The sequence below is a fragment of the Bos mutus genome, chromosome 9 (assembly GCF_027580195.1).
Source record: "Bos mutus isolate GX-2022 chromosome 9, NWIPB_WYAK_1.1, whole genome shotgun sequence".
NCBI classification, from domain to species: Eukaryota; Metazoa; Chordata; class Mammalia; order Artiodactyla; family Bovidae; genus Bos; species Bos mutus.
Genome location: NC_091625.1, coordinates 29394887 through 29683244, shown reverse-complemented (window position 1 = coordinate 29683244; position 288358 = coordinate 29394887). Strand labels below are relative to the sequence as shown.

At 38.5% G+C, this 288358-nt stretch overlaps 1 long non-coding RNA gene, 1 other non-coding gene and 2 pseudogenes across 4 annotated transcripts; 1 reads left to right on the top strand and 3 right to left on the bottom strand.

The window, feature by feature from the left end:
* The first annotated feature begins 46417 nt into the window (after positions 1-46417).
* Positions 46418-208254, top strand: LOC138989207 (uncharacterized). 3 transcript variants are annotated; one of them, XR_011465459.1, is made up of 4 exons: positions 46418-46640; positions 94027-94063; positions 203464-203527; positions 207984-208254. It is a non-coding gene; the product is annotated as an uncharacterized lncRNA (long non-coding RNA). The 3 variants fall into 3 exon arrangements; XR_011465461.1 differs by lacking the exon at positions 94027-94063; XR_011465460.1 differs by lacking the exon at positions 94027-94063 and having other exon boundaries at positions 203464-203637.
* Positions 86800-86871, bottom strand: TRNAR-CCG (transfer RNA arginine (anticodon CCG)). Its single transcript has one exon. It is a non-coding gene; the product is annotated as a tRNA-Arg (tRNA).
* A 41532-nt stretch (positions 208255-249786) lies between the features above and the next one.
* LOC138989142 (histone-lysine N-methyltransferase SETMAR-like) lies at positions 249787-266240 on the bottom strand (annotated as a pseudogene).
* Positions 266241-280137: 13897 nt separating this feature from the next.
* LOC138989206 (histone-lysine N-methyltransferase SETMAR-like) lies at positions 280138-281139 on the bottom strand (annotated as a pseudogene).
* Positions 281140-288358: the final 7219 nt, after the last annotated feature.

Below are 288358 nucleotides of genomic sequence, written 5' to 3'. Positions count from 1 at the left end.
AATATATAAAAGCTACCCGGTGTTTTGGTATACTTAGGTTGACTCATACATATTTTAACTAAAAAAGAGAAGAGTTTTCATTGTAGAACTCCAGAGTAGAGAAGACATTTGTTCGCTGCTCTTAGAGAACAAACACTAATCTTGTAGCTTGAGTTCTTGGTGTGGCGTGGGGAGGATAAAGGACAGAAGGACTAATGCTTTCTCAGGTAGGATGTTTTTGGTTGAAAGTATCTGGGTATCAATCTAATCTGACTAAATAAAGGATTATTTTGGCTCACCTAACTGTAAATCCAGAAGTAAAATTTAAGCACAATTTAATTAGGATTTTGGCAATATTTCTCTGCTTTCCTCTCAGCTTTGCATTGTCAACATCAGATTCGTCTGCAGGGTCTCATGCATGCCTCATGCTCTCAAGATGGCTGCCAATTGCCAGTGGAGCCACTTGCTTCAAATTCACATTCTGTGAGAGAAAGACAGAATAGTTTTCCATTACTGCCCTTGAGTAAAGAGGAATCTTTTCAAGAAAGGCCCATTAACCTCTTAATATCCAAATGGCTAGAATCAGGTCATTCTAAACCAGTTACCTGCAAGGAAAATGGGATTATCCTCAGCTAGAGCAGACCCATCTCTTGAATTAACAATTCCCCAGCTGAACAACTGCTACTCCGTGCAGTTGATTTGCAATGGATGTTAGGGAGTCAATCACAATACTTACTAAAAATGTGAATTACGTCATTGAAATCCAAAAGGACTAATTTTAACCAGGAGGAATCATTGGAAAAAACAACTTGTCCCCTATATCAGTGGAAAAGAAGAACTGGTTCAGAGTTAATTTACTCTGGTTTGTAATTTCGGTTTTCTAGTCTCCAAGGGAAATTGTATTCTGTATTAGACTATATCCATGATGCTGAACATTTTTTAAAACTTTTTATGTTATATTATAGTATAGCTTATTAACAATGTTGTGATCATTTCTGGTGCACAGCAAAGCAAGCGACTCAGTCATGCATACACACACATTCATTTCCCCCCAAACTCCCCTCCCATCCAGGCTGCCACATAAGCAGTGGCAGTGTTGAGCAGTGTTCCCTATGTTATGCAGTAGGTTCTCATTAGTTATCTATTTTATACTTAGTAGTGTATATATATCAGTCCTTTGATTTCTAAACCCAAAGTCTCTAAAAGCTTTGTCAACTGATTTAATTGAACATTCTAGTTATTAATGATGTATTTTCCCTTTTAAAAGTAATGAAAAGCATTCATAACTTTCAATCAGCATAAAAGAAATCATGCTTTCATAATAAATGATATGATTCTTGCCAAAAGGTACACTTTTATTTGCCTAAGCTACCTCATATCAAGAAATCTAGACAGTGTATTAAAAACCAGAGGTAGCTTAGGCAAACCTAGACACCATATAAAAAAACAGAGACATTACTTTGCCACCAAAAGTCCATATAGTCAAAGGTGTGGTTTTACCAGTAGTCATGTATGGATATGAGAGCTGGACCATAAAGAAGGCTGAGCACCGAAGAACTGATGCTTTCATACTGTGATGCTGGAGGACTCTTGAGAGGGCTCTTGTCCAAGGGACACCAAGGTGATCAATCCAGTCAATCCTAAAAGGAAATCACCGCTGAATATTCATTGGAAGGAATGATGCTGACGCTCCAGTATTTTGACCACCTGATGCTAAGAGCTGACTCTTTGGAAAAGACCCTGGGAAAGGTCTTTGGAAAAGATGCTGGGAAAAATTGACAAGAGGAGAAGAGGACGACAGAGGATGAGATAGTTGGATGGCATCACTGGCTCAGTGGACATGAGTTGGAACAAATTCGGGGAGATAGTGATGGACAGTGAAGCCTGGTGTGCTGCAGTCCATGGGGTTGCAAAGAGTTGGACATTGCTTAGCAAGTGAACAACAAGCTACCTCACTGCAAGTAGATATGCATTTTCTGAGTCTTAGTGCACAGAAAATAACTAAATCCCTCAGATGCCCTAATGAAGTCTAAAGATGTCTCTTTTCTGACACATCCTGTTTTGTATAATAGTTTCTTTTTCTTTTGCCTAATTTTAAGTACATGATCCAATAAACAGTTTAGTTTAAATGTATGGACAGTTAAATTGCTACAGTTCTAGGATTTATTTGAGTAGAGACTTTTCTAGCTTTATCCAACAAAATAAGAAGAGAATTGAATTCTTTTAGGAAAATAAGAAATAAACTTAACACATTTACAAGCTAATTATATCAGAACACACATACACACACATACACACCACTGCACATGCAAAATTGTGTTAGTGGGTTTTCCACTGACCTTGTTCTGTAATTATTTTTTGAGACTCTTTTATACAAAACATCGCTTTTTAAAATAACTTTAAAAAAAATAGTAAATGGGGAGAAACACCTGTGAACACTAATTCTAAATGAGACATGAACCAAGACTTGATTAGGGTTTGCTGGAAGCTGCCATACTTGTTAAACATCAGGCAATGGGAGAGCACCAAGGCCTCATAGCTGGGCTCTGGAGATTAAATGAATGACCACCAATAAATAAATGACTTATAATCTAAGCAAAATTTAAATATTTTCTTTCTATTGTTGAGACAATTATCAAAATAGATAATCTAAATGCCCTTTTATCGTAAGCAAAGTATATTTTACAGAAGGTTCCAACTCATTTTATTTATATATATTTAGACAGTGAAATATTTAAAATGCCATAGATGTTGATCAGATTTATTAATCTCATTCTGTTGTGCCCCAACTAGTCCAATACATAAAAATGTTGGTTCATCTTTGACCTACACATGGCAAGGTTGAGGGATGTGGAATGGTGGAGGAATAGCTATAGGGAATTAATTCTATTAAACTTTTCTTTAATGAACCTGGCAATATTTTTAAAAATCCTGCTAGAAAATACTACTATAAATTTATGTCTCTTTTTATTAGTGACATTTTAAGCACCTAATATCTGTATACAAAGTTTTATTACAAAGAGCAACATTTAGATAAATTAAACCTAACTTACATCAACATTTACACGACTATGTCCAGGCTTAAGAATAGCAAACAAATTGGAAGTACTAGTGAGATGGTATTCAAGAGCTTATTATGTCACTGTTCATACATGTGGACTCAGAGGAAGTGGCTGGGTCAGTTTGATGGTCAAATGTTAGATGTGTTTATACTCAGCCAGATAGTGATTTTCCAGTGGGATATGAATTATAAACAAATGGCATGTGATTATCTAAAGGGCTTCAGCATTTAGTAAAGGCAAGGAGAAGCTAGTCATGAATGAGAATGAAGAAAATATTTTTTGTTAGTAAAGTTATGTTAATTTTTAGTATAACTACAGGGGGGTTTCCCTGGTGGCTCAGGGGTAAAGAATCTTCCTGCAATGCAGGAGACACAGGAGATACAGATTCAATCCCTGGGTTGGGAAGATCCTCTGGAGGAAGAAATGGCAACCCACTCCAGTATTCTTGCCTGGGAAATCCAATGGACAGAGGAGCCTGGTGGGCTATAGTCCATGGAGTGGCGAAGAGTCAGACACGACTGAGTGATTTAGCACACATGCGTGCAGCAACTACAGATTAACCTCTTACCAAACAATCCTCCTGGACAAGCTGGGTGCCTGTGGTTCTGGACAGGGATAGGAATTTATACCTTTTTTTTTTTTTTTTTTTTTTTCTGAAAGTGGAGCTACCTTGGACCCTGAGACGCTGAAGATCTGATTAATATAGTATTTAGGAGGATATCTGGAGTTGAAAGTCAAGCAGTTTTTCTAGCCAAAGGATCAGTCTGGAGAAACTGGGAACAGAAAGAGAAATTGGACATGAGGCAAATGGAGTGACTCAAAAGCATGTAAACCAAACAAGGAGTTCCTGGCAATGTTCCATGAGACTTAAGTGCTTGGTGTTTTATAACCTGTGACTCCTCTACAGGTGATGAGGAAGCCAGTTGCTTAGGTGCTATGACGGCTCATTATCAACCAAAAGAGAGGTGCAAAATATCACATTTTTTTTGATCCATGTAATACTTACCCACAGAGCGACTTAAAAAAAAAATTGAATTAGTTGCTGGCATTTAACAGTAAAGACATTTCCTTCTCTATTTACGTCATTTCTGAAAGCACCAGAAGATGCATTATCATTGACCTTGCTGCTAAAAATAGCTTTAGCCTGAGTCACACTCAGGCCTCTTGCAATGGGCACTCATTCTCATGTCTGCCACAGTCTCCACCAGTCCCCACCATCCCTGACTCAGTGGATGGGAGACAGTTGTCTTTCACCATCATACTGATTTTTGTTGTTTTAGGATTGTGATAGGATTAAGGCAAAACTGACATATTTCTTAAATCCATTTGTAATTATTTTTTCAGTTTTAAGAGGCTTTTACTGTAAAACATTCCAAACATATAGAAAAGTAGATAGGTAGTTAAAGAATTCCCCATGACCCTATTTCATGGTTTAACTGTCATTACTCAGGTCTAATCTTGTTTCATCTTATACTCCCACCCACTTCCTTCCATTGTGTTATTTAAAAGAAAATTCCTGACATCCTATCATTTTATCTGTAAATATTTTAGCAGATAGCAATAGAAGACGAGGACCCTTTTATAAATCATATAGCTTTAATAACACAGTCATACCCAAGCACTAGCAATAAGTATTTAATATCATCAAACCCAAGTTTCCAGTTGTCTCACAAATACAGTTAAAATATGGATTAAAATATTAAATATGGATTAAAATAAAGTCTCCACAAGGAAATGGATTGATACATCATTTAAGTCTTGACCATTTGTGGCACATCTTAGTATCTGTGTCTCTCTCTCCCACTCCTTCTCCCTCTCTTTCCTGGTCTCCCTCCCCTCACTCTCCCACATCCTACTCACCTCTTTCTCCTGACTATTTATCTGTTGAAAAAAATCTGGTTGATTATTTTGTAGAATTTCTCACAGTGAAAATTTTCTGATTGCTTATTCAGGGTAAAATTTAGCCTGCTCCTCTATCATCTGCATTTCCTTTAAACTGGCATGAATATTTTGGAAATAGTACTTCATAGGTGGTGGTATGTTCTGTCTTTTAGGATGACAGCCTGATTGGCCAGAATCAGTCAAATACCTCCATCGCTGAAAACAAACTCTAAGCTGGAGATTTTTTTTTTTTTTTAAATATTGGAGTATAGCCAATTAACAATGTTGTGATAGTTTCAGGTGGACAGCAAAGGGACTAAGCCATTCATATATATGTGTCTGTTCTCCCCCAAATTCCCTTTCCATCTAGACTGCCACATAACACTGACTTCTCTGTGCTATTCAGTAGGTCCTTGTCGGTTATCCATTTTAAATACAGCACTGTGTACATGTCCATCCGAAACTCCCTAACTATCCCTCCCCATCCCCAATCCTTCCCACCTGGTAGCCATAAGTTCGTTTTCTAAGTCTGTGAGTCTGTTTCTGTTTTATAAATAAATTCGTTTGTGTTAATTGAAGTAGAGATTTTTATGCATGAAGTTTATCAGGAAGCACTCTTAGAAATGTCTGTAAGAGAGTGAAGGAAGTGAGTGTGGAAAGAAGAGTATGAACTCTGCTGAGCTGTAGCAGAAACCAGAGGTGATGCTTTAGGGAACTCTGGGAGATCGGAGAAGGCACTGACGACCCACTCCAGTACTCTTGCCTGGAAAATCCCATGGGCAGAGGAGCCTGGTAGGCTGCAGTCCATGGGGTCGATAAGAGTCGGACATGACTGAGCGACTTCACTTTCACTTTTCACTTTCATGCATTGGAGAAGGAAATGGCAACCCACTCCAGTGTTCTTGCCTGGAGAATCCCAGGGACGGGAACCTCGTGGACTGCCATCTTTGGGGTCGCATAGAGTCCGACACGACTGAAGCGACTTAGCAGCAGCAGGAGTAGAGATGGCCCTTCAGAGTTGTCTGAATTAAAACAAGGTGGTCAGGCCTTGGTACCCTAACATTCAGTCATTGGGTGCAGATGGTTTTTAGCTTCAAGTTTAATAGGGATGTATTTTGTTCCCTGATTGATTATTATCTCATTGAATAGGTTAAGTCATATTAACCTTAATATATCATACTAAACAACTCTATTTAAAGATTGGTATTGCTTTTCTCATTTAATGAGAAATTTGAGGATTCTAATTATATTTGCTTCAAGTCACTAAGGAAATACCAGATGAAAACTTTTCACTAAAATTTTACTGTTATGTATGTTGCAGAAGAGACTTTTTATTTCGTGATCATTAAGATTTAAGCTAACAATCTCATCCTGTAGGAAAAGATCAATGGTTTATGTATCTCTAATCCTAGAAATTACATCTATGCCAGGAACATGACTAGTCTCCAAGCAACAGAGAAATAGTTTCATCTACATGCAGTGACCTCCTTCTTGAGAAACCTATATGCAGGTCAGGAAGCAACAGTTAGAACTGGACATGAAACAACAGATTGGTTCCAAATAGGAAAAGGAGTACGTCAAGGCTGTACATTGTCACCCTGCTTATTTAACGTATATGCAGAGTACATCATGAGAAACACTGGGCTGGAGAAAGCAGAAGCTGGAATCAAGATTGCCGGGAGAAATATCAATAACCTCAGATATGCAGATGACACCACCCTTATGGCAGAAAGTGAAGAGGAACTAAAAAGCCTCTTGATGAAACTGAAAGAGGAAAGTGAAAAAGTTGGCTTAAAGCTCAACATTCAGAAAACGAAGATCATGCATCTGGTCCCATCACTTTATTGGAAATAGATGGGGAAACAGTGGAAACAGTGTCAGACTTTATTTTTCTGGGCTCCAAAATCACTGCAGATGGTGACTGCAGCCATGAAATTAAAAGACGCTTGCTCCTTGGAAGGAAAGTTATGACCAACCTAGATAGCATATTGAAAAGCAGAGACATTACTTTGCCAACAAAGGTCCATCTAGTCAAGGCTATGGTTTTTCCAGTGGTCATGTATGGATGTGAGAGTTGGACTGTGAAGAAAGCTGAGCACTGAGGAACTGATGCTTTTGAACTGTGGTGTTGGAGAAGACTCTTGAGAGTCCCTTAGACTGCAAGAGATCCAACCAGTTCATCCTAAAGGAGATCAGCCCTGGGTGTTCATTGGAAGGAATGATGCTAAAGCTGAAACTCCAGTACTTTGGCCACCTCATGGGAAGAGTTGACTCATTGGAAAAGACTCTGATCCTGGGAGGGATTGGGAGCAGGAGGAGAAGGGGACGACAGAGGATGAGATGGCTGGATGGCATCACCGGCTTGATGCACATGAGTTTGGGTGAACTCCAGGAATTGGTGACAGACAGGGAGGCCTGGCGTGCTGCAATTCATGGGGTTGCAAAGAGTTGGACACGACTGAGTGACTGAACGGAACTGAACTGAACATGCAGTGTCAGCATTTGTATTTCCACTTTTATTTATGAGGTGTGCCGTGATATTAGCAACCAGAAGTATATTATCAGAGATTTAAAAGAGAAAAATTATGAAAATGCTGAGGAAAATGCCACAACCTGATAAAATATTTCTTAAAATTTGGAAAACAGTTTTTTTCTTTATATGCTCTGTTTTGTGTGTATCTATGGAAAGGGGGTTACATGAGCTTCCCTGGTGGCTCAGACAGTTACAGAGTCTGCCTGCAATACAGGAGACCGGGGTTTGATCCCTGTGTCAAAAGATCCCCTGGAGAAGGAAATGGCAATCCACTCCAGTGTTCTTGCCTGGAGAATTCCATGGACAGAGAAGCCTGGAGGGCTACAATCTATGGGTCACAGAGTCAGAGACTACCAAGTGACTAACACACACATGGAAAGATAAGGAATAATAGGGAGAGGCAAGGGTTGTATTTTTTTAAAAGTGTGATTTATAGGTTTTTATTCTGTACTCATCTACCAATTGGATTATTCCCAAGAATAAGCAAATATATATTCAAAATTTATTTTGAAATATATACAACTTTTAAGTAAATTTTTTTTGGTCAAGACCTACTGTTAAGTGGTCATAATTTATTATGTTATAATTCTCCTATGAAATTATTTTTATCTCTATATTTGCTTTATGCAACTGCTTAAAATGAGTTTATGAACATGACAGAAGTGTATTTACTAGTAGTGCTAACAGATAGCCACATGTAGCTCTTTAGCACAGTAAAATGTTAATTTGAGTAGAGATGTGCTGCAAATGGAAAATACTCACTAGATTTTAAAGTTTTCTTATGAAAAAAATCTCATTAATATTTTTTTATTGATTACCTATTGAAAATAACAAATGAATGTATTGGGTTAGGGATTTCCCTGGTGGTCCAGTCTTTGACTCTTTGCGTTTCCACTGCAGGGAGCAGGGGTTCCATCTCTGATTCAGGAACTAAGATCCCACATGCCACCTGGGTACGGTCAAAAAAAAAAAAAAAAAAGAATGTATTGGGTTAAATAAAATATACTATTTTTTTTTCCTATCTCAGATTTATTTGTACAAATAGCACAGGAGGGCATCAACCTCATGCAGACAGCAGCCCAGGGCTCACATGATTCCTTCTGTTCTCACACTGGCAGATGAAGAAGGTCTCTACTCTGGAACCTTGGTGGGGGTCTGGGCGTCTTTAGCAGCCTAAGCTGGAGCCTCAGGTGCCTTAGCCTTGGTCTGAGCCTTGGCATGGGACTTTGGCCAGAAGAGTCCGAGACCCTTGGTGATGTGAGCACAAGCACGCTTCTTGAACTTGGGATGAGCCACACAGGCAAGTCAGCTGAGCTTGCAGCTGCCGCCTGTTGGGATCTTAGGCTTGACCTCTTTGAGCTTCACAAAAGCCTTGGCAGCCTCAGCACGTGCATTCATGGCCTTGGCATTGTTGGCCTGCATCTTCTTCAGGCTCTTCTTGTGCTTCTTGGCAAAGCACATGTTCCTCAGTAACTTGGGGTGCACCCCAAAATACACCATGGATATTAGCATTAATTCTGGTTGTTTCTTTTTCTCTTTTGTATGTGGCTACTAAAAAATTAAAATTGTATATAACTTTAAAGTCAAATTATATAGATTCAAAACTGTGGTACTCACATTTCTACCAAACAGTGTGATCTAGATGCTTTAGTTTTTTTTTTTTTTTTCCCTCTAATATTTTATTGTGGACAGTTTTCAAATAAATAGAGAGTTAAAAGAATTGTAACTGAACATCAATATCCTCTACCATCAACATTTTACTATACTTGTTTTGTCACGTTTTTAGCCATCTATCAATTTTTTCTATTCCTCCAGCCATCCATGTCACTTTTTGATGTATTTCAAAGTATGCTGTAGACATCACTACATGTTCCTCCAGATTCTTCAGCATGTAGAAGCTTTAGTTTGGAACTCTATTAAAAATTAATAATCCCTTGAGTCATCATTTTGCTTCTTTAGATTTGATTGTGTTAGTATTCAGAGGCATAAACAAACTAAATCTATCAAATTGGATGTAATAAATCTTCTGACTAAAAGGAACATTTAATCTCTGTTGACATTAAATTACAGATCTAGATTACTCAACAACTATTTTGAAACCTTATGACATTAAGTACTGGTTAAAAAAAAATTTCTACCTTTTTCTGAACAAGTGGCAAAAAGTCTAGTCTGTGTTCTATGCTCATTGTGCAACCACCATGGTCCTGTAAGTTCTTTGAGTCTCTATTCTAGTGCTTATCTCACAGGATTATAGAGATGAAAGGAAATAGTATGTGTAACTGATCTGCTGCAGATTTTGGCGTGTACCAGCTGTTAAAAGATAACTTAATGGAAATCAATGTAAAATATTAAGTATTTTGTCTGGCAGAGGGAATCAGGGATCTCTTGGCAGTTTAGAAAGTGTAGGAATATCTGAGGAAAAAGCTGAATGTTCTTATAGACTGTTCATCATTTATAAATATACTCAGAAAGGCACATGTTGTGTAAAGCTCTCCAAAGAAACGTGTATTAAATTATTCATTTAATTTAACTCATTTTATTCATGAATATCTTATAGAGATATCTAAGACCTCTGTCGACGTTTACCAGATTGAACTTCCTAAACAATTTGGACTTGTGCCTGTCCTGGGACTGGGGACTTGAAGAGGAAATGTGTTAACAAAATTGCTGGTAATTCAGTAACAGTTGATGTGCTGGTTAAAAGCCTAGCACAGTCAGAAAACTGGTAGAAAATAGAAGATTTAGCTATTCTGTTTTGCACTTTCTGTGTATACTATGTGGTCAAAGTACATTAAATATCCTTTAAAATTCTAATTCTATTGACTTTTTAAACTACCAAAGTAAAACATGCACATAATTTTAAAAAGACTTAACAAAGAAATAAAACCAGAGGCCCCTCTAATTCATAGTTTCCTTGGCTTTTACCACTCATTAAAGACACCTATTTTCAAGTTTTAAACTGTTTTGTGGTGTTTACTTACATATTCCTAAATACTGTCAATGTATTGGTAGTTCTTGGTTCACTCAGTTTAGATACTTCATATTTGCTTTCTCAAAATAGGTAGAGATTTTAGTTCTTTTACATTCTAGTTATAATTCCTGCATCTGATCAGTATATTTATAACTCAGTTTGTAAAATACATAGAATTATTGTTATGACTATGCAAATTTTTCATTGCTTCATTAAATGATACAAATAAGTTCTTTTCTTACACTTTAAAATTTTTCCTGGACTTAATCATTGCTTCATATTTTTTCATTTATTTGACTTCTTTGAATCAGGAGTTAAATTTTCTACCCCTTGCAATAGTTCTCCAAAATGTGTCTCAGTAGATTTTCTACAATTTAAACTTGTTAAATAATCTTTTGTTTACTTTTTTGAATGACGTTTCCCTTGAAACCATCCATCCATCTAGGCTTCTCTTTGACTTTGGAATTTCCTTTGTATATCTCTCATGTTTGACTTCAGTTTCTCAGGACTCATGTTTTCTTTTTTTTATTTAATCACACATTTTACAAGAGAATTTTCCTAATAGCTTCCTGAAAAAAAGAAAAAGAGTAATGCACTTTTTGAGTTTTTAATATTTGAAAAAGTATTTTTACCTTACATTTGGTTAATATTTTGGCTATCTATAGAATTTAGGATTAAAATTTATTTTTAAAGAATTCTGAATGCATAGCTTTGTGTTTTAGCATCTAGTGTTATAGCAGAGAAACCCATTCCCAGTACTTTCATGTAATTTTATTTTTTTAAAAAGTGGAAAAATTCTCCCTGCACATCTTTAATTTTATTGAGCATTCAGTTGGTCCTTCCTATACACAGATCATTTTACCACATTCTGGGAAATATTTCTCTCTTTTAATTTTTTTTTTTTTTTTTGAGGGAGGAAACAATTTTCTCTCCACTCTCTTCTTTATTAATTCTTTTGGTAATAGGTACTTATTGAATGTGGGGCATCTTGGATCAATATTCCAGTTTTATTCTTTTGATTTTCTGTTTACCATTATTTTTGTTTCATTTTTCTATTTTTTTCTAAGAGATTTCCTTGACTTTATGTTCTAACCCTTTCATTGGATATTTATTTGGGTATCATTTTTCATTTCCAGGACACTTTTTTGTTTCATATTATTTCTATTTTCATGGAATCCTAACCTTTCATAAAAGTAAATGCATCTCATCTTTTGAGAATATTTATAGAGTTTCTTCAAAATCTTCTTTTTTCCCCCATAAATTATTTTAGCTTTCTGTGAAGTAAACTTCCCAGTTAGTTTTGTTTATTGTCTCTCATGTTTCAGATTATCTTTTAACATTCTCTGATAATCAATATACATTCAAGAGTGAAGCACCAATAAAGGGCTTAGAAGCTCTTGTGTTGGGACAGATTCATCCTTTGGACTTATGGACCTATGGAATTTTTGTTGGATGGTTTAATTGCTTCCAGGAAAGAGTCTCTAGATTCCTGGTCTGAGGCTGTAAATTTGACAGCTGGCATTCGGGGGCTGGGTAGTCTAGGAGCTGTGTAGCTCACGATAGACTATGTAGATTTTCACTAAATCCTATCTTACCTTCCCCCATCACCACTCTGAAATTGTCTTCTGTCTTACTCCAGAATTGTCTTGGGTTTTGTTTTCCAACCTAGACACAAATCAGGTTCAGTTTCTCTTGTTTCTGCAATGTGCCTGAGGGGTAATTACCTAATTGCACTGAGAGGAGGCAGATGGAGTCCTATTGTACTTTTTTTTAAAGATTCATAGATATTCCTGTAGACTTCAAATCCCTGACATGCCTACCTTCTGAAATACCTGATATCTCCCATTACTGAGGCTTTGGGGGTATCTGGATGCAAACTGACTTATTTTGCATCAGGATTCTCTGTGTTAATCACTTGACTTTGAATGCTCTTCCCCTCTGCTAAAGCATATTCCATTTCTTTATATGCTTTCTAAGTTTATAATCTATTGTGGAAGGGGTTACAGATGTCTCCTGACTTCTAGTAATACTTACATGAAATAGGGAATTTGTGCTTCTGCTTCTTGTTCTTTTTGATATTTGGAGGGTATTTTAAAGACAAGATTTAGAGTTTTCTTTACTTAAGCATCTAATTTTAAATATTTCATTTCCTCTTCATTTTTGTTTTTAAATTTATTTGGCTGTGTTGGGTCTTAGTTCCCACATGCAAGCTCTTTGTTGCAACATTCAAATCTTTTATTGCGGCCCATGGACCCTCTAGTTATGGTTTATGGGTTTAGTAGCTCTGCAATGTGTGGGATCTTAGTTCCCCAACCAGGGATTGAAACAGCATTCCCCTTCATTGCAAGGAGATTCTTAATCACTGGACCATCAGGGGAAGTCTTTTCATCTTTGCTTTTTAATTCTCATTTTATATCATCTTTTTCTTAATTTTCCCTTTTTTCTTACTGTGAAAGTACTGCACTCAATATGCCAGCAAATTTGGAAAACTCAGCAGTTGCCACAGGACCAGAAAAGGCTAGTTTTCATTCCAATCCCAAAGAAAGACAATGCCAAAGAATGCTCAAACTACTGCACAATTGCACTCATCTCACACGCTAGTAAAGTAATGCTCAAAATTCTCCAAGCCAGGCTTCAGTAATACATGAACCGTAAACTTCCAGATGTTCAAGCAGGTTTTAGAAAAGGCAGAGGAACCAGAGACCAAATTGCCAACATCTGCTGGATCATCGAAAAAGCAAGAGAGTTCCAGAAAAACATCTATTTCTGCTTTATTGACTATGACTTTTGACTATTGACTGTGTGGCTCACAATAAACTGTGGAAAATTCTGAAAGAGATGGAAATACCAGACCACCTGACCTGCGTCTTGAGAAACCTATATGCAGGTCAGGAAGCAACAGTTAGAACTGGACATGGAACAACAGACTGGTTCCAAATAGGAAAAAGGAGTACGTCAAGGCTGTATATTGTCACTCTGCTTATTTAACTTATATGCAGAGTACATCATGAGAAACGCTGGACTGGAAGAAACACAAGTGGAATCAAGATTGCCAGGAGAGATATCAATAACCTCAGATATGCAGATGACACCACCCTTATGGCAGAAAGTGAAGAGGAACTAAAAAGCCTCTTGATGAAAGTGAAAGAGGAGAGTGAAAAAGTTGGCTTAAAACTCAACATTCAGAAAACGAAGATCATGGCATCTGGTCCCATCACCTGATGGGAAATAGATGGGGAAACAGTGGAAACAGTGTCAGACTTTATTTTTTTGGGCTCCAAAATCACTGCAGATGGTGACTGCAGCCATGAAATTAAAGGACGCTTGCTCCTTGGAAGGAAAGTTATGACCAACCTAGATGGCATATTGAAAAGCAGAGACATTACTTTGCCAACAAAGGTTCGTCTAGTCAAGGCTATGGTTTTTCCCGTGGTCATGTATGGATGTGAGAGTTGGACTGTGAAGAAGGCTGGGCGCCGAAGAATTGATGCTTTTGAACTGTGGTGTTGGAGAAGACTCTTGAGAGTCCCTTGGACAGCAAGGAGATCCAACCAGTCCATTCTGAAGGAGATCAGTCCTGGGATTTCTTTGGAAGGAATGATGCTAAAGCTGAAACTCCAGTACTTTGGCCACCTCATGGGAAGAGTTGACTCATTGGAAAAGACTCTGATTCTGGGAGGGATTGGGGGCGGGTGGAAAAGGGGACGACAGAGGATGAGATGGCTGGATGGCATCACTGACTCGATGGACGTGAGTTTGAGTGAACTCCGAGAGTTGGAGATGGACAGGGAGGGCTGGTGTGCTGCAATTCATGGGGTCGCAAAGAGTCGGACACAACTGAGTGACTGAACTGAACTGAACTGGGAGACCTTTGTTGAATTAATGAGTTGTTACATACATAGTTTTCATTAGTGTAAGACAGTGAAATATATTAGTTCATTAGACTTATTACTATTTAGATAGTTGTAGAAAATGTGAAAAATAAAAATTTTAAAGATCATCTGTCAGTACTAATAATCCTTTTATCTTTTTACTCTAGTGAAAATGAGACTTCTTAAGTGTTTTAAGGAATGCCTTTAAATAATTTCATTAATACTTTTTTTTTATAGTTTTCATTGCAGTTTTGTTAGCTCAACTTGTTTTCATCTTCTATAACTTTGCTTTTCAGCTCTTAATTCTAGTGTGTTCAGAATTTCAATGTATTGAATGCTTTTCTCGGCATTAAGAACTTTTTGAGAGAAAGCAGGCAGGCATTGTAGTATATACTCATGCTGGGATAAAATAAAACAAAAAACTGTGAGTGGTAATACTTACATGCATAAAATACTTATGTTAGAATGAAGAATCCTTCAGACTATCACATATAATCATGGTTATCTCTCCCAGATTAATTCTTGGCTTACAAAACAAAATACTTTCCCAGGCTAAACTTCAAAGCAGGTAGTGACTTCAAAGACATAGAAATTTAACACAGACCAAAAAAAAAAAAAAATTTTTTTAAAGAAAAAAAACAAAACAAAGCAAAACAAAGAGAAAGAGGGCTCAGAGGTAAGAGACATACTAAAATTGTGGTTATTCTAAAACTAGACTTTAGAAATTTTACTAAGAAAGACTTTGAAAGCTAATTAAAATAATATAACTTAATAATACATTGGAAAGGAGCATCAGATAATAATCACTCATATTATGTTAACACTTTGTGATTTTTCTCAAGCAACACAGCTAGTTTTATGTTCCTTTAACAGTATATAGAATTAAAAGCTTACTTGTATTTTTAAATTGAGATGAAAACACAAAACAGTGCCCCCCACTTAATATAAACAATTATGGAAATGACCCAGTTAAAGTAGTTTTGTACTGTCACTTATAGAAATACCTTTGAGATGTCCAAAGGGATTTTTAAATGCATTCATTTAAGTGACTGAAATATTCATTTTTGATGTTATCAGCACTGTGGGCAGGTTTTCTCTTGAACGTGCTTGACTAAAAAATGTTTTGGCATAACTCAGTGTTTTGTTCATCAGAGGACTAAATCATTACAGGAGAGTTTCATTAAAAAATCTTTTAAAATAATAAGAATATAGTTAGTCATGTCCCTAAAGTAATGTTTCCCAGTTCCCTTTTGTATTTATGTGCATATACAATTACTGTAAAATAAAAGGAAGCCTGGTATATATTTAGATATAGAATCTGATAAAAAGAAAGGGGACAGTATACGTTTCACAAAATTAACCCTTAAAGATTATCTTTATTTTTCATGAATACATGTTCATTGTGGAATTTTTATCAAAAATAAAAAAATAAAAGGGAATAAATGCTCAAGAGTTGCAATTTACAGCCACACAACTAGCTAACATTTTAGTAGATTTTCTTTAACCGTTATTTTGCATACATTTATTGTCGATGTTATTTATTTTAGACATCTGTTGTTGATTATAAATAATGGTCTTTTAACTACAATTAAAAAAAAAACAACAAGAGAAGAAAAATAGAGGAAGAGATCATGAAGAAATGGGTCAAGAAAGGGAAGAGAGACGGTTGGCACTCTCAGACACCTGGGTAACCGCAGTCCAAGTACACGAAGCAGAAAAAGACTCATACTGATTCAAGCACTTCCAGGGAACAACAAAAGGATTCTCCCTTCAATTTGATGAATGGCTCACAAGGATCTGCTTCAGCATGTGGGTCAACCCACACGGATTCACTTGCTGGGTTTAAACTGGGAATGAAACCTGTTTAAGCCATGTGCAGATACCGAGACAGCACAGGGAGCCGGAGGAATGCAGCTGAAGCCGGAGTGGCGAAGGTCATGGCCCAAGAAGCAGAAGCTAAGAGGGGGAAGGAGGGAGTCCCTGAGGGTTCCGGAGGCAGAGGGGCGCTGCTCTGACTCCTGGTCTCCAGGACTGAGAAAAAAAAAAAAAAAAAAAAAGAAAGGGAAGAGAAAAAATTTGCTTCGGGTTCTTTTCAAATACTGAACATTGTTTTTCTAATAACAATCTGAAAAATGTACAATGAATGCACAGACCCAGAAGCTGAGAAACTGCTCAATAATAAAGTCTGTAGAATTTAAATGCAGCACAGTGTTATATGGGCTTCTTTTCCATCAGAATAAAATAAAGCAAAAATAAAGGTGACGAAATAAAATGCACATTTGAAACATAATTGACTGAGTCCACTTTGTGTATAAAATGTCATACAGACTACATCATTTCAAAAATCTATAAATATTTATTAATCCACACAGCCTGACCCAAAGTAGACTCTAAAAAATAATTTTTGAGGAAATAAATAACATTTTTAATTGCAATAGACTATGAAAACAATATAATAGTTGATCTATATTTAAAAAGACCTTACAATATGGTGGAGAAGATAAGCCAACACATGAAAATATGAAAATGAGAATATAAAGTAACTCAGAGAAGGCAGTGACCAGCAGGGCATGGAGCTTTAAGAAACAATTCCTAGAGAAAGAAAGATTAAGAAGGACTTAATGCTAGGTAGTATTATATTTTTTAGCTTTGTGAGTTGAAGATGCAGATATATCAGAATGGGAACAATAGCAAAAGCAAAATTTGAAGAAGCGTATCAAATGTGACGTGTCTAGAAAATAGTATGAAATGAAAAATCTAACGTAAGAATGATGCACTGAATGAAGGCTTTAGGATTAAAGCTACAAGATAGCTCTCGTAGGATAGGTAGACATCAAATAAATTCTTATAACTGTGATGACATTCACAAAGCTGAGCTTGAGTGTCAGGTTTCTGAGAATGTAATCGGCACACTGAACACCCAGACAAATTCGTGTACAGACAGTACCTCTACGTTGTCTCCCATTACCCTTTAATGTGGTGGGAGTGGATCTCCTGTTGCTATGAAAACAGTGTTAGTGTCATTTTTCTCTTATGGTCACTTTAAATTGAAAGCACTTTCTAAATCAGAAATTAGAGTGCTTGTCCCTTATAATAATGTTTCCAAGTCCATCCAATGTAAAAGGTATTCCCTTTTGGGTTGAGAAGATCCCCTGGAGAAGGGAATGGCAACCCACTCCAGTATGCGTGCCTGGAGAATCCCACGGACAGAGAAGCCTGGTGGGCTACAGTCCATGGGGTCACACAGAGTCAGACACGATGGAGCAACTAACGCTTTTACTTTCCCCTAGTTAGGGTATCTGCAGGGAGGGCAGTGTCTTTGCTTTCTTTTCTCTTTGTTATTCGACTCCTTGCCCTTTTACTAGTTCTTTCTGACTCTTGGGAGGAAGGGAGGTGAAGGAGGGGGAACAGAAACATTCTTATTTGGGACTATCCTAACCTGATTGACTTCTTGGTTTCTGGGTCTGAAACTGCCCTGGTTGAGGATGCTTTTGTGTGGTCTTTGTAGGACCTCTCACTGGTACTTTCCTCGTGTGAGGTATGTTCTCCTCCTGCAGGTTGCATACACCTTCCTCATACCCTAAGTACATCAGGATTCCTTGAGCTTCTCCCCACTGAGGCCTTCTATCCCACCGCTGCCTCTGGATGACCTTGTGAGATAAGACCTACGACAACTCCACAACTGCTTTCTGTTGTGCATGTTTTACAGTTGGTCTTGAGGCTCTTAATACTTTAGGCTTTGCCCCTGTAGACTCCAGGAGGACAGACTGCCTCCAAATCAGCCTCTTCTTCTGCTTTTTTCTCAGCATATTGGCCATCTCCTAGTCTATTTTCTTTTTTTAAAGATTTATTTTTATTCATTTATTTATGACCGTGCTGGGTTTTCGTTGCTGCTCTAGCTTTCCTCTAGTTGCGGCAAGTGGGGGCTACTCTCTAGGTGAGGCACACGGGCCTCCCACTGCAGTGGCTTCTCTCGCCGCAGAGCGCAGGCTCTAGGTGTGCTGTGAGCAGCTGCGGCATGTGGGCTCAGTAGCTGAGACTCATGGGCTTTGTTGTCCTGGGGCATGTGGAGTGTTCCCAGATCTGGGGTTGAACCCATGTCCCCTGCATTGGCAGGCAGATTCTTTACCACCAGGGAAGCCCCCTTTCTGTTTTCTAGACAGCATGTAAGACATCAGTCTCCTATGCACCTGTAATTGTATGTGACCCATAGTGAATCATTTAAAAGTCTCCTTGAAGCCCCTCGCACTAGGTTTGAAATTGATAGAGAGACCTTCCCTATTGATGGACATTGGTCTCATGGCCCAGCTCTTACAAACATACATCCAACTTACGTTTAACAATGTGCTTGCGTGCTAAGTCGCTTTGGACATGTCCGGTTCTGTGTGATCCCATGGACTGTAGCCTGCCAGGCTCCTCTGTCCATGGGATTCTCCAGGCAAGAATACTGGAGTGGGCTGCCATACCCTCCTCCAGGGCATCTTCTCAACCCAGGGAGTGACCCATGTCTCTTACATCTCCTGCATTGGCAGGTAGGTTCTTTACCATCCGCCCCACCATTCTTATTTTCACATTTAGCAACATACATCCACTTTCCATCTCTATCTGGGACTACAGCTGACTTCGCATCTATTTTGCGCCTGTAAATTGTCTATACAAGAGCCAAGGTGGGTTTTTTTGCCCCACTTATGACCTATCACAGCTTCCACGTGCCTAAAGAGTCCTGCATACTCTGATCCTTCTCCACCTTCAACCTCACCTTTACATTTGTTTTCATGACATTGTTCTGAAATTATTGTCAATAGATCTATTTTCATTTCATTTAAGTTTTCTAGCAGGTTTTTACAGTAATATGAAAAAGTTATCGATTTCTATTTCAGAGTTTATAAGTAGAGTAATATTTCAAAATATCATTTAGATTAAATTATTTTGCAATATACATATAGAAGGGATGAACAAAAACAAATGAACTCTCCTCCAAACCTTGAATTCCTTTGTCATATAGCTTGCAATTTTATTTTGATTTCAATAAGGAAAACAAAGCTTTATAGAGTGCGATATTTTCACTGCTACACAGGAATAAAATCAGCGCATGGCAATGAGAAATATGGAGAAATGCCAACATCTAGCTTTCCATTTTCCTCTTCATTCAAAAACTCTCCGTATGGTTTTGTTTTGCTTTTACGCAGCTCTTAACCTGAGTGAATATATATTGGGCATAACATCAAGATAAAATTTTCTGTTATTTGTCTAGTGGTACTTTTTGTACCACTACATTTAGCCTTTTTCCATATTTAAATGAACCCATAAATTTGGGGTAGCTTTACTAAGCCATTAACATTTTCTGTGGGGATAAAGCATTGCTCATGAGGTTTTTGCATGGAAATTTTATTTCTTTTCTTTCTGTTTTTAAAAACTAAAAAGAATTTGTCTGGACGTCTTAAGTCTTAAGATTACCCAAAACAAATAAACAAAGAAGATAATAAAATAAAAACATTGCTTTGGTTTCAGTGTTTCTTTGTGTTCTAGCAATTCAAAACTAAATAAGTAAAACTGAAAATAATTCCTACTTAAGTGATTGGGAGAAGATTATTAGAAGATGTTTATTAATTCAATGTAATTTATATGAATGGCACCTTTGGCTGCTTTGAAAATTTTGTAACAGGTCAAAGATTTTCAACTGACATGTCTTAAAGGCAATGTTAGAAAATATAAGGATATTTCAGTAACAAAAGTATCTCAAATTAATCTGTTCGAGACACTCTCTATATATTTTTCTATGATTTATGAACTGCTGCTCATTTTATGAGTTTTAAAGGACTTTCTCTTACTAGCACTCCCTTAAAATATCCCAATAATTTGTATAACTTTTGCAGATAACACTTATGCAGCAATTGGCAAGAAAATAAACATCACTCACAAAAGCCAGAAAATAAATCTTAATTCAGCATAGTTAATAGCTTTCTTCTACTTTTAGTATACATAACAGAGATTGATTTGGGGCTTTGTTATGGGACATTTGCATCCAAGTATACAAATTATTGTAACCAATCATTTTCCTACTCTATCTCAATAGCTTTCACCACTTCTACTCACTCAATAGACTATAAGAGCAGATGCACTTGTCTTATTGATTTTATATTTACTTTAGAGGTAGCATCATCAGCAACTCAATGAACTTGAGCAAACTCCAGGAGCTAGTGAAGGACAGGGAAGCCTGGTGTGCTGCAGTCTAGGGGTCACAAAGAGTTGGACATGACTTAGTGACTGAACAACCCCAACAAAGGGGAGACATAAAGAGATAAGAAGAATCAGAAAAGATGGTTTAACCAAATGCTAACAGAGCAAATCTGATAGATGATGATCAGGTGGGGCTACTAATTTGGCGAATACTTTCATCTTCAACCAGCTACTTTATGATTTACGCAGAATGCCAGAGGAGACAGGCATCTTTACGCCCCTATCATGCCCTCTAGGTAAGATTCCATGGTTTAAAACAGTGGTCTTAAATGTAGATAGGGACCAGCAGGATCAACATCATCATCTGGGAACTTGTTAGAAATATAAATTTATGGGTGTCACCCCAGATTTGCTGATTCCAAGCCTCAGAGGGTGGATCCCAGTAACTTCTATTTTAACAGGGCCACCAGACACTTCTGAGGGCCAATGTCCAGTATGCAGCAAACAACTCTGGCACAGTTACTAGAGAAAGAATTGGAGGTCCATGCAGAAATATATGATGGATTTATTACACATGGATGCATTCTGCCTCTTTCTTAACGAGCCATGCCCTTCTTCTGGGTGGCATGACATGGAGAACATATGTATTATGCAGCCTTGGAAGGGTGACAAGAGAATAGCCCCCCTATCCTAAGTGAACTATGCAGTGTAGGACTTTTTATTACATAAAACAGAAATCCCAACACAAGCTAGCTCAAATGAAAGAGAATATGTATTCACTCAATCACTGACCATCTAAGAATTAATGATAGTAACAAGCAGCATTTATTGAACACGAAGTATGTGTCAGATCCTGGTCTAATCATTTTACAAGGATTAATTCATTAATACTCACTAAAACATGTTGAAGATTATAGTATATCTCCATTTTAGAAATGCAGAAACTGAAGCACAGTGAAGTTAAGTAGCAGGACTGAGTAGTTAGAGCTGGCTTGATCAGAGGTCAAGTCATGTCACTGGAAATCTTTCTGCTCCCAAAGTTGAGCAGAAGTCCTAAGTCTGACTCACATCAACTAAGAATCATAGGCTCCTGTCTGAGTCCAACCTGAACTCGGCCTATGACCAAGGGGATGAGATGTACTGATTAGCAAGGGACAATCGGGGGCCATCCCAAGAGCTGAGAGTGGAGTGAGGAAATCAACTCTCATCTCAGGTACTGTTTAAGAAAAGGGGGGATTGGGAAATGGGTACTACTAAGGAGCAGAGAAGATCAACAAAGGCACAGTTTTATTACTCAAGACCTCTTTGGTGTCTATAGGCAGATGAATGGATAAGAAAGCTGTGGTACACATACACTATGGAATATTACTCAGCTGTTGAAAAGAATACATTTGAGTCAGTTCTAACGAGGTGGATGAAACTGGAGCCTATCACACAGAGTGAAGTAAGCTGGAAAGACAAACACCAATACAGTATATTAACACATATGTATGGAATTTGCTGCTGCTGCTGCTGCTAAGTCGCTTCAGTCATGTCCGACTCTGTGCGACCCCATAGACGGCAGCCCAACGGGCTCCTCTGTCCCTGGCATTCTCCAGGCAAGAACACTGGAGTGGGTTGCCATCTCCTTCTCCAATGCATGAAAGTGAAGAGTGAAAGTGAAGTCGCTCAGTCGTGTCTGACTCTTAGGGACCCCATGGACTGCAGCCCACCAGGCTCCTCTGTCCATGGGATTTTCCAGGCAAGAATACTGGAGTGGGGTGCCATTGCCTTCTCCGATGTATGGAATTTAGGAAGACGTTAATGATGACCCTATATGTGAAATAGCAAAAGAGACACAGACTCATGTCTGTGTCCGAAAGAACAGACTTTTAGACTCTGTGGGAGAAGGCGAGGGTGGGATGATTTGAGAGAATAGCATTGAAACATGTATATTACTGTATGTGACATAGACCATCAGTCCAGGTTCGATGCATGAAATAAAGCACTCAAAGCCAATTAAATTTTTAGCCTCCAATTAAAAAAAAAGACCTCTTTGGGTCCAAGTGGCATTAGCATATATTGGATCATATTATTGAACCATAGGAAGGGGACAGTTTCATGAAGATTTGAGGGACAACCACCAAGGAGTTGTTGCCAAGACTTCCCCTGTTCACCTTTCCACTTGGATTTTTTTTAACGTGGGCGCTGACTTTCAGTTCAGTTCAGCTGCTCAGTCACGTCCTACTCTTCACAACCCCATGGACCACAGCACGCCAGGTCTCCCTGTCCATCACCAACTCCCAGAGTCTACTCAGGCTCATCGTCATGAGTCAGTGATGCCATTCAACCATCTCATCCTCTGTCGTCCCCTTCTCCTCCTGCCTACAATCTTTCCCAGCATCAGGGTCTTTTCAAATGAGTCAGCTCTTCACATCAGGTGGCCAATATATTGGAATTTCAGCTTCAACATCAGTCCTTCCAATGAACACCCAGGACTGATCTCCTTTAGGATGGACTGGTTGGATCTCCTTGCAGTCCAAGGGACTCTCAAGAATTTTCTACAGCACCACAGTTCAAAAGCATCAATTCTTCAGTGCTCAGCTTTCTGTATGGTCCAACTCTCACATCCACACATGACTATTGGAAAAACCATAGCCTTGATGAGATGGACCTTTCTTGGCAAAGTAATGCCTCTGCTTTTTAATATGCTGTCTAGGTTAGTCATAACTTTCCTTCCAAGGAGTAAGCGTCTTTTAATTTCATGGCTGCAATCACCATCTGCAGTGATTTTGGAGCCCCCCAAAATAAAGTCAGCCACTGTTTCCACTGTTTCCCCATCTATTTCCCATGAGGTGATGGGACCAGATGCCATGATCTTCGTTTTCTGAATGTTGAGTTTTAAGCAAACTTTTTCACTTTCCTCTTTCACTTTCAGCAAGAGGCTCTTTAGTTCTTCTTCACTTTCTGCCGTAAGGGTGGTGTCATCAGCATTTCTGAGGTTATTGATATTTCTCCTGGCAGTCTTGATTCCAGCTTGTGCTTCTTCAGCCCAGCATTTCTCATGATGTACTCTGTATAGAAGTTAAATGAGCAGGGTGACAATATACAGCCTGGATGTACTCCTTTTCCTATTTGGAACCAGTCTGTTGTTCCATGTCCAGTTCTAACTGTTGCTTCCTGACCTACATACAGATTTCTCAAGAGGCAGGTCAGATGGTCTGGTATTCCTATCTCTTTCAGAATTTTCCATAGTTTATTGTGAGCCACACAGTCAAAGGCTTTGGCATGGTCAATAAAGCAGAAATAGATGTTTTTCTGGAACTCTCTTGCTTTTTTGATGATCCAGCAGACATTGGCAATTTGATCTCTGGTTCCTCTGCCTTTTCTAAAACCAGCTTGCACATCTGGAAGTTCACAGTTCACGTATTGCTGAAGCCTGGCTTGGAGAATTTTGAGCATTACTTTACTAGCGTGTGAGATGAGTGCAATTGTGTGGTAGTTTGAGGTTTCCTTGACATTGCCTTTTTTTGGGATTGGAATGAAAACGGCCTTTTCTGGTCCTGTGGCCACTGCTGAGTTTTCCAGATTTGCTGACATATTGAGTGCAGCACTTTCACAGTATCATCTTTTAGGATTTGAAGTAGCTCAACTGAAATTCTATCACCTTCACTAGCATTATTCATAGTGATACTTCCTAAGACCCACTTGACTTCACTTTCCAGGGTGTCTGGCTCTACGTAGTTATCACACCATTGTGATTATCTGGGTCATGAAGATCTTTTTTGTACAGTTCTTCTGTGTATTCTTGCCACCTCTTCTTAATATCTTCTGCTTCTGTTAGGTCCATACCACTTCTGTCCTTTATTGAGCCCATCTTTTCATGAGATGTTCCCTTTAGTATAAGACAATTTCATTCTCTGATTCTGAGTTCAAAGATCCTAGAGATGAGCTCATATTATCTAAGTTGGGATGAAGGATCCAGCCCTGAGTGACTTAGCCATGGCCAGATAGCTGAAATAAAAAGAATAAGGGCTATCTTATGGTGATGTCATTGGATGTTTACTCAACAGCCTTTCTTTTTTCTGCTTTCAAATCAAACTCTAATTTGTTCAGATGTCTACTTCCCTTTGCATAGCTCTATCCTTGAGGACTGGTGATTCCAAGCTCCAGCTCCTGGTATTGAATCACAATTGACAGAAGAAAATCTATTGCAAACACTACTTTAGGAATGAACATATAATCCAGTTCTGGCCAAAGAGATGCAAGGGGACCCTGCTGAATGGTTTCTTAGATTGGTTTTCCTAACTGATAAAAACAGACTTATGGGGTCATAAAAACAAACAAAATATCTCTGCTGCTGCTGCTGCTAAGTCGCTTCAGTCATGTCCGACTCTGTGCGACCCCATAGATGGCAGCCCACCTGGCTCCCCTGTCCCTGGGATTCTCCAGGTAAGAACACAGGAGTGGGTTGCCATTTCCTTCTCCAATGCATGAAAGTGAAAAGTGAAAGTGAAGTCTCCCAGTCATGTCCGACTCTTTGCGACCCCATGGACTGCAGCCCACCAGGCTCCTCCGTCCATGGGATTTTCCAGGCAAGAGTACTGGAGTGGGGTGCCATTGCTTTCTCCACAAAATATCCCTAGTTAGTGCAAAAAACAATAGCTAAAAACAGAATAAAGTTATTTCTTGAAATGACCTTGTTCATATGAAAGTTGGCTTTTGCTTTTAATTTGATGACTATTTAAATAAATCGTTGATATCTCTTTTATAAATGATTAGTCATTTCTTTGTCTTTATCGTGAAGTGCCCACATATCACGTGTTTCATTTTAAATTTGCATAAGGAAAATGAAATGATGGCTCTGTATGATTGGCATTATTCATATCTCTGTGACCCCACCTTCAAAGTTTCTCTTAGAGTCTGGTACTGTTTTTGTGTTTTCCCATAGACAAATGCTGGGTAGTTTTATTTTTGGCTTTTATAGAACTTTATATCCCATGCATAACTTTCCTCCAAAAGTTTATAATTTGAACACTGATTCAAGTGATCATTATAACTGGACTATTTTATTTTTTTAATTTTTAAAATGTATTTATTGGCTGCACTGCACAGCATGTGGGATCTTAGTTCGCTGACCAGGGATTGAACCCATGCCCCCTGCATTGGAAGACAGAGTCTTAAACACTGGACCATCAAGGATGTCCATGGCTATAGTATTTTAATGTGTCTCTATTTTGTTTTTGTATATAATAGCTCCACTGTGTTTCTTTTTTCATAATTGATTTAAGGAAGCTAATTGAGAATGAACATGATAATATCAAAGAATAATTTTTCAAGAACATTAAAGAACATGGGTATTATACAAATAAAGAATAAATACATGTCGAAGATTTATTTATCTCATCAGTAAGGGAAGAAGGTTAGTAAACTGCTAACAAAGGGCATTTGCAGAACTGAGCATTGCTATGTATTGAATAAAAAATGTTGAATTTTTAGGTTAAATACAAACCTGGATACATCCTAAAGGACAATAAAACCCTATCTGTTGGTTATAATTTCAACCAGAGAGAAATTATTTGTATCTCTAGAAGACAAAATCCACAAAGTAAAATGTAACATTAGAGAGTTTGGACTCTGATTGGTATAAAAAGTATGTTAAAGAAAGTTCATTGCTCTAGAGATTTCAAGAATTGTTAAGTGAATCTGTTAAACAATGCTCCAGTGAGACACTAAAAGCACATGTTATCACCCCTCTATCTCATTTACAAGATTTTTATGTTGTTTCTTAACAGCAATGATGATACCATGTTGTTATGAAGATTAAATAATATACATGCAAGTGCTTTATCCCATAAAGTATTACAAAATGCAAAATGATATTTTTGTAAGTTATTACTATAATTGTGCAATATTCCAAAGGCAAGCTTGACATAAAAGAGTCAAGCAAGTTAGACTGTCAGCTTTCTCTTTTTCTAAGTTCCTAAAACAAAAACATTGGGGCATCCAATAGCGTGATGAAAATGACTCTCTGTCAGTTGGAATGTGATACGCAGACAAAGATGAGAGGGACTGCACATTTTTACTACTCCAGGGAGAAACATTGCAAAATAGTATTGTGTTCCTTTTCTTGCCCCAGCCTGGAGCTAATATTCAGAAAAACCTGTGAATGTCCTACTTTATTAATTCAACAAGTACTGTGCTGAGCACTAACAAGGTGTTACTGTGTGTCTCACTGTGAGGAGACCAAGGGGAATAAGATATTCTTTCTCTAAAAGAAGGCAGGTGTAGCAGCAGAAATTACATAAAAACAACCAGTTGGAACCAAGCGGGAGGGAGAATTATTTTGTTTTGAGTAATGAAAACATGAAGCTTTGGTTAATTTAACTAGTATTTATTTAATCACTTGTAAGTTGGAAGCAAGTTCTTGTCTGTTTTTAAAAAGATTTATTTATTTATTGGCTGTGGTGGGGAGGTCTTCATTGCTGCATGTGGGCTTTTTCTAGTTGCTGAGAGTGGGGGTCATTCTTCCTTGCAGTGCACGGGCTTCTTATTGAGGGGGCTTCTCTTGTGGCTTATCTTGTTGTGGAGCACAGCTAGGGCTCCTGGGCTTCAGTAGCTATGACCTGGGCTCTAGAGCACAGGCTCTGTAGTTGTGACGCATGGGCTTAGATGCTCCCTGGCATGTGGGATCTTCCCACACTGAAGGCGGATCTTAACCACTGGACCACCAGGGAAGCCTAGGATTTCTTGTCTTTTACTGGATACTATTCTCGCTGAAATGCACATGAAACTCCTTACTGCTCTGTCTTTATATTCTACATTTTGTTTCATCTTTTTTTTTTTCTCTTTGTTCTCATTTCTTCAAATATAAAGTAATTGAAAAAAATAGTAACTGAAAAAGATTCCTTGTAAAATTTTTGATTTTTTAAAATGTGTTTAAAGTCTAATAAAAATGTTAGCTTGTTTAATGCTCAATGTTAAAAAGAAAAATACAGACCTGTGTTTGAAGAACCAAATGGAAATAATTTTATATCTCTAGATTTTTCCAGTGATTCTATAAAATTTCATGAGTGTAATAGTATACATTCTGGAAAAATAGTATTTTTTTTAACAACCAACCAATAAGTTATTATTAATATAGTTAAACTAAACCAGAGACATAGCCCACAAGGGTTATTTCAATGAAAACAATAAGAAGAAAGGAAACGACTACTTCTGAATTGCAGTGATTACTAAAGTTTAAGTTATTCTAACTATCTGTTTCTTTTGTGTCTGTGAAAACCCCCTAAATATGCCTTTCCAAACTTTTGGTAGAAAATTATTTAGACTAATACTTACTTAATATTTCATCATAATTCATTCCAGTTTTTCAAGTACAGTTTTGGAAAGGCCAAGAGCTGTCTGGATGATGGAATGTATCTGTGATATTACTAAACTCCATAAGCTTTAATGAAAGAAAAACTCCAGTACTGCATATAGTTGCTACTGTTTGTTCTAGACAGATATTTCTATATTATCACTGTTTACACAGAAAAATCTTTATAGCAAACATGTGATTTTATCTTTAGAATTAGGTTCAATCTAATAGCATTCCAAATAGTTCTGATGAAAGACCTAGATGCTATCTGGGCTGGAATGGTAAAACCGAGAATTCCAATTCATCAATACGATAAGTGAGTTCCATATGCTAACCTGAGATGGTGCCAAGAAATATTATTAAGTGAAAAAATACACCATGGTGGTCATATATACAATCTGATTCCATTTATAGTCGAACCATGACAGAAGAGTTTACATGTATGTAGTGGTTTTGGAATGCAAACCAGGGTATTCATTTCTTGTTACCTGACTGAGTAGAAGCCTCTTTTTCTTTTTTCAGTGTTTGAATTCACAGCACTAGAAACAAACAAATTAATTAATTAATATATATAAACACACTGGGGAAGGAGTGTGTCAGGCCTGTGTATTGTCACTCTGCTTATTTAACTTCTATGCAGAGTACATCATGCAAAATGCCAGACTGGAAGAAGCACAAGTTAGAATCAAGATTGCTGGGAAAAATATCAATAACCTCAGATATGCAAATGACACCACCCTTGTGGCAGAAAGAGAATAAGAACTGAAGAACCTCTTGATGAAGGTGCAAGAGGAGAGTGAAAAAGCTGGCTTAAAACTCATTCAAAAAACTAAGATCATGGAATCTGGTCCCATCACTTCATGGCAAATTGATGAGGAAACAGTGACAGACTTTATTTTCTTGGGCTCCAAAATCACTGTGGACAGTAATTGTAGCTGTGAAATTTAAAACAACGTATTAAAAGACAGAGACGTTACTTTGCCAACAAATGTCCATGTAGTCAAAGCTGTGGTTTTTCCAGTAGTCATGTATGGATGTGAGAGCTGGACCATAAAGAAGGCTGAGTGCCAAAGAATCGATGCTTTCAAACTGTGGTGCTGGAGAAGACTCTTGAGAGTTCCTTGGACTGCAAGGAGATTAAATTACTCAATCATAAAGGAAATCAACCGTGAATGTTCATTGGAAGGACTGATGCTGAAGCTCCAATATTTTGGCCACCTTATGTGAAGAGCTGACTCATTGAAAAAGCCCTTGATGCTCGGAAAGGCAGGAGGAGAAGGTGATAACAGAGGATGAGATGCCTGGATGGCATCACAGACTCGATGACCATGGGTTTGAGCAAACTTTGGGTGACAGTGAAGGACAGGAAGGCCTGGGGTGTGCAGTGCATGGGGTCTCAAAGAGTCCTACACGACTGAGCAACTGACCAATAACAACGTAAATACATTTGTTTTCATGTGTGTATGTATTCAATAAATGGATTAAAGGATAAAGGGTTGATAGATGAAAGAGGATTTTGACTTTGTTTTGTATATATTGGTGTTATTTAATTTTTTATGGTGAATACATACAATCACTTTTAAAATAGAGTAGAAAATCAAGACAAATAATTTAAAAAAGAAGAGATGAGTTATAAGTACTGACATAGAAATATATATTTTATATGAAAAACAAGTTACAGAATAACATGGTACTATCTTGTTTATATTAGAAAAGGAAAGCAAACTGTGCTGAGAGTGATTTTGAAGCCAGACTTTCACTTTTTCCTCTACATACTTCTGTGTTCCGTTTATTCAGTAAGTATATACTTGTATATTATTTGTGTCATTTATGAAAGAACAATTTTTTTTTTCCAAGAATTATCTGTTTTCTTTCTTCCAAAGGATGAGTTTTCAAGGAAGGTTTGAGGACCTTTTTAATATATATTCAATGATTAGATAGAAATAATGTTTCATTTTGCATGAGAATATCAATATTAATCAGATGACTCCCTTGTGAACTTTTCTGAAATAATTTTTGATACTTTTTCTTAATCTCCATAAGAAATTAAGTCCTTTTTCTCAATATTATATTTTTCCTCCTTAATAGCTCTTGAGTTCTTTTAAACTGTTTGATATCTAAAGTATTCTCTCCTTATTTTGATAGGGATATTTTGTGTAATTCACCCTGCCTAGTCCATTAATTTTGCTTTCTTATGGATAGGTCGACTCTTTCATAGAGCTTGCACTTGCATTCCTCATGTGTCTGTTTAGTTTTTGTTTTATGTTCATGTTTGTGGAACTGTCATCTTTCCTGCTGGTTATATTTACCTGAAAGGAGAGATGGCACCCCAGATCCTAGCAGATCCTCCTCTTAGTAAAGATGATGTGTGTTGGAAGGTGACCACAAAAGAAGAAGAGCCTCTAGTATTGCATTTTGTAACCTGCCCTCCCCACTCCCAAACTGCACCAAGCACTGATGTTTTCCCGGGACCGCCTCTCCTTGCAGTTACCTAGTAGGGGCATGGTGATGGGAAACTACCGAGTCCCTCTGCACTAGGCAGCTACTCAATTCTTCCTCTCTAACCTGGGGCCAGTGGGGTTCAGATGGACTGCATGTGTTGTGGGCACTCACCTAGAACTATTTTCTGTCCACTCGATGTATGGCAGAGGAGGCACAGAGCTGGCCAGTAAAATGTGAAGAGAGGAAAGTATAGAACTAGAAAGCTTTCTTCTAGATACTATGTGGTTTGACCTACTCTTCTGGTTCTCCAAGGGCTTTCATAGTCTTTGATGTAGTTTGTTTTTTTAACTTTGTGGCATCTCCAGGTTTGAATTTAGGGGAAGAAGCAATCATACTTGTTCACGATCTGATCCTGACCACTATACCAAACTCCAGCTTGGAATGTACCTGCCCCACCCCTCGTCCAATCACCTCCCTTACATCTAGCTTAATGCTTCTTATACTTTAGTTTCTTTCCTCAAGGAAGCCTGACTCACAGATTAACATATATATTTCCTTATACTTGTCTATATAATGTTGACAATGTTGACAATCTAGGGAAAGGACCAGATGTTAAGGTCCATGAAAGCAAGGAATATGTCTTTTTTTTTATCCATGACATCGATCACAGTTCTGGTACAATTGCTGAGATGCCATGAATAATCTTCAAAGGAAAAGTAAAGGGGAGAAAGAACAAAGATCCATTTTCATTGAAGTGGAACATAATGCATATCTATTCGAGAACAATCTACTTCTGAATTAGTCACATATGTAATATATAAAAAGTATAAAACCACTCCAGTATTCTTTCTTGCCTGGGAAATCCCATGGACAGAGGAGCCCTGGTGGGCTATAGTACATGGGGTCACAAAAGAGTTGGACACACAATAAAAATGAAACCACAGACTGCCTTTATCCTGAATGCTAAATAACACTCAGCCTTCTCATTTTATTAATATCTTGTTATAGACCAAAAGTAGATGAGTTTTCTGGAAAAGAAACAAAATATATTACAACAGAAAATAAAATGAACTCTAAATTATACATTGAGAATAACTGGTAAAGTGTTAACTACATATAAAACTATTCTGAGTAGGAGTCTGTTCAATTCCCAGGATATAAAGAATTCTTCACTTAAAAGCCTGAAAAACTAGGTGAAATTTTAATAAAAAAATTAAACTTTACTGAAGAAATAACCATAGTAAACCAGTGAAAATTAAATAGTAGAACAATAAAGGGGGAAAAAAGGAAACGTTAGGCCTACTTTCAAGGCCCTCCTTTTAAAAACTTTGACAATTAAATAAGTTGTCCTCCTTGTCTGTTCTAGCATACAAATGAATTTCTCAGACTCTCGTCTACACGTTTCCTAGACCAAATAGTTCAGTGCTAGGTACGTCTGTCAGGTTCTTGGATGCTAATAGCTCACAAAGCTTTTTAAATAACAATGTCAAGATATAAAATGGTGTTACAACCTCAGGCTGTTTTCCTTCTGGTGGACCAGACTATCGTAGAAGCATGTGGTGCTTGCCTACTACTCTCTTTAATCCAGTTCTCCCTTTCTAGTACAATAAGTTCACCTTGGATACATGAATGATGAAGACATCTGCTTCCCATCTCTCCCTGCCACATCTATCACGTTCTCCAGGGTTGTCATCTTCATTTGTGATCCACCATTAGAAGGTGAAACCAATTGGCTTACAGTGAAGCAAACAAGAAACGTTATCTACAAAATCTCTGCTCTCTCAATGTTAAGTACTTTCACAGTACAGTTTCCATTCAGTGCCAACTTTCTTTATTCTTTTTGTCTGTCATTGAGCCAACTTTTTACTCCTTCGTGTAAAATGCACACTTATGGAAGTTATCAACTACCAATTAATGGAGTTCCAAGTTCTAGGAAGGAAAATGAAAACAAAGCTCTTGGGGAGGCAAGGCTTTTACTCATAACTAGAAATTAAGGGTAATTCACATAACTGGACAGAGTATGACTCAGAAAGCTCAGCACATGACTCATGGGCTTTCACTGAGATAAGGCCAGCAAAATGCATAGAAGAGTTCAGCGTATGCAAAAGCAGGCTGAAAAACCTATCAGTCCATTATGAGGAGACCAGCATGTTGCAAAGATATATAGTAACAGTAGGACTGACATATCAAGAAAGGTCCATAGCACCTGTGAAGGAATCAGTGTCTCCAGTGACCCAAAAGGAACAGAGCACATTCTAAAATAGAGGCTCTGTTTGTATTGAGCTTGTCACTATGGCTGTGAATATTTCTGGTATGAGGAGGAGTTTGGGGAATACTTAATAGAACAAATAAGGCACTGGAAGATCATGAGAAGTATTAAAAGCAAGTGCTTCACAGACCAGTCATCTGTGCTTGTCAGCTCATTCTCACTCCCTTCCCTGCCAGCTGACTGGCCCAAGTCTTATCATTTTCATACTCCCTCCCTCCCCTACTTTGCATGTTCCGACAGCTTTGTGACATAAAAGTCTATTTTCCTTCCACCCTCTCTCTTTGTCATGCTATGGACCATATTGCTTTTTTCCCACCCTTGGATTCATTTTCTACCAACACTGCTAGGGATGTTACTAAAAATCTGATTTACTCTGGAGTTTTATCTCCAGCTTGGTTTGTTGCTTGTCTGCAACTTCCTCCACCCCAACCATATATAGGCACACAAAAATTCTTCTATTTTCTGACTATATGAGGCATGTTAACCTCTCAGCCAGAATCACTAGTGGATTTATTATAGATCTTACAGATAGGATCTGAACTGGGAGAGGAAATGAACTGACGGACATCGATCCTAGGTAAATGGGAGATAGCATGTGGATTCAGAGATCTGAAAACTGTTGAATGCGATCATTGGACATAGAAGTAAACAAGAGAAGTGGTTTTTTTTTCTCTTTTTTTAAACAGAAGTGTGTTAAATGAGTGAGGTAATAACAAGGCCACACAGAGGATGGCACTAGAAAGTGAGAGGGGAATTACTACTGTAGAAGATTATAAGATCACTGGTCTGAATTCTTGGTATAATCAAAAAACAGAAGACAAGAGATAAATGGTCATTTTTAGTTCATGCTTCTTCCTCCAATTAATTTTATTATATTTGTGAATATGGCAGATCATATAATATATATCCATATACTTGTTTCATAAATACATTTCATATTTATACCTCGAACATTTTGAAAAAGACATACACAGAACTGGGAGCCCTAGGGTCATCAGAGTGGTGAATGGACTGTTGAGGGTCAAGATGGGGTGAGACTTTTTACCCCATCTATATGTTATTTCCCATTTACCTACGTAGTAAAAAGAATTCTACTACCAACTGCTTATAAACTACTCATTCGAATTTAGCTCCTTTATTTTAAAGAAGAAGAAAACAAGACCCAGAACAATGGTGAAAGGAGGTTGCTCAGTATTCTGCAGACACACCCAGAGTTAGAGCCTAGAATTTTTTGCTCAGCAGTTCAGGGCAAAGTCTGTAATAGCAGAAAGAAGCAAACTTAAGTAACTGAATATTATGAAGATATCATTTATGGAAACAAAACCAAAATTGATAGTATGTTTTAATTTCATGCTATCCTTCATGGTCTGAGGCAAAATATTCTGAAAATGTTGCCATCTCTCATTTTTGAAGATGATAGTTATTTCTTCATTGTGTTGCATGGTCTTGAGTAGCTTTCTTCAACAGTGGTGACAGAAGTTTTTCTCTCACAAGTTTTCCTTTGATCTTTTTTATTTATTAAAGAGTTGGGGGAAAAAAAAAAACACCCTACCCATTGGAGCAGATGTGTTTAGGTAAGAGGAAGAAGGGAGATACTAGAGGCAGGGAGACCAGGTAGGCTACCCTCATAATTTAAATGAAAGTTGGTGAAATCTGCCATAGGTCCCTGGAACTTGCCATAGAGGGATATTTGGAGGGAGACTAGATAGAGCTTAGTCCTGTGATATGAGTGAGAAGGACTCCAGATTTCCTGGTTTTGTGAGCCACTGACAGACTTGCCTGGAGAATCCCAGGGACAGTGGAGCCTGATGGGCTGCCGTCTATGGGGTCGCACACAGTCGGACACGACTGAAGTGACTTAGCAGCAGCAGACAGACTTAGAATGAGTAGAAGAAACAGGTTGGTGTGGTTAGAGAGGATGCATCAACTTGCAGCTTTTCAAGAGCCCAAGGGACACAAACATGGATTTATCCAGAAGACAAAGGAAAACACAACCTTGAAGGCTTAAGCAAAGTTTGGGGACAAGAAAAATAAAGATTTTGAACCCATTACCTTATGAGTGGTATTTTTGAGCCCTGGGTCTTAGACTTGCTGGGAAAAGGTACTGATATCCATGGAAGATGCTGAGTGAAAGAGAAGAAAATAAGAGCTGCATTTAAGAAATGGTCAGAGGGGGAAGAGGTAATGAAAATCACTCGTTCTTTTATGCCAAGGTGTTTAGAAATTCTTCCAAGATAGAGCAGTGTCTTTTGCTTCCTTTGTACCTAATTTCCAAGGCATTAGTACAGAACATACAGCAGGTATTTAATACTTGTTTTCTGTGTTGATGACCCTCTGACATGTGTAAGAATCAATCTTTTGCCTATTAGCAATATTTCTGAAGTCTAAATGAAGGACTTAGAGCCTACTATAAAATACCAATGTTATTATTGATGAATCAAAAAAGAAGTATATCAAAACTGATCTTCTTGAGTAGTTTATTTTTCAGTGTTATAGCTCAACCTAAAATCTAGTTAATTGAAAAAAAAAAAAAAAAAAAAAACTTTAGGCATAAACTACTCACATGAATTTTCCAAGTGGTTTAAGAATCATATGTTGACAAAACTAACACAGCATTGTATTAGTGAATCAACTCTACTTCAATAAAAAATAGATGAAAAATTATACATTAACATTTCTATAGATATTTTACTCTTTTTTGCTAAATTTTGGGATTGTTTTTCTCACAATAAAACATTAGTCCTAACCATTTTAAACATTTAAAAATGTATACAATACCATTTACATGGTTCTTGACAAGTATTAATGATATTTCAAAAGTCAAACCATCAACTATTTAATATCTTTCTAAGAAAATGATAGTATTTTGGCTAAGTGATTCTTACAGCCACATGTAGCTTATTTTTAACAGTTAGGCTAATTGAATGAAAGGCAACACTCAAAAATTGTAAGCTGTATGATCATTGTCTCATTATATCATCCAGTAAACCAGAATAAACCAAAAATCTGCACAGATTATTAAGTGAAAGGAGGAAAACTAAAATCAATTATAGGAAGGATTAACAATGCTGACTCATATGGCAGCTGGATGACCTTCAAACCAAGAAGACACGCAGATGTGTTGAAAGAGACAAAGAAGAAAAGCACAGTATTTATTGCATATGGTGGCATCTTGCAGGATTCAGGCTCATAATTTCCTAAATGACTCAGTGGCATTGCACAACCGATGCTTTGTAAAAACCAGTTACTTAAGACAACTCCAAAATTACTAAATGTTGTTTTACTGGCCTCTGTGATTAAAATCCTTCTCCACTTTACCCAAACACACACCAGAATGGTGTGTTTACCTGCTAGATCAACTAATCTCTATTTCATTAAAAATATTCTAAGAGCCTTTACCACACACATTGGTCATTTTAATTTTCTTCAAAGGTCTAAATAATTGTAGAAGTCAGAGTCATTAACCCTTCAGTATTTCCTTTGTTATTTTGAGGTTCTTCAAGAGATGTTTTAGGCAAGTGTTGAAAATAAATTTCAGCCAAATAGTTTTTATTTGGGTAGAGCAAAAGGTATGGGGGCCTTAAAAAAAAAAAAAATAGAGCAAAACTGTTGTAATCTCCAAAGGCAAAAACTTCAGTTTGGAAAAGTGGATTCTTTTTCAATTTATAGCATAAAAACAATCTTGAAAAAATATATACTGTGGCTTACACAAGTTTCCACCTCTATAAGTTGTTCTTCACTAGAAAACCAAGCCACAATATATGTAAGAATTGATAGGGGACAGGATTCTGATAGTTATTTGTTTGATCAATTCATTCAGTCTTGTTCACAACTATATAAATAATTTTATCAGGAACTAGAATAAAAGATGGTTAAGGGCTTCCCTTGTGGCTCAGCTGGTAAAGAATCCACCTGCAATGTGGGAGACCTGGGTTCGATCCCTGGGTTGGGAAGATCCCCTGGAGAAGGGAAAGGCTACCCACTCCAGTATTCTGGCTTGGAGAATTCCTTGGACTGTATAGTCCCTGGGGTCACAAAGAGTCGGACACAACTGAGTGACTTTCACTTCACTAATGACTTTACATGCACAAATGGAAGGTTGCTTTTCACTTCCAAGAATTTAGTATTAGGTCAGTCTTTATTGTAGTGGATAATTAACAATATACAGTAAAAAGCATAAATTATTTTCTGGCATGGGTTTTGCGTTCCTGGGAAAGATGCATACTGACTAGCATCACATCTGTTTACTCACTTATCTTAGCTATGTTAATAAAATTTAGGATGTTGTAACTAGAAGCAAGTGTTTAGTTTGCTAACATGCCTTTAGGAAATATACTATGTTTAGACAGACTTTTTAAAACAATCAGCTTCCGGACCAAACATCTGATAAACTGTAAAGCAAGAATAGGTCCTTTAATTTTAGATGGAGTAATGGTGACTTATTTCCTGTCATTGCAGGTCGGTGGCTTCTTTTATCTATGACCAATGTTGAGCGGGAAGGCACTACAACCTGGCTTTGTTTGAGCTAGGGAATGATGTTCAGAGCACTTCTAATGAGAATTGGCATCACAGCCTTACTTATTTATGAAGCCCACACTCTTTTCTAATTAGTTTGTATATTACTGAAGGAGATAATTGTCTTTTATTGTATGCCAAAAGCATGATTTGGAAATAACCAATCCTAACATTTAAGTCAGTGTTGGAAGTCTGAGTCTACGCCTCTAAGTAAGCATTTGGAGATAGTTCTAAAATTTGTATTAGAAAAACATTTTCAAAGAGATATTCATCTCCTTTTCTCTTGTTCTCCCCCTAAATGAACAGAGGGATTTCTAAAATTTGGCTTGGGAAAAATGAAGGACAATAACGTTAGATCATTGCCCCCAGTTTTGTTTTTGTTTTTTTTTCATTTTCTTCAAATCTCCACCAAAGACTCTTAAATGACATAAACGTTAATTTATGACAACACAGCTATTGTGTTTGGTCACTTCTAACAGCCAAATGATTGTGTGAAAATTCTAGCCTCTATTGTTCCTTTATTGGGAAAGTCTTTGAAAACCAAAATGATTTCTGTGAACTTCAAAAAGGTGTGATAGCCAATTGTTTGAACGCCTGTGAGAGAATTCTCCCACTTATTCACAGAACACAGTGTTGTCATGTTGGAAACTCAAATCCACACAGGATGTTAGTGCCTGCACACGTGCCTGCCGCTGTGATGTGAGCAGCACAATGCCTCCAGGTTTATAAGGAGATCTGCTGTAAACAGGATGCTTGTCACAGCCACGGACACAGTGCCTCTCTTGTTAGAGACAAAGGTTTGAAGGTCTTAGGCTACATTCTACTGGAGTAAATATGAAAAACATGTTCAAATCCTTTTTCCAAAGATCTTTTTATATTTTCTACATATATATCCCAAACACAAAATCCTATTTTTAAGTCATAGACATTAATAAAATTATAGAATATTCCTCAAATATTTCAAGCAAAGCACACATAGAAGTTCCTTTTTCCTTTTAAGGGAAGCACTTCATTTTATGATAAATAAAAAATAAAGCACAAAGAGAGATTTGATTTGGATTATTCCTGAATTCTCTTCAGATCAAAGATAATGAGTTTATTCTTCCGTGAAGTATACAGAAATGCCTTTTTGATTGATGTAAATGTAAAGTTTTTCTGTATATTAATTTTTCAGGAGTTAAGCTCTATCATTATGTCAAGGTATAAACCCTATTTAGTAGGATTTATATTGTTGTGAATATAGAGCTTATAACTGTTGGCCCTTCTATAACTTTTGGAAAGATGCAAGCTAAGCAACATATTAATAATTTTCTTTGGTTGGGGATAGCTGCTCGGGAAAGCCAGTGGGAGACCTTTTAGACAGTACACTTATTCCCTACGAGTTGTCTCTACGATACCCCTTTGCTGTGTGTGCTCAGTCAATATCCTTCCTAATAATCAGTAATCAACTACATCTCAGTTTCAGTTCTTATAAAGGACAGAATCAGCGTGATGAATCAAAAGAAGATAGAAAAGAATCCAACCTTCCGGAGAAGTGCTTTGTCATATCCAGTTCCCCAAATTATTATTACTTTTCTTAGGCTTTCTCTTTCCCTCTTGGCATTTTACCATAGCAAAGTTGCTTCAGCCTTGCCACCTCACACACACACACCTCTCCCTGCCTCCTTGCAGTGAACCTGAAATCAGAAAAAAACCCACGCTTCACCCACGCCCATTCTTACCTGTTTTGTTCCTGTTTTGTTTGCTTATCCCACCTTTCCTCTTGACCCATCTTTCTGCTTTCAGTTCTTGCTTCATGCATTAGCTGCTCATTCAGATGCTTCTCATTTGAGAAGACACTGAGGTATGGGTTTGTTTTTTCTTCAGCTTTATTGAAGTATAATTGACAAAATTGCATATATTTAAGGTGCACAAGATGACTTGATATACATGTACATTGTAAAATGATTACTATAATCAAGTTAATGAATACATCCATTATCTTACAGTTATCTCTTTTTGTCTGTGTATGTGGTAAGAACACTTAAGAGCTATTCTCTTAGCAGCTTTCAGGTACACAGTATAACATTATTATTATTTTTAAAAATATGTATTTATTTATTTGGCTCTACCAAGTCTTAGTTGCGGCACACAGTATCTTTAGTTGCAGCTTGTCAGATCTAGTTCCAGGACCAAGAATTGAACTTGGGCCCCCTGCCTTGGGAGCCTCACGTCTTAGCTACTGGATCACCAGTTAAGTCCCATACGCAGCATTATTAATTATAGTTACCATGCTGTACATTAGATCTTCAGAACATAGTCCTCTTATAATTGTAAGTTTGTACTTTATTTACTGAAGTAGAGTTAGGTATATGGCAAAGTGATTTCAGTTTATATATATATATAATCTGAATACATATTCTTTCTCAGATTCTTTTCCCTTTTAAGTTGTTACAAAACATTGAGTAGAGTTCCCTGTGCTACCCAGTAGGCCCTTGTTGATTACCTGTTTTATATGAAATTATATGCTCTTTGATCAACATCTCCACATTTCTCCCATCCCCCAGCAACCGCCATTCTACACTCTGGTTCTATGAGTTTGATTGTTTAGATTTCACATATAAATGAGATCTTACAGTATTTATCTTTCTCTGTCTGGCATATTTCACTTAACCCAATAGGTTTCTTGGGTAGACAGTCAGCTGCTTCTCTTGGCCTATGCAGGCGTGATTGGAGATGAGCAGAATCTGGCTCATAACCTAAGTATCCTACATGGAACATCATGCTGTATATGTGGAAGTATTTTAAAGTCAATTATAAATGTCATAGCAACTCCATAGCAAATCTAATCTCAGGTATTTGTCTTTATCTCAGAACTTTTACCCCAATTCCAGGCTCATAAGCAAATGATTACAACAAAAACTGAACTTGCCCAAACTGAACTCACATTTATTCCTTCCCCAATCCCCAGACGTTCCTTCTTCATGTTTCCCACTCCTTTGTAGTAGTGCATGATCAGTCACCCCCTTATTCAGACTCTTACACACATGTAATCACTCAACAAATACTGTCAGCATTGAAGCCAAATTCTTTAAATCCCAACTCTATCATTTACTAGCTATGTGACCCTGTGGAAATTTCTTAACCTCTCTGAACCTCAATTCCCTCATCTTTAAAACAAGAATAATAACATCTGCTCCACAGGTTTAATGTAAGGTTAAAATGACATAAAGTAAGTAAAATATATAACATAAGGCTTGGAACACAATAAAGACTCAAGAAACATTAGTTTTCTTCCTTAACTCTTTCTCTCACACCATTGCCATCCTTCAGTGATTGAGTCTGTGCCTTTAAAGTAATTAATAATTAATTAATTCAATAAATATTCATTTATTCTCTCATAGCTTCCCTGGTGGCTCAGATGGTAAAGACTCTGCCTGCAATGCAGGAGACCTGGGTTCAATCCCTGGGTTGGGAAGATCCCCTGGAAAAGGAAATGGTAACCCAACTCCAGTATTCTTGCCTGGAGAATCCCACGGACAGAGGAGCCTGGTGGGCTACAGTCCACCGGATCGATGGCAAAGAGTCAGACACGACTGAGCAACTAACACAACACAAACTATTCTCTCATATTTTTAAAAGGTACTCAAAGTGCTGGGAACACAGCTGAGACAGAGAGAGACAGAGAGAGAATACAGGTATTAGGTTACATCTTATACTCTATATCCAACAGGTATAGAATACTGCCTTGCACGTACGAGGTGCTTAATAATTGTTGTTGACGGCAGTGCTGTGATAAGCCTGATAATGCATTCTTCTTTCACTGATTCTTTCACACTGTTGCACTCTTTACACACAAAGTTAGTACAATTTTATTAAGGCTCATATTTTTGTTGGGGAAGAAGCTTTGGGAGCTTCAATTATTGACTCAGCAAACCACAGGATGTCTGTGCAAGAAGCAGACCACAGTGGTCTGGTGGCAGGCTTGCATGGACGTGTACACCCTGGGACCCTCCAGAGCTTCCAGTTACCCCGTGTGACCTTTCACCACCTCAGCAGTAACACAGAATCTATGCTTTCACTGATTTTTGAGCCCTTAAAATCCCTCTCAAATCCCTCCTATTTAACAATTATAGTTTCATAAAGAGAAACCTTCAATTTAAAATGGAAATAATGAAAAAAGTGTGCAGTAAATGTTCATTGTGTGACTCTTGCCTCTGAACTCAAGACCAAGTGAACTTTCTGTTTTCCAAAATCAGAATTCACAGTTCTTATAGAAATGTAAAGAGAAGGCCATTTGAATGCACATATTCACTACCTTTTCTGGAACGTAGCAACAGTATTTTTTTTTTCTCTCTCTCCTGAAAATATCCTACACTTGAAAGAAAACTGTTGTTTGTTTTTAACAAAGTGAAATAACTACCCTCAAAGATAAAGGATCAGTGAAACTGAAAAGTGAAAGTGTTAGTTGCTCAGTCATGTTCGACTCCTTGTAACCCCTTGGACTGTAGCCTGCCAGGCTCCTCTGTCTGTGAAATTCTCCAGGCAAGAACACTGGAGTGGCTAGCCATTCCCTTCTACAGGGGATCTTCCCGACCCAGCTTTCAAACCCAGGTCTTCTGGATTGAGGAGGATGCTTTACCATCTGAGTCCCCCAGGAAGCCCAAGATAAAGGATCAAACAATTCATAAATCTAGAAATATTATTAGATTTAGGATTAAAGATCCAAACTTCAATGACATAGTGTTTAAAATGGCAATTTTAAAGAAATTTGGAAATAGTTTGATATTTCTTGGTGGTATGGGGTTCTCGGAGAAATTCAGGAGTTGTGCTTATTGATTTGCTTGGGGTTCATTAAATTTCAGGAAAAAACTTCTCCCAGGGTTGATTTTCAACATCTTGCACATTCTAGTGATCACTCTTGTATATGTTGAGTTCATGAGGTCAAAACATTTTGCAAGAAGAAAACATTCAGGTAGAGACATGGAAGATGGAGCTAGGCATTGAGTTGCAAAAACTTTTCAATCAAACCCAAACCAGGTTCCTTAATTTTTCAAACCTGTGCATTTTAAGAAAATGTAATCCATATGTGTTTTATTCACTTACAATGAAATCATGGAATCGTTAAAAACAGCTGTTTAATGTCAAAAAAAAAAAAAAAAACCTCATTTCGATGTTTTAGCTTCCTCCAGTCAAAACCAGAGCTGCGTTTCTCCATCAGAAATTGATTTGAGGATCAAAGGCTGAGATTCAGTTCAAAACTCTAAACCTCTTCTTCTGAGGTGAATGTTTAAAATCCATCAAAAGAGCTGTCCCTCTCAGAGAACTCAAACTGGGGAGAGATTTTTCTCTTTTAAGTCTGTTTGACCATAGGATTGGGGGCAATTTTTATTTGGGGACATTTGAAATGTCAAAAGTCTTTTGTTTTTCACAAAGCAATAAGGCAAAGGCAAAACCAGTGTGGTGGTGTGCTTTTCCATTCTGCGAGATCAGATCAGTGCACCAAATATCAGTTAAGCAGTTTAGTGTTGCTTTAGTCAGGGTTTTCCAGAGATACAGAACCAATAGGATACATGTGTTTATATATAAAGAGATTTATGGTAAGAAACTGGCTCTCATGACTATGGAGGCTGAGAAGTTGCAAGATGGGCAGTCTGCAAGATGGAGACCGTGTTTGTAATTCCCCAATGAGTTCAACAGCCTGAGAACCACGTGAGCTGATGGTGTAAGGTCCAGGCTGAAAGCCTGCAGGCTCAGGTTCCAAGAAGGGCTGATGTTTCAGTCCATGTCCGAAGGCTGAGAAAGACTAATTTCCCAGCTCAAACAGTCAGGCGGGATGACTTTCCTTTTATTCAGGCTTTTTCTTCTTGTCAGCTCTTCAGCTGATGAGGTGAGGTCTAACTACATGACAGAGGGCAATCTACTTTACTCAGTCAATGGTTTCAGATATTAAGGTCCTCCAGAAATCCTGTCATAGACACATACAGAACAATGTTTGGCAAAATGTCTCGGCACCCTGTGGCCCAGTCAAGACATAAATTTGACCACCATAAGTAAGTTCTAGAACAGCTTTAATCACTGAAAATGCCATGCTAATGATGTGCGCTCTTTTCTTGAAAAACTAATAGTCTAAAAAAGGCAGTCAAGCACGTAAATATGAAATTTCAGTGCAAGGTGATAAATCTAGTAATACACGGGCAAGAGTGAGAATGATTAACTCCGTTGAGGTCCAATAAGAAGCGTTAGGAACCTGGTGGGAAAATGTTGAAACAAAAATTTGTGGTTTTTTTCACTTTACATGACTTCTATGTGGTTCAAATAACTTAATAATACTAGTTTGTATTTATTAAGCTGCCACTCTGTGCTTGGTAGAGTGGCTAGGCACTTCTTGAATCCTCACAACCTGGTAAGGGCGGTGTTGTGATATCATTGTATTATTGAACAAAATGAGATCAGGAAAGTTAAACAGCTTTTCCTAGTTTTCCTAGTGGGATTCAAATCCAGGGTCACTTGGTTGATTCCAAACTTAATGCCCTTTTCATTATTCCACACAGTTTTTCCCTTAAGAATGTTTACCATAAGATTCGTCAGTTTACTTTTTGAATAAAAAGCGTTCTGAACTCTGAAAATAGAAGGGACAATCGGATCGAGTATCAGCTCTGTTGGGGAAGAAAGTGATTGCAGCCCTAATATTATCAGGGGAATCCTGGCAGATTTCTTTGTGATTAAATTAGAGGTAAAATAGATGGTAATACCAGACCACCTGACCTACCTCTTGAGAAACCTATATGCAGGTCAGGAAGCAACAGTTAGAACTGGACATGGAACAACGGACTGGTTCCAAATAGGCAAAGGAGTACGTCAAGGCTGTATATTGTCACCCTGCTTATTTAACTTACATGCAGAGTACATCATGAGAAACGCTGGGCTGGAAGAAGCACAAGCTGGAATCAAGATTCCCAGGAGAAATATCAATAACCTCACATATGCAGATGACACCACCCTTATGGCAGAAAGTGAAGAGGAACTAAAAAGCCTCTTGATGAAAGTGAAAGAAGAGAGTGAAAAAGTTGGCTTAAAGCTCAACATTCAGAAAACTAAGATCATGGCATCTGGTCCCATCACTTCATGGCAAATAGATGGGGAAACAGTGTCAGACTTAATTTTTGGTCTCCAAAATCACTGCAGATGGTGATTGCAGCCATGAAATTAAAAGACGCTTATTCCTTGGAAGGAAAGTTATGACTAACCTAGACAAATGGCAACCCACTCCAGTGCTCTTGCCTGGAAAATCCCATGGCGGAGGAGCCTGGTAGGCTGCAGTCCATGGGGTCACTAGGAGTCGGACATGACTGAGCGACTTCACTTTCACTTTTCACTTTCATGCATTGGAGAAGGAAATGGCAACCCACTCCAGTATTCTTGCCTGGAGAATCCCAGGGACAGGGAAGCCTGGTGGGCAGCCTTCTATGGGGTCGCACAGAGTCGGACACTACTGAAGCGACTTAGCAGCAGCAGCAGCAGACAGCATATTACAAAGCAGAGACATTACTTTGTCAACAAAGGTCCATCTAGTCAAGGCTATGGTTTTTCCAATGGTCATGATGGATGTGAGAGTTGGACTATAAAGAAAGCTGAGTGCTGAAAAATTGGTGTTTTTGAACTGTGGTGTTGGAGAAGACTCTTGAGAGTCCCTTGGACTGCAAGGAGATCCAACCAGTCCATCCTAAAGAAGATCAGTCCTGGGTGTTCATTGGAAGGACTGATGGTGAAGCTGAAAGTCCAATACTTTGGCCACCTGATGTGAAGAGCTGACTCATTTGAAAAGACCCTGATGCTGGGAAAGATTGAAGGCAGGAGGAGAAGGGGATGACAGAAGATGAGATGGTTGGATGGCATAACCGACTCAATGGACATGAGTTTGGATAAACTCTGGAAGTTGGTGATGGACAGGGAGGCCTGGTGTGCTGCAGTTCATGGAGTCACAAAGAGTCAGACACAACTGAGTGACTAAACTGACCAGAGGGAGTAGCAATGGAGGCAGCAAGATTCTCCCCTAGAAAATGCATGTGTAAACATCAGCAGTTGGTTAGAAGACTGCTTCTTAAATAAAATACCAGCAGTAAGCACTGAAGGAAATGGCAACTTTCCTGGGCAGCCAGTCCCAGAGTAAAGAGCGGCCCGCCTGGGCAGGGTCCACTGGAGACTCTGGACTGTCGAGGTCACAGCCCTGGCCTGGCCATGCCTTGGCTGGCCAAGACCGTATTCTAGAAGTTTATTTTTGAAGACAAACAAAACAAATCAAAGCAAAAATAATTTTTGTCACGTCCTCTTGAATACAGTCTACACTCACATTCACTCATTTGTGAATATACGTGAATTAAAACAGGTGCATACCGAAGTCCATGTTTTGACAGGAAAAAATAAAGGTAAAGGCTAATTAACACTCAGAGGAAAATGAGGAGATGATACCTGAAAATGTAGACTACTGAGGGAATGAGGAATAGGATGAGAAAGTTCAATGGATAGGAAGGATGAATGCGTGAAATCTGGCTGGTGTCAGCCACACAATCTATAGCCAGTCACTGACTGCTTCAGGGAAGATTTTCAGGCGGATGGCTGTAACTTCCAACCCATCTACCCTTGCTATGACTTTCAAGAGTTTTTGTTGGGTTTTGTTGTTGTTTTAAATTCCCAGTATGTGAAGTAGTGACACTGAAATCTTCCATTCTGTCAGTTATTGGAGGCTGCGTGAGATGACTCATTGCAGATTGGAAATCACAACGTTTGAATCCTGGGCTCAAATCCTAGCTTTCTCCCCTGCTGCTAAGTCACTTCAGTTGTGTCCAACTCTGTGCGACCCCAGAGATGGCAGCCCACCAGGCTCTCTCATCCCTGGGATTCTCCAGGCAAGAACACTGGGGATGGGTTGCCATTTCCTTCGCCAATGCATGAACGTGAAAAGTGAAAGTGAAGTCGCTCAGTCGTGTCAGACTTCTAGCGACCCCATGGACTGCAGCCTACCAGGCTCCTCCGCCCATGGGATTTTCCAGGCAAGAGTACTAGAGTGGGGTGCCATTGCCTTCTCCGCTTTCTCCCCTACTGGATGGAAATCTCTCCACGTTATAGTTACCTTATTAGCTGTTCACCTCATGAGACTTGTATGGGGAGCAGAGCAGCTTAAAGCAAACAAAATCCTGGCTCACAGAATATACTCAGCTAAGGCTGCTTGGGAGTAATTATTAATTTCAAGATGGTCAATACCAAGATATGAGAGAACACCATGAAATGACTCAGCAGGCCTTGAATTTACTGTTTTACTTAGAAAAATAAATAAATAAAAGAGCACAGAAAGAACAGGAACAAGTGCTTTCTTGATAAGGTGGCCTCAAACACTATGCTCTGGTCTGTGAAGAATAATTTTTTTTTTCCTTTCCAAAGCGTCTCTTAAATACTTACAGTGCTCTTCTTTTCTTATGCACACATATCAATGGGAAATTCATACGTCGAAAAACAGGCTCCTTTGTGAGACCAAGAGTCAAACTTTTCACTCCAGTAAACGAGTGCTCAGAGGATGACCTTAAATTCACCACAGGCAGAGGAAGATAACTGAAAGCTGTAAGTATAGAAATAATCTATTTTTAGTTTCTACATGCCTTAGCATAATACACAACATGTTACTTTCTAGAATTTCTCATGCTAACAATACCACTTTTGCGGAATTGACTCCTATGTGATCTGTTGGCCCTGTTTGAATAGTATTGTGAAATACTGAATAATCACTTAATATCTCTAAGCACCAGTATGAACCTTGGGAATAATAATATCTATTTCACAGTGTTATTGTGGATATTAAATAAAATGATTGTCAAAATATTAAGCATATTGTTTGAAATGTAGTAGGCAGTGTTCATAGCGTTAGAAAACGAGACTTAGAAACCTAATGTCCTGTTGGCTTGTGGTTAGTTTCTCAGTCATATCTGACTCTTTGTGACCCTATGGACTGTAGCCCACCAGGCTCCTCTGTTCATGGGACTTCCCAGACAAGAGTAGTGGAGTGGTTTGTCATTTCTTCTCCAGGGGATCTTCCAGACAAGGGGTGGAACGCGCATCTCCTATATTGGCAGGTGGATTCTTTATCACTGCTGACTTGTCTTGCTTCTAATTTCTTCTAATTCAGTAGAGAGTCAAAAATATAATTTAATATTTTATCTCCATGAGAGTAAAGTCAAATAATCAAATGTCTCTGATAGCTTTCCATAAACTGTCTTCCTTACTTTTTGGGAAATTACCTAGATCAAGTCATTGATGTAGGAGTCCTTAGAGTCCAAAATAGTGAGATAATTTTGCAGGGAAGTCATTTTTAAAGAGAAATCAACATGAAAAAGAAAATAAATAAAATATATCTTAATTATAAAGCAAGCAGGAATAAATATAGATCATTTTAGACCCTGATTTGTAGACATATGATGAGTGTTTGTAGGTGAGAAGTACATCAAAAGTATATAAAGGACAGAGTTTCTTTTCCATCACATAAGAAATATCAAGGCTGTTCCAACAGTCTTCTCATGACTAGAATCATAGTACAAAGCCAAACCAAAGAATATTCTACTCTAGGAATTATGCTTTATTTTCATCTCTCCTTTCCCTGAACTGTTACAATGAGGTGATGAGTTTCAGCTTGCCATGTGAAGGAGGTTGGGAGATGAGAGAAAGGAGAAAAAATTTATTTAAAAAGATGAGCTATTTGCAACAACATGAATAGACCCTGAGGGCATTATGCTAAATGAAATAATTCAGACAGAGAAAGACAAGTGGGCTATGATCTCACAAGAGGAATCTTGAAAAACAAAACAAAACCAAAACCAAACTTGTAGATACAGAGAGCAGACTGGTGGTTTCAGAGGGAGGTGGGAAAAATGGGGAGGGGGTCAAAGTTACAAACTTCCAGTTATAAAATAAATAAGCCTTGGGGATGTAATGTGCAGCATGGTGACTGTAGTTAATAATACAGTATTGCATGTTTGAAAGTTGCTGAGAGAGTAGATCTCTTTAAAAATATTTATTTGTTTTTGACTGTGCTGGCTCCTCATTGCCGTGCGGGCTTTCTCTAGTTGCGGTGAGCAGCGGTTACTCTCCAGTTGCAGTACGTGGGCTTCTCATTGCAGTGACTTCTCTTGCTGGGGAACACAGGCTCTAGGGCATGCGGGCTTCAGTCGTTGTGGCTCATGGGCTCAGCAGTGGCAGTTGCCAGGCTTTAGGGCACAGGCTCAGTAGTTATGGTGTACTGGACGACTGGACGTAGTTGCTGCAAGGCATGTGAGGTCTTCCTGGAGCAGGGATCAAATCTGCATTGGCAGGCAGATTTTTAACCACTGAACCACCAGGAAATTCCGAATAGACTTTTTTTTTTTAAACAATATTTAACAGTTTCTTGAGTCCTGGAGAATAACTGGATAGTTAATTCCACACATTTTTGGTGAAGTCTTAAAGGATGAATGCATACGTGCTCATTCACTCAGCCATGTCTGATTCTTTATGACCATATGGACCATAGCCCACCAGGCTCTTCATGCCATGGTATTCTCCAGGCAAGAATACTGGAGTGGGTTGCCATGCCCTCCCCCAAGGTGTCTTCCTGACCCAGGAATCCAACCATGCCAAGAGTGGATCTTCAATGTTCTCATCATAAGGAAAAAAAGTGTTTGCAGCTTGTAAGGTGACAGGTGTTAACTAGACTTTGTGGTGATCATTTCACAATGTTTACATATTTCTAATCATTATGTTGTGTTCCTGAAACAATATAATGTTAGATGTCAGTTATATCCCAATTGAAAAAACAAAAACAAATCATTTCCTGATCAGCTATCTGATCACACCTTCAGCAGCTCAGCCCACTTCCCTATACTCACTTCTTTCTAGCTTTGTTGATTCTTCTCTGTGAAACACCATTTTCTGTGTGACCTTTGAGATGCTTATAGATGTCATGCGTGGAGCCTTCCTCCCTTGCAAATAGTCTCCCTTCCCCACTTATATTCATTGCCCACCACTGCAATAATCTTTTCAAATAGTCTCTCTCACACACACAAGAAAAAGTCCTGTTGGAAATCCTGGGTCAGTATCTGAATAAGGTAAAAAAGCATTAAAACTGTCCATGATGGCATTGATAACATTTGAAAAGATGCAAATCACCAGGTTGGTTCTGATCACTAGAAAACATCGGGCGCACTTCTGTGTGTGGCACTATACAGGGAACACTAAACAGAGATATCTAGCTACACGTGTACAATTCTAGGCTATTTTTGATGACAGCACTGTTAAGTCCAGGAAGCCAGAGTTCTGCTTGTTCAGGTGTGCCTGGTGTAGGAGGGGACTCAGGGAGTAAGTGACACCACCCTGTAAAGTTAGAAGCATGTCCAGGCATCCAGAAAGACTACCAGTTAGAGACTCGGATACTGATCAAAAGAAATCCGGAAGAAACAACTGCTGAGAAAGAGGCTGCTGAGGCTCTTTTCTAATCCATGTTTCAGAGGGCAGGTGACAAGTACCTCCTGCTCCTCTATGGGAAAGCAGAGTCTAGGATGTGTAACGTTCCTTAGGCACTGAACAGACAGTTTAAGAGATGCATATTTATCCATGCAAACAAACAAGGTAACCTCTTAAAAGATGCTATATAATTTGAAACATGTTGAAGACAGTTTTTGAAAGAATGTTTGATTTGATAAATTCTAACAAAAAAGGAGCACCTTTAAGTAGGGGAGAGGTAGAACAATGTTTTTTTTCTTTGTGTTCCCATGTTTCTCCAGGGTCACAGAAAAGTTGTCTTTTAAAGGAATACATCATAGCTTTTTCTATGACTTCTTACACTAAGATGGTACAATTACTTCTGAGGAGTCTCATAATAGAGACTCAAATACTAAGATAAAAATGAGTTTTTATTGCTACTTGTACCGAACTATGTAATGACAGTTACAACCCTAGTAAAGACAGCACGACAGAAGAGGCCCTTGTTAAAACATAGATAAAATGCCTGACTGTTCTTGAATACATGTATTCCATGATAGAAAAAGAAAATCGTGAATCGTTTTCTTATACAGGCATACTTTTTAACATTTAGAAAGGTCTGCTTTTTCTTTGTAAAATGTCAGTTTTTTAAATAATTGTAAAGCTGCTTTTTCATTGCTGGCACTCAATAATTTGCAGAGTCAAATAATTACCCAGTTTGATACTGCTTCTAGATCTAGGAAACAAAAGTTGCAAGTCATTCGTGTTCTAAGATGTTACAACTCTAAGAGCCTTGATAATTTTTTCCTAAAATTGAAACTGGTTAAAAAGTTTAGGAATAAGTTGGAAATTTGTAGATCAAATGACTAAAACAATTTAGGTGACCAGTGACTTTAGGTGCAGATGAAATGCAGGGTAGACCACCAGTACTCTGGGGCCAGTGTGCTAGGCAGGCGGTGCGCCTGCCAGTTCGAGAACCCCTTCTGAGAAAAGTGCCAAATACAGAATGAATCTTATGCCCATACGGCTATTTGGTAATGTGATTACCCACCACCTTGGTAGGTACTTTATCCAAGCTGGAGGTGACCCAGAAGTTGAGCTGGTTCAGTAAATGTGGGGTTATATCTTGGCCAGTGACTGTCTGACCCGGTCAACCCTTCAGCCTGCACTCCCGACTTGCTGAATCAGACACTGAATCAGCAATCTGTCTTAACAAGCACTCTAGGTGATTCTGACGCATGCTAAATTTGAGAACCACTGCTCTGGACTCTGAAGCACAGAGCAGGGGTATTTAATTCATTGTGGGTAGTCAGGAATGGCTTCTGGAGTGGACAGTCATTAATTGGGACAGAAATACAGCAGAGGGAGAAACTTGGAAAGAGTGTTCTTAAAAATGCAAGCAATTTAAGAAAAAGTATGATGGGAATTGTTCCATAAAAGATGTTCTGAAAATCGCATATAAAGCACAGACATGGAGGGAAAGACAGAAAGTTGTAGGTCAACTTGCTGTGAGCCTTGTGTACCTAATACAAACTCTTTGGCATCTTTGATGAGCCACTTAAATATGGAGTCGATATTTTATAAAGAGGCCAGAGAAAACACTGCTATAAAAAGTAAGACATGGTAGAGTTATACAAGAGACAATAGACTCAATAGCACCTTAAGAGGTATAATTACCAGGGTTTGGCACTTGCTTGAAAGAAGCAGGCAGAGAATAATAGGATGACTACCAGCTTTCTAGAATGGGCGAGGAGAGGGCGGCACTGTTACCAAATGAGTTATGATCCGTAGGAGGACAGCGTGTACGTGTGTTCAGGCAGGTCGAGTTTGAGTTGCTACAGGACCACCAAGAGGACGTTGCTGTTCATTTCTAGATTGAATATTCACATTTAAGTCCTAAAGAAAAGCCAGGCTTAAGGTCGAGTAGTACATATGGTTATTAAAACCAGAAGAATGGATAAACTTCCTCCAGGGTACAATGTGAAACTGTAGATGTTTTGTTTTCCTTAACTATTAATTCTAACCTCTTCATAATCTATACAAACAAGTGATCCTTTTTTCAGAGAAATGCATTCACAGGTTAAAACTTTGCATACAATGCCTGGATCAAGGGCTTCTGAAAGCTCCTCCTGCCATGTCCAGGGATCCAAGTGGACGCTTGGATGTAAAATTTCATTTGCCTTAGCAATGGTGATTAAAATAGTACCAGCCCATAGTATATGTTGTGCTTAGTGGGCTTCCCTGATGGCTCAGCAGGTACAGAATCTGCCTGCAAGGCAGGAGACCTGGGTTCGATTGATATATTAGATAAGAGAATTAAGAAAATAAGTGCTTATTATTTCAGGTCTCCAACTGCTGCTGCTGCTAAGTCACTTCAGTCGTGTCCACCTCTGTGCGACCCCATAGACGGCAGCCCACCAGGCTCCCCGGTCCCTGGGATTCTCCAGGCAAGAACACTGGAGTGGGTTGCCATTTCCTTCTCCAATGCATGAAAGTGAAAAGTGAAAGTGAAGTCGCTCAGTCGTGTCCGACTCTTCGCAACCCCGTGGACTGCAGCCTACCAAGGCTCCCCCGTCCCTGGGATTTTCCAGGCAAGAGTACTGGAGTGGGGTGCCACTGCCTTCTCCAAAGGTCTCCAAAAACCAACGTAAATTCTCTCATTTTAATTTCTGTCTCTCATTTGCCTCTTTCTTTACTCTCTTCAGGAAACACATACTGTTCCCTTTAGGGAAGAACAAACAAAGTAAAGCAAAATAAGTCTTTCTGGCCTTGCAATCTATACCCCTTTGACCTGCATGCTGCCACTGGCTTTGTTTCTTACGTATCAAAATCCACTACAGAATCACCCACAGAATACTGGGGAAAAGCCATGGTCAAGTCATACTTTTTGAAGTCATAGTTTTGAAATATATGGCCTCAGCTTTTGTATCTTAACTTCCAGAGTCCAGTTTTCTCAGCTATAAGGGTTAATTATTTCTATTTTACAGAATAGCATCAAGATTAAATAATGTAGATTTTGCAGAGATATTAATCAGAGTGCTCTGGACACAGCAGATCTTCCCCTAGATCCTGATCAATGCGAGAGTCTGAGGGACATGTCTGTAAGGAATGACTAAGTATTATTAGGCTGCTAAACCATCCCAGGACTTTTAACTAGATGAAGGAAAAAAAAAAAAATTACCAGCTCTCTTCTCAGAGAACATGCTTGCCTGTGGTTGGAAGAAAATACTTTGATAAGCTGCAGTGGAGTGTGAGGTGAGATGCCTCCTACCCTCAAGGAGTATTTTGAATAAAAACAGATGGTCGTTAAACTGAGTCCCTGGGAGGGTGGGTTCAATTTAAAAGGGAGCTTTACTTTGTTCTGTAGGTTATGCAGAACTTGAGCCATCTCCCATCCCTGCCTGACTCTAACCTTCCCCATCCTGCCCCATGTAGCTCAGAGCCTCTTCTCTAAATAAAATTTAAATGTTTTTAAAATAGTCAATTAATATTCTGCAAATTTGATGACTACCTGCATCCCTGAATATTTGTTCCCGTATCTTAGTGTGGCTAAGATGGGGGTTAGTTGTGAGGGTACCATTAGGGTGTGTCACGCTTCTCAGAAGTCTTACTACATTTCAGAGCTAGGGTTTGCTCTAATTTTGTTTTGAATCTCAGCAGAATGGACACCATGTTCCTAGAAAATTACAAGTCTGAGGAAGCCTGTGGGGGCTGACACAAGACAGGGGCATGATATGGGTGTGCTAAGGTAGTCTTATTTGTGAGTGGTTCAATTTTTTTTTTCTGAGTATTATTTTTCCCTGAGAAAAAAGTTTCATAGTTTAAATTGTTTGAAAACTCACTAGAAAAATTTATGAAGTTTATTGCAGAAGAGATAAAACCGTGTTTCTCAATGTGTCTCCATGATTTCACACATCTATATTTCAGTTTTAGAATATTATTGACAGTTTTTCCCCTCCAGGGAAATTCAGCTCCTTTCTCCCCACTCCCCATTCCCATGTCTCATTTATTCTAGTTTCCTCTTCAATAAATAAATAATAAAATTCCACCTCTACTTTGAGATTATGTGGCAAATGGATGAAACTGCAAAGTGAAATGCCATGGTTTGCATTTTTGAAACTATGTTCTGATTTTTCATTAGCTTGTTTCTGTAGTTTATGGTTCCCTTTAAAGTAAGAGTGCTGACATTTTACCAGTTACGTTCATGTTCAACCTGTCCTCCCACTCGAGATCTAACCCCAGATTATGTCTGACCAACCCATTTGGCTGTGATGGAGGGACAGGTAGGGCATTTTACTCCCCATGTGGAAGTCCAGGCCCCCAGTGATATGCACAAGTGATATACAGAAACTTACATTTTGAGGATGACCAACAGATGTTAAAAAACAAGATATTTCTTGATTACTCTTTTTTAAAGTAAAGGTGAATATGTTTCGTCTTGGGAAAGGAGCATCGATAGGTTTCAAAACAGATTTACTACACTTATTACAGATTCACTACAAAAGATGACAGATCACTTAGTATAAAACGGAGCTTAAATCTTTGGTGATCAGAACATCATATCAGGGGAAATCTGTCCTGAAATGTGTACTATTAAGCTCTCTCACAAATCACTGTGAAGATGAGAGCTTCAAGGAAGATAAGACAAATTGTAAGAGATTGCCTATAAATTTACTACACTCTTACCCTTCAAAGTACCTTGAATTAACTTTAGAACTTTTTTGGATCAGTGCCTATGAAAATAGGTACCGTGGGCCAATATGCTCTCCTTTTAATGATGGAAGGCATATAATTTAGGGAAATAAAGGTGAATTCTAGAAGCTCTGTTTATTGGTTATTGGTCACAAACTTCCTATTTTATTAAAATTTGCTTGTAAGAAAAAGAGAAGCCACTCCAAAGGACAGATTTATTGCCCTAATGGAACCTCCTTTTATTTATTTATTTTTTATCCAAGTTAAATACTTTCTTGAATTTCCAAGGGTAAATGAATTTGGAGGTCTTGGTAAAAGGGGTCATGGTGAACAGTGATGGTCCATAGTGGTGAGGAAGGATGGGAAAAATAAAGGACAGAGAGCAAAATAAAAAAGTACTGTTGTTTTTAGCCAATTTATAAGAATTGGTGAAATTTTCTCTCAAGTACCATACATACACACAAATGCACTGCTCAACCAAGCAATCCAGTGGTTTCCATTAAAACTGGAAGTTAGAACCGTAGCTAATTGGCTATGTAAGCACATGAAATCAGAAAGGTTAATGGATTCCATAGTCATCAACCACTCTCCTGCTTTGGATCCCAGACCAGGGGGGCATGGTTTAAACATGTGAAATAAATACAGAGATTACATAATGCAGCTTTAAATTGTAGTCATTTTAAACAGACCACTGTTATTAAGTAAAATCCTGTGTGTGTGTATGAGTGTGTCTAAGGAGCATGTGGTTTGAGGAAGTATGATTTATGTGATCTGGGAAAATCCTTACATATGAATTCCGTCCCTCTTTATCAAGGAAATATCCTGATTGTGGCAGCTACCTGCTTAAGCTTTATTCTATTACTAGTCTCTGATCCGTATCTCTGTGCTGCTTGTCTGACATCCTAGCGTAGTAAATAATAACAGGAAACCATTAAAATAAGTGTTTATAGTTAAATCTTTGTTGGTCACCCAAGAGAGGTTTTGGTTGCTGTGTGGAAATAATTGTTTCTGTGGTACACTTTGAATATGACCAGAGCCTTTGTGAGACCTGCTGTACTGAATGTAGCCTTTTGTTCTAGGAGGAAAAGTCTCAGCTCACAGAACAGCCTGGATTGTCAAGAAAAGTTAGTAAAAGAACCTAGTTCTTCATTTCTCATTTCTCTGAACTGTCTCTTACAAAACTTATCAGTGCTATACATATTCAGGGAAATGTCTTAGTGAAAAAGAGTAGATATAAAGCTCCCCCAAAAGATCAGTGGTTATTAACAAAAGCATGGGTCAAATAAAATGGAATGACACTGAGGTACAAGTATCAGAAAATAGCAAGCTTCAGACTGTTGAAAGTTTCTTTTTGTCTTTTTAAAGTTACTATATATACAAAATAAAACTAAATTAGTCCTCTGTTCCTTGGTTTCAATAACAATAAAACAAAAGGGCATATTCTGGATTTGCCTTGGTTGCTATATTGTTTTTCAAGACTGAGAGTCTTCTAAAATGCAGTATTCCTAATTTTTCCAGAGGTTTGGACACTATATATTGGTTTCCAGAAATTTTATTATACTGTCAGTTCCATAAAATGCATGTCTTTTTTGAGATGACTTGTTTACTACAACTTCAGGAATGCACATATTCCTGAAGTTGTAGTATGTACATATGTACATTGCTGTTTAGTTGCTAAGTCCCATCTTACTCTTTTGCAACCCCATGGACTGCAGTCTGTCAGGCTCCTCTGTCCATGTGATTTCCCAGGCAAGAATACTGGAGTAGGTTGCCATTTCCTTCTCCCTATATTTCTTTAACAAATGCTAATTTCAATACTTTATAATAAAGATACAAATATGCTAGTTTTTAACATTATAAAAATGATCAATTTTACATATATTCCTATGTGTATACCTATATATGTCTACAAATGTTCAATTTATAGTTTATGAATGACCATACTGTATTTTAGAATTTTCCTTGAAGTTTTATAATTTTGAATTTTGGATGTATTTTTTCATAGACAAAATTTTAGTGCTGTTTAACTCTTGAAAATCAGAACATCAAATCCTATTTAATCCAAAGTGCCCATGAAAAGGAGTATTAATAATGTCCTCTGACCTACAGGTGCTTTATCAAAAATGCATTTCTAGTTACAACTTAAGATTCAGGAACATGTTTTTGTGTATTCTCTTACTCCTGATGGTATCAACAGTTCAAAAGTTTGGGTGGGGTGGAAGGGGGCAAACACTGAAGCTGAATAATTTCCTATGTGTCTGTCTGCCATATTTCCAGACAAGTTCCTCCTTAATTTTCTATATTGGAATGGACTGGCATTTGGAAGCAAATTGAACCACAATATAGGAAATTTTAAGTTGATCTGTTCCAAGCTCTTGCTATCCATCCACCATTTATCCATATAATTAATGCCTTTTTTGAACTTTATGTTGTTTGTGCTTAGATTGTGAATCTTTCAAAAAATGCCCGTTGTTCAGTATATGAAAGAATTTCATCTCTCAAAGTGATTTCAACTTTCTTCTAGCCCTTACAGTTTTGGTTGCAGGAAGGTCTAAAATGAATTTGCCAACCTCTTGCATTTTGAAAGTTTAGAATGGGGGAAATGGATAGAAAGCTACCAAACAAAGAAGCATTCTGAAGTTGAAGTAAGTTCTAATGCAAAAATTATTCTTTCCAGCCCCCAGGATGAGGACAAATTGTAGTTAGACATTGCAGTGGAATAATTGCAAACATATTTCCTCTAAAACCGTTAAGTGGCTAAGATGGTTTTCCAACTAAATATTTAGTCATAAGCACAAGCTTTCAAATTCATGTGAGACCTCTGTGTCTTTATCTAATTACTGCTTAATAAAACTTACAGATTTGCTAAAAGTCTTTAAATGAATTTATTTTTTGATTTTTAAAGATGATTTTTTTCTGAAATTTTTGCTTGAGAATTGCTTAAAAGAACCAGTATTCCATGAAGCATAGTAGAATAAAATGAATTGATATTTTAAATAAAGAAACTTGCTTTTATATTCATGAAGCTACTTATACTATGGATTATTTTCACTTGCTTGAAATTCTGGCTTCCTTGATTTTCCCAGTGCAATACAATACAACCTTTCCTCGGTTCTCCTGCTACCTCTCTAGACTTCACTTTTGTTTGTTTTTGTTTGGTCTCTTTTGTTCTCACTTCTTTTGTTCCCTCAGCCTTCCCTCTTCTCTGTTTTCAATCTCTCCTTTTTTACGCCAACAGTTCAATTACCTCTGCTGAGATGATTTTGGAGCTTATGCGTCTAGTCTTCTCTCTTCTACATTTCTTCCCGTCTGCTTAAACTCTTCACTTAACTCTTTCACAAGCACCATAAACCTAACATATTCAGTACAAACTCATATAATTTTCTTTAAAAGCAATCCAGACTTTTCCTCATAGTTTTGCCGTTTCTACTAATAATAATACCATTTCCTCAGTCATCCAGACTCCTCAAGCGTTTCAGATGTCTCTTATTTTTTTCTAGTTCCTAAATCAGTCACCCAATTGCCACATCCATTCTCTCGCTTCCATTTCTTCTGCCCTTCCCTTATTTCAGCAGTCATTATAAACTGGATATGTAACAAAATTTAATTGTTACATATTAAACAATTAAATGACTCTACTTCCTGTCTGTCCCCACTCTGAAATACATCCTGCACACTCACAAATAAATCTTTCTAAATTGTAGCTTTAATTCTGTTGATTCTTACCCCAGGTCCTTAAGAGCTTACCATTTTATGTTTATTAAGTGCAATGTTCTCTTCCGGCCACTCAAGTCTATCCAGAAGTGGTCCTGCCACTCGTGCTTCCTCTCACAGGCATCTACACCGCAGTTGTGGTTGGCATTCCCGGGACAACCTGGGACTTCCTCTGTTTGTGCCTTCATGAGCGCTCTTCCTTTCATGGAGAATATCCTACCCTGTCATCAGTCCCAACTTATTAACTTACCACCTAGACTTCAAATGCGAGTCACGCACCCTAACCAGGGGACATTCCTTCTGTTTCTTGTATCTTTTTGCCTCACATCACGCTGTATGTGTCTGCTCTCAGGGGGTCCTTTTTGTTGTTGTTCAGTTACCAGGTAGTGTCCGACTCTTTGTGACCCGTGGACTGCAGCATGCCCGGCCTCCCTGTCACCGTCTCCCAGAGTTTGCCCAAGTTCATGTCCATTGAGCCAGTGATGCCATCCAACCATCTCATTCTCAGTAGGTCCCGCCTTATTCCACTTTGTACTTCAGCTATTTGAAGATCTGTTTATTTGAGTTTAACACATTTTTGATTACTCACATGTGAAATACAATGAAACGTGCCCATTACAGGGGAAGGTCTCTGAAGAAAGGGACTGCCTTATTCATATTTGTCTTTTATGTAGCACATGGCAGGTGCCTAGGCAGTAGTAGATGTCTTAATTACCACTGGCTTTTCTGAGCTGTGAAAAGAAGACACCAATAACATTTAGTACATCCACATTTATACATATATTTGCTCAGCAGTTGAGATATTTTAGAAAATATTCCAAAATGTAAGTTCTTAGGAATATTGTCTTTCAGAATCTAGTAAGTTAAGATGGTTCATTTTCTTTCTTTTTTGTTCAGTAAAATGGAAATAAAACTGATCTTGCTATTTATATCCAGGAATAATTTATGCCTCTGTATGCAGAGACTTGTGAAAATACAAAAGAGATTATTATTATTATTATTATTTTGCTCTTTATATTTGTCTTAGATTAGATCAGTTCAGTTCAGTTCAGCTCAGTTGCTCAGTCGTGTCCGACTCTTTGTGACCCCATGAACTGCAGCACGCCAGGCCTCCCTGTCCATCACCAACTCCCGGAGTTCACTCAGACTCACGTCCATCGAGTCAGTGATGCCATCCAGCCATCTCATCCTCTGTCGTCCCCTTCTCCTCCTGCCCCCAATCCCTCCCAGCATCAGAGTCTTTTCCAATGAGTCAACTCTTCGCATGAGGTGGCCAAAGTACTGGACTTTCAGCTTTAGCATCAGTCCTTCCAAAGAAATCCTAGGGCTGATCTCCTTCAGAATGGACTGGTTGGATCTCCTTGCAGTCCAAGGGATTCCCAAGAGTCTTCTCCAACACCACAGTTCAAAAGCATCAATTCTTTGGCACTCAGCCTTCTTCACAGTCCAACTCTCACATCCATACATGACCACAGGAAAAACCATAGCCTTGACTAGATGGATCTTTGTTGGCAAAGTAATATCTCTGCTTTTGAATATGCTATCTAGGTTGGTCATAACTTTCCTTCCAAGGAGTAGGCATCTTTTAATTTCACTTGGCCTCATTTTCTTATTTACAAATTAGGGAATAATATCAACTTCAGGACTTCCCTGGTGGTTTAGCAGTAAAGAATCCGCCTGCAATGCAGGAGATGCAGGTTTGATCCCTAGGTCAGGAAGATCCCCTGGAGGAGGAAATGGCAACCCACTCCAGTATTCTTTCCTGGAGAATCCCATGGACAGAGGAGCCTGGCAGGCTACAGTCCCTAGGATCACAAAGGTTCAGACACGACTGAAGCGACTGAGCTCGCATGCACATTACCAGCTTCACATGGTAGTTGTGAGAATTACTTGAATTAATGCATGTAAAGCACTGAGAACAGTCTGGCATAGAGGAAACACCTGATAGCATTTAGCTCATATTATGATCAGTTACAAGCAAGGCTGCTGCTTTCACAGGAAGCATTCCCAGAGCAGCTGGAATGGATGCATCTGGAGCAGGTACAGACTTTCCCTGCACACGTATCTTTGTCTAACTCCCCCTTGGATGCTACATATCTGGGTAATTGGAACTAAAGTAAACTGTGCCTGTTTCCTCTCTTTCACCTAATATATCCATCACCACTCTGAGAAAACGTGACCATCTATGTCTAGATGGGGAAGTCTCATGCCTTTCTGTTTTATGTTGTAGTGAATCAGATTCTATATTGATTGCTTATTTAAGACTATAGTGTGTTAGTTTCATAAAATGTAAGCTTCATAAGAAGAAGGGACTGAGTCTGATTTATCACTGTACTTCAGCCATGACATGCTGCCTTGTGTATTGTAGGTAGGTGCTCAAATTCTTGAATGAATGTAGTTAAATGACTAAGATGATTTTTTTTCTGACCTTTAGAAGATATCCTATACATGAACTCCTTCTCTTGAGGGCAATTAAGCTACAGCTTTTATTACAAATATAAATTACCCCTTATTCTGTATTAATAGCTTCTTTGCAATGGCCTAGTGAAATATTTCTATTTATTTTTATGTGAACCCTCAGTATAAGAAATTGGGTGTAAAATCTTGTTAATATATAACAGTGTTAGAAACATTCCATGTCACCTACTTGAAAATCATCTAATAAGATTAAATAATATTTAGCAGGTGCTTACTATGTGCCAGACACTGTTCTAAATCTAAATGTTTTAAACAATAAAATATGCATTTTCCTATGTGTAACGTGATATCATGGATTGAATCTTGGAATGGAAAAAAGACATTAGTGGAAAAACTGGTGAAATATGAATAATGTCTGGAATTTGGTTAATTGCAACATACCAATGTTGGTTTCTCAGATTTTGACAAATATACCGTGGAATGTAAAAGGATAGTATTAGAGGAAACTGGATAAGGATTATACAGGAACTTTCTGTATACTCTTTGCAACTTTGCTTATATATCTAAAATTATTAAAAAATAAAAAGTTTATTAATATATGTATTCATTTGTTTAACCAAAGCAAGACTATGATACAAGTATCATTGTTAATCTGATTTTACAAGCAGAATCTTGAAATAATAGAAGCATCTCACTCTAGGTTGAATACTCTTAACCAGTACACATTCCTTTATCTCTCGATTCCAATGATCATGAAGTCAGGTAGTAGATGTAACCACAATTCAGTTGATAATTCTATCTTCCAAGGCTCTGGTGTACTGTGTGGGGGTGGGGGGTGGGGGACGTGTGTCTGCGTCTGTTTTGTGTTACAATGATACTCTTTAAGAAGCTTGGGCTGTGTACTGTTGATTTTCTGATTTCAAAATACTGTACCATCACTGATTATCCACTGCCGTGATTTACAAATTCCAAATCAGGTTCATTTTAATGGGTTCTCATGGTCGTGCCTGAAATTCACGTATCCCAGGCTGAGATGCTGAACTCTGTGGTCACTTGGGTTTGTGAGGAGTGCCACTATCATAGTTCCCTATACTGGAACATATTCCACCACCTTCCATGGAGGTCAAGTCTGTACAAGTGCTACATGTACAACTTCCATGGTTCTTCTGTCAAACTATTAATATAATACACAGAGCTGCTGCAAAGAACTGAAATAATATTCAGAGAAGGAAAACATACTAAAAAGCAAGAGCATTCCAGAAAAGGTAAAAAAAAAATCACTCAGAAACTATAACGTCTATGACCAGAAGTTTAAGCTTAAAGGTTGCTAACATGTTCCAAATAATCTTATTGTACACAGCAGTCAAAAACCTCTTTATTCTTTAATGGGTATTTCTAGCTGCTTTCTGACACCCTTGAAAACTTTATGTCTTGCCTGCACAGCTGCAAGTATGACCACAAGTATGACTTCTTTTTCTCATTGTATTGACTACCTATTTGTAGCAATATCCTTTATTGTTTCCTTAACCACAAACAGCACTGAGGGAGAAAGAAAGTCTTGGTTCTCTTATTTATTTCAGCATGGCAGATGAAAACATGTGGGGGAGGTGATCAAACAGGAAGGGAAGGCTTTTTTCCCTTCACTCTGATTCTACTTTTTCAAGGCACACTTTGCACTTTTTTTTTTTTTGTTTTGGTTTGTATTTTAATTCAGCCAATGAACATCCACATGATTTGCAATGTGTTGGAGAAAATGAAATTATTTATGTTTAAAAAAATCTGTGTGGGAGTTCAAAATTTCTCTAAGAAGAGAGCGTTATTTCTCCATTGATTCAGACTATTGATGAAAACATTTGACCCATTCCTACTGGACTTATTTTTCTTCTGGAAATGCTTCTTATTTTTACCTAGAAGATGTAAAAACAGGTACTTAAGTCCCATAACATTTCATTTGTTCCTAAAAAAGTATATTCTTGTTGTATCTTTAATTTATTCTCTTTTTGGGCAAATTGTTGAACAATTTCTGAACCTAGATATTGGGAGTTATGTTTTCCTTTTGGTTTAGTATCAGTATGGCTGAGAAACGTTTTTTTAAAAAAAAACAACTAAAATTATACAGAGATTCATTGGAAGTCAGTCACCATTGGGTATAATGTGCAAAGAAAACTCAAATAGTGGCAGATCTAATTTATCCCAAGCTTAGGGTGAGGTCTACTGCTTCTGTAACACCATGGCCACCAGGGGCCTTTCCTCTTGTTCTTTCCTCACCTCTCCTTCCTTTCCCTTCCCCACCTTCCTTCTTCCTTTTCTGCACACATGCTCAGAAGGCTGGCTGCAGTACAGAACAGAAAAGTGATTTTCCATTTACTTTTGCTCTCTATGTATTTTTTCTTCTCTGACAACGGAAGTACTAAAGATACCTCATATTATCCAATATAGTTTTGAATTTTTGTTTTCTGCAGGATAACATTATTGGTTCATTTGTTGTTCAGTCCCTCACTAGTTGTGTCTGACTCTTTTTGACCCCAGGAACTGCTGCGAGCCAGGCTTCCTGTCCTTTACTATTTCCCTGAATTTGCTCAAACTCATGTCCATAGAGTCAGTGATGCCATCCAGTCATCTCTCACCCTCTGTCATCCCCTTCTTCTCTTGCCCTCAATCTTTCCCAGTACCCGCCCCCCACCCTTTTTTTTGAACACTGATGGGCTGAAAGTTCACAGAAATGTAAGTATCTTGAATAAATACACTGTGTACTTTTTTCTCTTTCAGCACTTAGTACACTATTTTATTCACACTGTGCCCTTAGTATACCACTTAATTCACATGTACAGATGTGTATTGCCTATAGTTACCATCACAGTCCATACCAGCCTGAAAAATATACTGAAAATAGTCTACTTTTCCACAGGCCCAGTTAACTTACATTATTATATTGAAGGTGTGTGCTCCTGAGAGCTTATCTTTGACCTTACACTTCTAAGCCCAACCTGTTTTTCACAGCTATGCTTGAATCCCGTGAAATGTCACTGGCCCATCCCAGATTTTGTCTCCTTTCACTTTACTCCTTCCTTCTATTCTCTGAATCTTGGATGTACACTTTAATGCCAATCTTTTAGCATGTCACATTATTGTTAATATATTAGTATCCTATATAGTACAGACACAAAAATCCTTAGGTGCTTTTCATACCAAACTAGATCTTGAGTTTCCATGGTGACTTTATGTGTACCAGTGTTCTCTATTCTCTAATAGTGGAAAGTATCAATATAATGTGGTTGATAATTATAAGCCTTCTGTTGATAGGGGCAAATTAAGAAATTACATAATACTTGTTTTCCTGTAAGTTAACTTAGGATAGTTTAAATAACTCATACAACATTGACTTAAATTCAAAATTATTTTGTAAAGATTGATTGGAACCCTGAACAATGGATAGAAACTGGCTCTAGTGCCCCTAAGTAGTTGACTCTCAGGAAAACAGGAATCAGGAAGAATGAAGGGCTTTTCCATCAAGGGCTTTCAGAGGGGATCAATGGTTATCTGAGTAGGGTTATGATGCCAGAGTGGTGCAGTCTGAGGCTGATAAGAAACCTCTGCTTGGCAAATTAAAGTGAATCAGCCAAATGTTGGCATTATCTCTTGAAGGTGAAAAATACTCAGAGTCTCAGGGTCAAATTAAAGACGGAACTGTTTTTTCTTTTGTCATCCTTTTTTAAAAATTTATTTATTTTTAAATTGAAAGATAATTGCTTTACAGAATTTTGTTGTCTTCTGTCAAACATCAACATAATCAGCCATAGGTATACATTTGTCTCCTCCCTCTTGAACCTCCTGCCCATCCCCCTCCCAAGACTCAACTCTTGATAGATTAAGGTGAAGAAGTTTCAGATTTGAGTAGAACATGGTTTCACAACTCATATGCCATTCTCACTTAAGTGTGAATAGTTTGAGCAAAGGATTCTGGATATCTGAGTCGTGACCAGAAAGTAAAGAAAGAAAGGTATATACAGCTTCAGAAACATTATCACTGTCATAATAAACCACTGGACTTGATGTTTATGCTTTTCCAGACACTAAGAGCTGCATTAATATGGTCCAGGAAGGATGATCTCAAATTCAGATTAGAATACTCAAAGCAGTAAACAAGCAGATATTACATTCTGTAGCATAAAAGAGATATTTGCAATGTTGTTACTGAAGGTTAATAATTTGAGTGAGAATGACCCTGCACAAGAAAGTTAATATATTCTTCAAGGATTTTATTCTAAATTGTAGTTGTAGTCCTCTGAGAAGGCAAAGTAAAGTGTTTTGTTACTACACTTGCCTTCAAATATTGACAAATGTGACCTAGTATTATTCCTTATGCCAGATAAAGAAAGATCAAATTTTGGTTACGTATCTAGAGAACTTCAAAACTCACATGGATTGTACATCTTCAGAATTACTTTAGTATCTCATTGCCTATTAAAGGGAAAAAAAGACCAAATGCTGCTTCTCATACATTCATAACTGATAGCCATTATCAAAAAGGAAAGAGAAAGAAAACTGACTAAATCATACGTCTACATTCCATATCATTTACTCTGTTATCAAATTAGCTGAAATGAGATACCTGGCTAGTTCATGGACATTTCCTAGGCAACCATCATTCTTTATTTTAAATTGTACCAAGGTCTTTGAATTCTTAAGATACACTACAAAGAATCAAATGCAAGTCTAGGATAAAGAAAAAGAAAACAACTTTTGATGTTTTTACCCAAACTTGACATTGCATAATATTTTGAGGCAAAGAGGTACAAATAATCATTCCCCAAATAGATACGAGTATGTGTGTACGTGGAGGGACTTTGTGGATAAGAAAGAAAGGGTGGAGAGAGGAACAAACTGCTCGTTTTAGTTGCTTGTTTCCTCGTTTAAAAAGTAGTTCTTATGTTTTGTGTCCATAAACCTTTACTTTGGTTCTTCAAAATCACAAAGAGTCATGAAATCTATTCTTTCTAGTCTCATTTGACAAATATTTTCTATTGAACTCTTTGCCTTCATTGTAGGGGTCACTTAACTGAGATAGTCCCTTGGCAGGAAAAAAAAATATGAGGTGCATTTTATTTCCATACTTCTTGGCATCCTGCATCATCTTCTAACTGTTTCTTCAGAATTTTTTCTTCTTTAGTTTATATCCCTATATTCTATCACTGTATATGTACAAATTACTATAATACCTATTGTGCAAAAGAGATGGTTACACTTTTGTTTAGTAGGTCCACAAATTCTTCTCTTGGGAAGAATATTCCAAAACTCTCTCTCTCTATCTATATACACACACACATAATTTACATGAAAAGAACTTACATTATGTTACCTTGCAAGCTTATGATAACCAACATTTTAGTTCAAAATTGAGTTCCAGATACCTCAATTATTTCTTTTTTTCTAACTGTGGTTAGAAAACTTAACATGACATTTTTAAGTGTTTCATACATTGTTGTTAAGTATAGGTATGATATCATAGACTGCTGCTGCTGCTGCTGCTAAGTCGCTTCAGTTGTGTCCGACTCTGTGCGACCCCATAGACGGCAGCCCACCAGGCTCCCCCGTCCCTGGGATTCTCCAGGCAAGAACACTGGAGTGGTTGCCATTTCCTTCCCCAATGCATGAGAGTGAAAAGTGGGTTGCCATTTCCTTCTCCAGTGCATGAAAGTGAAAAGTGAAAGTGAAGTCACTCAGTCATGTCCGACTCTTAGCGACCCCATGGACTACAGCCTACCAGGGTCCTCCGTCCTCTTTCCAGGCAAGAGTACTGGAGTGGGGTGCCATTGCCTTCTCCTATATCATAGACTAGATCTCTGAAATTATTCATCTTGTAAGACTGAAACTTTATACCTGTTGAACAACGCTATATTTTCCTCTCTCCCTTGCCCCTGGCAATTACCATGCAACTCTGCTTATATTTGACTAGCTACTTCATATAAGTGGAATCATGCAGTATTTGTCCTTCTGTGACTGGCTTATTTAGCTTGACACAGTCTTTTCAAGGTTCATCCATGCTGTCATGTATGGAAGAATTCCCTTCTTCTTTTCAATCTGTATAATATCCCGTTGCATGTATATACCACATTTTCTTTATCCAATCATCTGTTAATGGACATTTGGGTTGTTTTCACCTCTTGGCTGTTGTGAATAGAGCTGCAGTGAACACAGGAGTACAAACATTTCTTTGGAAACCTGATTTCAATTCTTTTAGATAAATACCCGGAAGTGGGATTGCTGAATCATATAATAGTTTTAGTTTTAATTATATTAGGAAGCTCCTTACTGTTTTCCATAACAAATGTACTATTTTACATTCTCACCAAAAGTATACAGTGGTTCCAATTTCTTCACATCCTAGTCAACACTTGTTATGTAATTTTTAAAAAAATTTTATTATTATTATTATTTTTACTTTACAATATTGTATTGGTTTTGCCATACATCAACATGCATCCGCCACGGGTGTACACGTGTTCCCCATCCTGAAACCACACCCCCACCGCACCCCCTTCCCATACCATCCCTCTGGGTCATCCCAGTGCACCAGCCCCAAGCTTCCCGTATCCTGCATCGAACCTAGACTGGCGATTCGTTTCTTATATGATATTATACATGTTTTAATGCCATTCTCCCAAATCATTCCCCCCCCTCTCTCCCACAGAGTCCAAAAGACTGTTCTATACATCGGTGTCTTTTTAGCTGTCTCGCATACAGGGTTGTCGTTACCATCTTTCTAAATTCCATATATATGCATTAGTATACTGTATTGGTGTTTTTCTTTCTGGCTTACTTCACTCTGTGTAATAGGCTCCAGTTTCATCCACCTCATTAGAACTGATTCCCTAACAGTTGTGAGGCTATATCTCATTGTGGTTTTGACTGTACATTTCCTTAACAGTTATCGTCTTCCTTAACAATGAGAATCTTTTCACGTATCTGTTGGCTATTTGCACATTTTCTTTGGAGAAATATGTATTCAGATCCTTTGTTCATTTTTAAATTAGAGTCATTTGTTGTTGTTGGTGTTAGTGTGTACATTTTGGTTTTTGTTTTTTGCTATATGTGTTTTCCTTATATATTTTGAATATAATCCTCTGATCAGATATATGGTTTGAATATATATTCTCCCATTCCTTAGGTGGTCTCCTCACTCTACTGATTGTTCCCTTTGCTGTGTGGAAGGTTTTCGGCTTGAGGTAGCTCTACTTGTCTATTTTTGCTTTTGTTGTGTATGCTTTTGGTGTCATTGCCAAGAAAAATATCAAGATTTTACTCTTTGTTCTCTTCTAGGAGTTTTAGAGTTTCATGTTTAAGTCCTTAACTCATTTGGAGTTGATTTTTCTGTATGGTGTGAAATAAAGGTCCAATTTAATTCTTTTGCATATGAATTTCCAGTTTTCCCATTGTATATTCTTGGTAATCTAGTTAAAGACTAGTTTATTGTATATGGATGAGTTTATTTCTGGTCTCTCTATTCTGTTTAATTGGACTATATATCTGTCTTTATGCCCATACCACACTGTTTTAATTACTTCAGCTTTGGGAAGAGACAGAGTATACAGTACTGAGATGGAGATTAGGAATAAAGTCTAGGACTGATCAAACTCAGTCTTTCCATATGCCTGGTTTATCTTACTAAATTGTCAGTTTTATTTGAATAAAAGATCTAAACGGAGCTGCAGAGGAAGTAAAGACCCTCTTGCCTGCTTCCTTGGTGGGCATACATTTAATAAATGTACTCTAGGCAGCTAATATTTTAGTTATATGCACACTGCTTAGGGGAGGGTTGGGACCAAGGTATAACCTCTGTTATTATTCACAAATATTACAAGGATCTCAGCTTTTGTTCTCAGTTCAGTTCAGTCGCTCAGTCAAGTCCAACTCTTTGCGACCCCATGGACTGCAGCACACCAGGCTTTCCTGTCCATCATCAACTCCTGGAGCTTGCTCAAACTCATGTCCATTGAGTTGGTGATGCCATCCAACCATCTTATCCTCTGTCGTCCCCTTCGCCTCCTGCCTTCAATCTTTCCCAGCATCAGGGTCTTTTTCAGTGAGTCAGTTCTTTGCATCAGGTGGCCAAAGTGTTAGAGTTTCAGCTTCAGCATCAGTCCTTCCAATGAATATTCAGGACTGATTTCCTTTAGGATTACCTGGTTTGATCTCTTTGCAATCCAAGGAACTCTTAAGAGTCTTCTCTAACACCACAATTCAAAAGCATCAGTTCTTCAGCACTCAGCTTTCTTTATAGTCCAATTCTCACATCCATACATGACTACTGGAAAAACCATAGCTTTGGCCAGATGGACCTTTGTTGGCTTTTGTTCTATCAACATATAAATTAGTTCGTACTTGAGGTAAGATAATTTTATTTCATGAGAAGGGAGTCTTGGCTTCAAGTACATATAAATTTTATTGTTGTTTTTCTTGACTACAAAATCTTTGAACTTGTGCTTCCTAAAAGCACACTGGAAAACTGAAGACTCCAGAGAGAATTATTTTCTCTCTTCCATACTAGTCAATCCCATTTTACCAACCAGGGAAACTACAAGTTATCATGGTTCTGAAACTGGCAGACTGATGTTCCCTTGAATGCTTGACATTCCACATCAATAAGTAGAAAGGGGGATTGAAAGAAAAAAAAAAAGTCTTTTCTGCTGGGAGTATGATAGAAATGTTAGAATTCTTTCCAAAAGAAGAAATCCAAATCCACAACAGCACATTGTTTGCGTGTTTTTCTAAGCTGGATTTTCAGCCTTGAAGACTTTCACGCAGTGCCTCCTGCCAGAATATGACATACACCACTGGGACTGAAACTAGCACCTGTGAGAAGCAAACCATGACCATTAAAATATCCAGTCCCTGGGTGGGACCAAAAAAAAGAGAGAAAGCTGTTTCATTGAGATTGTGCCAGGAAAAGGCTACAGTTGAGCTGGCACTGCAGCCATGGCCAGAAAGCAGTTTGACAGGCACTTGGAATTCATAGCATTGCATTGACCCTTAAACACAGCTATGCTGAACTAGATCATATATATGGTTCCATTTGATTGGTGCGTCTTATGTACATGGCATTATGCTTACTTTGATTACTGCACATGTTGTCCTAATATTGCAAGCTCCCCTTGGCTTGTCTCTCTACCCTCTAGACCCATAATATAAGTGAATGAAGTGAGGTCAGGTTTAAGAAAAGTTAGTCAATATTGCTTGTCTCCACTTCTTGTAGAGGCATGATACATGATGCAATTAACACTTGGCCACACCTTGGCAATAGCAAGGACTGGAACAAAATGAAGAGAGCTTATCCCACCCAGGGGAGTGGCAGTCACTCAGCCCTACTTGAGTGTTGCCACACAGGATCTGGGTCCTGGTGATAACATATACTCTACATTCTCAAGAAAAGCTGAATGTGGAATCGCTTATATGTCAATGCAATCTGTATGCTCTTCAAAGGCAGAAACCATATGTTTTATCTTTCAGTTCCAAGTAGTGCCCTTACACAGTAGATCAATAGGTCTTCCCCTCTTTCATACTGTTTTACTAAATTAAAGTGAACTAGGGCCTGTGTATTTTATAGACATGCATGTGATACACACACACATATATATATATACGAGGTGGCCATATGGTAGTACTTTGCTCATATGTTCTATATGAATGAAAAAGACCTTTGTGTTAAATAGGATAAAATAGGTATTGCAAAGAGAAAACTGATGAGAAATTTATGGAAACATTTGATCCTACAGAGTTTTAAGCTTTTCTACCTGTATTCATCACATCTCAGAGTATGAAGAAAACATTTTAAAAAATTATTAAACTACTTAACAAATATTTTTAATGAATGAATGAAATAAATATATCTAGACTGCTGAATATATTTAGACACATTACAAAAGTGGTTACAAAATGATTCCAAGGACATGTGCCAGCTTGTAGATATTTTTACTGACCTGTGGATAAATGAAAAAATATAGACAATTATAGTATATGGAATTTATTTATTTATTTGTGTCTGGGTGTATATGCATGCACAAATTTCACCTTTTTTTTAAGGGACTAATTTTTTGAGATACTTGTTCTTTCTAGTTTTTGAATAATAAAATTAATACATTATGGTAATAGTATATATTAATGCTTGTCCGTTTTGTTGAATATCTCTTTTGTCAAAATAAAAGACCATTAACTCTGGTCATTCCCAAAAATTTTACTTAAAATTTTTCTTGATTTAAGAAACCCAGGGATTTCCCTTGTGGTCCAGTGATTAAGACTGCACTTCCAGTGTAGAGGGTGTGGGTTCTATCCCTGGTTGGGAAACTAAGATCCCACATGATGCACAGCCAAAAGATTAAAAAAAAATCCGAAACTATGGGAACCACTGTAACCACTGTATTAGGAGCTCTCTAGAGACCCTAATACTCATCTCTTTCTCATTCCACATGTTTATTTGTGATTGTGTTACAGTTAATATGACACCAGGTTGGTAAGTGGATAAAGGTTCAAATTATATGGAATGACAGAATGAGAATCTATAAAAGCCTTGGTAGTTTGGAAAGCGGACCACACTTTACAGGATGAATTTTTAACATGAACAAATGCTGCATTATGCATTGAAGAATTGAGGACCCCAAGCTGACTACATGGTTATGCAATGGGAGCCGAGCCAGCCCAGTGTTAGATCTAGGAACCATTAATACGACTATTCAAAAATTGTCCTGTTCAGCTCTGCCTTTGCCAGAAGATACCTGGATATTGCATATGAGTCTAGATGTCACTTTCAGGAAGGATGCTTTGAGCAAATTAATGCTCATTCTGTGAAACTGAAGGAAGCAAAGAATCTAATCCATACCAGATTAAGAATAAAATTTAGGATTTGTGGCTTGAAGAAACAGGTCGAGGAAGATTATTATCAACATCAAACACTTGCAGGTATATAGATTTTGTTCATGACAAGAAGAGTAGAATTAAGAACAATGGGCTATGCTATGGGAGACAAACTCTGGTTTGATGTAAGGAAGTGTTTTGCTAGAAAAGTAGTGGTAGAAAAAGGACAGCTTTGGCAGTGGACACCCCCACTAACACTGGACTATAATGAGGTCTTTGCTAGTCGTGGAACTAGATAATTTGACCCACAGTTTACCCTGGAAGCCATGTGTTAACATGCCCACTTATTTCATCTGTGCCACAGACGAACATGTGGGTTACTGTCTGAGTCATGTGGAGGATTGCAATTAGTTAACTTCATCTCTACTGCCTGTGGGATGTGTAGTTAGTCACCTCACATCTGGGAGCCTCAGCGTCTCATCTGTAAAATGAGAGTGTAGAGTTCAGCCACATTGCTTTTATTTTCTATTGCTGCTCTAATACATTATCATGAACTTAGGGGCTTAATATAACATAAATTTTGTATCTTACAGAAGTCTGAAATGAGCCTCAGTGGACTAAAATCAAGGTGTCAGCAGGGCTGGATTTCTTCTGGAGGCTCAGGGAAGAATCACTTTTAGCCTTTTCCAGCTTTTAGAGCTACCCACATTCCTTGACTCATGACTCCTTTCCATCTTCAAGGCCAGTAATGTTGAGTCAAATCTTTTTCATGTTGCATCACTCTGACACTCACTCTTCTGCTTCTTTTTCCCATTTAAGGACTATTATGATTACATTGGAAATACCTAGGTAATCTTTATATATAATTTTATTATTTTAAGGTCAAGTGATTATCACATTCATTCCACTTGCAATCTTCATTCCTCTTTGTCAGTACCATAACCTATTTATAAATTCTTAGGATTAGGACATGGATATCTTTGGTGGGGGGGGGGGCATTATTCTGTCTACCACATCCTTTAAAGTCATTTCAGTTTTACTATCCTACAAATTGAGGAGATAATGTCATCTTAAGCCTGACTTGTTACAAACAAATGAGGCAATTCCCAGGAATATAAGTGAGCCTGAAGCTTGTCAGTACTGATGGCATTCTCTTAGTGTCCCGCAGAAATTCCACCTTTCTTTGAACCATTAAATGTACATGATAACCATTGTTCTTTCCAACCAGTCCTCAGCCAAAGAGTATCACCTGAATAGTTTGATTTCTGATACCAGTGGTGAAGTGGTAAAGAATCTGCCTGCCAATGTAGGAGATGCAAGAGATGTGGGTGTAATCCCTGAGTCAAGAAGATCTGGAGGAGGGAATTGTAACCCATTCCAGTATTCTTGTCTGGAAAATCCCATGGACAGAGAAGCCTGGAGGCCAGGCTACAGTCCATGGGGTCACAAAGAGTCGGACATGACTGAGTGACTGAGCACACACATGTGCACCATTGAAAGAGCAGCCAGAGAGGGTAGGATAAATTGAGAAAGTAGCATTGACATATATACCCTATCATGTGTAAAACAGTTACCTAGCAGGGAGCTGCGGTATAACAGGGAGCCCAGCCTGGTGCTCTGTTGGCAACCTCGAGGGGTGAAATGTGGGGAGGAGGCTCTACAGGGAGGGGGTATATATATAATTATGGCTGAGCCACATTGCTGTATGGCAGAGACCACCACAACATGGTAAAGCAATGATCCTCCAATTAAAAATACAATAATGGTAAAAAGAAAGAGCAGTCAATTTTCTAGATGATTGGATGCCATTTGGGTACTGTTTTGGTAATGGAAGTGCACAGAATCTGGGCAGAGCTGCCTCAGGAGTGCCTGTTTGAGTGGTTTCCCATAGAGTAACCCCTGTTTTGTGACTGTCTATGTTTAGCCTTACCAAGCCTAGATGACACCCTTTCTGAGGGATGAAATGGAATCTATGATTGCTCCCTTGCCTCTAGCATCACTGTGCAAAACAGAGCAGTAATGTTGGGGAAGATAAAGTATACCCAACTCCCCTTCCCTCTGACTCTCAGTGACCAAAAGCACACTGTAGAACATTCCATATGCTGCTCAAAACAGGGTACCACTCTGCCTGAACAGCTAGAGAAAACCCTGGTTTACAACCTGTGATAAATCATTATTCCAAAAAAGCTCATCAATGTGTTCTTTTTAAACATTTTTACTAGAGTATTTATGATCTTGACTTTCAGAGTTCAAAAAGTGTTTTGTGAGCCCTGTTAAGAATAGAAGAGTAAGTAGCAAGGCAGACTCTCTTCCCAACAAGCAGCCATTTAAATGGAAAAAATTATTGAAACAATCATTTAAAGAATCTGGAAATTGTCCTAAGGGCATACAGAAAATGGAGAAACATTCATTCAAGAAAATCTACTAAATCTTTGTAAGAACAGCGAGAGTCTGTGGCATTTGAGTCACAGCCTACTTCCTTCCCCTCTGTCTCCCCACAGTCTCCTTCTCATGAAAACTATTCCAAGAGCTTTGACTCTGGTGAATGCCTTAAAGAAGTAGGGGTTCCCTCTTCCCCATGATTCTAGACTAGGGCTACATTTTCAACTTGTGAGGACCAGGTTGCCAGGTTTTCTCATCTCCCTGTGCTCGTGTTGTAGAAGCTTTATTCCAGGCAAGAAAGACCAGCTGAGAGGATCAAGTCTCTCCTGCTTCACAAGCCCCATTTATAAAACAGAAACTCCCCAGGTAGGGCAGACTGATCTAAAGGCAGTGACCCAATCGTTTCTGCCCAGCTTATTTATAGAGCAGAGATTTCACCCTGGGAAGGGCAAACCCAGGAGACTAATCACCACTGTTCCGTGGTCCCAGGCATCACCCGGGACTTACTTGTCAAGTAGAGCTGTCACTCTATGAGAAACAGGACACTGTCTCTGCCTCCAACTCCTTTGCAGTGTCACAGAGGTTTTGCCCTAGGGAGAGGCAGGCCTTAAAGACAAAGAGCTTTATAGTTCTCCCTGGGGAAACTGACTTTGTGTGCAACAGATTGTGAAGAATTCTATGCCTAAGGGCATTGTTGAAAAGAACAGAGATCTTGGTGAAAGTAATTAAAAGGACTCTCAAAAGTCCCTGATACAAGTGCATGTATGCATGCTCAGTGGCTAAGTCCTGACCAGCTCTTCGAACCCCATGGACTGTAGCCCACCAAGCTTCTCTGTCCATAGCATTTTCCAGGGAAGAATATTGCAGTGGGGTTGCTATTTCCTAGTCCAGGGGATCTTCTCGACCCAGGGATTGAACCTGCATGTCCTGCATCTCTTGCATTGGCAGGCAGATTCTTTACCACTGAGCCACCTGGGAAGCCCTTCATATAAGTAGAAATAAGTGATCAAAAGTTTAATACAGCCAAGAACAGAGACACCCAAGATCACAGTCAACCCTGCTAGTAACAAGTGCTATGTGCTAGCTCTGTGCATCACTCATTCAGGAGCAGTCAGAACACAGAGTGGGGCAAATTTGAAAATGTTACCCAAGCAGCATACATATCAACAAAGGATAGAAGTCTCACTGGTCCTTGGACCTTTCATACAACGTCTGACCAACCACTAATTGTGTATTAAGCTACTCTCACTGACTGACTAAGCTAGGCTTCCCTGATAGATTGGGTGGTAAAAAAAATCCGTTTGCAATGCAGGAGACCCCCATTTGATTCTTGGGTTGGGAAGATCCACTGGAGAAGGAATAGGCTACCCATACCAGTATTGTTGGGCTTCCTTGTGGCTCAGCTGGTAAAGAATCTGCCTGCAATGTGGGAGATCTGGGTTCGATCCCTGATTTGGGAAGATCCACTGGAGAAGGGAAAGGCTACCTACTCCAGTATTCTGGCCTAGATAATTTCATGGACTGTATAGTCCATGGGGTTGCAAAGAGTCGGACACAACTGAGCGACTTTCACTTTCACTAAGGCAACATCCTAGGATGCCAGTATTAAAAATAAAATCACAGACACCTTAGTAATGTGGAAGACTGTGCATTATTGAGACTGTCTTTTCAGAAGTTATCGGAGAGGCAAAATAGAAGTTACTAAATTCCAGTAGAGCATGGGGCAAAAAACATAAATTCCTTGAATTGTTATAACAGTCTCCAAGCCACATGTACGTGCAGGAGTGAAGTGCAATAATCTAACTGGCCAAAGACAGTTTAAGTACAACCTTTGAACAAAGAGAGGCTTATGTTATCCCTGAGGCAATCCCTAGGTGGACTGGCTCAGTTCAGATCAGTCCCTCAGTTGGGTCTGACTCTTTGTGATCTCATGGACTGCAGCACAGCAGGCTTCCCTGTTCATCACCAACTCCCCAAACTTCCTCAAACTCATGTCCATCGAGTCAGTGATGTCATCCAACCATCTCATCCTCTGTCAACCCCTTCTCCTCCCGCCTTCAATCGTTCCCAGCATCAGGGTCTTTTCAAATGAGTCAGCTCTTAGCATCAGGTGGCCAAAGTATTGGAGTTTCAGCTTCAGCATCAGTTCTTCCAATGAATATTCAGGACTGATTTCCTTTAGAATTGACTGGTTGGATCTCTTGCAGTTCAAAAGACTCTCACAAGTCTTCTCCAACACCACAGTTCAAAAGCATCAATTCTTCCTCACTCAGCTTTCTTTATATTCCAACTCTCACATCCATACATGACTACTGGAAAAACCGTAGCCTTGACTAAACAGACCTTTGTTGGCAAAGTAATGTCTCTGCTTTTTAATATGCTGTCTAGGTTGGCCATAGCTTTTCTTCCAAGGAGCAAGTGTCTTTTAATTTCATGGCTGCAGTCACCATCTGCAGTGATTTTGGAGCCCCCAAAAATAAAGTCTCTCACTATTTCTCCATCTATTTCCCATGAAATGATGGGACTGGATGCCGTGATCTTAGTTTTCTGAATGTTGAGTTTTAAGCCAACTTTTTCACTCTCCTCTTTCACTTTCATCAAGAGGCTCTTTAGTTCCTCTTCATTTTCTGCCATAAGGGTGGTGTCATCTGCATAACTGAGGTTATTGATATTTCTCCCAGTAATCTTGATTCCAGCTTGTGCGTCATCCAGCCTGGCATTTTGCATGATGTACTCTGCATATAAGTTAAATAAGCAGGGTGACAATATACAGCCTTGATGTACTCCTTTCTGGATTTGGAACCAGTCTCTTGTCCCATGTACAGTTCTAACTGTTGCTTCTTGACCTGTATACAGATTTCAGGGGCAGGTCAGGTGGTCTGGTATTCCCATCTCTTTAAGAATTTTCCATAGTTTGTTGTGATCCACACAGTCAAAGGCTTTGGCATAGTCAATAAAGCAGGAGTAGATGTGGACTGCCTACAAGATAAAAGTAAGAAAGAGAATCTGATAGGGACATCAGAGGCTGTGCATTGAGGGGAAGTAGACCTCAGAGAGTCAAATCAGTCAATTCACTAAACAAATAAATGGCTAAATAAACAAGTGGCAACATTAACCCGTGGGGGAGGGTATTAGTTTCCAGAACTCTGTGCTTTGCTTAGTCATTCAGTCGTGTCTGACTCTTTGTGACCCCATGAACATGTAGCCCCCAGGCTCCTCTGTCCATGGGGGTTCCCCAGGCAAGAATACTGGAGTAGGTTACCATGCCCTCCTCCAGGGCATCTTCCCAACCCAGCGATCAAACCCAGGTTTCCCATGTTGCAGGCAGATTCTTTACTGTCTAAGCCACCAGGGAAGCCCAAGAATACTGGGATGGGTAGCCTACCCCTTTTCCAGGAGATCTTCCTGACCCAGGAATCGAACCAGGATCTCCTGCACTTTGTAGGTGGATTCTTTACCAGATGAGCTACCAGGGAAGCCCCCAGAACCCTCTACAAGATATTTAAAGTTGCTAATTTCCAGCCAAAATTTATGAGACAGGCAAAGAAATAGGAAAAGGTGACCCATATTCTTTGGTTTTTCTGGTGGCTCAGTTGATAAGGAGTCTGCCTGCAATAAGGGAGACCCAGGTTCAATCCCTGGGTAGGGAAAATCCCCTGGAGAAGGAAATGGCAACCCACTCCAGTAATCTTGCCTGGAGAATTCCATGGACAGAGGAGCCTGGTGGAGTACACTCCATAGGATCACAAAGAGTCAGACACGACTGAGTGACTAGCACTTTCACTTCACTTTTATGCAATTCTAAGTGGTTTTGAAGGGATTCAGATGTGAAATTTAGCAGGCAAAGATTTCAAAGCAGACATTGTTAAGTGCATGCAAAGAACAGAAGGATACTATGTATAAAAAATTAAAGGAAGGTGTGAGGACCTTGCTTCATCAAATAGAAAATATGAATAAAGAGATATAAAGTATTTCTAAAAGACCAAATGGAAATTCTGTAATTAAAAAATTAAGTGACAAAAATAAAAATCCACAGGAGGAGCTCAACAATAGATTTGAACTGACATAAGAAAGAATTGGCACATTTGAAAATAAGTCAGTAGAGATTATGGAATATGAATGCAAAAAGAAAAAAATAATAAAGGAAAATGAACACATCCTTAGAAAAATGTTGACTACAATTAAGTGTACCAGCAAACACATAATGGGAGTATCAAAAAGAGGGAAAAAAGGACAGAAATAATAGATGAAATGATGAGATAAAGAAATAATGGCTGAGAAATTCTCTGATTTGATGGAAAATATTAGTCTACACATCTAAGAACTTCAAATAGAATTTTTTTCTCCTCCCTGATCCTCATCCAGCAATATTTAAAATTAAAATCAATATTTAAAGATTCATTTTTACTTCAGAATGGTGTTCCATTACTTATCTAATATCCTTTACTTCTCCTCATATGTGTGTGCTCAATCGGTAGTCGTGTCTGATTCTGGATTTTAGCCTGCCAGGCTCCTCTGTCCGTGGGATTCTCCAGGCAGGAATACTCGAGTGGGTTGCCATTTGCTGCTCCAGGGGATCTTCCCGACCCAGGGATGGAACCCATGTCCCTTGAGTCTCCTGTGTTGGCAGGTAGATTCTTTACCACTGAGCCACTTGGGAAGTCACTTCTTCTCATAAGTATTTGCTAAAGTCACAAGTGGATGAGGAACTTGGCTTAGAAATACAAGTTCTCCAGTTTCCTGAAATTCCTAGCATATTTTTGTCATAGAGGTGGAATAGTTCTTGCTGTAGTGCTGCATGCCAATGAAAAAGTCAGAAAATGTCTTATGTTTCATTTCCATCTGAGTCCCACAGATCTATACAGATCTCAAAATCTGATAGGCAACTTGCCATAGCAGGCATTCAGCGATACCTCTTGCTTTTTCTTTTTTATTGATTATCAAGGGTTGATAAGATCCTGTGAACACCCATGTCAGTCAGCCTTTCCAGAGACTGCCTTATTCTGGGGAATTAATTTAAGAACCTACACTGAAAAATGTAGTAACAGGGGAAAAATATAATAACCTACACTGAAAAATGGTGTGCTGCAGTCCATGGGGTCGTAAAGAGTCGGATATGAGCAGCTGAACTGACCTGAGCACTGAAAAGCAAATTTTCTTCTATTAGGGATATTTACCTCAGAAATGGAGATTTAGGGACTTTCTTGGGGTCCAGTGGTTGAGACTCTCCCCAAATTGGGAATTAAGATCCTCTGTTTTCCAAATTATCTCCTTTTCATCTGATCCAATATTTGTATTTGGTTGGTATATTAAGTGAGCCTGCTATTTGCTCTAATCTTTACTTTGCATTAATATGATGAATCTATTAATAGTCTCTGGTCAGGGATAATGTTTTATTTAGACTTTCCCTCAACTAATGAGTCCAGGAGAGATTGTAGTGAATACCTGGAGTTTTTGTCACAGCATTATTTCATGCCCTTTCTTTTATTTTTGTTTTTGTTTGAAGGAGAGATGAGTAAAACAACACTAAAATGTTCCTCTGGGAAGTCATTTTTTTCTAATTCTCTTGATAAGTGATGGTGGTGAGATTGGCTCCACTCTTCACTCCTTTTTATATGGAAATGACAACCCACATCAGTATTCTTGCCTGGGAAATCCATGGATAGAGTTGCCTGATGGGCTACAGTTCATGGGGTCACAAAAGAGTCAGAAAGGACTTAGAGACTAACACAACAACAAAGAACTTGGTTAAGCCACTGGTTTATCTCAACCTTCAGTCACAGTGATTGGACTATTATCCATCCAACAGTTTACGACATGCCAGAGAACATTTGCTGAGACTAGTGGGAAGAAAATGGCTTTTTCATCTCCCTGTAGATCATGGTATGAAGAGTTGAAGCCAAGACTTGCTGAAGCCATGCTCCCTACCCTAATGGGAGAAAGTAAAACCGCTAAAGGGACCAATTTTGAAGCCTTGAGATAATGTTATTGTAGAGTGCTGAACAGAGGTGGAGAAGAAAGGGGCTTTGGTCATACCATTTGAGTCATGGGACCGTATTTCATCTGAAATTAAATATATGGATATATATCTAGACTTTTAAATTGTTAATGAATGGATTTCATTCATATTTAAGTTAGTTTAATTTAGATTCTCTGTCATTTGTTGATGATACAGCTGAAGAAATGTTACTCAATGGATGAAGTGAAAGCTCATTCATCAACAACATTTTTTATTTATTAATACGCATAATGTATTTGACCATCAGGTAAACTTATCACGTATATAGTTGTGTGTGTGTTGTGTATGTGTGTTTGTTTTCAATCAGTGGTATGATTCTTGTGATTGTGAAGCCCAAACAGGTGAAGAGTCTCACTTGGGTGGGGTGTGACCCTTGTAACAAACAGATGCTTGGTTCCAATCTTTAAAGCATAGAGAAAATACCATTTTGGAATCCGGTGCTTTTTGATGCTGCGCTTAAGTGTTTTGCACTGTGAATTTCTTGGCTCCTATGCAAGTCTATTTTAGAGGCTCAAGTTATGGGGCTCACAAACTCCCTCAGTGTCCTTAAAAGGACAAGAAATATTCTCATCCTGCTTCTCTTTGTTCACATTGGGACCCTCCTGAGTAGAGGGTCAACAATGGCAGCTGCATACAATTTCTTCAAATTACTATGATTTCCTCTGGCTTTTGCACTTCAAATGAGCGAGGAGGAATTCTTTAATTTTTCTTTTTTTTAGATAAATGCTATACTTATGTTTCATAATAGACATTGAGTTATAATCTATCTTTTCACCAATAAATTTTACCATTACCTATGTTGGAATTCCTGTGACCAGGAATTACCAGGCAAGTTCCACCTTTATCTGCACTTTGGAAAACTGGCTCCTTGTTTTGTTCCTTCCCTGTGAGATACTATTAAAAAAAAAAAAAAAAAAAAAGTCAATTTTAGGAACTCTTTCAGCTAAGCATTTTTTTTGTTCCTATTTTTAAAGACCATGAGTTTGCCTCCAATTTTTCAAAGAATAAGCATTTTTATCATTTCAAATCTGATAGCCTGGACCTGAAGTCTTGGGCTGTACATAGACAGTTTAAAGGGAAAAAAGTCTTGGAAATCATTCATTTGATTTTATCAAAGTGAAAGTCTGGCCTAGAAGTTCAAGACTTCCAACTATGTATGATTAATGGGTGGAATTACCTGGATTGGCTCTCTCTTTATCAAGTTCCACTTTTCTTCTCTCTCCTCACTCATTAGTACCTAAATTATGGATTTGACTCTGATACTCCACTGTAGATGTTCCCTCAAATGTTCCCAATCTTAAACATGGAATCCAATCTCTAATCTTATTTTTCATGGCATCTCTATTGCACTTTACAATAACTATTGCCTTTTTCAGTAAGTTCTTTTGCATTAACCTCTAGACTGTAGAATCTTAGGATTTGCTTTTCCTTCTCACATCCTAAATGCAGGCATTTCAAACAGTTCCCTCTTTAATCTTTATCTCTCTGTTTCCTTTTCTTTTGTTCATCTACTTCCAAGACCTCAAAAGTCAACTCTGTGTGTAACTTCAAAAACCTGTGTTCATTGGATCAAATTACTGTGCAGAGTGCCTAAATTTCAAATGTTCGCTATCTGTTTAACATCTCCATTTGAGGCTTCTGCATGCTGATGCTCAGTCATGTCCGACTATTTGCAACCCCATGGACTGTAGCCCTTCAGGCTCTTCTGTCCATGGGGTTTTTCAGGCAAGAATACTGGAGAAGGTTGCCATTTCCTCCTCCAAGGGATCTTCCTGACCCAGAGACTGAACCTGCATCTCCTGTGTCTCCTGCATTGCAGGCAGATTCTTTATTGCTTAGCCATCAGGGAAACACCTGAAGCCTCTACATTATTTCAAATTCAACTGATTCCATTATATTTCCCCCTAAATAAGAACTTTCTCCTCAGACTGAACAACGAAGAGTTAGTGTTTACTTAGACTTCCCATTTTTCTTTTTTTGAAGTCAACATCTATTCAATCAGCAAATTCTCCATATTACATCTTCTGCCTTTTCTATTTCCCTCTTACAATTCTGGAACAGATCTTAATTACCTCTTGACTGATCCCTTGAAACAATTTGCTCCAAAGGCCCCTCATATCCAGTCTGTCTCTCTTTTTTTCGCGTACACCAACAAGTGAATCTCTTTAAAGTGTAGCTCCATTCTCTTTGGATCTTCTTTCAAACTCTATCATTGTAAATGAACATAATCACAATTTCCTAACAAGGCCTTTAACCACGTCTGCCATCTTTTCAGCTGTACTTCTTGCCGTTGCTCCACATCCAAGAGTAATGCTGCTTTACCACTCATGGCCTCTCCAGTCCCATGAAAATCTTTATACCTGAAATGATGTCCCTGTCTCTGTCTGTGAGAACTCAACTATAATGCTACGGAAGCATCCAAGCCTTCAGAGTCCCTTCTTTTTTTTTTTTTTTTTTAATTTAATTTAATTTTATTTTTTAACTTTACACTATTGTATTGGTTTTGCCATATATCAAAATGAATCCGCCACAGGTATACCTGTGTTCCCCATCCTGAACCCTCCTCCCTCCTCCCTCCCCATACCCTCCCTCTGGGTCGTCCCAGTGCAGCAGCCCCAAGCATCCAGTATCGTGCATCGAACCTGGACTGGTGACTCGTTTCATATATGATATTATACATGTTTCAATGCCATTCTCCCAAATCATCCCACCCTCTCCCTCTCCCAAGAGTCCAAAAGACTGATGTATAGAACAGAGTCCCTTCTTTCCCTTCTTGCCTCTTTTCTCTGACCTCTCACTGGTAGTGTCCTTTCTCTTTCGGACTCCTCTAAGTTACAAAGTTGTGTTATGTTTATTATTTTTAAGCCTATTACTTTTAATTTGGTGATTTTTAAAACGTATTATTTAAATTTTGGATCATATTACTTGTGGTGTCTTCTTGCCAAGAAAGCCAAAAGTTCCTCCAAGAAATGATAATTCACATTTTTCATTTTTTCTGTTCTCTATAGAGCCTAGTGAGGGAGTTAAATAAGTACTCAAGTAACATTTTGAATTTATTACCAATTCTGGGCAAACTTAATGAGGTTATGAAACAGCTCTCAACACTTTAAACTTTCAATATTTTTCACAAGCAATTAACTTCTTTAGGTGGGAGAAATAATTTTCTTCTTACTGAACTATATATAATAAAACTCTACATAAAATCAGACTGGACTAGTGAAAAAATTATAAGATGGCTCCAAGGAAACCACATGACTGAAACCTCGGATATTTACTTACTATCCTTTGCCCTTGTGTGATAGCTAGAGCTGAATTCAAGTCAGCCTGCTACTGAGCAGTTTGGGTGGCATTGAATGGCCAAATTACATCATCTTTTTAAACTTGTATTCTAGTTTGTAAAGGGCGACTAGTACTCTATACCGACATTGTTAAGCATAAACAGGACAGTACATGTAAAGAAGCAATACAGAGACCATGTTCAATACACAATAGCTACTACTGACATTATCATCCATAATGGACTGCTTTTCCTTAGCTAAGATTTACACACCCATCTATTAGGCAAGATCTCTGAAACATTAGATGGCTCCCTGGCCATGGTTGCTTTTCCCAGTTTTATCACTCATTGCATTTCCCACTTTTTTCCAAATTTCTGATATTCTACCTGGCTTAGAAGATCATATTTGCCATTATGTCTCCTTAGTAAATTGTTGCAAAAGCATAGAAAAGTTGGCAGTTATTTTTTACTTACTGTTTGCTTCAACTGTTCCGTTTGTGTAGCACAGTTCCACCCAGGTAGGAGTTTTATTTTTTATTAACTTCTCAGAACATAAAGTTTTGGCCTATTCCTCTATCTTATTACCATATAAATGATAGAACATGGTCTAAGTTAGAAACAAGTTGAGTGCACATTTTGAAGAGGGAATCTCCATGAACTTCCATATCCCATGGTCAGTGCAGCAGAGGTACCAACACACACGTCCCATTGCCATTATCAGGCATCCCTGATATCTATCTAGTATTGCACAGCTTACAAAACACCATCACAACATCAAACTTTGAACCTTGCAAAACACAGTTTAGGAAGGCAGTGCAGGTATTATCATTTCAATATCATAAATGGGAAAACTGAGGCTTGCAAAAATGAAGTCAGGTGGTTTATAATGGAGAACATCATTCAGAACAGTCTCTTGACTTTTCATCAAAGACATTTTCACCTAATCTCCCTAGTTTTTAATGTCCATGAACCTTATGGTAAAATTAATCATGTTTTCCAGATAGCAGAATTTTAAGACAAACTAGGTATCTATCCTTCCAAACATTTAGGAATCTTGTTCTTGCTAAAGGAATTCTTTCCATGTTATCATCCATATTTTATGGTTAAGTGTGAGTTCACTGCACTCCTATCTCAATATTAAACTCCTCTGACTTTCAGTAAGTTTGTGCCTTCTCTTTCCTTCTCTCACTTCTTTGGCATGTAAGCTAGTTACAACTAAGTGAATCAGGAAATGAGGGAATATATATATATATATATATATATATATATATATCATATATATTTTTATGTGTATGTACTTTTCACAAAGCAAATGAAAAAATCACATATATATTTTATGTGTATGTACTTTTCACAAAGCAAATGAAAAAATCACATATATATTTTATGTGTATGTACTTTTCACAAAGCAAATGAAAAACAGGTGCTGATGAAAGGACCATTGTTGACTCTAATTCAAAAAACACTAGTAATATTTATGGAATACAGCGAAGACATAGATAAGAATTTCTTATAATAATTACATAGGTAGGAAGACATTCAGAGAAGGCAATGGCACCCCACTCCAGTACTCTTGCCTGGAAAATCCCATGGAGGGAGGAGCCTGGAAGGCTGCGTTCCATGGGGTCGCTGAGAGTCAGACACGACTGAGCGACTCCGCTTTCACTTTTCACTTTCATGCATTGGAGAAGGAAATGGCAACCCACTCCAGTGTTCTTGCCTGGAGAATCCCAGGGACGGGGGAGCCTGGTGGGCTGCCGTCTATGGGGTCACACAGAGTCGGACACGACTGAAGCAACTTAGCAGCAGCAGCAGGAAGACATTTAAGTATGGCTATCACTGCTCAATATTATAAAAGTCCATTAAAGACAGAGTTATTTGTCCAGAAAGACAGCATTATCTAGTTAACAGAAATAGGTGATAGCATTTCTGTTTTAGATATCATGAAACAGAAACTGTTTATCACTCAGTCATGTGATAAACTCTTTGCAACCTCATGAACTGTAACCTGGCAGGCTCCTCTGTCCATGGAATTCTCCAGGTAAGAATACTGGAGTGGGTTGCCATTTCCTTCTCCAGGGGATCTTCACAACCCAGGGATTGAACTCGAGTCTCCTAAATTGTATGCAGATTCTTTACCTTCTGAGCCATACCCATTTGTAAAGATGATTCTGGTGTGGTTTTTTATTTTTTTTCTTCCTAACAACAGTTTTGTTTTGTTTTTTCTTGTAACTTTTTTTTAACAATTGATTTTTAGGGTTCAGAATAACATGTTATTTAATCTTGAGCATCAAAAATCCTTATCAATAGTTTCATTCTAACTCAACCATCATCTTGTATTGCTTCTGTTTTCTATTAGGAAAAATGGTAACAATAAAACCTTATACAATTTTTGTGAAGCATAGTCACATATACCTAGTACATGATAAATATTTCAATGCATGCTAGTAATATTAGGAATAGTATTTGCCCTCCTCCACTTCAATATTAAGCATGTAGTATATTTAATTACAAAAATGGCCATGATTCTCCAACTCTTCCTATGTTCATGCCCTTTGCAATGTGCCTTAATAGCCTCTCCTCAGCTGGCCTGTGACTTGCTTTTATAAATAGATTTCAGCAGAGATGTCACTTGCTTTACATAGTTTTACATAATCTCTTGGTACTTCTTCCTCCATCATAAAATCAAGCCCAGACTAAACTAATGAAGAATGTACAAAAAAAATTTTTAAATCATGTGACCTAATGATAACTGAGAGAACTTTCACTTGGTGTGCCCAAAGTGGCTTGCTGCTGCTGCTGCTAAATTGCTTCAGTCGTGTCCAACTCTGTGCGACCCCATGGACGGCACCCCACCAGGCTTCCCCATCCCTGGGATTCTCCAGGCAAGAACACTGCAGTGGGTTGCCATTTCCTTCTCCAATGCATGAAAGTGAAAAGTGAAAGTGAAGTCGCCCAGTCGTGTCCGACTCCCATTGACCCCATGGACTGCAGCCCACCAGGCTCCTCCGTCCATGGGATTTTCCAGGCAAGAGTACTGGAGTGGGGTGCCATTGCCTTCTCCGCAAAGTGGCTTAGGCAGCTGCTTTCCTGACATTCAATGATGTGACTATGTGAATGAGCCAAGCTGGCACGCTCTTATGTTGACTATACAGAGCATACCAATGTAAAGTGACTGATGTAAAGTTGATACGGTTTTATTCTTTTTTTTTTAAGAAATTGAGGCAACAAGCAATATAAACAATCAGATCAGATCAGATCAGACCAGTTGCTCAGTCGTGTCCAACTCTTTGCGACCCCATGAATCCCAGCTCACCAGGCCTCCCTGTCCATCACCAACTCTTGGAGTTCACTGAGACTCATGTCCATCGAGTCATAAAAAGCACTTAATATTGTTATCAATATAATAATTAATTGATATAATTCATTGCAACATATAAGTAAGTAATTTAAAATTAAGAAGCACTAAATACTTCCCAGGTGGTGCTAGTGGTAAAGGACCTGCCTGCCAGTGAAGGAGACATGAGAGATGGGGGTTCGATCCCCAGTCAGGAAGATTCCCTGGAAGAGGGCGTGGCAACCCACTCCAGTATTCTCGCCTGGAGAGTCCCATGGACAGAGGAGCCTGGTAGGCTACAGTCCATAGAGTCACAAAGAGTCAGACACAACTGAAGCAACTTAACATACACATGCACAAATACTCTTGGAAGCTAAATGTTGCCTTATTAAAGTTTTCCCTGTGTGAATAAATTCTGAACATATTTACATTAATTACCTTTTATATAGAAAAGTGAAAGTGAAGTCGCTCAGTCGTGTCTGACTCTTTGTGACCCCATGGACTGTAGCCTACCAGGCTTCTCCATCCATGGGATTCTCCAGGCAAGAATACTGGAGTGGGTTACCATTTCATTCTACAGGGGATCTTCCCAACCCAGGGATCGAACCTGGGTCTCCCACTTCGGAGGCAGACACTTTAACCTCTGAGCCACCAGGGAAGCCTTGATTTAGTCTGACAAGAAATTCCTTTTTTCTCAGATCTAAATGAGAATTTTAATTCACAGCATCATGTCAGCCAGGTATATCTGCTCAGTGCTCTTTCTGTAACAATGAATTTTTAAAAATAGATGCATTTACTGACTATGCCAAAGCCTTTGACTGTGTGGATCACAATAAACTGTGGAAAATTCTGAAAGAGACGGGAATACCAGACCACCTGACCTGCCACTTGAGAAACCTATATGCAGGTCAGGAAGCAACAGTTAGAACTGGACATGGAATGACAGACTGGTTCCAAATAGGAAAAGGAGTATGTCAAGGCTGTATATTGTCACCCTGCTTATTTAACTTATATGCAGAGTACATCATGAGAAGCACTGGGCTGGAAGAAGCACAAGCTGGAATCAAGATTGCTGGGAGAAATATCAATAACCTCAGATATGCAGATGACACCACCCTTATGGCAGAAAATGAAGACGAACTAAAGAGCCTCTTGATGCAAGTGAAAGAGGAGAGTGAAAAAATTGGCTTTAAGCTCAACATTCAGAAAACGAAGATCATGGCATCAGGTCCCATCACTTCATGGGAAATAGATGGGGAAACAGAGGAAACAGTGTCAGACTTTATTTTTGGGGCTCCAAAATCATGGCAGATGGTGATTGCAGCCATGAAATTAAAAGATGCTACTCCTTGGAAGGAAAGTTATCACCAACCTAGATAGCATATTAAAAAGCAGAGATATTGTTTTGCCAACAAAGGTCTGTTTAGTCAAGGCTATGGTTTTTCCAGTAGTCATGTATGGATGTGAGAGTTGGACTATGAAGAAAGCTGAGTGCCATAGAACTGATGCTTTTGGACTGTGGTGTTGGAGAAGACTCTTGAGAGTCCCTTGGATTGCAAGGATATCCAATCAGTCCATTCTAAAGGAGATCAGTCCTGGGTGTTCTTTGGAAGGACTGATGCTAAAGCTGAAACTGCAGTACTTTGGCCACCTCATATGAGGAGTTGACTCATTGGAAAAGACTGATGCTGGGAGGGATTGGGGGCAGGAGGAGAAGGGGACAACAGAGGATGAGATGGCTGGATGGCATCACTGATTTGATACACACGAGTTTGGGTGAACTCCAGGAGTTGGTGATGGACAGGGAGGCCTGGCGTGCTGCGATTCATGGGGTCTCAAAGAGTCGGACACGACTGAGCGACTGAACTGAGGACTAGAATAAAATTTATTTTGATGTTTCTTTAAAAAATATTCTGGAATAAAAATGCAAGTAAGTTAAAAAAAATACAAGTAAGTTTAACTAGCACCTCTTGTAACACAAAAAGCACCTGGACATTAAAAAAAAAAAAAATTATAGTCATTCCTTGTTGCTGCTGCTACTGCTAAGTCGCTTCAGTCATGTCTGACTCTGTGCGACCCCATAGACGGCAGCCCAGCAGGCTCCCTGTCCCTGGGATTCTCCAGGCAAGAACACTGGAGTGGGTTGCCATTTCCGTCTCCAATGCATGAAAGTGAAAAGCGAAAGTGCAGTCGTTCAGTCGCGTCCGACTCTTCACGACCCTGTGGATTGCAGCCTACCAGGCTCCTCCGTCCATGGGATTTTCTGCGTAAGAGTACTGGAGTGGGGTGCCATCGCCTCCTCCGATAGTCATCCCTTTAGGATAAGACAAAGTAAATGAACACTATTAGGATAGAAGGATGGAAGTTGAGTGGCAAACCAATTTAACTCTGATAAGCACCTGGAAAACCTAAGCATTTTGTTTATTAAACCTTCAGTCAGAAGAAATTATTTCTTTTCCTTTGCATGTTCAACATATATAGCATTTCCTATCCTAAACAAATACACTTCCTAATTTAGCATATATTTCCTCACACTAATTAAGTGGCTTTCAATATTATTCGTTTCTTATTCAATGACACAACATTATCTACCTTGTTTTCCCACAAGAAATGTATGTGCCACGTCCGGATGCTGTCAGGGAATACTTCTTAGCTGAGGTTCCCATGGCCTGCATCACCTATTGTTTGAAACACAATAAACTGGCAGGGAGTGAATCTATAATAAAACCAGGAACAGTTGCTTGGCACCTCAAAACACGTGATGTGATACAATTACCAAGTATTTTGTAGGGCAAACTGTCACTCTCATACAAACTTTATAACTGTTAGTGAGTAGCACATATATATTCTATTTTAAATTCAGCTTCTTTTAGTGATAAGAGTCAGACAGTTTACTTCTCACTGAGAACCAAACACTGTTCGGTTTAAGGATTAAGAAACCATCTTCTGCTCTTATATTCAACGAAAAAAATATGTTCAGATCCTAGTGACACCTCTTTTATGAATATGAGCAGATAGAATGAAGTTTCTTCAAAGGAGATCCATAGACAAGACCCAATTAAGCTTAGTAAGAAAACTATAGTATTACTATCAGACTCTAATATTGACTTATGGTAAAGAAAACATCTTTTAAAAATATTTTCAAGGTTTTTGTAACCAGGCTTTTCATCTTGATAATCACTGGCCAACTTAAAAAAAAAAAGCTGTTAGGATTAATAAATTATATTTGTAGTATTTGTGGACATGTACAATAATAGACTGAGTAAAATGGTTTCAATTTCTATTGCCCCCAAATGCTATTTTGTATATTACTTCTCTCTTTTAATTCTGAACAATCAAGTCTTAATTTTTCAATGAACCACCAAAGCATTTTCATAGTCAATTCTATTTCAGAATATAATTAGTTTGTAGTTTTATCCACCTAAACTGTTTACAAAGCTAACCAATTAGCAAAAGTATCCCAGATTATATTTAATTGTATTTAAACGGAGTTGAATTTAATATTCAGACAGCTAAGTGACCAAAATTACTTAAACAAAAACTGTACAAAGTAAATATGTACAATTAGAGGGAATGGGTCTCATTAAATTAAGAAGAAGTAACAGGAGCAACATAAACTCAATGATAAGAGCAGCATCACAATTGAATCAAAATAAGAAGGAGTAATGGAAACTATCCTTGAGGTTTTGAGTCTGCCATTATTTCCTTTTATTACTAAATAGTCAATGACTTTCATTTTCAAAGGACTGGCTTTAGTCCACAAAAATATTAAGTTTCAGTTTATAAATACAAGTACTTCATAGAAAACATGAGACTTAACTTGAGAAGACTTTGAGTACTCTTAAAGACTTATTTCAGAACTGTAGTTTGTCTCCTGGTCTATTTCCTATCCACATCATGGACATTATGAGTCATTATATCTCCAAACTATGTTCTTTACCCTCCAATGGATAAGCTTTCCAGCATAAATCTGATTGACCTTCTCACTTCATGCTTTTCTTCCTTCCCGCTTTTTTTCCTGACTTGAATTGCTTATTTAAGTTTGTGGGTCGTCCTGAATATGACTATAGACCATATGGGAAACAGTTTTCCCTTTTGTGTAACGCAGCTAGCAAATAGTCATCAGTTACTGGATAACACAATACATATATATCATAGTGCTTAATAATCAGAGACTTACAAATATTAAGTGGTGATTAGACAAATGGATTCTGGAATCAGAACACTTGGGTTCAAGTCTTACCTATAAAACTTACTAGTTGCGTGGTTTTAGGAAAGTTGAATGATTTTTCTGAGCTTTTATTTTCTTATCTGGAAAAAAGAAACAATACTAACATTTAGCCTAAAAGAAACAAAGTAGCAGAGAGAAAAGCTCAGACAGAAAAATATATTATTGTGATAGGGAGCTATTAATTACATTTGAAAACAAATTAGTATAGTTAATTACATTTAAAAAATGTATTAAGCTTATAATGTATGTGGATTACAAGTCTGGGAATGAAGAAAACTAATGCTTAATCCAAATATTTGTTATGTTTGTGAGCATGAGTATCTGTTTCCGTTTTCAAGAATATCTTTATAGCAAGAGATAAAAAAAAATTAAGATACAAATGTTTTGTATTAAAACTCAAGGACAATGCAAATATATAAATGAAATTTTACCAGTTTGTTTTCTGTATCCTTCTTATCTCTAGCATTCCTGAAATAAATTATCTCAGTCACATAAAAAATAGTGAATCTTTACTTTCCTAAGCAATTATTTTCCCTAAGAAAAATTACACAGGTAATTTTTCAGTTTATAAAATGAAAATAAAGATAAGTGAAACTGAGGAAATTACCACCAAAATTCCTAGCACCCTGAGATTATTACTCCTAACAATTAAGTACACCTACTTCCATTGTATATGAATACACATTTTATAAAAATGGGATCAAAATAGACATTTTGTAGTTTTTACTAGTAATCTCTTTGCTTAGCTTCATTCTTGGCATATGGTAGAGGCTTAATAAATATTTTGTGTGCTCAGTCATTCAGTTGTGACCCCATGGACTGTAGCCTGCCAGGCTCCACTGTCTATGGGAGTTTTCAGGCAAGATTACTGGAGTAAGTTGCCATTTCCTCCTCCAGGGGATCCTTCCAACCCAGGGCTGGGTCCATGTCTCCTGTATAGGGAAGTGGATTCTTTACTATGTGAGCCATCTGGGAAACCCAATAAATATTTTAGTTAATTAATAAGTGAATAAGTGAGTTCTAATAATGAGCAGAAGATTCTTTTAGAAATATTTGGTCAAATTTCTAAAAAAATATTAAAATTCCTACTGGAATTATTTAGTATATTTAGATCAATTTGTTGAAGAAGTACATATTAACTACATTAAATTTTGCATTCCAGGAACAAAACATACCTCTTTACTTAGATATATCTTTTATATTTTACAATGAAGTTTTCCGTTTTTTTTTTCAAATATATTTCAGGTATTTTTATATTTGATTTAATTTTTTTCTCAGTATAATTTTCTGGAAATTTATCCAGTTAACAATCCTAGTTCCTTTGCTTTCCAAATAAATTTTGGAATAATCTTGCCTATTCTAAACAGTATAGCTACAAAAATATCCTGCTGGGAATTTTATAAAAATTTTATTAAACTTAAATATCAATTTAAGAATAATTGGCATCTTTATTATGTTGAGTCTTCTAATCCAAGAACACAGTATCTTTCCCTATTTATTTAAAACTTCTTCCTTCTTAATCTTTGTGCCTTTTATTTCTTCTTTGTGCCCTGCACTGGCTACAGCTGTTAGTATCGTATGTTGATTCAGGGTGATGAGAACAGAAGCCTTGCTTTCCCGTCTTTGGGTGAAAGCATTCACTCTCTCACCATTAAGTATAATATTGGCTCTAGGTTTTTGTAGAAGACCTTTGTCAAGCTGAAGAAGTCCTCCTCTATTCCTATTTCTCTGTGAGTTTGCCATGAATGTGTGTTGAATTTTGTCAACAAAATTAGCAATCAGTGTTAGACTTACTCCAGACTAAATGCAACCTGAAAGGAAGAAAAAAAAAAACACTTTAAAATATTTGCTTTCAATTTAAAAAATACTCATTCATCCATTCATTTAATAAATAAGTACACACCAATCTGCTCAGTGTTGAATCAGTGGGGAACACAGAGGTTTATAGTAATCCTGGTTAATACAGAACTGTCTAGGCAGGCTTTGAAATGAGTTTCTTCTACCAAATGAAGAAATACAAACACCTCTGTGGAAAATCTGAGTCTTTTTTATTTGCAGATACTTTTTCTAGATAGTTTAGTAACATTAACATTATGTTTGTTCTAGGATAATTTAGTAAATTAAAGTAACATATCAAAAAGTTTTTCTTTAGGAAGCTTCAATATTCAGAAAAGTTGAAATAAATATACTTGTATCAGTTACTACTCTAGTATCAACCTATATTATGAACAAGGCTAATTTCTAACCCCTTTACTACCAGATTATGGTCTAGGTCAGGGATCAATGGTCATATAAAGGAAAGCAAATGTGGACATTTAGAATGCAAACCTTAGCTTTTCCCATTCTGGGAAGCTAAGTGTGTGACATGATCAGACTTGAGACAAAATGTGGTGACTTGCTTCCAAAGAGCTCAACCCAAAGTAAGGATAAAGAGGAGTTATTTTCTTTGGTTTTCTTTCACAAAAAACAATTGGGTTTTTTGCTTGGTTGGTTGAAAACCCTAAAGATCATTCCACCATTAAAACACATTTCTTGAAGAATCCTTTCCGTCTCTGGGTGCAAAAAACAGCTGTGCTTAAGTTAGTGCAATAAATCTAAGAAATAAGGGAACTATTGTCACCTCTTTGTCTGGCTGATAACAAAAGTCTGTGTGAAGCTCACATTCCTGAGGTGTAGTCATTCAGTTCTACAAAGTGAGTGCTTTTTACGAGCACCAGTTTCCTCTAAACCTCTTAAGGTTTCAACTAAATGAAGTTACTGTTGACTCATTGTAAGTAGTCAGAAATGTGGCTTTTTCCTATTCACTTCAAAAGGAGTAGTTTACATTTACACATGTCTTAAATTGCTTTTCCATCTAGTTCTTCTGATATTTATAGTAACCTTGTGAGATAGGTAAGGCAAGTGTTATCATTCTTACTTCATATATGAAAATATAAAATCTCAAAGAAATGATGTGATTTTGAATAGAACTGAGTCTTCTGGCTCTTTCACTATTGTTAGTTTATTGAATTCATTTACTTAAACACTTATTAGTCAACATACACTCATTGAGTGCCTACTTTGGCCAAATATTCAGCTCCCTTTCAAGCATATTACTATTTGTAAAATATTAGAAAGATTTCTAGTGATAAAAACTTTTGGTAATAATTGTGAAAGGAACATTCCTATTTTAAATCTTTAATTTTAAAAGCTGGTCTATATTATAATTACATCTTGCTCAGACATCAGCTTTGATTGTGTATCTACCCCATGTTCAGGAGAATATAAATAGCAATATTTCTGATATTGAAAATAATGAAGTCAATATTTGACAGCAAACATTTCAAACTCTCCCCCTAATATTTTCCCTTTATCTGTTGAGTTGATCATATTCTATTAATGTGGTGAATTTTTATATTGCTTGAATTTTAAATGTTAAACAAATTTTGTATTACTGGGAGCAATTCAACATGACCATGTGTAGTATCCTTTCTGTACAGTGCTAAATTCAGTGTGCTAACATTTTGTGTCATTTTTGTGACTATATTAATGACAGATATTGACACTTAATTTTCTTTGTTTTTGGCATAATATCTTTTTTAGGTTTAGTATCAAGGTTATGCTGGCATCATGAAACAAGGTAAAGAATAATGTTTCCTCCTCTAATTTTTGTAACAGTTTGTATATATCTTTTTCTTATTCTTTTACTCTCAATATGTTGCAGGAAGGGGGACCCCTTCCAGGGCCCGAAACTGGGCTCTTGTCTAACATTTGGAAATGAATTGTCCAAGGAGACACATGTACTGACAAAGCAAGAGATTTTATTGGGAAAGGGCACCCGGGTGGAGAGCAGTAGGGTAAGGGAACCCAGGAGAACTGCTCTGTCACATGGCCTGCAGTCTCGGGTTTTATGGTGATGGGATTAGTTTCCGGGTTGTCCTTAGCCAATCATTCTGACTCAGAGCCCTTCCTGGTGGTGCACAGCTTGTTCAACTAAGATGGATGCCAGCGAGAAGGATTCTGGGAGGTGGTGGGACAGATGGGTGTCTCCTTTTGACCTTTCCCAAACTCTTCTGGTTGGCGGAAGCTTATTAGTTCCCTGTTCCTTACTAGGACCTCCTATCCTAAAACAACTCATGCAAATAGTTACTATGGTGCCCGGCCAGGGTGGGCGGTTTCAATCAGTGTGCTTCCCCTAACAAATATGTCTGTGTTATGTTGAAATGGGTTTCTTGCTTATACCTTAGAGATGTGTTTTACTTTCTTATTCTGGTTGATAATCTTTAGTTAAATAGTTTATATCATTGATATTTAATGTTGTTATTGATTTGGTTGGATTAAGTCTACCATCTTGCTGTCTGTTTTCTAGTTGTCCCAAGTGTTTTTTTTGTTTGTTTTAAATTTATATTTCTCCTTTTCTGCCTTTTTGTTTTAGTTAATCACTTGTTATTATTTAGTAGTTGGTTTAGAAATTTTAGTATGCATACTTATTTGTCTTGTCTGATGAAAGTTCATTCTGTATGTATTCAAATAAAATTCCAATCATTAGCCTCTTCTTTTATTCTATTGTCAAATATTTTACATCCATATGTGTAACAAAATTCTATAATACAGTGCTATCTTTTCTTAAAACTACACGTTTATTTTTTAAAGGAACTATGAGAATACAAAATAAATGATAATCATTTATATGTACCTGACTATCTGATGTCCCTTTACTATGGAGAAATAAATTTAAATATTTTATCACCAGTCTTTACATTATATTAAGACTGATGGCAAAAAGATGTTTCCAAGTGTCTCCACCCATTAGTGGCTTTCGTGTAGTTTAAAAAAGATAAACAACAACAACCAAAAAAGACCAATATTTCAGGAAGGAAAAGGCAAAAAGTAAATCAGAGACAAAGGCTAAAACAACCTTTTAAGACTAAGAAAAAAAGATTACTTAAAATATATAGGAGCTTAAAGATTACTTAAACTATATTAAAGGAGCTCTAAGAAGACATGTTATAATCATGATGTAAAATCCATAGAACAATTTATTCTTAAAATAATTAACTCACATTATTGAGAAATAGTGGATTTTCACTTAGTATTTAAGTTAATTTTAAGGCCTGAGCATAATAAATTTTTCATTTACTAGTAAAGTTACAACTTTGTGAAGTGCAGCTTAGAATAAGTTGAGTCAGGAAGTCACATGTTGCCACCCATCCTGGATTGGGATGTGTCATAGATAATTTTGTAGTCTAAATTTAAGTCAAGTTTTACTTTAAGAGTATTTTTCAAAGACCAAAGACAATCTGAGAATTTTCAACATGATCATTTTTTAAACACTTTTTTCCTGCTAGAGTAATTCTACATTATTTATCTGCCAATTTTTCCATTCCTGATTTTTCTTCTTTCATGTGCTTTAAAAATGAATCAGATTGAAAATTTAATAATAGGATTATTAAGGATGGAATCACTCTATTTGATTCTAACTCTAGTTGGTTTTTCACAACAATCCTCTAAAATTCTACATACCTCCTCCACAGTACGCCACTATTCTGATCTTATAATCAATATTTAGTTGAGTTCAGTTGCTCAGTTGTGTCCGACTCTTTGCGACCCCATGAATCGCAGCACGCCAGGCCTCCCTGTCCATCACCAACTCCCGGAGTTCACTCAAACTCACATCCATCGAGTCAGTGATGCCATCCAGCCATCTCATCCTCTGTTGTCCCCTTTTCCTCCTGCCCCCAATCCCTCCCAGCATCAGAGTCTTTTCCAATGAGTCAACTCTTTGCATGAGGTGGCCAAAGTACTGGAGCTTCAGCTTTAGCATCATTCCCTCCAAAGAACACCCAGGACTGATCTCCTTTAGAATGGACTGGTTGGATCTCCTTGCAGTCCAAGGGGCTCTCAGGAGTCTTCTCCAACACCACAGTTCAAAAGTCATCAATTCTTCAGTGCTCAGCTTTCTTCACAGTCCAACTCTCACATCCATACATGACCACTGGAAAAACCATAGCCTTGACTAGACGGACCTTTGTTGGCAAAGTAATGTCTCTGCTTTTCAATATGCTATCTAGGTTGGTTCTACTCTAAAATATTTAATAATGTCAATCTCTTTATATAAATTCAAATTTATATAAAATCTGTTTATGTAAATCATTCCCTGAGAGCTAGTCTGATAATTCTTCAAAGTCTAAATCAGGACTGTTTTCCAAGAAACATTAGCAGCTCTTTCTAGCCCACAGAGGTCTTATCTTCCTCTCATCTCAGAGAATAATGTGTGTGTGTGTGTGTTGTGTTCCATGTCTTTGTGACCCCATAGACTGTAGCCTGTCAGGCTCCTCTGCCCATAGGACTTCCCAGGCAAGAATAGTCGAGTGGGTATTCATTCCTTCCTCCAGGGGATCGACTATGGGTCTCCTGCATTTCAGGTGAATTCTTTACCCTCTGAACCACCAGGCAATTGGCAAGTGCCTGTCATATATGTTAAGTGGGTGGGTAATAAATGTGTGTTGATGGATAAGCCACAATTCAATCTAACCTCATTCTATTATGAATTAGAGAAAAATCAGTAAAACAATTTTAAGTCAACCATTTCTACTTGTTCAATTTTTCTAGGTGGGTTTTGGGATTGAAGGTACATAAACACATCCTCATGGCATAGAAGATAGGCAACCTGAGGCTGAGAGCAAAGTTGTAAAGCCTCATCAGAGCATTCTTCACTGTAAGAGAAAAAGCAGTGGGTGGATGCATTTTTAAATTAATAGATTAGCTGTTTGCTGTTAGGTCATGAGAGTATCAACAGTTCAGGATAAGGAAGCATTCATGATAGCCTCAAAGACTCTGACTTGGATGGGGGTATTCTGAAAGAACAAAAGCCCTATTTTGTCATCTTAATAGCAGGTAAATTTATTATTTATCCATTCAACAAATACTTTTTGAGCTTATAACCATGTTCTAATTCTTTGTACTGAATTCTCCTAGTTTATCCCCTCTTACTCCCAGAGATATATTTTTGGCTAACACTATTTGAAATTTATTTTGTTAAAAAAAAAAATGAGGTTTTGTGGTCATTTATATTCTCTTGCTTTTTTAATAGATTCTCTTCCTCATAAACACTGATATCTTCAATGTTGAATTTCACATTCTAAGCATCACTCCATAATCATGCACCCCTATTATTTATTTTAGCTTGGTTCTTTTGGGAATTTTTTTAAACTCAAGTCTCTAAGGCTGCATCATTTTCTACTTCTTTATATGTGTGATTTCTTCAACTAATAGACAAGCTCAGTTAGTTAAAAAAAAAAAAAAAAAGCCAAACCCAAATAGTTGCTTTACTGATTTAGAAATTACTATAGCTAATTTAACCTCTTGTTTGGATGACTAAATTCACTTGATAGCCAAATCAACCATGCATATGTAAATCCTAGAAATTGGAAATGATCTAGACAGTGGCAACTTTCTAGTCAAAACACTAGTTGAGAAAGCGGAAAGCATAAAAGGTGAAATAACTCCTTCAAGGTCTTCTAATCTGGGTCTCTTTTCATAGGCCGACAATTGAAAGGTTAAACTAACAAGAATCATTTCTTTGATTCTCATTGAAATTACTTCTTTTACCTTTAATAAGCTTTCAAGAAAGGAATCTAAGAAAGGTCCAGATGAGAGAAATGATTAAATCCTTATAGGGTCTTTCTGCTTATTTATTTCTGGTTCTTTATTTCTTTGAAAGTCTAATCATGACATTTCCATTGCCTCTGACCCTTTCTTTTTTCTTGTAAATAATGATGATCCAAAATTACCTTCTGAACACCAAGTACCACTACCTTTCACTCACCCTCATCTAATTATTTATTTCTTTTCTTCTGTTTTCAAGTTAACAGTGTCTGTTGATATTTTTAGAAGACAAATCAGGTGTGAAGCAAGACAAATTTTAAAGTTTCTGGTACAGTAGATGATCAGTCCAAATATTTGTACAATGCATGCTGTGCTTCATGGATGGATGCTGATAATTATATCGAGGCCAATAAGCAAGGTTTTCCTCCAAGGCACAGATTGGGATTCAAAAATATTTGATAGAAACACAATCAAATTGGAAAGGATGATGGAATTTATTGCAATTAAGCTGAGCATAGTAGTTGAAACAAAATTCAGATAACACTGTTATTGTCCTTTACTATCTGTGAGGAAATTAGGATTTATTTTACACAAATAATTCAAATGCATTTTATTATGAAAAAAGAAACACCTTCCTACAGCCAATAAATTTAAGAAATTACAATCCTTTCTTCAGGTTTAAACACTGTAATGTTAAAGGTGATATATATGATTTATGGCTGGATGTGAAGGGAAAAAGGAGAATAGCCGCTAGCCAACATCTGCCTTCCACAGAGTTTTTTTTTCCCCTTTGCAAGTGTTTGAGAAAATGTTTGGCAGGGACTTTTTCCTGAATCACTATGATAAAAGCATTGCTGAGCAAATGTATTCCAAATGAATAACATTGGCTTGTTTGTGAGAAGCTTACCTATTTCTTTTTCCGTAATTCAATATTTTGCCTTCAGTAATAAATATGGCCTTATTTTGGGGGCACTATTTCATTCTTTCATTCTACGCTTCATGTAACCGTGTTCTGTCACCTTAGAGAGGCCATGAGTGCACAAAGGAAGCAGCTATTTAAAGGATTATGAATTTATCATCACAGGACTTGCATACTTTGTATGTCAGACAGATGCTACCTCTCATGATTAGAAACTGGGGTACTCTTTTAGTGAAAGAATCAAACTGGTAGGATTTGAATGGACTCTAAAGAAAATTTATTTCTAAAAGTTTCACAAATGAGACAGTAAGTTGTCAAAAGCCCTTGTTTTCCTAAAATTTCTACTGCTGGATTTTTTGAGGCTGCCTTGATTTCCATATTCTGAAGGGACTATATTATTTAAAATGCTTTTACTACCTTCCTAGTTAAATATGAGTAAATGGCATGTATTTTATATGTCAATTATGTACCAAACAGCATGACACACATTGTCTCTGTTACTATTCATTATAACCTCTGAACTATGTACTTTATTATCCTAATTTGGAGGACTTGAAAGTTAGGCTCGTATCAAATAACTTGGCCAAAATCACATAGCTGGTCAATCGTGGACTCAGAATTTGAACAATAGTTTGATTCCAGATGCTATGCTATATTTAAAGAGGGTCTATGTAGGTAGATATTAGATACATTAAATTGTAATACATGTGCATAATAAATATATATGTATATTTCTTTGAAATGATAGACCTCACAACTTATTAATAGTTAAGGGTTGGATACTACTGTAGATTTATAGCCATAAAATATAACCAGCAATGTTAAAAGGTGTTTGGAATATTGCTCCACATATCTGTTGAATGAATGAAAGAAATGCTAAGTAAGTAGTATAGATTAAAAACTGCTTTTCAAGTTTAGAGGAGGAAGAAAGTAAGGAAGGTTTTCCCTTAAAAATGAAGCTTCATTTAAAACATATCATAATGAGAAGAACATTAACATTGCTTAGTTTAATAAAATAACATGATAACTATATCATTGAAAGACTCACATCTATCTCAGTATATATTCTGACGGTGACAATAGTGTTTTAACAGCAAGTGTTACTGTTAACAGACAAGGTACTCAAACATTTTAGTTATCTTAAAAATTTTGTCATATGAAAGTAAAGTCCAGGTTTCATAAGATTGACTATCTATTAATAAAATATATCAAAATCTTTGGCACATAATTTGTGCATAACAACACCTCTGGATTTGAAATTAAATTATATATTTTTTATGTCTGAATTCACACAAGTTTCTGAGATTATTTTCAAAACTGTCTCTGAGGGATGAAAATTCCTTATGTTGACCATCTTCTGTTGAAACAGAGCTTTTTGTATTTCATAAAGTTCCATTCAACTGCAGCCTCATTCCATGCTTCCTTTCAAAATCTTACAGACTTCTCAGTCTTTACTTTTCATGTATTGCTTTTTGTTTCTTTTCTTTCACTGTTTTGAAGCATTTTTTTAAATTCCATACAATATTTAAGGAGATTTTGAACTGGAGTAATAGAAAACTATCTGTATTCTATTCTATTCAATACTATATCTTATTCATTTTGATATGTATACCATTTTAGATTATTAACAATTCTCAAAAAGTGTAGGTATGGAATTTTCTTATATAGATTTATCCCCACTCAAACGAACAAATCAGATTTTGCTGTGTTGATAATTTTTTAGACAATTGGCATACTGCTTGTTATCATGAAGCAGTAATTCACTAAGGACTTATATAACCTTACTGATTCCTTGAGTTTATCTAATGTCTAACAACATCTTTCCAAGGAGTGGTTTATGTACCGAGCAAATGTAATTCTTCTAAAAACATTTTAAAGACAGTTTGCCTCTTACTTGTGCACTTTTTGTTACTCCAGGAAATGCTAAACTTTCCTGTGTTATTGATACAATCATTTAATATAAATTCTTTCCCATCAAAAATTATTTTAAAACATTTATGTGTGTTAATTCTTGCATGTTTAATATCAAAATTTCTGCTCAAAGGAGCAAAACAAGCAATAATACCAGATGAGGGAAAAGAATGTGCCCCTTAAAAGGTCAAATAGATTTATGATTCATTCATACCATCATGAATGCATGCATTAGAGTTATATGAGATGACCTGTAAGAACCTCCATGAGGCTTAGTTGAGTGAGAAAAGTGCAGAAAAACATTGAAAGAGCAGAACTATAGGATGCACTCATTAGCAGCATTTCTTACCCACAACTGCTCTTACGAAACTGTTCATTATAGTGCTAGAATTTGTGCTTTTGGATAAAATCTAGGGCAAACTTGCAGTTTACTGCTGTTAGATAGTAAAACATCTTTCAACCATTTTGGCTTTAAAAAGACCCAGTTAAGTATTGAATACATCTAGTCAGTGTAATAATTAAAGATTTCAAAGTTAAAGCATCTCCTCTCTGTAGCTCAGGTTTGATGCTAAAAGGAAGGCTATTTGCCTGCCTGTGTTTCTATCCTTGCTCCCACAGTTGGTAAACCATGGCTTCTGACTCCTCCAGCATCAAAGGGGTGGTGGTAAAGGAAGAAAAAAAGAAACAAAAATTATATAAAGGATCAGGGAAGACTTTACGTGACTAAGTTCTCCTAGTTGGCACTCTCTGGGCTTGGCAAATGTTTAAAGCTGACTACTTCTAATGGAGAGTTTGTGGGTTCTTTGGAGAGGTTCCCATAGCTGGACCTGTCTTCCTGCAATTCACTTGGCTTAGCCTGATGCAGATCTTTGTCTGCTAGTTTCCAGCTTCTGCCTAGTTCCCTGGGCATCTGCTGGTGCACTTCAGTCTCCCTCTGTTGAAGTCTCTTCACCACCCCAGATAGTCCTTTTAAGCAGGATTTATAACAGCTCTTTACCAACTCTCTCTTGTGTGGCCCACATCTTGCTCACAGGAAAGACACACTTTTGGTTTTTTGTTGATTATTGTCATTGAGACATTAAGTCCAACTCTTCGTGACCCCATGGACCATAGCCCACTCCTCTGTCCATGGGATCTCTGAGGCAAGAATAGTGGAATGGGTTGCCATTTCCTCCTCCAGGGGATCTTCTCACACCAAGGACCAAATCTGTGTCTTCTGCACTGGCAGGTAGATTCTTTACCACTGAGCCACCCAGGAAGTGCTTTCTGATGATGGACCACAGCTAATTCCCAGTAATGGCTCTGCACACTTCACCCAGTTCCCTTCAACTCTCTCACCTGTTAGCTCTGTCAGCACTAGTATCAAGTTCTCCAAATGGTTTCTTTGCAGTTCCTGTCAGTAGGCTTGAGGTGAGGGTGAGCCCTGATGTCCAGTATTCCAGGGGAGCAGGAATTGTCACTCTGAGCAGGTTAATAGCTCTCTCAAGTGAATTCCTCTCTTCAGGCTCCAAGTCTTTCCTCCTCAACCACAATCTTTTATATTCTAAACAGACATTTGGGAAATGGTCTGAAATGTAGTTTTCAGTCCTTTACTTTGCACATCCTGCCTAGATTGTCAAGTAGTCAGACTGCAGGAAAAACTGAGATGGTTACTTTTTTGTTTTGTTTTGTTTTGTTTTTGCTGCACCAGATGGCATGCAAGATCTTAGTTCCCTGATCAGGGATTGAACCCATGTCCCCTGCAGTGGAAGCATGGAGTCCTAACCACTGGGCCACTGGAGAAGTCTCAGGAGATGGTTATGTTTGAATGTGCCTGCTATAATCCCATTTATATGTACATTAGTTACTTATTGCTGCATAACCATATTACCACAAATTTAGTTGCTTATAACATCATGGATTTATTATTTCATGGCTTCTGTGAGTCGGGAGTCTGTGAGTGGCTTAACTGAGTCTTCTCTTTAGGGTCTCATAAGGTTGCAGTCAAGGTATCTCTTGGAGTTGGGGTCTCATCTGAGGTTTAACTGGGAAAGGATCCACTATCAACCTCACATGGTTATTGGCAGCATTCAGTTCCTTATGGGTTGTTGAACGGAGGACCTATGTTTCTTATTGATTGTCCCCTGGGGGCTGCTCTCAATTTCTTGTCATGTGGACTTTTCCTAAATGGCCACTTGCTTCCTCAGAGTCAGCCAGGAAAAGTCATGGGAGAAGCCCATGTGCCATACCCCAAAGACCCAGCCCAGACTAAAAATGCCACAACCACCACCAAGAAGTCAGGTTTCTCTTAAAGATGCTCCCTTTTTATTGGATTTTGAAAGGCATTCAGTGATTTGCTCTTTCTCAGTAAAGTGGTCCTGGCATCTTAGAGAACCTGACTGTAAGCAAAATGAAGTTCATGTATGAATGGGACATCTATGTTCAGTTGTCATGTATTTCTCTCTCTCCTTCTCCTGTCTTTAATCCCTTTCCTCTGTTCTTTTTTTTTTTCTGCCCCTCCTTTCTGCCCCCCGTCTCCTTTTCTCTTCTCTCTGACACATATACACACAATTAAGAAGTGAAAGACACAAATTAATATCACTCAAATTGTGAACAAAACTCAGATGTGTTTCTAATTTAAGACCAAATTACAATTCCATTTTTAGTTTTTCCACACACAGCTGCATACCATGTTGTTCACAATTTGCTCTTTGCCAACGGTATAGTTAAACATTGATTTTGCTTAAAATCTGAAAACAATATACATTTTTCCTTGAATATTGCCTTCAAGATCACAAACAGTCCTTTACTTATTCTTCATAAGAATTCTAAAGTGTTCTCTCAAAGATGTTATTACTTATACGTATAAATAGATCTGTAAAACTGAAATACATTCTTCCCCATCCCTTAGAGGTACCACGAGTCTTCAGGCCCCTGTGGACTTGCCTTTTGGTACGCCTATGCTACTTTTATGCTGAACAGATTCACCCCGATGCTGACTGCTGCCCACCATTATGATCTAGCTGTTGATGGACCACATCAACATCTATAATTACTTAGAATTAGAAAACCTGAAGAAACTTTAAATCATATTCTCTAGTCAGTCACTTTCTCATATCGTTGAGACCCATGTGGGTTGAGGAACTTGCTTTTGTCTACAAAGGAAATCCCATAGAGAGAGGACCCTGGTGGGCTACAGTCCATGGGGTTGCAAAGAGTCATACATGACTTAGCGAATAAACAGCAAACATTATATACAAACTGGAGTACCTGCAACAACAATAATCTTTTTAAAAAACCTGTAGCTTAATTGGAGGCTGATATGCTGAAGTAACAGAGAAGGCAATGGCACCCGACTCCAGTACTCTGGCCTGGAGAATCCCATGGATGGAGGAGCCTGGTAGGCTGCAGTCCATGGGGTCGCTAAGAGTCAGACACAACTGAGCGACTTCATTTTCACTTTCACTTTTCACTTTCGTGCACTGGAGAAGGAAATGGCAACCCACTCCAGTGTTCTTGCCTGGAGAATCCCAGGGACGGGGGAGCCTGGTGGGCTGCCGTCTATGGGGTCGCACAGAGTCAGACATGACTGAAGCTACTTAGCAGCAGCAGCAGCAGGCTGAAGTAAATTTCTGTAAATCCATTGGAGAAAATTATTTCTTTTTATAGTTGCCTCTAGTCCTTTGTGTATCAGTTTTTATGTTCTTGTTTCCTGACTGACAAGAACAAGACTTTAAAATGTATGAGGTATTATTTTCTCCATCTTATGGGTAAGAAAAGTTTTAAGAATTTTCGAACTCTTTGTGAATATTTGTAAATTTGATGGAACATGTGAAAACAAACAAGTTACTAAACCTTCCTATAAGGTTTCTAAAACCTGTTCTGCTGCTCCTGCTGCTGCTAAGTCGCTTCAGTCATGTGCGACCCCATAGACTGCAGCCCACCAGGCTCCCCCGAAAACCTGTTCAGATAGGATCAATAACAGTCACCTTACAGAGTTATCAAATGTAACAATGTCCACGGCATTTCCATTGTAGTGCAAGGCCTCTGCAAGCACTCAGTATCAATCGTGATCATGAAAACAAAAATTACTGTCAATTCCTAAAGTTTTTAATTTCAAATATGACTGGGGAATGACGTTCTTCAGAAAATTTTTAGCATACTCTGATGACAATGTTCAGGTGTATAAGTGAGTTCCTGAAGACTTTACAAATAAACAAAGCCATCGGGTGGCCTTTATTCCAGGTCATTAGTCATCTTTTATGCAAAGTGCTTTCTCATAGACTTCCACCAGGCAAATTCTCTTGGACCAAGACTAAGGATTTCTGAGGTTTGATATGAAACAAAACATACCCTGTTGACAGTTTGGACTAGCTGGTATACTGGAGCCCACAGCTATGATCAGAACGTGTTTAGGAGCACAAATCACATAGTTCTACTTCAATATAGGTCAGGGAAAGCTATAGGAAGTGTTCTCTACACTTAAGAGCAATTTGCTGTTCTCTTAAGAGAAAGATGCTATAAACCAAATTAAACAAAAAATATGAAAGTGCTATCAGTCCTCTGAGGAGAAGAAATGATCTAAGTCCAAAGGAGGGTAATTTGGTCAGCAAGCTCAGCTACTGCATTCAGTCCATATAGAGTGATAGTGAAACGTGATTCCAACCACCAAGTATTTTTCGAATCATTTCTCAGGATGCTTCTAGTAGCTCCATCAATATACGCCTATGCTCATTACAATGGGATAAAATGGGTAGTGATGCAGGAAGCTTTTGAATGATTTTTACAGAAAGAACCATAACTTGATTCAAACAAAAGCAGAGCCACTTCAAATTTCCCATCCTTTTCCACACTCTTTACTGAAAAGAGAGATCAGAGACAGAAAGAAGTAAATGGGCTTTGAGGAGCAAAGTGAAGACAGAAAAACACTTTTATATAGAAATCAAATAGCACTAAAATTGCAAAATAATACCAGACTTGGCAAACTCTAAAACAAATGTGTTTTAAATTTGACCCTGGAAGATTTCTGTGGTATAATCCCCCAAAAAAGACTGAGTGAAGAGCCATCTCCATATAAATCCTTCTCAGTGGGAATTGTAGTTTATGCTTCCTTTATTTAGATCTAAGGGAAGAATTCAGCCCAATTGCCTTCAAAAGAGATTATTTAAGATAGAAGGCTAAGCAGGTGTACAAAGAATTTTGGATTAATAAAAATGTAATAATCTGTCTTTGAAGTCAGATAACAGACTCCATCTGGGATCCCTAATACTGCAAGTGTTTATCTTAAATATACAAATTAAGCAGTTTTTCTAGGGATGGAGTGAGCAAGAGTTAATGAGGGACAGCTCTGCCTGCCCTGGGCTAAGTTAAAATGGGTTTTGAGGAACACCAGAATGAGGGCCCAAGTGATCATTCTGAGTTGACTCTTGGCAGACCAGCAGTGCTATTTTTGAACGCATATTTACTATAGAATAGAATATGCACACAGTTAAGAGCTCATGAGGCCTGAAGGTTCATTACTATTAATAATTGGTGGTCTCCTGCAGCAATATATGAACCGTGAACTTCCAGATGTTCAAGCTGGTTTTAGAAAAGGCAGAGGAACCAGAGATCAAATTGCCAACATCTGCTGGATCATGGAAAAAGCAAGAGAGTTCCAGAAAAACATCTATTTCTGCTTTATTGACTATGCCAAAGCCTTTGACTGTGTGGATCACAATAAACTGTGGAAAATTCTGAAAGAGATGGGAATACCAGACCACCTGACCTACCTCTTGAGAAACCTATATGCAGGTCAGGAAGCAACAGTTAGAACTGGACATGACAACAGACTAGTTCCAAATAGGAAAAGGAGTATGTCAATGCTGTATACTGTCACCCTGCTTATTTAACTTATATACAGAGTATATCATGAGAAATGCTGGGCTGGATGAAGCACAAGCTGGAATCAAGATTGCTGGGAGAAATATCAATAACCTCAGATATGCAGATGACACCACCCTTATGGCAGAAAGTGAAGAGGAACTTAAAAGCCTCTTGATGAAAGTGAAAGTGGAGAGTGAAAAAGTTGGCTTAAAGCTCAACATTCAGAAAACGAAGATCATGGCATCTGATCCCATCACTTTATGGCAAATAGATGGGGAAACAGTGTCAGACTTTATTTTGGGGGGCTCTGAAATCACTGCAGATGGTGACTGCAGCCATGAAATTAAAAGATGCTTACTCCTTGGAAGGAAAGTTATGACCAACCTAGATAGCATATTCAAAAGCAGAGACATTACTTTGCCAACAAGGGTCCATCTAGTCAAGGCTATGGTTTTTCCAGTGGTCATGTATGGATGTGAGAGTTGGACTGTGAAGGCTGAGCACCAAAGAATTGATGCTTTTGAACTGTGGTGTTGGAGAAGACTCTTGAGAGTCCCTTGGACTGCAAGGAGATCCAACCAGTCCATTCTGAAGGAGATCAACCCTGGGATTTCTTTGGAAGGAATGATGCTAAAGCTGAAACTCCAGTACTTTGGCCACCTCATGCGAAGAGTTGACTCATTTTGGAAAAGACTCTGATGCTGGGAGGGATTGGGGGCGGGTGGAAAAGGGGACGACAGAGGATGAGATGTCTGGATGGCATCACCGACTCAATGGACGTGAGTTTGAGTGAACTCCGTGAGTTGGTGATGGACAGGGAGGCCTGGTGTGCTGCGATTCATGGGGTTGCAAAGAGTCTGACGCGACTGAGCAACTGAACTGAACTGAGATGATATAGGCAATTTGATTATTGATAAAAGCAAACAGCATTTTACTGAGTGGATTTATATAGGAACATTGAAGTGTCAAAGACTGATTCAGACAACTTCAGTACCTTATTGGATGCAAGCGGTTGAGCTAGTCTCACCTAATTATAGGTGATTGGCTTCCCCAGTGGCTCAGGTGGTAAAGGATCTGCCTGTAATGCAGGAGAGCCAGATTCAATCCCTGGGTAGGGAGGATCCTCTGAAGGAGGAAATGGCAGTCCACTCCATTCTTGCCTGGAGAATTCCATGGACAAAGGAGCTGGGTATGTATAGTGCATGGGATTGCAGAGTGGGACACAACTGAGTAATTAACTTTCACTTTCACTCTCTAAAGTGCAATTATTCTAAAGTAACCTTAAGTTCAAGGTCATGTTGGTTCTGAGAACAAAAATATGATATAGATGAAGCTAAACATCTTCATAGAGCTTATGCACAAATGAAATTCTGAGATAATATACACATGTTGGAAAGAATTTTCGTGCTACTTTCCCCCCCAAAATGTCTTGTCATCTCAGAAGTTGCATACATGTCCACAGTAGTGTCTACTTTAGAAATTGTTTCCTAATATGGTGTTTTCTTTTTAAGTAATGAATAAATTTCCATGTTGGTACAGACAGGGAAATTGGAAACAAATTCATTGAAGAGACATTGTGTCTTATTCATCTTCATGCACTTTAGGTTAGAGTGGGTAAAATGTCCAGGCAAGGCTACAGAATTTTTAAACAAGGGACTTAGCCCTTTTATTGGCCCTGTCTGAAAGTGACCTTATATTCATCTTACAAGCAATAACAAAGCACGTTTGTTTTAACTCTGGTGGTGTGCTGATTTGGAGTGAATCTGGCACATAGAGTTTAATGACAGCCCAAACCCACCATGCCTTCCCTTGGTGCCTCTAAAGCACATACAAAATTCAACTTAGCTATTTAATAAAACTGTGTTAATTGGAATTGACATAAAATACACTGTATATTTGATGTATTTATGTAAAATGTATGCATTATATTACTTATAGCCATCCCTAGGTGTCTGCAGAGGATTGGTTCCTGGACATACCCCAACACCCTGCTCATAGCAAAATCTATGGATGGATGTTCAAGTCCTTTACATAAAATGGAGCAGTATTTACATATGAACTATGCTCATTCTCCCATACACTTTAAATCATCTCTAAAAACTGACATTAATAATATGTAAATGATTTTCAGGTAGTTATAAATACCACATAGTTGTAAATGCTATGTAAATACTTGCTGGCACACAGCAAATTCAAGTTTTTCCTTCTGGAGCTTTCTGGAATTCTTTTTTAATGTTTTCTGTCAGCAGCTGGTTGAATACCTGGTTGTGTGCATGCAAAGGGCCAACTGTATGCACACACGTGCACACACACAGGTACATTAACATCCGTGTATATATTACAACCCAGCTGTTGCTGCTCACCTCAACCCTTGCATCACATGCTGCTAGCAGAGTCAGCATTTATCCTATGTCACTTTGTGTTACTTCTTTTCTTATGTTTATTTTCTCCCTTCCCAAGTATAGTAGCTTTGAAAATAATCTTACACACAAATATGAGATTTTAGGCATCATATGTTGTTATTGCTGTTGTTCAGTCAGTAAGCTGTGTCCAGCTCTTTGGAACCCGTGGACTGCAGCACACCAGGCTTCCTTGTCCTTCACTATCTCCTGGAGTTTGCTTAAATTCATATCCATATCTGTTGCTGCTCATCTCAACCATTGCATCACATACTGCTAGCTGAGTCAGCATTTATCCTACCTCACTTTGTGTTGCTATGTTGGGTCGGTGATGCCATCCAACCAGTTATCTATCTTCTACTGCCCCTTTCTCATTTTACCTTCAATCTTTCCCAGCATCAGGGACTTTTCCAGTGAGTCAGGTCTTTGCATCTGGTGGCCAAAGTGTATTTGTAGCCAAAAAATATGTATCAGTATGAATCAAAATAGATTAATTTTATTTCCTCTTTTGGCAATAGTGTGAAGGTATGGGATGGTGTCGTTTCATCTTTAAAAAGAAATAAGGATGTGTCATAAACATATCTCTCTTTTTTAAGGGATGATACACACTTTGAGCCACTAACTGTAATCACTATGCTGCATTACCCTGAGCTCTTAAAAAGGCTACAGCTTCAACCAGACTTCACTGGGGCTTCCCAGGTGATGCTAATGCTAAAGAACCCACCTGCCAGTACAGGAGACATAAGAGACATGGGTTCGATCCCTGGGTTGGGAAGATGACCTAGAAGAGGGCATGGCAACCCACTCCAGTATTCCTGCCTAGAGAATCCTATGGACAGAGGAGTCTGGCGGGCTCAGCCCATAGGATCCCAAACAGTCAGGCATGACTGAAGCAGCTTAGCACAGCAGACCACTGGATGCCTGCATGTGCTTGCGTGAGTAGTTTCTAATGACTGTGTGACCTGATTTTTCAATTAAGAAAAGAGTTGGTATTTACATTTAGAATTGGGAGGAGAGGAGAGAAAAGAGAGAAAGACAGTGTGATACAATTTCACTTCTCAGTGAAGTCAAACCCTCAACTCTACAACATATATTCGCAATATGTCTCTGATTATTGAATATTGATTACTGGCCGTGGCTTTACAATGACCAGAAAAGTTTTCAATCAGCATAACAACTATTAGAAATTCATATAATTTCTCAAAACAAAATCATTTTAAAGGTATAATTTAACATATTTTTTCTAAGACATAAGAAAGTAACTGGTGGAGACAGCAGAAAGCTTATCACATAATCAAATATCAAAAGGTGTTGCATTGCCAAAAATGTCTGGGAATCCCTTTGCTGGGCCATCCCATTTCTTTCTTTATTTATTTTGCTCTAGCCTGAAATGGTGCACAACATATTCCACTTCCTTTTTCTCTTAAAACCTGGTTATAGCTCTGTTTAGTTTGAGGTCAGTCTAACCATACCCCTCCTTAGTTAGAGGCTGTGTAACCTCAGTGTAGGCGGCTGAAATCATGCCCCTTCTGGTTGGCTGAAGGACATATTAATGAAAACAGATCATTTCGTAGTAGTCTGGTCTCAAAAAGGAAAAGCAAAGTGAATTTTATCAGTTTTCCAAACAACAGTTCTGTGAAAGAAGCACACCCATATAACTTATTGGTATTTATTCCATAAAGTCAAGCTAAAAATCTAAACTGGGAACATTTACTGTAAAGCATTCAATTATGTGAGTTTTGTTTATTTGATTTATAATGCAAAAAAACTTTTTTTTTAAAATTTCTCTTCCATAACAGCTACCAAATAAAAAAGAATATGGTTTTCTAATGACAAACCCTGAAGTACTGGTCTTTGCCAGGAGAATCTTGACAAGATTTTCTAAAACCACTTATAATCCTGATGGATTAGTGTGATCATTTTATTGCCATTTATCTTTTGATGTTAATTTCTTTTAACTTTCATAGGTTTATCTATTAACCTGTTCCCTGGGGACGAAGACAATGTTTGTGTCAAATCTTTAATTCCATTCAGTTCAGTTCAGTTACTCAGTCGTGTCCAACTCTTTGTGACCCCATGGACTGATTCCATTAACAAATGCTAACATTAAAAAACAAAACCAAAAAGCTGTTATTTCTTAGGAATGAGCATTCTCAAGGGAATAAATTTAATTTTAAGGAGTTTAATTTGAACTATGGCTACTGTGAATACATAATTGTGCCTTTTCAAAATTGTTGGCTGTAAAGTGATCAGGAGCTGGCTAATCTTTTATGTCTATTCTTTTACTATCAAGTACCATTCATGTAATAACACAAGTCCCCAGGCTTTGACTCAAAAATAAGAGCTTGAGATGCAAATCTATGTTATGAATGAAGGATTCTGTAGGTTTACGCATGATAGAGAACATTTATCTGTCCCCTGAACATGAACTCTGTCATCCCAATAAAAACACCAGGCAGTGGTTTCCCCTAGGCAGCTTTGTACGAGGTGTCATATTTATGTATAGAAATTGGAAGACGAGTTATAACTCACATTTACTGAGTTCTTTCCTGTGCCAGCCCCCGTTTGAAGAGCTTCACATAACTTCACTCAAGTAATCCACTTCACAGCCTATGAAGTACCTACTAATTATCCTCCCCTTATTAAATATGAGAGAGATATAAAAAAGATTTTAATCATATTGCCCAGGGTCGCAAAGCCAGTAAGTTGTAGAGCTAACATTTTGAACCTAGGGAGTTTGGTTCCCAAGCTTTTTATCTTGATCATGTGATACACATAAACCAAACAGAGATATTTTTACAAAATTTTAAGTCATGGATTCTAATATAAATATTTTAAATTTGATAATAAAAATGTGAAGAAAAAGTATGGGTTAGATATATACTGATCACTGGTACGAATATATAATTTTGCTAACTACTATAAATGATTCAACTATGCATAAAAAATTCCTCTAGGAAATTGCAATTTAGCAGCAGAGGAAAATATACAACCAATATAATGTAATATGTGATGGCACCATATGACTGTGTGAACACAATGTACTTATGAAGCTCAGAAAAGAGAGAGATGATATTACTTTTGTTCTAAGGTGGATAGCATCCAAACTAAATCTCAAGTGTCAGTTGGGGATTTATTTTAAAAAGTTTTGAATGTCATGTGAAATACTTTTAGGTTGCAGAGAACCTCTAAAGATTTTTGTGTTGGCAGATGAAATGTTCAAGAAAGTTAAATAATGCAATAAAAATCTCTTTGAAAATGGTAAAATTTAATTTGGATATAAAGACTATTATTTTATCATGTACAATAGACATCCCCATTATGGATTGCAGACTTGTCACGGTGAAGGAACTTGTGTAAGTCAATGAAGCTATCAGCCATGCTGTGCAGGGCCACCCAAGACAGACAGGTCATAATGAAGAGTTCTGACAAAACGTGGTCCATTGGAGGAGGGAATGAAAAATCACTCCAGTATTTTTGCTATGAGAACCCCATGAGCAGTATGAAAAGGCACAAAGATATGACACTGGAAGATGAGCCTCCCAGGTCAGAAGGTGTCCAATGCTCCTAAGGGAAGAGTGGAGGGCAATTACTAATAGCTCCAGAAAGAATGAACTGGCTGGGTGCAAGCAGAAACAATGCTCTTGTGGATGTGTCTGGTGGTGAAAGTAAAGTCTGATGCAGTAAAGAAAAATATTGCATAGGTACCTGGAATGTTAGGTCCATGAATCAAGGTAAACTAGATTGGTCAAACAGGAGATGGCAAGAATGAGCACTGACATTTTAACAATCAGTGCACTAAATGACAGGAATAGGAAAATTTAATTCAGATGACCATTATATCTACTACTGTGGGCAAGAATCCCTTAGAAGAAGTGGAGTAGCCCTCAAAGTCAACAAAAGAATCTGAAATGCAGTACTTGGGTGCAATCTCAAAAGCAACAGAATGATCTCTGTTCATTTCCAAGGCAAACCATTCGATGTCACAGTAATCCAAGTCTGTGCCCTAACTACTAATGCCAAAGAAGCTGAAGTTGACCAGTTCTATGAAGACCCACAAGACCTTCTAGAATTAACACCAAAAAAAGAGATGTTCTTTTCATCATAGGGGATTGGAATGCAAAAGTAGGAAGTCAAGAGATACCTGGAGTAACAGGCAAGTTTGGCCTTGGAGTACAAAATGAAGCAGGGCAAAGGCTAACAGAGTTTTCCAAGAGAACACACTGGTCACAGCAAACACCCTTTTCCAACAACTCAAGAAAAATTCTACACATGGACATCACCAGATGGCCAATACTGAAATCAGATTGATTATATTCTTTGAAGACAAAGATGGAGAAGCTCTACACAGTCAGCCAAACAAGACTGGGAGCTGACAATGGCTTGGATCATGAGATCCTTATTGCAAAATTCAGATTTAAATTGAAGTAGGGAAAACCACTAGGAAATTCAGAATGACCTAAATCAAATCCCTTATGATTATACAGTGGAGGTGACAAATACATTCAAGTGATTAGATCTGGTAGAAAGAGTGCCTGAAGAATGATGGTTCATAACACTGTGCAGGAGGCAGTGACCAAAACCATCCCAAAGAGAAAGAAGTGCAAGCAAAGTGGTTTCCTTAGGAGGCTTTATAAATAGCTAAGGTAAAAAAGAGAAGCAAAAGGCAAGGGAGAAAGCAAAAGGTATACCCAACTGAATGCAGAGTTCCAGAGAATACAAAGGAGGGATAAGAAGGCCTTCTTAAATGAATAATGCAAAAAGTAGAGGAAAACAACTAAATTGGAAAGAATAGAGATCTCTTCAAGAAAAATGGAAATATCAAGGGAACATTTCATGCAAGGATAGGCATGATAAAAGCCAGAAAAAGGTGAGGACTTAGCAGAAGCAAAAGTGGCAAAAATGCACAGAACTATTCACAAAAGGTCTTAATGATAACCACCATAGCATGGTCACTCACCTAGAGCTAGAAATCCTGGAGTGGGAAGTCAAGTGGACCTTAGGAAGCATTACTGCAAACAAAGCTAGTGGAGGTGGATTGAGCTATTTCCAATCCTAAAAGATGATGCTGTTATAGTGTTGCACTCAATATGCTAGCAAATATGGAAGACTTAGCAGTGGCCACAGAACTGGAAAAGGTCAGTTTTACTCCAATCTCAAAGAAGGGCAATGCTAAAGAATGTTCAAACTACCTTAAAATTGTGCTTATTTCACATGCTAGTAAGGTTATACTCAAAATCTTTCAAGCTAGGCTTCAGCAATATGTGAACAAAGAACTTCCAGATGTACAAGCTGAGTTTAGAAAAGGCAGAGGAACCAGAGATCAAATTACCAACATTGAATCATAGAGAAAGCAAGAGAATTTCAGAAGAACATCTACTTCTGCTTCCTTGACTGTGCTAAAGCCTTTGACTATGTAGATCACAACAAACTGTGGAAAATTCTTAAAGAAAGGGAATACCAGACCACCTTACCTGCCTCTTGAGAAACTTGTATGTGGGTCAAGAAGCAACAGTTAGAAATGGAACAACAGAATGGTTCCAAATTGGGAAAGGAGTGTGACAAAATTTATACTGTTACCTTGCTTATTTAACTTTCATGTAGAGTGTGTATGTGCGCTAGGTTGCTTCAGTCGTGTCTGACTCTTCTCGATCCCATGAACTGCAACCTACCAGGCTCCTCTGTCCAGGAGACTCCCTGGGCAGAATATTGGAGTGGTTGCCATGCCCTTGTCCAAGGAATATTCACAACTCAGGGAATAAATGTGTGGCTCTTGCATTGCAGGCTAATTCTTTACTGCTGAGCCACTGGGAAAGCCCTTTATGCAGGGTACATTATGTGAAATGGTGGGCTGTATGGAATTAAGATCGCCAGGAGAAATATCAATAACCTCAGATACACAAATGATACCACTCTAATGACAGACACTGAAGAGGAACTAAAGAGCTTCTGGATGAGGGTGAAAGATGAGAGAGAAAAAGCTGGCTTAAAACTCAATATTAAAAAATCTAAGATCCTGGTGTCTGGTCTCCTCACTTCATGGCAAATAGAAGGGGAAAAAGTGGAAGCAGTGACAAATTTTCTTTTCTTGGCCTCCAAAATCTATGCAGATGGTGACTGCAAACATGAAATTAAAAGATGTTTGTTCCTTGGAAGAAAAGCTATGACTAACCTAGATAACATATTAAAAAGTAGACATCATTTTGTTGACAAAGGTCCATATAGTCAAATTTATAGTTTTTCCAGTAGTCATATACAAATGTGAGAATTGGACAATAAGAAGGTTAAGTGCCAACATATTGATACCTTCTAATGGTGTTGCTGGAGAAGACTTTTGACACTGCCTTAAACATTAAGGAGATGAAGCCAGTCAATGCTTAAGGAAACCAACCCTGAATATTCACTGGAAGGACTGATGCTGAAGCTCCAATACTTTAGCCCTCTCATGCAAATAGCCGACTCATTGGAAAAGACCCTGATGCTGGGAATGATTGAAGGCCAAAAGAGAAGATGGCAGAGGATGAGATGGATAGATAGCATCACCAACTCAAAAGACATATGAATTTGAGCAAACTCCAGGAGATAGTGAAAGACAGGGGAACCTACAGCCTGGCATGCTGCAGTCTATGGGGTCACAAAGAGTCAGGCACGACTTTACAACTGAACAACAATGTTAGACATGATGTTACATGTCGTATTATATTTATATTGTATCAGGTATATAATGTAATGATTTCTACATCATAAAGTATAAGAATTCAATGATTTATGGGGAAAATTCAGGTGGAAAACTTTAGTAATAGATAACATTTATTGAATGCTTAGTATTATCTGCAATATCTTCTATGTTTCAAGTTAGATTTATTACCCTCAATGGCAATAGAGGAAAATACAGCTTAGGAAGGTTGAGAAATTGCCCCCGGTTGTCACAAGGCTTGTAGTAGAGGGCCAAATTTGAACCCAGATCTGTCTGATTACAGAGCATATGCTTCTTCCACTTCACTGTATTATCATTTGTACATTCAATCTATTTATGGAGAAGAAAAATATACAATATATTAGGAGCTGAACAAGGTGCTGAGCTAAAACACAAAAAGACAAAAATAATCCTGTTTTCATATGGCCTAAAAAGTCCATGTATTTTCATTGAATGCCTAAAATGTACATGGCATTATGAGAAATGAAAAATATACATGAAATCTCTGCCCTCCAGTTGCTCCATTTATAAGTATATATACAACTACATAGGATTCCCTGGTAGCTCAGCTGGTAAGGAATCCACCTGCAATGCAAAGGACCCCAGTTTGATTCCTGTGTTGGGAAGTTCCCCTGGAGAAGGGATAGGCTATCCACTCCAGTATTCTTGGGCTTCCTTGGTAGCTCAGACAGTAAAGAATATACCTACAATGTGGGAGACCTGGGTTTGATCCCTGGGTTGGGAAGATCCCTTGGAGGAGGGCATGGCAACCCACTCTAGTATTCTTGCCTGAAGAACCCCCATGGACAGAGGAGCCTGGCAGGTTACAGTTCATAGGGTCACAAAGATTTGAACACGACTGAGCAACTAAGCACACAGCACAGCACATACAACAATACATATAAAGTGTATACATGTAATAAGTCAAATTTCAGTGCTAAGTAGATATTTTAACCAATAGGCACAAAACAAAAGTGTATAGGGAAGAAATCACAGTGGAATGGAAAGGCTGAGAAGGCTTTACGGCAGGCGTAGAATGCTGCCAGACTGTGAAGGATGAAGAGGACCCAGAAGGATAGGAGTGAGGAAGGCATTTCAAGCAGAATTGAAAATAGGAAGCAATGGCAGAAGTGCTGTAAAGCTTACTCTTGTACAAAAGAATATTTAAAAAATGTCCTCAGCTCTACTCTGTTTCATTGTGGCCATGTGGGAGGTTTACATGGGAGAAAAACAGGGCACCGGACTAGAACAGTAAGGTGGGATCACAGTGCAAAGAGCCCTGAATGCTAGGATAGGAGTTAGATTTTTCAGGAGAACTTTGAAGGATAAGTTGAGGACTTGAAATCTACAATAAAAAATAGTCACTAAAGAACTTAGAATACATTTTCCATGATGAAAAGTGTATTGTATAAACCCTGGCTTTCCTTCACTACTTTGATTAAATGCTAATATTACCCAAGGATCTTCCAAATAAATCCTTGCCATACCTGTCTTCCAAGTCACATCTCACAATCTCTTCACTTTCAACAAGCTATTCACAACTTGCACATCTGGTCTAGTGGTACCTCTGGATGTGTTTTGTTAAGGTCCCCGCTCTGCCCGGAAGGCCCTCATTCCTCAGCTGCATGACCCTGGTTCTGCTTCCTCTGAGACCTTGCTAAAGGCTGCAGTTCTCCTAGGTGCCTTCCCAGACTAACTTCCTTCCTTTGAGATCCGCTCCCGGCTTTGTGTTCCTTGGCGGTGTATCTGTAGGTATGTTATTTTGGCTTTACTTACGGTGTCTACTTGTTGTCTGTGTATTATTTTTGTCTTCCTTGGGGGTCCATGAATTTGTCTTCACTTTTTTAGTATTCTTGAATGCAATTAGCATACTGCTTTGAAAAGAGGAGAATACAAACAAACACCCTTGAACTCTGTTTTGTTTCTGTGGACTAGGTTATCTTTGGTTTGAAGGTCACAGTAATAACTAACAATAGTGAATCAAATTGAATCATCATTTATAATATTTTGGATCTGATTATAAAATAAGATTTTTAAAAATTTCTACATCTAAAATTTCACTGTGGTTTGGCAAAATCTTTTTTTTTTTTTTTCGTTATGAACCCTATCTTAATTGGAAAATTTAATGGAAACTTCACTGAGTCTTATCTGGAGACATTTATAGCTTCTTATAATTTATTTTCTATCTTCCAGTTCAAGTCAAACAAAAAAGTACCTTTTGTTTTATATTTGTAGCCTCTTTGGAAAGAAGATGCTTGTCAATCATAGGTTTTAAGGATCACTTTCCAGGATAACTCCTTTAATTAAGGAAAGCATGCTGTAGAATGTAGAAGCCCACTGTCCCCAGACCTCCCCTTTCAAATGCAGCTTTCACCCTAATAAAACTCTAATCATCCTACAGATGAGTATTTAAAATAGCACATCTATTTGATCTCTGTGTTTTCAGTGTCTCTACTACCCCAAATACCCTCCATTTTCCTTCCTCATCTCTTTCCTTTTATCACATTTATTTAATAGGTTCATAGAAGGGTTTCAAATTTTTAAAAGTATAATGAAGAAATTTCCATTTAGTATTGGCCTCATTAGGTCATTATTGAAATATGTTAATATTGGCTTATTTATAAATGAATGCATAGGTACTTATTAACTTGATGGAGTATTTTTCTTCTTAGTATGCTTGCAATTATTTTCTATTTTGCTTTTATACATCATAAAATTTTAGAGTCAGAAAGGGCCTATTATGTACCTCATTTTAAAGAATTAAGAGAAACTAAGAGACTCATCTAAAAAGATGCAAACAGCTTCGGCATTGAAATTGGCCCTTTGTTTACTAAAACACGCAAAGACACACATACATTTACACACATGTTGGTTACATTTCTGCTATGTCTCAGGTCAGTATGGACTCAGGGCTCACAGGATGTCTATGACATGCCTGGTTCTTTGAATTTACATGGGTTAGGGAAGACAAATAGATGAAGCAATCAATTATAGTATACCTTATTAAATGAAATACAAATGCAAAGTGATATGGAAGTTCAGAAGAGATTTAGAGGAAGTGCTTAGAGAATCAGTTATTTACTGCTATACCTTTGGACTTTTTCTTTTATAATAAATTCCTTGTACTGTTCAAAAAAAAAAATAAAGTGAATTTTAAAGTTCACCCAACATTCTTACAAATTGAGTGTAAAAAAGCAAAAGCGTTGGAAGCAGAGCATACATGAGTAAAAAATATGAAGACATTAATACCTGTTCAAACAATGGTGACTGATTTCATCTAGTTACATGTTGATGCATGAAGGGGAGGAAAGTGACTTGAACTTTAGTGAGACATCAATAAATTTGATGTCATAGTCTCTTTATTTACATACATAATATATAGACACATATATATGAGCACACCATATATATATATATACACACACACACAACAAATTATTTGTTAATTATTAGTTTTGTGTAAGAGTTGTTCTAAATGACTTATAAATGTTGATATTCATTCTACATAATATTCTTATAAGGTAGATACTATTATTATTCCTAGTTTGTAACTATGGAATCTGAGGCCCAGACTGTTTAAGAAGCTTAACCAAAATCACAAAGCCAGTAAGTGGCATAGCCTGACTTTGTTCAATCTGACTATAGAGTCCTTGTTGCATTTTATTTGTTAAGAATGCAAGAAATAATCATTTGCCATTGTTCCCAATTTTCAAGTAAAACGCAATTTAGCCTTTAATACTTTAGTTGCTTGAAAACTCTGTGTGAAAGAAAAAATAATGTAATGGTTAGACAAAACTTTGAATAGGAATGTGTTGGGTGAATATTCAGTAAATAGGTAAAATGAGTGTGGGTTATTCACTGAATCTTTGACTCAATATTCATAGACTCAGACAAATGAATATTTATCTGTATGTATAATTTTTGTTTTCTTTGTATAAGAAAAATCAGAGCAGGCACAAAATGTAAAGGCATTATTTCAGTTCAGTTCAGTTGCTCAGTCCTGTATGACTCTTTGCAACCCCATGGACTGCAGCATGCCAGGCCTCCCTGTCCATCACCAATTCCTGGAGTTTACTTAGACTCATGTCCATTGAGTCAGTAATGCCATCCAAGGCATTATTTAGTGGCTGGAAATTTAAAGTTTACCATGTGCATAAACACATTATGCTATGCTATGCTATGCTAAGTCGCTTCAGTCATGTCCAACTCTGTGCGACCCCATAGATGGCAGCCGACCAGGCTTCCCCGTCCCTGGGATTCTCCAGGCAAGAACACTGGAGTGGGTTGCCATCTCCTTCTCCAATGCATGAAAGTGAAAAGTGAAAGTGAAGTCGCTCAGTTGTGTCCGACTCTAGCGACCCCATGGACTGCAGCCCACCAGGCCCCTCCGCCCATGGGATTCTCCAGGCAAAAGCACCAGAGTGGGGTTCCATTGCCTTCAGAAAGATATAAAATTAGTAACATTTTGATTTTAAAAAATAACCAATCTATAAATAATTATGCAATTAATTTTTCTTCCAGAAAGCAACCCACATAGACTTTGAGGAGTCAATAATAGGAGGAAAGTTAAAGGTGTGTAGCTTCAGTGAGTTGTACTAAGAAATGTTGTGTTAATCACTTAGTTGTGTCTGACTCTTTGTGACCCCGTGGACTGTAGCCTGCCAGACTCCTCTGTCCATGGGATTCTCCAGGCAAGAATACTGCAGTGAATTGCCATTTCCTTCTCCAGGGGATCTTCCTGACCCAGGGATTGAACCCAGGTCTCCTGCCTTGCAGGTAGATTCTTTACCATCTGAACTATAGGGAAGTCCTATATTAAGAAATGGAAGGAGCCATAATGATTACTATTCTCTTTCCCTTTAGCTACCATGGCCATTCTTGAGTTAACCATTTATTATTTAGAGTTCCTATCCAGCCTCATTTTATCCAGATTGCTTTATTTGACTGTTGTAAACAGTCTTCCTGGTCGAAAGCCTCCTTCTCATTAGACCCAAAAGGAGCATCCAAAGATGTACATGGAATCACACTAAAAGAGTATTGAACATATTAATAGCCCGGTGCCCATGACTCACAGTCATAAATGGTTCATGTTAAAGAGCAACCGGTATAAGCCCATGTTGGTTAGTTTTTATAAGTTTATCAGATAAAATGGCTCAAGGAGGATGAAAGTTCCAGGCAAGGATTTTAAGGGGAATATATTTTAGTGAGCATCGGGAAATGCTTAAATGTATTGCTATGTATTCTAGTGAAGGAGGACTATAAAACTACATCTGATCAGTTATTTCTATAAAATGTCACCTCCTCTACATCTGCATCTCCTCCCAAAATAATACACACATATCTTTTTACTATATTCTGTCCATTGCTTTGCAAAGGGCTGGGGCTGATAAATATAAATTCTTCTTGATTTATGTGGAAAAAGAGCTCTTTGTTTTCTCTTGATGTGGGATACAACTCTAGCCACCTGGCTTCTGGCCCTCCCTTCCACAGCAATAAGCTAGATGGTATATTGATGAACATTCCCACCTTCCCTGGTCTCATCTGCACAAAGGTATAAAACTGTATCTTCTTCCTAGGACTGTTGTAGTCATTAAATGACATAGCCAATGTATATGCTAGGAAAGTCTTGCTTTTTTCTGAGGTGCTGTTTTCTTGATTCTCCTAACTGATAAGGAGTACAGTGTAAGTGAGAAACAGCGGGGAAGATTAAAGTTGTGTGTATGTGTGCACCGGGTACTTGTTTTTCACATTTAAAAGATAATATATTAGTAAAGGCCTTAGCTTCACACACAGATTTTTTTCCCCCCTCTAGGGTCACAATGAATTGAGCCAGTTAATTCAAAATAGGAGAATTAAACATCTTTTATGGACTTGAGTTATCACTCATCGACTCTACAGGAAGCATTAAGACGTAGTTTCTAGTGGCATGAAACAAATGATAGATAACAATGACAAAAGCAACAAATATTAGCATAACACCATTTCCAAAAGAGCTTTCGCAGGCTTTACCTTGCTGAATCCTCATAACTATCCTGGGAAGTAGAGGTTATTATTATTTCCATTCCATAAACAGGGAAACGGGCCAAAAGAGATAAACTTCCTCAGAATCACACAGTGAGAAAGAGACAGCTGTTACTTTGACCTAGGTCATCTGAAATCAGATTCTGGTCTGTTCCCACTATACTGCATTTCATTCTCCCCAAAACAATTCTTTTAGGTTAAAAACAAATCATCTACTTTTTTTTTCTCCCTGATGATTCCCAGAGACAGTACTGAAGCTGTTAGGAATGAGACAAGCATCTCAGGGAGGACAAAAGCTGAAGATAATAGCACCATGGATAACATGACCAGAGTAGTTGCTTTATATCAGACATTGTTATAAGGACTTTGCAAGTATAAATTCTTTCAGTGGATACAATCTTGAGATACAGCATTCCTCTCCCTATCCAGATACACTGAGATTAAATAGTCTGTTTATGCTTGCACAGCGAATTAGCTGAACATCTGAATTCACACCTTAGAGGCCTGGCTTCAAGGCCCATTGCATAATATTTACATTATGACTCTCCTACCAGCCTGGGTCAGATACACCCAAGGGTATTCCCAGCATCACAGTATAGGGGAAAGGGCAGACAGACAGGCAGAGCAGTTGCCCTAAACTTTAGGATACTAAAGTAAAAGGAGAAAAGGTATACACTGATCAGTGTTGAAAGACAGGATTGCACAATGTTGAAAGACAAAAGGGGAAGTCTAGCAAGGAAGAATAGGTGGACCTGTCCATGATAGATGGTGAGCCTCAAACAGTGGGCCTAGTAGTGCAGCTACCACGTGGCAGGAGTCCGGTTCCTAAGGACTCTGGGCAGAACTCCGTAGCACTAGCTAGCATCTGAGAAAGAGGAATCAAAGGATGGGTCTCACCTGGCTAGATCGTGGAAGAGTAAACCAGGGACCTACGAAGGGATTCTTGCGAGGTTGTGTCTGATAATAAGAAAAACACAAAAGCAAACAAAACAGTATAGAGCCTCGGGCATGAAATTGGAACAGGAAGACTGTGTGGATTTATGTGTCAGAGCCCTTGGGTGGAGACCACTACAAGGCAAGGAGAATGGGCTCTAGACATGGGGTATTCTACCTCAGAAATGTAGATCCAGGGGCGAACCTAAGGGCAGCTAATCTTTGAACTCCTCAATCACTTTGGAATGAATAAGATGAAATATCTTCGGTATTACTGGGGAGAAAGGCTTCTTCACCTGTTAAGTTAAATTCAGATTCCAGGGCAAAGATGAGCCAACAGGTGATGAAGGAAAAGGCTATAGCTGCAAGGTTAGGTGTCTGAAGCTCAGCTTAGATGTCGTCTCCTTTCAAACATTTTCTTACATCTCCAAAGCTGATTTTTTTTTTAATTTTATTTTTAACTTTTACATAATTGTATTAGTTTTGCCAAATATCAAAATGAATCCATCACAGGTATACATGTGCTCCCCATCCTGAACCCTCCTCCCTCCTCCCTCCCCATACCATCCCTCTGGGTCGTCCCAGTGCACTAGCCCCAAGCATCCAGTATCGTGCATTGAACCTGGACTGGGAAGATTTGGGAGAATGGCATTGAAACATGTAAAATATCATGTATGAAACGAGATGCCAGTCCAGGTCCAAAGCTGATTTTATTAATTCTCTTTGTAATAACTTTGCAGTCCAGGCACTCTTACTGATTTGTACTGTGTAATTAGCTTTTTTCTTTTCGTCTCCATTTTAAAAGTGTGGTAGAGGATTGAGCTATTCACACCCCTCAATTTATTGTCACCAAACTACCACACAATTGCACTCATCTCACACACTAGTAAAGTAATGCTCAAAATTCTCCAAGCCAGGCTTCAGCAATACGTGAACCGTGAACTTCCAGATGTTCAAGCTGGTTTTAGAAAAGGCAGAAGAACTAGAGATCAAATTGCCAACATCTGCTGGATCATCGAAAAAGCAAGAGAGTTCCAGAAAAACATCTATTTCTGCTTTATTGACTATGCCAAAGCCTTTGACTCTATGGATCACAATAAACTGTGGAAAATTCTGAAAGAGATGGGAATACCAGACCACCTGACCTGCCACTTGAGAAACTTACATGCAGGTCAGGAAGCAACAGTTAGAACTGGACATGGAACAACAGATTGGTTCCAAATAGGAAAAGGAGTACGTCAAGTCTGTATATTGTCACCCTGCTTATTTAACTTCTATGCAGAGTACATCATGAGAAGCACTGGGCTGGAAGAAGCACAAGCTGGAATCAAGTTTGCCGGGAGAAAGATCAATCACCTCAGATATGCAGATGACACCACCCTTATGGCAGAAAGTGAAGAGGAACTCAAAAGCCTCTTGATGAAAGTGAAAGTGGAGAGTGAAAAAGTTGGCTTAAAGCTCAACATTCAGAAAACCAAGATCATCTGGTCCCAACACTTCATGGGAAATAGATGGGGAAACAGTGGAAATGCTGTCAGACTTTATTTTTTTGGGCTCCAAAATCACTGCAGATGGTGACTGAAGCCATGAAATCAAAAGACACTTACTCCTTGGAAGAAAACTTATGACCAACCTAGATAGCATATTCAAAAGCAGAGACTACTTTACCAGCAAAGGTCTGTCTAGTCAAGGCTATGGTTTTTCCAGTGGTCATGTATGGGTGTGAGAGTTGGACTGTGAAGAAAGCTGAGCGCCGTAGAATTGATGCTTTTGAACTGTGGTGTTGGAGAAGACTCTTGAGAGTCCCTTGGACTGCAAGAAGATCCACCCAGTCCATTCTGAAGGAGATCAGCCCTGGGATTTCTTTGGAAGGAATGATGCTAAAGCTGAAACTCCAATACTTTGGCCACCTCATGCAGAGTTGACTCATTAAAAAAGACTCTGATGCTGGGAGGGATTGGGGGCAGGAGGAGAAGGGGACGACAGAGGATGAGATGGCTGGATGGCATCACTGACTCGATGGACGTGAGTTTGAGTGAACTCCGGAAGTTGGTGATGGACAGGGAGGCCTGGCATGCTGCAATTCATGGTGTCACAAAGAGTCGGACGTGACTGAGGGACTGAACTAAACTGAATCATCAATAAACTACAGAAGCTGATCTTATCTTACTTATACACTTATCTAATTTCTTTTAACAGTCTCCAAACCCATGCCTTTCCCCACTAAAGGCGATCATTTATATGTGTTTCCATATACCCATTTCATTTGTATGGTAAATGGGCATTGTTGCTTTGTGTGTTTGTATCTTAATGTACATGTATGTTGTTGTTATGTATTTTTTAGTTTCTTCTTTTTAAATTACTCAGCACTGTGTGTTTTTAAGGTGCATTTGTGTTATTTTATTCAAACTAGTTCCTTGCTTCTAACTGTGGCAAAACATTCCATAGTACTTTCATGGAAGTTTCCATGGAACCTATATTGCCTCAATGTGCGTATGCTCAGTCACCATCAATCGTGTCTCTTTGCAACCCTATGGGCTGTAGCCCGCTAGCCTCCTCTGTCCAGAAGATTCTCAAGGCAAGAATGCGGGAGTGGGTTGCCATGCCCTCATCCAGGGGATCTTCCCTACCCAGAGATTGAACCTGCATCTCCTGCGTCTCCTGCATTGCAGGTGGATTATTTACCACTGAGCCAAGAGGGAAGCACATGTTGCCTCTAATTCATTGCTAAATTATTAAGAGGTTAGATAAACCTTTTTCTCTAGAAGAGGTAACAGGAGAAAAATTGCTCACTAGTGACAATTTGATTACAGATTACTTAACTGCTCTCCAGAATGGTATGCTTTTCAATTCACATGTCTGCCTAGATTATATATTTCTTGAGGGCACAGAGTGTCTTACTCACTTTTGTTTCCACACTGCCTAGCTCAGTGTAGAGGAAGTGATTACTGAATATTCACTGAGTACATGAGTGGGACTGTATAGGCCAGTCTGTTCATTCCCAAAGGCAAATAGCATGGCGGGCTATAAATGAGACCCATATATATCAATGTACCTAAATGGTGAGTCCTTTACCAGTTTACCAGGGAAGGGGAAAAAAATACTGTTTAAAGGCTGCCAGAACTTAGGGACTCTGTGTCCTGTCTTTGAACTGCTGTTTCCGCAGAGGAGTAGAAGTGCTTTCCATTATTTTGAGTAAAAAAAGGACATGCTCTGTGGGGCTTCCCATAATTGTTCCAAGAGCCAGCAAATGGGACTTCGAAAACCTCTTCTCCCAGAAATCAACATTGTTTCCTCTCTCACTCTACCTTCCGGTTTGAAAAAAAAAAGTTCCTGTTTGTGATGAACACAGGTCAGATTCTCCGTGGGAATATTCGTAAAGAATGAACATCCTTCTCCGAACAATGTCACAGTGTCATGTGGCACGTTTTACCTTCCACATAGGGTCCCTGTGTGGAATGTGTGCAGCCTGGGATAGTCATTAGGGGATGACAGACTTATGGCAACATCAGGGTCAATGCCAGACAAGTTGGAAGATGAACACTGGTGGCTGTTTAAAATAAAATGACATAGCTTCCTGGCATGAAATCAAAGCTACGGTGGTGAGCAGTGTTATTGCTCAAAGCAAACTCAAGTACTCCAAAGCTTTAGTATATCCCCTAAAACAATCCACTTCAAAGCATGTATGTATTTTCCAATTATTTATGCCTAGAAAAAAATTAGACAAAAGTCAATATAATAAAATCCATTATTTGTTGTAACGTCGAATTTTTAAATTTCTTACCATGCTCATATCTCTTATAACACTGTAAGTTTTTGCTTTATTTTAGTGTATACTATGTTATATATATATTTTTTCCTGAAGCAGAAAGAGAAAAATGTTTAATAATAAAATGATAATAGTCTGATAAGAGGATGGAGAAAACGTAGCATCTATAGTTGAACATTTTTGTTTGGTGCTGTGATCCTGAGACCACCTGGGAATCTGGGAACCTGTATTCTAGAAGTGGCATTGCTAAGTGATGGGTGGTCTTAGACTTTGTGTCTCTGCACAGGGCTTCTGCCTCTGTAGTGCAGAGGATACCTGGGCAATACTAAAATCTATTTTGTGGATTTGTTAAAGCCCTGGAAATTTTATCATGTCTTGTCTGTTGCCTATGAGACAGACTGGGTCAAACTCAAAGTTTGACCAAGAGTGTTGCATTAGCATTTAAGATACAGTGATCTCCAGAAAAGGATGGGGAGTTATAGCTTTCCCATCAAACCCAACAGGGTATATTTTCCAGAAAGAGTGTGTAACATACAGCAAAAATGAAAACACACTTACCCCAGGTAACAATGGGCACAGTTAACCTTACAAAGGGTCAGGTCAGTTCAGTTCAGTCGCTCAGTCGTATCCGACTCTTTGCGACCCCATGAATCGCAGCACGCCAGGCCTCCCTGTCCATCACCAACTCCAGGAGTTCACCCAGACCCACGTCCATCGAGTCAGTGATGCCATCCAGCCATCTCATCCTCTGTCTTCCCCTTCTCCTCCTGCCCCCAATCCATCCCAGCGTCAGAGTCTTTTCCAATGAGTCAACTCTTCGCATGAGGTGGCCAAAGTAATGGAGCTTCAACATTAGCATCATTCCTTCCAAAGAAATCCCAGGGCTGATCTCCTTCAGAATGGACTGGCTGGATCTCCTTGCAGTCCAAGGGACTCTCAAAAGTCTTCTGCTACACCACAGTTCAAAAGCATCAATTCTTCGGCGCTCAGCCTTCTTCACAGTCCAACTCTCACATCCATACATGACCACAGGAAAAACCATAGCCTTGACTAGACAAACCTTTGTTGGCAAAGTAATGTCTCTGCTTTTGAATATGCTATCTAGGTTGGTCATAACTTTCCTTCCAAGAAGTAAGCGTCTTTTAATTTCATGGCTGCAATCACCATCTGCAGTGATTTTGGAGCCCCCAAAAATAAAGTCTGACACTGTTTCCACTGTTTCCCCATCTATTTCCCATGAAGTGATGGGACAGATGCCATGATCTTGGTTTTCTGAATGTTGAGCTTTAAGCCAACTTTTTCACTCTCCACTTTCACTTTCATCAAGAGGCTCTTTAGTTCCTCTACACTTTCTGCCATAAGGGTGGTGTCATCTGCATATCTGAGGTTATTGATATTTCTCCCGGCAATCTTGATTCCAGCTTGTGTTTCTTCCAGCCTAGCATTTCTCATGATGTATTCTGCATATAAATTAAATAAACAGGGTGACAATATACAGCCTTGTCATACTCCTTTTCCTATTTGGAACCAGTCTGTTGTTTCATGTCCAGTTCTAACTGTTGCTTCCTGACCTGCAAACAAATTTCTCAAGAGGCAGATCAGGTGGTCTGGTACTCCCATCTCTTTCAGAATTTTCCACAGTTTATTGTGATCCACACAGTCAAAGGCTTTGGCATAGTCAATAAAGCAGAAATAGATGTTTTTCTGGAAATCTCTTGCTTTTTCCCTGATCCGGGGGAAGTTGGCAATTTGATCTCTGGTTCCTCTGCCTTTTCTAAAACCAGCTTGCACATCTGGAAGTTCACAGTTTACGTGTTGCTGAAGCCTGGCTTGGAGAATTTTGAGCATTACTTTACTAGCGTGTGAGATGAGTGCAATTGTGTGGTAGTTTGAGCATTCTTTGGCATTGCCTTTCTTTGGGATTGGAATGAAAACGGACCTTTTCCAGTCCTGTGGCCACTGCTGAGTTTTCCAAATTTGCTGGCATATTGAGTGCAGCACTCTCACAGCATCATCTTTCAGGGTTTGAAATAGCTCAATTGGAATTCCATCACCTCCACTAGCTTTTTTCGTAGTGATGCTTTCTAAGGCCCACTTGACTTCACATTCCAGGATGTCTGGCTCTAGGTCAGTGGTCACACCATTGTGTTTATCTGGGTCGTGAAGATCGTTTTTGTACAGTTCTTCTGTGTATTCTTGCCATCTCTTCTTAATATCTTCTGCTTCTGTTAGGTCCATACCATTTCTGTCCTTTATTGAGTCCATCTTTGCATGAAATGTTCCCTTGGTATCTCTAATTTTCTTGAAGAGATCTCTAGTCTTTCCCATTCTGTTGTTTTCCTCTATTTCTTTGCATTGATCGCTGAGGAAGGCTTTCTTATCTCTTGCTATTCTTTGGAACTCTGCATTCAGATGCTTATATCTTTCCTTTTCTCCTTTGCTTTTCACTTCTCTTCTTTTCACAGCTATTTGTAAGGCCTCCCCAGACAGCCATTTTGCTTTTTTGCATTTCTTTTCCATGGGAATGGTTTTTTTTTTTTTGGGGGGGGGGAATGGTCTTGATCCCTGTCTCCTGTACAATGTCACGAACCTCATTCCCTAGTTCATTAGGCACTCTATCTATCAGATCTAGGCCCTTAAATCTATTTCTCACTTCCACTGTATAATCATAAGGGATTTGATTTAGGTCATACCTGAATGGTCTAGTGGTTTTCCCTACTTTCTTCAATTTCAGTCTGAATTTGGCAATAAGGAGTTCATGGTCTGAGCCACAGTCAGCTCCTGGTCTTGTGTTTGCTGACTGTATAGAGCTTCTCCATCTTTGGCTGTAGAGAATATAATCAATCTGATTTTGGTGTTGACCATCTGGTGATGTCCATGTATAGAGTCTTCTCTTGTGTTGTTGGAAGAGAGTGTTTGTTATGACCAGTGCATTTTCTTGGCAAAACTCTATTAGTCTTTGCCCTGCTTCATTCCATATTCCAAGGCCAAATTTCCTGTTACTCCAGGTGTTTCTTGACTTCCTACTTTTGCATTCCAGTCCCCTATAATGAAAAGAACATCTTTTTGTGGTGTTAGTTCTAAAAGGTCTTGTAGGTCTTCATGGAACCATTCAACTTCAGCTTCTTCAACGTTACTGGTTGGGGCATAGACTTGGATTACTGTGATATTGAATGGTTTGCCTTGGAAATGAACAGAGATCATTCTGTCGTTTTTGAGATTGCATCCAAATACTGCATTTCAGACTCTTTTGTTAACCCTGATGGCTACTCCATTTCTTCTGAGGGATCCTGCCCACAGTAGTAGATATAATGGTCATCTGAGTTAAATTTACCCATTCCAGTCCATTTCAGTTCGCTGATTCCTAGAATGTCGACATTCACTCTTGCCATCTCTTGTTTGACCACTTCCAATTTGCCTTGATTCATGGACCTGACATTCCAGGTTCCTATGCAATATTGCTCTTTCCACTTCGGACCTTGCTTCTATCACCAGTCACATCCACAGCTGGGTATTCTTTTTGCTTTGGCTCCATCCCTTCATTCTTTCTGGTGTTATTTCTCCACTGATCTCCACTAGCATATTGGGCACCTACTGACCTGGGGAGTTTCTCTTTCAGTATCCTGTCATTTTGCCTTTTCATACTGTTCATGGGGTTCTCAAGGCAAGAATACTGAAGTGGTTTGCCATTTCCTTCTCCAGTGGACCACATTCTGTCAGATCTCTCCTCCGTGACCCACCCATCATGGGTTGCCCCATGGGCTGGCTTAGTTTCATTGAGTTAGACAAGGCTGTGGTCCTAGTGTGATTAGATTGACTAGTTTTCTGTGAGTATGGTTTCAGTGTGTCTGCCCTCTGATGCCTCTTGCAACACCTACCATCTTACTTGGGTTTCTCTTACCTTGGGCGTGGGGTATCTCTTCACGGCTGCTCCAGCAAAGCACAGCTGCTACTCCTTACCTTGGACGAGAGGTATCTCCTCACCACTGCCCTTCCTGACCTTCAACATGGGATAGCTCCTCTAGGCCTTCCTGTGCCCACGCAGCCACAGCTCCTTGGGCGTGGGGTTGGTCCTCCCGACCTCAGCTCCTGGCCTCGGGCTCGGGGGCATGGGGTAGCTCCTCCTGGCCGCCGCCCCTGACCTCAGACATGGGGTAGTTTTCCCAAAATATATACAGTTGACCTGTGAATAACAGAGGGGCAGGAGATTAGTGGTGCCAACCCTCAGCTCAGTCAAAAAAATCCCCATATAGCTTACAGTTTGTGCTCCATGTGTGCAATTCCTCCTTAACTGCAGTTCCACATCCTCAGGTGCAACCAGCCAGAGAAATTAGAGTATTTTAATATTTACTATTGAAAAAAATCCATGTTTCAGTGGACCCAACACAGTTCAAACTCATGTTGTTCAAGTGTCAGTTCAGTTTGGTCACTCAGTCATGTCCAACTCTTTGCGACCCCATGAATCATAGCACACCAGGCCTCCCTGTCCATCTCCAACTCCCAAAGTTTACCCAAACTCATGTCCCTTGAGTCAGTGATACCATCCAGCCATCTCATCCTCTGTCGTCCCCTTCTCCTCCTGCCCCCAATCCCTCCCAGCATCAGGGTCTTTTCCAATGAGTCAACTCTTAGCATTAGGTGGCCAAAGTATTGGAGTTTCAGCTTCAGCATCAGTCCTTCCAGTGAACACCCAGGGCTGATCTCCTTTAGGATGGTCTGGTTGAATCTCCTTGCAGTCCAAGGGACTCTCAAGAGTCTTCTCCAACACCACGACTCAAAAGCATCAATTCTTTGGTGCTCAGCTTTCTTCACAGCCCAGCTCTCACATCCATACATGACCACTGGAAAAACCATAGCCTTGACTACATGGACCTTTGTTGACAAAGTAATGTCTCTGCTTTTGAATATGCTGTCTAGGTTGGTCTTGCTGCTGCTGCTGCTGCTGCTGCTTCAGTTGTGTCCAACTCTGTGTTACCCCATAGACGGCAGCCCACCAGGCTTCCCCGTCCCTGGGATTCTCCAGGCAAGAACACTGGAGTGGGTTGGCATTTCCTTCTCCAATGCATGAAAGTGAAAAGTGAAAGTGAAGTCGCTCAGTCATATCCTACTCTTAGCAACCCCACAGACTGCAGCCCACCAGGCTCCTCTGTCCATGGGATTTTCCAGGCAAGAGTACTAGAGTGGGTTGCCATTGCCTTCTCTGAGGTTGGTCCTAGGTACTGAAAATTCTAAGGTCAATCAAATGGAATCTCTAATCATCAAGGTATTCATGAGTCAGTAAGATAAATGGATACACATGCAAGTAAAGGTGAGCTACCCTAATCGCCACCAAATGGAGCACAATGGATGAGCCCAAATGGCCCAAGAAATCTGAAAAAGAGACTTTAGAGACAATACTTAACCTGGCCTCAAAGATTTACTAATAAGTACAGATTGAAGGGACAGGGCATTATCAATAGAAGGAGCAGTTTGTGTAAAGTCCCAGAGGTTTAAAATTTCATAATACTTCTCTGGAGTAGCAAATAACTTTGCTGTGATTTCAGTACATGAACCTGGAGGTTTAGAATAATCAAGTGACAGCTAGACATACAGTAGATTTGTGATTTTTCCTTGGTCACTTGACAATCATTACTTTGCAGTGTTTTAAAAACGAGTGTTTCTTTATAATTTAGATGGTAAATATGCCATGATAAAATCAGTTCTTGTCAAGACTCAAATCAGCCCTTTGCAACTTTCATGTTTGCATTTGTGGTCCTCATGATAACCTTTGAAATAGAGAAGATGAATATTACCTTTATTGCCATTTTACATTTCAGCACAGAGAGGCTTGGCGAGATAAGTTGAATTGGTGAAACTGATATTGGCAATGAATGGCAGCACCAACACATTAACTCCTGATCTGGTTCCTTCCCCTGGTACTTACTCAATGGCTAGACCAATGTTCTGCACCATGTCTTACCAGCACACTAAGGTGGGAAGAGCAGAAAAATGACATGCATGTAGGTCTCTGATACATCAATGAGTTGTTGAATCAGTTTTATTCTGTTTCTAAATTTCTTGTTATGTCATGAAAACTCATTTCTTTAAAAATGACTGAACAAAATATAAAGTGATCCATACTCAATTTAAACTGAAATCTTCATTTGATGTAATGATATTTTTACAGTAATGGTACTTTTTTCTGATAGCTTTCTGCCAAAATATTTTGATCTAGCTAATTGTGTTAAGAAAAATATTTCAATTAAAAAAAATCCAGTACAAGTGAAATATCTTTTGGGGGATATCTTAGCTTGAGCTGACATAACAGAATACCATACCCTTTGGCTTAAACAATAGACATTTATTTTTTCACAATTCCAGAGGCTGGAAAGTCTAGGATCAAGGTGCTGGCAAGGTAGGTTTCATTCTAAGTCTGCTTCTCTTGGCTTGTAGGTGATTGCCACCATTCTGTGGATTCACATGACCTCTTCTTTGTTCTCACTCAGAAAAAGAACAAGCTCTCTGCTGTTTCTTCTAAGGGCACAAATCCCATATAGAGGGCTCCACCCTTATGACCTCATTTAATCCTAATCACCTTTCAAAATCACCTAATCACCTCCACAAATGCCAACCCATTGGGGGTTAGGGTTCAACTTATGAATTCCAGGGGGATACAAATATTCAGTCCATAACAAGAGACAATTTTGTATGAATTTTGCATTTCTGCATGTTTTGCAAGCAGAGGCAATGACAGCACTTTTCTGGACTGTCCTTTCAAAATTGTTACCAAGCAAACAGCTTTGAAAGACAGAGACAGTGTCTACCTCTGAAAGAGAAGGTAGTTTCTTTTGTTATGCAGTTTAATAAAGAAAATACCTCTCTCTGAGGCAAGATTGGGCAGATTTTCTTGCAGTCAGATTTCTCTCCTATAAGAGAAACACACCTAGGTGTCACCTGACCTTTGTCATGCTTCCCTCTGGGAATTGGACTCAAGGAACCAGGGCAAGAAAAATGGTGATGTCCTGGTTACTAATATTTCTGTGAGCAATAAACTACCTAACTTTTCACAAAGGTGTTGTAGTTTCTGCCCAGGCTAACCTGCATTTGTAAATCTGTTTCAAGCTAGTTTGTAGTTGGCAAGTAGGGTGAAATCTTAGATCCCTCACAGTTCTTGACAGAATCTAAACAAAAAAAGCATACTGTCATCAGATCAGATCAGATCAGATCAGTTGCTCAGTCATGTCCAACTCTTTGAGACCCCATGAATTGCAGCACGCCAGGCCTCCCTGTCCATCACCAACTCCCGGAGTTCACTCAGACTCACGTCCATCGAGTCAGTGATGCCATCCAGCCATCTCATCCTCTATCTTCCCCTTCTCCTCCTTCCCCCAATCCCTCCCAGCATCAGGGTCTTTTCCAATGAGTCAACTCTTTGCATGAGGTGGCCAAAGTACTGGAGTTTCAGCCTCAGCATCAGTCCTTCCAAAGAAATTCCAGGGCTGATTTCCTTCAGAATGGACTGGTTGGATCTCCTTGCAGTCCAAGGGACTCTCAAGAGTCTTCTCCAACACCACAGTTCAAAAGCATCAATTCTTCAGTGCTCAGCCTTCTTCACAGGCCAACTCTCACATCCATACATGACCACAGGAAGAACCATAGCCTTGACTAGACAAACCTTTGTTGGCAAAGTAATCTCTGTTTTTGAATATGCTATCTAGGTTGGTCATAACTTTCCTTCCAAGGAGTAAGCGTCTTTTAATTTCATGGCTGCAATCACCATCTGTAGTGATTTTGGAGCCCAGAAAAATAGAGTCTGACACTGTTTCCACTGTTTCCCCATCTATTTCCCATGAAGTGATGGGACCGGATGCCATGATCTGCGTTTTCTGAATCTTGAGCTTTAAGCCAACTTTTTCACTCTCCACTTTCACTTTCATCAAGAGGCTTTTGAGTTCCTCTTCACTTTCTGCCATAAGGGTGGTGTCATCTGCATATCTGAGGTGATTGATATTTCTCCCGGCAATCTTGATTCCAGCTTGTGTTTCTTCTAGTCCAGCGTTTCTCATGATGTACTCTGCATATAAATTAAATAAACAGGGTGACAATATACAGCCTTGACATACTCCTTTTCCTATTTGGAACCAGTCTGTTGTTTCATGTCCAGTTCTAACTGTTGCTTCCTGACCTGCAAACAAATTTCTCAAGAGGCAGATCAGGTGGTCTGGTATTCCCATCTCTTTCAGAATTTTCCACAGTTTATTGTGATCCACACAGTCAAAGGCTTTGGCATAGTCAATAAAGCAGAAACAGATGTTTTTCTGGAACTCTCTTGCTTTATCGATGATCCAGTGGATGTTGGCAATTTGATCTCTGGTTCCTCTGCCTTTTCTAAAACCAGCTTAAACATCAGGAAGTTCACAGTTCACATATTGCTGAAGCCTGGCTTGGAGAATTTTGAGCATTACTTTACTAGCGTGTGAGATGAGTGCACTTGTGTGGTAGTTTGAGTATTCTTTGGCATTGCCCTTCTTTGGGATTGGGATGAAAACTGACCTTTTCCAGTCCTGTGGCCACTGCTGAGTTTTCCAAATTTGCTGGCATATTGAGTGCAGCACTTTCACAGCATCATCTTTCAGGATTTGGAATAGCTCAACTGGAGTTCTATCACTCACCTCCACTAGCTTTGTTCATAGTGATGCTTTCTCAGGCCCACTTGACTTCACATTCCAGGATGTCTGGCTCTAGATCAGTGATCACACCATCCTGATTATCTGGGTCATGAAGATCTTTTTTGTACAGATCTTCTATGTATTCTTGCCATCTGTTCTTAATATCTGCTGCTTCTGTTAGGTCCATACCATTTCTGTCCTTTATTGAGTCCATCTTTGCATGAAATGTTCCTTTGGTATCTCTGATTTTCTTGAAGAGATCTCTAGTCTTTCCCATTCTGTTGTTTTCCTCTATTTCTTTGCATTGATCGCTGAGGAAGGCTTTCTTATCTCTTCTTGCTATTCTTTGGAACTCTGCATTCAGATGCTTATATCTTTCCTTTTCTCCTTTGCTTTTTGCTTCTCTTCTTTTCACAGCTTACAAATGTAAGACCTCCCCAGACAGCCATTTTGCTTTTCTGCATTTCTTTTCCGTGGGAATGGTCTTGATCCCTGTCTCCTGTACAGTGTCACGAACCTCATTCCCTAGTTCATCAGGCACTCTATCTATCAGATCTAGGCCCTTAAATCTATTTCTCACTTCCACTGTATAATCATAAGGGATTTGATTCAGGTCATACCTGAATGGTCTAGTGGTTTTCCCTACTTTCTTCAATTTCAGTCTGAATTTGGCAATAACGGGTTCATGATCTGAGCCACAGTCAGCTCCTGGTCTTGTGTTTGCTGACTGTATGGAGCTTCTCCATCTTTGGCTGTAGAGAATATAATCAATCTGATTTCGGTGTTGACCATCTGGTGATGTCCATGTATAGAGTCTTCTCTTGTGTTGTTGGAAGAGGGTGTTTGTTATGACCAGTGCATTCTTGGCAAAACTCTATTTATTAGTCTTTGCCCTGCTTCATTCCATATTCCAAGGCCAAATTTGCCTGTTACTCCAGGTGTTTCTTGACTTCCTACTTTTGCATTCCAGTCCCCTATAATGAAAAGGACATCTTTTTTGGGTCTTAGTTCTAAAAGGTCTTGTAGGTCTTCATGGAACCGTTCAACTTCAGCTTCTTCAACGTTACTGGTTGGGGCATAGACTTGGATTACTGTGATATTGAATGGTTTGCCTTGGAAACGAACAGAGATCATTCTGTCGTTTTTGAGATTGCATCCAAATACTGCATTTCAGACTCTTTTGTTGACCATGATGGCTACTCCATTTCTTCTGAGAGATTCCTGCTCGCAGTAGTAGATATAATGGTCATCTGAGTTAAATTTACCCATTCCAGTCCATTTCAGTTCGCTGATTCCTAGAATGTCGACATTCACTCTTGCCATCTCTTGTTTGACCACTTCCAATTTGCCTTGATTCATGGACCTGACATTCCAGGTTCCTATGCAATATTGCTCTTCACTTCGGACCTTGCTTCTATCACCAGTCACATCCACAGCTGGGTATTCTTTTTGCTTTGGCTCCATCCCTTCATTCTTTCTGGTGTTATTTCTCCACTGATCTCCAGTAGCATATTGGGCACCTACTGACCTGGGGAGTTCCTCTTTCAGTATCCTATCATTTTGCCTTTTCATACTGTTCATGGGGTTCTCAAGGCAAGAATACTGAAGTGGTTTGCCATTCCCTTCTCCAGTGGACCACATTCTGTCAGATCTCTCCTCCGTGACCCGCCCATCATGGGTTGCCCCATGGGCTGGCTTAGTTTCATTGAGTTAGACAAGGCTGTGGTCCTAGTGTGATTAGATTGACTAGTTTTCTGTGAGTATGGTTTCAGTGTGTCTGCCCTCTGATGCTCTCTTGCAACACCTACCGTCTTGCTTGGGTTTCTCTTACCTTGGGCAGGAGGCCCTAGAGGAGCTATCCCACGTTGAAGGTCAGGAAGGGCTGAGATGAGGCGATACCCCTTGTCCAAGGTAAGGAGCAATGGCTGCGCTTTGCTGGAGCAGCAGTGAAGAGATACCCCACGCCCAAGGTAAGAGAAACCCAAGCATACTGTCATAAGGCAAGAAAAACTTACACATTAATATGTAAGTAACCCCAGGCTGAAGTGAAGTTCAGAGGAATTCCCTATCAGTCCAATGGCTAAGACTCCATGCTCTCACTGCCAAGGGTGCAGGTTTGGTCCTTGGTCAAGCTAAGATTCTGCAAGCCACACAGCTGTGACTCCCCCAAAAAAAGAGAGAGAGAGAAACAAGACAAAGAAATGTTCAATATTGATGCTGCATTACATATTTTAATGTTCCAGTAATTATTTTATATCTGAGGATCTAGTGTAACATCATCGCTGTAAATTAATTGAAAATAATCCAGAGTCAAACCAGTTCATCCAGGAAGGCTTCAACACAGAGAGAACAAATTCTCCTTGATGGAAATAGCTTGGATATCAATAAAACACATTGTAAACTTTTAATCCAAACTAATCAAGCATTATGTATTAACAGATTCAACTATTTGTTTTATTGAATAAAGCTTATTTATCAGAGATGTATAGACTATGCACAATTGTGGAAGGCACTTCTCTTGGGGCTGAAGATTATAGTATCATAAAGAAAGCCCCTGAGCTCAGGAAACCTAAATTTATATCTGAGAGAATATCAACATCAAACAAATAAATGTGATTTCAGGCAAGGAAAAATGCATTAAAGAGGAAAAAAAAAAAAAGACAAGGGAACTGAAGTAATAGAGGCCAATGATGGACTTAACATTTAAAGAAAAGCCTTTTTGAAAAGATGATATATGAGCCAAGACATTCATTTCCTGAAATAATTAGTCATACGATCTGGGGAGAAGAGCTTTCCAGACAGATAAAACCAGCAGGTCGGAAACAGTAGTAAGTGTAGATTGTTCCAGGAAAAGCAAAAAGGCAGTGTGACAAAAGGAAATGAGCCAAGTGAGTGAATGGTAAGGGACAAAAACTGGAACCAAAGGTAGGATCCCATTCACGTGTGACCTTATAGGCCACAGTAAGGCCCCAACATCATTATGGTAAGTGTGATGGAAAGCCATCCCAGCATGTTGACAGAAGATGCTTGTCCAGTGAACAGGCTGTATCAAGGTAAACTTGGGAAGCACTTTGGAAGGCTATTGTACTGCTGTAGACATTGTAAGAGAAGACGGTGGTGCTGACGACAAGAGGTACTGAAGCAGGCAGTTAGGAATGGCCATCTTGGTATATTTTGAAGGTAATTTTTACAAGATTTGCCAATAGTTTAGATGAGTGGTATTAGGAGGAGGCCTTATTCAAGGATGATTCCCAGGTATTTTCCTGAGTGGTGGTGCCTTAGACTAAGACAGGAAGGGACAGGAGAGGAGTCAGTTTGGCAGAGGAAATCAAGAGTCCTTTTTTTTTTTGCAACAGTTCAGTTCAGTCACTCAGTCTTGTCTGACTCTCTGTGACCCCATGGATTGCAGCAACTCCAGGCTTCCCTGTCCATCACCAACTCCCAGAGCTTACTCAAACTCATGCCCATAGAGTCAGTGATGCCATCCAAGCATCTCATCCTCTGTCGTCCCCTTCTCCTCCTGCCTTCAATCTTTCCCAGAATCAGGATCTTTTCCAATGAGTTGGTTCTTCACATCAGGTAGCCAAAGTATTTTTTACAACAAGTTGATTTTTCTAAAACACATTGAAATGAGGATATTGAGTGTACAGGTGCTGGAAAAGAGGAAGGGTTTAAATCCTTCTCTGGTTATCTCTTACAGAGTAACAACATCCTCAAAGCTTAATGGCTTAAAACAACAGCAACATGTATTCTGTTTCAAACTTGCAACTTGAGTAGGGGACTTGTTTCTGCTTCATTTGGCATTAACCAGGGCAACTGGAAGGCTGCATGCTGGAATGGTGTAAAGCCTCACTTATTCACATGTGTAGTGGTGGATGATTATGGTCATCAGCCATCTGCGGGGGCTGGGCCAGAACTCCTACACATGCCTTATCCCCCTGGCTGCTGGACTTCTGTGCAGCCTGGGGGCTGGGTTCCAAAGGTGCACGTCTCAAGAGAGGTAGAACCGATATGAAGCTGTATCACCTTTCCTAACCTAGTCTCAGAAATCCCACAGCTTCACAGTTGCCTCTGTTTGTTAATACTGAGTCACTAAGGTTGGCTCATGTTCAAAGGGAGGGGAATTGTATTCCATGTTTGGTAAGAGGTGCAGCAAAATATTTGTGGACATGTTTTCAAACCATCACAACTAAAGAAATAAATTTGTGAGTCATTGGCATGTTGATGACATTTATACCCATTAGAGGGGACGGCATAGCTTAGGGAGAGATTGAAGTTAGAAGAGAAAGAAGGCCAGAGACTAAGCCCTGGAGGACACCAATATTTAGAGTCTCTCAGAGGAGGAGGAGCCAGAAAAGGAGACTGAGAAGGAGAAGCCATTGAGGTTAGAGGAAAAACCAGGAGAACATTGTGTGCTGAGAGCCAAGAGATAAAAAGTGTCTCATGAAATGGATTAGACTGTCAGTACTGTTGATGGTTCAGATAGGTAGAGTAAGATGAGGATAGGAAGCGAATGGAGTTTTTTGAGAACTTTTACAAGAGTGTTTTCAATTATATGGGGACAACCCAAACTTTATGAGAGGGATTCAAAGAGAAAATTGACAAACCAGAAAGCAAAGGCTCATTTTCAGCCTTCTTTTACACATTCAGCACCATACAAGGCCCTAGGGGATCAGGAAACAGATGATGAGGATGGGAGGGTGAACTGTAAGAGACCATATGGGAAACCATTCAAGTGGAGTGTTGACCCTGGGCTGTGGTTGAAAACAACTCTTCAGGGCACATTGCTGTACTTTTCCCCCTCAATGAATATTTGATGGTCAAATCCTCTTCAGTTTTAACACGGAGGTATGGCTGCACATTGATGACTAAGATTTCCTGTAAAGTAGTTCTTAAATCCTGATAGTGATAGCAGGAGACACTTCTTACGTGACACTGACATTGAAAGCTGGCATCTTGCAGCAAATAGACTGAAAACCAGGCAGGATATCATTAACAGCAGGGCACATTCCCAAATCGCTCAGTGGTGTCCTACTCTTAGAGACCCCATGGACTGCAGCCTACCAGGCTCCTCTGTCCATGGGATTTTCCAGGCAAGAGTACTGGAGTGGGGTGCCATTGCCTTCTCCAATAAAGAGCAGAAACAAGAGCCTAATGCGTGTGAGCACTTTTTAAAGTTTTTGATTTCTGTTAAATTTCTTTTCTGTTTAAAGCAGAGAAGAAATAAACTGTTCAAAATGGGTCTTATGGACATACTTAACTTTAATTTTTAAGCCTATCCTTTAAAACTGTACTAAATTAAGTTAATCATATTTTCTAGATGAGACTATTAATAATAGGTAACCCTCAGTGCCTGCTTTCTAGGGAGTCTTGATCTATTTCCAATCACTTTTAAACTAACTCAACACTTAATCCCATTATGATCCTGTGAGATGGGTTTATCCTACAAAGGAGGAAACTGAGGCTCAGAGGAAACAAATAACTTGCTTAGAGTCAGACCAGGAGGTGGTTGGTAGAGCCAGGCTGCTAAGCAATTTGGCCTGGAGTCTGGGCTCTTAATTACTAAGCGAACTGCTGCCTTGAAAACATGCTGTCTTACCAGAAAAGGCAAGCAAACTGCAACTGCTTTTCAACAAGTTTTTTTTTAAGTGGCCAAATAAAAATTTACTGACATATTTTAAAAAGTGCACCTCTCAGCTAAGAAGAGAATGTGAAACTCTCAGCCCCATGGATGATTTTTTTTTTAGTGTAGGAAAAAAAAAAAAAGCAAACTGTGCTGCTCTAATTAAAAATACACCAACACATGAGGGAATGAGAATTGCCTGTGTACTTTCAAAGAGCACAGAGTTCTATCTTAAAAGCAGCTTTGTTTGAAAGACAAATACTAGGAAGGAAAAATATGGTAAAGTTTCATCAAGAGGCAACCCTTGCTTTCTGGGCCAATGGCCATATACTACTAATTCTCAGAAATGTTGGGGATGCTGCCTTGCTGCAAATTCAAGATAAGGGGAAGCCATCTGAATAGGTATTAATAACTATGCCACTGGGGCCAAAACACTGTGGAATTAGGATGATAGTTCTGAGACCTTAATGTGGCTGGTTTCTTTGTTATTAGGCGATGGCACCCCACTCCAGTACTCTCGCCTGGAAAATCCCATGGACGGAGGAGCCTGGTAGGAGCCTGGTAGGCTGCAGTCCATGGGGTCGCCAGGAGTCGGACACGACTGAGCAACTTCACTTTCATTTTTCACTTTCATGATTGGAGAAGGAAATGGCAACCCACTCCAGTGTTCTTGCCTGGAGAATCCCAGGGACAGAGGAGCCTGTTGGGCTGCCATCTATGGGGTTGCACAGAGTCGGACACGACTGAAGCGACTTAGCAGCAGCAGTAGCAGCAACCAGCTAGGGAATAATAGTTAATTCAATTCAGTGAAAATATATTGTGCAGCTATTATGTACTGGTAATGTTTGTGGTCCTGTGGATGCAAAATGGGGGCTGAGTCCCCAAGGAGCTAATAGTTTCTCTGATTGGTAGAAAAACAAGTAAACAGGTAATTAAAATGTGATAGGTGTAGTTATTATTTGATAGGGGCAGGAGATAATTTAAGAATATGTGATAGTTCAGTTAAGCTTTGAATGATAAACATGGGTGTTTTGTAGCAGCTGAGTGGGATAGGCACAGAACACACATTCTGTTGGAAGAACACATGGGAAATTTTTGAAAGACAAAGTCAAAGAAGATAATGTACATTGCAGTTTTATTGAAAACACATGTTCATTTTAATACAGTCAAGCAATATCTGTAGAAGAAAGTAAAGAAATCTAAAAATCCTGATATTGAGACAATCACTCCTTTGTTTCCATTAGGGGGTTGCCACAAAACTAACACTGTGGCCTCTCTCCCTCCTTGCTCACTCTTTCCTATAAGAGAATTGTTTTATCTGATCATGAGCAGACAGAGCATTTGGTAGAGTTGACATTGTTGCTCAGGCTTCGTTCAGCTCTGTTCCTGCTTCTGTGAAGCAAGCACAAGTTCTAGAGGCAGATGGGGGAATTTACCTCTGTTTGTCCCCAGTTCCGGAGCCCAGGGGCACAAAGGATAAAATTCCTCTTAGGGATGTCTGTGTAGGACTCAAGCTTGCAGAATTAGAATCTCCTTTGTGTGGGTTAGGCTGAGGCAAGACCCTGATGGAAATAATGAGAAATATCTCTCGCCCTAGGACCAGTTTACATGCTCTGATCCAGAGTTAGCAGCACAGAAGCTTCCAGACATTTTGAATTTTACCTGTTTTCTGCATTTATTTGTCAATTATTTCATGTATATTCACTATGTATAAGACAGGAACAATTTTACCTTGAAGAAATACTTGGTATTAAACATTAATTCTGCCTCACTATGCTTGGCACATGTTTGGTGAAGCTTGAGTCCCACCCAGACATCCATAGGAGGGAATTTTATCCTTTATCCCTTCTGGGTGCTAGCACTTGGCACAAGTTGGTGAAGGGTATAAGATAGTTCATCTCTCCTCCACATTCTGCTCTACAAAGCACTCAGAATTTTAGAACAGAGCTTTCCAAAGAGGTGTCAGTCTTCTTCAGGCTCTCTACTAATGCAATGATCCTGTCTCAGAGTTCTGAGTTTGTACAACCCTAGAGACAAGGGTTCGATCCCTGGGGTGGGAAGGTCCCCTGGAGTGGGAAATGGCAACCCACTCCAGTATTCTTGCCTGGAAAATCCCAAGGACAGAGGAGCCAGGTGGACTATAGTCCATGTGCTCACAAAGAGTCAGACCTGACTGAACACACATCTTTACCTTAACTTTAATGAAAGAAAATGTACTATTCTGTGATTGACTTTAAATTATAAGACCAAATCCTTTCCACAGATGAAAAATTTTAATTATTGGAAAGCTCTACATTAAACCATAATCTGTCTTTCTATACTGTTCCATCACTCTTTTAGAGTCTGTCTTCTAAAGAGACATAGTAAGTCTACCATTTCTATTATGAGTGATCATTCAAATATCATGCTCTCCTCTCCCATGTTAAAAATCCTTGTTTCCTCAGTCATTTTTGCTCAGTATTGGACATGTAGTGATAGCTCAACATCTATTAACTGAGCCCCAGTCTCATACAGCCAACTGACTACTTGACATTTCCATTTTAGAGGAGCAACTCAAATTTAGCATATCCAAAAATGGTACCCTTGATTTACTCCCTAATTGTCTCACTTCTAATCTTTTCTATGTCAATTTTTTTTTTTAAGTCTCTATCCAGTGGTTGAGGAAAAATTTAAAAACCATTTACTATTGCATCTTTTCTTTTATATCCAGCATGCAAACCATGAACAAATCCTGGCATGTCTCTAGTTGCACTTCAAAATACCTCTCAAACCCATCCTGTTATCACCCTGCATCTTTACCACCTGAACCACAATTCCAGACACCTTTGTATCAGCCTGCATACTTACAAAGACCTTCTTATTTGTTTCCTGCTTCTACTCTTAGACCTCTTTCATGCACCTTTTCATGGCAAGAATTCTTGCCATGGAATTCTCCAAGCAAGAATACTGGAGTGGGTTGCCATTTCCTTCTCCAGGGGATCTCCCTGACCCAGGGATCAAACCCCTGTCTCCTAAACTGCAGGCAGATTCTTTACCAACTGAGCCACTAGAGAAGCCATGCACTTTTACACAGCAGAGTAATCATGCAAAAATAAAAAGCACATCAAACTGTTCTCCACCAAAAGCTTTCCATTGTATTTAGAATAAATTTTTTTAAAATTTTACAAGTCTCTGCTTAATTCTCCACCCTCATCTTGTACAATTCTCTCACTTTCTTTTCTTACTCTATTCTTTTTTTTTTCTTGAAACAGTCAAGATTTCTCCATTTCAGAGCCTCTGCACATGTTATTCACTCTGCTCTTTGTAGTTTCTTTTTCTCTTTATATGGTTCTTTCTATTCCTTGTATCTTAGCTGATGAGACCTCCCAGAGGGGCTAAGCCCAAACCACCTTAGGTAAAGTAGCCTCCCTCCCCCAACGTCATTATTGTGTGTCACCTCACTCTTCCCCACATCCTTTCTAGCACTTACAGCTATCAGAAATTATCTTGTTAACTCTTGGTTTGTTTTTCTATATAGCATGCTTCTTGTTCATCATTTATATTATATGTGTGTGTGTGTGTGTGTAATATACATAACACTGCCTGGCATATAGTAAATGTGAAATCAATATGTTAACAAAGTTAATAAATAAGGTTGTGTTTACAGTGTTGGACGTTTAAGATATGGACTTCAGAGATAGAAAATCTATAGGTGATAAGAAGATTTAACCTGTGATCATAAACATGGAAAAGAATCGAAAGTTTCTGGTGTGAGGAGGTAAAGACATAGAGGAACCAAGAGGCTGGATGGTCATATGGACAATCATCTAACTGATGACCAATCTTGGGTGCATGGAAAATGTTCAATTTGCATGCTTCTAGTTTTGCCTTTCTTTCTTCACATTTCAGAAAAGCTTTCCCTGGAATGAGATTCCTATTGGTATATTTTTTGTTTGATTTTTTGGGGAATTTTTTTTTTCTGTCTCTTTATAACCTTGGCTAATTTAAACACTTTTACTACTTAGCATCAGCCAGTATCAAACCCAGATTTCTTCAGCAAATCCAGATCACACACAGCTACACCCTTGATATCAATATGCCAAAATATTTTAGTTTTGTAGCTTCAGATTATGTCTAATTTCCTACCACTTATAGTCCCAGGCCTATCCACAGACAATCAAGGGTGAAGCAAACTCAAAGTTAAAGATTAATACATTGTAGAGAGTGAGAAGACCTATCTTCTTTGGACACTGCTCTTCAGGATCAGAATCACCTTTTACCTTTGAAACTGATAAAGGTTTCTTACCTTTGAAGAAAGAAAAGATTTTTACAAAGTGGATTAATACTTCTCAAAGATTTAGCAACTCAACTGATAAAGAACCTCCCTGTTAATGCAGGAGATGTAAAAGACACAGGTTTGATCCCTGGTCAGGAAGATCCCCTGGAGAAGGAAAAGGCAACCTGCTCCAGTATTCTTGCCTGGAAAATTCCATGGCCAGAGGAACCTGGCAGGCTACAATCCATGGAGCCATAGGAGTTGGAGATGACTGAGCACACATCCAGGCAGAGTAATACTTGTCAAAGATACTCTGTCAATTATATCTTTTAAAACAACAGGGTTTTTTGTGGGGAGAGAAGGGGATTTGGCCAGAGAAGGCAATGGCACCCCACTCCAGTACTTTTGCCTAGAAAATCCCATGGACGGAGGAGCCTGGTAGGCTGCAGTCCATGGGGTCGCTAGAGTCAGACACGACTGAGCGACTTCCCTTTCACTTTTCACTTTCATGCATTGGAGAAGGAAATGGCAACCCACTCCAGTGTTCTTGCCTGGAGAATCCCAGGGACGGGGAGCCTGTTGGGGGGCTGTCTATGGGGTCGCACAGAGTCGGACACGACTGAAGCGGCTTAGGAGCAGCAGGGGATTTGGCTTCGCCGATGCAGTTTGCAGGATCTTCTTAATTTCCTGACCAGGGATCGAAATTGTGCCTGTAGCAGTGAAAGTACAAAATCTTAACCACTGGACTGCCAGGGAATTCCCAGCATCCAGTTTTAAGGGTTGACAATTCTTAGGTACTTTTGACTGGATAATATTATTTCTTTTGATACCTTCAGCCAATATCAAATGTGAGCACCGAATTGCTGGGTGGCCCAGTTTAAAAAGGGGGCATTTCCACCTATGTAAGCAGGCAATTGCACTTCCAGTATAATCAGCTGCCTGAATTCCATGCCTAAACTTAGCTAATATATTTTCATCTGTTAGTAATTAGGAAGTTATTTTAAAATGTTCCCTGATTCTTTCTTCAGTGTTACCTATAAATCAAATTACAGAAAAATAAATTTGATTTTGAAATCGTTTTGGGACTGTTTCCTTTTTTGTGTATTTTGTTGGTATGCTGTATTTACAGGACTTAGAAAAAGGAAATATGAAAAAATACTGTTGTGTATTTTTTAAAAAAAAAAAAATAAAAACAAAAAGCACTGCCCAAAGAAAAGCAGAACCATGAATCACAAAGAATATTCCACAAAGCCATAAAGGACAGATTCTATTGAGTTAAAATCCAAACATAAGAAAAGATAAAGTCACTAAGTAGATTTTCTTAAAAGAAAAGGTGTGATTTTAGACTCTACAAAGGATTCCTAAGCTTTATTTAAGGTTGAGGATTTCATTTAGATAGTGCCCCAGAAGTTTCAAAGGGGGTTTTGGTTATAAAAATTCAAATTTCATGTGCCTTTTCAAGAAAAAAATCAATTTCAGTAAAATAAAATACATCTATAGTATCTTAGTAGTGTCCTTCGCTGTCTTTTACGCTCCCTCTTTTACATTCACACATCTTTTGTCGTGATTACCTCAGTCTAGAAAGCTCTGCCTTCACAGTATAACAGTCTCTGAAATTTAACCCTCTTCCCAGAAGCTCCATTTGGATATTTTTACCCCGTTTTGTAATAAGCACGCTTGCTCTACCACACAGCGGTACTTGTTTCACTCTTGTCCATTCAGGTCGGTTTTCCTCATCTTCCTTTCCCATCAGATCACTTGTAAGATGGAGGCTCTGTTTTATGACTCTGTAAGCTTTGGTGCTGGAACGCAGAGCTTTAGAGTATGACAGAAAATATGAAAGAAAAAATATTCAAGAGGCCCAAGATTTTAGACTTCTCTCTCACCTGACAGTGTCAAATGTCAAGTACTCTGAGCAGGAAAAAAGGCTGTAGCTTTCAACCTTTGGAAGAATATGGACTGAGTTATGTGGCTTGATTTCCATCCCAGCTCTGCCACTTACTCCCTCTGTGACTTCTAGTAAGTATATGGTTTAAGTTCTGAGAGCATCACTTTCCTCATCATCAAAATGAAGTAATAATACTTACTACCTCATAAACTTATTTGGTATACAAATGAGACATACCCATAAAAGCTTAGAATGGCACCTGGCACATAAACTTTTGGTGTATGTTCGCAATTATCATTAGTCATAAAAATATATTGATATACTACTTACATGAATGCACAGCACAGGACTGTGTTCCCTTTATGTGAAACTGAAGGACAGTGACTTGCAAATAAGAGCTATAGCTTGATTCCAATGTTGTAACAATGATTACTGATTCTTTAATTTTTCTTGTACTTTAAAAAAATGTTTCATAGTTCCCTACATATATTAGTTTATAATGGGACATTAGATATGGTTCTTAAGAAATTTAGGATGTGTAGAAGTACAAATTTGAAGTAGGAGATGAATTTAGACCTAAAGTATAAATTTGACTTAAAATTATGTTGGGAGAGTATGAAAATTAAACTCTCATTTCAGTCGTGAACATCAGGGTTGTTTTTGAGAGAAGGGGATTTGGCTGTGCCACTGCAGCTTGCGGGCTCCTGGTGCCACGACCAGGGATTGAAACTGTGCCCGCAACAGTGGAAGTACAGTCTTAATCACTGTGCCAGGGAAGTCCCAGCGTCCAGTTTAAGGGCTGAAAATTCCTAGGTATTATTGATTAGATAATATTTCCTTTAATGCTTTCATTCTACATCATGTAAGTATATGAAAACATGATAAATGTGAGCACTGAAGTGCTGGGTGGGCCAGTTTAGGAAGGGGGTACGAAATATGAAGGGAAATATGAAGGGAATTGAAGAAATATGAAGGGAAACTTCTACAGGAAACTTCTGGGAATTTTCTGATGAACTGATATTGTATCCTGGGTTCTCTGGAAACATTTGATCCTATTCTGATGCTGAGGTTGTTTGGGTTCAAACTGTTTATTAGGTATCAACAATTGTAAAAGGAAGGAGGAAAAGAATTAGACAGAGGAAGAAATCGAACTGTGTGATAAAAACCCACCGAGATCTTGGCCACCCTGCGGGGTCTCTGGGATAGGTATTGTCAGCCTGTGTGTGCCAGGTCAGTCCCTGACTTGCTTAATCACTGAATATGGGCTGCTTTAAGTGTTTTGCAGAATCGTCACATTATACAAGGTAGTGATGCTTTTGTTTTATATTTACTTTACCCTTAAAATTTCCAGATGGAATCAGGTGCTTAGACAAGTTAAATAGCTCTCTTAAGATCAAATATTTAATCCCAGGCAATCTGGCTTTAGTGCCTAATGAATTAACCATCATGTTTCTGTGCTTCAGAGAAAGAAAACTTGTAATTATTTTATATGAATTGGGTCTCCAGCTGAGTTTCATTCCAAGATAATGAAATAAATCACAGACTGAATTTTTTAACACTCTTGGTAATGAGTCAGATTGTGAAAATTCATAGAGAGATAGGTATAAGGAATGAACAGATATAATAACAATTTGCCAAAAGAAAAAGGGAGTCATGCATTTGAGCCATAAATTAAAAACACTAAAAATGATGGATGGATCCAAAATAAGATCATCAGAATGAATTGCACCAAGCAATTCTTTTACCAGTATGTTTATATACCAATAATTAATTACACCATTAAATAATTAGGATAATATTGTAAAGGCACTGCTTTCTTTTAAAGAAATTGCAAAACACATTAGACCTGACTTTAGAATTGGGCAGAATATGTAGTTGCTTCTATGACATAGTTTGGAGAAGGCATTTATTGAAAATAAATCTATTAAAATCCTGTCACAAGGACAGATATTACCATTCTTATTGATATTGCTACTTTAGGAAATTTTAAATAGATCATTCAGTCAACAATTGTTTGGGAAAGATTTTTGATAGATGGAATACCAAGGAAGCCAAAAGTCTCATCAGAGTGTAAAATTCTGTGGTCCTTAATCCTATGGAGTTTTCATCTCTTACATCAGCACTGTATCACATGGGAATACTAAAGCCTCAAAGAGACATTAGTTTTTGTGATTATCACATCATTCACCACCCCTCAGCAAATACAGGGATACCATTCATGGTCAGTGAAGCCAGAACAAGACTAACCTCATCCAATAATATGGTCATCTAGGTCCTCTCAGGAATAAGGTAAGAAGAAAATAGTGGTTGTAAAAAATCTATAATCTTCACAAAATGCCGGTAGTTTTCTCCAGTTTTTCACTGGGAATCGCTCAGTCTGCAAAGCTAATATCTAGATGATGAGATGAGGCATTAAAAGACTTTAAACCTATTGAATATACCCAAAGATGTGTGTGTATGTTAGTGGCTCAGTTGCGTCCGACTCTACAACCCCATGGACTGTAGCCTGCCAGGCTCCTCTGTCCATAGGATTTCCCAGGCAAGAATACTGGAGTGGGTCACCATTTCTTTCCTTCTCCAATACCCAAAGATACGTCTGTATGTATTGGAACATTTTAAACTTTTGAAAGTGGTAGAAAGAACAAAACACTCATTGCCTGGTTGATTTGTATGGAGACTAATACAACAACTTTTATTTATTCATTAAAATGTTTAATTTGGCTGTGCAGGGTTTTAGTTGAGGCACACAGGATCTTTGATCCACGTTTCAGCATCCAGGATTTTAACTGTGGCATGTGAGATCTAGGTCCCTGACCAAGGATCAAACCCAGGCCTCCTGTATTGAGAGCATGGAATCTTAGCCATTAGACCACCAGGGAAGTCCACTAATCCAGCAACTTTAAATTAAAAGCCATTGCTGATTCATGGATTTTATTTGAAGCGTGACCCTAGAGAGAATGGGCACTCTAGGTATGGACATTCTGTATAGTAAAATTTTTCTCCAAAAACGAAAAGGTGGTTTATTTTCTAGTCTTCCTAAGTCTGCAAAATGTTATAGTTAAGAAAACCAAACTAAAGCAAAAAGAAAATAGAAGAAAATTTAGCACATGAGTATTCCAAATAGCTTAGAACTGAATCATCTCAAAATATAACAGCAACTTCAAATAAGTAGTTTCTTCAGGATACAGTAATCTGCAGTTTAGAAAGGAAAAAAAAAAGTGGTTAATAAGGCCCCCCAAAACCTAATACTTGATTTATTTGTGCTCTATTTTTTAAAAAATGGAAATTTTTCCAAGTAGTGAGAGTAATAAAAATGAAACCTTGATCTAGAGAATATATTTTCCTCATAAAGTATTCTCCTAGTTAATTGTTGTGTTTATTCTCCAAATGCCTTCCATGTGGGTATGGATAATAGATTCTATTTGTTTTTCAAATGAGGAAATTAGGAGACAAAACAAGAATAACGAAGGTAAAGTTATCTTCAGCCAACTTTCCTTAACCATATGAAATAGATGCAGGACACACAGCTTTATGAGACATACTTCTCCTAAAGAATAATAGAAGCAGCGTGTCCCAATTCTCTTCTATATTCTTTGCATACTTCCTTCCTTCTCCCTCTCTATGTGCCATTTTTTTCTCTCTCCCTACTTGTTATTTTTACATAAAGAAAACAATCAATCCTTCATGGAACCATATGACCCTGCAAGATGAGAAGAGCAGTGGTGCAAAAGGAATGACAGTAGTTGCATATATACCACAGGGTTGACATCTTAAACATTTAACTACATCAGACTTTTCCATAAGGACCATAGAATATCTAGATTGAATCCCAGTTGGGAGATTCTTGGGCAACCATCATGTCAGGAAAACCGGGAATTAGTTTAGTTTTGTTTTAACAAAGATATTGGGCAAGCAATGTAGTAAAAAAGATGCTATCAAATAGCAATAATTCAATTTTGACCTCAAATAAGAAAGCGATGCTTCCAGCATCCTAAACAGCAAAAGTTGCTATTTCCTTCTAAAGGAGTATAGCACCAGGCTTGAGGACACTAACGTTGCAGTAGTGACTATTTAGAGACAGTCTGGAAGAGTAGGGGTCAGAGGAATGGAGAGGAATGCCCCTCTTTCATCCTCTACTCTCTTTCCTCTTCACTATACTCTTTTATTAAAAACTTTAACAGAATTAATTTACAGAAAAATCAGCAAGAATATGGAAAAACTGAATGGCACCATCAGTACCATCATTAAAACTTAGAGAAAATACTTACTTAAAAGGCATTCAGTCTCTTTAAAGTCCGTCAGTAGATTATGTTTTTGCATAGTTATGCATGTGCATTTAATATACTTATTAACAGATATTCATAAACACTTTAGTTTGCTGATATCTCATATTAAGAAACCAAAAGCAGAGATTTCACTTACGTGGAGTCTCTGGAAACCAGTTTTCAGATCAATGAAACTGAAATGTATTATCACCAAGCTGCACTGTGGTTAAACCAAAACCTGAGTACTGAATCCACAAGACTAATTACGGTTACAGGACAGTGTAGTGGGAGAGCAGAATAAACTGGGTGTTCAGGGGGGCCAATACCAAGTGGACCTAGGAAGCCAGTCCTCTTAGTGTACAGAAGGTTATTTCCCAATCTCAAGTGTCGGGAGAAGGATAAATTAGCCCTTGTCATTTACACAGGAGGAAAACTGGACAGTGGCACCTATATTTTAAGTTTCAGCTAAGAAACTGGCACCAGAGAGAAGTAACCAACCTGAGTAGTAAGTCTCAGGGCTCAGAGGTAGGGGTCTGGTGATATTCCATTCTGTTCTTTGAGGAATATGTTGAATCATAATTTACAGCAAGTGTCTCTGTCCTAAATTACTCAGCAATTAGTTTATGAATATGTATGCCAACAGACACTGGGTTGAGCATCACAATATAACTGTGGGCAACAGACCTGAAGGAAGGAGCATTTGGAGAATAAACACAAAAATTAACTAGGAAAATACTTTATACTCTATGAGGAAAATATATTCTCTAGATCAAGGTTTCATTTTTATTACTCTCACTACTAGCAAAATTTTCCATTTTTAAAAAATCAGTTCAGTTCAGTCGCTCAGTTGTGTCTGACTCTTTGCGACCCCATAAACTGCAGCACACCAGGCCTCCCTGTCCATTACCAACTCCCGGAGTCCACTCAAACTCATGTCCATTGGGTCAGTGATGCCATCCAACCATCTCATCCTGTTGTCCCTTTCTCCTCCTGCCCTAAATCTTTCCCAGCATCAGGGTCTTTTCCAATGAGTCAACTCTTCGCATGAGGTGGCCAAAGTATTGGTTTCAGCTTCATCATCAGTCCTTCCAATGAACACCCAGGACTGATCTCCTTTAGGATGGACTGGTTGGATCTCCCTGCAGTCCAAGGGACTCTCAAGATTCTTCTCCAGCACCACAGTTCAAAAGCATCAATTCTTTGGCACTCAGCTTTCTTTATAATCCAACTCTCACATCCATACATGACTACTGAAAAAACCATAGCCTTGACTGGATGGACCTTTGTTGGCAAAGTAATGTCTCTGCTCTTTAATATGCTGTCCAGATTGGTCATAACTTTCCTTCCAAGTAGGAAGCGTCTTTTAATTTCATGGCTGCAAGCACCATCTGCAGTGATTTTCAAGCCCCCCTCAAAATAAAGTCAACCACTGTTTCTGCTGTTTTCCCATTTATTTGCCATGAAGTGATGGGACTGGATGCCATGATCTTAGTTTTCTGAATGTTGAGCTTTAAGCCAACTTTTTCACTCTCCTCTTTCACTTTCATCAAGAGGCTCTTCAGTTCTTCTTCACTTTCTGCCATAAGGGTGGTGTCATCTGCATATCTGAGGTTACTGATATTTCTCCCGTCAATCTTGATTCCAGCTTGTGCTTCTTCCAGCCCAGCATTTCTCATGATGTACTCTGCATATAAGTTAAATAAGCAGGGTGACAATATACAGCCTTGACATACTCCTTTTCCTATTTAGAGTACAGATAAATTGAGTATTAGGTTTTGATGGGCCTTATTATCTTCTCTATACTACTAAAAATACTGTTAAATAGTAGTCAAGTTAAATGTGTGCAACTAACCAATTGAAAATAATGGATTAATTTGGATACCACCTTTGTTATTGATATTGCTTCTTCCATAGGGCATTTGTCTTAACAGCTTTACCTAGAAGAATAAATGTTTAAAAACTGAATTTTAAGAATCATGAAAACAATGGTGGTAAGACACTCTTGAGTTTTTAATTCAAATTCCTTAACATCTTGCAGATTTGATTATATACATATATGTATATGAATCCATATGTACATGAATATGAATATGTAAGTATAGGTATCCACATTCTATACATATGCACCTCATTTGAGTTATTACAAAGATTGCCCAGTAAGTAATCAATGGTTAAGCCAACTACAATTTTCCTTTCTGTTTGACAGCTATTGAAGATTTCCTGAGGCTTCCTATCTTTTTTTCTCTCCCTAGGAGAGATGAGTAGGTCTAATGGGTTTAAATATTCTCTTAATGTTGTTAAAGAAGAACCAAGAGGAAAATTTTGCTTTTCCATGTATAAGGAGGTAGTACAAAGACATAATAATTAAAAAAAACAAGGTATGGTTTTGGTAGCAAGAGAGAAATTAACTAATGCATTGTAATAAAGCTCAGAAGGATACATAGAGGACATAACTTGTGATATAACTGCAATAAAAGGTAACATGAAAAGGGAAACTTACTTCTGGTGGATGACACTGAAAATTTTGACTCCTTGGAAAAACTAAACTGTCCCTACCCTATACCACATATAAAAAGAGTCCAGGATTATATGCCTAAATGTGAAAGGTAAAACTCTGATAGAAGAAATTTAATAGTTTCCTTTGTTGTGCAGAAGCTTTTAAGTTTAATTAGGTCCCATTTGTTTATTTTTGCTTTTATTTCCAATATTCTGGGAGGTGGGTCATAGAGGATCCTGCTGTGATGTATGTCGGAGAGTGTTTTGCCTATGTTCTCCTCTAGGAGTTTTATAGTTTCTGGTCTTACGTTGAGATCTTTAATCCATTTTGAGTTTATTTTTGTGTATGGTGTTAGAAAGTGTTCTAGTTTCATTCTTTTACAAGTGGTTGACCAGATTTCCCAGCACCACTTGTTAAAGAGATTGTCTTTAATCCATTGTATATTCTTGCCTCCTTTGTCAAAGATAAGGTGTCCATATGTGCGTGGATTTATCTCTGGGCTTTCTATTTTATTCCATTGATCAATATTTCTGTCTTTGTGCCAGTACCATACCGTCTTGATAACTGTGGCTTTGTAATAGAGCCTGAAGTCAGGCAGGTTGATTCCTCCAGTTCCATTCTTCTTTCTCAAGATAGCTTTGGCTATTCGAGGTTTTTTGTATTTCCATACAAATTGTGAAATTATTTGTTCTAGCTCTGTGAAAAATACCGTTGGTAGCTTGATAGGGATTGCATTGAATCTATAAATTGCTTTGTGTAGTATACTCATTTTCACTATATTGATTCTTGCAATCCATGAACATGGTATATTTCTCCATCTATTAGTGTCCTCTTTGATTTCTTTCACCAGTGTTTTATAGTTTTCTATATATAGGTCTTTAGTTTCTTTAGGTAGATATATTCCTAAGTATTTTATTCTTTCCGTTGCAATGGTGAATGGAATTGTTTCCTTAATTTCTCTTTCAGTTTTCTCATTCTTAGTGTATAGGAATGCAAGGGATTTCTGTGTGTTGATTTTATATCCTGCAACTTTACTATAATCATTGATTAGTTCTAGTAATTTTCTGGTGGAGTCTTTAGGGTTTTCTATGTAGAGGATCATGTCATCTGCAAATAGTGAGAGTTTCACTTCTTCTTTTCCAATTTGGATTCCTTTTATTTCTTTTTCTGCTCTGATTGCTGTGGCCAAAACTTCCAAAACTATGTTGAATAGTAATGGTGAAAGTGGGCACCCTTGTCTTGTTCCTGACTTTAGAGGAAATGCTTTCAATTTTTCACCATTGAGGATAATGTTTGCTGTGGGTTTGTCATATATAGCTTTTATTATGTTGAGGTATGTTCCTTCTATTCCTGCTTTCTGGAGAGTTCTTATCATAAATGGATATTGAATTTTGTCAAAGGCTTTCTCTGCATCTATTGAGATAATCATATGGTTTTTATTTTTCAATTTGTTAATGTGGTGTATAACATTGATTGATTTGCGGATATTGAAGAATCCTTGCATCCCTGGGATAAAGCCCACTTGGTCATGGTGTATGATCTTTTTAATGTGTTGTTGGATTCTGATTGCTAGAATTTTGTTAAGGATTTTTGCATCTATGTTCATCAGTGATAATGGCCTGTAGTTTTCTTTTTTTGTGGGATCTTTGTCAGGTTTTGGTATTAGGGTGATGGTGGCAGCCTTCAGAATGGGAGAAAATAATAGCAAATGAAGCAACGGACAAACAACTAATCTCAAAAATATACAAGCAACTCCTACAGCTCAACTCCAGAAAAATAAATGACCCAATCAAAAAATGGGCCAAAGAACTAAATAGACATTTCTCCAAAGAAGACATGCAGATGGCTAACAAACACATGAAAAGATGCTCAACATCACTCATTATCAGAGACATGCAAATCAAAACCACTATGAGGTACCATTTCACGCCAGTCAGAATGGCTGTGATCCATAAGTCTACAAGCAATAAATGCTGGAGAGGGTGTGGAGAAAAGGGAACTCTCTTACATTGTTGGTGGGAATGCAAACTAATACAGCCACTATGGAGAACAGTGTGGAGATTCCTTAAAAAACTGGAAATAGAACTGCCTTATGATCCAGCAATCCCACTGCTGGGCATACACACTGAGGAAACCAGAAGGGAAAGAGACACGTGTACCCCAATGTTCATCGCAGCACTGTTTATAATAGCCAGGACATGGAAGCAACCTAGATGCCCATCAGCAGATGAATGGATAAGAAAGCTGTGGTACATATACACAATGGAGTATTACTCAGCCATTAAAAAGAATACATTTGAATCAGTTCTAATGGATGGATTGAATGAGATGGATGAAACTGGAACCTATTATACAGAGTGAAGTAAGCCAGGAAGAAAAACACCAATACAGTATGCTAACGAATATATATGGAATTAAGAAAGATGGTAACAATAACCCTGTGTACGAGACAGCAAAAGAGACACTGATGTATAGATCAGTCTTATGGACTCTGTGGGAGAGGGAGAGGGTGGGGAGATTTGGGAGAATAGCATTGAAACATGTATAATATCATATACGAAACGAGTCGCCAGTCCAGGTTCCATGCATGATACTGGATGCTTGGGGCTGGTGCACTGGGACGACTCAGAAGGAGGGTATGGGGAGGGAGGAGGGAGGAGGGTTCAGGATGGGGAACACAGGTATACCTATAGCGGATTCATTTGGATATTTGGCAAAACTAATACAATATTGTAAAGTTTAAAAATAAAATAAAATTAAAAAAAATAAAAAATAAAATCCCACATGCAGTACATGGTATGGCCAATTAAAAAAATAATAAAATAAAATTGAATTTAAAAAAAAAAAAAAAAGAAATTTAAGAGGATCTTTTTATAACGTAAGATTGAAAAAGATTTCTTCACAGAGTCTCTAAAAGTTCAAACTCAAAAGTAAGATGTTAAGAGGTTGCTATATTGAAAGTAAAGATTTATGTCCTCAAACAAGAAAAAAAGCCAATAAACAAACAGAACAAAGATAACTAGATTATTAAATAATAATAAAGGATTATTACCTAGAAAATAGAGTAGTTTTTTTTTTTTTAAATAAGAAGGAAAAAAAAAAAAAAAGCTGATGGAAAAATAGGAACAAGATGATGAACAAACAACCCCCCAAAGGGAAAGCCTAAATAAATATATAAAGAGATGATCAAACTCACTCATAAGCAGAAAGAAAAAAGAAGACTTAAAATATCAGACACCACTATTTATCAGAATATTACAGTTATAAATTTCAGAAAACAAAGTGCTGGTGAAGATGTGTGCACCCAGTAACTAATCAATAGTTAAGCAAATTACAATTTCCCTTTTCTGTTTGATAGCTATTGAAATTTTTCTGAGTCTTCTCTTAGTCTCGTCTCAGACTAAACAGTGTGTTAGTTGCTCAGTCATGTCCAACTCTTTGCAACCCCATGGAACGAATCCTGCCAGTCTCCTTTGTCCATGGCAAACTGGAGTGGGATGCCATTCCCTTCTTCAGGGGATCTTCTGGACCCAGGGACTGAACCCTGGTCTTCTGCATTTCAGGCAGATTCTTTACCATCTGAGCCACCAGGAAAAGGGAGAAAAGAACTTTTTGATGTGCTATTGATGAGAGTGCCAAGTAAGACAGCCAATCTAAAAAGCATGAAAAACATGAAAGCATAGAGAGCTAGGTATATGTGTGCCTAAGGGCAATGCCACCCCTGAGTATACTTTCCAAGTCATTTCTAACTCAGAAGCACAAACAGCCATTCAGAGGAAGGTTCAGCACAGCAGTTTTTTGTGTGTTATTAGGGAATTGGAATCCTTCACTTGCTCAGGTAATATATGCATGAAATGTGGATGCCCGGTGTGGAATTCTGTGCAGGGCTAACCAAGACCACCTACCCTGCCTCCTGAGAAATCTGTATTCAGGTCAAGAAGCAACAGTTAGAACTGGACATGGAACAACAGACTGGTTCCAAATTGAGACAGGAGTATGTCAAGGCTATATATTGTCACCCTGCTTATTTAACTTCTATGCAGAGTACATCATGCAAAATGCAGGGCTGGATGAAGCACAAGCTGAAATCAAGATTTCTGGGAGAAATATCAACAATCTCACATATGTAGATGATAGCCTTATGGTAGAAAACGAAGAAGGAGCCTCTTGATGAAAGTGAAAGAGGAGAGTGAAAAAGCTGGCTTAAAACGCAACATTCAAAAAATGAAGACCATGGCATCTGGTCCCATCATTTCATGGCAAATAGATGGGGAAACAGTGTCAGACTTTATTTTTCTGGGCTCCAAAATCACTGCAGATGGTGATTGCAGCCATGAAATTAAAAGACGCTTGTTCCGTGGAAGAAAAGCTATGACAAACCTAGACAGCATATTAAAAAGCAGAGGCATTACTTTGCCAACAAAGGTCCATCTAGTCAAAGCTATGGTTTTTCCAGTAGTCATGTATGGAGGTGAGAGTTGGACTATAAAAAAAGCTGAATGCCAAAGAGTTGATGCTTTTGAACTGTGGTGTTGGAGAAGACTCTTGAGAATCCCTTGGACTGCAAGCAGATCCAACCAGTCAATCCTAACAAAATCAGTCCTGAACGTTCATTGGAAGGATGGATGCTGAATCTGAAACTCTAATCTTTTGGCCACCTGATGCCAAGAACTGACTCCTTGGAAAAGGCTCTGATGCTGGGAAAGATTGAAGGCGGGAGGAGAAAGGGCTGACAGAGGATGAGATGGTTGGATGGCATCACTGACTGGATGGACATGCATTTGAGGAAGCTCTGAGAGTTGGTGATGGACGGGGAACCCTGACATCCTGCAGTCCATGGGGTCGCAAAGAATCAGACACAACTGAGTGACTGAACAATAGTGGACCAGGTATAAAATCAACAACATGAATAAGTATGGTGTTGAATGACAGGAGAAGAAAAAATGAGGTTTTAGCTCAATTTATGCAAAACCACATAAGCACAAGAACTAATGCTATATATTCAAGTATGTTAAGCAGGTACATGAGAAGAGCTGCTTGCAAGGTGAGCAACAAGTGATGAGTGGGAGTGGGGAGTGAAAAATGGAAGGAAAGGAAAAATTAAAGGAAAAAATAAAATGAGAAGGGGCTCTGCCCAGACTGATTTGCTGTGAAATGAAGAGAATGACCTTTGAATTCCACCAAAAGAAGGAAAATATAATTAATAAATGAAAAAAATTATTGTAAGATTTTATGAAAATTTTTTTTTGTTTAAAATGAATTTCCCAGTAGCTTCCCTAGGTCTGCATGGTCCCTGTGTGACCTGATTTCACTATTTCATTATATTTTAACCGTATTGACCCTACTTTAGTGCCCGGGACACACGACATGCTTTCATACCTCACACTCTTGTGATCCCTGTCCATGCTTTCAAAAATGTCCTCCTTTCTTATTCTCTATCACAGCCTCAACTCTGACTTTGGTTCACGCTTATAACTATTTGCACTTGTCTCATTTGCTTGTTCACACACCATTTAGTCCCTGCTAGCAGGTGAGCTCCATTAAGGAAAGTGGTGTCTCTATTTTTTCATTGTTATGTCTGCAGCCTCCAGCACAACATTTGTAGGGTGAATAAAGGAATGAAGAAACTTTAGGCACAAAAGTTCACAAGGCCCTTGGCTTTAGGAAACTATTCTCTTAGAATCAAAATTAAAGGATGTTTTTAAAAGGGATAAACAGATATGAGGGAATTTTTGCAAAATTGTTTTCTGCCTTGCTATATTTTAAAACACATTTCATCCACAAGGCTTAGGAATAGTTTACATAGAGTACAATATTTATTCAATTATTAAAAATATATGGATTGTTGTTCAATATCTATACTATATCCAGAATATCAGTAGTCTATTATATAATTGCAGCTATGTAAGGGTTGCAGACCTAGTATTTTCAGTTCTTGGTACATCCCATACAAGCCACTCTTTTCTTTAATTTTTACCTAAAGAGAATATATATATATATATACACATATATATATATTTGTAGTTGTTTGTTGTTTAGTTGCTAAGTCATGTTCAACCCTTTTTGCGACCCAGTGGACTGTAGCCCACCAGGTTCCTCTGTCCGTGGGATTTCCCAGGCAAGAATACTGGAGTGTGTTGCCATTTCCTTCTTCAGGGGATTCTTCCTGACTCAGGGATTGAATTGGCATCTCCTGCACTGTCAGATGGATTCTTTACTCCTGAGCCACCAGGGAAGTTCATATATATATATATATATATATATATATACACACACACACACACATACATAGATATACATACACATATATGTGTATATCGGAGAAGGCAATGGCATCCCACTCCAGTACTCTTGCCTGGAAAATCCCATGGACCGAGGAGCCTGGTGGGCTGCAGTCCCTGGGGCCGCTAAGAGTCGGACATGACTGAGCGACTTCACTTTCACTTTTCACTTTCATGCATTGGAGAAGGAAATGGCAACCCACTCCAGTGTTCTTGCCTGGAGAATCCCAGGGACGGGGAAGCCTGGTGGGCAGCCTTCTATGGGGTCGCAGAGTTGGACACTACTGAAGTGACTTAGCAGCAGCAGCATATGTATATATATATTATATATATACTCACACATACTCATATATATATAACATAGATATACGATCTTTAAGAAAAAAGTAAAAATGAATATAAATATGATATGACTTTAAATGATTCACCTGGAAGAGAAAGAGAAATAAAAAATTTTGAATAAATTATGTTTTGCCTTTAAAAAATTTTAAATACCTATTAACATCTGAGGCTTTGTTATATTATGTGAGAACTATTTTTCTTGGAGAAACTGAGTCACAAAAGGACTGTTTGAAGTCACACCATGAGTCAGTGACTTTGCTTGGAATGAAAACCCAGATAGCTGACTCAACAGCATTCTAGGTGGTGAGTGCTCAGCCACAGTCCTCAACTGCCGCGCTGGCTCAGTCAGTCTGAGGTCAGCTCCTGGTGCAAAGGAAGCACAACAGTCTTCAATCATGGATAATGGAATTCTATAGATATTGACAAGTGTTCTGTGGTGTTTCTATTTTTCTTGGAAGAAAAGATTATAAATAAACCACTTGAAGTGTACTAAAACATTGGAAAGAGAAATAATCTTAAAAGTTTTCATTTACATTATACAGACTGTATAAAAAACCTCAAAGCCCTCTAAAATGCATGAGCCATATTTTACCAAAAACAAAATTCTCAGTTCTTCCCTGCTAACAAGAAACATCAACATTTTTCTACTTAAAAATTACAAATAAAGTGAGTTAGTTATTGAAATGGCTTATGTTTTTGTAAAGCAAAGTCAGTTGTTTTTATTCATTCGACCAGTTATTCATTCAATATACATTTATTTAGTGTATTAGGCAACATGTTAGGTGGCAGACACAATCCTTGCTCTCAGAGCTTACCTTCTATTTTCATAAACAGATTAAACCATGCTTGCCCCTGAAATAAGTATGAAACTTTAGATCTTTTTTTTTTTTTTCTATTAAACGATCTCAGCTGGTAAAGAATCTCCCTGCAATGCAGGAGACCCCAGTTCGATCCCTGTGTGAGGAAGATCCACTGGAGAAGGGATAGGCTACTCACTCCAGTATTCTTGGGCTTCCTTGTTGGCTCAGCTGGTAAAGAATCCTCCTGCAATGCGGGAGACTTGGGTTCGATCCCTGGGTTGGGAAGATCCCCTGCAGAACCACTCCTGTATTCTGGTCTGGAGAATTCCATGGACTGTATGGATACTTCTGCTGCTGCTAAGTCACTTCAGTCGTGTCCAACTCTGTGCGACCCCATAGAAGGCTGCCCACCAGGCTTCCCCGTCCCTGGGATTCTCCAGGCAAGAACACTGGAGTGGGTTGCCATTTCCTTCTCCAATGCATGAAAGTGAAAAGTGAAAGTGAAGTTGCTCAGTAGTGTCTGACTCTTAGCGACCCCATGGACTGCAGCCTACCAGGCTCCTCCCTCCATGGGATTTTCCAGGCAAGAGTACTGGAGTGGGGTGCCATTGCCTTCTCCAATGGATACTTCATGGGCCCACAAAGAGTTGGACACAAATGAGCGACTTTCACTTTCACTCCCATCTAATGAAAAATAACACTAATATTACTAAAACTTTTTCTATAAAATATACAATATGTGCAGATATTTATTAGTGCTGAATTTCAAAAGTAGCAAAAATTATTTAAAAACATATGAACTGCTTGTTATATATACTGAAGAGCTATGATTGTGGATAATAAAATATGTGGTTTGTTATTGGTCAGAAGTGGTAAGTTATGATACATTCATAAGGATGTGGATATTATGCATGTTTTGAAAATCAGACTGTGTATACGGCCACAACACAACTGATCTGGGCTGAAATATTCAGGTAATTATTTTCACGATGGCTCTAGTATACCGTTAAATACTGTAATAAATGGAGAAAACTCTTGAGAGTCCCTTAAATAGCAAGGAGATCAAACCAGTCAATCCTAAAGGAAATCAACCCTGAATATTCATTGGAAGACTGATGCTGAAGCTCCAATACTTTGACCACTTAATGCAAAGAGCTGACTCATTGGATAAGGCCCTGATGCTGGGAAAGATTAAGGCCGGAAGGAGAAGGGGGTGACAGAGGATGAGATGGTTGGATGGCATCATTGGTTCAATGGACATGAGTTTGAGCAAGTGCTTGTAGATGGTAAAGGACGGGGAAGCCCGGATGCTGTAGTCCATGGGGTCACAAAGAGTCAGACATGACTGAGCGACTGAACAACAACAGATACTCAGAGTCCAATTTACTCACGCTCCTATACAAGTGACTTTAAGTACAATTAAAAAGGATTCATAACTTCCAATTTGGGAATTGTAATTCTGCTATGGTTGAGAAAATATGTGTATATCTTCATGATAAAAGTATGATATGTGTAAATTTTCATGACAAAATTACAGTTCAATGTTTGTAATTGATTTTGAAAGCAAAACTCAAATATGCTAATAAATTAAAAAAAAAAGACTAAATATTCCCAAACAAAATACAATATACTGAAATGCCCTACTTAGGATTCCATGGCAAGCAAAATTTCTGTGACTAATAGATATTGTATAAAGATATTGTATGTGGAAATACACATACGTGGGAAAAACAGAAGTCAGAAACCCTGACTCACAGTTCCTAGCTTTTAATCATGACCTTACTTCACATTTCCCTGACTCCTATTGTGAGGAAATAACCCAGGAATAAAAACCAGGAGGAATGAAGTCTTCAAATCGCAAGAAAACAATTCTGTGAGAGGGAACATGGGAAGAGTTTGGCGGTTATAAAAAAGTGTTAAAAATCCCAAGCCCACATGTTTTTTCTCTTTAGGTTTTAGTTTCTCACCATGAAGGTAGGAATAGTAATGCTGAGCCTTACAGGAGAGATTATGATGATAGCTGCTGTTGAAAACGATGCTGCTGGTGATGAGATGACAATTGTTGATGGTGGTGAGGACACCTAACATTTATATCATGCTTGTCCTGTGTTAGACTAGGGTTAAAAGCAGCTGTGTAGGTGGTTGGCATGCTGTGCGGAGTCTGGGGCAGTGGAAAGAATATGAGCTTTGAGGATGCTGGAAGGAGCAAGGTCTGAGAAATGACTCAGTGAATAGTGAGGCGATTAGCCCTTGCACAAGTTACTTTATGTCTCTGACTCCCAAGTTTTCACCCATAAAATGGGACTAATAATCATACCTTACTCTCTTAAATTATTGTGAGCATCAAGTAAAAACAAATGTATATGACCTACCCTCCTCAGTGCCTACAGTATGTTGGGATTCTTTCTTCCTCCTTGATAAGACACTTGAACACATGTAAGCAGTTCTGCCTCAATGAAGGGAACTCATTAAGCTTCATGTTGACTGTTTTATTTATGTGTGAAGAGAATCACTTGCTCTTGCAAAATAAAAAAGACAAGGGTGTTATGGGCTGAATTGTGCCCTGCCCCCCAAATTCATACATTGAAATCCTAACCTGCAGTGCTTCAGAAGGCTGTATTTGGAGGAGATAATTAAATTAAACGAGGTCACATGTTTGGGCATGTGTACATGCTCAGTCACTTTAGTTGGGTCTGACTTTTTGCGACGCTATGAACTGTAGCCCTCCAGGCTCCCCTGACCATGGAATTTTCCAGGCAAAAACACTAGATTGGGTTGCCATGCCCTCCTCCAGAGGATCGTTCTTTCCCAGGGATCAAACCCACGTGTCCTGCATCTTCTGCATTGCAGGCAGATTCTTTACCTCTGAGCCACTGGAAAAGCCCAAGAGTGATCCCTAACTCACTCCGGCTGGTGTCTTTATAAGAAGAGGAAATGTGGACACACAAATAGGGGCACCAGAGGAGTGCATGCCCATAGAATAAAGACCTTGTGAGGACACAGAGAGGAGGTGACCAATTGGAAGCCACCATTGCATCTGAACTTAGATTTTAGACTTCTAGCCTCCAGAACCGTGAGAAAATACATTTCTGTTCTTCAAGCCATCCAGCATGTAATATTTGTTATAGAAACCCTAGGAAACTATTACAAGGGATTTCTCTACGTACCAGGTGCTTATATGGCATCCCTTTAGACAGGAGGCAAGGTGCCAGCTTTCCAGGCAGTCCCTGTGGCTGATTCAGCTTTGCCGCCAGTGTCATATCCAGGGCATAGAGTTCCAGGCATTCACTGTTTAAACTTCACACAAGAACTCCAAGTCTTGCTTTTCTTTTGCCCAGAAGATTGTATTGTTAAAGTGAATCTTTGTGTGCTCCATTTTTGCGTATGCCAGTGGTTTAGAAAATACACAAGTGAAACCAAGCATAGAATGTCTTACTGAGGAAAAATGGACAAATATTATTACTGATGAACAAATGGCAGTGCATGGAGTCTCCTGCAGCTCTATGACCTTATATTAAGTCTTCGTTGAAAAAGTTTATTCGCTTTTAAGAAAAAATGTACTCTAACTTCTACTCACATTAGAAATTTTCAGAGCATTATATATTTACAAAAAATTGGATGTTTTCATAAAAGTCCCTAGACACAAGCTTTCTCAGGATGCAATACAAAACCAGGCAGCCACAATGTGAAAACAATGACCCTTGATGGAACAAACAAACTAGTGATGGGTGCAGGGAGAAGAGGCACCGAACAACTTAAATTGTGAAAGCTAAGATTGTTTATTTAGAATGTGGAAAAGCAGCGGCCAGTGGAAAAGTCTCTAGAGTAGCTGCAGGAAAACACACACACAATAGGTTACTAAAGAAGACATTGAAGGTATTGTAGAAACTCTTAATTACTCATTTCTTGTCTAATATTTGGCAAGCCTAATAATACGTTGGAGAAGGAAATGGCAACCCACTCGTGTTCTTGCCTGGAGAATCCCAGGGATGGGGGAGCCTTGTGGGCTGCCATCTATAGGGTCGCACAGAGTCGGACACAACTGAAGTGACTAAGCAGCAGCAATAATATGTACTCTGGCTATAACTATACTTTATTTTATTGTTACTGTTTACTGGGGGGCCATGAGGTCTGAACAGAGATCAACCCTCAACCCCCTGCAGTGGAAGTGGAGTCTTAACCATTGGACCACCAGAGAAGATTTGCTATAACTATAATTTACAGAAGACAAAGATAGTCCTCCTCCCCATCAGTTCCAACTGCCTCGTCATTTGGTCTCCATTTGCACATGCTGTTTCTTCTACATACCAGGAATGTCCTGTTCTTTACTTCCTAGAAAACTTCTCATTTCAAGAGCCAGATCACTGTTACACTGTTTTATAAGTCTCCGAATGGATTGGTCATTCTCCAAACCTTATCCTCCGTCTTTTTAATCATTGTGTCTTTAGCTGTGATAGCAAAATCAACCAAGCAAATAAATAAACAAAAAATACGTAAGAACTTAAATGACTATGAATGAGTGCTTGGTTATTTAAATTAGGCAAACTCAAGTTATGGCATGGACTTCCCTGGTGACTTTTGATGGTAAAGAATCTGCCTGCAATGTGGGAGACCTGAGTTCAATCCCTGGGTCAGGAAGATCCCCTGGAGAAGGAACTGCAGTGTTAACACTGCAGTGTGTTAACACAACACTGCACACACTTTGATTATGCTCCTTAGCATAATATGTCATGCAGGGGCTTCCCCAATGACTCAGCAGTTAAACCACCTGCCTGCCAGTGCAGGAGATGTGTGTTTGATCCGTGCGTCAGGAAGATACCCTGTTAGAAGAAATGGAAGCCCACCCCAGTATTGTTGCCTGGAGAATCCAACAGCGGAGCCTGGTGGGCTACAGTCTGTGGGGTCTCAAAGAGTCAGACACATCTAAGCGACTGAGCATATATGGTGTGTCATGATTGTATTGCAGATCAGAGACACTGGGAAGGTGAGGACTCAGCGGCTTCCTCTATGTCTGCCATACTATAGACACTCAACAGAAGTTTGGAAAAAGAATTTAGATTTCAAATGTAACAAATATGTACATTTGTTACATAAGCGCCAATATATTCTTACTGGAAAAATTCAAATAATGCAGAACAATAGTGAGCAAATAGTGTGGGGGGTCATTGGTCAGTAAACCTACTGAAGCTATAATGTTCTTTTCTCACTTAAGAGTTTATGAGAAGATATTTTCATGTCAGTAACTCATGTTTACTGGAAATAGCTTCACACAGTATTCCATCACTTGTGTGTGTGTGTGTGTGTGTGTGTGTGTGTATTAGTCACTCAGTCATGTCTGACTCTTTGTGACCAGGTGGACTATACCCCACCAGGCTCCTCTGTCTATGGGATTCTCCAGGCAAGAATACTGGAGTAGGTTTCCAGTTCCTTCTCCAGGGGATCTTCCTGACCCAGGGATTGAACCCAGGTCTCCCACATTGCAGGCAGATTCTTTACCATCTAAAGTCACCAGGGAAGTCCATGCCATAACTTGAGTTTGCCTAATTTAAATAACCAAGCACTCATTCATAGTCATTTAAGTTCTTACGTATTTTTTGTTTATTTATTTGCTTGGTTGATTTTGCTATCACAGCTAAAGACACATGATTATCTTTGTATCTACATCTTTGAACACATGTGCCTGTTTCTTTTGAAAACAGATTACCAGAAACGGAATTTCTTCAGTAAAGGAAACATACACTTAAAATACAAGTAGATACTGACAATTTGCTTTCCAAAGAGGTTTCACCCAACTTAGACTGTTTTCAACAGTTTGAGAATGTTTTTTTTCAACAAATTCTAAGCAATAATTCATGTTTTCAATACTTGAAATGTGCCTGCTTTTCTGATAGAAAATATCATGTCATTAAAAACTTATTTTCCTGATAACTACTGAGAGTGAATGTAATCAAGTCAATTGAGTAGTTGTATTACTTTTGGAATTATCTTTCATCTTTTGGGCTCATTTTTTAAAACTTAGATTGCTTGCTGATTTCATATCTATTTATAAAATCTCAAATAGTTGGACATTAATGTTTAGCTTTTAAATAAGTCATATGCATTTTTCCAAACTATTACTTGAGTTTTATCCTTTGTATGGTGTTTTTCATCTCTAGAAGTATTTTGTTTAAAATATATATTTTTTAATGTGGCAACATCTGTTAGCTTATTCCATATGTTTTCTGGCGTGTTTAAACTCTTATTAGGAAGGCTTTTAATACCTCAAATTATAAAAACATTCTTCTGTATTTATTTTATGGCTTACTTTTTATGTTTAGTTTTTTTATTCATTTGGAGTTTATTTTTGCATACTGTATGATATGTAGAGGTCTAACTTAATGGTTTTCTAAAGGAAAAAAAAAAGCATTTTTATAAGCAATCAAATAGACCACGTTTTCCTATCATTGTTGTAAACATGTGCATATATAAGCAAATTTCTGTGCTCTATTCCATTCTATTCATCTCTTTCTCTAGATTTGCACCAAATAAAATGACAGTTAATGTTATAGATTCTTTTGGAATATAGTAAGGCGAGTTCTCTTCAATTCATTAAAAATGTTTTTTGCTATTAGAGATTTTTCTTTTCAATGTAAAGTTTAGAATTTTCTTGTCAAGTTTTATTTTAAAATATCAGAAGTGCAGTAAACTGGGGAATGCATTCCTTGTCTAAAGGCATTAAAAATATACTGAAGGAACCAATATGTTTGGTCCAAGAATGCCATTTTTTTGGCTCCTTATGTACCTGGTGATCACACTATATTAGCAGTTCTCAAAGGGTGTTCTGGTGGCTCCTGGATATTCTCAACACTCTTTCAAGGTCAAAGTATATTTATAATAATACTGAGACACTATTTATTGTTTTGCTGTGCTGACATTTACATTGGCAGTGCAAAAGCACTGGTGAGGAAAACTGTTGGCTCCTTGGTACAAATCAAGACAGTGGCTTGAAACTGTCCTAGGAGTCATTGCATTTTTCATTGCTATGTGCTCACAGTGGGGGGCAGGGAGGAAGCGAGTTTTACTTAAGAACCTTCTTAAAAATATTCTTGATGATTTCTAGATTTTATTAAGGGCTTCCCTGGTGGCTCAGTAGTGGAGAATCCGACTGCCAATGCAGGAGACATTGGTTTGATCCCCGATCCGGGAGGATCCCACATGCCTCAGAGCAGCTAAGCTTGTGTGCTACAGCTATTGAACCTGTGCTCTAGAGCCCAGGAGCTGGAACTACTGAGCCTTCATGCCCTAGAGCCCATGTGCTCCGCAGCAAGAGAAACCACTCAATGAGAAGCCAGTGCGGTGTAACTAAAGAGTAGTCTCTGCTCACCGCAACTAGAAAAATACCTGTGCGGCAAGGAAAACCCAAAACAGCCAAAAATAAATAAATAAATAGACTTTACTAGATCTAAACTCTTGAGTACACCTCTTAGTATTTTGTGTGAGGAACAGAAATATGCACAGAGCATTTCTGTTACCTACTAAAGAAGACCAATGGTTGTTTTGAAGAAAAGCACTTATGCAAATTGATTTCTGAGCTGAATAAACTAGCTCATTTTTTCATGGACTATCACTTTACTTGAAATAACAGCTAATTAATTGACTGATCTGGGGACTTGGATATTTGGGAAAATGTTCTTAAAAATTTTCAGGGGAAACAACTGACAGTATTTGCTGTCAATGATAAAATCCAGGCTTCCAAACAAAATTTGAAATTTTGGAAAACACCTTACCAATGCTGGAAGCTTCCCAGTACTAAAACCCTTTTCTGATGTGAGCAGCAGTGATATTAATTAATGTTGCTTTTTCATATTGTGTTATAAAATATGTCAACATTTAGAAAAGATCTGTATTACTCAGTGACCCAATATTTTCCATAAGAGTGATGCACCATGTTATAAAACCATGTGCGGATTAAAGGTTAATTCAAAATGCAAAATAGACTCCCAAAAAGCTATCAGTTGACTTTTCAACAGAAACTGTAGGCCAGAAGGGAGTGGTGCAATATGTTCAAAGTGATTAGAAAGGAAAACCTGCAACCAAGGATACTAGTCAAGGCTTTCATTCAGATTTGATGGAGAGAACAAAAGTTTTACAAAGAAGGAAAAGCCAATCAGGTTCAGCATCACCAAACTGGCTTTACATGAAATGTTGAAGGGACTTTTCTAAACAAAAAAGCCCACAACTAGAAATGTGAAAATTAAGAAAGGATGCACCCAAATGTTCACAGCAGCATCATTTAGAACAGCCAAATTAAGTATCCATCAACAGATGAAAGGATAAAAATGTTTATATATAAACATCTTTATATATAGGATAAAGGATATATCCTATATAAGGATAAAGTGTCTATATATATGTATGTATATAATGGAATATTAGCCATAAAAACAATGATTTTCTGCAATTTGCAACAACATGGACAGACAGAGTGCACTGTTGCTTTTGTTGTCCAGTTGCTAAGTCATGCCCAGCTCTTTGCGACCCCATGGATTGCAGCATGCCAGACTTTCCTGTCCTTCACTATCTCCCAGAGTTTTCTCAAATTCATGTCCATTGAGTCGGTGATGCTATCTAACCATCTCATCCTCTGCTGCCCTCTTCTCCTTTTGCTCTCAATCTTTCCCAGTATCAGGGTCTTTTCCAATGAGTCATCTCTTTGGGTGTTATGCTTACTGAATAAGTCAAACAGAGAAAAGACAAATATAGTATTATATCACTTCTAAATGGAATCTACACAAATGAATGAGTATAACAAAACAGAAACAAACTCACTGATGTAGAGAACAAACTAGGAATTACTAGTGTGAAGAAGAAAGAGGAGAGGGGTAGGAAAGGAGTAGGGAATTAGGAGGCACAAATTACTGTATATAAAATAAATAAGCTGCAAAGATACATTGTACCACCCAAGGAACATAGTCAATTTTTATCATAACTTTAAATGGAGTATAATCTATAAAAATATTGAATCATTTTGTTATATACCTGAAAATAATGTAATATTGTAAATCAACTATACTTCAGTAAAATTTTTTTTTTAAATTGCAAAATAAAAAATCTCATTGATAAAGGCAAATATATAGTAAAGATAGTAAGTCAGCCATGTATAAAGCTAGTAGGAAAGTTAAAAGACAATAGCAGTAAAATCATCTACATCTGTAATAAGTAGTTAAGGGATACACACACAAAAAAGATATAAAATGTGTTGTCAAAAACTGAACCTGGTTCAGTTCAATTCAGTTCAGTCACTCAGTCGTGTCCAACTCTTTGCTGCCCCACATGGACTGCAGCACGCCAGGCCTCCCTGTCCATTATCAACTCCCGGAGTTTACTCATACTCATGCCCATTGAGTCAGTGGGCTCAATGGGCATCAATGAGCCAATTGATACCATTGGCCCATTGATGCCATTCAACCATCTCATCCTCTATTGTGCCCTTCTCCTCCCACCTTCAGTCTTTCCAGCTTCAGGGTCTTTTCAGGGGGAGTAAAAATGCAGGATTATTAAAATGCATTTTAACTTAAGAGAAACTTAAACACACATACATATACATTCCTTTGTACAACATGGGAAATATAGTGTACAATTATGTAATATCTTTGGTGATGTATTGAAACTACATTTATCATCATGATTATATTGAAATTTATAAAAATATCAAATTATTAAGTCATGTAAGAGAAATTAACATAGAGTTATAGGCTAATTATACTTCAAACAAAAAAACAAATTCATAGAAGATATCAGATTTTTTGTTACCAAAGATAGAGGATGGGGGAAAAGAGAATTGGATGGATGTGGTAAAAAGGTACAAACTCCAGTTGTGGGATAAATTAAATATTAACATCATCAGAAACACTGGGCTGGAGCAAGAACAAGCTGAAATCAAGATTTCTGGGAGAAATATCAATAACCTCAGATACGCAGATGATACCACTCTTAAGGCAGAAAGTGAAGAACTGAAGAGCCTCTTGGTGAAAGTGAAAGAGGAGAGTGAAAAAGTTGGCTTAAAGCTCACCATTCAAAAAACTAAGATCATGGCATCCGGTCCTGTCACTTCATGGCAAATAGATGGGGACACAATGGAAACAGTGACTAACTTTGTTTTTTGGGGCTCCAAAATCACTGCAGATGGTGACTGCAGCCATGAAATTAAAAAATGCTTACTCCTTGGAAGGAAAGATATGACCAACCTAGACAGCATATTAAAAAACAGAAACATTACTTTGTCAACAAATGTCTGTCTAGTCAAGGATGTGAGAGTTGAACTATAAAGAAAGCTGAGTGCTGAAGAATTGATGCTTTTGAACTGTGGTGTTGGAGAAGACTCTTGAGAGTCCCTTGGACTGCAAGGAGATCCAACTAGTCCATCCTAAAGGAGATAAGTCCTGGGTGTTCATTAGAAAGACTGATGTTGAAGCTGAAACTCCAATATTTTGGCCACCTGATGCGAAGAGTTGATTTGTTTCACATCAGAAACCTAACACAACATTGTAAATTAACTATACTTCAATGAAACAAAACGTTTAAAAAGGAGTATATCTTACCAATAATTTTTTATATTTTGATTACATGTCAACACAATGATATTTTGGAAATATTGGTTAAATAAAATATTAAAATTAAAAAAAAAAAAAAAAAAGACCCTGATGTTAGGAAAGATTGAAGGCAGGAGGAGAATGGGACAACAGAAGATGAGGTGGTTGGATGGCATCACCGACTCAATGGACATGAGTTTGGGTAAACTCCAGGAGTTGGTGATAGACAGGGAGCCCTGGCGTGCTGCGATTCATAGGGTGGCAAAGAGTTGGACTTGACTGAGCGACTGGACTGAACTGAACTGAATGCACAACATGATAAATGTAATTGACACTTCTGTATGTTGTATTTGAAAGTTAAGAGTTTTTAAATGATGCAAGATGGATCAGTATAAAATAAAGTAACAGAATGTGGAAAGTTCATGATATGGTTTCAGGATCCCTATTGTAATAATCTGGAGAAATTATAGCTTATTGAGTTTTGATGTAGTATCAAAGAAGAATATTTACAATTATCTCTTCTCCTGTTTCCAACTACATCTGTGTAAAGCTGGATATTCTGCATTTACTGTAACCAAAACAGTATATTCCAATAGAAAGAATGCAGAAACCAATATAATAATCCAGCTCCCTTATAGTAAGCCAAAGTTTACAAGTTGTTTTAAAATTTAAAATAATGTCAAAGGCAATCTTTCTAGTAATTTTTCTTTGAAAATAGTTATTTTTCATTAAAATGTTATTTATATTAACTACAAATTATATATTAGGTGTAAAGTCACCCAGGTAATAGAGTTATTGTTATTTTCAATGTATTAATGAGTAAACACTTTAAATTATTTATTTATTTATTGTCTGTGCTGGATCTTCATTGCTGCATATGGGCTTTCTCTAGTTGCGGTGAGAGCAGAGCTACCTTTCATTGTGGTGCATGGGCTTTTCATTTCAGTGGCTTCTCTTGTTGAGAAGCATGGGCCCTAGGACTTGAGGCCTTTCGTATTTGTGGCTCTCAGGCTTAGTTGGCTGGTGGAATGTGGGATTTTCCCAGACCAGTGATCAAACCCGTGTCCCCTGCATTGGCAGGCAGATTCTTAACCACTGGACTACCAGGGAAGTCCAATGAGAAAATATTTTCAAAACATCTCAGTTTTTACTAAAATGACCCATCTTTCTTATATGACCTGGGTAAGACTCACTGCAACATTTTCTAACAATTTCCCTAACACTTGAGATGATTCCCTTGTTTCCCTGTGGCCATCCCAGAAACAGACCCTTTAAATTTCCATTTTTTTGTCTTCTACCTAATTAACTGAGGTTCCTTTTCATGATTAAAAAAAAAGAGAGAGAGACGAAACTAGTTAGATAGGAGATAAACATTTCTTATTAATTGACTGACTGACCTCCGTCTGAGACAAAATCAATCCCACTCCTATATATAACTTGTCTCTGGGCTTCCAGGTGGTTCAGTAAATAAAGAATCTACCTGCAATACAAGAGATGGCCTGCCATGCAGGAGACCAGGGTTCAATCCCCAGGTCAGGAAGATCCCCTGGAAGAGAAAATGGCAACCCACTGCAGTATTCTTGCTTGGGAAACTCCATGGACAAAGGCCTGGTGGGCTACTGTTTATGGGATAACAAAGAATCAGACACAACTTAAATGGTTAAACCACCAACCACTATAACTTGTCTATAAAAGTCTATTCCTTTCCATAAAAGCTTAGGCAAAACCACCTGCAAAGATACTCTGATCTTCAGACCTACAATATTTTCCCTATTGTAATTATGGCTAAATAAAGCCAAATTATTCCTCATTTGTTCATAGATTTTTGTTGTTGTTCTTTTGCCTTTGACTTAAAAATAAATTCATATTTTTGTTAAATCTTCCAGCTTCCAAAATATGTTAGGGCCTACAAAAATAAGAAACACTGGCTTGACCTTTATTTTTAAAATCATAAAGCATGGTTTATAATGCAAAATTCATCTATGAAAACTTCAACCTTAGGAAAATGAAGTTATATTTCCATTTGTACGTACATTTTTTCTATGATTTCATTCAGGAGAAGGAAGGAACCAGATGAATCAGGCATGAATTTCTGGCAATAGAAGAGAAAGGACTTCCTATGCAGGCCACACGATTGGATAAAAGCCACGCATATAGTTCAATCTGTAGAGCAGACAGTAGTCCTCCAATCTTAAAATATCTCTCTTATATGTTTGGGCACTTGTATATATGTGTGTGTGTGTATTGGATGGAGGAAATCCAGAAAGAGACATTTAATTGAATTATGCTTCAAGAAACAAATACCATGAGGCATTGATTTAACACTGTACATTGACATCAGCTGATTTTTAGAGGAATTAGTTAGCTGCTAAAGGGGAAGGTAACAGGATGGTTATCACAAAGAGGGTGTTGTGCAGGAAGAAGGGAAGGAAGTACGTGGAAGCTGACTGCGACATTGAAAGAGTCCAATTGTTCTTCCTACGCACCTCTGCCTATGGTCTATTGGCCTATCCTTGGTTCGAACATTTTGGTCTTTGTCTTCACTCACTGACTCAGGAAATCAGAAAGCTCCATAGAGGCCAGGAGTCAGTGTGTTTTATGGCCTATTAGTCCCTTCCGTGCTGCTGGAAACAGGCTCTTTCAGGATGTGTATGTGCTGGTATAGGTGTTCTGGCCAAGACGTAGCCAAGGGCAGTGCTGAAACTTACTAAGGAATGACAGAATCTCTCCTATTACTTGAACCTATAATACCCTGGAACAATGCATTTTTAATAGTAATAAGTATAAGACAAAAGGGAAAGTTCAGTGGATAAAAATTTTCTCACGAGTCTCCTTTTCCTAACACAATCCTAAATTCCTATGGAGAGATTATATATATATGTATAATTATTATTACCATCAAATGAAAAATGCTACAAATATAGACGTTTGGAAGCAGGTGTATTTGTTACACTTTGGCAGTGTAATGTAGTCTAAAGATTACTAAAGAGAATTTACTAACTACATCTTGTATTGTTACAGAGAACTCAGGGTTGAGCAAAAAACACCATTGAGAATATTTAAAAGATCAAAGTATTTAGCTTTAACTACTAACTTTGAAATATTTTTGATTGGTTTATATAATGCAGCCAATTTGCAATAACTCACTGTAAATTGGCTATAATTGACTGACATATAAAATCAAAGTATATCTTCATTTAAGTTTTCTTATATTGAAATATCAGAGAAGGCAATGGCACCCCACTCCAGTACTCTTGCCTGGAAAATCCCGTGGATGGAGGAGCCTGGTAGGCTGCAGTCCATGGGGTCGCTAAGAGTCGGACACAACTGAGCGACTTCACTTTCACTTTTCACTTTCATGCGTTGGAGAAGGAAATGGCAACCCACTCCAGTGTTCTTGCCTGGAGAATCCACGGGATGGGGGAGCCTGATGGGCTACCGTCTATGGGGTCGCACAGAGTCGGACACGACTGAAATGACTTAGCAGCAGCAGCAGCATATTGAAATATTGTTCTTTTGTAATGTTGATAGAAATAAAAGATATTTTGATAATAATACTTTTGGAATTATAAAATTTTAAACAATTTTATCTTTTGGGAATTTAATTATTCTCATAACTTTCCCAAGAGGCAATTAAACACAATCAGACATTTTAGATTGGTTGGTTCCTTCTCTTAGATATTACTAAACTTAATTTGAGAACTAAAGTGAAATAAAATCATATTGTATCTAAATTTATAGAAAGTCTCTTCTCTGAATATAACTGAATACAAAAAATAAAATTTTAGATTAAACATTTTTTCCATAATTTCAAAGATATAGAACATTTAGGAAAAAGTAATCAATATTCTGCAAATTTTAAGATCTACTAAATTTTCCAGAATTTTTAGACACAATTCTGGGATATTAGTTTATTATTGGAGGGCATATCTATTATGTGCTTTTATTTTTAGCAAGTCAGAATGAAAACATTTAATTGTTTTAGACACTCTCAGGCAGAGGAACCAGAGATAAAATTGTGAACATCTGCTGGATCTTTGGAAAAGAAAGAGAGTTCCAGAAAAACATCTATTTCTGCTTTATTGACTATGCCAAAGCCTTTGACTGTGTGGATCACAATAAACTGTGGAAAATTCTGAAAGAGATGGAAATACTGGACGACCTGACCTGTCTCTTGAGAAACCTGTATGCAGGTCAGGAAGCAACAGTTAGAACTGGATATGGAACAACAGACTGGTTCCAAATAGGAAAAGGAGTACATCAAGGCTGTATATTGTCACTCTGCTTATTTAACTTCTATGCAGAGTACATCATGAGAAATGCTGGGCTAAATGAACAAACTGGGATCAAGATTGCTGGGAGAAATATCAATAACCTCAGATATGCAGATGACACCACCCTTATGGCAGAAAGTGAAGAAAAACTGAAGTGCCTCTTGCTGAAAGTGAAAGAGGAGAGTGAAGAAGTTTGCTTAAAGCTCAGCATTCAGAAAACTAAGATCGTGGCATCTGGTCCTGTCACTTTATGGCAATAGATGGGGAAACAGTGGAAACAGTGACTGACTTTATTTTTGGGGGCTCCAAAATCACTGCAGATGGTGATTGCAGCCATGAAATTAAAAAAAAATAAAAATAAAAAGATGCTTACTCCTTAGAAGGAAAGATATGACCAACCTAGATAGCATATGGAAAAGCAGAGACATTACTTTGTCAACAAAGGTCCATCTAGTCAAAGCTGTGGTTTTTCCAGTGGTCATGTATGGATGTGAGAGTTGGACTATAAAGAAAGCTGAGCACCAGAGAATTGATACTTTTGAACTGTGGTGTTGGAGAAGACTCTTGAGAGTCCCTTGGACTACAAGGAGATCCAACCAGTCCATCCTAAAGGAGATCAGTCCTGGGTGTTCATTGGAAGGACTGATGTTGAAGCCGAAACTCCAATACTTTGGCCACCTGATGCGAAGAGCTGACTCTTTTGAAAAGACCCTGATGCTGGGAAAAATTGAGGGCAGGAGGAGAGGGGGATGACAGTGGATGAAATGGTTGGATGGCATCACCAACTCAATGGACATGGGTTTGGGTGGACTCCAGGAATTGGTGATGGACAGGGAGGCCTGGTGTGCTGTGGTTCATGGGGTCACAAAAAGTCGGTCATGACTGAGCAATTGAACTGAACTGAACTGAACTGATACCATATAAAAATGAAAGAGTCTCTAAAGAGTGAAATCTCACTTCTATGGCTGCATGCTCAGTTATGTCAGAGTCTTTGCAATCCCATGGACTGTAGCCCGCAAGGGTCCTCTGTTCATGGAAATTTCCAGGCAAGTATACGGGAGTGGGTTGCAATTTCCTACTCGAATTGTTGCCTTCAAATTGTGGTGCTGGAGAAGACTCCTGAAAGTCCCTTGGATGCCAAAGAGTTCAAACCAGTCAATCTTAACAGAAATCAACCCTGAATACTCATTGGAAGGACTGGTGCTGTAGCTGAAGCTCCAGTATTTTGGTCACCTGATGTGAAAAGCTGACTCGTTGGAAAAGTCCCTGATCCTGGGAAATATTGAGGGCAGAAGGAGAAGAGGGTGTTAGAGGATGAGATGGCTAGATAGCATCACCAAAGCAATGGACATGAACTTGGGCAAACTTCGGGAGATGGTGAGGGACAGGGAGGCTGGCGTGCTGCAGTCCACACGGGCCCAAAGAGTTGGACACGACAACAATGACAACCACTTGGGAAGCCCATTCCTTACTACTATTCTCTAGCAAATTTTTCTGCAAAAAAGACTAGTTCTGAAGTGAGGATTCACTTCATAAGAAAAAAATTCAAAAGCTTCTGAATTTAGAAACGTATATTTAGCCAGTGTGTTAATCCTGTTGTGCAGCTCTTGGAGGCCACTCAGCAAACTTGCCATGACAACCTGAGAGGAGCTTTCCAGAGTTCTGTTGTGAATCAGTTCTCAGTAGTTCAGAATATACCAGAAAGGATGTACTGACTATGAAATCATCCTTAACTGTAAAAGCTTGAGATATGTAAAACATCAGAAAAATCCCTACAGAAAAGGACCAATCATTCATTCTACCTAGAGGCAAGAGGTTATCCTGTGAGAAGGTTTGCCTTGAGTCCAAGGACTTCAAGTCCCAGCGATGCTGTTAACTTACTTACTGCATGATTATGGGGAAGGCTCCAGCCTCCTTGGGTTTCCTCCTACTTATCATCCAGGAGATAAAGAGACTGGATCAGATGACTCAGGAAATTTCTCCAGTTAAACATATTACATTCCAGTTGTAATTATTTAAGAAAAGGTCTTTTTTTTCCTATTGTGTATATAAAAGCAAATAAATAAAAACTAACCATTCAGTTCAGTTCAGTCGCTCAGTCGTGTCCGACTCTTTGTGACCCCATGAATTGCAGCACGCCAGGCCTCCCTGTCCATCACCAACTCCCGGAGTTCACTCAAACTCACGTCCATCGAGTCGGTGATATCATCCAGCCATCTCATCTTCTGTCGTCCGCTTCTCCTCCTGCCCCCAATCCCTCCCAGCATCAGAGTCTTTTCCAATGAGTCAACTCTTCCCATGAGGTGGCCAAAGTACTGGAGTTTCAGCTTTAGCATCATTCCTTCCAAAGAACACCCAGGACTGATCCCCTTTAGAATGCACTGGTTGGATCTCCTTGCAGTCCAAGGGACTCTCAAGAGTCTTCTCCAACACCACAGTTTAAAAGCATCAATTCTTCGGCGCTCAGCTTTCTTCATAGCCCAACTCTCACATCCATACATGACTACTGGAAAAACCATAGCCTTGACTAGACGGCCCTTTGTTGGCAAAGTATTTTCTCTGCTTTTTAATATGCTATCTAGATTGGTCATAACTTTCCTTCCAAGGAGTAAGCGTCTTTTAATTTCATGGCTGCAATCACCATCTCTGGTTGAAAAATTCAAAACCTGAAAAAAAAAAATGATTTTGTGTGATTCCTGAAACAAAATTTATGCCCCCCTTAGAAAATGCATTTAAAAAAAACAAAAACAAAAAAAAAAGAAAGAAACTGCTAATTCAGCTTCTCTTCCATCTTTTCTCTCCAGTAACCCTTTTTAGTTTTTAACCAAGAATGTATGGCATGACCAAAGTTAACAAAAGCAGTTCTCCATGCATGGATAATTCCTAGCCAGTGATCAAGGGTGAAAAGCAATGACCATGTATTAAAGGGTCAGAGCTATGTGTCAGGGGATGGTCCACACTCCCACTGAGAACACGGCAAAGCTCTTGGACCCTGTGACCCTAAGTCTGTTTCTTTGTAAAGTTCAAAAAGAGACTCAGTGAAGTGCTAAATAACAAACTTATCCACGGGTGCCTGAGAATGGCTTTACTCTACAGGAAATTAAATCCAAGCTATTGAGGGCTTGAGTTCATCCTTGTTTTTTAAAAATCAGTTTCTTACAGCATAACCCAAGGCTTATTTTCATTGTACCACCCACTTCATTTGTGCTCACGGAACACTGATTTTCTTAAGTAGTTGAAACATTAGGTGAAAAAAGAGGATGAATATCACAAACACACAGTTTTGTTTTTTACTTAACATAGGTTTGTTCCAAAAAACAAAGCAAGTAACATCAAAACAACAGCAAAAACAAACTTAATAGTTCCTGAGACAGAGAAGAACTAAAATATAGCAGCACATTTCAAGCTCCTACATGGTAGAAACTCTTTCTTAGTTTACTGTGAAGTTTAATAATTATATGGACATGGATGTATCACATTTTTATTACAAAAATTAGGAGTTGTCTTGCTTGTTATTTTTACCTCAGAAATGAAAAGGTAAAGCCAATAAAAATGATAGTCCATAAAACTCTACATAATTTTACACTCTAGTTTACAAGTTAGCTTGGAAATGTTTATTCTTGTTAGAAGAAATACCTGTCTAGAATTTTCCAACTCAATCAGGCAAGAGAAGTCAAAAAGAAGGAAGAAAAGAAGGAGAGAGATTGTAAAAATATCATCCTGTATCAATATATATAAGCAGAATTTGAGCTATTTTTATAGAAAGTAAAAGCAAATAGCAGACAGCTCTAAGTTCAATTATGCTTTAATTTTAAAATTCAGTAACTTTTTTCTCTGATATTTAATGAGAGATGCTCTTGTAACATCTTCACTGTTGAAAATCTTTGTTTTCCATTTTATTCCCCAATCTACTTTTTGCTAATTGCTCAAATCTTTTCTTTTATTTTGCTAATTGTTCAAATCAGCCCTTCCTTCTCTAATCTTTTCCCCTGGCCTTCCTCTTCCTCCTACCTCTGTTTTCTTCCGCAGGCATTTGATGTTGTGACACAGCCCGGAAGGTGCCCATGGGCAATTTAAATGGTAGACCCTGAGGGGCACGTGAGGGTGGGCAGTGTGCAACGGGAAGCTGGAAAAGCAGCCAGGCTGCAGACCAAGGGGGAAATGAGCTGGACTCAGCTAGGCAAGTGAAAGTCAAGAGCCCCGGAGAGAAAAGTCAAAATGACAGGTTGCTTTGTTTCTAGGTGGCTGACTTGTTCTAATTCTGGTGACTTTTGAGGTGGCTTGTATTTCCTTTCGGTTCTAAAAGATTTCTTAAATTTTTCCAATACCTCTTCTCTTCTTTCTTCTCTCTCTCTCTTTTTTTTTTTTTTTCAGATTTCAGAAAATTAATTTGTAACAAACAAATGGCTACAGATTGAATATTTATGTCCCCCAAATTCATATGTTGAAACCTAATCCCCCCAAGTGAGGGTATTTGGAGATGGGGACTTCAGGAGGCTATTAATTCATGAGGGCAGATTCTCCAGGAATGAGATTAATGTCCTTATAAAAGAGACCCCAGAAAAGAGACTCCTTTGTGCCTTTCACTATGTGAGGTTCCAAAAAAAAAAGAGAGCTGTATCAGAACCAAAAAGTGGACTCTCACCAGATATTGAGCATTTTAATCTGATACTTTAACCACCATACTGCATCATCTTCTTATAAGTGTGGAAATCAAAGCCCAGGAGAGCTTTGGAAATGTGGGCAACAGAATTTGTACCTCAATTGGCCTGATTTTCCTCTTTTCTTTTCTTTGTTCCTCCCTCCCTCCCTTCCTGTCTCCCTTTCTCTTTGGCCTTCCCTCCCTGGCAGGATTTAGTGATGATTGGAAATCCTATCCAGAAAGAAAATTTATGAAATGAATACACTAAATCTAAAATAAAAAATAACCATCTCTGCCAAAGGATGTTAACAGAGCTCAGTGATTATTGCCATTTCAGTCCCACCAAAACAATGTTAGGAATGAAAACTGCAAAGTAAGCAAAGCAAAAAAATAAATAAATGAAAATAAAAGCTTTGACTCTTTAGTCCTATTGTGGTAAATTTACAGAGCAACCCTATTACCAGACAAGAATATAACCAAAAGTAAAATTATGGTAGATGGATAATATGTGTATTTTATCAATAACATCAAAACAAAAAACATGGGCTTCCTTGGCGATCAGTGGTTAAGATTCTGTGCTTCCATTGCAGGGAGCATGGGCTTGACCCCTGATAAGAGAAATAATATCCTGTATGTCATGTGTTGTGGCAAAAAATACAAAAGAAAGCCACACATAGTCATTTCAGGTAACATATTAGTAAGACTCTCTTTACTTACAGCGTTGAGCTTATATTATTTGTCTTTGTCATTTGCTGCCAGTAAAGATTCACATTAACCTCCAAGAACAAAATGTACCAGACTATAGCTTTTCTTTTAAATCAAGTTTCAAAATATCTGAAGAGAGGAGGGATGGATTTAGATGTTATTAAACAACAGCTAATAATTACTTAAGTGTTTTGGCTGAATATGTCCTAAATCTATAATCTAAACATTTTGATTTTAATATTCAGAGACTAAAAATTCATCTCATGTTACATCAGAATCTCAACTGCCATACTTTGGAGCATCTGCCTGCTCCATTATAGAATTTACAATCTTCTTCAGCACTCCCTTGCCCAAATTATCTTAATATTCCTCAGTGCTCATGAATCAATTCTTCTCTATCTCTTTTTCCTGCTGAGCAGGAATTCATAGAACCTACTCTGTCAATTCTTCCCAGAGCCAACTGCTCATCACTGTCTTCGAGAGGTCCTTACTCCAGTGTCTTCTGGAGCCACCAATGGCTCCTGAACTTCCATGGCTATTGTGTCCTTGGGGTGACAGTCTAACAGCCAAGTCCTAACAACCTCATAGGCTTAGCTCCTGTCATCTCCATGTCTATCATCAGGCTCACTGCCATCAAATCTTGCTCTTTCAATCTGCTAAAATAAAGCCATGACTCAGTCACCAGCATCCATCAACTGAGGTCGCTTAAAAAAGACAAAATGAATGACACTACTTTCTTCAGTCAGGAAAGCACACACACACACAAACACTCAACTTGGACCCCAAGGTTTACAGATCTAATGGTGTGAGTCCTCAAATTCACCCACCCAGCCTGGTTCCCCCACTCCCTGAGAACACTTGAGATTTCAGGCAGGCTGATGTGGTTGGGGAATTACTACCCATCTCCAAGTTGGCCAGAACCAACATTATCCATTTCACATTTTCATCTCCATCATCCTTTCTTGACCATTTCTTCTTGGCCAGTTCTTTCTTTGTCTCACTGTATATATGTATGAGTGTTTCCTACATCCAAGGCACAGTTCAAGCAATAGAAATAGTCTACCATTTGTTTTAATCATTTAAACATCAAAGAGAAGGTATGGTACCTTTCAAACTCTTTTCTTCTAGGTTTTTCTACCTCATCTATATTTGTGTTTTCAAATAGTTCTTTGGGATCAGCCAGGTGGAATCTAAGGCCTAATCAACATGTTGTGTGAGAATTTGCAGGACCCCGAATATTTACTGAATCTGAGCCCTGGGAGGCTACTTAGTCAAAAGCTTACTGTGCCAGTGGCACCAAGATCAGAGCAGTGGGAACGGTCTACCTGGGTTCAGGCAGTCAGTATGGACATTGTCTAGTGTGTTTTGTCCTGTATCATCACCAAACACCAGCAATTCTAAAACAGTATCAGTGTTAAAATACTCTTCCCCAGAAAAAGCCTTTTGCTGGTCTAAGTTGAGTATCAGCAAGCAACTTTTTCTGTAAAGGGCCAAATAGTAACTGTTTGGGACTTTGGGGGATAAAAGAAACCTGTTTCAATTACTCAGTCTTGATGCTGTAGAAAGAAAGAAGTCATAGAGAAAACACAAATGGCTGGAAGTGTCTGTGTTCCAATAAAACTTTATTTATAAAAATAGGCAGCAGGCAAGATTCGGCTGGGGCTACAGTTTGTGGTCTAAATTCTAAATAATTGTTGTTCTTACTGATGATTTGTAATAATACACGTAACCTTTAAAGAAGCATATTTTTATTACTTATCTTTTGGTAAACATTGGATTCTATACGTAAGTTAATTCAAAGAACTTCCAGTTATACAGAGGGGCTGACACATGCAAACTCAGCCACATCACTTATTTCTAGAGTAAATTCTTAACAATAAGGAATCATTTGAGCTTGCTTCTGCCTAGTTCATTTCAAACCCCTATGGTACCACATATTTTTTCATCTAGATGTATATTTAAAATAAACAGTGATCACAGAGATGTAAAGAAGAAGAAATAAAAGCTGTTTTACTTTATTATATTATTCCTTCTGTGCACATGAAACCCTGGTGACTCCCTACATGTTCAAATCTCTTCTTCCTATAAGGACCCGAGTCAGATTGGATCAGAGATCAGATCAGTCGCTCAGTCGTGTCCGACTCTTTGCAACCCCATGAATCGCAGCACGCCAGGCCTTCCTGTCCATCACCAACTCCCGGAGTTCACCCAGACCCACATCCATCGAGTCAGTGATGCCATCCAGCCATCTCATCCTCTGTCGTCCCCTTCTCCTCCTGCCCCCAATCCCTCCCAGCATCAGAGTCTTTTCCAATGAGTCAACTCTTCGTGTGAGGTGGCCAAAGTATTGGAGTTTCAGCTTTAGCATCATTCCTTCCAAAGAAATCCCAGGGCTGATCTCCTTCAGAATGGACTGGTTGGATCTCCTTGCAGTCCAAGGGACTCTCAAGAGTCTTCTCCAACACCACAGTTCAAAAGCATCAATTCTTCGGTGCTCAGCCTTCTTCACAGTCCAACTCTCACATCCATACATGACCACAGGAAAAACCATAGCCTTGACTAGGTCCGCCTTTGTTGGCAAAGTAATGTCTCTGCTTTTGAATATGCTATCTAGATTGGTCATAACTTTCCTTCCCAGGAGTAAGCATCTTTTAATTTCATGGCTGCAGTCACCATCTGTAGTGATTTTGGAGCCCAGAAAAATAAAGTGTGACACTGTTTCCACTGTTTCCCCATCTATTTCCCATGAAGTGGTGGGACCAGATGCCATGATCTTCGTTTTCTGAATGTTGAGCTTTAAACCAACTTTTACACTTTCATCAAGAGGCTTTTGAGTTCCTCTTCACTTTCTGCCATAAGGGTGGTGTCATCTGCATATCTGAGGTGATTAATATTTCTCCCGGCAATCTTGATTCCAGCTTGTGTTTCTTCCAGTCCAGCGTTTCTCATAATGTACTCTGCATATAAGTTAAATAAACAGGGTGACAATATACAGCCTTGACGAACTCCTTTTCCTATTTGGAACCACTCTGTTGTTCCATGTCTAGTTCTAACTGTTGCTTCCTGACCTGCATACAAATTTCTCAAGAGGCAGATCAGGTAGTCTGGTATTCCCATCTCTTTCAGAATTTTCCACAGTTTATTGTGATCCACACAGTCAAAGGCTTTGGCTTAGTCTATATATCAGAAATAGATGTTTTTCTGGAACTCTGTTGCTTTTTCCATGATCCAGCGGATGTTGGCAATTTGATCTCTGGTTTCTCTTCCTTTTCTAAAACCAGCTTGAACATCAGGAAGTTCACGGTTCACATATTGCTGAAGCCTGGCTTGGAGAATTTTGAGCATTACTTTACTAGCGTGTGAGATGAGTGCAATTGTGCGGTAGTTTGAACATTCTTTGGCATTGCCTTTCTTTGGGATTGGAATGAAAACTGACCTTTTCCAGTCCTGTGCCACTGTTGAGTATTCCAAATTTGCTGGCATATTGAGTACAGCACTTTCACACCATCATCTTTCAGGATTTGGAATAGCTCAACTGGAATTCCATCACCTCCACTACCTTTGTTCAGAGTGATGCTTTCTAAGGCCCACTTGACTTCACATTCCAGGATATCTGGCTCTAGGTCAGTGATCACACCATCGTGATTATCTGGGTCATGAAGATCTTTTTTGTACAGTTCTTCTGTGTATTCTTGCCATCTCTTCTTAATATCTTCTGCTTCTGTTAGGTCCATACCATTTATGTCCTTTATCGAGCTCATCTTTGCATGAAATGTTCCTTTGGTATCTCTGATTTTCTTGAAGAGATCCCTAGTCTTTCCCATTCTGTTGTTTTCCTCTCTTTCTTTGCATTGATTGCTGAAGAAGGCTTTCTTATCTCTTCTTGCTATTCTTTGGAACTCTGCATTCAGATGTTTATATTTTTCCTTTTCTCCTTTGCTTTTCACTTCTCTTCTTTTCACAGCTATTTGTAAGGCCTCCCCAGACAGTCATTTTGCTTTTTTGCACTTCTTTTCTATGGGAATGGTCTTGATCCCTGTCTCCTGTACAATGTCACGAACCTCATTCCCTAGTTCATCAGGTACTCTATCTATCAGATCTAGGCCCTTAAATCTATTTCTCACTTCCACTGTATAATCATAAGGGATTTGATTTAGGTCATACCTGAATGGTCTAGTGGTTTTCCCTACTTTCTTCAATTTCAGTCTGAATTTGGCAATAAGGAGTTCATGGTCTGAGCCACAGTCAGCTCCTGGTCTTGTTTTTGCTGACTGTATAGAGTCTAAAATGCAGTACTTGGATGCAATCTCAAAAACGACAGAATGATCTCTGTTCGTTTCCAAGGCAAACCATTCAATATCACAGTAATCCAAGTCTATGCCCCAACCAGTAACGCTAAAGAAGCTGAAGTTAAACGGTTCTATGAAGACCTACAAGACCTTTTAGAACTAACACCCAAAAAAGATGTCCTTTTCATTATAGGGGACTGGAGTGCAAAAGTAGGAAGTCAGATTGGATAGGCTTATCCTAATGATCTCTTTAACTTAATCACCTTTTTAAAGGCCCCATCTCAAAATAGTTACATTTTGAGGCACTGGAGGTTGGGGCTTCAATATTTGAATTTGCAGGGGTATATAATTGAGTTCATAACATACAGGATGAGTTAAAAATATAGTCTCAGCTTTTTAAGCCTGAAGGGAAATCAGAGTCCACTTTCTCATTTTATAGCTGAGGAAACAAAGGTCTTTCCAAGGTAAGCCAGGAAGTGAAACCATGGCAGCCCAAATCTGAGCCAAGTGCTCTTTCTACTAAAATTTACAATATATTTTGTTTTCCTATATTCTCTCCACTGGCAATAATTAAAATAGTAACTTTACATTATGTCATTATATTGCCTCTTGTAGAAAATTTCTCATTTTGGCTTTTACTCTACACATTATTTTACCTACTTCTGTTACCATACCATGCAAAACAATGTATTTGGGAAGGTCTCCTTCAGAGCCTAGAAGCTCAGGTCTTTGATAAAATTTCTGATAGGAACACGACAGGAAAAATGTGTATTATAAGAAGTCAATATTTTAAGTGATTATAAAGAGCATTATCCTTCCCATTTGTCCCCCAAACTGCCTTTTAAGGAAATGAAGTATATTTTGGGATAACTTGAGAAATACTTCTTTTTCAGGGGAAAAAAATCAGGCATCATGTGTTTTCCATAAAACACAGCAGTTTAAGTTCTATTCCAAGAGGGCAGAAATATTTGTGAAAGAAAAATGTAATTACAAAAATCAAAAGAATTACACAGCAGAAGGATGATTTTTCCTAAAAGAGGAATATTAAAAAACCGAAGGAATTATTCCTGTAGATCTCTCTGCAAATCTCCGAATTTCTAACAGTCATTTCGTGATGGTTCCCAAATGAAAAATACATGCTGTTATCTGCGGCTGAGGTCAGGCAAGTTTGTTTATAAAGACGTCAGGGCACTTCAAAATGCTTGATGTTTATCACGTACATAGGCTCATGCAATAAGCAGTGGGATAAGGGAGGCAGTTTCTCATAAAACCTACCAGAAAGTGATTTTAAAAGCATAGTTAAGATTTTTCAGATAAGGAAGAAGCACATAATGCTTTTTTTTTTTTTTTTTTTTAGGTTAGGGTGACCCTGGTTTTGTAGAAGCTTTTCTTTTTTTTTTTTCCTGTACAAATATCTAGGACCCACTCTGGAGTTTCAAATCTGTTAATAGAGATGAGCAAAATGTACCTTAAAAACTAAGGCTATCTGGCCTATTTCCCTCAATGTGTCTCTCACAATCTAGCAACATTTTAGTCTCTTGATCTATAGTATCTCAGCTACTGGAATTCTGGATTCAGCTCTGTTCTGTTCTTCTGTAATCTCTATGTGGATGGAATAAATTAGGGGAGTTAATAATAATTATGGAATGTTTTTAAGCACACTAATTAAATTCTGCAATAATGGGAGAAGTTTGTTTTGTGTTTTTTTTCTTTTGGAAATAATACCTTATTGTTGTTTTGGCCCTTTTTGTTTTACTGGAACTATTTACACTATCCTATTTTTCTGAAGGATTTGCAATTGGAGTCAGTAGGAAAACAAGTTTTCCACCAAAAGGAATTTTAGAGATAATCTAACCAAAGCACCAGTTCTTTAAGTTGAAGAAACTGAAATAAATGTAAAAAATGGAGGTGATGGTGTTCTGCCACATGATAAGTAGAGAGAGAACAAAGAATTGAACCCTGTGTGATCATCTTTCGTGGTATTCTTCCTGATGGGCCATGAAAAATAGAAACATTCAGATATGTTAATTATATTTAAAAGAAAATATGACATCATGCCTTTTCTGTGCGAAGAGTAAAGGATTTTATATTCTTTCCATTCTCAAATAGAAGTTTCTGTTTTCTTCCTCCTAAAATTTTGATTTTTACTAGATATAGTTTTGATTTATTCAAAGTATAAGGGAAAATTAGTTGGGAAAATTTTGTCCCAGTTTGTTAGCATTTATCTTGAGAGGTCCACTGGTCTCTCAGACAGTGCTTTAGCCAAAGAAGCTTCAAAGTGAGGATTACATTCCAGAGATTGGTTGTTCAACTTTCCAAATCCTAGGAAATTTTCGCCAGTATACTTTGAGACAATGAATTAAATCTTGTGAATTGACATATAACAAACTTACTGGAAACTGATTTATAAAGAAACTCCAGTGACTAATTTGTAATGAAAGCTAAAACTAACAAACAGAATATTTATGTTTGCTGACTTGCAAATAGTTTACTGAACAATTGCTTCTTGGAAGAAAGTTATGACAAATCTAGACAGCATATTGAAAAACAGAGACATCACTTTGCCAACAAACATCTGGATAGTCAAAGCTATGGTTTTTCCAGTAGTCATGTGTGGATGTGAGAGTTTGACCATAAAGAAGGCTGAGAGCTGAAGAATTAATGCTTTTGAATTGTGGTGCTGAAGGAGACTCTTGACAGTCTCTTGGAATGCAAGGAGATCCAACCAGTCAATCCTAAAGGAAATCAGTCCTAAATATTCATTGGAAAGACTGATGCTGAAGCTGAAACTCCAATACTTTGGCCACCTGATGCAAAGAGATGATTCATTGGAAAAGACCTTGATGCTGGGAAAGATTGAGGGCAGGAGAGAAGAGGGCAACAGAGGATGAAATGATTGGACGACATCACCAAATCAATGGACATGAGTTTGAGCAAACTCTGGAAGAAAGTGAAGAACATGGAAGTCTGGCCTGCTGCAGTCCATGATGTCGCAAAGAGTTGGACACGACTTAGTGACTGAACAACAACACCTCATTTACTTATGAATAATTTTCATTCCACCTGCTGGCTCAAAGGGAATAAAAGGTTACAAAGTTGTCTGACTAAAGGACCTTCTGGTCTGATTTTACGGCTTGCACACCCTGAAATTTCGGATCGTGAGAGGACGTAATTTGGGGAGGCAATGCATCCACACCTCCAGGGAGACTGCTGTGGCAGCTCTCACAAGAAGGAGCTGTGGGCAGAGGCTTCTCCTGTGGCCAGCTCTCACAAGAAGGCTGTGGGCAGAGGCTTCCAGCTTGAAACCTCCAATGGGATTGTTAATAGTAACCTTGGGATGTTTCTATGATGTCACAAAGCAGGCACCTTTGTGTGGCAATAGCCTGGGGTAGTTTTTGAGCAGGCCAGAGGGGAGGCACTGTACGTGTCTTATTTTTCCCACATAATGCAAAGCAAGAAAGTGACAAATGCTGCCTGTCCAAATAACTTAATGTGCATTATATCTGCCATTTATTGAATGCCAACAACCATTCTTAGTGATTCACACACAACAGTTCACTTACTTGTAACTAAACCATATAGGATAGGTGCAATTACACAGGAAAAGGAACTTTTTTCTTTCTTTCTTTTTTTTAACAAATGAAGAAACTGAGGCTTTGAAAAGTTACTTGACCAAGATCATACAGTTACTAAATGTCTGAGCTCATATTCATGCTCTGAATCCAAGGGGTTCATCACCAACTCAATGGCAATGAATTTGAGCAAACTCCAGGAGATAGCAAAGGGTGGGGAGCTTGGCGTGCTCCAGTTCATGGGGTTATGAAGAGTAGGACTAAGTGACAGAACAATAACAATAACAAACAGCAAATAGAAGAGATGCCAAATTACAATCCAGGATGATTTTCTCAGAATGATTTAATGAGCATCTGGCAAAGTAGATAATTTAGATTGATAACATCAGCAGACTATTGATAACCTGATTTTAAACTCAAGCTTATTCACCAATTTTAGTTGACATGAAACAAAGGCACAGTGGAACATTTAAAAATGTATTTTGCATGTTTGTGATATTAGTAGTTAATATACATTTACATGCACAAAAAGAAAACATGCATTTAGCTAAGCACATTTCCTTAAATTTGTTACTCATTACAGTGGCTTTTTATTTTTTATATCTATGTAAAGAAAACATGTATTTTAAAGAAACATTTAGATATTTGTGGTAGTAATACCTCAGATGGGAGGCAGTAATTCCTGAGATGTTTTTTATCCACAGTTAGAAAGTTGCTATAAACTCTTAGGGAGTAACTCTTACCCTTTCAGTTCAGTTCAGTCGCTCAGTCTTGTACTGACTCTTTGCAACCCCATTAGTAGTCTACTAAAATAGGCATGTATATTTAACTGGATTCTGCCCTCACTTTATGTTCTCTGCCCACCAAAAATTAGTTCAAAATCCACCTAAAAACTCCTTGCCACTTTCAGAAAACCCTCTGTGACGAATTCTGCCCGATCCTGATTATGCTATAATTTCAGAATTGATAAGTAGATTTTAACTCTATGAATATGCATTTATTGATCTAAAATGTACTTTCTGTACCTCTTATTTAATGATTGTGGTGAAAGTGAAGTCGCTCAGTCGTGTCCCTGTGGACTGTAGCCCACCAGGTTCCTCCGTCCATGGGATTCTCCAGGCAAGAATACTGGAGTGGGTTGCCATTTCCTACTCTAGGGGAATCTTCCCGACCCAGGGATCAAATCCAGGTCTCCCGCATTGCAGGCAGACGCTTTAGCCTCTGAGCCACCAGGGAAGCCACCAAGAATGATTGTGGTAGCCAGTGTCAAAGATAGACCCACGTATTTTCCTGTTTTGATATTCATGATCTTAGCTGTACCCTTCCGTAGTGAATAGGGCCCAATCAGATCAGATAACTAACTGGATGTTGTGGAAGTAGCAGATCTCGACTTTTGAGGCAAGGTCACAAAAGACATTCAAATTTTCCCCTTGAGACTTCCCCATGGTCTAGTCGTTAATACTCCAAGCTTCCACTGTAGGAGGCACAGGTTCCATCACTAATTTGGGAAGCAAGATCCTGCATGCCCCTCTCCTGCCTGGCCGAAAAAAGAAAAAAAGAGAGAGAAACTTTCTCCTTGCTCTTCTGAATCATGCACTGTGGGAGAAAACAGCTCAGACATTGTAAAGACACTCAAGAAGCCCAACAGAGAGGTTCCTGCGATGAGGAATTAAGGCTTTCTGCCAATATTCGTGTGAGAAAATCATTCTGGAAAAGGATCTTCCAGTCCAGTCAAACTTTCAGTTAACTGTAGCCCAGGATGATACCTTGACCACAACCCATGAGAGACCTTGAGCTGTAACCAAGCCAGTTAAGCTGGTCTCATTTTCCTGCAGCAACTGTTAAGATAATACAATTTATATTATTTTAAGCTACTAAGTTTTCCAGTATTGAGCCATGCATAATAATAACCCTAGCATAATGATCACTTGTCTTCTAACATTTAAGCTATTTAGTCATAACATTTTTCTTTCCATTTCTTTCTTTCTTTTTTTTTTTTTTGCACAATCCTTTTGTTGTTCAGTCGCTCAGTCATGTCTGACTCTTTGCAACCCCATGGACTGCAGCATGCCAAGCTTCCCCATCCTTCACCATCTCCCAGAGTTTGCTTAAACTCATGCCCATTCAGTCAATGATGCCATCCACCAACTCATCCTCTGTCGCCCCTTTCTCCTCCTTTAGGTATAAGAGAAATACCAGAATTGATATACAAGGCTAAAGATAAATATGGTAGAGAAATGGTGACCTTGTGACCTTGTGGTTTGGTGCCATAGCATTTTGCTCTGTAAATAAAATGACGATAGGGCATTCCCTGGTGGTTCAGTGGTTAGGACTCTGTGTTTTCACTGCCAATGGCATGAGTTCAATCCCTGGTCAGGGAACTAAGATCCCTCAAGCCACACCATGAAGCCAAAAGAAAAAAAAAAGTTGATGATAGGAATCACAGTTAACTCATCGTTAACTTCAGGGATATGAACTAGATGAGCAGGTACTGTAATTTAATCTTTTACTTTTTTTCTGTAAGTTCTTGATGGTAGAATTACTCCCTGGCAGCTAGTAAAATGTCCACTTTTCTCTTTGTTTGAGGTCCCCAAATTAGATGATAGTCTATTGCTGTTCTAGTAAACAGTGTAAAAGTGTTTTTTCAATCTCTCTAGCTCTCTCTCCCTCTTTCCTTTCTATCCTCTTTTTTCTATTATCAAATAACTGGCTGAGGATGATAGTGAAGGAAGGTTTTAAAAATATCTTTATTATTGATAAGTAATAGTTTTAAGAGGTTAATAGATGACCCCCTTTCCCCCTACTTCAGGTAGGCATAATCATTTTTTTTTGGAAAGAAAATTTAAGAGAATTGCCTCTGTTTTTGATATTTGACATCTCATTATAACTAATCATGCAATAATATTTCTGAAGGTGTGATTGCCAATGAGGAATTGAGATGTAGAAATAAAAATCATGTTGATGGGAAAATAAGTGAGAGGGTTTTGATTTATAGTAACTGTTGGTTTATGATGAGCAGTGAAAATCATTTTGCAAATATTAAGGGTGCTTTCATCCATATAAAAAGGTTGTTACTATTCAGAAGATGTAACAATCAGTGTTCTCCAAAACATCAGAACAAGTAGACAACATATACATGTATGCATATAAAGATCTTTATTTCAAGGTATTGCCTTGTTAAAATATAACTTTATTTATTTGTTTTGACTGTGCTGGGTCTTCATTGCTGCTCAGGCTTTTCTCTGGTTGTGGCGAGCAGGGGCTGCTCTCTAGTTGCAGTGTGTGGGCTTCTCATCGTGGCGGCTTCTCTTGCTGCAGAGCACGGGTTCTAGGGTGCATGGGCTTCAGTGGTTGTGGACCTGGGCTCAGTGGTTGCAGCTCACAGGCTCTAGAGTGCTGGCTCGGTAGTTGTGGTACACAGGCTTAGTTGCTTAGTGGCAAGTGGGATCTTCTTGAATCAGGATCAAACCTGTGTCTCTTGCATTGCCAGGCAGATTCTTTACCACTGAGTCACCAAGAGAAGCTCCAAGGTATTGTCTTTTGTTATGGAGGTTTGTTGTTTAGTCTCTAAGTCCTGTCTGACTCTTGGCAACTCCATGGACTATAGAGCCTGCCAGGCTCCGCAGTCTGTGGGATTTTCCCAGGCAAGAATATTAGAGTGGGTTGCCATTTCCTTCTCCAGAGAATCTTCCTGACCCAGGAATTGAACCCCAGGTCTCCGGCAGTGTAGGCAGGTACTTTATTGCTGAGTCACCTGGGAATCCTATTGTAGAGGCTAGCAAATTCAAATTTGTAAGATAGGCCTGCAGACTGTAAACACCAGGAGTTGAGTCTGGAGTCTTTAGCTTCAATTTCTTCTTCACAGAAATCTCAGTATTTGCTTTTAAAGTCTTTCGTCTAATTGGACAGGCTCATCTACATTACGGAAAACAATTTCCTTCACTTGAAGGCAGTTGACTGTACAATGCTAACCACATCTACAAAATACCTTCACAGCAATACCTTGATTAGTCCTTGATTGAATAGCTGGGTACTGTTGCCTAGCCTAGTTGACACATATTGATAAAACCAGCCATTCTAGAAAATATGAGTTTGAAATTAACCATACAGTTCCCATTTATAGTAGGAAATATAAATTCCGTAGACACAATTGTCACTATTAAAAAATGCTTCTAAGAACATTTAAAGTCAACTACATATTGATCTTTGTTGCTGGGGAAGATTAAAAAATGTTTTTTCTGTTATTGAACTGGTTGAAGTCTTAGTACTGTACCTGCTAAAAGGTCCTTAATCTTCAAAGATTTCCAACTTTTAACATTAAACTCCTTCTCTTTCTCCAAATAAAATGAGCAAGGACTTCTGGAACTTAATCTGGAGTGAGTAGTTGGAGCTTGCACGGTTCCCATTACACCCACAATTTTTCCTTTTTATCTGCAGCAGATTCTCCACTGGTGAAATTTTTCAGTTTAATTTTAATCAGAAACAGCTGTTTCAAGCAGATGCTCAGAGTTCAAAGACATTATGTACACAATTATAAAAACTTTCATTTTCAGACAACAACAGTAAACCAATCTAAGTGTAGCATGCCTAGGGATTCAGATTACATCCTTGTGTTTTATTTAAGAATCTACCTAGTATAATGCTTCCTAGCAGCTAAGAAAACAGTTCTGTCACTTCTCAAAACCTAGAAAAGCCAGTGTCAGGTCCCTGGAAAGGCTGCGTTTGTCATATGTCCAGATATGCAAATTGCTTATCACAGGGCAGAGGTGTTTTTCACTGCTTCCAAACAAATGTTGCTTATATTTACTGTAAGCAACATTAACAACAAAAATCACCCATAATTACTGACCCAATGACATCTTTCAAAGTAAAATTCTTGGCTACCTGCCCTTCCAATAGGCTGCCAAAAGATACTAGAAAGAGTCTCTAACTTTTGCAAACATTTCCAAAGCCACTTAAATTCAGCTGAGAATTTGAAGTACTTACTCTCCTGGGATAGGAATTTTGTCCCCTGCTGGGCTGATGTGTTGTCACCTGCTTCTATCATTTATTAGGACAGAATTGCCTGATGGGCTAGATATTTCCAAAAGGATGAATCAATTCTAAAGTAAACACAAATGGAAAGGCAATATTTTTCTATTAGATTCTCTGCTCAAATGTGAATAAATTTAGATATGCACTATTCAGTTTTGATAAGCCAAAAAAACATTGGAACTTATTTAATACTCTATTTTTTTTTAATGTTCTAAGAATTTGATGTTGGACTGCTGACTTTTTTTTTTTTTTTTGCTAAATAAGAGCATTTTTAAAATACCAGCTTCTACAATCTACCATCTTCATCATTTTATTCAGAAGTATCAGAATACTAAGAAATAGAAACAACATCATCTTAGAATAGTATCCACCTTTTTAAAATGGAATAAACTTCAATTAAAGAAAAAAAATGACTACACTATTTTCATTTACTCATTTATCCATAGATCTGTAAAAAAAAAAAAAGAGAGAGAGAGAGAATCACAAAAGCTCAGCATATGCCCTCCAGTAGTTTTGGAATCACTAGTGAAAATGTTACCTGAAAACTGGTTCACCTCTTTGTAGATGTGGAGTCAAAAGACACAGTCAAGTCAAAGATTGGGAAAAGAAAGGATTTATTATTTGCTTCAAGTAAAGGGAACACTGAAGGTCTTTTCCAAAGTAATGTCTCCTGGAACTGCAAAACTGGGGAAGTTTTAAGTTAAGGGTACATGCAATTCATGAAGCGGCTTGAGTAGAGGAGAATTCAGCATGGGATTGGGGCAAAGGTCGACAGAGTCTAAGCTTTAGTTGATTGAAATCACTGATAGTTCGAAAAGGGCAACATCATCATTCCCTAGGTTCCAGTTGATTGAGTGGTTGAGTGCCCAAGAGGGCTTTCATTCTGCAAAACAGCTCAAGAAAATGATTTGGGATTATCTTTACCACTGAAACAAGGGCTTCCCTGATAGCTCAGTTGGTGAAGAATCCACCTGCGATGCAGGAGACCCCAGTTTGATTCCTGGGTTGGGAAGATCTGCTGGAGAAGGGATCGGCTACCCACTCCAGTATTCTTGGGCTTCCCTTGCGGCTTAGCTGTTAAAGAATCTGCCCACAATGTGGGAGACCTGGGTTCGATCCCTGGGTTGGGAAGATCCCCTGGAGGAGGGAAAGGCTACCCACTTCAGTATTCTGACCTAGAGAATTCCAAGGACTGTGTAGTCCATGGAGTCTTAAAGAGTTGGGCACGACTGACAGACTTTCACTTACCATTGAAACAGAACTGGGAGTCTTTACAGTTGGTTTATTATCTCTACTGTTGTTACTTTACTTGCTGATAACAGTTTGCTCTTTTGTTCCCCACAAGATCATTATTACCGAGACCTGTTCAAAGGCAACCATTGTGACCAGGCTTGGATTACAAAACGGCTTAGGCCAAAATAACTTAAGTCAAGAAAGTCATTCCTGGTTCTCTTTCTGTAGAGAACTCCTCACCTATCTGTTTAGAATTATTCTGCCAACAAAATTATTCAGATTTTTTTTTAAATAAAAGGAGACCAAGTGAAATGATTTGCACACACACACACAAAAGTAGAAGAGCCACAGTTTGAACCCATATTTTCCTATTCAGAGCCCATCTTACTGAACACTGATTTGCCCAAAACCTTTATGGTTCTGTCTTTTCCCCAAATAATTTTGTCTCATCCATTCTTCTGTTACTCTTAACAAACTGTGACAATGCATATTATTGTTGTTTAGTTGCTAAGTCATGTCCAACACTTTATGATCTCAAGGACTGTAGCCCACAAGGCATCTCTGTCCATGGGATTTTCCAGGCAAGAATACTGGAATGAGCTGCCATTTCCTTCTCCAGGAGATGTTCCCAACCCAGGGGTCAAACTCGTGTCTCTTGCATTAGCAGTTCAGTTCAGACACTCAGTCATATTAGACTCTTTGCAACCCCATGGACTGAAACACACCAGGCTTCCCTGTCCATCACCAACTCCCAGAGCATTAGCAGGTGGATTCTTTACCACTGAGCCACCAAGGAAGCCTTCTGTCAGAAATTAATCCTAGTTTAATAACTGCAGAGGGCAAGTTATTTAAAAAAACAGAATCTAAGATGAAAATTGATCTGAGGTGGTCTATTGGTTGAGTCTTCTTTTTTTAAATATTTATTTTTATTTATTATCTATTTGGCTGTGGTAGGTCTTAGCTGTGGCACTCAAGATCTTCAATCTTCATTGTGGCATGTGGGATCTTTAGTTGTGGCATGTGGGATGTAATTCCTTGACCAGGGATTGAACTGAGCCCCTCTCCATTGGGAGTGCAAAATCTTAGCCACTGGGCCACTAGAGCAGTCTAATTGATGAGTCCTCTTTGTAACAGCACTTTGAAAGGTAAGAGAGGTAGGACTGGGCAGAGAAAAGCTGAAGAACAGCAGTGCAATAGCAGCAGTGGCCTCAGTAAATCCCCTCAAAGAGTCTTGGAAGTGGCATTGCACTTCAGAGATGTTCCAAATTGAGACAAGAGGGCTAGGTCTTTGTAACCCTATGTCGACTAGTCATTAGACACAGGTTTTTCTTGGAAACAGGCATAACCTTGCAGAGGCTGCTTCTTCCAACAAGGAGAGGTCTCTGAGAGGACTCTGTTGAGAGCTGGCAATGGGCTACACCACCAGCAACTGTGGTAATGAGAGCATGGGCCCTTAATGGGGCATGGGCAGTGCACCAATGCATTCACTGCAGTGTTCTCCTTCAGGTACATTGAGCCTGATATTTCCATTGTAAGCTTTCAGAGTCCCACTTCTTCCCAGCCAGGTCCCTGCCTGCAGGAGAGGATTGAAAACTCATCCTTCACTGCAACACCCTAGTGTAGGGCAAACCTGGGTCTGGTCCTCAGCTTTTTGTGCTTTTGGCTACAGAAATATGTATGCTGTGTATGCTGCCAAGGTCTCTGGCTTTCATATTTCATTTGACTTGGTAATTAATTGCCCAAGACATTTTATTTTCTTTCTCTAATGTCTCAGTAGCTTCTGGCTATAACTCTCTGATTCTATATTTTTATAATTGCGACTCCTCCTGACCCTCTCAAACACCTGGGGGTATTTCTATTATCAGCATATTTCCTTCCACTTGTATCCCATTCCAACTGCACAGTGGCAGTATGCCAGAGGCTCTCTGAACTCCACCTAGTATCAGTAATAGGTCCTCATGGCTGCAGGATAAAGGTTGATTCAACTCCAAAATCCTATTTTAGAACTAATTCCTAAAGCTAGCTCTCTTAGATGAGTATCCTAGGGAATAGGCTCTGGTAAAATTTAAGGGCAGAAACAATACCTCTAAAGGAAAGAGGGGAGAAAGACTAGGAAGAGGGATACTTAATATGTGAGGCAGTTTCTACAGAGGTTCTCAGACAAAGGAAAGGTATCTGTGCCCTTATGCACAGGAGACGCAAGAGACACGGGTTCGATCCCTGAGTCCAGAAGATCCCCTGGAGAAGGAAATGGCAACCCACTCCAGTATTCTTGTCTGGAAAATTCCATGGACTGAGGAGCCTGGTGGGTCCTCAAAGGGTCGGACATGACTAAGCACATGCATGCACACACTCCAGTATCTAGCATCACTGGATATGAACACCATCACTCTGGGTGAGATAGCTCTTTGAGGTTGGGGGAGGCAATTCCTAGGGAGGGACTTATTTGTGAGTCATCAATAGGCAATGGTCATAGCAGTTAAGAGATTGGGTGCTTTGGTCTTAAATGAGAATTTATACTTATTGACCCAATCACATCTTTCAAAGGAAATCCTTGGCTACCTGCCCTTTGTATAGGCTACTAAAAGATATTAGCATTTCTAACTTCTGCTGCCACATGTCCATTACAAATAGATTGTGAACTATAGACTAGAAATGCTTACATTTATTATCTTCTTCAGATTCAGTCATTTATTTATCTTTCATTCAACAAATAGCCCTCCAAAATACTAATGAGTACTCATCAAGCACTGAGTTGGATAATAAGCCTATAGCAATATATGTGATAAGCAAGTTCCTTCTGTCAAGGAAGTTGCATTTATTTGTAAGACAAGCAATAAACCACTTATTAATTTATTGAATTAATATTTGAATTAGGCATCTACTATCTGGATATATCTTATTTCAAATACTAAGGAAATCACGGTAAAACAAAAAAATGTCCCTGCTGTCAAAGATCTAACATGTGAGTAGGAGAGATGGAAAACTTGTAAATGAGCAAATGAAAGAGTGGTATTATTTCAGATAGTGACAGATGCTATGGAGAAAATAACACACAGTAATGTGATGAAATGTGATGAAGAGTGGAGGACAGTCAAGGAGGGGTCTATCTAGAAGGTGGTATTTGAGATAAAACTTGAGTAGTGAGAACAAACCAGTCATGTGAAGGTCAGAGAGACATGTGCTAAAGCACAGGCAACAAGTGAATGCCCTGATGAAACAGGAAGGAGGCCAGAAGTATGGCTGAGGAGGGACGGTAGATGGTGAGGTTAGAGAAGCGGGCAGGACGTGCAGGCCATGGTAAGGAGTTAGGATCTCCAAGTGATAGAGAAAGTATCAGAGGCTTTCAAACAGGTGCATGAAGAGTCTGACTTCAGTTTTTTGTGTTTTAATATTTATGAATATTGATTTATTTGACTGTGCCTGGTCTTTGTTGCGGAACACGGGATCTTTGATTTTCATTTGGTACAAGAGACGTTTAGCTGCACGTGTGCACTCTTAATCATGGCACGTGAGACCTGGTTCCCTGAGCAGGGGTCAAACTCAGGGTCCCTGCAGTGGGAGCACCGAGTCATAGCCACTGGACCACCAGGGAGGTTCCTGATTTAAGTTTTTTTTTTTTTAAAAAGATTATTCTGATTACTATAAAAAATTGAATATGTGGGATCGATGTGGAAGCGGGTCCTCCAAATAGAGGGTATTGGTGTAGTCTAAAGCAATGATGTTAGTAAATAAAGAGAAAAAACCTTAGAGATGGAGATGAATGAATATTTACTGAGTGGATTTTGGAGACTAGTTTACTAGTGACTAGTTGATGATTAGGCACAGGAGTGAGGGAAAGAGGACCAAAGGATCATTCTTTTTTCCTTTGATTATATACTAGACAAATGATGAGATAAAGGTGGTCATGCCATGAGAGTGATGTGATAGGGAATAAAGGGTGAGCATATTTATATGTAGATAGCATGGTTGTGAAAGGCTTCTTGTTAAGGTAATGTTTGAGCAGAGATCTGAGGCATAACAATGATTGGCCAGATGAAGATCCAGGGCCAGAGTGATTAGTCCAAAGGGCTACTGACACCACAGCAAAGGCTTGATATCAACAGGAACCTATGATGGCTGGAGCACAGTGAGGGAGGGGAAAACGCCATGAGATATGGCTGGACACAGAAGTAAGAACCATAAAATAGCTACTCACAACTCTTTCCCCTAGACCTGTACATAAATCAGCCAATTCATTGATTAGACAAAAGCTCTGCGTGAGAACTGGAAGAAGACCAGTATGCCTGGGGGCAGGGTAAAGTTTTTGTAACTCCCAGTATTTGGCAAAGCTGGTTTGTTTTACCACTTAGTCCCTAGGGCCACTTTGACATCTTTTAATTGTGCTTCAAGATTCCCTATGACTGAGTAAATGAAAAATTCATTTGTGCTTTTTCGTTTTAAATTTAGAATTAACTTTTGGCAGGTTTACTAACAATAATAATATAGAACACATGTAATGTGCAAAATGCTCTCAATTTTCAGCATTTCTGTAAGATGACACAAATCTTGTTTTGCTCATTTTATCAATGAGTTGAGTTGAGTCATGGAGCAGTTTAGTGAACTTGGCTAAATGAATTCCCCACTGAAGCAGGAGTTAGGATTAGCAATCAGGTCCCTTGTTTCTTAGTGCAGAATCCTTTCTAACAGAACCTTTTCTCTCTGAAAATGATGAATCATCACAGATAACAATGTTTAGCAGAACACAGTTTTGGAGCCTTGGTCTGAGCAAAACTACAGAAAGAAGCAACAGAGAACAGCATTCTGTCCAATGAAGAATACTTAAAAATAAATAGGTCAGGAAGAAGCAAGCCAGGAAATTTAAAAACCGAAAGGGACTATTGCTTACCATTTTCTTCCCCCATTTCTAGTTTTTCCCTTTCCTGGAAAATGCCTATTTTTCTAAGATCAAGAACAAAAAAATTTTAACTGTTGGTCTCTCACTCACACCTACTTTAGAGCTGGAGAATTTGGTCCTTATTACTTCTTTCTCTACTTTTTAATTTTAACTTTGTGGATTGACTTTTTTCTTTTTAATTTAGATTGCAAACACTTGGAGAACAGGGTGCATTCTATACAGTGTAGAGCACATTATGTAAATATGTAGCAAACATTTTCACAATGATTTAGCTTTTTAATTTTTTTTTTCAAACAAGCAATTATAAAGGGACCATGACTACTCAGTGTTGGTTCATTAGCTAATAAATGCCCATCCAAAGAATAGGCACCAGATCTGAAGCTGAGTCTCAATGTGTTCAAGACAGTACATGTGGGTTTGGAAATTCACGATGATCACAGGTTGTGGCTGAGTTGATAAAAGGAGTATAGACATAGACCAAAGCCTCTGCCAACAGGTGAAACTTTTTCTACTTCTTGTGAAACAAATCTTCTAAAAATTACTAACCTGAAACTTGGTTGAATAATTCTGCATACTTCAGCTATAAGAGTACTAGGTGTTTCTGTACTAATTGGCTCTTCTGGCAGCTAAGGTTCGAGACCTTTACTTCAAAGTAATGCCTTGAAAATATGTTATTTGTTCATGTGTTAGAAAAGCAACTTGACTCTTTTCAATTATTCATTTAGGTACACACAGGTTCTTCCTCAGTATAAACTTTTGAGACAAGTATGGATAATTGTGAGATTCCTCTTAAGTTCTTCAGTTTTTCCTTCTGAAATAAAAGGCTGTATTTCTTCTTCATCCTGATAGTCAATTAACTGTTGCTATTGGAACACTCTCAAATTAATAACAAAAAGAGGTTACTCAGAAGACTTGGTTCTGAAACTGAATTTTAATAGCATAGGTAGAAAACCTAGGCGTGTGTTTAAAATATTTTGGTTTCTAATAATCTAAAATATTAAAAATAATGACATAATTATTATTATTATTTAATAGCATATAGTAATATATTTTAAATATCTATTTGATGTGGTTGAAATGAACTCTAAGATGAAAGCCAACAATCTTCCCTTTCTTTGTTCTCCTCCCAAATCCTTCTCCATTGATCACAGCTACTCACTCGCCACTCATTTACACAGGGCATCCTGAAAAGACATGTTGGAAAACGTCTTCCCTTTGAGGGATATGCAATTTCACATGCTATATATCTTATCCCCCCTCTCCCCTTCTCTGCTTCATGAGCGGTAAAATCACTCCACATGTTTTGTCATCCCAAACTGTGAAAAATATTAATCTGTTAAACTGAACATTTTTTATACACAAGTTTTTATCAAAGAGAAATGACTTTTTTTTTTTATTTTCAGGCTGGGTTTTTTAGGGGAAGAGAATCTAAAGAATGATCAGATCACAAAAAGAAGCAATGGTCTATGCTCACATATTTCTATTACATCATAAGCCCATTATACATGCATTTGTACTCTTGACCATTCCTTGCTTTGAATTGCACAATTCAATTTAGTCAAATAACTATCTCAAAATATACTTTATAAAAAGTAGAAACAAGCTTCAACAGACTGCAGTGACACTCCAGCAAATGGCCTGGAGCCTCACTAAGAATATTGTCAGAATTTGAAGAGAAATTTGTTCTAGGCATGACATAAAAATGTAAAACTTGAATTTCTTGCACAAACTTAAAACTAAAATGTCGTATAACCTCTCTGTGTTTTGGACCCAACATGTCTCTATTTGGATAAAAACTGTTGAATGCACATTTTTTGGTGAACTGTCAACAGCAGAGCTTGAAAACAGATGTGTTTCTGCTCTTTTCATTATTAGAGAAATAAAAGCAGCTGTGCGGGGCCTGTGTGTGAGGAAAGCTCTCAGTGCAGCCTTCACACTCTGGACGCTGGGAAACCCGGCAGTGCAGACCAGGGCTCACATCATGAGCATCTTCAAACAAGGCCACTGGGGACAATTCCCGGGTGCTATTCAGGGCCTTGCTCCTTTCTGGTTTCGCTGTTTTCCTGGTACCAGAGTTCTGTGCAGGAACCTGTGCTAAAGTGAGGTAGAGTTATTATGGCCTAAGTCTGCATAAAACAGTAAGAAAGGCTATTTCATCAGAATTTGAGACTCTATCATTAAAAGAGTGAGTGTAGCTTATCGCATTTGAGAGAGACAAGTACAAAATAATGCTAGCGCTTCGACAGAGTTCTGCTAAGACTATCTCAATGTGGAAGACCAAATATGCCCTTTCTAGACACAATACATGCAGTGGAAGAAACCCAGCATGTTTGGTGAAAGAAAAATAAATCCAAGTATAAAAACAGAGTCTTCTTTCATGCCCTTGTTGACCTGACAGTAACCAGATGGTAAGGTTTTTTTTTTTTTTTGCATTGAATTGATGGTTTTCGTGCAGAAGGGCTATTTTTGGCCCAGTTTGGGAAATTTGTCACAGTTTGTTTGTTTCAGTTTTTCTCTTCCTCCTGTAGAAATCCTGTGTGTGTGTGTGTGTGTGTGTGTGTGTGTGTGTGTGTGTGTGTGGGAGTGTGCATGTGTGAGGAGGGAGAGTACTTATTTATGTGGCAATGTACTCAACCTGCCTTATGTAGAGCAGAAATTATCCCTCAGCGAAGAGAACAAAGATTAAATGTGAGAATGAAGAAACTAGATTGGTGTTGATCTGAAGTTTGAGTTGATATTATATTCTGATCAGAATTAGAAAAGATTAAAATGAAGACACTGATAAAAGAGAACCATAACATACTTTATAAATTTTCTAAAGACTGCATTTGTTGAGAGTATTTTGTGTAATTTTCTTGAAGGGAGGAATAAAATCAAGAATGAATATCATTTAAATGGGCAACAGATAAGCAGGCAGGCCACTATATTTAAGGTGTAATTGCTGTACTTTCTTTAGGTGTCTGTATGACAGTCACACAGCACTGTAGCCTTAGTCAAAATCCAGGCCACAGAAATAGCTGTAGGTGCTTCTAACAAGAAGTGCAATTCTGCAGCATTTATTTTCACAAAGTGCCTGTGTGGCAGAATCTCCTAAAATTTGATATTTTCTCCCTCTCATTATAGATCTCAGAAGACTCAGGTTATGAAGTAGCTTTAAAAGAAGAATGAGGAAGAAGAGACTATTTAGGTATGGGTTCCGAAAAGCCTTGGCATAAACTCAAACTCTAACCCACACCAGCAATTGTGGAGAGTTACTCAGAAAGCATTTCTTTACCAGATGACGTTATTTTTGATTCTGTAAGTTCAGCTCATATGGTAATTTTCGGTCTCTTCTCTTTCTTTCTCATTCTCTCTCTCTTTTTTTTTCTTTTTGGTTTTCAAATGGTACCTTATATTTGACTAAGCTCAGATAAATGTAGTATGAAAAAATAGACATCACACAATGGTTAGGAGTAACAGTTCAAATGTGCAGGATGTTTGATCAACTATCAAAGAAGTGTTATACATTTAAAAATTAGCACAAATTTAGTCAAATCCTATTGATCCTTAAAGCCCAATTTTCAAAAATAATTATGTCCAGGTTGCTCCAGCTGAATATTTTGGACCGATAGTGGGTTGAATGGGAATTCCAAAACCTCCACTCTGTAAGAGAAGGAGGTAAAGGCAGACGCCAAGGGAATAGACAGCACCTCCTAAGGATATGACCACACTCTAACCCCCACAGCAGGGACTGCTGAGATCAACTTCAGTTTTTGTTTTGTTCTCCCAGGACATCTAATCCCCATTTCTCTGGGCTTGATCTAAATCTTGTATTAAGTGCAGAGAATGTGAAGAGAGTAGTAGATTCCAAAGCGCGCTCACTCACAACTCCTTTACACTTATCTGCAAAATCAAGTTAACTAAGTATCAGTTCAGTTCAGTTGCTCAGTCATGTCCGACTCTTTGCGACCCCATGGACTGCAGCATGCCAGGCTTCCCTGTCTATCACAAACTCCCAGAGTTTACTCAAACTCATGTCCATTTAATCGGTGATGCCATCCAACCATCTCATTGTCTGCCGTCCCCTTCTCCTCCTGCCTTCAATCTTTCCCAGCATCAGGGTCTTTTCAAATGAGTCAGTGCTTTACATCAGGTGGCCAAAGTATTGGAGTTTCAGCTTCAACATCAGTCCTTCCAGTGAATATTCAGAACTGATTTCCTTTAGGATGGACTGGCTGGAACCCCTAAGTGTAGCATCTGTCAACTTTCTCTTCCCCAATTCTGATACACTGATGTACATGCACATCTTCCAATCCAGGACGAGCCCTCCCTCAGGATCAAGGCTAAGTTCTCCACCATGCTCATGATTTCCTCCCTTCTTGGAATGGGACCTCATGCATCCATTTCCCCCACTTCTCCCCCACCCTCATTGTCTTTGGTTTATATTAGAGATAAACCTCTCCTATCCTTAAAAGAAGTTCTAGCTTGAGCCTGTTTCCCATTCTATTCTCCCACTGTAAATGTCATAGCAGCATTTTCCTACTCTTTCATCTTTTCCCCCATTTACTCTTCAACCTACTGCAATCTGGCCTTTTTCCCCACTCCCAGGAGCAATTCCTTTACACCACTCCTTTGATTCTCTTCTTATTACTTCTCTGACTTTCCTTCCTGGTTTCTTGAAAGGCTTCTCTTTTTCTGCTTTCCTCTAAGATTTTGATGATCTTCAGATTTCCTTCTTACAGCATATACTCTATCCTAGAGATATCTTTCTGGCTTCAAAATTTTAACTGTTGTCTGTTTACTGAAAGCTTCTCAATAAATTTCTCTAATATGATTATCTCCTGAGAAAAAAGTATCTTGTATTTACCGCCTCTGAATATTTACCCCTGGAATTCATGACTCTTCCATCTTAATGCCTCTGAATAGAATCAGTCTCCCTCTGCTATTCCTGGACTTTGCCTTCTCCCTTTCTCTCACATTGTTACAACCAAACAACCACCAAGTCTTACAGACTTAATTTATTAAAAATTTCTTGGCGTTTTATCATTCTCTCAGCACCTCTTCTCTGGATTACTATAATAACCTTCTAAATGGTGGTGCTGTCTCAAGCTTTTTTTTTTTTTTAAATCCATCCTGCACACTGTGATTAGAAGGGACTGTCAAAAATCTATTTAGCTACCACCCTTTTCAAAGCATGGGCTTCTCTGGTGGCTTAGCAGTAAAGAACTCTCCTGCAATGCAGGAGACACAGGTTCAATCCCTGAGTCGGGAAGGTCTCCTGGAGAAGGAAATGGCAACCCACTCCAGTATTCTTGCCTGGGAAATCCCATGGACGGAAGAGCCTGGAGGGCTTCAGCCCCTAGGGTTGCAAGATTCGGACATGACTTAGCAACTAAACTGCCACACCACTCACTATTCAAAGTATGAAATGGCCCTTATTAATGTAGTATATAAATTTTCCATCATCTGGCTTCTGCTACATTTTCAGTAGCAGAAAGTCCCAATCTTAGTCTGTTTGCCAATGTTTCTTTTCTTTCACCACATTTATCTTGCCTTCACAGCCTTTCCTATAGTTTCCTCTGACTGAAGCACTTTTCGTTTGTATCTTCATCTAAATTCTGTTTACCTTTCAAAGTATCACTTTCTATACAATGCCTTCCTCAATATGTCCTCAAGACTGTCAACCTCATGGGTGGGAAATATGTCTGCTGGTGATTTGGGGCCTCACAGTATCAGCTAGATATTGAGAACAGACAAGTAGTAAAGGTCAGATTAAGTGCTTTGCTTTTTTAGCCAAGGTAAATGTTCCAAAATCCTCTAGGAGTATCCATTGTGTTGAGAAAGTGGGGTAAGATAGTAGAATACAGACACCAGTAAGTCAAAAAAACAGCAGTGATTTCAGATTTTAAAATTACGTCCAGAACTTTGGTTGTGGTTACTCCCAAATGAAATTGAGGAGGATCAAAAACATTGGAAACTTACTAACCTTTTGAGGACTTTATATTTTCAAAGAATGTACAAATTAAGTTTACAAAGATATTATGAGTCAAACTAAAATCAGATCATTCTGAACCAGAAGAAATCAAACTGAAAAAAGGAGGGGAGCCCTCAAACATACTTCAGAAATGACCACAGCGGACACTAGACTAGAAATTAACTTCCCAGTGGGCAAAGTCACGGGCTCCTCACAGAGAGACAAATTAGGGCGGTAGACTGTCTATATAAGGAGCTTAATCTAAGGCATATAATTTTCATGATTCTTACCAACAGTCCTTGATAATCTCTATGGATAGATAACTGTTCAGGATTTCCTATTTTTCCTCATTTAAAATTAGAGATTTTAAGACAGTTATCCTAGTCTATTCCACCACTGTAAATTTAGTATAGAGGGGCACATAACTTGTCTCTTATTTTAGCAGGTTGTCAGATGCTTGAATGAGATCTGGAGAGGGCGTGAATGTGCCCTCTGTGTGAGAAGAGTACCACAGATGTATGCCTCGGCAAAAGGGTGGACTGTGAGAGAGTGGGTTGATCCCCAGTACACATTCTCCTCATCCATGGCAATGGAATCTTAACTCTTACATGGCCATTCAAAATGAAGAGTACATTTTTCTAGCTTTCCTTGAGACTAGTTGTGGTTATGTGATTTGATTCTGGCTTTTAGAGCAGAAAGACAATGTGCTTCCTGGGTTTTTCCTTGAAGAGATGTCCTCCCCTTACTCCCTTTGCCTTTTCCAGTGATGGGAAGGTGGGGGTGGGCCGTCCATTGAACACAAGATGAAAGCCATGTGTCCTGAAGGTTATAACACTGAAATAGAAGGAGCCTTTGTTTTGATATGATAACTAATAAAAATTATATAAAAGAAATTTTACAAAAAGTACCCAGGGAGTTAACACAACTAATTAAATTTTATTATTAAACCATGTCTATATTAGGAAAACTTTGTTGTTTTTCATTTTTTCTGAAGGAGTTCTAAACATTTCCTGGAATCTGCAATACTGAAGTCACACATGCATAGTCAATTTTTTTCCTTTACCCATCTACATTTTATTTGGGGTTTGGGTGGAATGTGGGGTGGCGGTGGGACACAATTGGAGGATACATGAAAATAAATGATCAGTTTCCATGCTCCTTCTTGATTGGTGGTGGTGGTGGTTTAGTCACTAAGTCGTGTCCAACTCTTGTGACCCCATGGACTGCAGCTAGCCAGGCTCCTTTGTTCATGGGATTCTCCAGGCAAGAATACTGGAGTGGGTTGCCATTTCCTTTTCCATCCTTCTTGATTATATATTAATTATTCCTCATTTGCATTGTGATAGGTAATTATATCATTGCATATTTTGGTAAATATTTACAATGGTCAAAATCCCCAAGAGATTAATTTCAAGTGGGCACAAAAATGATGAAAGGTGAACTTGAGAAATCAAGGTCAAGAATAGTGGTAAGCACCTTTATGATAGAGCTAGAACATTGAAGACCAGGATTTCCTTGGTCATAGACATCTAAAAATTTCTAAAGGCCATTTCATTTGAGCCTGCTTGATATATTGCCAGAAAATCAGATGTTTCTCTTCTCTTTATCTGTGTCCTCTCCTTCCCTGGCCTAGGAAACTATTTTAGATTTTCTGGATAATCTCTAAATGCCATCACATGTATCCTTATAGGAGAGAGGGAGATTTGACACACAGAGAAGGTGATGTGAAGAGAGAAGCAGAGATTGGAAGGATGTAGCCATAAGCCAAAAAATGCTAACGAATGCTGACAGCCACCAGAAGCCAGAAGACACAAAAAATGGATTCTCCCCAAACCTCTGGAAAGAAATAATCCTTCCCACACCTTGATTTTGGACCTCTAGACTCTAGAACTGTGAAAGAGTAAATTTGTGTTATTTTAAGTCACCAAGATTTTAATAATTTTTAGTAGTAGCCACAAGAAATTTACACAACGGGTAAATTAAAACTGTTTAATATACACTGGTTTGTCTTTTTTATAATATAGGTATATATATCAAGATTACTTATTCATTCATGCATTCCTATATTCACCCAGTAACTATCGTTCTTTTCTGGTGATTGCATGCGTGTGTGTGTGTGTGTGTGTGTGTGTGTAATCATGCTGACTTTGTCTTTTCAGTGTTTAAACAGACAGCATGATGCTATGATGACCTTCTCTACTTGCCTCATTCTTTCCTACGCTTCATGACTTCAGCCTCTCTGGCTCCTTTCTGTCCAAAAAAAAAAAAGCTATGAGTAAGTTAATTACTTGAAGTAGTTTCATCTATTACACTGTTATTTGCTGATACATGCAAGCACAATTATTACTCCACCTGGCCTGGCAGCATGACAGACATTTGATGGATGAAAGGTTTTACAATGTATTTTATTCTTCTAAGTATTGCACAGGTCTTTATTAGGGTCATATCCCTGACAAACAGACCATGTGTTTTAAGGGAGTAAACAACTGAGATTTAGAAATCGGCCAGCTGGTCTACACAGACAAGGAGCTGAAGCTTCTGCTGCCATTAGCCTGTGTTTCACTGGGGGAGACACACAAGAGAGGTGTGGAAAATATTGGACAAGTATTAAAGCAAGGCATTTTTACCCCTCTACCCCATGAACCATGTTCTATCACAGTGATTCTGTTGGTCTAGCCTATGGAAAAGAGGTGATGACAAGTGCTACTTTAGGAAGACAGAAGACAGCCAGAGAAAGTCAATGTTACAAAGTAGGTGCTAGCCCATCCCCCTTGGCTTAGGGGTAGTAAAAGAGAAGGAAAAGATGGGACTGAAATAGGGGAGTGAGACAGTCAGACATGAGCATTTAATGGAGGAGAACATAAGGGCTCTGACCTCATTCCCCATTAAGAGTCGAAGAGGAACCCACTGACTAGAATTGGCCACATGAAAGTGTAGACTGGCCCACACTGGGTGAGTGGGTAGAAAGGCACAGACAGGCTGGAACAGGGTTTTGTTTTTCCTCGGAAACCTCCCTCAGGTCCTGTGCGATGTGAATGCTGAGTTGGCAGCCCAGTGCCTGGCCAAGCCAAGCAGACTCAACCCCAGGTTCATTAGGTATACATGTCAGTAACAGACACCAGCAGAAAGCACAAGGATGGGACAGAGCCAACGTAGCTCACCAGGATCCAGCCAGTACATTACCAAAGCAGCACAGGACGGTGGCAAAAGGCATGGGTTATAGACTGGCTACAAGTCCTGGCTCTGCCATTTACAGTGTAGTGTGTGCTAAGTCTTCAATCATGTCCAACTCTTTAATTCCCTATGGACTGCAGCCCGCCAGGCCCCTCTGTCCATGGGATTCTCCAGGCAAGAACACTGGAGTGGGTTGCCATACCCTCCTCCAAGGCATCTTCCCAACCCAGGGATTAAACCTAGGTCTCATTTTGTTTCCTGCATTGACAGAGGGTTCTTTACTGCTAGTGCCATCTGGGAAACCCTACTGTGCAGTAAAATTACACAAACAACATTGTCTCTCTCTGTCTCAGTTCCTTCAACTATAAAACCAAGATAATGAAAGTATTTACCTTATAACATGTATAGTGTTATTGCAAGGATTATATTAAACAGTGCATGTAATCAATTAAAAGCAATGCTGAGATTATAATAGTCATTCACTAAACATGGTTGAGTTACCCAAAAACTAGCATGAAGCCAGAGAGTCCCTTTTCCACACCGTTTTGAAGAGATATAAATCCTTCTCCTACTTGAGGAAATTAAAGAGAGCTGAGGAGATACAAGTAAAAGAGAGAATAATTATAACAAGCCACATCGAAAGAGACTATTTAAGCAGTTCGATTGAATTAAGTTTCAAAGTGGAAATATAATTCATATAATTTCTTTTTTATTTTTTCTTGCTACTAGCTGAAAAAATTGGGGGCAGGCTCATGAGCAAGATCAGATTAGCTAATAGGCTAAGAAAAGATCCTCTTTTTTTTCCTTCATAAATTTTAGTGTGGGTACATATCTGGTCCTGACCCCTAAGCAAATAAATGAGCATTCTCTGGTAGTAATGATTTGTTGACAAAACCCCAAGTGGGTAAAGTCATGTGTAATGATTGTATAATGATAGTCCCAGCATTCTTCTTACTTAATTATATGTATTCCTTAACTTAAAATTTATATTTTACATGTATAAAATTATATATAATAAGGGAGCACAGAGTAAGAAAAGAACTCCCTGAGAAAGTGACACTACGGTTTAGACTTGAAGTTGAGAAGGAATCAGGCTCATTTATATTTGAAAGAAGAGTTTTCAGAGGGAAGGAAGAGAAATGCAGAGATTCTATGCCCAGATGAATTGCTATTGTTTTAGGAATGAAGGGAAAGCAGTGTGGCCAGAATGATGGAGACCAAGGCATGTGCCATGGAGGGATACATAGGTCATGGTAAGGAGTCTGAGGTTTATTTGAAAAGAAATGATAAACCACTGGATGTTTTAAGTTAAGGAGTAAGATGATCGGATGCACATTTTTACAAATCACTTCTTTGCATGGAAATCATTTTCTTTCTAAGACATGGCTGGAAGAGAAGTAGACTGATAGTTTAGACAAGGCTGATGGTGGTGGAGATGGAAAAAAGTCAATGGATATGGAATATATTTTAGAAGTAGAGCCAACAGGTTAAATGTGAAGTTGAGAAATTGAGGACAATTTCTTGAGTTTTTGGCTCTAGTCTGGATGAATGAAAGCAAATACTCTTTACTGAGGTCAAGAAGAGCAGTTTGAGGTTGTGGGTACAGGAAAAAACAGACACCAAGAATTCTATTATGGACATATTCAGTTCAAAGTGCTTGGTACATAGCCAAGTGTCAATATCAAATGAGAAAGTACTATGAGAGAGTCTGGAGCTCTGGGTAAAGGTCATGGCTTGGACATATACAGTTAGGTGTCACTGGCCATATAGACCAGCATTTAAAACCAATGGACAAGGAGCAATCATCTAAGTAAAGAATACTTATAAAAGAGAGGAGCAGGCTTAGGATCTATTTATGATGAATCAATATCAAAACCAAAACATAGCAAGTGAACAAAAAACATTTCTCTAGCTTTCTCTTGTAAATGAGCTGGTAAAGTACCTGAAGAATACAAACTAAACTTGTTAACACCAATTTGGTGATGTGTATGATATTGGAAAATTAGAGATACCAAAGGAACATTTCATGCAAAGATGGGCATAATAAATGAAAGAAATGGCATGGACCTAACAGAAACAGAAGATATCAAGAAGAGGTGACAAGAATACACAGAAGAAATATACAAAAAAGATCTTCACAACCCAGATAATCACGATGGTGTGATCACTACCTAGAGCCAGACATCCCGGAGTGTGAAGTCAAGTGGGCCTTAGGAAGCATCACTACGAACAAAGCTAGTGGAGGTGATGGAATTAAGATGATGCTGTGAAAGTGCTGTACTCAATATGTCAACAAATTTGGAAAACTCAGCAGTGGCCACAAGACTGAAAAAGGTCAGTTTTCATTCCAATCCCAAAGAAAGGCAATGCCAAAGAATGCTCAAACTACGGTATAATTGCACTCATCTCACGCACTAGCAAAGTCAGTTCAGTTCAGTTAATTCACTCAGCCATGTCCGACTCTTTGTGACCCCAGGGACTGCAGTATGCCAGGTTTGCCTGTCCATCATGAACTCCCAGAGCTTATTCAAACTCATGTCCATTGAGTCAGTGATGCCATCCAACCATCTCATCCTCTGTCATCCCCTTCTCCTCCCTCCTTCAGTCATTCCCAGCATCAGGGTCTTTTCAAATGAGTCAGTTCTTTGCATCAGGTGGCCAAAGTAATGCTCAAAATTCTCCAACCCAGTGTTCAACAGTACATGAACTGTGAACTTCCAGATGTTCAAGCTGGATTTAGAAAAGGCAGAGGAACCAGAGATCTAATTGCCAAAATTCATTGGATCATTAAAAAAGCAAGAGAATTCCAGAAAAATATCTACTATTGATTTATTGACTATGTCAAAGCTTTTGACTGTGTGGATCACAACAAACTATGGAAAATTCTTAAAAAAAGATGGAAATACCAGACCATCTGACCTGCCTCCTGAGAAATCTGTATGCAGGTCAAGAAGCAACAGTTAGAATTGGACATAGAACAACAGACTGGTTTCAAATCAGGAAAGGAATACATCAAGGCTGTATATTGTCACCCTGCTAATTTAACTTATATGCAGAGTACATCATGGGAAATGCCAGGCTAGGTAAAGCACAAGCTGGAATCAAGATTGCCGGGAGAAATATCAATAACCTCAGATATGCAGATGACAACACCCTTATGGCAGAAAGTGAAGAACTAAAGAACCTCTTGATGAAACTGAAAGAGGAAAGTGAAAGAGTTGGCTTAAAACTCAACTTTCAGAAAACTAAGATCATGGCATCCAGTCCCATCACTTCATGGCAAATAGATGGGGAAACAATGGAAACAGTGAGAGGCTTTATCTTCTTGGGCTCCAAAATCACTGTAGATGGTGACTGCAACCAGGAAATTAAAAGACGCTTGCAAGGATGGAAGAAAAGCTATGACCAACCTAGACAGCATATTAACAAGCAGAGTCATTATTTTGCCAACAAAGGTCTGTCTAGTCAAGGCTATGGTTTTTCCTGTGGTCATGTATGGTTGTGAGAGCTGGACTATAAAGAAGGCTGAGCGCCGAAGAATTGATGCTTTTGAACTGTGGTGTTGGAGAAGACTCTTGAGAGTCCCTTGGACTACAACAAAATCCAACTAGTCCATCCTAAAGGAAATCAGTCTTGAATATTCATTGGAAGGACTGATGTTGAAGCTGAAACTCCAATACTTTGGCCACCTGATGTGAAGAACTGACTCATTTGAAAGGACCCTGATATTGGGAAAGATTGAAGGTGGGAGAAGAAGGGGACAACAGAGGATGAGACGGTTAGATGGCATCATTGACTCAACGGACATGAGTTTGAGTAAGCTCTGGGAGTTGGTGATGGACAGGGAAGGATGGTGTGCTGCAGTCCATGGGGTTGCAAAGAGTCATACATGACTGAGCAACTGAACTGAACTGAACTGATGATATTGGAAGTAGTTGAAGTAAAATGCTTTCTTTAAACTGCAATCATTTCAGTATTGTCCAAAGATGCCTGACTTGAACATATTTACTAATGTTATTTCTTTTGTAATCAAAACAAAATGCTTTAAGAGCATAAAAAGTAATACTTGTCCAATATAGACAATTTAGAAAACTATACCAAGCCAAAATAATAAAAGAAAAATCATTCATACTCCATATCTCAGAAGTGATCATTTTACAATTCAGGATATGGACTTTTTTGTGTGTAAATATATTTATATAGGATCTTATATATTTTCCTTTTAGCTTTTCACAAACACACACACACACACACATGCACAAAATGATTCATAGAGTCTATGCTATTAATTTCCATTCTATCCAATGATTATTTTTTTCAACTCCCATGTTTTGATACCACAAATATTGCTAATCTAGATTTAAATTCTGTGTACCATCCTCCTCCTGGCTTCCCAGGTGGCTCTCTGGTAAAGAATCTGACTGCCAACAGAAGATGTGAGTTGATCCCTGAGTTGGGAAGTTCCCCTCGAGAAGGAAATGGCAACCTACTCCAGTATTCTTGCCTGGGAAATCCCATGGACAGAGGAGACTGGTGGGCTACAGTCCTTGGTGTCACAAAAGTCAGGCACGACTGAATGACTAAACCACAACAACCACCCTCCTCCATCCCTTGCTATCACATCATTTTACTTGGGGATACCCTAAGAAGTCCAGAATCAAAGAATTAAACTTGAAATTTGTCAGGTGCTACAATCTCCACATTTCAAATATTGGTAAAGGGCACTGTTATATTCCAAACCAAAATTTTTAGGTAATTTCTCATCCTTGACCTGTCTCATCCCGTTGCTATCCATATCTAAATTGTCAGTATGTTCTACAAATTCTGTATTTTGTGTGACTCTCAAACTGAATTCAACTATCCTCATTACCACCACTTCAGTTCTAGCCTTTAGTTCAAGAATATTGTTTTTTTTACTGTTATGACAGCCAATTCTTTTCTTATCCTGCTCTAAACCAAACTTTCTCAAAAAAATATGTCTGATTATTACGACTCCATCATTTCAGACTCCACAGTAGATACCCACTGCCAGCTGTGTAAAAGCTGAACTCCATTGTGTGGTACACAAGGAGTACCAAGATGGGGCTGCTCCACTCTGAGTGCCCTGTATTTCTGTATTTGACTCCTTGCATCCTCATCTCAAGTCACAGGAATGCACCTGTGGTTTCCAAAATATGCTGCAGTTTCAAGTTTGCCTACAGTTCCTGATAGAATGCCTGATACCAAATAGGCCTTCAATGCATGCTTATTTAATACAAGAATGTAAGAGAGTTCCCAGAGCCTACAGTATAGATGTGAAACAGCAGACTGTAGAGATGAGAAATTCAAGTGGAAAAGGACCTGTATCAAAAGGGTTCAGAATAAGGAAGGAATATATGAGATCATAGGGAGACAGTATCCAGGCATTCATATTCTAAGCCACGCTGTCCAATGGTAGATCATTTAAAGCTTTCTGGTAGCCATATTAAAAATAATAAAAAGAATCAGGTAAAAATAATTTTACTAAGATCTATTTAAGCCAATATAGTCACCAAATTTCCATTTCAATGCATGTGGCATGCGCGCTTGCTCAGTCGTGTCCAAATCTCTGCGACCCTGTGCACTGTAGCTCACCAGGCTCAGCTGACCGTGGGATTCTCCAGGCAAGAAGACTGCAGTGGATTGCCACGTCCTCCTTCAAGGGATCTTCCCGACCCAGAGATTGAACCTGTGTTTCCTGCATTGCAGGCAGATTCTTTACCACTGCACCGCCTGGGAAGCCCTAATCGATATTAAAATGATTAAGATACTGTACATTATTTTTTAATACCAACTACTTGGAATCCAGTGTGCATTTTATGCTTAGAGCACATTTAACATTGAGCAGTCATATCTCCGGGGCTCAGTAGTCACATGCGGTTGGCAACTATTGTAGTGGATAGCAGTGGTCTAACATCTATGGAGGAGGGGAGAATCTGCTGTAACACTGTGTTGTTATCACTGGGAGAAGGCAAGGTGCATCCAGAAGTTCAACTTGAAGGATTTAGGAATGTTACGTTTCAGTGCCTATAGGTGGAACTGAAAATGAGTAAGAGGAGTTAGAAATTGAGAGTAAAAAGTTAGGAAGAAAATTTAAATCAAAGAGGAATAGTAATAACTATGATGCAGAAACAGAAAGTTCAAAACTAAAAGCTGTGTTACTATGGTGCAGGAAAACGAGACCTAGCTACTTCAGATAGGTGATCAAAAAGCTTCAGTTCAGTTCAGTTGCTCAGTCACCTCTAACTCTGTGCAACCCCATGGACTGCAGCACGTCAGGCTTCCCTGTCCATCACCAACTTCCAGAACTTGCTCCAACTCATGCCCACTGAGTGGGTGATCATAAAGCTTAGGTATTGAGATTTTGCCAAAGGCTGTCTTCTGGTTTAATTTTCTTGGCCTCAGTTGGAAAAAAAAAGAAAAAGTGACCATTTTAGAAATTCTCATAATTTAATATCTATTTAACAGCACTTTTCATTTGTCATAAGTCAAAATCCAAAGTAATGGATTCCATTTTTGCCACCTTGAATTATGAGACAGTCAAAAATCTCTGAATTAGTACAGGGTGGCAGCAATCGCTAAGCAGGACTTGATGACAGTACCCAGACTTCCCCTCCAATAAATAGCTGTGAGTTCAGCTGGGGCACAGAGCTGAACCCTGGCACCTTTATTAGATAAGGACACTAATTATAGTGAGGTGGAGCGTTACTCATTTACATATTTCTGAAGAAACAAGAACAGCGACGTGTCCGGACTGATAAAAGGTGCGCAGAAACAGGCTGCCTGGTTTTTGTCCACAGAGAGTACACATCTGTCACTAAAGATGTGAAGAGACTTGATACACAATCTTTGTAAAGGAATTTCTTGTAGTTAGATTCTCTATTTATAAATAAGTAATAGTCCTTTCTTTTGCTGTTTTTTCTGGTGGACTATTTTAACTCCTGGAAGGGTAGTTTACAAAAATTCTTAGAAAAGAAAAAAACAAATGGAGATTACACTGAAAGCACCCAGTTCTTTCAAATATTAAATCAATTGGATCTTTGAACAATGCCTAGTTTTTACCATATCTGTCAGCATTTGATGAATTAACATACAAGAGCCATCAGTAAATATTTTACTTTTAAATAGTATTTCCTTACTCAGTTCTTCCTGGTTATTTACCTAAGTACCTCAAAAGATAAAACATTTATATTGTTATTTAACTTTTTGGTTTTAAACTTCAACAGCATCTAATGAATTTCTTTGATGTACCTTTCAATGAAGAAACTCAGTTTTCTTTACTGATTTTTTTATTCAATTTTTAATAAAACTTGTACATTTTTTAAAAATTTGGCACTGAAAAAGGAGGAGAATTTCATTTTTTATCACAAACAGCAGAAGGCTGATTTATATAGACCATAGAAATTTGACTATAGAACTGGACTTCTGAATCTAGTTATATGAAATCTTTCTAAGGCTGTACTTGTGTTGAGACTTATTTTTGGTTCAAGATTAACCCTCTACTGCTGGAGGAAGGTGTGGCAGTGGCTGGAGGAACAAATCAGGATGTGATTTGTTTGGGGGAGGACTACTGGGCATGTGGATAAAGTCTATAGCTTTTGCAGAAATATTGGCTTTTGATGTTACAGGCAAAACTGGTTATTTGCTGCAGAATGAGAAAACACTTGCCATGTCTACATTTGTTTCAGGTTAAATAATTTTAAAATATGTATTTTAAAAGACATAATTGTTCATTGAAACCAGTAATGTTAATTCTAGTTGGAAAAAAAAAAGACCCTCAAGATAATGTTCACTTTGTTTTCTTCTTAGACAAACCCATGATTCTCAATCTTAGATTGGGGCTTCTTCCTTAAGTTTTAAACAAGTGTTTTGTTGTTGCTGTTGTTCAGTCGCTAAGCTGTGTCTGACTCTTTGTGACCTCATGGACTGCAGGTATAATTCATAACAGTTCAAGGCAAGATCTTTAAGTTTCTGATGGATCTCTGTGCCAGTGTTCACCCTCCAATGGCATTCAGCTCACTGGGAATCAGTCTTCAGTAGGAAGAGTTAGTCAAACTTCTCCAGGCTTCAGGGAGAGGACTTTCTCATAAAACAAAATAAAACAAAACCCTGAGATAACCCCCCTTTAAAGTCTGCTTCCACCACTTTGAACCTATAAACCTACTATAACCCAGCTGCTAATGATCTTAGACAACCATATATATTTATTTTATTTAGAGAACTATTTCCCATGCTTCTTCCAAGTTATTTTGTAGAAATATCTTCCATACAACCAGGAAGAATTTGGCAAGAATGCATTGTCAAAGTCAATCCATGGTAATGGAGAATGGAGTTCTGTTAATTTATACTTGCCTAGGTTTTACTTCTACCTAAAGAAAAAAATATATATGTTATTGCTTTTAAAGGTTTTATTGTATGGAATTTATTTGTTTCTTTGTTTTGTTTTGTTGTTTTAAAAAGAAAACTATAGAGGAAATTTCTGAAGGGTTAGTAATATTCTGGGTGTATTTAAGACAGCTAGTTACTACATTTGGTTAGTCACTCAGATACTGAAAAATAAAAAGTACACATCCAATATGTAATAAGACTATAAGGATAATAAGTAATAATAAAGGAAAATTTTTAATTAATTGATAGCATTTAAATCAGTTATAGTTGGGGTACATTTTTAATAAAGCTATGTTTAAAAAAGGAGGGGAGTTATTGCCAAGGCCAAAAGAAAATATTACAGTCAGATTGATGTTCAGTTAATAGCACAGGTAACTTTAACATACTCTGATGTAAGCTTCACTGTCAGGTTGTTAAAAAAAAAAAAGAAATGATTCAGTCTCCATTTATAGGACAGTCCGTGGCTTGTAGCAATCTATAAGGATGAGAGAGAAAAAAGCAGGATTAACATGTCACTCTCCCATGCTACGGAACCATGGGACCTGCAAATCCCAAGAAAGAGGGAAACTCTTGCAAGGTCACTTGGGATTAGGCATGCAAACTAATGGCCTTACTCATTGTTCCAAGGGGTCCTGTGATTGGGCTTGAAGCCAGCACACTGCAGCCAACAAAGTCTCTCAATTAGGTACAGTCTCCATGCCAAGTTTCTCAGCAAGAGCATGTGAAAGGGCTCCTTTTGACTTTTGATCAAATCCATTTAAAATCTTTGCCATGGGACTCTGAAAATCACCATTTAAAAATATGTCTGGAATGCCTCATACCTGGGAACTAGTATTAGGTACATATACTTATCATAGAGATTATTACTGATGAGTTCAGGAAGCTCTCAAGTAGATGGATTCAAAACAAAACACTGCTGTGGGCCATGATGACAAGAGGAAATCCATTCGCATTTGCCAGCAGTGCTAGCATATCAGCTTTTTAGGGTGGAGGCCTTGTCTTACACCTCTTTGCAGGTGCAGAGCCCCGCAGGTGGCAGACACCTCGTGAATGTTTTTCTGCCTGGATCGGTGAACAAAACAGATTTGTTTACTGAGCTAGCAAAACAATCATCAAACAAATAGGCGGTTTCCCATTTGGAAGACCCTTCTCTACTCTGTTTTCCCAGTTACCCATGGTGAGACCTGAAATATTTGTCCTTTTAGAAGAGAAGAAGAGCTTTTTACACTGGGAAATCCAAACCAATGGCAGGGTGCCTACTTTGTGGAGGTTGCCTAATCCCTCCTGCTTTGGAATGCTCATTTGTGTTGGGATGTGAAGTCTCCTGCCTTGGCAGGGATCTCAGAACTACAGAGAAGGCTTTCACTTCAGCACCCTTTCTTTTCAAGTATTAAAAAAAAAAGTAACAAGGTTTGACTGACATGTTGCACTGAATACTTTGTTTTCAGATTTTACTTGCCTTTTCTAATACATTTTTTGGTGACTTTCCAGGCAAAAATGTTGGCGTGGGTCACCATTTCCTTCTCCAGGGGAATCTTCCCAACCCAGGGATCAAACTCACATCTTCTGCATGGGCAGGTGGGTTCTTTACCACTGAGCCACCTGGGAATCAGCTGTGATAATAAAACAATGACTCACAACCCATGAGAAGGATCCACACATATTCCCTTTAAGAGCGATGCTCCCATGATTTCAACTAAGATTAGGTGGACATGGTAAGTGGAGACACTGAACTCAAAGCAAAAGAGTAAGAACAGACTGTGGCACATTCTGTGGCCTGCGCACAGGATTATCTGCCTATCCTGCTAAGCTTCACTCCATGGAGCAAAACATCTCCAAAGAAATGAACTGTTTTTTTCCTGATTAAAAAAAAAAAGAAGGCTGTTTTTTTTTCATCTCATAAATGCAAGAATTCATGAGATATTGAACACTTAAATCTCAACCATGAAGGCTTTGAGAAGGTAAACTGTAAAAATGTACTTTTACAAATTTAAACAATATTTGAAAACTTAATTGCCTATAGCCTTCAAAAAGATAAAAATCTGTGACTGTGACATGGGCTAGATATCAGATGAATAGGGTAGTAGAGAATGTGGGGGAAGTGGTTAAGTTTGTGTGTGTTTCAAAGTTGTTCAAATTCTTGAAGACACACACACTCAGAGTCACATGCCTTGAGTGAAATGTATCAGTCAACATACGTCTCCTTTGGGCCATTATTTTTAACCTCTGAATTCTACCCTGATGTTTTGTTTAGTTTTTCTAGGTTAGAGGGATTTTTCCAAGTGAGAGTCAAGCGTGGATCTGCTCCCTGTCATGTGAAATTTTTTAGAAGGTGTGATTTCAAAAGTTCTAAAAGATTCAGCCCCGTGGAGGTTAATTCCATCTAATCCCTTTCTAATTTACCAAAAACTCCGTCCACTACTACCTACTACCTTGACCCAATATGGACTTAGTTCAGTTTAGTTGCTCAGTCCTGTCCAACTGTTTGTGACCCCACAGACTGCAGCACTCCAGGCTTCCCTGTCCATCACCAACTCCCAGAGCTTCCTCAAACGCATGTCCATTGCATCAGTGATGCCATCGAACCATCTCATCCTCTGTCGTCCCCTTCTCCTCCCGCCTTCAATCTTTCCCAGCATCAGGGTCTTTTCCAAGGAGTCAGTTCTTCGCATCAGGTGGCCAAAGGATTGGAGTTTCAGATTCAGCACAATCCTTCCAATGAACGTTCAGGACTGATTTCGTTCGGATTGACTAGTTGGATCTCCTTGCAGTCCGAGGGCATCTCAAGAGTCTTCTCCAACACCACAGTTCAAAAGCAGCAATTCTTCGGCGCTTAGCCTTCTTTATAGTCCAGCTCTCACATCCATACATGACTACTGGAAAAATCATAGCCTTGACTAGAGGGACCTTTGTCAGCCAAGTAATGTCTCTTTTTTTTAATATGCTGTCTAGGTTGGTCATAGCTTTTCTTCCAAGGAGTAAGTGTCTTTTAATTTCATGGCTGCAGTCACCATCTGCAGTGATTTTGGAGCCCAAGAAAATAAAGTCTCTCACTGTTATATGGACTTACATGTGACCCTTACTCAGTGCTCTTCTCCTTGAGCTCCCCCTAGAGGTGAGAGTCTGCCACTAACAACCACTGTGGCCACTCAAACTGTCTTCTGAGAAAAGATGGGATAAACACACTGGAAGAGGATTGACACTGGGATGATTGCTAAGAACGTAACAATCAAACGGAAAATAAGAGAAATGTTTATGTGAATTTATTCCTAATTCCCTCTGCACCAAATAAATATTTAGAGCATATACTATACGCAAAGAATTGTCATAGATGTTCTGGAAAATAGTGAAATCACCAATAACATATTTCCTTCCTCTCGGAAAACTAAACGCATATAAAAAAGCGACATTCTGACAAGGTATAAAACTGCTGGAAACCAAAAAAAAAAAAAAAAAAGGCAACATTCTTTCTCCTTTCCTGACATTTTTCACTAATTTTTCTCCTAGTAACTTCTTAAGTAATGGTGTTCTTCAGAACTCTCTTCAAATTCTCTTCTTTTCTTGCTTTACATTCCTTTATTTATATACTCCCATTCATTATTTTGGTTCTAATAACCACCTGTTTCCTCAAGATTTTCATCTTTATATCTCTGCTGGGAACTTCTCTTTGAGTGACAGGTTCATACTTTCTTTAACTTTTCTGCTGAAATTCTCCATAAGAAAGTTTCAAAGTCACTTCAAACCAACATACCCAAGTTGATAACTCAAGGTCATAAGTATTTAATGAGAAATAAGCATTGTCAGTGATAAGCACTATGAATCTAGAAGGTGACTTTGGGCTGAAATTGTATGGAGAAGACTTATAGCAGAGCTAAATTTGGGGAGGACTTTGAACCAGAGATTGTCTGTGGGCAACAGAGTGAATGAAATCAGAAGCATATCTATCACGACTTCTTCAACAGAGACTTTTTCTGTCATCCCAATACTTTTTTAATGTCCAAGGTCAGCCTTGGCCTCTACTACAATTCAGTTTTTTAAAAAAGAGAGAGAGAGAAAAAAAAAAACTTGCCTCACAGTAATCTTTCTCTATCTGCTTTTCCTCCTTTCCACTTGGAAAAATGGAAAATGGAGACCTTATAAACAAAGATGAATCAAGCCACATTCCCCTCACAACAGAAATATACATATTTTCTCAAACATAGTTGGATTTCTCTACCCCTGAAAAACAGAAAAGGCAATGCTGAAGTCCAGTTGAGAGTTGGCTCTTGAATACCAGGCATTTTCTTTATTCCTTCTGGAGCCACTTGAGATTGTGGATCTGACCCCGCCTGTGTCCCAGCCAAGGAGCTGACTGTAGCCTCTGACGCTCACAGCACTGCCCTCCAAATCTTGAGAAAGGCATAAAAGGACTGCCTTCTTTTCTGTTCCCTCCCTTGCAGTGGTGCTTTCAGTGTAAGTAACTCTCAGCCCAAACTGGAATTTTTGTAATCCCATGAAAGCAAGTTCTTTTGATGCTTACTTCAAAATAAAATAATTTTTTTTCCTTCTTTTTGTCTTATGCAATGTTGCTATTTAGAAGGAACATGGGGAGGCTTATCTGTTCCTGAGTAATCACACTGATTGTTTTTCCTGTTTTACCTTTAAGTTCATTGATTCTTTCCTTGATCATATCCAGTATATACATGGGTACAATATACTTTCCTTTTTTTTTTTTTCCTCTGTTCACATCATCAAACTGTTCTTGGGTACTCTCTACTTTTTCCATTAGAGCTTTTTAATGTATTAACCACAGTTATTTTAAATTTCTTGACTGATAATTCCAAGTTTATGCCATATCTGAGTGTCATTCTGAGTCTTGTCTCTTCAAACTATTTTTTTCTTGCCTTTTCGCATGCATTTTTATAGTTTAGTTTTGAAAGCTATGATATAGTGTATATTAAGAATTGAAGTAAATAGGCTTTTATGTGAAGTTTTATGTTCATCTGCTAGGAGCTGGATTGGGCTGTGTTGTTTGTTTTGGCTGTAGGCTTCAACTTCCTCTAGTGCCCTTGATTTTGTCTTTCATTCATTTTGGGCTTCCATAAGAACTCTTCCTTGAGTAGAAGCACCTTTCAGTCTTTTAACCAATAATCCATTGTTATTACTCTAGATCCTTGTTGGTTTGGTGGTAAGATATGGGAAGGGAAAACATTCTCTAATCCTATGAACAAATCTGTCTTATAGTAGGTTTGAGTTCTTGGGCTGTGACCTTCATGGGCAGATTTTTGGTTTTTTTTTCCTCCTCTGAACATAGAGCTTTATTATAGAAAACACAGTGGATTTCTGCACCTTGTGCAAATTGAAGCTTTTCCCTCCCCCTGCCAAAGCCATAAGGGGATTTTCTTGGTTTTTCACAAAAAGAACCTGGTAGGATTTCTGGAAGCAGAACCCATGAATGAGTGGGTGGTCCCCCTAAGCCAGTGCCCTTAAGGAATTTCTCACTCACATGCTAGCCCACACAGTCTCCAGTAATTCACAAAATTACAGTTTGTGTTCCTACTAGTTTATAGTTCTAGAGGCTTCCTCCCCAGTAAATATATCTCAGCTATGACTCCGGATTCTTCTGTCTTGCTAGAATTGGGGAGTGTAGGTTTGCCTTGTGACTTTAGTTCTCTGACAGGTCCAAGGAAAGTCACGGATTTTCGGTTTGTTTACTTTTTTCTTGTATGGACAGATGGGACATCTTCCAAACCTGAAACATGTCACAGCCAAAAGCAGAGGGTCTCTCTTCTTCTTCATCCTTTACAATCATTAATCAAAGATCCCCAATTTTATCTTCTATCTCTAAATCCATCTTTCCTTTTTATCCCCACTGCTACTGCTTCCATGGTGTTTGTCTCCAAATTAGATCATTTCAGAAACTTTGTAAATGATCCCAGTGTCCTTAAATCCCTTCAGATGGTATAAACATACATCTAGTTTTCCAGAAAGGATCCCAGTTTATGCTGATTTTCTGAGTGGAAGGATTACAGTGCTCCTTTTTCAGTTTCAAAGTGTGCCCGTTTGGCAACCATGATGTGGTCACTTGTGATTCACTCAGGATTGTGAATCAGTCTTGCCCTGAATCCACCTCTGCCCTAAAATAATCTTTCTAAAGTTTAACTATGATCATGTCCCTCTTCTGTATAAACTTCTTCAAGTCTATATCTTTAGATATAGACTGTATCTAAAGGGTAAACATTTAATGCCTTATTAGACAACGGCATCCAAGATCCTCCATGACTTGACTCCTGCCTTTTCTGGATAGTTCTTGTCATGCCTTTCTCAACCCCTTGAATTTGACAACCTAGTGAAATAGAGCTATTTGGTATTCTTTGAGCATAGCATGTTGCTTTAAACACTGCTACCTTTGCTCTGAAACCATCCAAGGCCCATTCTGCCTCCCTACCTACCATTCCCAAATTATTATAAATTATGGTTAATTAATCATCAGTCATTCATAGTTACATTTTATTATAACCATTGTTTTGCAGACACTGTCACACATATACAAACACTACATTATAAACCCATGTTACACACGCTAGATAGAACCCCTCAGGAGCAGAAACTACATCCTAATCATTTGAATTCTTTATGTCAGTAATGTAGGTGGTACTCAACAGTCATTCTGTTGAGCTCCATTAGAAGACAGGAGTGCTATAAGTGTTCCAGTTAGTAGCAAGGGTACAGTCAAATTATAGTCAGCTTTATAGAACAGAGTCGAAAGAGATAGACAAAAGCTATGGATGGAAGTAAATATAAATTTGGGCTGAATATGAGGTCATAATCTCATTTCTCTGTCTCTGCCTTTCTAAGCTCCCTATACCTGGACTCAGTGGTTCCTTACCTTAGAAACAAACTCACAGGCCTTCTTTCCCTTGATGCCTGCAACAGGCTTTGAAATAAGACATTTCTGGACTCAAGTCCTCCTTCTTTCATTAATGATTTATGTAGTCTTCAGTAATTTGGGTGTCAAGATTTCATTCCTCAGAAACCTGAGAAGATTAAGATGGATTATCAGATTAGTTTGAGGAAAGTGAGAGAGCTGGTGGCTAGAAATTCTAAAAACAGGATACATTCAGGTACAACCAGCTATCAGAATTTCCCATGAAAATTCTGTGCTATGATCTATAGAGCTCGTTTTGTTAAGAACCTTTCAGTTGCTACTTTATTGATTCAATCTATATGGAGGGAAAATTTATTTCAGCGATAACTGATTTTCCAAGTAATTAATCAATCATTTGCTTTCTTCTACCTACCCCAGATAGAGTATTCTAGAAGCAGATCCTGAGATGGAGCTCAGAGTGAAAGCTGTTACCCATGAGGGAAAGGCAGGGGGAGAAGTGAAACCATGAGACAGGTTCTGCAAAACCTTGAAGAACCCAGAGTTGACTATGAAGTCTTTCTGAAGATTAGTCACAATAGTCAGGCTTTGTATGCGACCTTGCTCTGTCACTAACGTGGACTGAGAGCCATAAGGGCATGGCCCAGGTGAGGCAGGTTGCCAGAGCCGAGGCAGACTCTGAAGAAGCTGACAACTTTGGACCATCTGCTGACCACGCTCCCTGTAACTGGGTATTTTGTCATTCCCTGATGAGAAACCTAAGAGGTACATCTCCGTGTCTACCTCACCATCTTTGGCTCTGCTTTCTTTCCTATATACTGGCTTCACTCAGAAGCTTTCTCAGAAGTATGGTGAAAGTGCTCACCAAAGCTTCAGACTTACATTTTACCAGCTGGGCAGCTTTAGAGAAAGAATTTCTTTTACAAAAGTTCTAGTTAATATCCTGAGATTGAATGTTATGAGTTTGGCTTGGGGTCAGAAACTCACTTCCAGCCCCAGGGGCTGTGAGCCACAACTATACCAACAGACAGGAGAGCAAGAGTGAGGAGATTCCCTAAAGGTACATGGTGGTACTGTTACCAAACTAACGGTGAGAGGGAGTGGGAAAATGATGCCTTCTACCCTTCTGCAGGCCCGGATACTCATGCATCCTGAGCCTTTCTAGAGTGATCTGGAGGTCCCCAAGGAATCACGGGACACATTCAGTTATAGGTAGAGGATCTCAGAGAGCACTGTTAACTTTCATAGAAACTTTCATTATTTTAAAAGACACGACCTTGAATTCTCTTTAAATAAGAGAATTTATAATGTTATAATGTAAAATTATTACAGATTCCCCTCTCCTTTTCTACCAATTGTACCAGTTTTCTGAAGTACCATTTGCTTTCCTTTTGTTTATGATAGAGTGGAGAATAACTGTGGGATTCTGCAAAATACTGAATGGGAAACCAGCGCAAGAACATAACAACAAAGAGCCTTTCATGCCGCAAGGAAGAGTACTTCTGTTGGCATGGAGAACCTCTACCACTGGGACTGTGAAACTGAGAATCTGTGAAAAGAAAGGGATTTCTATATTCAGGAAAACTGGATACTTTTAAAGTGGTGTCAGTTTAGTGTGTGTGTGTGTGTGTGTACATACGTGTACATGTGTATGTGTGTATAGACACACAATTTGTCTCTATATATACAAATCTTTTGCTTAAAATCTCTTCAGTTAGGTTTATGAAAGTTTTCTTTCTTTAGAGTGCTGAATTTATTGCTCTTAAATAGAATAAACCAGGGCTTATACTCAGGAGGCACATGTCAATACAGGCACACTACTTATTAAGTATTGAAATATTTTTCCACGAGTTGGGAAATAGTATAATAATACATGTGATAAGTACTAAAATTAGTTAATGAATTTCAGCACATGTGGTTTTTCCTCAGAAACCACACACTGCTTTGATTCCAAGATTTTTGAAAAACTGTTTAGGTGTGGGCGCTAAGGCCCAGAACTGGAAGGCCTGCTGAAGAGATCCTATTATTTGTTTCAGGTGTTGAGGGATTTCTTTGAAGTTCAAATGTCCTTGGCCGGGAGAAGGGAGATCACACATCACGTTATGGAGGAACTTGGCGACAGCTAAAGAATCTGGGAGAATCCTGGGGCACAGAGAGCACAAATGAGGCTTAAACCACTCAGGTAGCATCAGGACAATTGCTTTACTGGAAAGCTTTTCCCTGAAGGGACTGACCTGACTGACCACTCCTGAACCATGTGTAAAGGTTTATGAGGAGGAGATCTTCTTGGGATTCTTTTCAAAGATCAAAGAAAGTGAGATGCAAGAAGGGACTGTGGGAACCTCCTCTCTGTCTCCTTCCCACAGCCTCTGGCCAGTTCTCCCCATGGAGGAACCTCAAGATTCCCGGGCCCTCCCATCTCTGCCGCTGTCTGGTCCTGCACCTCTTCCAGGCACTGGCACTGGTTGAGCCTGGTAGAAATTACCCTTGTTTCTCTTTCCCTCTTCTTTCCCTTTCTTCATTTGTTCTGCTTATTAGCTAGGCTTCAACCAGTCGTTTCCATCCCAGCACCAGTTATTCCCTGACTGGACATCAAAGAGGCAACCATCTTGCTCTTTTTTCATGGAACAAAGCAGACAAACCGTGCACATGCTTAGCTCAGGTAACTAGAATTGGCTGATAACCTCTTCCCTTGACCCCTCTTCCTACCCCACTTTTGTTTTAATAAGATTTATTATTATTTAGGATGATAAGGAGAAGGCAATGGCAACCCACTCCAGTACTTTTCCCTGGAAAATCCCATGGATGGAGGGGCCTGGTGGGCTGCAGTCCATGGGGTCGCTAGGAGTCGGACACGACTGAGCAACTTCACTTTCACTTTTCACTTTCATGCATTGGAGAAGGAAATGGCAACCCACTCCAGTGTTCTTGCCTGGAGAATCCCAGGACGGCGGAGCCCTGGTGGGCTGCCGTCTATGGGGTTGCACAGAGTCGGACATGACTGAAGCGACTTAGCAGCAGCAGCAGCAGCAGCAGCAGCAGGATGATAAGGCCTACAGGTAAGGAGACAATGGATGCTGGAAAAATAATTTATTATACAGGCAGGTTCCAAGTGGGAGAATATACAGCATGCCACTGAGGGCCACAGGGGAGCTGCGGGAAGTCAGGAGTCAGAGGGGAAAAACCTGTGGGCAAGGGCCTTTCTCATGTTTTCCGTGAGAAGAAATAGGTGAGGCAGGGAAGACAGGTTTGGGATTGACTAAGCTGAATCATTCCGGGACTTTGGAGCACTGGGGCTGTCCCCAGCTGTCTCACATCTGGCCCTGCAGTGACTAGGGCTACTGGATGATGGCCAGGAGTGTGAAAGTCTGATGTGGGAGGTGGAGAGAGGTGTGGACGCTGAATTGGTTGGTTTGTTTTGAAAAGAGTGGCCCTGGGAGGATGATTCCTCCTGACGGGGAGGAAAGCAAAGGAGGCCAAAGTAAGGTGACTCAGCAAATTATCAGGTTGTTTGGATCAGGTGTCTCTAGTACAAGCACGTAGGGCAGATTTTAAACCATCAAGTTTACAGAAACCAGAAATGTGATAGATACATTTTCTCTTTCTCTTATCTTTTTTTTTTCTCTTCCTCTGGCTTTCCAACCTCTATCAATAAGGTTATGACAAAGGGCCACTGTCTTTTCGCTATTGGATGGTTGTTGGAAAGAGATTCACTTTAATGGAGAAGTCTTTGTAAGAACTTTATATGAAAATCTCGGCTAAGAAAGGGGAATCATTTAACTCTATCACCAAAAATCACACCAATGATTTTAAAACCATTAGAATGACTTGACGAATGAATTTTATTATGTATTTGAATATTTGGTAAGCAAGATATACAAAGTATAGAGAATACAATTGGCTCTTGAACAGTACAGTTTTGGATTATGTGGGTCCACTTAAATGTACATTTTTTCAATGGTATATTCCGTAGTACTACAAGATCCATGGTTGATTGAATCTGGGAACATGGAATAATGAGGAAGCATGAATGCAGAGGAACCAAGGATACAGAAGGCCTACTATAAGTTATATGTGGACTTTTGAAGTTGGCACCCCTAACTCCTGTGGTGTTTCAAAGGTCAACTGTGTTTATTTGGAGACCTTACAGCCTTGATCTATATATTAAAATATAAACTTCTGTATTGTATATTTTATAATACAAATATATTCATATATCAGATATTAAAATTGTTTATAAATTTAAATGACTAAGCAGTTTTTACATATTGTATTCTTGTTTCCTCCAACTTTCTAAAATGTGATTTTCTTTCAAGGTCTGTTTAAAGCATTGTCTTCTTTTTGCAAACTTGGTCATGATCATGACATGTATCTCTTCTGTCTGTCATTGCCTGCCCCCTGTTGTTGTCTTTCTAATTTTGTGGTGGTAAGATCACTAAAATTCTCCCCCTCCGTTCCTAAAGCAGTCGTACTTTTCTAGGGATGGGTCCATATCAGAATCACTGCAAAGTCTCCTCTGAAGTGTTTGTTCCTAATCCAGACCCTCACCCAGCTGCACACACACAAAATATCTCTGTCTAGCAGATATCTGAATCTAATGAGAAATTTTTCTGGAAGTGTATCAGAATCACTTGGGGCAACACTGACCTAAAGCAGAAAAAACTAGGAACTGCCTGTCCTTACCCCCTCTTCTAAACTGGGGACCTTGGCACTGAGCAATATTCCTTGACAGACTGACCTTGGTCATGGTATTCTAGCATTACTAACATTCACTAATACAATCAAGGTCACTGCTGGTACTTGCCACTGGACTTCTACAATCTTCTCCAAGTCAAAACTGTTACTGAATATTTCCGGTAGCAAAGCTCCTGTGGCTGGGTTTTCAGGTCTCATCATCTCTCTCCCCTTCAACACCCCATTCCCAACCCTTCCCCTCCATGCTACATGCCCAGTTTGATCAAATTCACGTCCATTGAGTCAGTGATGCCATCTAGCCATCTCATCCTCTGCTGCTCTCTTTTCCTTTTGCCTTCAACCTCTCCTAGCATCAGTCTTTTCCAATGAGTTGACTCTTAGTATCAGGTGGCCAAAGAATGGTTTTTATGTCTAGACAATATAGATGGAGATGTGTTAGGCATCCCAGCTACATTTGTTCTCCTCATAGAGTTTATATCAAATACACTGGCTTTTTTTGGGTAGCTATTTGGATTTAGGGCATCTCTCCCCCCACCCACCCACTGCATTATATTTGGAGGAGCTGTACCCTTTCTATCTATCCTTCCACTCGGGCTTTGAATTCTTTCTGCTTTCTGCTCCTCAGAACTCTCACACATAATTATTTAATAAGTGTCTACTTCCCACACTGGATTGTGATTTCTAGGAGATCAGTGATCTTATTCTATTTTTTATACCCATTGCATCCAATGCCTGGCTGACTGCCTGGCACATAGTAAGTGCTCAATAAATATTAAGTAAACAAATGAAGAAACTAAGGCCATTGAAAGTATGAGACTGTGTAATGTAAACTCCATCTTAGAATCTACCACAATATTACTCATAACACAACTGAGTGACATTCACTTTTGCTTTCATTATGTTACTCAGACTCTCAAAATATATTGAATGATGAATGAAGATGCTTGGAGGGATAAATAACTCCATGTCATGTCCGAATTCATGGACTTCAGCCCTAAGATTCGTGTTCAGTTTTAGAGGAAAGTACTCTGCATAAAAGTTTAGATCTAAATATAAGAAACCTTGTGTGTGCATCTTCAGTCATGTCTGACTCTCTGTGACCACATGGACTGCAACCAATCAGACTCTGTCCATGGAATTTTCTAGGCAAGAATACTGGAGTGGATTGCCCTTGCCTCCTCCAGAGGATCTTCCCAACTCAGGAATGGAACCCAATTCCCCTCTGTCTCCTGGATTGATAGATTAATTCTTTACCACTGTGCCACTTGGGAAGCCTGTATAAGAAGATATATCCCTGAGTAAAAGTTAAGACAAGTCCTCATCGTATATGGCACTTCTGAGCTCATTTTGATGGTTAGTACCCACATTCCTTTTAAAAAATATGTTTAGATAATATTCTCCTTTTCATGTTGGCAACAAAGCAGAATCAGAGTCACCAAAGGACTCAACACAGTTCTTAACCATGGTCCAAGCCAACAGAAGGCTCATTCTGAGTGCATTTTGGGTTAGTCCACATCTCCTTCATTTATTATGGAATGTCACTGGTATTTCCTGCTTCCACAAAGAAACTCAAACCCCAATTGATGCATCAGTGACTCAAAAGGACACGGCTGTTTTCTCTCTCTTCATCTGTAGAACAAAGAATCTTCTCCTCTCCACACAAAAAAATCCCAAATAAGACCAGGGGGACTAACAACTTCAGCCCCAATTCTGTTTGTTTTGCAACAGTGCTGTCCAGCGGAAATTTAATACCCATCATAAATGTGAGCCACAGAAGTAATTTAAAATTTTCTAGTATTTAAATTTAAAAGTAAGGTGCAAATAATTTTAGTAATGTATTTTATTTTACTTAACATACCAAAAATATATCATTTTAACATGTAATCAATAGGAAAATTTATTAGTGAGATATTTTACATTCTTTTTCCTACTTTGAAATCTGGTGTGTCCTTTACAATTACCGTATGTGTCAGTTCAGACTAGCCATATTTTAAGAGCTTAAAGCCATGTGTGGCTGATGGTGACATGTTGGTTGATATAGTTCTAGAATGTGCTTTTGTGCCATAGTTTTCCACACAGCCAGAAGAGACATCCCATTCATTTTCACTGCAGCCACTGGCATCCAAGTGAGGAAAAGTTACCTGTTGAAACCTCTGAAAAGTTTTAAGTAGATTCAGTAAATAAGACCTGTCATAATGCTTCAGGGGTCAGCAGGTCCTGCTCACCACAATTGGAGTTGATAGTTTAAGTGCAGCTTTGCTCCAGCATCGCCCAACTGAAGCCATTCTTGTGCAAGCCAGCATTCTGTCCCTGTCCAGGCTGCAGCCCTGCCTGGGAACAGGGAGGATTCTTTCTCCTTTGGTGTTAAGCACAGCCAAGGATGATCAAGCCAAAACTGACCCAGTGTCTCAGTGCCACAGGCATTTGCAGATGCGCTCACATTTTTAACTCTGAAGATCATGTAGAATCCTTCTGGGCCAAGTACTTATGCAATTTATGTGTGTGTGTGCTCAGTCCCTCAGTCGCCTCAGATGCTTTGTGACCCCGTGGACTGTGGCCCTCCAGGGTCCTCTGTCCATGGAATTTTCCAGGCAACAATACTGGAGTGGTTTGCCATTTCCTCCTCCAGGGGATCTTCCCGATGAAGGGACTTGAGCTCACATCTCTCGTGTCTCCTGCATTGGCAGGCAGATTCTTTACCACTGCACTACATAGGAAGCCCTATAATGCCTAGTATAATATTTTTTAAGGAAGACTTAAATAGAGAGGGCTAATGAATTGATGAAGAATTAGGGAACCAATCTATCCTGACATGAGAATTGTTTAAGTGTTCTTAGGCTGTAATACATAGTCGAACATGACAATTACACAAAAGAGTCTGATAGTTTCCAGGTCATCTTGATTAGGGAGTGGTTGATGAGAAACTTTAGCATAAGATGATTTTCTTGATTTTCAAAGTGTTTCTTAGACCTCATGTGTCGGCAGAGCCTGCTGCAGTGTCCCTTGAGTGAGGAAGGCAGAGAGTAGGGATCAGGGGTACAGCCTTCAGCCAGAGCAGCTCTGTTTGTTTTTCTTTTAAGGTTTCTGGGCAAGATCTAGTACAGATAAGTGGTTTCTGTGCCAGATTTTCAGAAAACACCCCACCTAAGGGAATTGTCTCTGTTTTGATTCAGTCTGAATTTCTCTGCGCTCCCCATACAGCATTTTTATCCTGCCATCTGCCCTGGGATGGCCACTTTTCCCACAGGGTCTTTACGACTGAGCACTTAGTTTTCACTGGTGCAATTGTGCAAAGAAAAGCCTTTAAGTACCACATATTTTAGGCTCATTTTTTTTTTTTTTTAAGTAATTCATGCTTAGTGTGGGAAAATGAAAGAGAAAGCTAGATAGAATAAAGAAGAAAATATAAATCTCTCATAATTGCATCACACAAAGGTAAATGGTATTAACATTTTGATATTTTTTTCTGGATTATAATATGTATATATTTTAAACTAAATTGGAATCATATTTTACACAGTTTTATGTCTTGCTTTCCTCAGTTAACATCATATTATGATCATGCTTCTATTTCATTAAAGCATAATTGTTATTAGTTTTGAAATTCTTAATTCTATGTGTGCCTCATAATATAGTTCATCATTCTTCTATTGAAAATATTGATAGTTCCAGATTTTTTTTGTTAAAATTGATGCTTCAATTATCATTCTTGTAAAAAATGGTGTTTTCAATGAACATTCTCACACATAAATATTTAACTACTTTTTAAAATTCATTTTCTAGAAATTACTAAATAAACTTTCTAAATGTCTTCTTTCATGTTGCTCAAATATTGCCCTCTTGTATCAAGCTACAGCCCCACCAGTATGAAAGTGGAAGTCACCCATTCGTGTCCAACTCTGCCACCCCACTGACCATACAGTCCATGGAATTCTCCAGGCCAGAATACCGAAGTGGGTAGCCTTTCCCTTCTCCAGGGGATCTTCAGGGGTAGAACCCAGGTCTCCCGCAGGTGGATTCTTTACCAGTTGAGCCACAAGGGAAGCCCAAGAATTCTGTAATGGGTAGCCTATCCCTTCTCCAGCAGATCTTCCCAACCCAGTAATCAAACTGGAGTATCCTGTATTGCAGGCAGATTCTTTACCAACTGAGCTATCAGGGAAGCCCCACCAGTAGTATATGTAAGTGCTAATCTATTCTCACCCTTCCTGAGTTTGAGTTCAATACTTCAAAAGAATCTTTTCAATTTGATATTTTTAAAGGTTTTAAAAAATTATTTGCAGGTCATTGACAGCTTGTTAAGGGACTTGTACTTCATTGTCTAATCTATGTTTCCTTTTGACCATTTTTCTTCTGATATGTTAATAACTTTAGTTTTATTTATTTATTTTTAAATTTTTACTTTTTTAACACCAAAATCATTTTGTATTGAGGTATAGCTGATTAACAATGCTGTAGTAGGTTCAGATGAAAATATTGTCCCCTAAACCTCCCTCCCATCCAGCCTGGCACATAACACTGAGTAGAGTTCCATGTGCTATACAATAAGTCTTTGTTGGTTATCCATTTTAAATAAAACAGTGTGTCTATGACCTTCCCAAAGTCCCTAACTATCTCCTTCCCCTGGCAAAGTTCAAATAACCTTAATTTTATTTATAAAAACATTTTATGTATTAAAATTATCAGATCTTAGCCTATCATAGTCTTTGCAAAAACAAATGATCTCAGGAATATCCTGTTGGTCTAGTGGTTAAGTCTCTGTGCTTTCACTGTTGAGAGCTGGGTTCAATCCCTGGTCAGGGAATAAAGATCCCATAGGCTGTGCTACCAGGAAAAAAATAAAAACCTAGTTTCTCTTTCTCTTTTACTTTTGCTAAACTTTTCTCTTTTTTAAAAACAGCCTAAGTTTGATCATAAGAATTCTTCTAGTCTCTGCTTATTCTGTCACTCCAAGAAGTTTCATCCACATCCATAGCTTCAATTATTATATATTACATTAATGATTCACAAGCTTACATCTCCAGCCCAGGGAGCCCAAAATTGAGAGGGACTGGCTCAGAGAAATCTATTGGTTTGACTTTTATCTAACAGAGTGGAAAGTAAATTAATCAGAAGGAAGCCCATAGGTTTTAGAAGTCATTATATCAGCTTGAACTGAAAGATAAAGACAGCACAAAATTAAGACAGGCCTCTGGAACTCCAGAGCATATATTAGGTTGGTGCAAGAGTAATTAGGGCTATTGCATTGTTGAAATTTGCCATTTGACACTGGAATACATTCTTAAATGCAGTTATGTTATACATCATTTTGATGTGCTTTTCTCACTTTATGTTTCTTTGCTAATAACTTATTGTCTTCCCTGATAGCTCAGCTGGTGAAGAATCTGCCTGCAATGCAGAAGACCCCAGTTTGATTCCTGGGTTGGGAAGATCGCCTGGAGAAGGGATAGGCTACCCAATCCAGTATCTTACTGCATAATTTATGTATATTTTAGACCATGGAAATGGTGTTAGACAAAAAGCAAATTCAAGCGATTTTCTTATTTGAGTTCAAAATGAGTCTTAAATAAGCAGAGACAATTCAACCACACATTTGGCCCAGGAACTGCTAACAAACATACAGTGCAGTGGTGATTCAAGAAGTTTTGCAACTGAAACGAGAGACTTGAAGATGTACAACACAGTGGCCATCCATTGGAAGTTGACAACAACCAATGGGAGCCATCATCGAAACTGATCCTGTTACGACTGCACAAGAATTGGGCAATGCAACCGTTCTATGGTCATTTGGCATCTGAAGAAAATTGGAAAGGTGATAAAGCTCTATAAGTGGGTGCCTCATGAACTGACCTAAAATCAAAATCATTTTTGAGGTTTCATCTTCTCATTGTATACAACAACAGTAAACCATTTTCTCAATCTGATTGTTACATGCGATTGAAAGTGGAATTTATACATAAGACTACTGGTGATGACTAGCTCAGTGGCTGGACTGAAAAACTCCAAACTGTTTTCCAAACCCAAACCTGCACCAAAAAGTTCATGGCCACTGTTTGGTGGTCTGCTGCCAGTCTGATCCACTGCAGCTTTCTGAATCCAGGCAAAACCATTAAATCTGAGAAGCGTGCTCAGCAAATCAATGTGATGCACCAAAAACTGCAACACCTGCAGCCAGCATTGTTCAACAGAGTGGGCCCAGTTCTTCTCCATGACAACACCTGACCGCAAGTCGCACAACCAACACTTCAAAAGTTGAATGAATTGGTCTACGAAGTTTTGCCTCATCCACCGTATTCACCTGATCTCTTACCATTCAACTACCACTTCTTCAAGCATCTTGACAACTTTTAGCAGAGAAAATGCTTCCATAACCAGCAGGAGGCAGAAAATGCTTTCCAAGAGTTCATTGAAATCCAAAGCATGGATATGTATGCTACAGGAATAAACAAACTTATCTCTGGTTGGAAAAATGTGTTGATTGTAATGGCTCCTATTTTGATTTGTTTGAGCCTAGTTATAATGATTTAAAATCCATGATCTGAAACTGCAATTACATTTGTACCAACCTAATACCTATATATACATAAAATCCTATTGGTTCTGTTTCTCAGGAGAACCCTGACTAATGCAGAGGGGATATAATTTGTGTCCTTACTTCCTAGATCTTCAGTTGAAAGGAACTATATTCAAGGAGTTGTACCCAAGGAAGTACACTAGCTTTTATTATTGGACTTTATCTTATAAGCCAATGTGTGACTCTTTGTCTTTTGTCAGAGAGATGAAGGACTTTATTGATTGATTCTAGGGGATGTTGCTTGTTTCTAACATTTTAAGCATAAATGCAGCGTCTGAATGGCTCACCAACCCTGGGAGGGAAGATGCTATATGTAGTGACTGAGCTCTCAGCTGTCTTCTCAATGGCAACTGAATTCTCGGATGAGGTCAGCCTTAAGAACATATTGACGAAATGAGAGGGAGCAATTTGAGACCTCTTTCGACAGGCTGAGGCATTTCTAGTTAAAAATGTGACCTAAAAAAAGAAAATTTCTTATTTTGTAACACCATAATCTTTCCCCAGGGGCTCAACAGTAAAGAACCCACCTGCAATGCAGGAGACGCAGGTTCTCCCTTAGGTTGGGAAGATCCTCTGGAGGAGAGCATGGCAACCCACTCCAGTATTCTTGCCTGGAAAATTCCATGGACAGAGAAGCCTGGCGGACTATAGTCCACGGGGCCTCAAAGAGTCAGACACAACTGAGATGACTGAGCACTCATGCATGCAATCTTTATAGTTCAAATTGTAATAGCTACTGTTTGTGTGTTTGGCATTATTTTGAATGCCTTACGTGTAACATTTTATCTTCCTAACATCCCAACAGGTAACTCTTACTCTTCCTATTTTACTGATGAAAAACCAAAGTTCAGTGAACAGTTACACTTTGAGGGAAGGGTTTGAAATGTGCCCATTTTACTTCTAAACCTGTATTTACTTCTACTGCACCAAATTCCCCAGTAGACAGGAAAATGCCTGGCAGCACATTCCTTCTGCCTACTACTCCTTCCTGGAACTCCCAAAATTTTACTGTTTATTCACTTCAGGCTCAGAATCGAGTAGGCAATCATGTACATCTTGTTCCTGTTACATGGTGCAGAAATCAGTAAGATGTGCTCCAATGTAGACACACAACAAAGAAAACAGGTAGAAGTCACAGTGTGAAATTATTAGGAAAGAAGAAAGCCCATCTGAGATGAATTCAGCTCGATAAAGATTGGATTAGCCTCTGCTATATGGCCATTCTTAGGGAGATACCAGGATGAAATGAGACTTAGCTGCTTGCACACAAGCTCCCAGAATGTCCTGTCAACATGATTTGAATTTCATTAAACCAGAAATATCCAAAACATGAGACTGTATCATGAAAACGAGGAGCACAGTCAAGAGGGCTATGTCTTTACTGGCATTTAAAACACCATGCTTTGCCCTTGAGTTAGTGACTCAGAAGGAATGACCTCGAGTGGCCTAGTGTCTTTTTTTTTTTTGGCCAAGAAACAGCTTATTTCCAAAGACATAACAAGTTTCATAGACCATTTAACTTTTCACTAATATAGAAGCAAGAATTTTTTTTCAATTTAAAAATTAGTCTGTTTACAGAAATGTTTGTAGATGCTTTACAGACCTTTCAGAAGACTATTCAATGTTAGCTTGGCATGTTAAAAGATTTCTAATATTTTTGTCTAATATTGCCCACAAGAGTGACTAGTAAACATTCTCCAACTCTACTGTGAAGAGAAGAGCATCATTTTTTTTTTCAAACAAGTCTTTGATTTAAAAGCATAATACATTTCAAAGAATCTTATTCTTGTTTAGAGTTTCCAGAGTGCCTGTTTGCTAGGAAAAATGAAAACTTTGCATGCTGTTTTCCATAACTTGATATTAAGTATTCAGAGTATGCTTAAGTCTTAGCCTGTAAAATATATCTGCAACTGAAATGTTACCTTTTTCTGAATATCAAAACTCTGTGTACAACTTCCAATCTGATATGGAATATTGTACTTCAGATCTCAGTGAGATTATCTTCAAGTTTACTACTTGTTGAAATGGTATTTATTGAAAATCAGACATTCTGTCACACACAATCTAACTTGGTAACATTAGAAGTGATGCCAAGTTTCCTACAAGTCGTCTCTGTCTCCCTGAAAAATTTATAAGGGGAATCCTAGCAGAGACTGGCAGTACTAAGATTTAAATATTTTTCATGTACTTAAACTTTAAAATTTGTAAATTTCACTAATGAAAGTAGGTAAGAAAGTACTGCATTTAGATTAAAGGACATGATGTTAAAACTTGCCTTACAGTTTTTAGTACATCTCAAGTTGGAATAAATCAAAAAAGATAAAACTTAATGAGTCTGCTGTTATTTCTTATAAGACACTTGCTTGTAAAAATTTTTCTCTGCCTTCATTTATTTTTATGTTTAGTTTAAAAGCTAAAGCCAAGCCAGGAAGAGGAAGACAAGATGAGGAACCCCAAATCAAGGTAAACATTGTTTTAGCAAAGTACAGCATTGTGACATAAACCAGAAAGAACATTATCATGCATGTCATACGAGGCATCCCAACAAAACTTGTTTTTCTTTTCTTAGGGTTATTTTCTATGTAAGATAGATACTATTAGAGCAAATATTTCTGCATACTTGTCTTTCAAAAATGTCTTTCATATGGAATGTGTTCCTTTTTCTAATTTCCAGCTAAGAGAAATATGAAATATCTGAGTCTTGCCTGGAGGCTAAACAGTCTTCTGCAACTGATACCATAAAAACTAAAGAGAAAAATGGAAAAGGCTTGAATTTGACAAGCACTTACATGTTTGTGCATTTATCTGAATTATCTAAAGCCCTTAGGTCTCCACTCATGTCAAAGTATTGTGAAGTTTTTGCAAGATTCTCTTATTTCTTGCTTTCAGCTTAGTAGAAGATAGCTCAAGATCTTTGAAAACAGATTGCGACTTTACAGTTTGTGTGTGGTCAAATGGTCAACAAATTAGTTGTGTTTCAAAGGAAAAACAAAACTTACACGCCAACATAAATTCTGTAGGCATTTAAATGATAAAATATAGTAAAATAATGGCATAGTAATTTTTAAAATAATTATTTATTTACTTTTGTTTGTGCTGGATCTCCATTGCGGTGTGGGCTTTGCTCTAGTTGCAACAAGTGGAGGCTACTCTGGTTGCATTGCAAGGGCTTCTCATTGCAGAGGTGTCTCCTGTTGCAGACCTTGGGCTCTAGAGCTTGAGGGCTTTAGTAGCTGCGGCACAGGGGCTCAGTAGGTGTGCACCTGGGCTTAGTTACTCTGAGGCATGAGGGATCCTCCAGGATCAGGGATCAAACCCGTGTCTCCTGCATTGGCAGGCAGATTCTTTACCACTGAGCTGCCACAGAAGCCTAGGTATAATAATTTTAAAATATAGCCTGAGCTACACTAAAAAATGAGAAGAGTAGTTGAAGTTAAATGAATTTGGTTGGTTTCTGCCTTGTATCTCCTGCCTTTTTTCCTCCAGCCTCCTGCCACTCTACCCACCTGTTGGCCGCATGTGATCCAAAGACATAATCCTGGTTGCCTAGGAAGTTTTTCTTGGATGACTAGGAAGTTTTTTTAGGAATCTCAGCACCCCCAGGGGGTGGCCCTTACAACGGAGTCACGTCACCAGCAAGACATGATGTCTTGTGTACCAGAGATAAGCTGTATTTACTAACTAGGTTTTTAGTTTCAACATTCTCTTCTATTCTGATTTTTCAAAATGCTTTTCTGTCCTTTAATGAAGGTCTTGGTACTGAACTTGATTTCATCTCCCGTTCATAGAATTGCAAGCTGATTTTTGGGCTCATCCACTAACTTTGTTGTGTTTGGAAAGGTGTTCTTAGAATCAGGATGCAGCGTCTTACCTGAGAGATAGTAAGTGAAAAGAGCCTTCATCACTGTGCCTCATTCATTCATCTGTTTGCTTATTCATTTATCCAGGTATTAAATAATACATTTATACATTCTGTTAATGTGTCCAACATAAATTTTTAGATAAGAACTCCAGGGTTTAGTAACTGATTGGACATTGGGAAAAGTAAAGTGGAACTCTTTACCAGTTCTGATTTTAGTAAAAATTTTGCCAAGCAAATCTTTACTACCAGAGAGCCAGATCATTAACTTTGTAGCCCTCTCCCCTTTGACGCCACTGAACAAAACGTGCCCCAAGTAAGGGAATCCTCTGTCTTGGGCCTACTGTCCTCTGTCCTTCCCTCTCAATTCTTTTACAGCCTTGCTTTTCATGTTGCCTGGGGATGCTGCTTCCATGACGGAAAATTTGGCCAGTTCTTTAAAGAGTGATTGTTTTAAATTATCAGCTAAACCCACTTAAGATGTGCAGACTTCTTTTTACTACTTAGAGTAAATGACTATTTAAACTCCATATTCCAAAAGGTACCCTTTAAAAGAAGTAATAATTGGATAAGCATAGTAAAATATTTAATAAGCAAATCGAATATGGTATATATATCTTATCCTCAAGGGAACCTCCTTTCTTATGACTATTACTATTTTGTTATTGAGTCTTAGAAAAGTAAGACTTAACTTGTAGAATAATGACATAAATGTAATAAAGAAATTACTATCTTTAAAAACGTGAGCTACTTTTAAAAGTTACAAAGCCAAGAAGATGAAGGAAGACAGATTATTTTCAATGCACATCTTGTTTTTCTCTAAGTATATCAAAGCGAATACTTCAGATAGAAAACTAACAGCTTTCTATGGAAGGCATGTGATTGATTGCCAGACAAGTGATAAAGACTAGCTTGACTTGATCTTGTTTCTTTCTTTTTTTCATACACATGCAAACTTCATGTTCGAACTCATTAGTTTAAAACCCACCTTTGTCAGCTAACAAATGGTAATTAGAGTAGACTTAATCCTAATGTACCTCCCAGAGGTATGTTGACAAAAAGAATACTGGCGATTCTATTCTGCCTTCACATGAAAATCTGTTCTAAAGACATTATTATAAAAAGTCCTCCTTTATCCTCTAAGTCTTTGAAGAACTTAGGAATGGTAAATATCATCTTTTTGATTATAAACTTGCAAACAAGAGCTACATGAAAAGTGGTTATTTTCCTGGCCTGATTATGTTCAGACAAGACATAATCTTTTCATGCTGGTCTGTACAAAGTCTGATTTTTATTTTTTTCCCTAAGATGTTGGGAAATGAAGTGAAAAACTATTTTAATAGTCCCTGTTCTGATTTTTTCTAGATCTTCCATATTTGTTCCTGAAAATATTGAAGGTTAGTAAGAAGACATGAAGAATTGACCTTAGTTTCAGAAAAAGTAAACTTGTGATTTTATACATGCAATTTATTAGACAGCTGTGGTGAGCTTTAAAGATACTCACATTAGTCAATGCCATCTCTTAGCATTAAAATTATCAAAAAATATTAAGTGTTCTCTACATCAATGGAGTAAACAAACACAAACATCTGTTTAGAAAAATATACAGTTTTGCTGTACATATATAACTCTATGGAAACAAAGAAAACATCATCGGCAGGAACAGTGATAGTATCTCATTATTCTGGGATGTGACGATGTAATTAACCTGGCCCTGCTGCTGTGTATCTCAGACAAATAACTTATAAAACCTGATGCTTTCTCAGATTCACAGTTATGTACACATGACTGTGTTAGCATGTGATAGACATTTAGCACATATTATGTCATAATAATGACATATTATAAGTCATAATATGAGAAGAATGTATCATGGTCAGGACTGTGTATAACTTTAAATAATATAAATGGATTCGATTTTTTAAAATATAATTTGAAGATATTTAAAAAGATAATGAAAATATTTTTAAAATAGACAATGCTTACTGATGCACATAAAAGTAATTTTTCATTCTATTAAAAAAGTTGTTCTTGGGGGAAGTTGCCTGGTAGTCCAGTGGCTAAGACTCTGTGCATCCAACGTAAGGAGCCCAGGTTTGATCCCTGGTTAGGGACCTAGATGCAGCCTGACACAACCAAGACCCCCATGTGGCCAAATAAACTAAAAAAAAAAAAAAAGAAGAAAAAAAAGTTTGTTTGTTTGTTTTTTATTAAAAATGTCATGACAAGAAACCTATTAATTCCTTTTCTTTAGACTCTCTTACATATCTTTTATTTTTTAAGAGAAAAAATGCTCATATTTCCTTTAGCAACAATGGTGCCTTCTGTGTTTGTTAATGATATGAGTATATTCAGTTACTTAAGAACATTATTTCCTACTCTGTGTGTGGGCATTCCTTTAATTTTTTTAAAATTTGGTTTTCTTAAATAAATTGAAAGAGTTTACAGGGGACACAAGATAGCTAGCTTACTGATCTTTCTTTCAATTATAAGAAAGAAAGATCCTTATAAGGTTTCTGAAAAGAAATTGTAAAAATTTGTCAGGATAATTTTTTTAAGTATAAATTTTAAAATGAAATATAATCACTGTGGAAACATCAAGGAAAAAAGATTCAAGACAAGAGAAAGAGTAAAATAACAAATACCCGCTGTAGAAAGATCAGAGGGAAAAAGGTTCAGTTCATTCGCTCAGTCGTGTCCTCTTTGCGACCCCATGAATCGCAGCACGCCATGCCTCCCTGTCCATCACCAACTCCCGGACTTCACTCAGACTCATGTCCATCGAGTCGATGATGCCATCCAGCCATCTCATCCTCTGTCGTCCCCTTCTCCTCCTGCCCCCAATCCCTCCCAGCATTGGGGTCTTTTCCAAGGAGTCAACTCTTCGCATCAGGTGGCCAAAGTATTGGAGTTTCAGCTTCAGCATCAGTCCTTCCAATGAACACCCAGGACTGATCTCCTTTAGGATGGACTGGCTGGGCTTCCTGGTAGTCCAAGGGACTCTCAAGAGTCTTCTCCAACATACAGTTCAAAAGCATCAATTCTTCGGTGCTCAGCTTTCTTCACAGTCCAACTGTCACATCCATACATGACCACTGGAGAAACCATAGCCTTGACTAGATGGACCTTTTTTGGCAAAGTAACGTCTCTATTTTTGAATATGCTATCTAGGTTGGTCATGACTTTTCTCCCAAGGAGTAAGCGTCTTTTAATTTCATGGCTGCAATCAGCATCTGCAGTGGTTTTGGAGCCCCCCAAAAAATAAAGTCTGACACTGTTTCCACTGTTTCCCCATCTACTTTCCATGAAGTGATGGGACCAGATGCCATGATCTTAGTTTTCTGAATGTTGAGCTTTAAGCCAACTTTTTCACTCTCCTCTTTTACTTTCATCAAGAGGGTTTTTAGTTCCTCTTCACTTTCTGCCATAAGGGTGGTGTCATCTGCATATCTGAGGTTATTGATATTTCTCCCAGCAATCTTGATTCCAGCTTCTTCCAGCCCAGCGTTTCTCATGATGTACTCTGTATATAAGTTCAATAAGCAGGGTGACAATCTACAGCCTTGATGTACTCCTTTTCCTATTTGGAACCAGTCTGTTGTTCCATGTCCAGTTTTAACTGTTGCTTCCTGACCTGCATACAGGTTTCTCAAGAGGCAGGTCAGGTGGTCTGGTATTCCCATCTCTTTCAGAATGTTCCACAGTTTATTGTGATCCACACAGTCAAAGGCTTTGGCATAGTCAATAAAGCAGAAATAGATGTTTTTTTGGAACTCTCTTGCTCTTTTGATGATCCAGCGGATGTTGGCAATTTGATCTCTGATTCCTCTGCCTTTTCTAAAACCAGCTTGAACATCTGGAAGTTCATGGTTTCTGTACTGCTGAAGCCTGGCTTGGAGAATTTTGAGCATTACTTTACTAGCGTGTGAGATGAGTGCAATTGTGTGGTAGTTTGAGCATTCTTTGGCATTGCCTTTCTTTGGGATTGGAATGAAAACTGACCTTTTCCAGTCCTGTGGCCACTGCTGAGTTTTCCAGATTTGCTGGCATATTGAGTGCAGCACTTTCACAGCATCATCTTTCAGGATTTGAAATAGCTCAACTGGAATTCCATCACCTCCCCTAGCTTTGTTCATAGTGATGCTTTCTAAGGCCCACTTAACTTCACATTCCAGGATGTCTGGCTCTAGGTGAGTGATCACACTGTGATTATCTGGGTTGTGAAGCTCTTTTTTGTACAATTCTTCTGTGTATTCATGCCACCTCTTCTTAATATCTTCTTCTTCTGTTAGGTCCATACCATCTCTCTCCTTTTTCGAGCCCATCTTTGCATGAAATGTTCCCAATTTTTTTGAAGAGATCTCTAGTCTTTCCATTATGTTATTTTCCTCTATTTTTTTGCATTGATTGCTGAGGAAGGCTTTCTTAGGTTAAAGAAAAGAATATAGTAAAATAATGTATAAGTCTGTGACCCAAAGAGAATCCATATTAACAAGTTGGTGGGCACCTTTCAGAATTTATTTTAGTGTATGTATAAGTAATTTCTGGTTTTAACAATATTGGGAAATAATAATGCTTTATTAATTTGTGCAAATTTAAAAAAAAAAAAAAACCCTTCGGTCTAGTCTTTCTTAAAGGTCTTGAGATCAAATATTTCCAAAGACTCCTGGTTAATTATGACAATAGAAGAATTAATCCCATGCTAACCTCTGCTCTCTTTAAGAGAAAAAAGCCTCAGATATGACCCTTGCAGCCAATCTCTTTCCCTGCAGTCCTCAAGACAGAACCCATCCCAAGCCCAGTGGTCTGTGGCCTTCAGCATCTTCTTCCTGCCATCAGTTTCTTCTGTGTTATGATGATGAAACCAGAACTCAAATTTACTTCATTTAGATCAGAGATCAGAAAATTTTTTTCTGTAAGGGCCCAGATAATAAATATTTTAAAGTATGTGAACTAAGTGAAAGCATTAAGGATTTAAGTATGTAGGTACCTATATAATAACAGAGAAAACACATTTCTATTTGCTTTTAAATCTAATAATGATCATTGAGTACTCCAGCAGTCAAATTATTTTGAGAATTACAAAATAATGTTTTATAATACAGGATTGCAAATAGAAAAAATGGAGTTAGCTTTTTTTGAGAAAGGGGTGTAACATTTTGCTTCACTGGAGTTCAAAGTTGTGTCCCCTAACATCAAAATCAATTATAAATAATAATCTGTTAATGTTATCTCTAATGAGATTTTATAGAGTATTTCATCTTCCAAAATGTCTTTTCATAGATACAATATTGCCAACTACTGTTATCAATCCATCAGCATATGATTTTAATCATATTTAAAGACTGAAATACATTAACAAGATTCTGTTAGATTCCTCTTTTGATATTTGCCTTTTAGCATGTCCTTATACTTCAGATTAATCACTTCCAATTAAGGTTAGGTGAAAGTTTCTCAATTGTATAATTAAATGGATTTGAAATAATGAAACTTCTTTTCCACTTGCCTCAAGGTCTGAAAAATGCTGCTGGAACTAGAGTTGAAGCTCCAAAAATATACTCACTGTAAGTTTGGATGGGGATAAAAACCTTGATTCTTGTTTTAACTTTTGCCAGCATGTGATGTGTATAAAGCAGCTTAAAATTATTTGTCACTCACAAAAACAGTTGTCCAAATGTCATCGCTGCTGTGTAAGTTTCACATATAAAGTCTGTATTGTCTCATGGCTTTAGATTTAATTCATTAAGAGACATTATCAGGGCTACAGCAAAAACAACCTTGCAAAGCTATTCAGTATTCAATAATACTGATCGAGGCAATTCTTCTTGTTCAAGAAACTTTAACAGGCTTGGTAAATTTGTCCAGCTACACACTCTTTCTATATAGAATGCTTGGCTTGGTAATGTTGATGCATGTTGTATTATTTTAGTACAGCTATAGTGTCACATAACAGTAAATACCATCTTTCAGCATCTAATTCAATGATAAAATAATCCATACTACACTGTGCCTTAAAAGTATAACTTTCAAAGTCCAGTTTTTTCCATTTTTATTGTGTTGACATGATAGATACACACTGGCAATTTTTAAAAATCATGTCATGGTACAGCAATATGCATGCCATTTGAAGTGCTGTTGAGTTATAATTACATCACTGTGATTTGTAATGTACAAAAATAAAAATGTGAAGTGATGAGAGTATCACATAAGGTCTCTGTTGCGGCTATTTAACTTTGCCAATATAGCATGAAAGCAATGATATATAAACAAACGAGTGTGCTGTTCCAATATTATATTCATAAATATTGAAATTTGAATTTTATGTATCATGAAATGTCATTATTCTTTTGGATTAATCACAACTATTTAAAAACATCAAAAACATTCTTAGGTCAGAGACTATACCAAAATAGGCAGAGGGTCAGATTTGATCCATGGATCAGACTTTGCCAATCCTCATTCAAACTAAAAGCTTCATATTGCTGCAATTTCTGCCTCTGTTCCTGAAGAAGAAGGAGAAGGAGAGAGAGGGGGGAAAGGAGAAGGGATTTTTATAGCATAATTCACTGAAGTCTGCTCTTTGTGGTCAAAGTTAGCCAATTTTCAATCTCTAGAATGACACTAGACCTTCTCGTTACTCTTGTTTCATACTGACAATGGAAAGGAAGAAGTAGCTCCCATCGTCCTAAGGTCAGATTTATTATTAATGAGCTTTTAAGATTGTTGATAATGAGAGTAAGCATTGATTTGTCCTCCCTGCCTTAGTGTAAATCACAAGGTAAGACAGTGCAATGTTGGTACATTTCCAAATGTCCTCTCCATCTTACTCATGTTCACATGTATTGTTTTGTTCATGTATTATATACAAGGGGCTTCCCTGGTGGCTCAACAGTAAACAATCCACCTGCCAATACATGATGCGAGTTCAATCCCTGGTTTAGGAAGATCCCCTGGAGAAGGAAATGGCAACCCACTCCAGTATTCTTGCCTGGAAAACTCCAAGGACAGAGGAGCCTGGAGGGCTATAGTCCACGGGGTCACAAGAGTCGGACACAACTTAGCAACTAAACACCAACAGACCTTATATACAAAATGGAGTACTCCCTACCTGAAATTACTCCCTTTTCAAACACACACTTTTTTAGAAGTGTAAATCATAAAAATTTTAATTGAAGCTGGAAAACTCAATGGACAGAGGAGCCTGGAAGACTACAGTCTGTGGGGTCAAAAAGAGTCAGACATGACTGAGCAACTGAGCACATACGCAGGCAAGCACTTCTCAGGAAAGGGAACAAAGGCTAAGCCACTTTTTAATACTTAGTGTTATGTCTTCTGTAATAATATAACAGTAAGCTGGGGCATGAAAGGGTAAAATACTTCTTAGAATAATAATGGCGGAGCCCATTTTTCTGAGGAAGTAAAGGTAAAGATAAAAGTTTTAACAATAGCCTTTTATTCTTCACACAGACACAGACATACATGCATGCATGTATGCAGATGTGCATGAATATATTTTGGATTTGAGATTTGGTTTTATAATCTTGGTGCCCACCATGATAAGCATTATCTACTAGATGATCTAGTGAGAAAAGAAAACACATTTTCCTCTTGCGTACTTGCTGAACTAGAATTGAAACAGTTGTATTTAATCATGTAACAGGAATACATCCCAACTTCTTGAACCAGAAATTCCTATAAACATTTGACCAAAGTTTGAGGTGCCATTCAAGTTGCCAAATATAAAAGAGATCAAAAAGAGAAATTTCTACCACGGAAGAAAGTGGTAAGATTCCCCAAACATGAACAAAGGACTGAAATAGGAAGGTAAAGAAGTATTGCTTTAGGAAAATTAATTTTTTTTTGAAGAGAATTGGAAAGGAAGGAATTCTATGAGAATCTATGTGTAGAAGTATAAAGAAGCGACTGCATTAACTACATTGGGAGGAATTCCAATTTTCCTTTCTTCTGATTTTATTACCATCCAACAAGGTCCTCAACTAATTTTAACGTATCAGTGTGTTTAATGTGGTAGAAGCTAGTGATGCAAGGTGGCAGGGGAAGGATAGATTGAGAAATGGGCAGAAGGGATTATAGGTCTACGGTTGCCCTTCTGTACCTTTTAAGAGATTATCCAATTCCTTAAGACTGTACATCTTTGATCTTTGATCGCTTAGGGCTATTTTGCAACTCCAGAGGGGAAGGAAACTGATAATTTATAGGAAACTACAGGTAATGCAGATAAATCTTTTCCAGAGCGATGCAGATGAAATTGTCCCTCAGAGATGTGTTATTAATTTAAAGATTCACATCAATCTATAACAGGAGTTTCCAAAGTATGATTCAGAGTCCCCTCAGAGTCTCCGAGACCTTTTCTGGAGTCCTAAAAGGTCAAAGCTATTTTCATTATAATACTAAAATATATCTGCCTTTTCCACTTTTACTCTTTCACAAGTTTACAGTGGAGATTTCCAGAAGCTACATGACATATGATATCACTACAGATGAATGCAGAAGCAGATATGAGAATCCAGATGTCTTCTGTTAAGCCAGACATTAAAGGAATTTGCAAAAATGTGAAACAACGCTACTTTTCTCACTAATTTGAGTGTGTTTTGGAAAGCATGACAAATTTTTATAAATATATTACTTATGATTTAAAATACTATCTCTCACCTCAAAATTGAATAGCTGTCACATTTCTTCTTGCATCTCAAAATTTCAGCTTTTAATATTTAATTTTAGTAAATTTGTAATTTATTTTGCTATGTGGTATGAGTTAGGGATTTTTTCCTCAAGTAGTTGTCTAGCTTTTTATTAAATAAAAATTTCTTTATTAATCATTTGATATGGTACCTCTGTCATATATTAAATTTTAATATATACATGATTGTTTCTTGATCTTTTGATTATTATATTATTTCTTTCTTTCTAGTATGTTATAGAATTTTTAAATTATTAAAATTTAAATATAATATGCTAATTTTAAATTATTAAAATGTGTTATATATATAAACATATATTTTCTTTATTATTATTATTTTTTAATTTTATTTTATTTTTAAACTTTACAATATTGGTTCTGTTTCTCTGATGTTGGTGGCTTAGTCACTCAGCTGTGATGCCATGGACTGTAACCTTCCAGGCTTCTTTGTCCAGGATATTTCCCAGGTAAGAACACTGGAGTGGGTTGCCATTTCCTTTTCCACGGGATCTTCCCAACCTAGGAATCCAACCCAGGTCTCCTCTCAGTTCAGTTCAGTTCAGTTAAGTTCTTCAGTCATGTCTGACTCTTTGCAACCCCATGAATTGCAGCACGCCAGGCCTCCCTGTCCATCACCAACTCCTGGAGTTCACTCAAACTCATGTCCATCGAGTCGCTGATGCCATCGAGCCATCTCATCCTCTGTCGTCCCCTTTTCCTCCTGCCCCCAATCCCTCCCAGCATCAGAGTCTTTTCCAATGAGTCAACTCTTCACATGAGGTGGCCAAAGTACTGGAGTTTCAGCTCTAGCATCATTCCTTCCAAAGAACACCCAGGGCTGGTCTCCTTTAAAATGGACTGGTTGGATCTCCTCACAGTCCAAGGGACTCTGAAGAGTTTTCTCCCACACCACAGTTCAAAAGCATCAATTCTTCGGTGCTCAGCTTTCTTCACAGTCCAACTCTCACATCCATACATGACCACAGGAAAAACCATAGCCTTGACTAGACAGACCTTTGTTGCCAAAGTAATGTCTCTGCTTTTCAATATGCTATCTAGATTGCTCATACCTTTTCTTCCAAGGAGTAAGCGTCTTTTAATTTGATGGCCGCAAGAGAACTCTACTACAACTACATTAAATATTAGGTTGGTGAAAAAGTAATTGTGGTTTCTGACCTTGAATTTTAAATCATTTTAATTAGGCTCAAATACATCTTTATTAATCAAAATAAGGACCATTACAATCAACACATTTTTGCCAATGAGAAATGTTAATTTGTTTCTGTAGAGTAAAAATCTGTGCTTTAGGATTCAGTGAATTCTTGGAAAACATTTTCTCCCTCCTGCTGGTTGTGGAAACATTTTTCCTGCATAAAGTTGTCAGGATGCTTGAAGCAGTGGCAATCATTTGGCAAGATGTCAGGTGAATATGGTGGATGAGGCAAAACTTTGTAGACCAATTCATTCAACTTTTGAAGCATTAGTAGTGAGATGTGGAGTCAGGAATTGTCATGGAGAAGAATTGGGCTCTTTCTGTTGACCAATGCTGGCTTCAGGAATTGTAGTTTTTGGTGCATCTCATTGATTTGCTGAGCACATTTCTCAGATGTAATGGTTTTGCTGGGATTCATAAAGCTGTAGTAGATCTGACAGGCAACAGACCACCAAATAGTGACAATGATTTTTTTTGGTGCAAGTTTGACTTTAGGAAGTGCTTTGAGCTTCTTCTCAGCCCAACCACTCAGCTGGTCATCACTGTTTGCTTGTAGAAATGCCACTTTTCATCACACGTAACAATTCAATTGATAAATGGTTCCTTGTTGTGTAGAATAAGAGAAGATGACACTTCAAAATGATGTCTTTTTTCATTTGCTGTCAGCTCACAAGGCACCCACTTATCGAGCTTTTTCACCCTTCCAATTTGCTTCAAATGCAAGATAACCATAGAATGGTCAACATTGAGTTATTCTGCAACTTCTCTGGTAGTTGTAAGAGGATCAGCTTTGATGATCCTCTCAACTGGCCGTTGTCAACTTCTGATGGCCAGCCACTGTTCTCCTCATCTTCAAGGTTCTTATCTCCTTTGCAAAACTTCTTGAACCACCACCGCACTGTATGTTCATTAGCAGTTCCTGGGCTAAATGTGCTGTTAATGTTGTGAGTTGTCTTCACTGCTTTACTGCCCATTTTGAATTTGAATAAGAGAATCGCTTGAATGTGCTTTTTGTCTAACATCAATTCCTTAGTCTAAAATAAATATAAAATAAACCGCAAGTGATAAGTTATTAGCAAAATAACATAAAAAGAGAAATGTGCATTAAAATGATGTGAAACATAACCACAGATCTGGAAAAGGTCAGTTTTTATTCCAATCCCAAAGAAGGCAATGCCAAAGAAAGTTCAAATTACCACACAATTGAGCTCATTTCACATGCTAGTAAGGTTATGCTCAAAATCCTTCAAGCTACACTTCAGCAGTATGTGAACTGAGAATTTCTAGACAGACAAGCTGGGTTGAGAAATAGCAGAGGAACCAGCAATCAAATTGCCAACATTCACGGGATAATAGAGAAAGTGAGGGAATTTCAGAAAACATCTACTTCTGCTTCATTGACTATGTAAAGCTTTTGACTGTATAAATCATAACAAACTGGAAAATTCTTGAAGAGATGGGAATGCCAGACCACCTTTCCTGTCTCCTGAGAAAACTATATGCAGGACAAGAAGCAACAGTTAGAACTGAACATGGAACAATGGACTGGTTCAAAATTGGGGAAAGAGTACTATAAATCTGTATATTGTCACCCTGCTTATTCAACTTATATGCAGAATAAATCATGCAAAATGCCAGACTGGATGAATCACAAGCTGGAATAAAGATTGCTGGGAGAAATATCAGCAACTTCAGATATGCTGATATTACCACTCTAATGGCAGAAAGTGATGAGGAACTAAAAAGCCTCCTGATGAGGGTGAAAGAAGATAGTGAAAAAAAAAAAAACTGGCTTTTAAAACTCAACATTCAAAAAGTGAAGATAATGACATCTGATCTCATCACTTCATGGCAAATAGAAGGGATAAAAGTAGAAGCAGTGACAGATTTTCTTTTGGGGGCCCTAAAATCACTGCAGATGGTGACTGCAGCCAGGAAATTAAAAGACGCTTGCTTCTTGGAAGGAAAAACCTAGACAGCATATTAAAAAGCAGAGACGTCACTGTGCCAACAGAAATCCATATAGTCAAAGCTATGATTTTTCCAGTAGTCCTGTATGGATGTGAGAGTTGAGCCATAAAGAAGTTTTAGCACCAGAGAATTAATTCTTTTGAATTGTGGTGCTAGAGAGGAACTAGAGAGTCCCTTGTGTGGCAAGATCAAACCAGTCAATTCTAAAGGAAATCAACCCTGAATATTTATTTGAAGGACTGATGCTGAAGCTGAAGCTCCAATACTTTGGCCACCTGATGTGAAGTGCTGACTCAATGGAAAAGACCCTGATGCTGGGAAAGATTGAAGGCAAAAGGAGAAGGGGGTGGCAGAGGATGAGATGGTTGGATATCATCACCAACTCAGGGGACATGAGTCTGAGCAAACTCCAGGAGATAATGAACGACCGGGAAGGCTGGTATGCTGTAGCCCACAGAGTTGCAGAGTCAGACACGACTTAGTGACTGAACAACAACAACAACAAAATAACATAACCACATTTATTTAAGAATGTATTCCAATATCAAATTTCAAGTTTCAACAATGCAAAATTGCAATTAGTTTACACTAACCTATAAAAAACTAAGAAAAGCAGCAATAGCAAGAGCCTATTTACATTTCAGGAGCGTATTTGAGTGGCTACTTCATTGATCCCAGCCTTCTAATTTTTATGTCTTCTAATTATATGTACTAAATATTTCCTAAATGTCTCTTATAAGCGGTTTTTAATTGTTTTCTTTCAGCTTCATTTATTTTATATGAACCTGCATGTATAATGGATACATGGTTCTTCATATGAATATTTCTTTTCTTTACTCAGTTCTTCAGGCTTTCTATATTAACTGCCTTGGCATAGCTAACTTATTCCACATTTCTTTGCCTTTGAAATTCCAAGAGGGGTTTCCTGTGCTCTCTTGGCCTTTCCCACTTTCTTTCTTTTCTTTCTCTCCCCAGATTCTTCTGGGCAGAAATATCAAATAACTATGAAGACATCTGATATTTCCAGAGAGAGGATTTTCTTGTAGGGGGGAAAAAAAACTTTTTGGAAACAGGAAATCATTTTTAGTTGACCACATTAAGAGTTCCAAAACTAAAAGCTTTGGCAATTTTTATTTTATTGCTTTTTTGTGTTAGCATAATGTAGGCTTTCGTACTTAGTCTGGATGTCTTAGTTGGAATTATTCTTTAGAAAATGATACATATAAAATGTTCTGCAGAATGTAGCCTGATGTGTGTGCCCACAGTTCTACCTATCTATCATCTTCTGTGAAATAAGCAATGCATATGAAACAATAGAGCTATGTATTGCAAACAAATCTAGAATGATAAGCAGTGATGTGTAATGTAACACAAAGGAAATCCTTTTGGTATCCCATGAAGAATTGTTCTAATATATAATTTATTTGAATTTATGTGCTTGCTCTTGAATGCACACATTATGTTTTTATAAACTATTAAAATTTTAGAAGAAGACAAGGAATATGACAACACAATTAATGTGCTGATTTTGTTTATATGGAGTTGACAATAGCACTACTTTGACCTAAGTAACTCAGGGTTAAACCCTAGAATCTACATGAAACCCATTGAGATGTAATTGAGTCAAATGGATTTCATACATTCCTTTTCCGTCTTGCCTCTCTCTACTCAAAATGTAAATTGTCAAGTAACAGAGAGAAACATTATTGAGTTACCTCTTTTATAGTTTTTTATTTTTGGTTACGTTGGGTACAGATCATGAAGAAGAGTCTCATGAAGAAGATTGAAACACAGGTTAAGTGCTCATCATTTTTGAAAAGCCATTAGTTCATTTTGCATATCTTGGAAACTACAGGAAAGTCAAAGATACATCAGCATTTCTTTTCTGCATATGCCATGCACCCTCTGGTGACCTGAGTTTGGACCTGGCTTATCTTTTTGAAATATTATTGTTGCCTCCATTATCTTGTAAAATCCTGACATCCCCTATTACAGTAATTTCTCTCTTAGGCTGACATTTAAAGTTTTAAAGAAAAAAACAAATTCAAGAAGAAAAAGGCCAGAATTTCCACTGAGCTTACCAAGAGGAAGAGTGGAGGATGAGATACTAGTGAGAAGGGAAAATTTTACTTTTCGATTTATATATCCTTTAAAACTTTCATGTTAATATTTTTAAATTGCATTTTACTACATGCAATTATCACTTTTATAATAAAGTTGCAAGAAAGAAACCCTGAGAAATCTGCTGCTTTATTGGATGATTAATATAAGGATGAACAGAAACCAGGTGCAGTTACTGTGGCTACTTGTACCCAGTGGTTCAGCGATGTGGCAGATTTATGGCTGCATCTCATTTGTGAAGACCTACCTTCTCTTTGTTCAGGGCTTCTCTGGTGGCTCAGTAGTAAAGAACCCACCTACCAATGCAGGAGATGTGTTCCCTGGCTTGGTAAGATCCCCTGGGGAAAGAAATGGCAAAGCACTCCAGTATTCTTGCCTGGGAAATTCCAAGGACAGAGGGGACTGGCAGGCTAAAGTCCATGGGGCTGCAAGGAGTCTGACAGGATTTAGTGACTAAACAACTACAAGGAGAGAGTGAGTGACTTTACACTGAAACTCCTGAGGACTGAGCATCCTGGCATTGTTACCAGTGGGAGGAGCCACTCTAAGAGAATGTAGAGTCCAGGGCAGTGTAAAAGAATATGATGCACAGGTCAATTTCCTGATGCTACTCAGGGGAGTGCTGAACACGATTGTCTATAGAACTTTGCAGAGCAAGTGCCTCTCCTTACCCCGCTGTATGTTCCTGTCATAGAAATCCCATCTGGAATATTCACTACTGAATCTGCAATGTTTACAACATTTCAGGTGCTTGATGAATGTTAAAGAAGGAAATACATGTACTAAATCGCCCTATAGGGATGATCACACTAGCATCTAGCCTCTAAGGGACTCAGTACCAAACTAAAGATTTTAGAGGGCGTAAGATGTAGCATTAGATGTATAGAGGTTTGTCCCAGGAAACAGCTGTCACAGGAGCGGCTGCCTGGAGAGAAACTACCAGTAACAGAACAATCGTGGAGACCAGAGGGAAGGAGGAGAAGCGGGAGAAGACCATGTCGAGGTGCACCTTTTGCTAACTAGAATTGCCATGGAAAGCACCAGTCCAAAAAATGCCGCACCCAGGTCTCTTCTAGGTCACAAAAGCTCTAAGTGGAAGATTTAGAATTGAAGGAACAAGAGTCAAAGGTTAAGAAAGTAGGGGTGGCTCATGATTTGTCATTTAATTTAGTGTTATCTGGCACGTGCATTTTTGTGGATTCACTTTAGGCTTAACACATTTGCTAAGCCTCTTACCCCTCTGAGCCTTAGTTTTAAACATCTATAACTTCATTGTCAGCTCTTTAGGGTTTTAGGGGAAGAACCAACTCACATGAGTTCAACCTATATAAGCCTGGGTTATACCAAAATCAATGATTCCACCACTGAAGATTTTTTAAGTGGTTTCATGCTAAGTTGCTTCAGTCGTGCCAGATTCTTTGTGACCCTATAGCCTGCTAGGCTCTTCTGTCCATGGGATTCTCCAGACAATAATACTTGAGTGGGTTGCCATGCCCTCCTCTAGAGGATCGTCCTGACCCAGGGACTGGACTCACATCTCTTATATCTCCTGCACTGGCAAGCAGATCCTTTACCACTAGTGCCACCTAGGAAGCCCTTTTAGGTATCTACTAATGTTCAATACAAATAACTGTGAAAAGAAGTGAAGAAAAAGCAAAGGAGAAAAGGAAAGATATACCCATTTGAGTGCTCAGTTCCAAAGAATAGCAAGGACAGATAAGAAAGCCTTCCTCAGCAATCAATGCAAAGAAATAGAGGAAAACAATAGAACGGGAAAGACTAATGATCTCTTCAAGAAAATTAGAGATATCAAGGGAACATTTCATGCAAAGATGGGCACAATAAAGGACAGAAATGGTATGAACCTAACAGAAGCAAAATATATTAAGAAGAGGGGGCAAGAATACACATAAGAACTGTACAAAAAAGAGCTTCACAACCAAGATAATCACAATGCTGTCATTACTCACCTAGAGCCAGACATCCTGGAATGTGAAGTCAAGTAGGCCTTAGGAAGCATCACTATGAACAAAGCTAGTGGAGGTGATGGAATTCCAGTTGATCTATTTCAAATCCTGAAAGATTATGCTATGAACGTGCTTCACTCAATACGCCAGCAAGTTTTGAAAACTCAGCAGTGGCCACAGGACTGGAAAAGGTCAGTTTTCATTCCAATCCCAAAGAAAGGCAATGCCAAAGAATGCTCAAACTACCGCACAATTGCACTCATCTCACACGCTAGTAAATAATGCTCAAAATTCTCCAAGTCAGGTTTCAGCAATACGTGAATGGTGAACTTCCAGATGTTCAAGCTGGTTTTAGAAAAGGCAGAGGAACCAGAGATCAAATTGCCAACCTCCACTGGATCATGGAAAAAGCAAGAGAGTTCCAGAAAAACATCTATTTCTGCTTTATTGACTATGGCAAAATCTTTGACTGTGTGGATCACAATAAACTGTGGAAAATTCTGAAAGAGATGGGCATACCAGACCACCTGACCTGCCTCTTGAGAAATTTGTATGCAGGTCAAGAAGCAACAGTTAGAACTGGACATGGAACAACAGACTGGTTCCAAATAGGAAAAGGAGTACATCAAGTCTGTATATTGTCACCCTGCTTATTTAACTTATATGCAGAGTACATCATGAGAAACGCTGGGCTGGAGGAAGCACAAGCTAGAATCAAGATTGCCGAAAGAAATATCAGTCACCTCAGATATGCAGATGACACCACCCTCCTGGCAGATTGCGAGAAGAACTAAAGAGCCTCTTGATGAAAGTGCAAGAAGAGAGTGAAAAAGTTGGCTTAAAGCTCAACATTCAGAAAATGAAGATCATGGCATCCGGTTCCCTTACTTCATGGCAATAGATGGGGAAACAGTGGAAACAGTAGCTGACTTTATTTTGAGGGGCTCCAAAATCACTTCAGATGGTGACTGCAGCCACGAAATTTTAAAATGTTTACTCCTTGGAAGGAAAGTTATGACCAACCTAGACAGCATATTCAAAATCAGAGACATTACTTTGCCAACAAAGGTCCGTCTAGTCAAAGCTATGGTTTTTCCAGTAGTCATGTATGGATGTGAGAGTTGGACTATAAAGAAAGCTGAATGCCAAAGAATTGATGCTTTTGAACTGTGGTGTTGGAGAAGACTCTTGAGAGTCCCGTGGACAACAAGGAGATCCAACCAGTCCATCATAAAGGAGATCAGTCCTGGGTGTTCATTGGAAGGACTGATGCTGAAGCTGAAACTCCAATACTTTGGCCACCTGATGTGAAGAGCTGACTCATTTGAAAAGACTCTGATGCTGGGAAAGATTGAAGGCAGGAGGAGAAGGGGACAACAGAGGATGAGATGGTTGAATGGCATCACCAACTCAATGGGCATGAGTTTGGGTAAACTCCAGGAGTTTGTGATAGACAGTGAGGCCTGGCATGCTGCAGTTCATAGAGTCGCAGAGACTCAGACATGACTGAGCAACTGAACTGAGTGTTCAATAGATTGCATTGGACTAATTATAAAAGGGAATGTCTAACTATGGTTCAGAGTGTCCCATTTTATAATTTTGTTTTCCCTGGGAAGGCTCACCTGGCAGGGAAATGTACTTGTCTTCATTTTTTCCCAGCTCGCTACCTCAGGCTGGGTACCTCTGTTGAGAAAAGACCCATCTATTTAAGGGTTGTTTTAATTGTATTACAGTGAAATTCATGCCAGGAATAGCCAGGATTCATGGGCTCCTACAGCAGGTGCTGAGTGGATTTCCTGCTGAAGAGCCAGATTCCCCTGAAAGAAGGTTACCAAGTACAAGAAAAGGAAGTGTTGCCAGCTATTAATAGAATGACAATGCTTGCACACAGGTGTTGCCAGGCAAAGTCATGTTTATCCGAGACCATTGTTAACCAAAGGGCTTGGACTGCCTACTGAAAATTACAGCCTCAGAGTTTCCTTGGACTGTGCCAGAAGCATCTTTCCCAAGATCAGAGTTTTCAGTGCACCAGTTTAAACCTTTTCTGTCCTTTATCCTTCAGTTCAGTTCAGTTCACTCAGTCGTGTCCGACTCTTTGCGACCCCATGAATCGCAGCACGCCAGGCCTCCCTGTGCATCACCAACTCCCAGAGTTCACCCAGACTCACGTCCATCGAGTCATTGATGCCATCCAGCCATCTCATCTTCTGTCGTCCCATTTTCCTCCTGCCCCCAATCCCTCCCAGCATCAGAGTCTTTTCCAATGAGTCAACTCTTCCCATGAGGTGGCCAAAGTACTGGAGTTTCAGCTTTAGCATCATTCCTTCCAAAGAAATCCCAGGGCTGATCTCCTTCAGAATGGACTGGTTGGATCTCCTTGCAGTAGTTACTCTTTTTCACTGAAATACAACACGTTTATACATAAAAATGCATCTAGGAGATTGTGAGTGGCTGGACCATTGGAAATACATTCACAGAATCAATTGAAAAAAATAATTTATAAAATAAATTTATTATCAAATCTTACACAACAATGTCTGATTTCTTCCAAAAGAGCTGGATACCAATGTCAAACTCTGTGTGCTGGAATTTCTTGCTACTAACAGTAACATGTTATCTTTTTTTCAGCCACTGACAGTGACATGATCCTGTTTTTTTTTTTAATATTTCTTTTTTTTAAAATTTTATTTTTAAACTTTACATAGTTGTATTAGTTTTGCCAAATATCAAAATGAATCTGCCACAGGTATACATGTGTTCCCCATCCTGAACCCTCCTCCCTCCTCCCTCCCCATACCATCCCTCTGAGTCGTCCCAGTGCACTAGCCCCAAGCATCCAGTATCGTGCATCAAACCTGGACTGGCAACTCGTTTCATACATGATATTTTATATGTTTCAATACCATTCTCCCAAATCTTCCCACCCTCTCCCTCTCCCACAGAGTCCATAAGACTGATCTATACATCAGTGTCTCTTTTGCTGTCTCGTACACAGGGTTATTGTTACCATCTTTCTAAATTCCATATATATGCGTTAGTATACTGTATTGGTGTTTTTCTTTCTGGCTTACTTCACTCTGTATAATAGGCTCCAGTTTCATCCACCTCATTAGAACAGATTCAAATGTATTCTTTTTAAGGGCTGAGTAATACTCCATTGTGTATATGTACCACAGCTTTCTTATCCATTCATCTGCTGATGGACATCTAGGTTGCTTCCATGTCCTGGCTATTATAAACAGTGCTGCGATGAACACTGGGGTACACGTGTCTCTTTCCCTTCTGGTTTCCTCAGTGTGTATGCCCAGCAGTGGGATTGCTGGATCATAAGGCAGTTCTGTTTCCAGTTTTTTAAGGAATCTCCACACTGTTCTCCATAGTGGCTGTACTAGTTTGCATTCCCACCAACAGTGTAAGAGGGTTCCCTTTTCTCCACACCCTCTCCAACATTTATTATTTGTAAACTTTTGGATTGCAGCCATTCTGACTGGTGTGAAATGGTATCTCATAGTGGTTTTGATTTGCGTTTCTCTGATAATGAGTGATGTTGAGCATCTTCTCATGTGTTTGTTAGCCCTCTGTATGTCTTCTTTGGAGAAATGTCTATTTAGTTCTTTGGCCCATTTTTTGATTGGGTCATTTATTTTTCTGGAGTTGAGCTGGAGGAGTTGCTTGTATATTTTTGAGATTAGTTGTTTGTCAGTTGCTTCATTTGCTATTATTTTCTCCCATTCTGAAGGCTGTCTTTTCACCTTGCTAATAGTTTTCTTTGATGTGAAGAAGCTTTTAAGGTTAATTAGGTCCCATTTGTTTATTTTTGCTTTTATTTCCAATATTCTGGGAGGTGGGTCATAGAGGATCCTGCTGTGATGTATGTCAGAGAGTTTTCGCCTATGTTCTCCTCTAGGAGTTTTATAGTTTCTGGTCTTATGTTTAGATCTTTAATCCATTTTGAGTTTATTTTTGTGTATGGTGTTAGAAAGTGTTCTAGTTTCATTCTTTTACAAGTGGTTGACCAGATTTCCCAGCACCACTTGTTAAAGAGATTGTCTTTAATCCATTGTATATTCTTGCCTCCTTTGTCAAAGATAAGGTGTCCATATGTGCGTGGATTTATCTCTGGGCTTTCTATTTTGTTCCATTGATCTATATTTCTGTCTTTGTGCCAGTACCATACTGTCTTGATAACTGTGGCTTTGTAGTAGAGCCTGAAGTCAGGTAGGTTGATTCCTCCAGTTCCATTCTTCTTTCTCAAGATCGCTTTGGCTATTTGAGGTTTTTTGTATTTCCATACAAATTGTGAAATTATTTGTTCAAGCTCTGTGAAGAACACAGTTGGTAGCTTGATAGGGAGTGCATTGAATCTATAAATTGCTTTGGGTAGTATACTCATTTTCATTATATTGATTCTTCCAATCTATGAACACGGTATATTTCTCCATCTATTAGTGTCCTCTTTGATTTCTTTCACTAGTGTTTTATAATTTTCTATGTATAGGTCTTTAGTTTCTTTAGGTGGATATATTCCTAAGTATTTTATTCTTTCCGTTGCAATGGTGAATGGAATTGTTTCCTTAATTTCTCTTTCCGTTTTCTCATTATTAGTGTATAGGAATGCAAGGGATTTCTGTGTGTTGATTTTATATCCTGCAACTTTACTATAGTCATTGATTAGTTCTAGTAATTTTCTGGTGGAGTCTTTAGGGTTTTCTATGTAGAGGATCATGTCATCTGTAAATAGTGAGAGTTTTACTTCTTCTTTTCCAATTTGGATTCCTTTTATTTCTTTTTCTGCTCTGATTGCTGTGGCCAAAACTTCCAAAACTATGTTGAATAGTAATGGTGAAAGTGGGCACCCTTGTCTTGTTCCTGTCTTTAGAGAAAATGCTTTCAATTTTTCACCATTGAGGATAATGTTTGCTGTGTGTTTGTCATATATAGCTTTTATTATGTTGAGGTATGTTCCTTCTATTCCTGCTTTCTGGAGAGTTTTTATCATAAATGGATGTTGAATTTTGTCAAAGGCTTTCTCTGCATCTATTGAGATAATCATATGGTTTTTATTTTTCAGTTTGTTAATGTGGTGTATTACATTGATTGATTTGTGGATATTGAAGAATCCTTGCATCCCTGGGATAAAGCCCACTTGGTCATGGTGTATGATCTTTTTAATGTGTTGTTGGATTCTGATTGCTAGAATTTTGTTAAGGATTTTTGCATTTATGTTCATCAGTGATATTGGCCTGTAGTTTTCTTTTTTTGTGGCATCTTTGTCAGGTTTTGGTATTAGGGTGATGGTGGCCTCATAGAATGAGTTTGGAAGTTTACCTTCCTCTGCAATTTTCTGGAAGAGTTTGAGCAGGATAGGTGTTAGCTCTTCTCTAAATTTTTGGTAGAATTCAGCTGTGAAGCCGTCTGGACCTGGGCTTTTGTTTGCTGGAAGATTTTTGATTACAGTTTGAATTTCCGTGCTTGTGATGGGTCTGTTAAGATTTTCTATTTCTTCCTGGCCGAGTTTTGGAAAGTTGTACTTTTCTAAGAATTTGTCCATTTCTTCCATGTTTTCCACGTTATTGGCATATAATTGTTGATAGTAGTCTCTTATGATCCTTTGTATTTCTGTGTTGTCTGTTGTGATCTCTCCATTTTCGTTTCTAATTTTATTGATTTGATTTTTCTCCCTTTGTTTCTTGATGAGTCTGGCTAATGGTTTGTCAATTTTATTTATCCTTTCAAAGAACCAGATTTTGGTTTTGTTGATTTTTGCTATGGTCTCTTTTGTTTCTTTTGCATTTATTTCTGCTCTAATTTTTAAGATTTCTTTCCTTCTACTAACCCTGGGGTTCTTCATTTCTTCCTTTTCTAGTTGCTTTAGGTGTAGAGTTAGATTATTTATTTGACTTTTTTCTTGTTTCTTGAGGTGTGCCTGTATTGCTATGAACTTTCCCCTTAGGACTGCTTTTACTGTGTTCCACAGGTTTTGGGTTGTTGTGTTTTCATTTTCATTCATTTCTATGCAAATTTTGATTTCTTTTTTGATTTCTTCTGTGATTTGTTGGTTATTCAGCAGCGTGTTGTTCAGCCTCCATATGTTGGAATTTTTAATAGTTTTTCTCCTGTAATTGAGATCTAATCTTACTGCATTGTGGTCAGAAAAGATGCTTGGAATGATTTCTATTTTTTGAATTTACCAAGGCTAGCTTTATGGCCCAGGATGTGATCTATCCTGGAGAAGGTTCCATGTGCGCTTGAGAAAAAGGTGAAATTCATTGTTTTGGGATGAAATGTCCTATAGATATCAATTAGGTCTAACTGGTCTATTGTATCGTTTAAAGTTTGTGTTTCCTTGTTAATTTTCTGTTTAGTTGATCTATCCATAGGTGTGAGTGGGGTATTAAAGTCTCCCACTATTATTGTGTTATTGTTAATTTCTCCTTTCATACTTGTTAGCATTTGTCTTACATACTGCAGTGCTCCCGTGCTGGGTGCATATATATTTATAATTGTTATATCTTCTTCTTGGATTGATCCTTTGATCATTATGTAGTGACCTTCTTTGTCTCTTTTCACAGCCTTTGTTTTAAAGTCTATTTTATCTGATATGAGTATTGCTACTCCTGCTTTCTTTTGGTCCTTATTTGCATGGAAACTCTTTTTCCAGCCCTTCACTTTCAGTCTGTATGTGTCCCCTGTTTTGAGGTGGGTCTCTTGTAGACAACATATGTAGGGGTCTTGTTTTTGTATCCATTCAGCCAGTCTTTGTCTTTTGGTTGGGGCATTCAACCCATTTACGTTTAAGGTAATTACTGATAAGTATGATCCCGTTGCCATTTATTTTATTGTTTTGGGTTCGAATTTATACCCCGTTTTTGTGTTTCCTGTCTAGAGAATATCCTTTAGTATTTGTTGGAGAGCTGGTTTGGTGGTGCAGAATTCTCTCAGCTTTTGCTTGTCTGAAAAGCTTTTGATTTCTCCTTCATACTTGAATGAGATCCTTGCTGGGTACAATAATCTGGGCTGTAGGTTATTTTCTTTCATCATTTTAAGTATGTCTTGCCATTCCCTCCTGGCTTGAAGAGTTTCTATTGAAAGATCAGCTGTTATCCTTATGGGAATTCCCTTGTGTGTTATTTGTTGTTTTTCCCTTGCTGCTTTTAATATTTGTTCTTTGTGTTTGATCTTTGTTAATTTGATTAATATGTGTCTTGGGGTGTTTCACCTTGGGTTTATCCTGTTTGGGACTCTCTGGGTTTCTTGGACTTGGGTGGTTATTTCCTTCCCCATTTTAGGAAGTTTTCAACTATTATCTCCTCAAGTATTTTCTCATGGTCTTTCTTTTGTCTTCTTCTTCTGGGACCCCTATGATTCGAATGTTGTAGTGTTTAATATTGTCTTGGAGGTCTCTGAGATTGTCCTCATTTCTTTTAATTCGTTTTTCTTTTATCCTCTCTGATTCATTTATTTCTACCATTCTATCTTCTAATTCACTAATCCTATCTTCTGCCTCTGTTATTCTACTATTTGTTGCCTCCAGAGTGTTTTTAATTTCATTTATTGCATTATTCATTATATATTGACTTTTTTATTTCTTCTAGGTCCTTGTTAAAACTTTCTTGCATCTTCTCAATCCTTTGACTGAGTTGGATTATAGTTGCAGCATCAGGAATATTTATTGTGTTATGAAAGGAATATTTATTGTGTTACGAGGATCTCCGATTGCAGCACACAGCACTCTGGGCTTAGTTGCTCTGGAGCATGTGGATCTTAGTTCCTGGACCAAGGATCAGACCCATGTACTCTGTATTACAAGGTGGAGTATTAACCACTGAACCACCAGGGAAGTCTCCTGTTTTGTTTTTTAATGAAAATTCTGGAAGATACAGAAAATTAGAATTAAAAAGGAAAAAAGCATCCATGATTTTAGAGTTTCCAATAACTATATTGATGTATTTGTCTGGAAAAATCTATTTTCTGTGTTTGTACTTTGTGTTTTCTCAGCAGTTATCTGTTAATATTTATGGAGCATGTGTTAGACATGATACCTCTACATTGTCTACATATAACTTTATTTTATCCTCACCCCAATCCTACAAATTAGATACTCTATTTTACAAATGAGGAAACTGAAGTTCAGAAAAGTTCAGGAAAAACTCCATACCACACAGTAAAGAAAAGATTGAGATTCAAACCCAGATCTGATTCCAACCATCACTTGTTAACCTTTACTGTTTACTGCCAATACTGCAAGGGAGGTCACAAACACAGACATACTTGAGGATGGATCATCCACGAGGGTAACCACCACTTTTTTTAAGCAGGGGAAAAAAACTTACATTCTCTGAAACTTGTTAATCTATGCATTTATGGTTAAATTTAACAAGGCTGGAGACCACTGAGACCAAGATGTCCTCTTAAAGTAAATGTCGCCTTTCAGAATCAGAGACGTTTGGCAATCCTCCCCAAGCCACATGTGCTCATTTGTAACATATGTAGCAGCAAACAGATGTGCAGACATTGCAGAGCGCAGAGAAGCTTGTGCTGGAGATTGTTTGTCCCACACTTGACATTTACATTCTCTGGGGAAATATTAAGTCATTGAAGTTATACACAGTTCTAAGAACACAAGAGGTTTTAATAGTTTTTAAACTAATGGACGATTATCGAGAAACAGAAGGCAGTCCAGATATGTTTAATTAAAGGTGGACTAGTGTCACTGAGTTCAGATTTTCCTGATCACAGGCGTATTGATACATAGTTTAGCTTGGGCTTAGGCTTTAGGCAGCAGATGTTGAAAATCTCATCTGTACCAACAGTTGTTCTTTGCCTCAGTTTCTCCAAAAAGTTTCCCTAATGATACTTCAGAGCTCTGTTGTGAACAGGAGTAAATGAACCATGAAATGTCTGGAACTATGCCTGCTCAGAGTTTGCATTTAAGAAACATTAGCAATTCAACACTGGAAGAGTCAACAGAATCCGTAACTTGTGAATATATTCTTTTCTAATTTTAATGGATTTTGTACAGTGTTTCTTTTTCATCTTGCAGTACATGATTGAAAATTCAAGAAAAACTTAAAACATACTTAATTCAAAACCATTGCTCCTAGACTTTGATCTTGCTGTCCTTTATGGCACACTTGCTTAGTCTTCATGATTTCATTCCACATTAAGGGGTCTCTCATGTTTTTTCTTGTTTTACATCAATTGCCAAGTCACTTGAAGTACTAATCCTATGCTTTTATTATGTTTATCAGCCTTGTGTCTCTATGATCTCTCAGTATGAAGTCATTTTTTTCCTCTATCATTTTAATAATTTATCCAAACTCCAAATCACAAGTTTAAAACTATGAAGCTGAAATAATCAAGTATGGAAAAAAGAAAGCTATTAAGCCAAATGAGCATTAGCAAATTAGAAAAGATGGTTCTAAATCCCAGAGCTGCCCAATTAGTCAGTGAGACACTGTGTGAATCACTTGTGATTCCCTCATCTAGCTTCTCCATCTGTAAAATAAAGATCATAACATCTGTCAGGCCTCCCTCCAAGGTATTGTGAAATAAAATATTATATGTGGAAGTCCCTTGTAAATTCTATAATCTGAGGGTTTGGAAGCTTGTTTATTTAAAACTTCACAAAGAGAGATTAAGTGAAAGTTCTCTATAAGCGGTGTAGCACATATGTTACACATGACTCTGTATGAGAGCTTTTTATTTAATCCTTCAAGATGGAGGCACTGTGGTGTGATTTGGCACTTTACAACATTGTACAGGCTTTCCATGAAAGACAGTCTATAACACCAAGTAGAATCTGATAAAGGCCCGGTATGCAGTCTTGGAAGTTATGTACTGGAGGTGTCCAGAGAAGGAGATGAGAAGCAGAGACTGACTGGGCTTTTCAGGGATCATATATAAAGAGGTGGGTTTTTGACTCCAGCATGGGATGTTGGTAGGTTGAAATAAACAAAGAACCGAAGTTGGGGTTCCAGATGGAGGAACAACTTGAGTGAACATATATAGAAGTAGAAGAGCACAAAGGCTGAACGATGGACTGGCAGCAGTGCAGAGGAGCTTTCCTGTAGGAAGCAGTGGGAGATGAAACTGGCAAGACTGAGCTGGTCTAAATGGAATGCCAGAGGAATGATGCACTTTGTTAACCCAGCACATTTAAAGGCAAAGCCACTGAAAGGGTTCTGAGCAGGAGAACCATGTGGTAAAAACTGTGAACTCTAGCTTCAGACTCACCAGTTTCTAGTCCAAACTGACCTATTAGCCAATATTTCCTTAGGCAACACTTACTGGACATGCATAGTGAAATGGAAAAAGTATGATTCTGGGAGTCAAGGCGGGCCTGAGGGATGAGGCCTCTTTTCTGGACCTACCTTCGGCCAGCAGGGCCAGCAAAGCCATCTTATAGCCTGGCTCTTTCCCATTGCTTCTGGAACAGATTGGCCACATCTTTATTTCATTGAATTTCTATCAGCATTCCTCTAGGTTAAGAGCACAGAAACAGGTTAAAAGATATTTTCTCCTGAAAGTCTTCAAAAAGCTTCCAAACTGTCCTGTCTGCTATTAATTCTTTTTCCATTCCTTTATTGCCCAATCGTCTTTAGTTCGTCATGTTGCCTCTCAGCATGGAGTGTGTTTCTACATCACAATTAGAAACATATGATGGCATTTAAATGACCGTTTCCTGTCCAGGTTCATCATTAAAATGCCCTTTGTTGCTAACAAATTCCAACTCATATTAAAGCTGTTTTAACATCAGATATAGTCTTAATACTTAAAATTATCCTCAGTCGACCTTGTGTTCAGTTCAGTCGCTCAGTTGTGTCCGATTCTTTGCAACCCCATGGACTGCAGCACGCCAGACCTCCCTGTCCTTCACTTTGTGTAGAGAGTTGGAAAATTATTTTTGTATCTACTGTGGCTTATGTCCATTGCACTTGGCCAGAAAGAAAAATATTTGGTTCTAAAGCTATTTGTGGGTCCCATATTGATTATTTAGGTGCTGACATGCTAGCAGTAAGATTTTTCTTTCCTTTTCTTTCTTTTTTATTAGGAAAAATAAAATCATTCTACACATTTGCCCTCATTTTCTCAAAACTGGGAATAGGAGTGAACTTGAGTTTTCACATATACTTTAATTTTTATCTCAGTTTCCTGAGAATGGCAGAAACCTGACAAGTATAGATTTGGAATGAGCATTATTTAAACCATGCTGCATAAAACCTATCTGGTAGACAAAAGGCAAGTCTGCAATAACTACTAAGCCAGTAAAGAAGTCTGAGGAGAGTCAATAAAGTTATTAACAAGGTATCCATCCCACTGAAGTAGAAATATGAGGAGCCTAAAATGGCCACCGTAAAGAAATGAGGATCACAGTTTCTAAGTTTCTATTTATTCTTTCTCATAGAAATGGATGTAACTTGAAGTAAGTTGTCTCACCTTCAAGAATGTGTTTGTATTTTACTTTTCACATTATAAAATGATATAAACACTCTATGTTCCAAATGAGAATGGTCTATCTAGGGATCAGTTTGGAGTCCTCGGAAAATAAACACTAAACAATGGTAGAAATGCATGATGGTGATTTATGAGTCTGGAAACCTTGATAATATGATTACCATCTGAGTTTTAAAATTGTTATAAAATAAGAACAGACTTAGAACATCATTACTATGAAATTGTTTCCTATGCCTGTTCATCAGTAACATTTTACAAATATAAAGTGATGTTTCAAGATATTTTAGGATTTTTACTTTCTAGTTTATTATTGTAACACTTAAAACATCCAGAGGTAAAATCATATGGAACTAGACATCAAGGTGTTCAATATATGTCCCTGATTTTTCTATAGTTTGATTGTGGTCTGTCATGAGCTCTCTCTCTTTGGAGAATTATTTACACAAGCCCATTCCTTCTCAAACAAAGATTTGAGGTAATTAAAAGGGATTTTTTAATATATAAAACAACACATTCCTACTAAGAAAATCAGAATTCATTACTGAAATGAGATGATAAAAACCTAAAACTATCTCTTGCCACTTTTTGAAAGTTATAGTTTTATAAATTACATTTTCAAAGCCAGCACTTCTCCCAGATGATGAAGCAAAATAAAAACTGAATGTTTTAAATCAAAGAAAAAATGCTTGTGGTAGAGAGGGAGAAGGAGGGGAAGCATATTAGTCCTCAGAACTATTCTTAATTACAACTACAGTTAATCCTAATCCTTTATACATGTCATTAATACGTATATAATATCAGTTCTGCATATGTCTATGGTGCTATCCAATGACACAAGATATTGTCACTGCTTATAGCCAAATGGGAGAAATAAGTGAATGTGCGTATTTGCCTGTATATGTGCAACAGTATGAGGATGGGCATGTAAATATCAGAATACATTTTAGGAAACACAAGAGTAAGAGAGAGTTTTAATATACTGTCCAGATATGTAATCATATGGGAAACTGGAGACAAACATTTTTCAAACCAGATAGTTCACAGAAAAAGTGATATTTCATGGTTCATGAGAGTAGGAAAGTGACTTAGCAGAAAGGAAGTAAAGAAATACCATGTGTTACATATCTCTGTGTGACCCATAAGGGCATTCTCTTTTTATTTCTATCTGCCTCAAAAAAAGGGGCTGCTTTGACTCCATCAGAGGGCCTTGGTGTATTCTGGCTTCTGGATAAGTTTGAGTTTATTTCTTCTGGTCTCCATTCCTCAGCACTTTGGCATTAAGAGTGGTAACATCTCACTGTTGCTGGTCCCCATTCCTGCCCTATTTGTGGTGATCCACTTTTACTCCAGACAAACTTTTATTATCTGTCACTTTGTAAATAAATGCTCATCCAAAGATCTTTTTTCTGCTGGGAACTTGACTGATACATTAGTTGGTACCAGAAGTGGCTCCAGGAAATACACTCCTTGAACTGAAACTCTGGGATTAACACATCATATATTGGAGGAGTACTAGGATAAAACTCTTTGCTGGGGGTATAAGGTAGGGATGAAGTGAAGTGAAAGTTGCTCAGTTGTGTCCAACTCTTTGTGACTCCATGGAGCTATACAGTCCATGGAATTCTCCAGACCAGAATACTGGGGTGGATAGCTGTTCCCTTCTCCAGGGGATCTTCCCAACCCAGGGATTGAACCCAGGTCTCCCACATTGCAGGAAGATTTTTTACCAGGTGAGCCACAAGAGAAGCCCAAGAATACTGGAGTGGGTAGTCTATCCCTTCTCCAGCGGATCTTCCCAACCCAACAATCAAACCGTGGTCTCCTGCATTGCAGGCATATTCTTTGCCAACTGGGCTACCAGGTGAGGTAAGGATAATGGTTGGCATATTGTAGCCTTGTAAATTTTCAGGTTACCACTGTGGTTGCATGAGATGAAGAGCTAGCAGAGACCAAGTGACAATTAAGATTTTAAAGTCATTTAGCTTCTTTCTACAGTCCTAGAGAATATTGTCAACTGAAAAAAAAAAGAAAACACAACCTAAAAGTTGAGAGTTATGTTTTATTAGGCAGACAGAACTGAGGACTAAAGCCTTTCAGATAGCTCTGAGGGACTGCTCCAAAGAAGTAAAGGAGGAGTCAGGATATATCAGAGTTTTTACAACAAAGATCAGGTAGGCAGAACATCAAAAACTTACTGTTAATTAAAGAAAACCAGAAATCTCAAGTTAAGGAATCTGGCATTTTTCTATGGATGGGAAGATGAAAGAGTCTGGACTCACTGAAATCATTTCTTTGATATGGACCTCAGCTATCTAGGGCCAGTATCCTGTGCTTTCTCATCCTGAGTTTCCTCAGGGTGAATCATTAGGGATGGCTGCAGTGTGATGGCTTGATGGCTGCAATATCCTTTGTTTATGGATATGGCAGGCAAAAATTTTTCATTGCCAATATCAACAGGGGAAAAGAGAATGAAAACTATGAACAAGTAATTACAAATGCCCACGAGAAGTCAGAAGTTTTCCTGAGTCACTTTGAAGGAACTGTTCTCTCCTATAGTCACTCAGAAGATATAGATAATCAAGCTCATAGCATGACTATAAAGGTTGTAGAGTCTTAGTACTAATTATGAATCAGACTGGCCAGAGTCTCTATGCTAGGAGAAAGTCAATCATCGAACAACAGAACCATGAAACGCAGTTTTGAAAAAACAACAGAACTATGCCCCATTGGATGGGACATTTTGGAAAATATAGATGAAGTTAAGAATTTCATCTGTATGAAGTAAATCTCTAGATTTTCTTGAACCCTTGATTCAGAAGCAAATATTGACTTTCCTCACATTCACCCCTTCCACTGGGTTTATAATAAGTTAGAGCCCAGCATAGCCTGTTCTGAGGAACACAGGAGCCTATTTATAAAAAGGAAGAATGAAGTTTCAAGTCATCCTGCCAGGTAGAAAAATCCTCATCCAGCAGAAGTGCTTGCAGAAGCCAAGGGAACATGGAATTGGATGGTGGAAATAGACCTTTGTGATAATCAGTTTATGCAGTGGCTGGCTACAAAAGGAAAATTCAGATGCAGCATTTTATGGTATTTTTTTAAACTCTTTTTCCCCATTAGTTTCTTATATGAAAAATAGCAGAAGTGGTTAACATTTTCAGACTTTGAGAAGGAATATGATGATTGACATTATCCCATAATGATACAATAGCTGGTGAGACTTTGTTCTTACTTGTTGCAGACAAAGACTTTCCAACTAGACAAAGACAACATTGGGTGCTGAGGGGCAAAAAGGACTGACTTCTTTGGTATTCCAATACAAAGTTTCCCATACCCTCTGACTTTCGGTCAATGGGGAGCGTAGCATGCGGTAGGAAGTAGGTAGGAAAGAGAGTGATGCAAGGGAACTTCCTCTGTTGGCTCCTTTCTGGTGGAGTTAGGTAGGGCTGGCTATACTCTCAATGGGGAAAAAAAACAACCCTGCTCCTCCCCAGGTGGTCTTCTCTTCTCATCACTTTTCCTGCTGAGTCTTCCTCTTAGCTCTCAGCACCTGCATGGGGTAGGAGAGGGAAGTGAGAGTTCCATTGTGGGTGGTCCCAGAACCCCCAGTTGTTTCCTAAACTCCATTCACACCTTGGTCATTAGTCCCTTTGTAAATAAACCTTCCTTAAGTTACTCTATGTGAGTAGGCCATCTGTTTCCTGTGAGGAAGGACCCTGACTGACACTCAGATGTCTGATAACAAACATGCCAAAACCAACTTTAGAATATGCAGAGGCGAATTTGGCAAACTTCCCTGTCAAAAAAAAAGTTCACTAAGAATTTTCCTCTACTTTGTATCTTTTTTTTTTTTTTTTTTAAAGATATCACTGAGTCATCTAAGAGTATATAGGTTTTGAGGTCTAATCATTTCTGAAATACTAATGTTCTCTACGAGGACTGCCAAATGCCCAGGTCATGGAATGCCTGGAATTTAGAATAATGCTTTGGAAGGTTTTAGTGAAGGTAATCTCTTCTAGAAACCTCAAAAATCTGCTAATACAGAACCTTGTACCATACCAATTCATACAAAATATTTACCATAATTATCCTTAAAATTTCTATTCTCATTTTACTCTGGAGTACTGAGTCTAAATAAGCATGACACCATCATGTAACTCATGAGAATTTTCAAGTAGTGATGGTGGATTTTTACTGATCCATGATCCCTCTTGTTTATTTCTCTCTGTTGACTAATGGTGAGTAATCTGAGAAGGTAACTCACCTGCAATTAGGTTTCCTATCTCATCACCTATCTACTAGTGGGCTAACCAACTATAGCAAAGACTAGAAACACATTCCAAGTAATTAAAATCCATTAGGTTTGCTTGCTCTTACCTAAAAGTCTAAAACAAAACAGCAGGCAAAAATAAAGGACCATAACATTGTGCTAAGCTGGAATCAGGTTTGTTGTTTTTCATTTGTTGTCTGGCAGATTCATTAATTCAGCTAACATTTGAATATCAACAAGGTGATGAAGAAATAAAAGAAAAAATTATTCATGAATCTTCTTTTGGGGGAGTTTCTAGTTCAGTTGTGCTTAGTGCTTAGTTGCTCAGTGGTGTCCGACTCTTGGCAACCCCATGGGACTGTAGCCCGCCAGGCTCCTCTGTCCATGGGATTCTCCAGGCAAGAGTACTGGAGTGGGGTGCCATTGCCTTCTTCATTCTAGTCCAGTTGGGAGGAAGCAATTATAAGTAACATAGTAAGGGTAAGCCATATGCACACATAGGAGGGGCAACCTTATAAGTCAGGTGGGAGATGGTCCAGAGAGTCTTCTTAGAGGCATTACATAAGAGAAATGTTTTGGAGAAGAAATAGATTTAGATAGACTAAGAAAGGGGAAAAGGATATTCCCAGGACAAACACAGACAAAGGGGCAAAGACCTGAAATAGCATGATGCGTTCAGGGAACTGCCAGCCCTACTTTAAAGCTGGAGAAAAGGATGAGTATGGGAAGGTGACTAGTCATGAAACAAGAGAAACAGAAAGGAATAAGGTCACAAAATCTGGAACAAGGCTACAAACTTTGCCGTTCATACAGAAAGTTGTAGGGCTGTATTACTTAGAATACCAGTGGTTGTGAGTGTAGTAAATGGCTTACAAAGAAGGAAATGGATGGCTTGTTTAACTGTAAATTTATGATAGGGTTGGTTTCAAGGTTAGTAAATCCAGAACTCCCAAGGTTTCCTGAGGTTTTCTTTCCTCTCTGTGTTGGGTCCAACCATGGACCATAAAAGTGCCCCATGTGAGACACTAGATACATGTGTTTGTGAGGCTGAGTGCCTTCCCTGTTCACCTGAAACTACCACAATAGTGTTAAGCAGCTATCAGATCACATCAGATCAGTCGCTCAGTCGTGTCCGACTCTTTGCGACCCCATGAATCGCAGCACGCCAGGCCTCCCTGTGCATCACCAACTATACCCTAATACAAAATAAAAAGTTAAAAAGTGCCCCACGGGGGCACAATACATGTCACTGCCCTTAGACTCCTTTGTACACCACAAGGTACTGAGGAAGATGAGAGGTTTCTATCCTAGCATTTGAAGCAACAGTTCTGAGATTCATCCAGATTGAAACTTTTCAGGTCACAACCCACCTTAAACCAAACAGAGTTCAACCCTGAGAGTGGGAAAATTTCCAATGAGGCATGTATGTCAAATTCTCCAAACATAATTATTTCACGAGTAACGTGATTACCTTCTTTTTAACACTACATTTTACTAAAAAGCTCAACTAGCGCTGTCTTAGAGAGACTTTACATTTTTCCACTATAGTAAGTCAGATAGTCAAATGATCCTAAATCCTGGAGAAGAGAGTGGCACATTATAAACCAACCAGAATTTCATCATGTTATTTATGTTAATTAGGCACAGTGGGCACCAAAATTCCAATCCCTGTTCTTTTCTAAGAAATTGGTTGAGAACTTTTACCCAGAATCAATGTGACCAGAAACATTGTCACAGAATCTATTATGCATCCTTTGAGTGTGGGTTGTGCATTATTCTGTATTGGCTAGTTCATGATGAGATGTCCAAATTTTACTTCTGGCATTTATTACTGATTTCCTATTTTTTTCTAGGTTTTCTTCAACCTATAGTCTTTGAGGATGTCATCTTTGCCATCTGATTTCTTGAAGAGCTTGCTTCCCTCTAACCTGCTTTGTGCAATGGGGCCAGTGCCCTTTCCACACATTCGCTTTGGTGGTTGCATTCCTCCTGGTGTGAAATGGTAGACTCATTTTAAGCCCGTTTTTTGAGAACTTATTTTTTGTTTGCATTGTTTACAGTACTTTGATGTGTGAGGAAAAAGAAAGCTAAACACAAAAAAGATGAGTTACTCTTGACCATCACTTATTGTATAAGATTGTATAGAATATATCTCTACTAACTTTGTGAATGTCTAAATTAATGCTTGTTGAAGTTCATTTCACATTTGTATTAATAAGAGATTATTTTCTTCCTTTTAAAAACTGACTACTTTGGTTTTCATTGTTTCTTAATGTTGATCTGTATTGGATAGGACTGATTAACCTCTTCCCAGGTATTGTTCAACTTCTAACAATGTTTGGGTTAACTCTTAAATGTGTTTGATACTGATTATACATTCATTGCAATATCTTCTTCAGGAAATAAATTTCTTAAGGTGACTTTAGTATTTTTCTTCTGAACTATTCTATATACTTTCTAGTGCTTAAAGGGCCAGATTGTCAGTGAGTATTCAATAAATAATTGATCAGACATAACTTGAAAACCAAGTTGGGAAAAGTGCTATAACCATAGTCTTTTTTTTTTTGGATAAATGTTGAAATCAAGTATTTTATCTAAAGATGAACTCAGTTCAGTTCAGTTCAGTTGCTCAGTCATGTCTTACTCTTTGTGACCCCATGGACTGCAGCACATCAGGCCTCCCTATCCATCACCAACTCCTGGAGTATCCTCAAACTCTAGTGCATCAAGTCGGTGATGTCATCCAACCATCTCATCCTCTGTCATCCCCTTCTCTTCCCACCTTCAACATTTCCCAGCATCAGGGTCTTTTCAAATGATCAGTTCTTCACATCAGGTGGCCGAAGTATTGGAGTTTCAGCTTCAGCATCTGTTCTTCCAATGAGTATTCAGGACTGATTTCCTTTACAATGGACTGGTTGGATCTCCTTGCAGTCCAAGGGACTCTCAAGAGTCTTCTCCAACACCACAGTTCAAAAGCATCAATTCTTCTGCATTCAGTTTTTTTTATACTCCAATTCTCACATTGACACATGACTACTGGAAAACCATAGCTTTGATGGACTAGATGGACCTTTGTTGGCAAAGTAACGTCTATGCTTTTTTAATTTGCTGTCTAGGTTGTTTATCAGAGAAGGCAATGGCAACCCACTCCAGTACTTTTGCCTGGAAAATCCCATGGATGGAGGAGCCTTGTAGGCTGCAGTCCATGGGGTCGCTAGAGTCAGACACAACTGAGCGAGTTCACTTTTATTTTTCACTTTCATGCATTGGAGAAGGAAATGGCAACCCACTCCAGTGTTCTTGCCTGGAGAATCCCAAGGACGGGGAAGCCTGGTGGGCTGCCATCTGTGGGGTGCAGCAGCTAGATTGTTTATAGCTTTTCTTTCAAGGAGCAAGCATCTTTTAATTTCCTGGCTGAAGACACCATCTGCAGTGATTTTGGAGCCCAAGAAAATAAAGTCAGCAACTGTCTCCACTGTTTCCGCATCTATTTGCCATGAAGTAATGGGACCACATGACATAATATTAGCTTTCTGAATGTGGAGTTTTAAGCTAACTTTTTCACTCTCCTCTTTCACTTTCATCAAGAGGCTCTTTAGTTCGTCTCCACTTTCTGCCATAAGGGTGGTGTCATCTGCATATCTGAGGTTATTGATATTTCCCCTGGCAATCTCAATTCCAGCTGGTCCATCCAGCCCAGCGTTTCTCACGATGTACTCCGTAATAAGTTAAATAAGCAGAGTGACAATATATAGCCTTGACATACTCCTTTTCCGATTTGACACCAGTCTCTTATTCCATGTCCAGTTCTAACTGTTGCTTCTTGACATGCATATAGATTTCTCAAGAAGCAGGTCAGGTGGTCTGGTATTTCCATCTAAGAATTTTCCACAATTTGTTGTGATTCACATAGTCAAAGGCTTTGATGTAGTCAATAAGGCAGAAGTAGATGTTTTTCTGGAACTCTTGTGCTTTTTCAATGATCCAATGGATGTTGGCAAGTTGATTTCTGGTTCCTCTGCCTTTTCTAAGTCCAGCTTGAATATCTGGAAGTTCATGGTTTCTGTACTGCTGAAGCCTGGCTTGGAGAATTTTGAGCATTACTTTACTAGCATGTGAGATGAGTACAATTGTGCGGTAGTTTAAGCATTCTTTGGCATTGCCTTTCTTTGGGATTGGAATGAAAACTGACCTTTTCCAGTCCTGTGGCCACTGCTGAGTTTTCCAAACTTGCCTGCATATTGAGAGCAGGACTTTCACTGCATCATTTTTAGGATTTGAAATAGCTCAACTGGAATTCCATCACCTCTACTAGCTTTGTTTGTAGTGATGCTTCCTAAGGCCCACTTGGCTTCACATTCCAGGATGTCTGGCTCTAGGTGGATGATCATACCATCGTGATTATCTGAGTTGTGAAGGTCATTTTTGCATAGTTCTTCTGTGTATTCTTGCTACCTCTTCTTAATATATTCTGCTTCTGTTAGGTCCATACCATTTCTGTCCTTTATTGAGCCAACTTTGCATGAAATGGTCCCTTGGTATCTCTGATTTTCTTGAAGAGATCTCTAGTCTTTCCCAATCTATTGTTTTCCTCTTTTTCTTTGCACTGATCACTGAGGAAGGCTTTCTTATCCCTCCTTGCTATTCTTTGGAACTCTGTATTCAGATGCTTATATCTTTCCTTTTCTCCCTTGCTTTTGGCTTCTCTTCTTTTCACAGCTATTTGTAAGGCCTCATCAGGCAGCCATTTTGCTTTTTTGAATTTCTTTTTCTTGGGGATGGTCTTGATCACTGCCTCCTGTAAAATGTCATGAACCTCTGTCCATAGTTCTTCAGGCACTCTGTCTATCAGATCTCATCTCTTGAATCTATTTCTCACTTCCACTGTATAATCATAAGGGATTTGATTTAGGTCATACCTGAATGGTCTAGTGGTTTTCCCTACTTTCTTCAATTTCAGTCTGAATTTGGCAATAAGGAGTTCATGATCTGAGCCACAGTCAGCTCCCGGTCTTGTTCTTGCTGACTGTATACAGCTTCTCCATCTTTGGCTGCAAAGAACATAATCAATCTGATTTTGGTATTGACCATCTGGTGATGTCCATACGTAGAGTCTTCCTTTGAGTTGTTGGAAGAGGATGTTTGCTATGACCAGTGCATTCTCTTGGCAAAACTCTATTAGCCTTTGCCCTGCTTCATTCTGTAGTCCAAGGCCAAATATACCTGTTGCTACAGGTATTTTTTCACTTGCTACTTCTGCATTTCAGTCCCCAATAATGAAAAGGACATATTTTTTGGATATTAGTTCTAGAAGGTCTTGTAGGTCTTCATGAAGTAGAAGTGAAGTCGCTCAGTTGTGTCTGACTCTTTGAGACCCCATGGACTGTAGCCTACTATGCTCCTCTGTCCATGGGATTTTCCAGGCAAGAATACTGGAGTGGGTTGCCATTTCCTTCCCCAGAGGATCTTCCTGACCCAGGGATCAAACCCAGGTCTCCTGTACTTTAGGCAGACGGACACTTTATCGTCTGAACCACCAGAGAAGTCCATGTAGGTCTTCATTGAACCGTTCAACTTCAGCTTCTTCAGCATTACTGGTTGGGGCATGGACTTGGATTACTGTGATACTGAATGGTTTGCCTTGGAAACAAACAGATCATTCTGTCGTTTTTGAGACTGCATCCAAGTACTGCAGTTTGGACTCTTTTATTGACTATGATGGCTACTCCATTTCTTCTAAGGGATTCTTGCCCACAGTAGAAGATAGAATGGTCATCTGAGTTCAATTCACCCATTCCAGTCCATTTTAGTTCACTGATTCCTAAAATGTCAATGTTCACTCTTGCCATCTCTTGTTTGACCACTTCTAATTTGCCTTGATTCATGGACCTAACATTCCAGGTTCTTATGTAATATTGCTCTTTATACCATCAGACTTTACTTCTATCACCAGTCACATCCACAACTGGGTGTTGTTTTTGCTTTGGCTCCATTTCTTCATTCTTTCTGGATTTATTTCTCCACTCATCTTCAGTAGCATATTGGGCACCTACTGACCTGAAGAGTTCATCTTTCACTGTCCTTTCCATACTGTTCATGGGGTTCTCAAGGCAAGAATACTAAGTGGTTTGCCATTCCCTTCTCCAGTGGCCCACATTTTGCCAGAACTCTCCACCAGGACCTGTCCATCTTGGGTGGCACTATACAGCATGACATAAGACTGCCAGGAGAAATATCAATAACCTCAGATATGCAGATGACACCACCCTTATGGCAGAAAGTAAAGAGGATCTCAAAAACCTCTTGATGAAAGTGAAAGAGGAGAGTAAAAAAAGTTGGCTTAAAGCTCAACATTCAGAAAACAAAGATCATGGCATCTGGTCCCATCACTTCATGGGAAATAGATGGAGAAACAGTGGAAACTGTGTCAGACTTTATTTTTTTGGGCTCCAAAATCACTGCAGATGGTGACTGCAGCCATGAAATTAAAAGATGCTTACTCCCTGGAAGGAAAGTTATGACCTAATTAGATAGCATATTCAAAAGCAGAGACATTACTTTGCCAACAAAGGTCCATCTAGTCAAGGCTATGGTTTTTCCAGTAGTCATGTATGGATTTGAGAGTTGGACTGTGAAGAAAGCTGAGTGCCAAAGAATTGATGCTTTTGAACTGTGGTGTTGGAGAAGACTCTTGAGAGTCCCTTGGACTGCAAGGAGATCCAATCAGTCCATCCTAAAGGAGACCAGTCCTGGGTGTTCACTGGAAGGACTGATGCTGAGGCTGAAACTCCAATACTTTGGCCACGTCATGTGAAGAGTAGACTCATTGGAAAAGACTCTGATGCTGGGAGGGATTGGGGGCAGGAGGAGAAGGGGACAACAGAGGATGAGATGGCTGGATGGCATCACCAACTCAATGCACATGAGTTTGGGTGAAGTCCGGTAATTGGTGATGGACAGGGGGGCCTGGCATGCTGCAATTCATGGAATCGCAAAGAGTCGGACATGACTGGGCGACTGAACTGAACTGATACAGCATGACTCGTAGTTTCATTGAGTTAGACAAGGCTGTGGTCCATGTGATCACAATGGGTTATTTTTTGTTTAAATTAAATTGGATTCTCTAATGATGTTCTTCTTAGGAAAGGATACTTTTGTATAAAGATGGCTTCCATTCACCATCTGCTGATGTCTTCCATTACAGAGTTTGGACTTTGCTTATGAAACCTGCAGAAAATTCTGAATTTACAGGGGTAACAAAATCAGGTAGATATAAACTGGTCATAATACTTTGCAAAAACGACCCTATAAAAGTCTAATGAATTATATTATGTTAGAATATGTAAGATATTATTAAGGTCATAAGTCATTAGACTTTGTCCAAGTGTAGCCAATGTAATAAATAATAACAGAGTGTAAAATTTTCAAAGAAATGTATCATGGAGTATTTGTATTGCTAAGAGAAAAAAAATTATTTGGTGCTTTGAAAGTGGTGATATTTATTCATATTGTTCTCATTCAGATTTTCAACAGAACACTTTAAAATAGAGTGCTCTTTTATTGTAATATCAGTTTTATCCCTCTTGCTTCAAGGAGTATATCCATACTCAGAAGAGTTGTACATCCTAAGATATAAATTGGTCACCCTTTATTTGGATAGCTAACTGATGAGCTCAATGGATTTTCTGAGATCCTTTTAAGGTCATTGTCCTATTGTAATTGTGAGGGAAGAATGATTACAGTATAGAATAGCAAGAAACTCTTGATAATTTCTCCTCCTAATCCTTTGAACCCTATTGAAGTTTATGCTTCATTTATTTTGCATTACAGATAGCTTTATTTATACTTGTCTAACTCCTTCATTATTCTGTTTTTAAAGGTAAGGATTGTGACTTATGTATTAGTTTGTTGCAAACATAATTGCAATTTTGGACCATGAATTTTAAATCATTAAAATGTGCTATTTTTTGGGCTCCAGAATCACTCTAGATGGTGACTGCAGCCATGAACTCAAAAGATGCTTACTCCTTGGAAGAAAAGTTATGACCAACCTAGACAGCATATTCAAAAGCACAGACATTACTTTGCCAACTAAGGTCTGTCTAGTCAAGGCTATGGTTTTTTCAGAGATCATGTATGGATGTGAGAGCTAGACTGTGAAAAAAGCTGAGCGCCAAAGAATTGATGCTTTTGAACTGTGGTGTTGGAGAAGACTCTTGAGAGTCCCTTGGACTGCAAGGAGATCCAGCCAGTCCATTCTAAAGGAGATCAGCCCTGGGATTTTTTTGGAAGGACTGATGCTAAAGCTGAAACTCCAGTACTTTGGCCACCTCATGTGAAGAGTTGACTCACTGGAAAAGACTCTGATGCTGGGAGGGATTGGGGGCAGGAGGAGAAGGGGACGACAGAGGATGGGATGGCTGGATGGCATCACTGACTCGATGGATGTGAGTCTGAGTGAACTCCGGGAATTGGTGATGGACAGGGAGACCTGGCGTGCTGTCAGGGTCGGAAAGAGTCGGACACGATTGAGTGACTGAACTGAACTGAACTGAAAACACATCTTTATTAATCAATATATGAACCATTACAATCAACACATTTTTGCCTATAAGAGATAAGTTTGTTTACTCCTATAGAATAAAAATCTGTGCTTCAGGGTTCAACAAACACTTGGAGAGCATTTTCTGCCTGCTGCTGATTGTGGAGGCATGTTTCCTGTAAGAAATTGTCAAGATGCTTGAAGAAGTGGTAGTCTGTTGACAAGAGGTCAGATGAAAACGACAGATGAGGCAAAACTTTGTACCCCAATGCATTCAACTTTTGAAGTGTTGGTTGTATGACTTGCATTGTCATGGAGAAGATTTGGGCCCTTCTGTTGACCAATGATGGCTGCAGACCTTGCAGTTTCCAGTGATTCTCAGATGTAATGGTTTCACCAGGATTCAGAAAGCTGTAGTGGATCCAATGGGCAGCAGACTACCAAACAGTGACTGTGAAATTTTTTGGGTGCAAGTTTGGCTTTAGGAAGTGCTTTGGAGCTTTTTCTTGGTCCAACCACTGAGGTGGTCATCACTGGCTGTTGTATGAAATCCACTTTCCATTGCATGTCACAATCCAATCTAGATATGGTTCATTGTTGTTGCATAGAATAAGAGAAGAGGATACTTCAAAAAGATGTGGGGTCTTTTTTTTTTTTTTTGGTCAGCTCATGAGACACCCACTTATTGAGCTTTTTCACCTTTCCAATTTGCTTCAAATGCTGAATGACCATAGAATGGTCGACATTGAGTTCTTTGACAACATCTCTGGTAGTTGTTAGAGGATCAGCTTCAATGACGGTTCTAAGTTGGTCTTTGTCAACTTCCAATGGCCAGCCACTGCATTCCTCATCTTCAAGACTCTCGTCTCCTTTGCAAAACTTCTTGAACCACTAATGCACTATATGTTCATTAGCAGTTCCTGGGCCAAATGCATTCTTGATGTTGCAGGTTGTCTGTGCTGCTTTATGACCCATTTTGAACTTGAATAAAAAAAAATTGCTCAAATTTGCTTTTTGTCTAACATCATTTCTCTAGTCTAAAATAAATATAAAATATGCAGGAAGTGATAAGTCATTAGCAAAAAAATAAAGTGAGAAACACCCATAAAATGATATATAACATGACCACATTTGTTTAAGAATGTATTTCTATATCAAACAGCAAAGTTCAACAATGCAAAATGGCGATCACTTTCACACCAACCTAATTTGGTGCAATTTTCTCATTTCTTACATTGTTAAGAAAAGTTATTTTCATCTAAAAGGCAGACCCCAAAATTTGACAAGTTGAGTTGACTGTCAGGAGAACCACATAAAACCCACTCTTATTATTAGCTAGCCATGTGACTGATATTTAGTAAATCACTTTTAAGCTGGTTGTGCCTCAGTTTCTTTATCAGTAAAATGAAGGAGTTGAACCAGGTAATTCTGAAGTCACATATTCCAGTTCTAAAATGCTGCAGAGTATATGATCTCAATAACAAAGCATTGGTCTTCCCTATTAACATAACTGCTAGAAATCTAATGAGCATGTTTACATCCCAATATATTTGGATTTCATGGCTAAAATCATCTAAAACCTACAAAATGGTTTGGATTCCACAGTTTTATTTAGGCTCTTTTCATAAGTTTTAAATGTGCTGAATTGTATTGGTTTAATGTGTTCTGATCACTGCTCCTACTCTGTGCCAAGACTGGGTAAAGGAATCCTTCCTGGTAGATTAAGTCACTCTAGAGAGATGTTTTACCTCCTGTAAGAATTTTTGGATCGCAGTATTCACATTACCTTGCCATGTTTCCCCAGGCAGAAACTTGTCTGGTGGCTCAGGCAAAAGAATTCAAGATGAAAGTTTTGTTTTGTACTCTTGCTTGTTATCTTGACTTTGTAACCTGTACTGAGTCAAGGGGTCAAGCTCCCCTGCGCACTGACCCCCATCCCCAGCTTATCTCTTAGGAAAAAATGAAGGGAGTGCAAAAGCTGCTGACTCTTAGGCATACAAGGTAAAGACCCAATGTGAGTAAGGGTTCATTTTAGATTAAATGTATTCGGCAATAATACATTTCCCAAATTCCTAAAACTACAGATTTTCTTTAGCTCTACATTCTGAAACAAAGCACACATTCCCCACCCACACACACACTTTGCAGAGCTGTACTTTGGCACCAAGGGTGTGACTCCGAAGTCATAATAAACAGAGTAGCCAACAAAAACCACTTAACGAGGCCCACCTATACAGTGTGACCCGGTACAGGATAAGCCTCACTCAAATATTTCACCTGGCAGGGATTCAAGTTCTGAAGCTGAATGAGTTTGCTTTTGTTTCTCACTAAGTTGGGAAGAAAGAGGGCTTGTTGGGGAGGAGGAGGGCAAAGAAGGGAGGAATGAGTTAAGTCCTAAGCATCTTTAGTTCTTTTGCTTTGCTTCTTTTCAAACAAATACACCACACTGGATAGCATGTGGAAAACTGGCATTTCCCGTGAATAAAAATTAACTGGCAAACAACAAAAGGAAAAACGGAGGAATGCTGTTGGATGCTGTTTGCCTTGTCTTGTCTTGTCAGAGAAAGGACACGTGTGAATCAAATGGTTTAAGATGAATTTTACCTACACATCTGGCTCCTGTTCAGATGTCTTAGGTTTCCAAGTCAATCTTGCTTATTTGGGAGGGTTTTTAAAATTTTTTTTAAGTAAATTTTTTTTTCTGTAAGTTAAGAATAAAAAAGGAGAGGACCATAAAAGTAGTATGGGTGAACAACTGTTCAAATATTCCACTTCAAAAAGCTTCCTAACTTTTGTTTTCTTTGGGGAAAACATTTTAAAAAATTAGTTAAAAAGCCAGAAAACCAATAAAAGTATCTGTAGAGTTCTGGTCTTGGGAGAAGATTGCTAATCTGGTATTTTCAAATGAAAGCATGTCTTTTTAAGAAAACACATAAACCTTTTTTCAATATCAAAACACTTTTTTTCATTCACAATAGTACCCCCCAAATATGCTGCATGGACTTAAGCTATTTGAAATCAAGGCCCCATTTTATTCTAGGGAACTTAGAACTGTTTATTGATCTCTTGTGCTGTGAGGTTATCCACTGACCAAATGTGTTCGGTCCCAATAAAAAGCTGGAAGCGAGACTCATGGCTGTCTTGTTCCTTGCTCTCTTCCTTGGAAGCATAAAACCATCCGACACAACTTATTTCATTTGAAGAAATTATCCTCTGAATACAAAACAGACACCATTTGCCATGGCAACTCCATCATGACTTGTGGTGGAATCAATTAATCAAAGCAGGTATCGAGGGAAAGAACATATGTTCAGTGACAGAGATCAACTTTCCTGAAGAAGAGCTTCAGGCAAAGTCGCACAAGCTTATATTTTGGTGACAAGGATGTCAAACAACTCATCGGATATGTAAAATAACTCACAACCAAGACCTTTTCAACAATACCAAAGTCATGGGGTTTTCATTACTCTCCATATCACTAAATTATAATGACTAATGGTGCATTTCAAACAGTGTTTAACTTTCAAAATAATTGGACATTAACTTCAAGGAAAATATATCATGAGGGGAATAAGTCCCCTATAAATGATACTGCTCAGTAAGGCCAGACTTCATAATCTGATATCAGGTTAGAGCCATCTGAAAGGCAAGAATTTTAGAATCAGAGACTGGCTGAGTTGTATGGGAACTTAGGTCACTCAGCATAACTATGTTACTTAATGAATGAAGACTCTTAATTATAGCAAATGACTACCCAGCAAGTTATGAGCAAAGCTTGATCAAGACTCCCGACTCCTAGCCCTATGTTCATTACATTTACAGCATTTTAGGTAGTTTCTGGGGTGATTTACTTGTCTTCGTTTCATACCAATGTCTCTGGCCTCTGGCATTAAGAGAGAAGTACCTGGGTTGGAGCTGAGGATATGAGAATGGATGGCACACTAACTGTCCTTTGGAAATAGTGGCAGTGTCTCTCCTGAGCTCAAAATCATACAACTGCTCACTCTAAATAGAGTAGAGTGAAAGGAATATTTTATTGTCTTTTGAACAGAACCAGAAGCTCAGTTCCCAAGAAACAAATATTTTCCCCAATGATTTTATCATTTTGATGAATTTCTGCTGTGTGTGCATGCTAAGTCACCTCATCATGTCTGACTCTTTGTGACTCTATGGACTGTAGCCCACCAGCCTCCTCTGTCCATGGGATTTTCCAGGCAAGAATGCTTGAGTGGGTTACCAAGCCCTCCTCTGGGGCATCTTCCTGTCCCAGGAATAGAACTTGCATCTCTTAGGTCTCCTGCATTGGTGAAATTTCTGTTAGAAGGTGGCAATATCTTTCTGAAGACAATATTCCTGCAAAAGCAAAATAAAAAAGAGAACTGCTGTTATATTTTTTTCAGTGACCTGTTTTTCAGTTTAGTCATTGTGTATGTGTGTGTGCATACAAACTAAGGGAAAGCATTTTTAAGTATTTGGATCACAAATTTAAAAAAGAAAAATTAAATATTCCAAAGGTAACTTTTATGTTCTAAAATAGATTCATTTTATGATGGTTTGATTTTATTTGTTTAAAATAAAGTTACAAGATTTAAAGCAGAGCATATTCAGCAGACTTTGAAAGGTTCATAATTGTTTACTGTAGCAGCAGGTGATTAAGAAAGGGTTCAGAAACTGTTTTGCATGGCCCTCCAAATTATTCATCATTTGAATCAGTCCAACGTGTTCAGTTTTCACAAACCAGCTTAGTATCACTGCCAAATTAAAGCTGGCATCTTGAAAGCTTATTGAATCTTTTTGACCAAGTGCTTTGCAGTTGTTTAAAATTTTGCAAAGAAAGAATAATTATCAAAGATGGAAAAGCACTTGCCCATGAAAATAAGTTTTAACACTGTTCCTGTAAGAATTGTATTCTATATGGAAACATCATATTTCTCTTGTATGCCAGTGAATATGCAGCTATGCCTTAACACTTGTGTTCCTGGAAACTTCCCTCATCTTACTTTGGTTCATAATAGTTGACTTCCAGTACTACAGAACAGGGTAATTTAACCCTTGAAGACACTAACACTGAAAGTTTTATTTCTCATCATGGTTTTTTAAGTTTGACTCTATTTTTTTATTGGTTACTTTATTTTTTCTTACATTATGTTTTTTTAATTTAATTTTTATTTTATATTGGGATAATAGTTGATTTACAATGTTGTGTTCATTTCAAGTGTGCAGCAAAATGATTCAGTTATACATATACTGTATTTATTTTTGGAAGAGACTTCAGATCAAAACCACATGTGTCTCTTGCTAGGGTGGTGTGAGAGTCTCATATAGAGAGACATAGTGAGAGGCCATATAGAGGCCATATTGGGGGACAATTTTCTATGGGTGTCTCACATCTTGTGAGCAGAAGAAATGACTTGCCATGTTTAGAACTATCTTCCCAAAGTATTTGCATAGCAAACAGCCTTGGCAGATTGATAATCTTCCTCTAGAGCACAGGGCAGATTATTTTTCTTCTCCCATATAATAAAGGTAACATCTCCTTAAGGTAAAGGTTGGAGAGGTTTATTGTCCATTATTAAAAAAGCAGTTTCCCTAAACTTGGGATTTATCTCCTTTAAAGTAACCCATTGCATGGATAGCTAACACTTTGGCCCACCTTGCAATGACCTATGGAAGTGGGGCTCAAGGAACTGGCACAATGCAGATACTTCAATTACTTCCACTGTTTTCAGTAATAAACTGTCCTTTGGGTATGACCCAGTGTCTCATGTCTTCTGTTGGTACTGCCATCCATGAAACTGGCTGGTCAAGTTGTTAGTTTGCAAGTCGGATAAAATCTGAGTTCTTTCACAGTTCTTGACAGGGAGCTGGCTAACCCCAGAGTGAATGATCCAACAGACAAAGACAGAAGCTGAGGTGATTTTTGAAATAGCTGAGAAAGCCACATCTCATTATTTCCATAGGGTTCTACTGGCCAGCCTTGATTCTGTGTGAGAAGGGACTAGACAAAGGTGGGAAATACCAGGAAGTGAGAACCATTAAGAGTTATTCTGACATATGGTTATCACAGCTCTTCTAAACATTATAAAGATTGCAAAAACTTGAGCTCAGAAATAATGAATTGATTATCTTTGTGTTTCCTGCAGAACTCAAACTAGTGTCTTTCACATATATCTACTCAAAATACTGTTTATTGAATTGCAGCTTCTCTAAATATATTACATATGGTATAGGGAACAAAATTTCCATATGAAATATGATGAGTAAGTCCATAAAAATATAAAATATTTATCAGTGTACCTTTTATTATCTATTAAACAGAAGAAATCTCAGCACTGAATCAGAAATGGTTTACTAACTAGCCTTGTAAAGATCCAAGATAAGAGATATAACTGGCTAATTTGATTGCCTAATATTTTCTGCTTCATCAAAATCTTCTGAATGTTATAGAATAACATCAAGAAAATAAGATTTGTAGAATGTGTGGCCGAAGCTCAAACACTCCACCCATACAAATTTTTCAAGAGTGAAATAAGGAGAATGGACAAAAAGGACAAAAGCACTCTAATTCATTTGAGTAACTTAAGTTGGAGAATAATCAGAAAATTAAAGACTTTCCTTTAAATCATTTTTTAATTTAAAATCATTTTAAAAATTACAGAATTAATCATTTAACTGGGGAAAATGATTTGGATTAATCCTTAGATTGCTTCCAGTTGTAATTATAGAATTCAACTGTATTTTTATGGACATGTACTAAAATCCCTAAGAGCAAATAAATTTGGATTAAGTTAGAGACATGCAATCATATTCCATTTGGGGTACATTTAAATTTGTAAATTCAACTTTGTAAGTTAAGGAGGGGAAAAGTGGCTTTCATAAAACAAGGCCACTAGCTGTAAACAAATCACTTCCTCTGATGCACAAAGAAACAGTAACCTATCTCTACTCTAGGGAACATGATTTACTGCAGGGAACTTCTTGAGAGATGGAATGATACCCAAAACGTGTTTACTCTACCTCATGTACAATTTAAAGGATTTTCAAAGTTAACTTTGACATATACAATTCTTTCCCTATAAGAATCTTTAGAATCTAATCACTGAATAATGCGGCAGCAACACCACGCACTAATTTTATGAAATTGTAAGACAGAAAGGAAAAAAAAGAGACGTGAGTGTGGTGGTGTTTTTCATCTAAATATTTATAAATCAAGCTTACATCTTCAAATCCTGAATTATTTTGGTTCATGATATCAGCTAAGCTAATAGTACAGACTTCTTTGAAGCTCAGTGACTGAGATTTATCAAAGAAACCTACCATGATCTCTGCAGAAATAATCTTCAAATTCTTATGCAGTTATTCTATTTCCTGGCCTGGGAGCATAATGAGTTTAAAGCATTAATTAGGAACACATTCCATCTTTTGCCTCCCATGGTTAAACTGTTTAATTAAAGGCCTAGAAGCCTTCTGGGTAAAACAATCAGCACATGGTGTGATCATCTCCCTCTTATTCTCTTTGCTTTGTGCTTTTTCATCTTTTGGAACTTAATTCGTTTATTCTAGGACTGTTTGGCACTCTCTACTCAGGCAACAGCAAACAAAAGAAGTCAGTAGTAGTTTGGTTTGTGTAGATTCTCAGCAAGATTGACTTCTGATTGTTGAAGACAGTCATGCACTGCACAAATATTTATTAAGTGAGAACCAACTAAGGTTCCTGACACTGCTGGATGTTTTGAAACATCTGATGAATCAAACGTTGCTTCTTGTTTACATGTTCAGGCAAGGAATGCTCAGGCAAGAAGGGAAGATGAGACTGGAACACAGCTATCTACAATCCAAAGAGGTAAATATTACAACAATGCAGACAGAGAAGAGATTATTTCTTGACAGGAGGAAGACACAAGAATAAGGTGGGATTTAAGGTCTACTAGAAAGAATTTAGACTTGCAGAGTTTGAGGGGTGAAAGAATGTGAGGAAAAAAGAGACAAAGTAGGCAAGGGCAGTGTGGATTACCAAGGGAAAGTATATAAAAGGAAATAATGTGGGAAAAATTGAGTTAAGGTTAAAACAGCAACTGAACTGAACTGAAAAACAGTAAAGCTGAACTTTAAATTCCACAGGTAACAGGAAACCACCATAGCTTTTTTTTTTTTTTTTTTTTAGCAGAGTGGTGACATAATTTAAATTTGCTTGAATGCAATGGAATGAATGTGGTGAGGCCATTTAGGATGTCAAATCATGCAGGT